We start from the raw sequence: 288358 nt of genomic DNA, 5'->3' as shown, positions 1-288358 counted from the left end.
TGAGCATTTTTAGCAGTTAATAACAGTTGATTATTAAAAAAAAAAGGTAAAAAATAGAAGCCACAGAAGCTAGCACTGCTTCTCCCAAGGAAGCAAATAAGAATACTCTAAAAATACATAGGAGATGGAAAATGTTATCAATATGCACTAACATATTCTCCAAATCATTCTTCAATATAAGTGTCACAAAGAAAACTAACAATCCACATCCAGTATTCTTCAATCAATGAACAGTTGAAGATGAAAATTAATATTATAGAGTAGAATAACCAATTATAAGCCAATTCAAAAATCTATTCATCATGGACTCATTTTTTGCAATGGATGGATGAGATTTCAAAGGGAGAGAAAGCGAGTGAGTAAGCAGCTTCCTGAGCACAGAGCTTTGTCACAACCCCCCAAAAAAGAGCTGATGGCTGACAAACAAGTGAGATATTTGGGTTCAGCCCTCCTCCCTGACTACAAGGAGACAGGTAAGAGAGCTGGTTCTCATGCAGAGGTAGGCTCAGGCTCTCCATCAGATCAGCAGAATTTTGTTCCAGCGTTAATTTTCTCCAAGAGTAGCTGCCAGGATATCCTTGAACACATAAACCCAATTAAGCCAAGCTAAACTGATCATTAGGCTTTCAAGTATGTGTCTGCTGATATTTTATAAGGCCATAGTCTACTTAAAGTTTCACCTCCTGCAGCCACCCAAGGTTGACCCTGGGAGTCCACTGAAACAACAGGCAAAGGCTCCTAAACTTCTGGCAGAGTCTTTGAGTGTCTCACAGTTAGACAGGCTGCCCAGACCTCTGTGGCTCACGTGAGGATTACGCCAAAATTCTTTTTACCCCTTCCAGCTGCTGAGACAGCACTCTGAATAGCTGGTGTGACTGACCTACAACCATGGGCATCCCAACAGTGTGCAAGTAGGAAAGCATGTGAAGGGGGCATAGGAGACACACACGCTTATCCAGGCACTGACTGAATTTCATGTCACCTTAAGGACTTGTTTAAATTTTCTGATTTTTCTCCATTTGCAATAATTGTCACACTCTGGCTGTGATCATGCAGTCGTCATCCAGCAAATGCTAGCACCTAGTGGAAAGCAAACAAAACTTAGTACTTAGTGTCTCCCTTCTCCTCCCTTCCAAACCCACCTCCCCACCCTGGTCCCAGCTTATATAGACAACTTGCCTTTATACAAACTCTAGTCCTCCAGAAGGAAATTATGGCCCAGTAACCAGACTTTTTTTTTAATAAATAAACTGAATTTGTTGAACAGAGAGGGTATGCACTGTTCCCTGATCCTGCTCTTTCCACTGACCCTACACAGCCAGCTTTGTGGCCAGAAGCCATTTTCTCTGACCCAAGCTAAGAAACCAACATTAGTTCAGTTCATCTGAGGTTCAGTTTCTTACAAGGTTAGTTTGCACTTAAATATGATGTAGGGCTAGGTGAGCAGATACATCGGAGATGTATCTAGAGGGATCTTATAAAATCTAGAGGGATTTTATAGACAGCCATGGGTCAACAGCCCAATGTCAACACCCCTAACCACAGCTAGTCTCTGCCCATCTTCATGCTCACTTTTGCCTGTCTTATTAGAGAGCTCATGAGCATAGAGACATTCTCCCTCTTTGAATGCTGTATGCGTTTCTTTATGCTTTACCAGGTCTTCTGTGATAGTAAACATCTCCAGTACCATTTTGCTTGAAGAGGCCTTTGCTCCCTTTGGTTGCCTTTCAGCAGTACTCAACAGCCTGCAGGCTCAAGTGCTGTTTTCTTAAATTTGGGGATGTGCTGACTAAACTACATGACTGACCAGATACAGTTACAGTTACAGTACAGTAACTGTACAGTACAGTTACCAGATACACTTGGCCCAGACCTTTGTGGTAGAATGCTAGAAGATGAAATGAAAAGAATGTAAACACTTTATTGTCACATCCCACTCGAAAAAAAGACTTAAAAATGCAATAATTAGTGTATTATCATTCAGGAACATAATTTATGCATGTCTTTTGTGGACTAGTAGGACTTTCAGGCCACCAATACACAAGCTATTGTGCTGTCATTGCCTAGGACTGTGTGGCCTCCACAGCTTCATGCACCGAATAAGCACTTCCCAATATTTAAAGATCTTTGCCTGTTTGGAATCCCTTTGTTTGTTCTACCTGAAAGACACTGTCTGACTCCTTTTTCTCCCTTTCCAGGCCCTGTTTATGTTTTTACTGAACCAAAACCTGCAGACTGCAGTTGTGATTTCTGTATTTCTGCAAGAACCTCCTCTATGATTTCTGCAAGTTTGCACACAACCCAAGTGACCTGGAACCCAAAGTCTGCTGTTGGTGTATTTGCTGAGAGGATAAGAGGGTGAAGGAAGGCATAAATCAATCTAGATCTTGCCTGCATAGTGCCAGCTACTAGAGGAAATACAGAGGGCTGAAATCAGAGATGGTGTAAGACGTAAGTCAGGGCAAGTACCTCTATCAGAAACTAGTCTGAATTAAATGATTAAACCCTAAGATAGAATTTGGTATAATGAAAAGCGAAAAACATAGCAAAGGATAGGACAAAATATATTCCTTATTGCATCTCAGCTTCACATTCTTAAATGGGTACCTCAGGCTGAACCTGACCCAACCTGACATACACTGGACTGATCTTGCAGTAGGGCAGGCCTTGAAGAAGCTGGAAGGAAGAGTGGTAGTTTTTAAAATGTATATATTTGTATTTTACACTATCTCTTAATATTCTTCATCAGAACCTAATTATTTCAAATGACGAAATATGGAGGATATATAGTTGTATCCATAGGTAATATGGATTTAGTTAATAATGCCTACAGTGCTATGCTCAGCTATTACTTCCTTGGCACATCTTAAACTGATGCAAGCTTGGTGGTTTGTACTATTCTGACAGCCAACAGGACATAGCAGAGAACATCCCATCACAGTATTGGCACTCTTGCCTGCCTTGGCTGAAACCTTGCATGATTGCGCTGTACCAATTGCACTGTCCAGAGGGCCATCACGAGTTTCCCTCATCACTTTGTGTCCTCCGAATCCTGCCGGGTCATGCTGGCAGGGAACAGAGTGACTCAGGGGTGGTAAGGACATCGTGCTAGTGATGAATTTGGCCTTTGTAAGAAGAGGCTGGTATCCCTCTTCTCCCTCTCTCTCCCTCCAGCAGGAAATTTTCATTTCCAATCCAGCCACTCGTACAAGTCTCTTCATCTTTTTGTCTAAAGCTCTCAGTCTTCCGACGAAAAGCAACAGCTAAATTCTACAAAGCAACATAAAGGGGATGCCAGTTTTGATTAGGCTAAATTTAATGCACTCTACCATGTATGTTAATGCTTTACATACAGCTGTGCATGCAGCTAAAGGGACAGATAGAAAATAGGCTGGGAAATAGAAGCAAATGACGTTCATCGCAAAGGCTGTGTTTCTCCAAATGGGAGGTGCTTAAAGATTGGGCATTACCTCTTTCTTTTACCTATGTTTCCCTCCCAACTCTATCAGCCAACTTTCTGCTAACCTTCCCTCTGCTTTTAGTCATCAACTTGCTTTTTTTTATCCTGTTCATAGGAAAAGAAAGCAAGCAGACAAGAATGGAAAACAGAATTAGATAAATATCTGGCAGTGTTTCATGAGAAGCTTATCCTAGAGAGAGCAACAACAATCTAGATAAGGTTCAACGTTTCTTTTTGCTTGCTTTAAGGACAATTGTTTGGCAGCTCCACACTTCCCATGTACGCTTTGCAGATTACATATAAATGTAAACTTCCTCCCCTGACTATCATCTCCCCACAAAGAAACAAACAGCAATGGGAAAAAAGTTTGGGGAGATATTTGTAAATTACGTACCCATACATAGTTACGTGTTTTGTATAAAGATGTTTAAAGCAGCCTTTTTACTTTCATCTGTAGGAAATGTAAAATGCGCTGTTCGCTTTTTTCCCCATAACCACTAACTATACAGATAGGTATGCGGGGATGGGGAGGGACAAACAAACCTAAAGATGACAGATCTGCACAGAATGCTGTTAGTATGCCAGATCTTATTACAGAGCAGTGGGAGGCCTTGTACACTACGTACCAGCTCTATGGGGACCTCCATATTTAAAACAAGATGAAAAAAATGTGATTTGAAAAACCCCTCATGGGCAGCCTTCAAAGCCACAGACAGGTTCTGACTGGATTAACATTTATTGACTATTTAAGCCTGCTTTTTTGCTTCAGGACAGAGATACACGAGTTTAATTGCAGAGGCTGTTCTGCCAACTGATCACCAGAGTGGCAACCAAAGCTTTACTAATCGGTCCTTCATTAAAGAAAAGTCTCTATTACAAAACAAATTAAGCATGCTCTGATCCTAACCTACAGGTCCAATGGCATTACAGCAAAGTTTAAGCTGTTAGAGCACTGAAAAACTTATTAAGGTTTAGCGCTGAGATAGCACTTTTGTATTGATTTTACAATACACAGGTATTATGATTTATGGAGTGCTAGTGTCACTCTAACAAGCTGAAGGACACACAATATCATCTCCAACATCATTAAAATTCAGAAGCCTCTAGAACTAACTCATCAACCACCGTACATTGTCACAGACTATAGAGCTGGATTCTGGTTGGAAAATGCCCTAAGCTTTCCGGACACTTGCCTTCCTGAATCATTTCATTAAAAAAAGAGAAAGAAAATCGGGGGGGGGGGGGGGGGGGAGAATCCAAACTCCGTGTACATTTTAAAAATTAACGGATTGCAAATGTCTCGCTGATGTAACAAAATGGCACTATTATTTACTATCCCCTATAGCAAAATGAGTTTTCCTGCCTTCCGTTGCCTGAATACTGAAGTAGCAGTATTAGGTCTACTGGAAATAGCCGGTTAATCTGATCGGCGAGAGGCAGGCTTTGACGCGCCGAGTGGGAGCCATGCATCAAATTACCTCGTTCTGCATCAGGAATGTTTTTATTTTACCGAAGTTTGGGTCCCCACCCTGTCTCAGACCAAAGCCACCCCTCCCTCCCAAGTGGCTGCCCTCGCTCTTTTCCCAGGAAAAGCCAAAACCCGGCACTCCCGGCACCGCGCTCCTTTTAAGCGGGGGAGAAGGGGAGAAAGCGGCGCCTGAGGTAAACAAAATAGAAACCCCGCCGCAAAGAGCCGCGGGCGGCTGCCGCGGCGAGGGATCCCGGCCCCGCGACCCCGGCCCGGCCCCGCCGGCGGCTCCGGCCCCGGGGCGGCCCGGCCCCGCCGCCGCCGCCGCCGCCGCCCCGGCCCCGCCGGCGGCCGGGCCCCGTCCCGCCCCGTCCCGCCCGGTGCCGTCCCGGCGCGGCGCGGCGCCGGCGGGCGGTTGGCGGTGCGCTGGGGCCCCCTGTCGGCGGCCGGGCGCAAGGGCGCCGGGGGAGCCGCGGGAGCCGCGGCCGCGCCGCCCGCCGCGGCGGGGACAGTCCCACGGGCGAGCCGCGCCGAAATAGGCAGCCGAGAGCGTCCAGGCTTCTCCTCAAAAACGTTTCGGTTTTTGGCAGGTCTATGCCTACCCTTCCCGCAGTGCAGCGGTCGAGCCTCTGCTCTTGTACCCCGGTCCTGAACTAGTAACGCCGAGTTAGTATTTTTACAACCGGTGAGGGAACACCCTGAGGAGAGGCATAACTTTGCCTTTCTTCGAGTGATAACTAAGTGCAGGAAATCCTCCCTCTGGAATTTTCCAACTCAGCTCATTGCAAGCATACGGATGACGGCAGTATCTGTAGCATTGGAACGGCTCGGGGCTAGCTGAAGGAACGTATCCTGGCAAAATCCTGTTTTATTATCCTGCGCTGGCCTAAGTAGTTGCTATTTGTAATTACATCTCTAGGAATCCTCAAGCCTGCTTCTCCTCTGGGTCATTATTCACACAGCTCACATGTGGTCATTTACGCCAGCTCTACCAACTCGCTTAAAAAAGGAACGTAGGAATGACTGTGCAAAGCACCTGAGTACCAAACCCATTAGTTTGGAATAAGGCAGTGTAAGATGTGGGGTATTATGTAATAAGCATTTCCATTCTTTTCTTTTGCACGGTGGTCACTGGTAGCTGTTATTTCCTCCTTCAAGTCATGAAAAGTATTATATTGTTATTACATTTACTATACGAATACGATCAAACATAGAAACACGCATTCTACTGCCGATCTTTTGTGTGCACAGCTCCCCTTACAAGCTGTGGGAACGTCTCATGTGAAAGGACTTCAAAGTCGGCGACTGAGTAGCTAAGCTTATTAGAAAGCAGCCTTATCCGAGGAGTTCCAAAGTGCCCCAAATTGAAAGAGCCTTGTGATGTGGATGTGCCCCATGCTTCAGTTTGGCATATACATATCCATTTTTCTCCCAAATTCTGAAATATCAAAATAATTTTTAGCTTTGAGTACACTTGAAAATGTCATTTAAAGATATAAAATACTTCCTAAATTATTTTTCTAAATAAAGTTGAACTGTAGCTTGTTGGTTACTTTTATCTTAAATGACTCTTAAATCTCCTCAGATTTACCTCTTACACTGATGTAAGTCTTAACTCAACCAGGAGTGTCTCCTGATCTCAAACTGCAGTAGTGCACAGCAGAAGCACATTCAGCGTAAGCACGATCGGAATGAGTCCATAATATGTGAGTAATACTTGGGAGTGACTGAATGAAAACCCCCACAAAAGTATAAACTAGTGTTTCTGTCTGCTGAGAATTGCAGTGCCCTCCTTTTTTGGCTCTCTTACAAATCTACTAAAGCTCCTGCAAGACTCAAGTGGTCCTGCAAAATGCTGCTGCACTATGTATGGTACGGCAGAGTAAAATCTAAAAGAATTAATTATTTTAAGTCTTCTTAAAATTATAACAACGTATATATCAAAAGGATTAGATGTTTTCCAAATCAGAGTAAATATGTATTAGTCAATGGCTTATTAGAGTGGTTGAAGTTGCTTATATTTTGTTGCTTATATTTTTAACTGCATATTATTTCCGAGGAAGGAAGAAGGGGCTTTTCCTTCCAGTATCATCAAAGAAGCCTGACTGCAAAATTCAGTCAATCCTAAAATTAAAATTAGGAGGCCGGATCAGCATGAAAGCAATTGCATTATAAGTCAGTGTTAAGATGTTATTGATAGAAAAGCTAATGCAATACATTTTCCTCTGTCACACATTTCTGGCCCAAAGCAATTTGCCAACTAGCTAACCACCTCAGCATAAACACCGGGGAGCCCCCGCTGGGTCCTGGAAATCCCGCTTGTCTGCAAATGCACAATATACAAGGCAAATCTCCATAAAGCTCGGTGCCACAGTTGAATACAAACACTCCTCAGGTCCTGCTGTGACTTGGCATACCCCGCTGGACAGCTGGAAACTGAGAGGAAAGGAGCTGCTGCCAATAACGGGTTACAAGGGGTTGTCAGTGCAAAGTTTCCTGGAAACAGGCAGCGACTGACATTATTATTTTGCTGGAGGATATTGATGTGCTATATAAGATATATATAATGCTACGCAGTTGCATTTGACGTATATTTGACAGGATATATGGCAAAGCGTAGTGCCTTTTTGATACAACCTGCATGCTTCGGCTAAGAATTAAACCCTGAAAAAAAACAAACAGAATTTGTCCCAACCTTAAGCCTCACCTAACATAATTCTGGAAATCAGGTGTTGCCCCAAATGTAATTTTATTATGCGTATCAAAAAGATTTAGCATACTAAGGGTCATGAACGTGTCTCTAACACCTTCGCAGCTGCAGTTTACTGTAGATAGATTGCATGCAGTCCCTCTTTCCTTATTTTTTTCTTGGAACCACTTGCAATGAAGTGCTACTGGCAATCGTTGAAAAAAGGTTGCTCCCTTTATGTAGCTTGACCATACAAAATGGTACTTATCTGCATTCCAGTGTAAATAATGCTTGAAAGACAATTCAAAGATATAAACAAAACAGCTAAATTAGGGATTGGTATACTTGGTCATTACTAGTCTAATGTAATACACTTTTTAATGTAAAGAAGCTACATTTTCTAACCCTGAATAAAAACCCGGTGTTCCCTATGTGTTATAACAAATTAATGCAATAAAAACAGGTACGCTTATCCTGTAAAGAAGCTTATTAACGAGACTGCTAGTGCTGCAAAATTCAGTATACAGTAAACAATACTTTTTTTGTTGGAATAATGATGTACTGTTTATTCTTTTATACTCTGCAGCACTTGGGGACCACGTCCATTTACCAAAATAATACCAAATTAGTACTGCAAATATTGAAATCAGACCTTTCAGACTAACCAGTGGCCTAATTTTCTCTTCAATCTGCTCTTAATCTCAATTCATCAATAACACTGCCTTATTATAGGACTTTGACAGCGAGCTAGGGCTTTTGATAAATTATACATCTCAAGCCAGATTTAAAATTTGAAGCTCAAGTGCTAATTATCTGTACAGGCCTAGTTAATAACGAGATTTCTTGTTAAGTATCTGATCACAGCATGGGCATCATTTGTCAAGAACCTCAAGTCTACCTTGGAGACTAGCTCTTCGAATTCTCCCTTGCCTACCATATGTAAAATTGGGATCTTTGTTTCTATAATAACCTTTTATTAGGAAGCTGACATAATGATTAAGTTCGCTGTAGACACATACAATGAGTTAGACAATTACCCTTGCTGCTTTAAACTACTCAGGCTCCTAGCAAGACAAAATAATTAATATTGAATTTTAATTTGATGTGTTCCGCATTTAAACCCCAATTTGCAAAGTACACCTGGAAGGCTGCCGCTGTTTCCTTGCAGTTTGTGCTGATGAAATAAAGGCTCCTGCAGTTTGAATGTAAAAGCACAGAAGGCATGATGCACCACAATCACTTCTCAGTGGAGCAAAGAATTTTCGAGCATTAATGGGAAAGGTAATTACCTAGGTCTAACTTTATAGCCTTTTCTCTAATGAAACTATAATCTCCCAGGCCTACATGGTTTAAGCATTTACATGATTTTAACGATTTCACTGCCATAACAGTTGTCACACATGGTAATTTAAAAACTCAATGCCTTAAAACAAAGATGCTAATTATATTTCTATATTTTTATTATTGAAATAAAACTGGACTGTGTGAAGTGACAGAACCATAATAAAAATAACCACGCTCTGCATTGCCTAAGTGGAAGGAGGGGGGACATATTTGTTTCCAGGAAAAAAGGCGCCCGAGAGCTTTCACAACTGTACCTGTTAACTGTGCCGAGCGGTTCAACTCCCCTGGGCTTTGGCAGTGGGGCAAAGCACACTTTACGCTCTGAGACACTCCGACTTCAGGCAAAAGTCCCATTGTGTTAACGTGTGTAGTCGTTCCCTTATTAAAATACACCTGGTTCTCAACCATAATTACCTAAAGACATATCACACACATACAGTATCGCCATTGTAAAGTGGACTTCTGGAGCTCTTCCCCTATACTAGTCCAGTGCTCTCCTACAAGTGTCCTCCTGCTGTCCTGATGGCAAAGCCTCCACTGCAACTGGCAAGTGCTTCCTCCCACATAAGGATGAATTTGAGCCTGAAATGGAAATGGGCTTACTGCCTGGAGGACTGGATGGACCAGCCATTCACAGGGTGTGTCCTATAGCATGGTTCCAGATCTTGAGTGGTGCCTCCTGTGTCTGCCAGGGTGGGATGGGGCTCCCACCCAGCTCACATCATCTGCTATTCACAGCTTTTGCAGCATCCCCTCTGCATCTCCCTACTAGCCTCTGCTTTTACCATACTAGGTGGCTTGGCTACCACTGCACCTCTATGTCAGACGTGCAGGCTGGCAGGGGCGTAACACCATTAGCAAAATCATCTTTCCCAATGACCTCAGCTCCAGGGCCGGGACCCCAGCAAGCACCCTCCCTTTACTCAGCTCTAGCAGGGCTGGATGACTTCCTCCAGCACCGGCTTTTGTCTATACTTGAGAACCTCACACCTCTAAACGAGCTGAAGTCGTCGCTGCTACGAGTTCCAGGAGAATCTAATTTGATGTTCATCATCATGGCACAGCTTTATTTTCCAAAACCAGCTCACATCCACTAGCTGTGGGCCTCAGGTGCAAAGTTTGGCTCCATATCAAAACACGAACTTCCCAAAAAGGCAGGTGTGCTCATGCCTAATGCAGATACCTTGTGATTATTATCAGCTTGTAAGTGACACAACCTGACACACTGAAACAGAAAAATCAGAAGCCGCTTTGCTGATAGGAAGGTGAGTCTTAATGCTCATTTAGAGTGTCAGTCGGGAGCCAGAATTTCCATTTTGAGGAAAATTCAGACATTTCAGACTTTTTTTCACTTTTCTACTGGAATAAAAAGCCAGGAAGATAAAATAATATTTATCAATATTATTTTTCTAGCAGAGTTACTCCTACTGGTCTGAAGAAATAAGTCAAGACGGGAAGCAGTGTCTTTTGGGTCACAAATTCAAATGAAAGACACAGTAAGAAGACATCTGGTAGAACAATCTTAGAGAGGTAAGCTCTGAAAAACACTTGGGGAGTAACGGGCCTGAAGGATGAAGCCATGGACAAAGAAATAGGGACAACTTAATCTGGTGACTAAACACAGATTTCTACTTTGGTCCCGGTAACTACTGTTTCCCACTTTGTGTTGACGTAGGAAAGGCCAGACAAGGCACTTGGATGAAACTGTATCAATCCTTTTAGCCTGGGGAGGAAAGTATCAGTACTTAGCCTTGTGCCAAAGCAAGAAGCAAAGGCGCTGTCAAGCTGGGCAGAGGCAAGGATATAGTGCTGGACTGGGCGGGGGTTGCAGTTTTCTTTTTTTTCCTTAGGAAAAAAGGTTAAAATCACCTTCTCTGCCTCAGCTCAAGGGGGATGCCGCAGACCAGAGGGAGATCATGTAGCATAACAACTTGTGATGATGTAAAAGCTTCTTTTATGAAAAGCTTAAACTTATCAGTGTCTGTAGATCAGCATTTACCGTTATGCATAAATTCAGAAAGATAACTCCCTATCCTTTAGAGATTTAAAATCCAAAGTTCCTTTCTGATGACTGACAAGGAAAAGCCATTTTGTAACGCTTTTGTGTTGATTTTTTCAGTGCACCCTAAGTTTTGCTCTGTTTGCATCAGCAACAGGGTAGACAGGCTAACAAGAGACATGGCCTGGGTATGGCTGTCAGCTGCTTGTGTTTTTGTTGGCACTCTTCCATTAAGGAAGGTCATTTACTCATCTTGTTCAACCAGTTGGCAAGGTACCTAGAACTGCCTTGCCTTTACAACAAGGAAAGAGTCCAATGAAGAAGTAGGAGAAACAAGAGTGCAGTGGGTTGTCACCAGTGAAAGCCCATGGTGTCCTGGTGCCAATCCCAAGGCAGCCAGGAGGTACTTTAGCACTGCAAGGACACATCTGTGGATCTGATCCAAATCACTCGTGTCCCTGTGCCACAGGCCAGAGTAGCATCTCTTCCACCATGTGATACCAGGCATACGTCCCAGGAAACCCAAAGGCATGTGTACACATAGACAGACATTTTTAATTAACTTATCTACTGCTATGATCCTTGCTCTCATAACCCACTTCAGGTGTGTCCAGCAATACTGTTTACTGTGAGAAGGATTGCTGTGTCCACAAAGCTTCACAGAGCTCAGTACAACCCCACTCTTCTACTGTACGTGTTTAGCATCGCTTTTTGTGTAATAGCACAAAATAGGTGCCTCTGGGCAGCAAGGCAGCTGAATGACCCTTATGTGGTGCCAGACTAAGAGCTACAAAGTCCTGTAATTCCAACAAGCTACAGACTCCTGCACTTTCCCCACTTATTTGTTCACACCAGAAAGGGTTCATGAGCTATTTCGGTCACCAGAAGACAGGTCTTCCACACAGATCCCGGTGTTTCCAGCTCCTAAACTGGGCTATATCATTCAAGGGGGAAGACCTGTTAGTCTCCTTGACTCTTAGCGCTGTGAAGGAATACACCAGGATGCCGGATACTGAGGGAGAAGACTTGTACCCCAGTTTTAAGGATGTCATCATTAGATGTGATTTTATGTTACCGGATTTTTATTTTTCATTTGAAAGCATAGATTTGCAGTAATGGGCAGATATTAGAAAAGATGAAATAAGAAAGTGCATTATTAAGATGGTAAGCAATGACAGGCATCTTCCTTAGCTACTCCAGTATAGCTATTCACCAGTCATGTTGCCTAATTAGGCTCCACCACTTACCCCAGGGAGGGGAAGCTCTGAGAGCTGCCACTCTCCTGCTCCTCCTCTTCAAGATGACGAACAAAAGCAGCTAAGCAGCTGCTCTGAGCCACTGGCTCCTTCAAAGCTGAGGTCAGAATGAACTCCTTATACTGCTTATCTACTCCTAGCTTATACATAATATAGTTTATGTTGTATAATTATACATAATTTCCTTTCTAGTCTCTAAAAGACCTCGATTACCATTGCTACTGAATACTTTAAGTAGTAGATTCCTGCCTTTTGAAGATGCTTTGGAAACCTTATACACCATGGTATGAGAAGTATGAAAACTTCTTAATAGTTTCATGATTGTGTCTTTCTATAGGTTTTATAGAAAGAAGAAAAATATTATTTTACTAATAGTGAAATTCAGAATGGGTTATTCAGAGTAGGAAATTTTTAACATAAAGTTCTTGTTAGTTTTAGAAGAGGCTCCTTTCAGGGTTCCCATCACAATTAAACATTTCTTCACAGCCACAGATCTTGCTGAACTGAAAGTCAAACCCAGCATTTTTGGGCATGTATAAATGATGTAATACTCAGGCTCAAGATGTTGGATGTAAAACAACACTGGGATAAAGTCTGTTTTAACTGTATAAAAATAACAGTAGAATTTCAACACTATGCAGTAATATATAAAATTCATAAATGTTTACTAATGCACACAGGCAACACAAAACAAACATTGTTTTTTTTCTTTAGACATGCACTGGGTTTTTCAGACATCATATTACTGTGCAATAAAAAAAGCTCAAATCACTTATCAAAAATACTGCCAATGAAAAAAGAGGATTGCCACTTTGCTGGTGGTCTTAGCAGATAAGGCAAAATTGCCACTATACATCATCCTTAAAAGAAAGACAATACCAAAGGGGAAGCTGCCAGAAGGTGCCATTTTCAGATGTCAAGATAAGGGATGGACGTCTGAATTAATGCAAGACTTGTTGCATGTTATCTGTAACAGGCAACCTGGTGCCCTGCTAAAGCAGACAGCAATGTTTGCGCTTGGATGCGTTTCTAGGGTGTGTAACTGAAGGAACCTAAAAGAAACTTAAGAAAACAAATACTAGTCTTCAGAGTATTCCTGGAGGCAACTGCTATGGGTTCTTGATGGTGCTCTACGCAGTCCTTAAGGACTTGTATGGAGAAACAATGCAGAAATTGGATCCTGGGAGAAAAAATCCACTGGAAAAATCCATTAACCGTAAGGGCATAAATCGAGAAGCTACCTTTGGCCTTCCTGGGACAAGGGCTTCTAGGAAAGAATCACTGGTGTCCATGTTGTAAAAGGACTGTGTAAGTTCCATATTTCAGATACCCAGGATGGGAATGTTGATGCCATTATGCTAGGACCACAGGTTGGTGGGCGCTGCAAGAAGCAATGACAACATTAAAAGTAATGCTAAGAACTTCAGTGATGGTAGGGATGAGTAAAAGCTTTTCATTAACAAAACAAATGCCCACCAGGGCTGGGGCAGATTTCGGCACATAAGGAAGCACAGTTTGGGAGGCGTTTTACTGTATTGTGTATAATCATGATGTGTGTCAAGATTACAAGGAGTGGTTGTCTACAAAGCTACCTACACTCCAAGACTGTCTAAAACCTCACCTGTGTTTAAGGGTAGATTTATACCTATTATAGACTTCTGAAAATGGATGGGAATTACCCGATTTCATTTTGACAGGAAAATACGCTTGATTCAGTGTCTGAGAAATTAAAATTAATATTCTTCTGACCGCTAACTTTTTAAAGAAGTTACTCTCCAGCAACCAAAAGCCTCTTGAACGTGTCATTCTTAAGCTGAAGAGCGTGTCCATTATCATTTTGCTTTCCTATGTCTCTACCTCGTTACGTTTTCAAGATGTTCTTTCTTTCACTGCCAGGATTGTGTTTCTGGCACAAGTGTGAACCTGCTGCCAGCTGGTTGCCTTGTGCTGGAGCTTTTTCACAGCAGAGTTACCAGAACATGGTGTCTCATTAAGTTCTCTGTGTACCTCATCTTATTTAGATAGATGAAGGGTCCAGAGCAGAGGTATCTGCAAACAGGATGCTTTGGTACCTTGTAGATCAGAGCTGCTCATGCACCCTCTACTGTGTCATCAGCCCACTGCAGAGCCAGGAGACTCACATGCTATAATTGCAAAATCAGTTCAGCAGTGCTCCTGCCAACATTAAGACTGTCATTCCTATAATGCCCTGATATGTTTTAAAAAAAAAAAGAAAAAAAAAAAAAAAGAAAAAGCATTAACATCTGCTCTCTAACGCAAGTGTAAATCCAGAAAACTCCTCTGATACTGGAAGTTAAGGGTGAGGGTGTCTGTGTCTATACTGAGACAACTGAAGGCAGAATTCAAATATTAGTTGTATTCCTTCACCTGTAACAGGACGATGTACGAATTGGCCCTAGAGATGGTTTTAAGAAAAAGAGTGTTGTAGTGCTAAATATATTTAACTGTTAAATCTTTAACTTAATTTTCACCGGTCATGTATAAAACCAGAGTAATACCTGAGTTACATTTCTACTGACTTACACTCTTCACAAATGAAAGAAGGTGAGATGACTTGCTAACTGGTGCAGCAATTAATCTTCAAGAGGGTAGAAGATACAGTATTAAATTGGAGCTCAGGTTACAGAGATGAAATCAAACGAACAAGTTCAGTGTCTCTAATATCTTACCACTTATTGCACAAGCTGTCTAAGTACATCAGGAGATTTAATTAATTCTGAGATTCCCTGATCAGTTGCAGAAAAAAAGACAAAACACAGTGTATGGCAAAAGAGTCCTAATCAGACTGACCTGCTATGTGGTACCAGAATTATCGGTGTACCCTACACGCATGCTGCAGATGATATACTGTCTCTGCGTCAGACTGTGCTGAAATTCAGAGCTCCGTCGCAAGTTCCTGTACTCAGAAGGGCATTTGGAAGAACCTGAGAAGACCTTAACTGATCAGTTTGTCAAGGAAAAAAATTATACTGTTAAACTTCAAATACAAAAAGAGTTGCTTGCAAAATGCAAGGCCCTCCCAGCATGTACAGCTCTTTTTACAGATTAGCTAAGATTTCTGTGCTGCCTACCCACTTCCCCAGTATAAACCCTGCTGAGGACAAGTCCTACAGCTCAAGAAGACCCTATGGAGGAATGAGTGAAGCTTGAAACTGCTCTGGGTGGGAAAGGAGGACCTTCTCCCCTCCGTGGCATCTGACTACACAGGTGGGTTTGCCCCTTACCGCGCCAACAGCTCAGCAGAGAGCAGTGCTGCACAGGCTCCGCATCTGTCCTGCCGCAGGGGCAGCTGCCTGAGGACCACAGGAGCAGCAGGGTCAGGCCTGGCATGGGGCAGCCCCTTCAGATTCTGGTTTAATTACCTGCTCTTTTGACTTCTGCAAAAGAATGGAAGCATTTTTTTGAAAGGTGCCACATTCAGAGAGAAATCACAGTGTGCTGGGGAGTTTAAGTGGGGCATGGTTTATTTAATTCTCTCTTCTCTGCATAGCAGCTGGGCTTTGTATCCTGACTAATTTAAGTAGGAAGCTTGTTTTTATTCCCTTAACTTGCAGCATGAATGTCACCAGCCATAGCTGATAGCAGTGACCACTGCCAGAAAGCCATCAATGCTTTTTTATGTTTGTAGATTCACGGTATTCCTTATTATGCCTGCAAAACACAGAGCACTGGATCCACACAATTTATTCTAGAGCAGGAGCTACTTAATGCTCTACTATGTTAAACATGCAAAAGTAAAAAAACTGATCCTGCCTCCATCGCTTAGACAGCTGCTGTCACTGGGGAAGGACCAAATTCAGAGCCTGTGACAGTGTTTTCTGATGAGCTATTGGCACATTAGAGACTTACCCTGTTCACCTGGGGAGGAGCACACCTGTTCAGTCAACCCGTGTGCATGATAACATATGATAATTGTGCATCAGTGCTTCTGGGGACTCTGTCTTTGCACCCAGACTGCTAAGAGATCACGCTATCTATAATGCCTACATGAGTAAACAGGGTACTATGCACTGAATAATGTTGAGCTTGTTTGTTACTCTTCTCACATGCTCAGTTTGGCAAGGAGAAGTTGACAAGAACTTGACTTAAATTCTCATTGATCTTCCGATTTTAGAAGAGCTGTAACAATCTGCAGTAGCTGCGAATTTGGCCAGTTTTCTACATCACGTTGGTTGTTTAAGGACCAGGCAGAATATTGTTTTTTCTTTAGAGGTTGATAAGTTCAGTCCTCTGAAGAAGCTGTTGACTACCATTAGTAGTGGGTTCATTTGTTCTCTGCTGGACACTGTCAGCCAGCAGGGGTTTAGGCTGTTGTGCAGCTCCCAGCTCAATTATTTCTCAGGGCTCTTTGTTTAATATAATGGGGTCAAATTCAGACTGTAGGTGGCTGATGATTTCTGGTCCAATTTACAATAGCCTGTCTGCAAGCCCGCCTTGAATCCAGTTAATCTCTTTTGTGAAATAAAGTGAAAACTCTGTAAAGTGTTCAGTGTTGTGGTCCAATATTTAGTTTTTATAACGTGAGCTGATCAGCATTTTTTCCTGTTCAGAGCGGCTCTGACATATTTATGCATCTGTGTTGATAGAGGATTTGTTTTTATTTCCTATATTGTAGTGCACTGCCATGGGAGGTCTTTCTGCTGAAAGATGAAATGAAGACATGGAAATAGGTTTAGTATTACCAATATTAACCATTAACTGTTTTGTGAACCTCAAGTTTACAACTAATCAAATATTCCTGATCACTGTTAAGAGTGTGATCTGGTCTTTAAGAGGCCACAATACTCTGATTTATCAATATAAAGGCATTGTAGCTAACCAGGTGGCTTTTTAGAGTGGGTATTAAGTTGCCACCTTGGCTGACTCACAAACACTGAAACGGACTGTGAGCCTTAACTGCTCCAGCTCAGCCCACATCTTTAGGGTTGACGGACACAACAACTTCTAGAACATCATGGCCTGGAGTAAGTGTAATGCTTACCCTGGGAATCATGCAGAAAGTTCTGGGTATTCAAGGACCTTTGCGGAATAAACTGCTCCATTTATTTTCATGTTTTATGAGAGGGCTGAAACAAAAGGCCTCACTCTCACACTGTCTAAACAGAGCAGTGATGAGACTAATCATCTTCTGGATTAAAGTTCTAATCCAGACTGTAACTCAGTGCCAGAGATCCAGAGACCACTTGACATTTCATGAGTTTTACTATGAGACAAACAGATAAAACATTAGGAAAGCTTTAGCAACGGTGATCCAGAACACAGGGTACAGTCCCGTATGAGACTATATCTACTAGGAGATAAAGAGATTCAGTTGCACCTGATGCAGTGTGTTACAAATCTTAGTTTTGATGGAAAAACAACATCTGAATACAGTGACAATATTTGGCAGACTTTGTGTATAGACCTAGTGGTGGGCATAACCACCTGATTGCAAAGGAGGAGCAGGAAGGCTTTGCAGTTTTCAGGCATATACCACCTTTTCCTCTTAAACAAGTATTTTTCTATAGCAATCAAAGTAGTAGAGACAACACTGTACTACAGCAGCATCTTTGTTTAATCTGAACTATGTGTCATATTATGCTTTATATTGCATTCACTTCAACTCATGCATGCTTGTTTTTTTGATGCATATGCAGATCTGAGCACTTGCTATTTATTGTGGGGTGAGAGAAAGTGGCTGGCATTTTACTTATATTGCAATTATCTGGTTTTACTGGCTTACAAATAGAGAGGCTTCATCTTAATGGTTGTATCAGGAACTTTGCAACTCAGAGATGCTTTTCAAACATAAAAAAACAGTTACCAGAGTAACATAAAATGTAAACTAATGTAAGTATAGAATTCTAAATATATTTAATTTTATTATAAAATAAGGTAAGGTCCGTTTCCTGACTCCACAGTTTGTAGAAAAGGACAGGAAAAAATTCCCTTTTATTTCTCTTTGTAAGTAAAGATATGAATGTTGATTCTTCGCTCATGAGATAAACCTTCTTTGTGGCAGTAATGGATGCAGCTTGCAAACAGGAAAGGAGGTAAGTAGGAAAAAATATCCATAAAGCTTACTATTCAGAAGGAAAACTAAAATACATATTTTATCTTTGAAAGTTATCTCACTATTGAGTAAATAAGATGTCAAAGCTAACTGTAGCCCTGGCTTGGTTTCTGTTCAGTTCTTTCTCAGGAAAAATTGAATAAAAAGTTGAAACTTAATAAACACTATGAGGATGTGAACAGATTCTTTAAGCTCCTAGAGGGTGGCAAGTATGGAAAGACACTGGAGAAGTTTCTAGGTGACTCTATATTTAATATTTATATTTTATATGTCTTCATTTCTTATCTTTATTGTTATCCTTATTCCTTATTTCTACGGTTCTACTCTTCATTTGTATTTGAGTTCTAAAAACTTGCAGAATTTAGAAAAAACAGTAAATAGTTCCTTCCTTTTTCTTCTTCTTCTCTCTGTTTTCAGCTGAACATGCTTTTGTTGTCCTTTCACTCTCCTCCAGGTCCAGCTGCTAATGCACAAGAAGCAGAATACAGTCTTAAGAAAAATTGAGAACCCTGAAGGTAAAAAGCCTGAAAAGTTGAATGTGGGACTGTGAGTAAAACGTATTGAACCAGCAGTTCGGTTAAGGTTTCGGTAAAGTGTCTTATGTAAATGTTAGTTAACAGAACATTGGCAAAAGAATAAGATGAGCAAGAAACTGGCTAAACAGTAGAAAATTAGCTGAGCCGGAAGGGAGAGTTATTGGAAAGAGGCTACTGGTTCAGAGGCTGATCAAATCTAAAGAGTTGAAAAAAGTCTTTGTTATTACCTTGACACAAAACAGTTGTGTTAATGAACTCTGCAGCTGGTGCAAATTTGGAAGGCACTGATGATTTGAAACAGGTCTGGAACATTATATAGGCAGAACGTAGGGAAAAAAGTTTGAAATTTAACAAAATGCAACACTAAAAAGCACTCTGTCTATAATCTGGAATTTTATCAGAAACAGCAGATGAAGTGAAAATCATCTTTTAATCAGCCAGCACATACAATTCCAAGCCACCAACGCAATAGATCTGGTAAATAAACATTTGGGGCTGCCTCTGGGTTTCTGCACATTATTGTATTTCAGAACACAGGTATGCTCCAGGTGTACAAGGTTTGTCAAGCCTGTTAATAATAACACTGAGGATATGTGATACTGGCTTTGCACACAGCAAAGAAATAAAAACAGAGAGAAGATTCTGTTTAAAAATTGATGCCAAATGGAAGTTATTTTTAGGTGGATCAGTTACAACAACATGATTATTTGTGGTATCAGAGACCTGTCTTCAAAGCCCTCTCCAGTGGTGTTTTCTACATTTAACAGTTTGGCTAAATCACAGTAGCACCTTTTCCTTGGGTGCATCTTCAGCTCCAATGAGAAATCAAAATGGACCACTAAACTCGGTATCCAGACAAGACTGTCAAAACTCTCCTATCTGCACACTGTGGTATTAACTTTCTGCAGACTGGCAGACTCACAAATGCCATTCTTGATATATGAGTTTTACCTTTTGGATCCTCTATTTGCATATATTTGCAGAGAAAAGAGGGCTTTCCTGACTTCTAGACCCCAGTGTACTCTTCATGAATGCTTAGGCAAACTATCTGCAAGCATTAAATGGTTGAGGAAAAGAGTACAGCAGCACTGGAGAAGGAGAATGCATTGCTGTTAGGAAGGATGAAGTGTCACTGTTTTGCTGGTTTTATCAATAGATACCCATGAGCTGCCAGACCCTGTTCCTGGCACCTAAGAAAGGCTCTTGTACCCTGTGATTTTCAGGCTCCATGGTAGAGACATTCCCCTGATATTTTCTGTGTTTCCCATCAGTTTCTTTCTAGCTTATTTGAAGCAGTGGCAATGCCAAACAGCCAAAGATGTTCTTGATTCTTCAGGGTGACTATGGAGATAGTAGGCTGCACAAGGTACCTTCAGCTCAGTAAAACCCTCATGCTGCTTAACTGCTGGGTACCCCTTAGAGGAACAAGCTTAGAAAGATGATATATAATTTTTTTTTTTTTTTCAAATTGTCAGCCACTATTAAAAAAAAGCCACTGCCCATCTGAAGCACTTTATATGCATGAGTCACCCTTCAGGCACTTGGTGGAGATAAACTTCTCAACTGTCAGAAAAACTGCTGGACCTTTTGGTACAAAAGATCATCCTCTTAAGGATACTTAATAGCTGGGTAGCAGTCTCCTGTGTGAATGTATCCAAGTAATTATAGCTTAAAGTTATACTAATCACTCATAATAGAGATGGACTGTTCCTCCTGCTGTGTCCCTCTCTGCTCCCAGATGAGAACTATCCCAACAATTTAGGATTAGCAAAAACACTTGTTACACTATTAGCTTCATAACTTTATTAACATCTTTGATTATAGAACAGATGGATGAATCTTAATCATTCTATAATGGAAGATTAAATAGCTTAAATTATATCAATCATATTTAAGTCTTTACTTAATAAAACAATGATTTAAGTTGGGTCGTCAGTAGGGTTTGAACCCCGGGCCTTCAGATTAGCAGCCAAGACTTCCTCCGTTAAAAGAATAAACCCATTAGCTGCTTGCAGTTATACACTTATATCTATGTACACAGGCCATTAAAATATATGACACACGCTGTGCCAGTGGATTACACATTGAATTTTGAGATTAAGAGTGCCTAGGTTTCTTTTGTGCCTCTCAGGAGGAGTTTTGCCCCCTGAATAGAGTAGGAAATGCAAAATGGGTTCAGCTGGTGACAGTGTTCAGTTATACTTTTACATAAAGCTTGTGTAAGCATTCAGGTATCAAAAACTATAAAAATGTCTGGTCCGATTATCTTTGGTTCAGAGAAATGTAAGAGCCAAACGTACATATTTGGCGTATGCACTTTGAGATCCAGACAAAAAAGAGTTACTGCATCCCCATCCTGTCATTTTGAGCAGAATATAACTATGAGAATACAGTAAAAACTGTAGGGATTGATCACAGTATACTTTTTGTCATCTATTTCAGGTAAACTGGTTTACTGTAAACAAAAGTTTTAGAGTTTTTTTTTCCCTCTACATTATTTCTGCTGTGCTACCTAAACCTTAGGTAACCTCAGATACTCTTGATGACCTCCCCTGGCGTAAACACTGGTTTGCACTGACCCAGAATCCTAACTGCAGCTTATTAAAGCCCTTTATCTGCCACCTTATCAGTCGCCTTATCAGAGACAACACACCAAACTTTACTGAAGGTGGCAAATGACACCACTGACTGGAGATCAGAGGTATTATTCTCTGCATATTTAACAAAAGATCCAGTGGAGAGTGGATCAAGAAATATCATGTGAAAAAGACATCTTCAATCTTAACTGTAAATTTGAATGCAGTTTGTTTACAATGCCAGCCTTCAGCAAGCTTTGATTTCTTTACTGTGTGCCAAAAACTGATCTGTTCATTTTTGTAAATAACGTTTGACTAACAGAAAACACGTGACTGTTGCTTGATATTGTTAACACAGAGCTGCAACTCCAAGACTGAAGGTGAAGCATGGTAAATTAAAGATTAGCCACTGATACGGAATTTGAGAATATCACTTCCAAAAGCAAAAAGTCCAAGAACACTCTGAGAAATGTGTTTCGCTCTAGCTTAGTGGGAACAGAAACTACTAATTCCTCATCAAAAACACTTCCTGCGGCATCACTTGGCTTCCTTGGGGGGGGTCTAAAAGCAGGTTGAGCTCTAGTTAACTTTGGAAAACTCACAATAAAAGGTACAATTGCACAGTATCTCTATAGCTGTATATTAAGTGCTATAATTCTGCAAACTTTGCAAGTTTGTCCATCAGTCTTCCTCAAAACTTTACAAACATACTTAAGATTAAAATTTTATTTGGAGATGTCATTTCTCTTTACTGTGAATCAGTACATCAGCTCTTCTATAAGTGCACTCAGTTGCTCCCTGAAGAGAGAGAAACTTAGCAATGGTATATATATTTCCTGCTCATTACACTGTAAAAACCCTTTGAGAACTAATACATTGATTACCACAAGTCAGAAGTGCATCTTTGACTTGATCAATACTTTTGTGTGTTGCAGACTGGCTAATGGCAAGTGTCAGAGTGTCCACCTGTTTTAAATAATTGCAGGATACAAGCATTAACCTATTGAAAGAGTGCATTTATTGGGCATAAAGAAAAATTTATGGTCTTCAACTATACAGCATGTGCAATAACACTGACTGCCAAGTAGAGAAAAGATAGTTCAGCTCTATTAAAATAGCAGGTAAATCTGGAGTCTGGGGTTTGCTCCAGGTATTTAAAGACCTGAGCAGAGCATAATGAAGGAACAGATGTACCACTTCAAGCCAGTATGGTACATGAGTAGCCTCAGAGGAGTGTCGGAACACAAAATGAAAAAAGATACAACTCCGATCAAAGAAATATATCCGAAGGTTCAGAAAATACACACACCTGTTTACAGAAAGCCTCTGTATGGAGTCTTCGAAGTTTGATATAGATGTGCCATAACTGTAATTCATGTCACTCCCTCAGGATAGGGTACTTTTTTATGCTCTTGTAAATTATTTTTTTTCTTAAAATAGCTTTTCCAGGTGAACTGAAACACTTTGTGGGTTGCTTTTAAGTACTCTGATACTTCTGACTGGCCACATTTTTCATTTCAAGCTCAAAAAAATGGAGGAGGAGCTCCTCTTTTTTGTTAATCCTCTAAAACAGTAGATACAAAGTTCTTGCTTGAGATTAAGTTACGTTCACTTGTTGGCATGCAGGAATTATATACTTCCCAGGAAAGCACCTAACTACCATGGTAAGGTTATTCTAAGATGAGCTGTTTTTGGTATTTTCTACTGCTGCAATTCCTACTATATTTCCATACTCAGCAGGAGATAACTGTTGTCTAGTGGTTCCACAGCTCATTTGGTAGAGGCCATATCAAACTTCTGGTACTCCAAGACACAAATAAGCACAACTTTCTAAGCAGAACAGAGGAGACTCAGAGCAGCCAAGCTACAGAGATCCCTGCCCACTAGCCTTTCTTGGAGGAGACAAGAGATGGCCAAACATGTCCTGATGTACCGAGATAGAAAGGGCATGACTTATACAAGAGGCAGCCTATGCTGGACTAAGCTACCCTGGATATTTCACATGGTTCTAGTGTTGAGTCCTGAAACTCTACAGCTGCAGAAGCTGAATCACTATGGCCAGGGAAACACAAATTGCAGGAAACTAGTCACCTGAGGGAAATGCACAATCAGGTGCTGATGCCCTGACTTCCCTCAAAAGAGCCTGAGCCAGAAATGAAGAGCTGTTTGACATGAAACCAGCTTAATTTGTGTTGTTGCAAGAGGATCTCTTTCTATGTTGGAACAGCTAAACTAATATCTTTGCCCAGTCTGTTTAAGACAAAGTGTTTCTACAGCCCTGTCTAGGATGTAATAACATTGTGGCTTTCTCCTGGCCCAGTCAGCTAGATCACCTTATCAGCATAGAGCAGGAAGACTAGGACTTGTATATCAATCTCTGGTTTTCTTGCGATTAAGACTCAGGGCCTGTACTATGTTTCTCACATGCCTTTGTACAGGTGACAAACATGGGTACTTGAGATCATTCTCTGAAACCTCATGCATTATGGTTTTGTAGTAGTTCCATGGAGATGAAGGTAAAACCTGGGCTTGGGAGGAACCCTCTTAATTACAGGTTAAGAGCTACCACCCGAATTCAGACCCAGCACCTTGATTTATTTCTTGAAATAAGGCCAAATGGGTAACAGTAGCCCATAAAGCTCACATAAGGGAAGTTAGTGAGGTAACTGATCCTATTTAAGTAAGAAAACAGTGATTAGAAAGTATAGTACTGAGTTTTTCCTGCTCAGTTTTTGCAGTGCAGAGTTTGTAGCAGAGAGAATGTGCACTTCTCAGGTATCTGGGAGGTGCTTTTAAGTGTTTCTGACGCATCTGGTAAAGTCTGAAAATGATTTTGTTTTTGAAGGAGTAAGACTGCTAAGGGTTGGGGGTTTTGTTTTTTAACTTCTGCTAGTAACCTGATATACTTGTCTGTTCTCTTTAGTTTCCTGCAGCCACATTGAGGTTGGCTGTATAAATAACAGAAATTTACTCACCCTAATGTGTCTTTTAAAAGAATATTAGAGGGTGAGGTAGTACTGCTGGAACATAGAACATAAATGCAATTCCTTTTTTAAATGTATGTAGTGCTCCTGTAACCCACAAAGGTACAGAAAAGCAAGATGAATTTTAAACAAAGATTAAAGGGGAACACTGAGCTGATAAATAAAGCAGCAAAGTGATTCCCTTACCCTATAGTTTTGCTGTTTACATGAGAAATCTTTTACATATTAGTGTTAATATAGCTCTATTTTCAGTAGCTGTGGTCTGATGCATTCATTATGAAGCAAAAGCCATCCCTTTTGGGTGCTGTGGCAAGCGCCCTTGCTAATTGAGAAGAACCCTTTGGGACTTGCTGTTAGCACAGTAACAGGCTGTCTTGGTGAAAAGGACATCTCCAGGTTTTGAGGTAGCCTTTAATTAAATGTAAAAATGTTTAAGGAAGGTGGTGATTAGTAGCCTAAAGAAACAATGTTCTGGAGTTCACCACTGAGCTAGATCAACCCTCTGATGCGCACTGAAAGGACTTCTTGTGAATCCAAGAAGAGCAGCATAAAGTAAGAAACTGGTGATGCCATTTCTGGGAGACCGTTTCAGATCTACTGATTTGTCTGTGGACTTGGTCTAGTGAAATATTAATCTTTTGTCTTCGTGCTTTCCATAGTAGCATATCTAATGCAGATACTCTAATACTGACTTAGTATGCAGTTGTTCACATCAAATTCAATACTTCCGTTTGTATGTTCTGCTTTACAGTAATGAATACCATTTCAGATGGGAACTATGCTGTCCAGGTGTATGTAGAATCTGTCATGCATCTTCTGTATCTTAGTAGTTGTCACAAACTTATTTTAAAAAGCTCTGGTTATTTGGGTAGAAAGCTCTGAGTTGAGAAGTTGGGATTTTACATGCGGTGTTTAGTTATAATAGGCCCACCTTTTCATTATCTGGGAAGAGGTGGCTGTTCAGTTTGTCACATGCACATCCTTTAATAGCAATTCTGCAGTTGTTTCTACAGTTTAGTCTATGCAAACAGGAATCAGGTAGGCCTGGTGAAGACATCAGCAGACCACGCTTGGGAGGCAGTTAAGAGTCCAGGGAGATCTAGCTTAGAATCCATGCTTGGACAAAGCATTATGTCAAACACCAAGATGCCCGTTTCATTGGTGTCTGTGGGTGATACCTGCCCAGGGAGAAGGCAGTCTGGGGCACAGGCCCTGCGGCCTGAAGGAGGAGAAAGGGTACTTGCAACCTCTTCTCAAATGCGCAAGAAGACATTTCCTGCTTAATGAGCACTGGGCATAGAAAAGCCTATTGTACATGATGAAACTCCTATGGAGGTATCTATACCCTTCATGTTTAGAGTGTTTGCCTGCAGTACTTAGCTGGTCATATATACATGAAGTTAGTGTATGAAACTGGAAGTTGATGATGTACTGTAAATTTGATCCTTTTTCAGCCTATACCATCTAATAGAATCATCTGTTACATTTTACTTGATTATGTTTTCTTACATACCTTTTACATGAAACTCAAATTTCACTGGATGGATGATTCCCAAGAACCAAGACAACTTTTCAGTGTGCTTTTATTCTTGCTATTATTCTGTTCACTGTGTGGGTCTATGCCAGTCTGCTTGATGTTCACCTCCCAAACTAAGTAAGGAATTATTGCCATAGGGGTTTTATAGCATTAGAACTTATTACTGATAATTTATTCATATTCAGATCTGACCCTTTTGGGATGTGCCCTGTGTAACAGAATTTTTCATTACATTATCTTAGATAATTTTTACACAGAACCCCAATCCCACTGGATGGATATTTCCCAAGGACTGGGACAAGTGCTTAATGAAGGAATTGTTACCATAGGGGTTTTAGAGTTACAGCTTGCTGTTGTTAATGTATTGATCTTGGAAATTGCCTTTATACTGTACACACAGGCAAGCTGAAAAAGGGAGATTAAATCTCAATTAATTTTGGACACTTCTGAAACATTCTTCTTTGGAAATGCAGAGCATTTTTCTCTAAGCAAACCTTAGAATCATTTAAGCTGCAAGATACCTTTGAAGGTTCATAAGCTTTATTCTCATCAATGTATACCTGGAGTACAAAGAAAGCACTAAGTGACTGAGAAGAACACAACAAACACACAGGAAAAATACCCCTCAAATTTAAATTGGGGCTTCCTGTTCCTGGCATGTCCTACCCTTCTTTTTACAGATCTTTTGACTCCAACTGCATGTATGTCTAACACGTTTGGAATCTTCATGGTTCCCAAACTGGAAAAAATGATAAATTATGATCAGCAATTTGTGTTATCTTGTGGAAAATGTTTTCCTCAATGAGTTACTCAGCACACACTGTTGCTGAGATAACCATCAAACTGAGATGGAATATGCCATATGCAACTGTCTTAATTGTGAGACCATTCTCTTCAACATATGTTTAGAAAAATTGAATTCAGACTTTGTAGCAAACAAGCTATTCACTGAACATTGTCTACAGTACAGTTCTGCACGTATGACTTAGCACAGGGCACGTTTGTATGAATACATACAAGTTAAAAATTATTTTATTGATTTTGAGAAGAACTCAAACAATGTTTCACAGCTTTTCTCTGTAATGATATTCTCCAAAACACTCTGGGTGGGAGTGGGAGCAAAATAAAAACACAAACTGACAAATGAATGACCATTGAATTCAGTACCCTACCTCTGACAGTGGCCAATAATAGATGCTCAAGTGAGAACTGGAAGAAAAAGGACAGAAGTAATCCCATCTAACAAATTAAGCAGCACAGGGACTGTTTGTGCCAGATGTTTCTCTGATTAAAACATCAAATACTGTAAGATGCAAAAGAAAAATTTGGTGCAGTCAATGAGACTCTTTCTCTAATGTGTACAAAAATGGATACATCATGTACAAACAGTTCCTCTCCCGATTTCCATGGATTTTTAGCTTTTGAGCCTACAGTTGACAGACACAGACTGAATGTGAGGCATGTGATCTCGCTCAGGCTTCTAGATCTGAGGGGGACTGCAACAGTTAAAAGTCCAGAGTGCCAAACTGCTGTGAAGTTGGAAGGATGCTCTCACCTTCCCAATCAACATCATATACAGGACACAAGAAGCTTATGTTGTCTGGGTCCAAGCAGGTCTGGAAATGCTGGAAGCTTAAAACCCAGAGGGCCACTGGAGCTCTGTGCCCTCTTTCACCAGGTGACCTGCTCTGCCAAGGCTAGTCGGAGTTTTTAACATCGATTGCGCATACTCTTCCTCAAAGCTGTAGAGTAAAAGGGATGGGAGGACATTGTTTTGTAAGTGATGGAGTTGACTTGTTAATAGGGTCTTAACAGTTAGATCGTGTTAAAACATTCATCCCCATACCCATCTCATCTGCTGACTTTCTTTCCACCTTCCACTCTTTGTTGACCAGAGCACTTTTCCTATTATTTATAGCACGGCTAACAAGAGACAATACCTGACAAGCAGTGGATAGAGGACCCCCTTATGTTCTAGCATAGAGAAAGGCCACTTTGAACGAGGGGATCAGTCACCCAACAGAATATCAGCCTGCAGAGAAGCTGGGTTGGACACTGGTGACCATGAGCACCTGGAGGAGCCACAAGAGAATGGTGACTCCTGAGTCTGCAAATGTGTATACATTTTAGTCTGGTCACACAGCCTTGCTGGAAGAGCTTGGTTCTGTTCCCAGGACAACTGTCTGCCAAGAGGATAATGCCATTCCTTAGGAAAACTTCTTTTTCAACCTAAGATCCCTTTTAGGTCTCTTTCCTATTTTTTTCATAGAAGGCCATTTTCAGTGTAACCATAGTAAGTCTCAAGTAAGCTGTTTAGCAAATGGATGATAGTAAACGTTCTCCTGGATAACCTTGGTCAGAGATACAAATTGGCAGTGCTGCTCACATGGGCAGAATTTCAAGTTGGTGCTAGCTATTGCTGGGAATCTTCCTCTCTGCCATATTCCAGCATTACATTTCATGCAGTGGTATGGCTCTCAGTTACAAAACTATTTCCATTTCTCCCCAGCATGAGAGAAACAACTAGAATCCTGGCTTGCAATCTGTCTCACTAATGCTTAAGCTGGTGTTCACAGCCCTAAGGGCTTGTAGGCAATTTAATTACATTCATTTCATAATTTCAAGTGATGGTATTTTGTAAACATTTTTAATGTATCATCATTAATATGCTAAGGAAAGAAATCTATTTCTGCCAGGAAAGAGGAAATAAATCTTCACTATCTCTTTGGTCCACTAGTTTACATTTAGAATAGAACACCTTTTCTGAAAAGCTGTTGGAGACATATGCTCCCATTATTATAGCACAGTGATTTATCACTAACTCTAAAATAAACATTATATCCAAGTTTCCTTTCCTGCTTGCTACTGCCCTTACTATGCCATTTTGGAATATCTTAAAGAACCAGTTTACAAACATTGTGGGATGGCTGTTTTGGGGTTTGTTTTTTGGGTTTTTTTTTGCCTGCACTCAGCCTTTGTATTGTTGCCACCCTTATTTTTTCAAATTGTATGAAGTAAGAGGGAGAGAAATAAATAAAAACAAAATTGCCAGCTGAAATCCTAGGTAGAGAAGACAAACTCTCACATAGAAACCGATACTAAAATGTCCTTATTAGAAGGATGCCGAGTCAAAAAATTTGCATGTTCTAGGGAAAATGGAAAACTCACTAAAACATAAGGTATGCTATACCCTTAAGGCTGAGAGGATCTTTTCACCTATGTATGTGGGGCTGGGTGAGTCAGTGCAGCCCTCAGCAGCCTGAAACGGGCAAAAACCATGGTCTCAGCTGTAATTCTGCCATCAGCTGCCCAGGATCTCTCCATTTGTGAAACAGGACATCTGGTCTCCGCTTTCCAGCCACTTTTGCAAGTAACAAACGGCACTATTTCCAGTAGAGTTGAGAAGATGACATTTTCTTGTAGCTAGAAGATCAAGGTGACCTAGGGAATAAAACAAGTGGAACCCATAGTTCTCTGCCCTTAGCACATGGGGCCTGCCTCTTGGCTAACGACTGCACATGCTTCAGAGGAACAACTCCATTAAATTATAGGTATTTACTTATATTTGAGGTAAGAGTCCAGTGTCTCTCTCAATATCAGGGATTTTATTATGGCAGAACTGCATAAACCAAGAATAATTGACAGTTCCAAAACAACTTACCTTGAATTGAGGTTAAGAAAGAGAGTGTGACAAGGAATAGAGTGAGGTTGGGGGAAGTTATACAATTGTGTGGCTACACTTTAAAAGATGACTAGAAGTCATTGGAGTACTGCCTGAAGGCTAATGTTACTTATTTTGTTTTTATAAGTTTGATCTATGTTGCAGATCTTCTATTTCTTGCACTCTGTACGGAATTAGAGCTCAATTAAGGAACTTGGTCACAAGATGCATCATTGCCCCAACTTGAAAGCTGAGGGGAAGGAGGGAAAAAGGTCACTACTCAGCCCTTCATTACTGTACCGTCTTCTTTGTTTCTGGTGATCACTGCTGCAGTAAAATTTGTTAATAACTATGTGAGGAAAGCTAGCTGAGCTGAAGTATCTCTGCTTTTTCACTAAAAACTTCACCCAGAGTCAGTGATTTTCCCTTTAAGCCCTTTTTTAAATGTCTTGTGCAGTGGATTAATCCTGAACACTTAAGATACTTGTCTCCCTTTTGGAAAGTATGTTTTATACCCATAAATATTTGTCACTGCAGGAAACTACTAAATCCTGCTCCACTCTGTGCTTCCTGTTTGTTCTGAGGTTGTGCAGTGGAAAACTGTACAGAAATTTTGGGCTGGTGATTTTTTTAAATTATAAGTAAATAATTACTGTCAGGTATAAAACCCATTGAGTGCAGTGGAGACGACTGCTTTAGGATTATTAGAATGGCACTTCTTGGTTTTAAAGCATTGAGAAGAATTACTTTTTTAATCATGTTTATGAACTGATGTACGCAAATTCAAAACCTGACGGGTTGCCAATAGATACTTGCCAAATACAGTATAACTAATGTTATGTTAGAGCAATGTTGGGTTTTACTCTGTGGAAGTAAGCCCTGCGTTACATACTTATTTTCTTCAAATGCTTTATATTCTTCAACATCATCTTGTTATTTTATCTGGCAGATTTTTAGTATAAAATATAGACATGTGGTATAGAATACCACAGTAGGATTTCCTGGCAAAAATGCATGTAGCCTGCTAGAAGACAGGAGCTGAGATTAAAAATAGTTAGCATGTGGCAGTGTAAGATGGGGGTTTGGGACTTCAAGATCCACTCTAATTATTCACTAGACCAGTATGCTTCTGTCATCTTCACCACTTCAGAATAACACTTGGAAAAAACAAGTGACCCTCACTATCATACATAATGTGGCAGCTTAATTGGCAAGAAGAGGGTGAAAAGTAGGCTAGGAAAACCCTTTGAGACTGATGGAGCATATTTCAGTGGCTTCATCAAGGTAATGTTCCCCAGGTGATTGGAGGCAGCAAATATTTCATCAGGAAAAATATAAAGGTGTTTCAACTGCAGAACCTCAAACAAATGATTACAAACACATTTTTTAAAGTGTCTTTCATATTCTCTGCACCTAGAGGAAAAGTAGAAGGAAATGATTAATTTTAATACCCATAAATTATGGTGTTAGTGCACCTAAAAATAACTTGCATTTGCAGTGAGGTTTAACTCAAATAGGTTTTCAGTTGTAATACATGCTTGCTTTGATCAAAGGAGAGAATCAGTCAATATGTATTTTTGTGCAGGTTAGCACACAGCATCTTCTTTTGCACATGTGTCCAGAACAGAAATAGTATGGTAGTATGCTTAATTTCATGGTCACAGGACCTGTTTAGACCCATCAGACTCACCAAAGCTCACATTTATTCAATATTCAGTTTACAGTCAGATTTTATAAAGACCCTTTTAAGTGAAAACGATGTAGCTACTATAAGAAGAATTTCAGATAAAATACCTCAATTTAAATGAAGACTTTTTTGTTATGATTTTCTAGACAGCATAGTAAAACGACAAAGAAAGGAACTTCTAGTGTTTCCAGGACAAGAATCCTGATTCTGTTAAACCCATATCGAAGTAAATAGTCAAAACTTTAAATATCTATTTTAAACAAAATTCATAGACCAATTTTTAGCAGAGGTATGTGTTCCCACGTCAATATAAGGTTAATTGTTTATATTTTCTCATTAATCTTTTCTGTCAAAAAGACACCATCATGTGACTTTGCTTTTTTAACATCGCTAGCATGTACCATGGTAACTAAAATAAGGTCCTGTTTTGACCTTAGAAAATGCATGGGAAACTGGAAAACACTCTCATATCATCTGTGCACATAATGCAGGTTGTTATCACCGAGGGTCCCACGTTCACATGAGCAGACTAGGTGCTCTGGGAAGTCTATATTAACTTGTGTACAGCTTTAAATAACTCAATCAGATTTGAAAGGGAAATGTGCTGTCTAGTTGTAATTGCCAGTTAAAATAATTCCTGATGAGTGGCGAATAAAAATACGTGAGGGTAATTGTGTTAGTCCCAGCTTTTCAGATCATGTGTTTGGATCAGAAATTCAGACACACTTAAGTACTGCTCTAAGCAGAGGTGTTGAGTGTCTGAATGGGCCTGGCCATTTTTGATTTAAGACAGGTCTACAGAAGATCTAAGCATGGGTATTGTCTATGCAACTGGAAAAAGAGGAATTTGATTTCACATCCAGGAAAAAAATAAAATGGGTGTTTTGTCTGATACTGACCTACAGATATTTATGATCTCTATGCTCAGTACTGAGATACAATAAAGGATGTAATATTTATACCTTACTGGTTGTCATACTTTCTCTAATGCCTACAGCTTTGACCTGAAAGAAAAGTGTCATTATAATGGGTCACACACAGAGATGCTTCTTCCCAGAGTCAATTCTTCTAACAATTTTCAAGGCTGATAAAATTTTCATTCCTGAATCCAATAAGTAAATAAAAAGTACAAGGGGATGTTTTAATTACACACAAGTCTGTCAGCCTATGCAAAGAATGTAATGTTTCCTAAACTGACTGCTGTGTTATATATTAATTAGTCATCACCAGAGAATGAAGGGCTCCATTAGCAGGCAGGTGCATGTGAGACAATGTTAAAGGAATATATATGCACATATTCTTGAATCTAACCATCTTATTTGCAATCTGTTACTGAGCTGGAATTTAGTTAAACATCTTGAATATGTGCAAAATAGCTTGTAGAGGAGGCATGGGCTCTTAAGTAATTGGCAGCAGCTCTAGCTCATTAGAATAGCCTCTCATCTGACATGCCAAATGTGCCCTGTGTTGAGCTGTTCAATAATCAACAACCAATCGTTCCTCTTTTCACATCACTCAGCATGACAAATCAGTGATATTAACCACATGGGTTAAAGCCAATGCCAGTCATTGTTTACATCTCAGGTTAGCCAATTCTCTTTCAATCAATACAATGTCTCTAAAAATACAATACAGATAGACTTGTGGTGTAGTCTTCATAAAAATCACATGACTTCCCCACATTTTAAAAAGAAAACAGTCAATTATAGATGTGCAATACAAACAGTGGTATGAAACTGGCTATATTTAACTTGAAGAATATAGGGACCATGATGTTGAAAGGAACTGGTTGTTGCATTTGCCAATACCCAACTTGGAGGAGATACAAAAACCTAGAGTTTCAGAGGAACACGTGATAAAAAGCCCACCTGGAGGAAGTCCCTTGGCTTTTTTCATGCTGAGTCAGCTTCTCAGTAGTGCAGTAAAGCCCTTCTAAGTGATGGGAGTTAAATGATGAGAAGCCCAGGTTATTCTTTCCTATGCGTGTTACTTCCTGTTGGTGAGCGCTGAATTTCAGCAGCTGTTGTGCATCTTGTGTTCAGTTTAGTTAGATTCCTCTCAACCTCACAGCATTCTGTAGTCTTTAAGCTGAATAATTTAGTCATCTGTGCATTTTTTCACCTCAGGGCTCACTGATAAATAAGGAAACCAATACTATGCAGTCTTCAGACAGTACTATTTGCTGCCTTACTGTGCCACCATTAGCCATGCGAGCAAGTGTCTGTTCACACTTATCCACAGCATATTGCTGATCATCCTTCAGTTCTGATGTAGAACAGCACTGCGCTTTTCACTCTTTTGCTTTCTAACTTCAGAAGTATCTCATAAAAAATGTAGCAATTAATCAGTGAGTCTAATATTTACTTGGGGCCAGTTATATCCCCTATTCTCCTTATCTCATTACTAGTTTTGTAAGCAGTAGTGATGGAAATCCACAAAGTACTGAGACTATCACAGATTTAAAATGCTGATAGTATGCCTGTATATGCTAAGCATACCAAGTCCTGCTGATTCTGTCAGTTTGGAAAGAGCTGCAGGCGAAGTGGAGCAGGGTGATGTGCTCTAAAGGGAGCACATCTAAAGGGAGGACATGAGTCATAATTCTAAAGAGGGAGGCTGGAGAAAAGTAGCCGGTAATATTAGAAATTTCTTGGGCTCTCTGTTCCTAAACAGCATGTGAGATCTGACCAAGAGGTGTTTCTCTGGTTCTGCAGATGATTTTTGTGATCTGCTGAGCTGTGAATCTTGTCCCTGCAGCCAAGGACACAGCAACCTTTCAGCTTGCCTGCTTGAATCCCTGGCTTTCCACTTTTAGCAGAAGTCCTGCAGCTGGTTACCTCCTGAATTGAGCAACTGCCATCATTCTTTTTCGCCAGCTTTGCTTTCACTGATAATAGAGCAACACATGAGCAATGGAGGGCTCCTCGAGTAGTGCCTACACATGAAGTCTGTCTGCAGGCTTAGCAGTAACACAGCACTGGTTACCTAGTGCAAGTCTCTCACTGTGGCTCCTTCTATCTCTGTTTTCTCCCTCCCTTCCCTTACTCCCCCCCCCGCCCATTATGTATAAACATTGTAACTTGATTTCAAAGGTTTTGATAACATTGTGTTTTGTCTGAATTTTGACTTTAATAACAGTTTAATTTCTGGCACCTAAATGTTTTGTTATACTGCTTTTGATTATGCTCTTTCTTTTACATAGAAGGTGGTAAAAATATATATGCCGTATTTAAATATATATTTCTATAGCATAGACACTACAGAAATTAAAAGGCAGAACAAGGGACACTCAAAAAATTCTGTAAATATGCACAGCGACTGTCATTAAATGTCTGTTTATCCAGGCTCCCACTGCTTTATCTGGGCATAGCTGGGCTCCCTTGGGCAGCATGTGCTGCACCACTGTGGGAAAATACAGCACGGAGGGAAGTTATTTGCTTATGATGGGAATCACATAATAAATATACCCTGAGATGGTCAGGATAGTTATTACTGTGCTTTGGCAAGCTTGGGCATTTAAATGTCTAGTCATTTTTCTTTTTTTAATGGCTCATTTTATATACAGTACATCACTGTACCACTGACCTTTTCTCTTCTGACTTCTGCTGATGACATCATGAAAATGACAAGATTACCAGGAGCAATGGAAATAGGTACTTATCATTGTACAAATTAGCAAAGAGCTGGCAGCAATGGGGACAACATGATAGGCTACTACGCCTGCTCAGGTGCAGGCGAGAAGACCACATCCCAGCTATCTAAAACCAGTAATCAGAATTGTCAGGGGCAAAAGCTCCTGTTTGCCCAGGAGCTTCTCTCAGCATGGGAGGATCCAGATGAAAATGTCTGGTTACCTTCTATTAAATCATGGAGTTAAAGCTATTAAAAAGCCAATATTTACCGACTTCAATAGATAAACAGCACACTTGCTATAAATATCTCCTATTTTAAATGTGGAGCTTAGTCATACTTTCTGGGCTGAATTTCAGTAATTACTTCCACATAACAACTTCCCCATTCATTTTAATTCCCTTATTCAGTTTTACAGTTATAGTAGAGCACTGACATGCTTTAATGCGCTGCTGGACTTGCTAGTCACAAACCGAGAAAGCCTGCTTTGTAATATCTCGGTTAGTGATAGCCTTGGCTGCAGTGACCACAATATTGTGGAGTTCGGGATCCTGCCGAGTGTGCTGAAGGTCAGCTCTAAGACAAGGATTCTGGATTTTAGAAGAGCAAACTTCAGCTTGCTCAGGGCTCAACTGGGAGGGATTCGATGAGAAGCTTCCATGGAAGACAAAGGAGCTAGTGAGTGCTGGGAATCCTTCAAGAACTCTCTATTGGAAGCACAAAGCCCCTACAAAGGAAAGGGAAGTAAGCGGAGCAAGAGGCCCCCATGGCTCAACCATGACCTCCTGGGTCTACTCAAATCCAAAAGGGAAGCACACCAGAAATGGAGAAGTGGAGGATTATCCATTGAGAGCTACAAGGGCATTGCCAGAGCATGCAGAGATGCAGTTAGAAAAACAAAAGCCCAGCTTGAATTGAAACTCGCTGTAGACATAAATAATAACACGAAAGGGTTCTTCAGACAAGTCAACCATAAGGAGAAAAAGAAGGAAAACATAGGCCCACTGTTAAATGGAAAAGGAGAATCAATCACCAATGATGCAGAAAAGGCAGAGGTCCTCAACACCTTCTCACCTCTGTCTTTACCAACACGACTGGGTCCCAGGCTTTGGGAACAAAATTCCAGGTTGAACCAAACACTGGCCCACCATCAGTGAAGGAAGAGTTAGTACATGAATTACTATAGGAGCTTGACCCCCACAAATCAATGGGCCCTGACGACATCCACCCAAGGGTCTTGAGAGAGCTGGCTGACATCATCGCAAGGCCACTCTCCATAATCTTTGAGAAGTCATGGAGAATGGGGGATGTCCCAGAGGACTGGAGGAAGGCAAATGTTACCCCTATCTACAAGAAGGGCTCGAGGGAGGATCCGGGTAACTATAGGCCCATCAGCCTTACTTCAATCCCAGGGAAAGTTATGGAACGAATCCTTCTGGGGGCCATCACAAGTCAAATGAAGCACGTGATTGGGAAAAGCCAACATGGCTCCACTAAAGGCAGATTGTGCTTGACAAACCTGGTGGCCTTCTACAACAAAGTGACTTGCCTGGTTGACATGTGGCGGGTGGTGGACGTTGTCTACCTGGACTTCTCCAAGGCCTTTGATACAGTCCCCCACAGTCTCCTCCTGGAGAAATTAATGCGTTATGGCCTAGACAAGTGGTCTGCGCAGTGGGTGGGGAACTGGCTGACAGGCTGCACCCAAAGGTGGTGGTAAATAACTCTTTCTCAAACTGGCAACCTGTCACAAGTGGAGTCCCCCAGGGATCAATATCGGGCCCAATGTTATTCAATATCTTTATAAGTGATCTGGATAACAGGATCAAGTGTAGCCTGGTGAAGTTTGCAGATGACGCCAAGTTGAGTGGGGAAGTAGACACTCCAGAAGGGAGAGCTGCTCTGCAGAAAGATCTGGATACGCTGGAAGAGTGGGCCAGCAAGAACGTTATGAAGTTCAACAAGGAGAAGTGTAAGGTCATGCACCTGGGAAAACATAATCCGGGAGTGCAGTAAGACTGGGATCCACCTGGCTGGAGAGCAGCTCTGTGGAAGGGACCTGGGGGTCCTGGTGGACAGAAAGCTCAACATGAGCAAACAGTGTGCTGCTGCGGCCAAGAAGGCTAACAGGATGCTGGGTTACATCAAAAAGGGCATCGCCATCAGGGATAAAGAAGTCATTATCCCACTCTACTCAGCGCTTGTCAGGCCACACCTGGAGTACTGTGTAGAGTTCTGGTCCCCACTATACAAAAAAGATGTGGACAGGCTGGAAGGGGTCCAGAGAAGGGCCACCAAGATGATCAAAGGACTGGGAAGCCTGCCATATGAGGATAGGCTGGGAGAGCTGGGTTTGTTCAGCCTTGAGAAAAGGAGGCTCAGAGGGGATCTCATCACCATGTACCAGTACTTAAGGGGCAGCTGCAAAGAAGATGGAGACTCTCTTTTTACACGGAGTCCCATGGAGAGGACAAGGGGGAAGGGACACAAATTGCTCTTGGGGAGATTCCGATTGGGCACCAGAGGAAAATTTTTCACATTGAGGACAGTCAACCATTGGAATAATCTCCCCAGGGAAGTGGTTGACTCGGCCACGTTGGACACCTTCAAGAGTCATATGGACAGGGCACTGGGCCATCTTGTCTAGACTGTGCTTTTCCTAGAAAGGTTGGGCTAGATGATCCCTGAGGTCCCTTCCAACCTGAGGTTCTGTGATTCTGTGAACTGTATTACATGGTGATTTTAAAGCTCTTGTAAGAGTATAGGGTTCTTGTACCATCATTTGAAATGCATTGATATTCCTGAGACATTAGTCTTGACTCAGTATAGTAGATTCACTCTCATGCTTAAAGTTAAGCATGGTCTTAGTAACATACTGAACTCAGATCTTGGAAACATAACTATGCATGCTGATCTACAGGATAGCACTGTAGAGCGAGTAAAATAGTTAAATGGTTATCAGCTAGGTAAGAGATATGGAAGATCACATAGAAATGAATACTTGTGTAATCACACTCTGGCAATGAAATCACATTCTGCAAATGAAAGGGATATTTTGAGATGTGTTACTTAAGTGATCTGCCAGCCCAACAGGTCTCCTCTGGCTTCTATTCCTATTACCACCATCCCCCGCAAAAACCAAGGAAAACAAAACTGGATGCTGTTTTCTGTTTAAAAAATTGTCTTCTGTGCATTATCAGAATACTATGATAACTATGAAATAGCTGAAGTGAGGATTAGACTGCAGTGGGTCATTCCAGGGCCACTCAGGTGCAGCAGGTATTGGCACAGTGTTGTGATAACTGTAGGTGAAGGAGGAGGGTTCAGTTTTCTTAATAACATTGCAATGTTGGTTTTGTTTGGGGCGGGGGAAGTGGGTTGGGTTGTTTGTTTGTTTGGGGTTTTTTGTGGTGTGGGTTTTTTGGTTTGTTTTTGTTTTGTTTTGTTTTGTTTTCAGTTTTTTGTGGTGGTGGTCTTATTGTACCTGCTGAGAAAGCTGGCTTTTTATCATTCACAAACAGGTAAGAGCTTCTTTAAGAAAAAGCTTTTCCTTTATGCTAAGGAATATAACAGTTTTTACCATCTTGGGAACAAGACTGAGGGAAGAAGTGAGGGCCCAATCAGATACACTGGAAAAAACCCATTGCCTTAGAAGGTCACAAGGTAGTAATAAGGCATGTCCTTCAATAATCATTGTGACTTTAAGGGGAATAATGATTTAGGATCACCCTTATTTGCTTTGTCAGAATTTCCTGTAGCATTCTTTTGCCCTGTGTTACCAGCACTCTTGTGGATCGTGCATGTGGTGTTAGTGAGATTGAAATAGCTGTACTGGATAGCCTAGTGCTCTATGTCTTTATCATCAGAAAAAAACAGCAGAACAGCATCTGTTTCTCTGATTGCAGACATTCTGGTACTTCTTCTGTATGTGCATAGCTGGAGGCTATACTAGATCTCTTTGCTTTTGTGGTTTGGTAATTCCAGTAGCAGGTAGCTTTGCCAGCATTTCATATCTGTAATGGTATCTGTGACTGTCTCTCAGTGAAGCGGATGTGCTCATTTCTATCTATGATTCTTCTATCCTAATTGAATTACTGGAGCACACTAATGTCAAACATGACTAAAACTACAGGCTAGGTGATGGCCTTCATACCACTGTGCCATGTCATGGTTTTCCTACTACTTCTAGATCTCCCTGCAGATAGCAAAAGAAACCTATAGGCTCCCTGCCTGGGTTGGCACTTTCCTGGGAAGTGGCTCCATGCAGCTGATCAAATTAATTGGCATATACAGGGAGGCACAGAGCAAGGGATTTTTGGAGAGACACCAGCTTTAATGCAGGCAGGCTCATCTTTCTCTGAAGTCAGTGAAAAGTAAAATGTCTCCTCCATATTCAGTTCCTGTTTCTCAAACTATGAAGAGACCATTCCAGGAGTCTCAATTCACCTAGAGTTTTCAATTTTATATTTTTTTTAGCAGGCAGCTAAAAATTAGCTAGCTGTGACTATGCAAACAACAATGAATGCCAGCAGTCTTACTGCAAAGACTAGTAAGACCAAACAGGGCATTGCCAAGAATCATCAGAGTACTGTAGTTAAATGCAAGGTAATCCCCAAATCTCCCAATATACGAAAGACAGTAACTTTCAGAAAATGTGTCCAAATCTCTTGTCCACTCCCAACCTTCTGAACTCAGTCAAATTTGCTGTTGGTTAAAGTGCTGAGGATAGCACTTGCAGGCATTTCAATGCAGAGCACTTCAGCCTTTCATTCTCTATCTGACAGGAGATGCTTCACTCTGTGCTCTTCATCTGTCTTTGGCAAAGTGTGGGTGTGAGTCTCTTCCTGTCACACCCTGGTGAGGCAGCCTGACCAGACCCACTTCCCAGGCTAGCATTAGGCTTTTGGAGATCCCTCACTGTATTTATGTCTTGTAAAGATCCTATTGCATTGTCAGCACTTAACACCAGATAATAATTCTGGAGCCAGACACTCCCATCGCAGGCCACAAGTCACTCCTATTGATTTCAAATACAATGCTGCTTTTCTTTCCGGTCCATTCAGGAAAGAGTGTGGTTGGGTCACCCTCACTATATATATCATTTGAGTAATACAAGGAAAGCAACATACTGGAGGAAACTCTTGTACAAAGTCAATGAATCTTTATACTAATTCATAGCATGGTGCACGTAAAAAGAAGTATCTATTTTTTCTTTGGAAGTGAGATGATAATCCCAATGAAATTATCGGGGTATTGTCACTGCCTTAAATATGGGTATGAGATAATAAATTTTCCTCTTCAATTTGTAAGTCTTGAGCAGCTGGTTAATATCTACTAGCCTTCATTAATGACAAGTAACAAATAGTTACGTCTTAACCCAAATTAACTATATAGAAAATAAACAATTTCAGTGAAGAAGATTGTTTCTAAAAAGCCTAGTTTGATCAGGTTCCTTCACCACAATCAGAAGAAAGAAAAAATGTGTATGGAGTTAGCAACAGATACCTCACCAGCACATGAGTCAATGAGGCTATTGAGGAGAGCAGATTTTAGGACCTGGCTTGCTTTTGAAGCAATCTGAATTACTAAATGGTGGGGGAAGAGTAGAAGGGACTTCATATATCATTAAATAAAAATGTTATTAATGCAGCAGTGGAACCTTAAGTCACAGACAGACATTGGGCAAGGCTGCTCATAGCAGGACCCAGATGCCAAACTAGAAAAGCTACATAATGCTTCCCATAGCAGCATCTGGCTTTTTGGCAGAGTCTACACACTTGGGCATTGATGACTCTGGATTTGCTTTATAGTCTTTCAAACAGTTGGATTGCAGTGGCCCTGGGAAAAACTGCAGAACCTTTTCCTCCATAGCACATCATTTCACATAGCATTTCCCTTTTCCTAAATAAATTTCTCACAACAAGATGAGCAAAAATTGAACTGCCCGGTCCTTTAATACAAAAATATTTTAATGTTGGAAAAAAGCAGGGCCTTAAATGCTCGCTTTTATGGGTGGTGGGTTGGTTTGGGGTTTTTTGTGTGTGTGGCAGATCAACCACTGATCATGACTCTATCAAAAGACTTGGGGAATATCCAATGTGAGTATGCCCTGCCTGTAAATGAGAAAATGGCTCAAAGTGCATACATATTCTTGTACATCCTTAATGGATTTAAGCTAGTGGTATGTCAAAGTACAATACATTATACTGATATATAATGAAGCTAGCTCTTAAAGTAAGTTACAGTAGAGGACGGAATCACTATATTTTCATTCTATGCCTTTCACCAAAGGCTTTTACAATGATATTAAATATTAACTCTGTATAGGTTTAATCCCAAGCTGCAGCAGCAGCCTTAAGGTTAATAGTCCTTTTAATTAAAGGATAAGTCAGTTATTGAACACAGAAGCTAATCACAAAAGGATTACCACTGAAAATGAACATAGTCTGTGCAATTAGTCTGATAATTAAGACTTAAGTACTGGACAGAGATCAAAGTGCTTGTAATCTGCAATAAAGTTCCTAGAGTTGTAAGGATTTTCAAAATGTTAGCTTGTGCTTTATTGCACCTTCCATTTATTGTGTACCCATGATAGCAGCAAACACATTTTCCCAATGGATATCAGCATGTATAACTGCAACAGCTGTTACTACATAAGCCTGGTGTTTCTCACAATATGATTACTCTGTCAACGACTACCATAAAAGGTGGCATCTGTATTCATCAAACAGAGTTATCAATAAATGTAAAGCCATACAACAATTAGAGATCTCCATGGAAGAACAAATTCAACAAAAAAAAATATCAACTCACTATTTAATTACTAAGATTGTTAATCAATAAAATGCCTTCATAACTTTTAATTAAATTTTTATTTGAACTGGATGTTTAGAGAATCTGATTCTTTGTTTTTGTTTCATTTAACAGTTGTGCTACTAAAGGACTGGTGGCATCTGTGAACAACTGTCCTCGGGGGGACACTTCGTGTCTGTAATTGCATTTTGTCACCTACAGAGGGTGTTAAGAATCTTGTTAAAAATAAAGGAAATAGTTAGGAGACATCTCACTGTAGCCATTATTATAGTGCAAATTACCAGGTAGAGCAATCCAGAAGCTGTCGGGAAAGGTTAGTAAGAAAGAATGTCAGGAAATCAACCATTCAGCAATTCATCACAGCCTAACACTAGCTCTAAAATAAAAGCTTTAAAAGAGGCATTGTTTTATGAAGTTAGGGACATTATCTTTCTTTCTTTTTTTTTTACAGTAGTGAGTGTTCTCTTATGAAAGCTATAAAGACATAATGATGAAAAAATGTCGATTATTTTATCACAGAAATTTGCAGGCAAGGTAAAAATGAGAGAGAGGTTGTTAGAGCTGAAGGAGACTATTGCTGTATATTGCCTCACCTTTTTTTATTTAAATTTTGAAATATACAGTCTGAATTTTGCAATTGTTGTTCATGCAAAAAATGACAGGCTTTCCAGGTCACTAGTCTGGTCCCTAAAGGCTCTGTAAGATGTCATGGAAACATAAAATTTGCTTTTCAGGAAGTTTTTACAAGTACAGTCTTGATACTGATTGTAACACAGATTACTTTTGTTCTGTTAAGGGATATTAGAAGAGTTTGTTGCCATTTGTCTCACTAGCAAAAAAATGGCATCTGCCTCTTCCTCTGGCTTTTGGATTTAGCTAGTCAGTAAGGACCTTCTGGTGTTGACTACCGATGATGATTCTCCATTGCTGTAATGCCACTGATGTGGACGTATCTGTTCTCTGCTATAGGCTGCCGTTGTTATGGTGCACTCTCTGAGGAATGCCATTGCTGTTGTTTTGGGTTTTGCTGGTTCACATTCATATGGCAAAGCACAGGACACAACTCAACGTGCTGGTTTTGGCTGGGACACTAGTATGAGGCTATGTTTTGGATTTGTGCTGGAAACAGCGTTGATAACACAAGGATGTTTTAGTTACCGCTGAGCAGTGTTTGCACAGAGTCAAGGCCTTTTCTGTCTCTCATAACACCCCACCAGTAAGTAGGCTGGGGGTGCATAAGAAATTGGGAGGGGACAACTGACCCCAACCAACCCAAGGGATATTCCATACCATATGACATCATTCCCAGTATATAAAGCTGGGGGAAGAAGAAGGTAGGGGAGGCACATTTGGAGTTATGGAGTTTGTCTTCCCAAGTAACCATTGAGCATGATGGAGCCCTGCTTTCTTGGAAATGACAGAACACCTGCCTGCTGACGGGAAGTAGTGAAGGAATTCCTTGTTTTGCTTTGCTTGCACACATGGCTTTTGCTTTACCTATTAAACTGTCTTTATCTCAACCCATGAGTTTTCTCACTTTTACCCTTCAGATTCTCTCCCTCATCCAACGGAGGGAGTGAGCGAGTGGCTGTGTAGTGCTTAGTTGCTGACTGGGGTTAAACCATAACACTCAGTCTCTTATAAAGCTGCTAAAATTGTACTCTTGGGGGAGGGTGGGGGGAGAAAGAAAAAGCAAGCAAGCAAGCAAACAAAAAAAACAAAACCCCAAAACACCCATCCCACCAAAATCTGAACTCTAGTACAAAGTCAAGAAAGAACAGTTTGTGTAGGCCAGCAGCATTTTCCTGGCTGGGTGAAGTGGAAGGAAGGTAGTACATTTGCTGGTGGGAGGGGAGAGTTCCCATAGGGCATGCAAAGAAGAAATAGGTTATACATGTACTACCGATTCAAGTTAGTGGGACAACCTATCAGCATCAGAGACATGTTTTATTTATGTGCTAAAGCGCTTGAAAAAGAAGATGGATATAATCAAGAAATCCTTGTGAACCAACAGATTGCACATGTTGGTGTCTTCTGGTTCCAGTCCTAGGAACAGTTAAACAGTCATCAAACCACCCATCCTGCTGCAGGACCTGAATAGGCATTGAAAAGGAAAAGAAGAGCATTCTGTGTCATGCAATGATCCATAGGATTATCTAGGAAAGATCAAATGTACCTAATTCAACCAGTGATAATGAAGACAAAATAAAGTATGAGGGAAGCAACTACAGATTACAAGTGTCACATGAAAGTCCTGAAGGAAAGAAAGAGTCTTTAGCTGAACTGGGGGAGAAGGTAATCAAAAGTCAATAATCAGTGAAATATTAAAATATTAATTGCTGCTCTTTTTCTAATTCTGTTGCTGTCATAACCACGATACCTTCTTGCCTAAGGGAAAGTATAAATGTAAAAATCAGAACCTTCAGTGACTTGAATTTTCTAAACAAATTTTATAAACATCTGAATTGTTAGTCTCTTCTTCTCTGTCCTTTCATACAGACACCAAAAAGTAAGAAGATATTTAAAACATTATGACAGCAATCTCTCATAATTTAACTATCATGCTTTCTTGTATTTCTGAGAATCTATTTGCTGACATTCAATATTGTATAAGAAAAATCAGCAGTTACTTGGCAATTTCTTAGTCTTTTCTCAAAAACAAATCCCAGCACCTAGCTAATTTCTAATTTTTTTTTTAATGAAAGAGCATCTGTAAGACTATAAAAACATGAGAAAAGGCTCTGTTTCACTACTAGCAGTAGAAAATTAATCAAATACAAAAAGCAAAAGTAGGAGGTCAACCATCTGGACTGGACAACTTAAATTATCTCCTGGTAAATTATTTAAAAGCATTCCTAAACTATTATATACATAAACACATATGTATCTTGATACTTCGGGGAAAAATATGTTTCGGGATCTCTTATTTTAACTTTACTGACTCTGGAATATCTATAGGCTGCTTTGTGGAATTTCTGAAATTACAATGATGTGAAAAAAAGCAATATTGCATACCTTGTTTCTTTTCCTGTTTTATTGTTTCTGTGAAACAGAGAGGACATCAACTTAAAGACGTTAGATTTCAATCCACTTTCTACTGACAGGAAAGGCAAAAACTTACCATCCATTTCAATGGCGGAGGACTGGGCTCTTTGCCAACAATTATGTTTTGATATTTTGGCCAAATCCTGGTGGCAATAGAGTTGATGGCAACATTTGTATTGACATCTTTGGGAGCAGCATTTTAGGTAAAATGCTAGTATTCATTTAATAGACATGCTTAAAATTTCCTTTTGCTAAGAGAAAAAGTAGACAAAAGCATAGCGTAAATGTGCTGTTCAGAGGCCTGGTTACTTGCCAGCATCCATACAGCTCTAAAATAGCTTTGTAATGCATTACTTAAGAATCAGAAACCCTGGCAGAAAAGAAGGTGACCAAAAAATATGTCCTTGTGTTCCGTATAAAAATGTCACAAGAACTACCAGTAACAAGGGATTGCATTGGAGTTAATAAATAAATGTTAAAAGACAGTTGTCTCAGATTAAGGGCATCCTATAAGTTTAAGTGATAGCTGGGAGATCTGTGAAGATAACAAACAGGAAGAGTAACAAGCAGAAGGCTGTATAAGAAGGCTAGTTGAAGCATACTGCACTTGACTGGTCTCTGAAAGGTCTTGGTGTGCTATTCTGTCCTATCTAAAATCACGTGGAAGAATAATGCACTTATCAATTAACAATTTTTTAAATGGAGCTGACTGATTAAGTGGCAGAAAGTTTAACTGCAAGCACAAACTCACATCAAGTTCGCACTGATGAAAAAGGGTTGTATTTATAACCAGCCTTAATGCACCACCAAGAGCTAGTCGTCATTTGCAATGTTAGTGATATTTACTGAAGACTTGTCAGAATGGAGCACTTGCTTCTCATAGGTATAGAAATACCCTTATGGACAGATAATAGCATCAATCACTTTTAGTATTTGGATGTCAGACATGTATGAAAACCCTGCTAACTACCTTCAATAAAAATTTTTTTTAAATTCTCCTCAAAATATATATACATGTATTTTAATTCACAGGAGAACAGATTAAAAGAACGTTCCTTCCATGACACATTCGATGAGAATCTGTCTTGTTGCAATGCTAAAAATTCTCAATCCATCAATTAAATGCAGATTCAGGGCACCGTCTCATATTTCCTTGTCAAATAAATTATGTCTAACATCAAAGACCACACAGATTCCTACTTAACAAAACAGGGCTATGTCTGAACATATCATAAATGTGAAATATGAAAGAGAACAAAATGAGACAGCCAATAAAATGTAAGATTTGTTAGTCAGATAGCATACACCTTAGAAATAGTGTTACCAGTACTCAGAATTTGTGATTAAAGAAATATTAATAATCTGTCACTAATGTTCCCCACAGACCGAAATTTTCTTATAACGCAAACCAGCAAAAATCTGAGGGAAATTAAAAGATTGAAAGTAGCAGACGAAATGGTGTTTAAATGTATATATTTTTTCAAATAAACACTAATCTGGAAAAAGGATGTATATTGTTAAAGGACAAAGTTTGAAGATATAAAATTATTGAGGATAGTCAAATGTAAGACCATAAGGAGAAGCTGTCTCCAACTTTCGTAACTGTCTGAGCAATAAAATGGCAGCTTAAATTCATGTCAATACAGGCAAAATAACATGGTAAAAAGAAGTGTATGAAGAAATTGCCTCTAAGCAAGCTACTGCCACTCAAGAAAGAGGTCTCAGAGTGGGTTGCTTTATAAAACTATGAACTTGGTATTCCTCAGTTTTCATAAAACAAACACTGCCAAAAATAATTTGGAAAGAACTTTCAAAGAAAACACTGAACTGATTAGACCTCTGATGTGTCCCTACCTTGGATACAGCTCATTGTTCTGGTCAGGGTGTAATAGAAAGTTGTAGCAGAACTAGGAAAAAATTCAAGGAAGTACAACAAGATGATCAGACACAAAGCAGCTCCATGCAAATAACTGAACAGATTGGGACTTCTTAAGTTTGTAAAAACTACCTTAAAAGATGCCTGAAGGAGGTCTGACAGTAATCAATGACATTGTGAAGAAAGCAAAGCTTGTTCACGTTGCTGGTAACATGAAGACTAGGCAGCATACACTGGAATAAGGAGATGGTGCTTTTAAAATAGACAATTAGACAATTTTGCAAAGTATAAATCCACTGCTGACTCGGAAATACAACAACTCAGATGTAATCTCCATGGACATACCACGTGACAAATCATACTATGCGTGACAGGCATATGCTGCAAACAACTCTCAGAGACAGACCAGTAGGATGGGTGAACCTTTGGTCTCACCCAGGATGGAAACATACGTTTTACTGACAACCCTGATCTCCAAGGAAATGACTGCTCAGGGAATGCAGCTCTGAGCTCTAATCAACATAAAAATACATTAATAATGTGCGCTTTCCTTCCCGACTGAATGTTCCTCTTTTGCTTCAATTTATTAAGAGCTCAGCATACTGAAGCAGCTTTTGCAGATGAAGACTCTGAAGAAACTCTGGCCAAACAAGAGAACCAGCTAGGAGGTAAGAATTCTAAGGTACGTAAGTAATTAGATAATTTTTTTTTTTAGTGGTCTAGGTAATATGGTGTACTTTATGGACATTGGCTCCTGCCAACAGACTTCCACAGTGACACTAAAACCAGATTAGCATATGCCTTGTTTTCTGATTTAAAAGCAAGCTTTGTGGTCTATAACTGACCAACAGTTCATTCAGACAAGCCAATAAACAGCCTCAAAATCTCTTTTTAAATCTTGGTATGGAAAGACAGTCTCCAACTCATGTTCAGTTTTATCAGCAGTGATCACAAGCTGCTATTAATCGTACATCAACCCTGCATTGATCTGATATCACCTGGCATCCTGGACAAAACAGGCAGTAGAAATCCACCTCACGATCCATGCACCAAGCCTCTAAGTTTTTGGCGAGGTACCTGTTTCTTCAGCCTGACATTAAGCTTGATATAAAATCTTCAGATGAAGATGAATCTGCCATGTGGAAATAGTTCCAGTGTTTAAGTACCCTTTGCACTTTATTCTCACTCTATGCTTCACTGTCTTTTTTCCAGTCATTAGATCTTTCTATGCTTGTGTTACTAGCTTAACTGTTTTATAAGTATCAAACGTCTTCATCTGTAGATAATTATGGACTGTGATCAAACTATCTCCCAATTAACTGTGGATGATCTAAATAGATTGAGCTCATTCCAAATCTCTATGGCAAGGTACGTTCCAACTTCTCAGGATGTTTTTTTTTCTTAGATGTTTTATGATATGTCAACGTACGTTCACAGGGTAGTTACATCCCATGCTGAACCTCAGAAATTGATTTGATGCCCTGTGTATCACTATTATTACCATCCTCCACATTTCAGCATTTCCATCTACATCTTGAAGAATCACATTAGGTCTTTTTCTTTGTCATTCTGAGACATCTTTTCCAACTGCTTTTCAGCTATGACTTCCAAATCTTCATAACCTCTACTTACCAAGACATAGTTCTCTATCCTCCTAACAACTGGTGCATTACCTACAGCTCTTCGTTATTTCCTTTGTTTTGCTTTCCTATTACTCCTTATAACCAAGCAAATATTTCTATGAAAACCACCTTCCTGCAAATTAAAATAAATCAATATGTGAATATATATTTACCCTCAGTTGTTGAGATGCAATCACAATTTCTGTCTATCACCACCACTACAACAGTATCTTCCAGTTGAGAAGGAGGTATGATACAAGGAATAAGATGGAAAAAATACTTCATTTCTTAATTATGCTGTGAACTTTTTCTGTATTTGACAATTTCCTTCCCAAGAGAAATATTCAGCATATGACATGCTGTGTCTAGCTAGACAAGCAAACACGGCATACATATATTCACAAACATAAAAGAAGCATATGAATTGTAATAATTATAGTGGCGGTGGGAATATAAGGGGGATGGCAGTTCATGACATAGGTTCATTAATCAAAACTGAGTGCGTGTCCATGGAATCTTGCAAACCGTAGGCCTCTCTTGGCAACCTGGCTGTACTCTAAGCTTCATGTAAGAAGTGGGTGATCTTTTTTCCCCCAACCTGAGATCAGACATTGGTGATAAGGATTTTACAGCCTTTGAATAAAGTTGTTAAATTAATAGCAGTAATACCATGCCTCATAGTCATGAGAATGAATGAATGAATCAAATTGGCTAAATTGTTCAGCAGTGTGCCACATCAGTGTGGTATTTTCAATCATATCGAAGTCAAAAATTTTTGCTCGGAAAGGCAGGAATGCACGCTCCTATATGTCAGAGATGAAAGCGGTGGGCATATGGGTATGTAACTCCCAATTTAGTTTATGGTATGATGCACATGTGCAATTTTAGGAGCTGTCTGTCTGCGGTTTGGTCAGCTGCAGCTTCTCACGGGAAGGAGGCAGACAGGGTGCTCTTTCACAGATGCTTCATTTCTGCTCTTTTGCCATATCTTTAATCTGGCGTTACAATCCTTGGGCTGAAAGTGAGAGGTGTTTTTGCTCTCTGGGGAAAAATATGACCAAAATCATAACAATCTTATTGTGACTTCATGAAAGGTCCATCTCATCAGCTGTGAAAGAAGTTAAACAGATAGGGGAGAATATAGATAAAATTAACTTTATTCCAGCTGTACAACACATCTCTTTAGGTAACACCTCCTGTGCTCAGCAGCTACTAGTAAAGCTCTGAAAGCATTTTCTTTCCCTCTTTCTCTCTGTCTCTGTGCCCATTTTTACTGGAGGAAGCACGAAGGTATGTATTTTATATGCCCACAATTGTTCAGGAGGGATGAAAAGCTGAAAGCCATGGCAAAACCCTCACTAATGCAGATGGCACTGTGTCTCACTCTGTGAAGACCAACATCCCCCATTCACGAGGCTGTTTGAGACTTTAAGGGTACATAATGTCACAAGGGAGACCGCAACACTCAAGAGGAAATGCCTCTCTATTTTTTATTTGTACAACAGGATTGTAATCCCTAATTAGCTTTTATCAATACTCATTTGTGAAAAAGCACAAAACCCTTCGTTAACGCTGGGGTGGTTAGGCTGGCAGGCACGCGTTGCAGCAGCAGCGGCCGAAGCGCGGAGCTGGGGCGTGGCCTGAGGAGGGCTGGGGCAGCGGGAGTGGGGCGAGGGCATGGCATGCCAAGGCCAGGCCTGGGCTTTACTGCTCTTTAGTAGCTTTAACAAGGGGAAGGCCACATTTTCACTGTGCCATAACGTCCAACATAAATACAGGCTTCTATTTAATTTGTTTTGCATTTGGGGCCTGTCCTGAGAAAAGAAAGGTACCAAGGTATGGCTGCTGTGCTGACTCCTTCTTTCTGCCTGTCCCTTAATTGCTAAATGTCATACTAATGCTAATCATTCCATTAAAGTCTTAACTAGAGAAAAAACAGAGAAATTAGAAAAATAACCCGAACACTTTCTCTTTTATTTAATCCTATTTATTCCTTCACTACTACATATATTTTGTCACACTGGTATGTGGGCCAAAGAAGAATGAATTTCCTCAAAATTCTGCTGAAATTCTAGCCCAGAACAACCCAAATGGAGGACCTGGCTGTCACAGACATGGCTACAGTCTTCCACAACATACTCTCTTTCTGTCTTTTTTTTTTTTAAGTTCTCTGAAAAGAAGAGCATGAGCCATGAACGTATGAAGGTGAGAAGGGATACCCAACAAAGTGTTCTTTCTTGCTCGGTTCGCCTGGATAAAATATACATTCAGGGTTGGAAATCCTTTTTTTTGTTTGTTTTTCTTTTTTAGTCTGTGCTTCTTTTCAAAGATTGCAAGTGAAAAATAATGTAATATGGTGTTCCCATTATATAACGCTGAATTGTTGAATAGCAGGAGTAGGAATGGAATATTTGGATCATCCTTGCTGCTGTTGCTGAATCCTGGCTACTGCTGTTTGCTTCCTTATTATTCATAAGATCAAGGAGATGACAAAGAGACTGTGGTGAGAAACAGTAACTGTTTTGGTATCACTTTCCCAGAATAATTCTCTTTCTGTAATGATGCTGAGGTATCACACAGGGAGGTTTTCTTTTGATGGAGTATGCACCAGAGAACATTAACCAAGGAGGCGGCTGAATCAGTAATTCCCTTTCAGAATTTCTTTGGGACTGTGTACCATTGGGGTTTTTTGGACTGGTATATAGGGCATAAGCAAGATGGACTGTGATTTCCTGTGTTGCTGAAAAATAACTAACAATGTAGGTCTGCAGTGGACTGTCACATTCCTTCATGAGTGCAACCAGAGGTGCAAGACATCCATGTGCTCTCTTTGTCTCTACCAGTGAGTGGGAAAGTTAAAATTGTGAAGAGAATGAGGAGTAAAAACTACAGGGCTGAGGATTACCTGAGTATTTGTAAAAGGTATTGGTATCCCATTTTTACCCAGAGATCTTAAAGGGACAAGATGGACACTTATGATACAGGAACTCCAAGATTTAGATTTCCAAAGAAGCCAGGCTTTGTTAATGCATATCTTTGCCTAATTCCTGCTCAAGGAAAAGGTGTAGTTTCCATTTCTCGGTATCTCTGTTAAGACTATACACAAGGTTGCTTGCTGCTTGCTTAATTTGATGATCTGAAATGTGGACATACCCACAGTCCAATATTCAGTGGAATATTTATCAATAAAATAGGTAAGCACTAATCTGTTTAAAATTTAAGCAGGCACCCGAAAAAATATATCAGAAGGCTCTCTACAGCCTACTGCAATAATCACTTTCTAACTGAATTTTCCATAGCTTGTCTTTGGAAAACTATCAACAAGAATCCTTCAGCATTTGCTCAAGGCATTTTTTGTTTTTCCTTTAAAGTCTGTTAAGGGCATTAAGTGGGACTTTAATAAATTATTTTAGCAAGTGAAGATTACTAAGACTAGAGATTGCAAAGTATTTTTCTCATATTACTCAACCTTGCTCTTACAGAGCTGTTTCCAAAGTATTTTGTGTTAGTTTGGATTTTTCTGTGTATTGACAGTTAAAGACAATATATTTATGTTACCTGAGTTTAAGATTGTAAGTAGTTCGAAATCTATGACATCTTAGCTGTATTAACCAGGAGTAATATTATGTTAAAGTAACTCCATCACCTGTGGCTTCACTGTAGATCACTGCCCCCACAGACACAGAAGACAGTGAGCCACAAAACTAATAATAATTAGGACTCCTAGCTGAGGTGAAAAGCTATTGCCTCATGGAACTATTTTCCAATCATCCTTTTTCCAGCTGAGCTGGACTAGTGACACTATAAACTGGCAATTAAAAGACTCAAGTTTAAAAATACCTTCAGCTTCCCAGGTCCCACAATGGCAAAGGTTAAGTGGCTTATGTGGAGATAATTCACTCAGCTCCAGGGGGAGGGTGCTGATTGCCTGGACTGTTGGTTACCTCCCTCTCCCCTCCTCACTTGCTGAAGCAATGATTGTTCCAGTAGTGTCAACTTTGCCAATGTAAAACAAGGCGGGAGAGAAAAAGCCTGGAAAACTTTCCCAAGGGATGCTGCAATTGCTAATGGGCACTGACTGATACTTATAAAATTTGCTTCAATACAGCCTTGGACACTGAGCCTGGAAGCGGTCACTACTTGGCTAACGTTTTAATGCTGCTAAATATTGGCCATTCATGCAAGTCTTCCAGTAAATACACCTTGTTTGTTCAAGGGAAAAGAAATACAAATAAGGTTGCTGGCCTTACAAGAACGGCTACTCTCCCCTGTGTTCCAACTGAATTAAAACCACCAGTTACACCTCTAGTTGTGTGGCAACACCTACACAGTGTTTCCAATTAACTTTGTAAGTTTTTAATCAGTGACAAATGCATTTTTGTAAATTCAATTTGCCTTTTATTGCAGCACCTATAAAATGTCTTGCAACATTCCGGAACTTTGTGAAGGTTTTACTTGCTACTGACATAACGCAGCTGTTGGACCTACAACAAAGGCTAAGGTTTATGAGCAACTTGAATTAGGATGTAGGTTAAGCAATTAAAGTTCAAGGAGGGGGAAGGGGGAGATGGCTTTCCAAAATTTGCACTTGCCAATGTGAAAAAGCACACCAAAAACATGCCACATACCAGGACAGGCAAAGCTAAAGTGGCTAAGGAGGCCATACTCAGTTTTAAACCCACTATTTTGAGAGGGTTCTGTATGTGAAAAGGTCAAGCAGATTTCATTAATAAATCTGCACTGCTATTTGTTTTCCTTTTTAATCAAACTCAAATGCATCCTGTTAAAGGGCTGAGTGATTAGATCGTAAATCTGAATGTCCTTGAAGATGATGAAGAAAATGCTTATCTGTAAAGCAATCATCATACTGCCAGGTCTATCATTTGCACGTTTTTACAGGTGCTGGAAAAAAATGGTTTAATTTTAAATCATTTGCTTGAATTGCTAGGTAAGAAAAAAAACGCTTGCAGAATTTACAGTTAAAAGAGCAGCTAGGTTACTTGTGACCTATGGAAACAGCCCATTACATCTAATCTTTTGTATCTAAATTCAGGGTATTAAAACAATCAACATTCAGAATAACAAGAATGAATATTTCATCTTTGTGAAACTCAACACTCAGTACATTAACTTCTGCCTCCAGTTATGTGTTACAATGTTCCCAAATTCAACGGCTCTGAAATTAGTCAGCTTTAATGGGGCCTGAGTATAAATTTACCTCACTAGGTTTTAAAAGTAGAGCCAGTCCAAACAAGGTTACTAATTCTTGTTTTGGTGTATTAATGCATGGAAATCCTTACTCTGTGGGGTCCAGACCAGTACATACTGTGCTAGAGTTCTCATTTCTTCTTATTTGTTATTTTTTATTTGCCTTATATCTTGATTTTTCCTTCATTTGTCAAGTATTTATTCAATACTTTTGGCAGTGTATTTTTCTGTTGTAAGCATGATTAAGATATTGCTGCAACTTCTCCTTTGTGCTTTTGGGTCTTACAGCTGATTTGTCACTTTTTTCTGAACCCAGATTGTGGACATGGCTATGGCTAACACCAGCAGCGTATTTTGCTATTCCAGTGCTAGAAGGAAGTTGGGAAATGAATGTCTCTTTGGAACTTTATTAAAACAATGGATGTCGAAAGTAAGTTTTTTGGATTTATAGACAGGCTTGCAAAAGGAATGAGATCTGGAGCAATATTCTGAGGTGGGTAAACACATTTTGCAATTTCTTAGCTGACTGCATGACCTGTTTCCACTTTAACTGAGATCCCATCTAGTTTGATTCAACAGAGCCAGTTTGATTTCTGAAGACTTTTGATCCATAGAAGTTAAGAGCTACAAGATATGCCTATCTGGCACTGATGCTGGTGCCAAAACCTGGCTCAGAGGAAGCTAGCACAGTGCATGTTATCTGATGACAGTGGAAGCATTGCATTATTTACTGCATAGAAGGTCCACCCTGCAAAGATTTATGTGTTTGTTTAACTTTGTTCTGTCTGGTTAATTGGTTCTAGTCGCTGAAGATCCTCATATGCAGAGAGTGATACATCAATCTGTTTTATTTTCAACATATTTTTAAAATTACTTGCTAGATTGTTCACTAGTTGAAAAAGCATTATGGTAAAAGCTTATTGTTCTTTATAAAGGTCTAAGGTTCCTAAATTATATTTTTCCCACAATCATAGCGAGCAGAGGGAGTAACAGCGTCATTCGATCATACGCACCTAACTTTGCGTCACACAATTTTCTTTAACCGACATCTATAAACGTTTTTATTTGTATTGTTGTAGATCTGCGATCTTTTGCTCATAAATGCAAACACTAACTTAAAATTGAGTTCAGTGAGCCAGTTTTGAACTGCATGCAGGGAAGATGAAAAGAAATAGTACAAAATCCTCTCCTGGGAAAGATCAAATAGTTACTAAAATGAAAGCAACCTAAACCTGTAGCATTTAGCTCAGAGGGGGGGAGGGGAATTGGGCATTCAGCTATAATTAACACCTTTTACTTACACTCTCCAGTGTTTCAAAGGGACTCTCTCCTATTAGGGGTAGGTGCTCAGAAACCTGAAATCACTTTGATTTTAAAAAAATATAGAATCAGAAAAAATATTATCAACTAATATGGCTACATTCAAGGGTTCACTCTTCAGGCAATAGTTCTGTAATCTTGAGACATCTACAGTCAGCCATAAATCCAAGAGGCATTGACTACATACCCAAATACATTCTTTCTGTGGGAATATGTGGTTGCAGAAAAAAATCAAACTTTCCCCCACTTTCTAAGGAACTTGTACTAAAGTTTTGCTTGGGCAAGCACTGTATTAGTTTATCTGAAGCTTGAGATTGGCAACTTTATCCAGGATAAATGTCTTAAAGATTCTTGGTGCTATTTCTTCATTCCTCCACTATTTCAGCCAATGTTGCTTAAAAATAACTCAGCAACTGGAATGTTTTAAATGAAGGTATTGTAGCTCTTCCTTTTTTCAGTTTGTCTTGATAGATAAAGTGCCCAAAGAAACAGAAAAGCTGACAAGCCTCCTTACTTGGCTTTCAGAGGCTTTGCTCAGTGTTTTTGGTGTCTTGCAGGCTGGAATCTGTAATACAGCTTGTTTTCTCTCCCTCTCTTCTATCATGTATTAATCCTTGTCAGGGGACTGTCTACTGATCATTCGGTCCCTCAGCCTGGGCTCACAAAAGTACATGTTGTTTCCCCTAAACAATAAACATGTTGCTACTTTGTGTCAGCTGATATAAAGTATGTCCTGGCTTTAAGAACCTTGATTTACATGTTGCTACTGCTTTAGCATTTATAAATTCATATCCTGTGTAGGTTCATATCCTGCCCTTCTAATGCATTGCAGGCTGTTAGCATACTTCTTAAACTGATGGAGACAAATGTTGTTAGTACATTAGTAAAAATAAGTTCTGTTTCATACATGTATTAAACATAATATGTGCATTTCAAGATAACAAGCCAGTGGAATTTGTTTTGAAAACCTTCCCTATCTGCAGAAATGCCTCAAAATCATCACCTCTCCTTTTGCCCTCTCCCACTGTGCTGTACAAGGAACTCGAAAAGCGTGAACAGAGTCCAGATGTGTCCTGCTGGCTTCACTGTTCACCACTGACCTACCCCTGTGCAATGTACCTGGTGATTCTGATAAACTTGTGCATAAATTTATGCACATAGCCAGAAAACATTATTAATGTTTTCTCTGTGTTAGGCCAAGAAGACCCTGAATACCGGGAGTTTTAGGGCAATGCAGTGGGTGTGGAGATAGCAGATAGCAGTTTACTTATCGATTTCAGTGGTCTGTGGTAGTGCATCAAGTATTTCAGCATATAAAAGGATATACGGTGTTCAAGAAAGAAGCTAATAAATCTAGGATTGTAAGACTGGATCCTTCCTTTTCTGGCTTAGAACAATGAGATATATAGATTTGTTTCCTTGTTTGTTTGTTTGTTTTGTTCCTGAAGAAAGGCTGTTTTGAATATAAACTTACCTGAAGTAATTTCTTCTCCTGTAGATAAGGTTAATGTTTTCTGTCTAACTTGCTTTTTCATGCCTAAGGGATGTAACACATATGGTAAGTAACAATAAAATACTGATCTGACTGTACAACTTTATGTAGGGCATGTGTGACTAAAACCTGAGCAATAAAGTTTCCTTTCCTGCTCAGACAGAATTGTATATGCCTGTCATATTTTATTGGTTGTTAAATGGCCCATACACTTATGGATCACAACCAAAAGCAGATGAGCTACAGTATCATTGCATAGTTGTCATTTTCAGTGAAAACATTATAGCAGATTCCTCTATACTTGGGTAGATTAAGCTATGGGAAAGTAAACAGTCACGTTGCTAATGGATATGTATGTACTTAAAGCATGTAGAAACTTTAACCATTGAGTATTAGTGGCAAAAGATGTTTCTGATTTAGCTAAGTAGTGACACACCCAGTGATCAGAAAGCGACACTGCAGAGCAATAATTTTTTTAAGAGAAATAGTCACATTTTTGGAACGTAGACAAAAATAGCTTATGGATTCAACAGCTCAGACCCATTTTAGCTACGTTACTAAATATCATGTAATTCATTAACATCCAGTGACTAGAGCTATCTGAAAGATAAATACTCAGTATTTAAGTTACTGAGTGTCCTGGTTTCACACTTTTATCCTTCTGATTCTCTCCCCCGTAACACTGGGAGGGAGGGAGGGAGCAGCTGTGTGGTGCTTACTTGCTGACTGGGGCTAAACCATGACACTGAGTTACAACAGTGAGCCACTCAGCCTTCTGAATTCTGAAATTGTTAGTTCTTTTTCTACATGGTAAATAATTTTCAAAAGGTATCAGATATAGCAACATGGAAAAATTGAATGTGTTAAATATACAGTGAAAGTAGGCTCCAAATTCCCTTTCAAAGAATCCAACGACAAAAATTAATGACAGTGGGTTTGAATATGAATTATGAATATGAATGCATATAAATTAATAATTTCACATGCTGTAAATCAAACTGCACTGCTGTTTTCAGGAATTTTATTTCAAGAAAGTGTGAACATTTAATTAATTAGCCTAAGAATTGTAAGGTGTTGTAAGGGTGGTAAATAGAAGACATGACCCGGTTACACTGGTAATCCATCCTCTGCCCTTTCTTCAAAGCTGGCTAAAATTGTATTTGTTTTACAAAATAAAGCCTTATGACTTTTGCTTAGCCCATGTGGCCGTACAGCACACTGAATAACCCATTTGGACATGGTGACGTTGACCTTTATCACAGAAACTTTCAGGTCAGGAAAGATATGAAAGTTTGAGTTCTTTCTTTGACGGTACTAAAAAATATTTGATTGATGCCCAGCCCACAACCAAATAAGTAACTGGGAGGGCCATGCTGATCTGGATACCAAAGAGTGGTTTCTCATTATTCTAATGCCGCCTGAGGTAAGAAGATTTAATTTTGTCATATTCTTGGCACCAATTGCTATGTAAATACTACAGGACTGACAGTGACATGTAAGCAAACAGATAATGGATACGTAAAATGGATTTTGGTGACTAAGTATAATCTACTTACACAATGCTGTGAATGCTTCAGATAGCATGTGTCCATGTCGCCACACCAGGCATTTTAACTGGATCCTTAGCAGGTTAGATAGGCTTAAAGTAACTTGCAGTAAAGCTTCCTTTGGCATTTCCTTCAATAGATAGATGTGATACTATAGTGATGGGGAACCCACAGAGACTCTGAGACCCCTCACTTCTTTTCATGCAAGACCACCAGCGAAACTCTTTATCTTTTCTCTGCCTGTAATATGAAGTCTCCGTAACTGCTATTTTCCCCAGTTTTACCGCTGCTTTACATTCATTAGAAATAATGTAATAAAAGTCACACTGATGATTGTAGATAGGTTTTCCGTTTTAGCTGTCTGTCTGTGAGATGAACTGAACTGAGATGTTCTGCAGGAACTGAGCTGCTAGGGGTTTTTTTTGGCTGTGTTTATAAGTGTGTAAGATTGTAGCGAGAAAAAGTATCTTCCATTAGAGGGGTTGAAGGAAAAAAGGTTTCATGTGCACAGCCTCTTCATCGAGTCTAAAGTGTCTTTGTTAGGGTCATGTTGGTCGGGCATATACACTGGCCTAACTCTCAAATTAAGTGTTTTTGCTGTTGTGAGAAAATATGGGAGAATAAGCTTAAATCCAAGCTGACACAAGATTTTTTGTGCAGCTTTACATTACTTTATACGAAGTGACAACAATATAGGTGTTCGTATTTGGTAAAAATGACTACTGGAATGGGTAAAATGTTAAATGGCCATCTAACATGTTTGCTGGCATATTAGGACCCAATTAGGAGTCATTTAACAGAAATTCTCTATACTGCTTTCCCCAGCAAAAGTTTTAAAGAAAATCTAGAGCTTTGGAGATGAGCCATACTGCTTTATATCCAATCTGTTTTTTCAACAGCTGTGAAGTTCCATTTTACTGCTAGATTTGTGGGTTGAATGAAAATGCTAAAATATCTGTTGAGGACTAATTTAATAATTCCGACGCTTTTAAACAGTCTCTGAAACTCAACTGCAACAAATAGTAACTTTGAAATGCATTCCAACACCTTTCAAAATCTAGGTTTTGAGTAACTAGTTTTCATATTTGAAATGTGTTTTCCCACAGCACTGTGGTTTAAGATGCAATATCAGAAATGGAGTTTGCTAAACATCTTTGGAGCATGCCTTCAGCTTACAAGATGTGATGGTCATGGTCTGTATAGTCAGGTCTCAGATCTTATTCCAAATACCGCTCACATGTGCCATGTATTTTTCACAAAGATGTAAATATGATGCTACTCATTTAATTGGGGGGTAGACAAGAGTTTATTTTGAATTAAATTTGAATATTTGAACATATTCATGGACCGGTCCTACCCTCAGATATTTTTCTTCCATTTCTGCTGACAGCACTGGAAGTTTTGCCTGGGTGTTTGCAGACAGAATTTGGCTGATGGAGGATGTGGAGTGTATCAGTGTACAAAACCTCCAAAGTTTGTGCGGCTTCATCGCTGGTGCTCCCTCTGCTGGTAGTGAAAGGTAAAAATAAAATTACAATCGCATGGATTTAGAACTGTTTCATAATACAGATTAAAATATTCCCAGTTTATATGTGTAAATTAGCTAATATTCACAATTTTTGTGTAAAACTGAGCTCTGTTTCATCTGACTTGCTCAGTGCAGGCTAGCTACTGCAATGTCATTTATTTTCAACCACAATTCTTTTTATAAAGAATCATACTACCTTATGTAAAAATACTCATTTTGAAGTTACCATTAGATCAAAATCAGGATGCAAACTAGCATCCAGGAGGGATTCTGCCCAAAACTCTGCAAATGTATGGCCAATACCCTGTTCCCAGCAGGCATTGTTCAGGGGTACTGTAAGTGAAACAATAAGCAGCTTACTCAGGAGATGTATGCGCATAGCCTTCATATGTTTTCCCATCCAAGACCACTCCACATCTCCTACTAAATCTTGTTTAACACCATGTGAGTGGAGTGAAAGTTCTTATTTTATAATATGAATATGGTAAAGAGCTAAAGCACTGAATTAGAGTTTGTTGACAATTCTCTGAACTAAAATTCTCAGCCAGCACAAATGGATGCAATGCTGTACTATTTTAGCATTTAATCTGTGCATGCAGCTTCCAGTGACTGCTATAAAAGTTTTACATGTGCATCTGAAGGAAGAATCTGAGTCTGAATTTAGTGTTTAGCACACAGCTTGTACCTTTACACATGTAGGAAAGCACATTGCAATGTAAGCCTTGATCATTCAGACACGAGGAAGGTATGTTCCCCACTCATTATTCTCTAAATGGAAGAAGATACATGTGAACAGCCAAATGCCTTTAGGTCGCAAGAAAATGTGTTTCAGCTCTTTGTTTTTTATGGATAAGGGAGCTTTCAGGAAAATCTAACAGCACAGCTAAAACTAAAGATCTGAGTCTACTTAAAGCACCTAAATGAAATAGGTTTGTTGGTCTCACATCAGTGCATACTGCAAAAACATTTTAACTCAGTTGATAGTCTCTATTTAAGCTGAGCTTTTTGGACTGAAATAATACAGAGATCTACATGACTAAATTACTTTCACCTCAAGAGATATTTATGGATGTGATCTGTCAAGGTTACACTTGGAAGCAGTGACATGATAATAGGAGTGCTGACTACACGGTTGCACGCAGGTACATAAGGAGCCACGCTTAGATTAGTGATCTGAGCTACTAACATTAAAATACCATTTTCTGACAAATACAGAAGGACTTCTCAACAACTTGCAATTCTTACATTGGTAGTCCAGCACAAAAACACCACCAGCAGCAGCAGCAACAGTATTTTTGAGAAGAATACAATGAAAGCTATAGCATAGTTCCAGTTTCTTGACTTTTTCTCTTGTAAGAACGAGCCACTTTAACCTAATTCCAATGCAATTTCCATGTGGGCAGTGATCCTCCAAGGAAGCACCACATTTTCACAATAACAGAAGAATGGCAGACATTAAAGAAACAGTAAGTTTAACTGAGGTTAAACTTCTAGTATAATGAAAGTTACTTCACATGTTTTTCCAGGAGAAAATATTCATCAGCAACAATTCAAGACCACCAGTCCTGTATCAGTTTTAAAGTAAAATAATAAAAGCTTGAAGACTGTCAGTTTTCGACACAGAATTTATGAGTAGAATTTAGCAGAGTCTTGCTCAATCTGATTTCTTGTGTTATAGAAAGAAATAATACTATGAACATGGTGTTTTCCCTATTGCACTCTGGAATAAGACACTGCTTTCCCGTAATTCCTGCTAGGTAGAGTTTGTATTTTTGTCGATCCATTAGTTTATCTCACCAGGCAAGAAACTTCTGCAGTGTGTCTAAGACACCAGGAGAAAAAGTTCCCCAAAACTCTTTATGTCATGCAGGTTTGCACACTTGAGCTAGTGCCAGTCTTCTGGGTATTTTTTTGTAAATGAATAAATAAAACCATCTTGTTTTCCTCACCACACTGAACAGTCCACTTGATGGTAGGAGGCCACCTTAGTTCTTATGTCTGGAGATACCTTATCACATCTTAAAGGGGAGGCCATAAGTAACTGTATGGAATTTTCTCCCATGGACAAAAAAAGTGAAGTTTTTTAATACTGGAGACTGGATTTTCAGGAGTATGTAGGGAAATCCCACAGTTCAATGAAAGGTCAATTCCTTGGACTCAACCCTTACAGATGTAAAATTAACGTTTTATATGGTTCTTGAACAGCAAAATGACTCATGAGTTTGCGATATACAGAAATGTGAGTTACTAACAGAACACTATTCTAGGACTGGGAGGTACAGGATATTTTGCACTCCAAGAATGATGTTTCTGAAGATGAATCCTTAAGGTTGAAAATTTTCCAGCTATAATCCCACTGAGTAATGCTTCCTGAGTGAAGTAATAGTATTTCTTCTGGGAATAACTCAGACCTGGAAAATGGTCATTTTACTATTTTAAATTAGATGAGCCAATGTGTTTAACACACTTCTGCTATAACTGCTGTTTATTTCTTTCCAAACTTTTAGTGGTCTGTTATTTCTGGCATTCACTAAATGCCTGTTTGTAGTTAAAAACAAATTTTATATTTACTCTGTGTTAAGTTATCATGGGAACATATTGGAAAAATAAGAGAAATTCAAGGACATGGACTCCTCTGTAAAGAAACAAATAGTTATATGCAATCAAAAAGGGAAGGCTGGCTCTGTTCTAACTCCTGCAGAAAGGATAGCTTGTCGTGTCAGTCTTTCCCACAGCCTGCAGGGCAAGTGCAGCCAGCACCTCTACCTGCTCCATCAGGACAGGTCTTCCTACATGCACAATGCCTGCCTGTGCTCAGGCATCCTGCACAGCATCCTACGTGCCGGTCGCCACCTATGCTAAGCAACATCCTTCGTGCACGCTCTTCTCCATGGAGAAAACAATGGAGGCTATTTTCTCAAAATGGAAGAAAAACTTGGCTTCCCTCTAGTCAGGCACCTGGCCCAAATTCAGTAATTGCTTTAGAAATCTAGTAATTAAATGCAAGATAATTCCGTTGTATGATATGCAGTCTGATGACTTCAGCTTTTTCCATGCTGAATGGATACATTTGGTGAAGACTTTTAAACACCAACAGTTTCTGCTAAGCAGTAAAAATGCAAAGCGTAATATAAGGATAACAGGTGCAAAAGCAGTTCTTTAATGCTCTTATGCTTTCCTCATGAGTTAGGTGGATACAGTATAATCGAAGGGGGTAAGTTGCCCGTTTAATATATCGGTGTAACTTCCACTTATGAACTCTGACAGAAGCAGTCATACACTATACAGCTATGCATTTTTCTTTAACGTTGTTTCTTCTGAGAAAGATGGATTTGCTTTGCTGTATTTCTCTCAGCTAATACTATAATTTGGGTTTCTGTTTCTCAGAAAAGCCTTCTGCATGACAACTGAATGCAAATGTCACTCTGATAAAACTATTCCTTACTGTTACCACAAGGTAAAAAGATACTAGGTAGCATAGAAGATTCTTTAATATTAGACTTGTTGGTCTACTTCCACTGGTAGTTAAAATATAATTTAGTATTATCTCCTTTTTATTTTCTTTTTTTTGGGGGTGTGGGTGTGGGTGTGTTTGTTTTGATTGTTTTTTAATTCTACCAGTGTACTTGGTTTTGTATGATTCAAAGAATCATTACTGATAAACAGAGACATAAATTATGTGATGTCCTTAAGTAGTTATGAATAGCCAAAGGAGATCCTTCCTATAATTTGACTAGCAACTATATGCACTCTCCTGTAACAGAAAAAGTGTGTTTAATGTTACTTGTTAAATATGTGTCTTCCCAGGCCAATGCCAGCAGTAACAAATAAGCAGCAGTTTGCCTCATCCTTGCAAGTATGCAATCAAGTGTAGTGTTTGGCCAGTCTGGTTTTCAGTGATTGAATCACAGGGGTTTCCATTGTTTCCAATTTGCAGTAAAGTCTATTGTTTTGAGTTTCCAGTTTCAAATTAAATTAACAGTTCCTCCCTTTCATTATACTACATCACTGAACTCACAGGGAAAAAAAATGTAAATGTAACTATCAGCAAAGTATTTTTGCGTTATAGTTTTCTGTAAGCCTGCATGTTCTCCATAGCTCCAATCATTATTTTCCTTATCTTTCTGATTTGTCAATTATACATTCAGTGCTTCCCAGAATTACTACCTTATCTTTAGAAGTTTTGGAATGTTTTCCCCGAGTGAACATTTCTGAAGGATGCATCAGAAATCAGATGCCCTATACCCAAACGATAAAATGAATAGATTAATAAATAGATTTTATTATTTAGGCAGCACACAATTGTCCCAGGTCCCCTGCCAAAAGCAAAAGCAAGTGTTGGTCCTAAACAGTTTGTGACTGAAGTGAAAACATACAAAGGAAGACAGAATGTGGAAGGCGAGGAAAGCTGACTACTATGTGCACCTTAATGAGATTGCCAAGTTAGTTAGTCTTTGATTTCTCAGTCTGACTACTTTCTCAAGGATAGATTATCCTTTAAAAAAAGATTTCAAGGCTGGAAAATGACAGAGAAATAGAAAGAAATTTTCAGAACCACAGAGTTGCCACCAACTCCTTGAAATTCAGTATTGTAGGTGAGGAGCTTGCTAGGATAAAAAAAACCTAAAATCTATTATTCCAGAATAAGATTAGAATGTCTTATAATCACCCCTTCTCTGTGAATACATTAGAAGCTGGTTAAAGAAAAAGAAATAGCCTATTGTTAAAACTGATGGAGGGTACAGGCTGATGGATGGCTGGATGGCTATTACTGGCCTTATTTTTTCTAATGCTGTATAGAAATATTTTTAAATATAAATTTTAATAAATGTAATAAAGACAATTTAATATACACTTTGTGACAGGTTCTAATAACATAAATACATAAACATACATATGGCTTTTTATTCATCTTGCAGCACACATAAAAATCACTTTCTAAATTAAAATCAAAACCTCACTTAGGAATTCCACTTTCTTTGAAAACTATTAAGAATACTCATGAGTCATGTCCATAGCTTGCTTCTAGCACAGAGCTATAATGTAAAGAAAATTTCCTCCAGTCTTTAGGGATTGATTCTCCCTTGAAGCCTGGATAAAATCATTCTGATAGCACCTGACGGATCAGTAGAGGATAGTGCTTCAATTACAGGCAAGAACCTGGGCCAAAAAGGAGCTCTCATAATTCTCACAGTGCTCATTACCTTTGGCTTTCTGCCTTAACAACTGGCATAGAGTATATCAGGTGTATAAATGTTCTGTGTGGTTCTTACATATTCTCCACGCTTAGACTCACTTGGCAGTGCTCTGCATATCCTCCTCTGCTGCCTTTCACCTTGTGAAATCATCATGTCACTTATATTTAAGTGGATCCAAACCACTTCTGAATTACAAGTCTTTGCATGGCATCCTCTTTGCAAGGTGCAAGTGGCTACGCTAGGGGCAAGGAAACAAAATTCCCTGCCTAGAATCAGGATTTCTGAGCTGCAGTCATCTCAATTTTTACAGTGCGAGTGTGTTAACAAAAGCTGTGCAGCTGAAACAAATGCCAGTGAGCACTTTCCAACGCACTCCTCATATGAGCTTATAAAAATCACCTTTGTGTCAGTTTGCCAGTGAAAAATATTTCTTTCTATAAGGTGCACAAATCTGGAGAAGTCTAGAGGATAAACTCAAACAACATTCGGTTTTTGCATCTGGCTTATATTAGTCAATTGTATATAATGTGATAGTATAATAGAAGTAAAGAGTGTATGGAGGGATTCTAGCACTCAGTTACCACATCTGCCTCTCTATATTATCATCATTAGAGTGTTTAGATGCAATTTATCTCCTTTTCCATTTGAAAGATTCATGTTCCCTCCTACGAACTGGGCATCAGCCCAACTGTGATGGGTTGTGTCCGTAGGGGAACACCTTCACTTCGACACCTGCTATTAGCCATCATCAGCCCAGCAAGCTCTATTTTGATCATTTATATGTTTGCAATCTTTAGCCAAGCAGGGAAGGAATCAGTGCATGTTTCTCTGATATGGAAACAGAAGAAGAAACTAGGGGAGAGAAAAATGAAGGTACATTCACTTTTCCACAGCTGACAGATTTTACAGCTCAGACATGTAATTTCAGCAAAGCTGGGCTCTGCTGCCATTTTAATTAAATATAAATAGAGAAGAAGGATGCTGCTGGGGTTAAGGTCATTGGCTAAGGCACAAGAGATCAAGAATGAGTCACTAGCAACTGCCACAGTCTGATGCTGGGCAAATCAACCTCTCTGTGTCCCAGATTTACAAAATATCTTGTGTATTTAGACTCGATGTTCCTTTGGGCAGGGATTGGCTTTTATTACATTTTTTTCCCAGCATCCAGTATTCTGAGGCCCTGATCTCAATGATGTCATCTGGTTATTATCATAATACAAACAGTCCCATCTACATTTCTGCTCTCTGCCCTAGATCTTACCCCAAAAAGCTGCATGTAAAAAGGAACTGAGGAAAAATACCTAGACGAAGCACAGAAAATTTTCCCTTCAGGTCAAAATCCTAAGCAAAATATCATAGCTATTTCTGCTATGCTAGAACCAAATCGCTTATCACTAATTAAGGCATAATGGGAAAAATTGGAGCTGAAGCAATTCCCCTTATCGTCCAACTCCCAGGCATTCAAAGCAAAATCAAAAAGCACTAAGGTGACCACAAGTTCTGTATAATTGAGTTCCATCACTGTTGTTTAAAGCAAAAAAATGGGGTAGGGAGTTCTGTTGCAGTGCATACTTTGTCGTATCTGGTAACTTGTTTTGGAGATGGTTGTTAAAACACGCTTTGGCAGAAGGTACAAGGATCCCTATTTTCTCAGTCGTCCACGAGGGAGAATAATGTAGGATGGTCTGCACTTCTGCTAGTCCCATCTTACTGGGATGTGTAGGTGGGTGTGATGCGTAGGGGTTCTCACGCGAGCTTTAATCTAGAATCTAGCCTGCGCAGGCTGCAATGACACAACCAGTTGCAGTGTACACAGATGCTGGATACAAAAGAAGTCTAATTTGAATCAGGAGATCTGGGTTCTGTTAGTGACTCTGCTATATATTTCCTGTATGGCTCTAGGCAAGGCATTCAGGGCCTGATCCAGCCTCCATTTAATTCCACAGCAATCTTTTCTCTGGCAGCACTGTGAGCTGGATTAGACTATGACTCTCCCAGGCTCTCCATATTTCTCAATGATAGAAAAATATCTGCCCACTCCATAGGTGATATAGCTTAAACAATCTGCCTCTAAAGTGATTTGCTACTTAGGCATAGCATGAATATGCAATTGAATTTAATTCTTGATTCAGCAAAACCCTCAAACCTCTAATAAACTTCAATCAAGTAAACACTGGAGAATTTTAGGTTCTGTGTCATTAGGTGTCAATATGTATTCTTAAACATGCGAGAAGGTAAATAACCAGTGGAACATTAAGCATATGCCGAAGTACCTTGCTCAAGGCTGTATTATCTATCGTTAGCCATACACGTGCTTAAAGTTAAGCATCTTCTTAAGAGTATTGCTCATTTCATCCCTAAAAGCATAATACTCGTACACTTTCTAGCATAGCATAAACAAACATTGGGGCCTAGAAGATACTAAAAATAACCTACATTTGATTATATGAAATGTCATAAATTATTACTTTTATCTTTCTGATATACCTAAAGAAACACAGAAAACTTAAGTTTGTGTAGCCCACGCTAATTTCCAGGAAACTTGCTTACCCCATAACCCTTTACTTTACAAAACATTGAAATCACAATACGGATGTGTATTTTGAAGTAATTGTGTTGGTGGTCCCTTCATGCTTTCTGAACATCTAACAGTTAGCTAAGCAAACACACATGACTGATTAAAAGAAGAAAGGGAACTATTTTTACAGGGACCATTAAACTTTAACTGCCATCTGGCAGGGAATGATTAGAGAAGATCAAAATTAAGGCAGTCAACACAAATACTGTGTGGATACCTCAGGGAATTAATGTGGATAGAAGACGGTGGACTTGTGGCTATGTTAAGAGACAGACAGAGAAGGAAGTGGTGAACACATCCTTTATGACTGCTGCCCTAATGGCCACATTCATAGCAACAGGAGCAGAGAAAGAAGAAATCAAGAACACCTGGGAATAATCAGACACTTGCTGTCATAAAAAAAGCAAGTTAAAGCATATACAAGAGCCACACCGTTCTTGTTCCCCAACAAGTCAGGAAGGAAATTTTTATTGTGGAGGTGTGTTGAAGTTGGCAGGTAGTTAATATTCAAATTAGCCTACTATCTTTACACAAGCATTTTAAATAAGGTCTGTAATAAATCTTTTGGTTGAATGACCTTACAGAACACAGACCTGTGGTTGATCTAACTGAACACTGGATGTCACTATTTATACACACTGTTAGACATTTTAGAGGCATTAAAAAAACAACGCAGCTGTGAATCAGAACAATCCAGCTATGCCTTTTTCAAATCAGCTAGCATATGTATCTTTAATTATTGGTGTTCTTGAGATAGCAGTTTCAATGAGCCAAAGCTTCCAAGATGCCTGAACAAACAACAAACACAGGTCACTTTTTACCGCTACTCTGCTCCCTGCCCTGGTTATGCTGTTGTTAGGTGTTCTGTAACAAGTGTACCACAGCCGATATTTTATTTGAGGTTTGGATAGAGAGATAATGGACTGGCTGCTCACTGCACATCTCATGGCTGAGACTCTTACCAGGCAGCTAGACTATAATCTTATAACTCTGCTGTTGTGACTGGTAAGGAACAATCAAAATGCAGCTCAAAACTGCAACAGCCCCGACATGGTCTGACTGTGCTGGAGTAGAACCTTCTCACCCCTCAAGAGCTACTGGGTTGGAAAACCCCGGGTCACTCAAGCATCTGGCCCAAGGTTTTTCATTCTGTGGCACTAATAACATACAGCTCTCCTGCCACTCTGCTCCCCTTCCCTGACAGAGAAGTGATTTTCAAGGAATACTGTTATCATGAGGGCCTACTTTTAGGAGCCAGGGGAAAGGAAAAAAAAAGAAAAAGGAAAAAGGGTATCTCTGAGTCCAAGTGGTATGGAAAACAAATCAGTGCTAACAGTCCAGAAGGTCAGGTTCAAGGCTAAGGACAGAAGACGGGTGAGAGGAGGTAAATATTAGGAACAACTGATGCAGTAATGTACTGTGAAATTAAACTAGTTATTTTTGTTTCTTGAGCTCAACACAGTATTTTGAAGTTTGACTTTTCAATAGCATAGAAGCACATTAAGTATGCTTCAAAGCCTATGAAATCTTGTCAACTGTACCTGATTTCTACAATAAACAACAACAAAAATGAACAGACATGTACACATTACTACTCTGCAATATACAATAGGTACAAATTTTTGGTAATTTTAATCCTTGATTCTCAACAGAATTTTCCAATATATTCATGTGTCTACTTGTCACTCTCTATCCTTGAAAGCGCTAGGGCCTTCAAAAACTGGACTCTTCTGCACATACTTAAATTCAATATTCTTTCAGGGAGATGTAAAATATAACTAAAAACAGCCTTAGGTGCTTTGCTAGTAAAGAAAACACTGAAAATATTTCTCATGATTTGCAAAAACACATTTGTATATAGGGCGTGTGAACATGGTTTTTCCTAGTGCTATACTGCAAGCATTCTACTGTAAAAAACACTACGGGTGTCAAGGGGGTTACGGTTTTTGTTTTCTTTTCCACAGATCCTGGCTGGATGGCAAAATGCCTAAAAGTCAGCAATCCTGAATGGAAATGTATGGCTGGGAATTATCTGCCCTGAATCTTATTTTATTCCAAATATTCTTTTTGGAGAAATATTCTGGGAAAAATAGTCTTTTGTTTAACTACAAAATTATATTTTAAATTTGAGTGTAGCAGTCTGTCCAGGTGAGGCTCATGAACAGGTTTGGCTCTTCCCTAAGCCATTTCTAGCCCTGTACAGTACAGAGTAATTCTGCTAAAACAAGTAATCTATTCAGTGGCACAAAACAGGAGTCAAGTGCAGCTACAATATATTAATACGATACTAATACTATACATATATTATTATAATATGTATCTTATATAGCACATTATATAGACTATTAAGTTTAATAAGCTGTGTTAATTTTGCTGTACATATATGCCACTTTACACCTGGGTGGGGGACAGAATATGCCTTATACACAAATCTGTTCAGAATCTGGAAAGGCAAAAGCTGTGGTGCAAGAAGGCAATGTTCTATCATTCTCTCCTCAGAATATACCACAGACACAAAGCAATCAAGGGCTACCTGAAAAAGCAGCGCAGCTCTGGTAAACTTCTGCAGTTTGTTGCCCCAGCTTTGATGCAGAAACCTGTTAAGACTGCTCAGAGCATATAACAGCCTATGGTGCTCCCTGTTAACAAGGTGCAGAGCATTCATTCTCCAAGTGCAAAATTCCAAGCACTGAGCCAAACTGAAAGAGAAATACGGTAGACATTTGTTGATTTTTTTATAATGCCCACAAGCATCTACAGATGTGATCCCATGTAATGAAGCATGTGGCCTTAAGCTGGAATTATTTGCAAACAGCAGGATCTCCTGGCAAAAGAGATGGCACTTGCTGTGTTATGAAAGCTGTCCCTCTAAAACCATGTTTGGTTAGCACCTATGCCCTGTTGAAATTGGCATAGATAATGCTGAGTGGGAACAACGCCAGCACAACAGATGGAAGTGAATGCAGTCATGCCAGAGAACCAGTATGTTCATCAAGTCTGAATATCAGGGACAGAGTCCCTTCCAAGAATTTAGACATGGCAGGCTGTCCAGAGTTTCTGTACTTTAGGTATGGAATACAAGAATATACCACCTCTTTTGTAACTATGAACAAAATTAATTATAATTATAAAAATAGCTCATCTGAGCCACACAAAGCATGACAGTAGTCAGCTGAATTAGAACAACTGTTTCTCTGGATTCAGACTGGCACCAGGTCCCAGAGGGCAGAACCTGTACACGGGAGTCAAAATGATTCCACAGGTTTTCTGCTAAATGGTTCAGACTGAAGAGCTTTTGGACGATAAAGAATAGCCTTCATTTACACAGGGCCTTTCAGGCAGTGATCCCAGAGCAATTTGCAAGTGTATGAGAAATTAAACTCATAGTTGGAAGGTACGTTATTTACAATTAAGCAAATTACTCTTGCATGTATTAATGGGCTATAGTCCCATCTCCTCTCCCACCAGGGATTATAAACTGGAAATATACTCTCTGTGGAGAGGGTGGAGGAAGACAAAATCCGTCTGCCACAATCCTAGCAAATACATGTCTACCCTGCTTTTGCTCTTTACATGACACAGCCATAAAAGAACACCGATTTAATCTCCATAGATTTTAGTAGTAATTGCAGTATTTAGCAGTAATTATTAGTAAGTAAAATTAGTAATTCCTATCTTTTCTGAGCACTGGACAGCTACCTTTCCTACTTCTCTTTTCAGAATGTGAACAGCCAAAATACATTGCCCCAAAAGACCTGCCTAGGATCATTTACATGATTCTGAGAAACAGGAAGAACAAAGACTTTAACAGAAATAGCGTAGGTACTATTGTATAAAACCCAAGAATCTGGCATTGCAATTCCCCTGCACAAAAAGCCTGTACTTTCAGAAGAGCCCACTAACAAAATATCCCTCTGTTTTGGGTTTCTTCAACTTCAGCAACGAAAATTTATGGATACCTTTGGAGACACTGGCTCTAATATGGCCAAATTCTTGACTGTCTGTGCTGTTCTCTGGAAAGTGTATAATATGGAAGGGGGTGTAATTGGGTTGCCGACGTTGGGTTCTAACCAGTGCAGCTAACACTGTCAATTTACAGCTGAACTTCGTGTCCTGCTAAAAAGGTGTTTAATACTACTAGTAGGAATAAAAAGCATTGCTAAATTTATTTTCATTTAATCCAGTGATTATCTGTAAACTAGAAATCTGTGTGTGTGTTACCCGGGCAACTGACTGACCATTTCAGGTATCAGCTGGTTTTTGCAACATAGCAAAGAGGAAGCCTGAACCAGCCTTGGGAAATACGTGAGTCATCTAAGGTAACTTAGTTAAGGGAGTTTATGTTCTAAAGTAACGCATGAAGAGGTACTTTCATTCCAAAGGTTCTGAACTTTCTGTGTATTTATAATAATTACTTTGATTAAACATCAGTGGTTTGTTTTATTATTGCTTTTCCTCAAAAATCAATTTCCAAAAAAATACTGGGTAGATTCATAATAATGATTTTTAAATACATGAAAGCTCACTCTGAAGGTGGCGATCCTGACACACACGGTGTAACAGATACAAAGCATAAAGTGAAATTATTTATGAACCTAACATTTCCTTTCACTTTGTGTTATATTGCAAATACAAATAAAAAGTCATTAAAATATGGAATCAGAACTTTTTAGACAATTTATAATTTTTGCTGACTGATAAAATGAATTTTAAAAATTCAGGATCATCTTCCACCTTGTGACATACTGGGTTTTTCAAAAAAGTGGCTGTATTTTTACATATTTACACTGTTGTACAGCATCCTGAAGCTAATCAGCAGAACCCAAATGTTGGTCAATAGGGCTTGTTACCCAGAGGGAGAGCCACTCTACCAGTCTTTTCTGGCAAGGCTGCCATGGAGCCTTGATCTCGCTTTCTGCCAGAATCCAGCAGCCAGGATGAAGATGAGGACCCCTTGTTTCCATGTGGAATTTCTGCTGTAGCAGAATGGTTTTCCTTTCGACAACATCCCATTTAGATGTATAATGGCTATGGTAGTAGCAGACCCTACGTATCTAAGCATTATGCCATTTAAAGCAAATCTTAGAGACCCAACAATTACATGACAAGGATTATCATGATTTTTGATTCAAATTGCATCAATGGTCTCAACAGTGTTAGCACACTTTCAGAATTTGCTAAGTATGAACATAGTACGATGTTTGTGGTTAATGCCATCGTTTCTAGGACTGAGGTGTTAAAACAATCAATGGACTGTTGAGCAGAATGCTCTACAGCCTAAATTAGCCCTACTTGTTAATTGCCTTCAGCTCTCTACTAAAAGGAGCTGTTGAGGCTAAAAGAAAACTAATTTTAGCTAAATATAGCTTGGGTAAGTACTCTGGGGGACAAAGATGGCTCAAGAAACAGATTCACCCTTTCCCCTGTAAAAGAGAAGTTTGCAATGATAAGGAAAAACCTTTATCATCTGCTTTCCTATAAAGCATCACTTCCAATCCAGCGAACTCAGCAACTAAAACTCCCATTACTTAAGCCAAGAATTGCCAACTACTAATAATCAATAAGGTAAACAGGTATTAAGGATGTGTTACCAAGAGAATTTCCACTTAAAGCAGAGCCATCTAATAATGGTTGCACTCCTTCTTCCCAGAGCAAAATTGGTTTAAATATTCTGAAGCGTGTTAATTCTGCTCTATATACTTTCTTTCCACAAGCCATTGCTCCAGTTACCAGAGAGGACCTATGCAGTCCTGAATGGGAAGATTCAGCCACACAGTTGTGAATGGAAGAGGTAGGACTGCAGGATACTCTCTGGACTAAAACATGGCCCAGGCTGTGAGAAACACTGAAAAACCCTGACTTTGTAAATCAATATCAATCAATGCCCTGCAAAGTACATCATAAATCTGGAAGTTCTAGAGAGCTAACCCTGAGGTAATAATACTACTTTACGTTTTAAAACATTTCACACACACTAGGACAATCTCAGGAGACCTTTGATCCAATTTCATCCTTTGGGGCTCTTCCAACAATGAAGGGTTATTGGAATATATTGGTTTTCCAGACACATCTCCTCCTCAAAACAGATTTTTAAAAAAAAAAGACTAGTGTGAGTATGTGACATGCTTTGTGGTAATAATCCCCTGCTCGGAGATAAAATTTAACGTGAAGGAGTAGGTTTTGATCTAGAATAACTTTTTGTTTAGGCTTTGGACAATGGGATTTCTCCTGACTAGCCACAATTTCTCCTTCAGCAAATGCAGAACAGACATTCATCTTTTATAGGTTTTTAATAATAAATGTTGAATTCTGATGGACCCTTTGGTGCAAAACACTCTGGACATACCAATTTATTCCACATTGTAGAGGGTTTTACTTGTTCAATTGAACCACTCTGCAGTTGCCAAAATTTGACTGTACCTGGAGGAAAACCAGGCCATACCTACCAGACGGACATGCCAATTTATAGGTACTGTGCCCAGTTTCCTTATTACCTGATTTCTGGATGAAAAACGGGACAGGTATAAAGGCTTGATAGAGCTCTTTAAGAAGTCACCATAAAAATGCCATTTGTATGCAATATCTGTTCTGCTGCTACTCATGTTGTAACAATTGGAGTCTGATATGTGTAGATACCAATTCATTTCAGGGTTGCAAAGTAAAACTGCATGTCACTTTGTAGGACTGATCCACTACACAGTGTCTCTAGGAAATGAGCTGCTCACAAGTGAAGATGAAATATACTGTTGCGTTTCTAAAAATAAGGACAAAATGACCAGGAAAATCTTTATGGTTTCAGGGGAAGTCCCAGAAGGCTCGGGAAACCTGGGATGATCTTTCTCTTTCCTTTTTGGAAAGGAGAAGGCCACCCTAGTGAACCACAGCTAGTGATTACTTGCTGTTCTTACTGCCCTGACACAAACCTGGCTCAGCAGCAGGGAGCTGTGGGAGAGGAGTGGAGCAGCTCTTTAGGCACCACACACTGCTCCAACAGCTGCACTCTATCTTCTTTGTCAGCGCAAAATGGGAAGGAAACCTCCTCTGGCAGCCTTGGCTACTGCCATATGCATAGCTGGTCCTGTCTGGGAGAGACAGTTGGAAAACTGGGACTCTCTTCAAAGAGATTTGGGGAGTTTAATATAAAATTCCCTGTAGCATAGACTTTCAGAAATGTGCTGAGCAATTAGAAATTACACTGCCCTTTAGTGCACCAATGCACTTCCCTGGGGACCTAGCAGCAGGCCAAGCAGGTAGGAAACGGGGTGAGATGCACAGAAGTCTTTTTTTATTAAGATCTGCTTGAATTAAACTGAACGTGGTCCCCAGAGATCAATAACTGCTCTTCTAACTCCTCCTGAAAGCAAGAGCTGAGTTGCATGTAAAATATCATATCAGCTGTTATGCCTTAAGAGCAACAAATAAACGAGTGTTTAATGATGGTTTTGACGTTGTTCAGATCAAACAGCTTCTGAATGCATTTTTTGCAAAACATTCCAGGGTAGGAATGGCAACAGAAGAGGGCACTTTCTTCGTGAAAGATTAATGCTTCCATTTAACACTTTTTTGAATCCGCATGACTTTGTGCTGTGCATATACAGGAGTGTAACGTCCATTTTCTTCTCCGTTCAGGAGAGCTGTGGGAAGATCCATTTCACGCCTGGAGGTCCACGCCACTAGGTTCCCAAGAAGAAAACGTGTCTCTAACTGCTGTGCTTCCTTCCATGAACAAGCAAATTTCTTTGTTGCAAATGGCCTTCTCACCGCTACACTTCTTAAGGGAAGTACGCTTCTTCATAAATGGTGTATTTTTACTGTTCGTGTACAGCAACGTTACATTTAAGTCATTCCACCAGTACAGCATGGTTTTATTCATGGTGCTGGAAGTATTTATTGCCGCAATAGCACGCAGAGTGAAATTTTTTTTGAAGGGAAAAGTTCTGCCTAAGCATTAAAGGATTTTGCCATTGATACTTATTTGCTGAAAGTGCCTATTGATAGTGTTTGTTGACAGGTGCTCAAGCTGCTGATATGGAGCATGTCTCAGCTATGTGGCACCTGTGGTTTAATCAGTGACAGCAACATCAGCGGTCCATCTAAGTTTGCAGGAGCCAGCAGCTAACTTGGAGGACTCATTCATTCAGAGACAGGGTGCAGGACACAGCCTATTTTAAAATTTATTTTTATGGCACAGATTAAAAATTTTGCCACAACTTAAATATATGTTTCCCAGTGTTTCACCCAAATTGTGGGTTTTCCTGCATTTTTCATAGTAGGCACCAGCACTCTTAACAGTGGTAAATGACCATTAAAGTCATGATCCCTCACACCAATTAAAACACGTGGAAGAACGTGCAAGCAATTAAAGTGGGATCTCGGGAACACATGCTCACGTCAGTAATTATAATCTTGTTTTGATTAAGCTTGTCTAAAACGGACTTTCTCGCCACTTGGGTGTGAGACCGCTCATCATGCAAAACCGACTGATTAAACAGTACGGACTTCTTGAACACTTCCAAGGCTCCTCGCACGCGCCCCCGTTTCCTGCCGGCGGCTCCTGGCCCGGGGGCACCCGAGGCGCGCTGGGCGCGCTCCTGCAGTTTGCGCGCCCTGACGGGCGGAGCGGTCCCGCCCCGCCACTAAGGCGGCCGGGCGGCGGGGCCTGCTCTGCTCTGCCCTCCCACCCCAGGCCGGGGCGGCTTCCCCGCGCCGCCCGCCCCGCGCCGATTACGCGCTGCTGTGGCGTCAAGCCCCGCCCACGAGCGGCCTCTCCCCACGCCGCGACTCGCCGCCCCGCCGGGGCGAAGCGACCCCGCTGCCCTCCCAGACGCGGGGTTACAGTGGCGGCGGGGCCGCTGGGCTGGCTCTGCTGTGTGGAGCGCGGCTCTGGCTAACGGCCGTGGCCCTAACGGTCGCACCAACGCTCTTGTGGGCCACCGACCCCCGCGTCACCGCCGACGCCAGCAGTGAGGCGGGAGCAGCGCGACGGCGGCTGCGCGCGGCGGGGCGGGGCGGAGCGACGCGCGCAACGCCCGCTGCTGCCAATGGAGCGTGTACAAAGTGACCTTGGCGCCATCCCCCGCCCCCTTCCGCCGCGCTGCATCCGGGTGCCCGCCGCCGGCCCCGCCGCGTCTGCGCAGAGACGCCCCAGCCCATCGGCCGTGAGGTGCGGCAGCCGGAGCCGGTGAGCGGCGGTGCCCTTCTCGCCATCCGCCCCCATCGCCGCCCCCGCCCGCCGTCACCTCACCCTCTCCCTGTCTCCACAGAGACACCGGACTGTGGACCCCGGGACGCCGCCCGCGAAGATGTTCGCCTGCGCCAAGCTCGCCGCCTCCCCCTCTCTGGTGAGTGGGGGCCCGCGGGGGACGCCTGGGGCTCCTCGCCGGCTGCGTCCCGGGCCGCGGCGGGGGCGGGGGCGGGGCGCCCGGGGGTCGGACGGGCCTCTGAGCACCCCCGGCGCGGGCCCGTACCGAGGGCTGCCCGTCCCGGCGGGAAGGGTCGGGGCGGGGTCGGGGGGTGCGCGGCGAGCCGCGGCGGGGCCGGGTTCTACTTCCCGCCTCCTTGGCCGGGGCCGGGGCCCTTCCCGTTCGAGCGGGGACGGGACAGCGTAGTGTAGCGGGGAGCTCCTGGGCCTGGCGCGCTCAGCTCCTTGCTGTAGGTCAAACTCCAGCCTGTTGCTTGTCCTACACAAGGCCCGGATTTTTTGCCCTTGCAGAGGCAAAGGACTGTCCTCCTTCAAAACGTCCTTTCTGGCCTGCAGAACGTCTCGTTTTGCATGGTGCAGGCACAGGTTTCCCCCGCAGGAACAGCTTTGTGCAAGAGCCGATATGACCTTAGACTGCTGGGAGCCCAAGGACACATGCAGGCCGCTTGTGAAACAGGATTCATTCATTTATGGCTCACTAGATTTAAAAGTCTAGGTTATGTATGTGCATTTGACAGCTTTGGAATTCATTTCGATGGCGTTTACTTTTTCTTTTCAAAAGGTATATCACTGCCTGCTGGTCTGTCTGGCTTCTTTGTCGCTGTTTTGGCACATTTTCTGTCAGTATAATGCATGTACAGGTTCATTGAAGGATGTTGCTATTTGCAATAACATCTCCTGAAAACAGTGTCATCACATTGCATGGCCGTGTTTGCTTCTGTATTGTTTATTTTATATCCAGCTATGCAAAGATTGCTGTCTTTCAAGTAAGACAAATGGCTTTGTAGATAATAGCCTTATAATCTTACAGACTATTGTATGGGAACAGCTGTGCTCAAATGTTTCTTTTTTTAGAGCTTTTTTCTTCCTCTTTCAGATCCGTGCTGGATCAAGAATCTTGTACAGACCAATTTCAGCATCTGTGTTGTCTAGGCCAGAGGTCAAGACTGGAGAGGTACCTTATAAACAAAATTCTGTATCTTCCTAAATTACCTGGTGAGCCTAAATGTCCTCAACCTAGAGTTCACTTCTACTAACACAAATATTTATAGTTTGAAAGTTGCTTTAAGTCAAACACCTAATAATACTTGTTGCTGTCTTGCTGTTACCCCTGAGAAGTCTTTTATATTTAAAGTTGGTTGCTTTCAGGTGGAACAGGTAATGTTCTTGAGTTTTTAACTCTTAGTTATAGTCTCATCACTTGGAAGAGGAGCTAGACATGGATCTAGCACAACTTTTAAAACTGGAGAATAATACTATCAAAATGGTCATAGGAAATGGTCTGTGTCTGAATATAATGCTTTTTCATGTTTTGTTTTCTTAGGGCAACTCAACACTTAATGGGGCGCAAAATACTGTCTCCCGGCTAGCACTTAGAGAATTCCAGACTAGTGCTGTCAGCAGGGACATTGACACTGCTGCCAAATTTATTGGTGCTGGTGCTGCCACAGTAGGTGTGGCTGGTTCTGGTGCTGGTATTGGAACAGTCTTCGGTAGTCTAATCATTGGTTATGCCAGGTAATCACTCTCTCTCTTAAAAAACTCTCAACTTACATGCAGATGTATCTTGAGACAGCACCCCCAGATAAGCTAAGTCATAGTAAGGGTGATGGCACTGTAATAAAGTCTGTTAATAATTGCTATTAATTATAAACACGGCTAAATAGAATCATACGAAAGTGTAGTATATTGATTAGGATGGCTGTATTGTTAAATTCAGAACTTTGTTTTTGTACATTCTATCTGGAGAAGAGACATGAAGAAATGAGGTCATTAGACTTGGTCAGTGTTTCAGTTGCTGAAATCCAATGTTTTGGCATTCAGTTCCAGAACTGCATTAAAAATCTAGCCTGGATCTTTTGCGATGTGAGAGGGGAGAAGTCTTGGGGAGAAACTGTATGAAAACTGATAATAAGTAGTGTGAGCTTGTATGCTTTAGACTTAATAGTCAGGGTTGTTATTTAGAAATGGATGCTTAATTCATTTTTCTAACATGTTCAGCTTTGCATCTCAGAATATGTAATTATTGAATGAGTAATCATTCCTTCTAGAAATCTGAAGGGGGTGAGGGTGGGGATTTTATAGCAGGGATGAACTTCTTCCAGCTAAATTTATGAAGCTCCTGTAGTAGGCATAGTTCATATGGTATCATGGAAGAGCAGAACTGATGCAGGCATTAAAAAGCTTTACTGAAGGTTTCATGTTCTTCATTACTCTTTCAACCAGTTCAGACTTAATTGTGTCTCATTTAAAGATTTTTAAGCCCTACTGAAAACAAGGAAGTGCACTTTCCACTTGAAGAAACATGTTTTCAGTACAAAACTGATGTTGTCTTTTTTGAATTTGGCATGAACATGGCAATAAGATTGCAGAATATTACTTCATGGTATTATGCTGAAGTTTTTTTTTCTCTCTCCCCCACACTTCTTGGAGAGATAATTCATTGCATTTTTGCAACAAACTGCTGTGTATTTCATTTTTTGCTCTAAGTGGTCTCAGTTCCTGTATTTGAGAGCTACTTAAAATGTTATACACAAACTTCCCTGGAATATAGTTATAATGCCACAGATGTGAAATAAATTTATAAAGCACAGTACTGATGGTTCCTGCATGGGAGGATATGGAGAAGTCAGATTCAAAAGCATGTATGAATGTAGTCACAAAAACTGTTGTTTGGAAAAGCCATAGACAATCTGCATAACCTGAATCTAGTCTTAATTGCCAAGTCATTTGTATTCAGTGAATTCCTTACTAAAAATTACTTGATTTATTGGATTTTCCTGTTACGGAATCTGTGGCAAGGAAGTATGAGGTTCTGAATCTGTCAGGTGCATTAAACTGTACGAAAAGCATCTTAATTGTATAGATAAAAAGGTCTTACACCTTCGCTTTCTTTTAGAAATCCTTCTCTGAAGCAGCAGCTGTTCTCATATGCTATCCTGGGATTCGCCCTGTCTGAAGCTATGGGTCTCTTCTGTTTGATGGTTGCTTTCTTGATCCTATTTGCCATGTGAGAGGAGATCTGCCTGTAGTACTGGCATTGGAATGTAACTCTGCATTTTATGGGACTCCCAAAATGTTGGTGTCATGGAAATCGATGCTATTTCCAAAGTCATTTCATTAAAGATAACAACTTTAACTGTCAAACTGTTGCCTGCATTTATTATCTTTCTCACTAGGATACCTGGAAGACGGCATCTTGTCATTCAGCCACCTTGTGTTTCTTCTGGTAATGAAATATCCCATAGGACCCTTCAAACAATGACTTCAAGTCAAACATTTTATTTGTTTATATATATATGTAGGAGTGTCACTTGATTGTTAAAATTAATGATGTAATCTCTGAAAGATCAAAGGATACAGAGATTAAATGTGAAAGGCTACACTGCTGGCCTTGTTCCTTCACTTGTTTCAAACTTCCCCAGAGCTGTTTCTGTGCTCCACTGTTTTTCCTCAGGCTAGCTGGCAGATGAGGTGTTCTGGCACCTCTTGAGAGAAGGAGCAAAACACAAATCCATGAAAAGTGACAGGAAAGTTGTCTTTGCACCAGTTTGCATTTACACTATAAATTTTGATCACCATGGTAAAAATTTTCCACTTGGTTTTGAGCAGTGTCCCAGTTGAACTAAACTAGCTGCTGATTTAGAGTGGTCCAAGGCATTTAATTGTGGCACATTGATACTATACACTTACTTAGTTACTGCATTCTTGGCATCACCTAATTAAATGGGAGAACTTCCAGCTTCCTAATTTTGTGAAGTCAGCCTTGCATTATCTCCTAAATTATTTTAAGAGCAGTAGGATCAAAGCATTTTTAAAAACAAAAATACCTGCAGTATCAAGCTTTGCTTCTCACAGTATCTGTCTTTTAACAACCTTAATGCATGGTGTTGTCTACGCTTAGGCAACATACTCTGTGCTGCTGTATACTAATCTGGTGGGGGTTGATAGTATCTCAAACTTTATTCAGAATATTAAATAATAGATCTGATCATTCAACAAATACAAGATGGACCTTGGAAGAAGGTGAGCAAGCTTGTTAGCTCTGTCATCTTGCTGGTCAATGAGTAATTACTGAATTAAATCTGGGAAACATTGTAAGCTGTCTATCCCTAGGGGAACGAGAAATGACTAGTGGCTCTCAGACCAGTGCAAGGTACAGGTAAGACCTTTGTTTTCATCTGAGTTCAAATATCAAATCAGCGTTTATGTAGTCTAACTTGGACCGAGCATGAGAACTTTCCCCTTATGTTGTTGGAAGGATTAAAAGTTGCCAGTGTAAACCATTTAATATATCTGAGGTTTAGGAGTATAGAATATGCAGCAGCATCTTTAAATATTCTAGCACAGTATTAGTAGTGCCTTATATGACTAGGTCTGGAAGTGGATTTTTTTGGGGGTGGGGGAGGGGTAAGAGGTAAAGTATATTGCAGCTCTCTTCCATGTGGTGTATGTTCACACTGGGGGTTTTTTATGAACTTAGTATTTTCCGTCAGAGCTGACATACCATGCGTTTGCCCTGGATGAAAGCCAGATAATGATTACTAGAATTCTAGGCAAAAGCTCGTCTGCGTACTGCAGTCCTTCTGGTAGGTGATGAACTTTGTTCTGTGTTTTCAGTACGGCACAGATCTGTGCAGGCACCTGAGGTGGCAGTCCATATTTCCTAATATTGTGCACTAGTCTAGTGGACTTGCTTAATTCAAGCTTCAGATTTCCATACTACTGGGATTTGGCTAACAAAAGATCTTCAAACTTGTCTTGGTCAAGCCTAGCTCTACCTCTTTTAGTCATACTTACCCATTTCTTCACATATAAAATGGTTCTGCTGAGTTATAGTTGGTGTAGAGAGAAGTTCTGGCTAAGCTGTTGCTCCATAACCTCAGTATGAGCTGCCCAAGTCACTCTGAGCTGCTTGAATCAGCTTTGAATAAGGATTTCTGGATTTACGTCCCATCTTTTCCCATGTGGTTCACCCTGCCAACATGGGCCCTTTTCCCTATGATCAGCCTTGTTTGAAAGGCAACGGACATCTCAGGTGACCCTGTACGTAGATGTAAAGCCTGTCTGTTTTAGTAGTAGCATCTCCCCAAGCTTGTTACCTTTTGACTCACACTCAGACCGGTGAACGCAGGCCAAACCCAAGCAAAATTGCTCTTAGCTTATGCCAGTCTTGAAAGAGTTGTATCTCAGCGTTACAGATAAAGACTAAGCAAGATATTTCAAAACATGGCAACAAACCTTTACACAGAGGATTATCCTCCGTATATACGATAAGGGGCTTATGAGCAATGGGCAGATTTTCACATCTGAGCGATCACAGGGCATGTTGACTCCCTTTATTGCTCTGCTTTCACGGCTCTTGAAAAGCAGAGCTTGGTTTCAGTGGTTACTTCAGGACCTCAACACCTCAGTCAACTTGAGTGGTCTTGCAACAAATTCAGTTTTCCTAAAATGCCCACAAAAGAAACAACTATAGTTGTGTAAAAGATTAAAAAGTTGGGTTTGGTTTTTTTTTTCAATAGTTATTTGTGGTGATTGGGCAGCAGCAAGCTAAAAGGACTCTTGATCTGAGTAAGAAGACTTTTTCATGGGTCAGAGAATCCACATACGAAAGTTCCATGAGGTGACACTGTAGGCTTCACTTTCCTGAAACCTGTGTCAGTTTTTCTGATGTGGACTGCCCCGACCTTAGAGACTGTCAGCCCAGGAAGATTCACGTTGCAGATTCTCCAGATCCAGAGACTCTGTGTCATGTTTTGGTGTTGAAGGTGGAGCTGGTTGGAGCAGAGATCTTCAGTGTCTCTTAACTGCTGTCTGCTGTCCTAGTATGTCCATCATTCCACCTGTGATAGTGATGTACACACAGTGTTATCCTAATGTATAATGAAGGAAATGTTTGTTACCAATTAAGTTCTTAAATTATTGCTGTAGGCAAAAGTGATTCATACTTTCCACCCTGTTGCTTTTGTGGGGGATTTTGCAGCAATTTCAGACTGAGGAAAGGCAAAGAATTTGCAGTTCAGTTCTCTGTTCAGGGCTGATGCTGCCAACTGATGGTAGGTCTGAACCACTGAAAAATACTTTTCCGAGACAGCTCTTCATTCCTCGGTTCCTCTCTTTGAATTATCTCACATCTGAGCCCTTCACAACATGCTTACAGTAAAGAATTATTGCACCTCTAAGTAAACTGTGCTTCTGTGCAGTGCTTTTTTTATTTCACAGAACTTTGCAGAAGTGCTCTACAGCGCCCACCCAAACAATTTACAAGAACTGAAACGTACCATATCGCCTTTTGCAAGTTCAGGGAAACTTAGCCATAACATAATTTACTGGAACTAATACTACTTTTTTAGAAGTACTTTGTTATTCGTAGTCTTATACTCTCAGGTCAGTCTCAGAACAAGACAAATGATGTGCAGACACAGAATTAAAATTTCTGAGAGTCGGAGTACATATTAGCCCAGCTGTGGTGCCGTATATGGTCATGATATTTTTTAAGTCATCCGAAATGCCAGTTACTTCGATGTTAAATTTACGTAAAGATGCAGCGCTGCAGCATTTTTGGCGCAGTGTTAAATAAGGCGAATGTTTAGCAGAAGTGTGACTTGAGGCGTGTGCCCAGTTCCTGCTGTAAGCGACGCGGGGTGTGGGGAGGCCGAAGGAGTGGGGCCAGCCCGCGGTTTTGGAGGGCTGATGATCCCCCAGCTTGGACGCGACGGGCGCGTCAAGCGCTGTCGCGGAGCGAGGCCCGGCCGTGGGTTGATCTCCGCCCGCTCCCCGCCGCCTTCCCCCGCAGCGGCTGCTAGCCCTGCCCCACGACGGGCAGCGGGGGGCGGGCGCCTCGCCCTCGGAGCCCCCCGTCGCCGCGGCTGCACAACCCCGGCGGCGTGCGGGAGCGGCGGGGCTCCCCGGCAGGGGCGGGCCGGGGCGTTACCGCTCTGACCGTCAGCAGCAGTTTGACGCCACTAATGACGCCCCGAGCCGCGAGAGCTGCCGTTGGCACCGCGCGCTCGGGACCGACCGCCCCACCTCAGCCGCGGGGAGGTGCCGCCCGGCCACACCCCGCCATCGGCCACACCCGCCCGCCCCGCCGCCACCGCCCAATCAGCGCCCAGCGCCCGCCTCCGCCCCGCCCCGCCCGGTGACCGGCACCTCCCCGCCGCCCGCGGAGATGTCAGCTGAGCTATCGCGAGAAGTGACGGAAGCCTGTAGGGGACCTGGCCTTTAATGTGCGGTCCGGCCCGCGTTCCCGGGGTGAGTTTGTAAACACGAGCGCGGCCCGGCCCGGCCCGGGGGCGGCTCCTCCTCCTCCCCCTCCCCGCCTCCGCGCTGCGGCGGCGCCCGGGCGAGCGCACCGGGGGCGGAGGGGAGAGAAGGGAGCGGCCCCGCTCGGCGGTAGGCGGGGGATACCCGGGAGGCAGTAACATGGCGCCGCCGCTCCGCTCCGCGGCAGCCCCCTCCCCCACCGCGGCCTGCGGCTCCCGCCGCCCCTAGAGCCGGGGCGGGCCGGGCGGCCGGTGCGGCGCGGCGGAGACCGTTACCGCCCGCAGGTAGGGGCCCTGGCGGGCGCCCTGAGGGAGCGGAGCGCGGTGGGGCGAGGCGGGAGGCGGGCGGGTGAAGGGGCTGCAGCGCCCCGGGCCTGGCCTTGGCAGCGGGCTGCCTGCGGCGGGGCATCGCCCGTACCGGTTCCAGGCCCAGCCGCGGAGCGGGCGGGGGGGGAAAGCGGAGGAAGGGGACAGCAGAGCCGGGCCTGTCCGCATCAGCTCAGCTCCGCTCCGCTCCAAAGAGGCCTGTCTCTGCATCATCCATCTTCTGCTCCGGAGAGAGATCGTGGTCCGCACCCGGCGCCAGCGCGGGGGGTGCCGAGAGGGGTACGGTGGGGTGGGAGGTGCAGGGGGGTAAGATCAGCTTTTCTGTACCGGAGGGAGGTGTTGGCCTGCCCAGGATCTGGCCGTGGACCTGGCCATCTGGACTAGCTGCCCCGTTGGCTTTGCCTGTTACAGTGCATTCTGCCCCTTGAGTTGTCCTAATCAAAATGTCTCTGAAGCGTTCACGTGAAAAAACACATCACAGACCCTCGAGCAATGGTGGCTGCATGATGGTTTAGGCACAAATGTTTTATGCCACAATGCAACTTGATGTTTGCAGCTGGGGATATATGTGCTGCCATGTTGCTTCTGCAGTCTCAATCGTTCTGCAGTCTTTTTGCATCTCTGTTCTTGGAGTGAAACATCCAAGTTCATGGAGAAACATCCATGAGTATGTTTCCATGTCCCATCTGTGCGTTCTTGTGCCACTCATTTACTTTTCATTACATTGTGTTCTCCCAGAGATGTTTATCTTCAAGTAGTGATACTGTCACCTGTTTCCTTGCACTAGAATGAGAAATTCTAATAAAGCTGGAAATGCTGAATCTTCTGCTACTTTCCACATAGTGACCCTGAATGAATATGGCCAAAGTGTATTTTCTTTTCCACCTTTTAAAATAATTTTTTTTCTTGTCGTATTCTGCTCATGTCAATGAGTGTCATGTCCCAAGCTCTTGCTGAGTGTAAAGCTAGATAGTTAATAATAAAGAAGTTCCTGAAGTTAAGGTCATAATACTGCTAGGTTTGTGTTAGATGCTAAATTCAGCACTAGCTGATAGGATGAGGAGGACCCTTCCTTGTCGTCCTGGTCTTCCATAAGTATTCTAGATGTGATTTATTCAGCCTTCCGCTGAAACAAGTTACTGTCTATTAACGGGCATCAAGTTGCAGGCATAATTTCAGAGGGTGAGCTATAGTCAAGCATTCACTTGAATTCTCTTAGTGTTTATAATTCTGCATTCCAGAATCAAAATCAGAAAGTTGTCTTATTAAAACACAAAACAATAAGTTTATCAGGGGCTGCTTGTTATATAATGCAACACAAGAAATGTGAAATAATAAAAAACCCCTTAATGTGTACCTGGGGTGAAGCAGCATCTAACACAAGGGGCTTTCAGGTCTTAAATTTGATCATACATCATTTTTGGTTTTCATTTGAGTTTCATTTCTGTTTTGTGACAAAGTGTTGAGCAGCCTGAAATATGGTATTCTTTTGAAACTTGTTTAAGTAAATTTTGGGTGTATCTAGTGCCTAAAGTCCCTTCTCTGTCATCAGCTATTCTTTTTTTTTCTTCTATTATTAATCAGTTTAATGTAACAAATGCACATTTTTAGTTCCAAGAAGCTTTACTAACTTTAAAAGTTCATGTTATTTCTAATCTCAAATTTTTGTTTTATGGTTACTTAATCTGGAATTTCTGTGTAAAAATCATGCATTAACTGTTTTCAGAGGAGCAAACATGATTCAATACTATTAACTTCCTTTTTGGAATAATGTGAATAGATTCCAAGTTATCAATGTCCTCCTGCATAACTTAACTGCATTTGTTTCAAAATAATAATGTGCACTCTAAGGAGGTACTGGATATAGTTAGTGATAGAAATATGAGTCAATATTTAATAATTACGCAATAAATATATTTTTTCAAGTCTATGCTATAGTCTTTCCAACTTTGTTCTGTGTCAGTTTCAGTTCAGCCTGAGAACTTTTCCATTAGCTTCAGTTCAGATGGGAGCTTCTCTTCAGTAAGTTATTCCAAGCCATATACTATGTTTGCCTTTCTAGGTAAATGCCAATGGTCATTTATATTATTCTTTACAGGAAAGAAAAAGATCATTCTGTTTTAATGAGCAATGGGAGTCCTGTAGTGGGATATTTATGGTTTATTTAAGGATTTTTTTAAAGTTAAATTCTTAATTATTGTATTCAATTTTATACTTCAGGGATACAATCTGAAAAAATGAAAAACGAAGTAACTTTTAAGCTTTTTAAAAATTATTATTTGTTGACAGTAATGTAGCAAAGGGAGATTGGATTTCTAATGTTTGTTTGGTTGATGGGCAATATTAAGACGTTCAAGCCTAGATAAATGAGCTGGGGAAGGTAAGTCCTAACATCTCTCTAAGTAAAGTGTGAAAAGTTTGGTGGAATATTAACCCCTATATATTTCTTCTCTGATGTTCATTGGCCTTTCACTTATCTATAAGAGCTGTATTCACAGAGCATGACTTTCCAGTGAGTCAAAGAATGATCAGGAAACCTCTGAAAAATACTTAAGCCAGGGGGTTGACTTAGGAGCTGCCATATTCAGCCAACAGGAAGCATTAGGCCGAAGGACCTTCCTTTATTCCATTAGTACTCGTTGTTTACCAGAAGTGTACCTTCATATGTGAAAAGCCTGTTCCTTAGAACAACTCAGGTAACTCAATTGCTTTGTTTCTGTACATGTGACTGTCCAACTGGCTTTCTTGTTCTTATATGAACTTGTTAAGTCAATTGTCCTCACTTCTTGCATCTTTTCTTCTTAACCAGATGCTCTCTCCTTTATAGAATCTTAGACAAACCATGGAAGGTATGGAATTAACTCAGTTACAAGCAGTTAACTAATAACATCAGCAAAAAGTGGCCAACATTTGACTTTCTAAAAGAAAAATCTGAGCATTAAGATACAGGCATTACATTCTTCCTTATTATTCCCAGAACTCTCTGAAACAGATCATGTGTCTTCTAGGAAATAGCACAACCATTCTGTTAAGCAGTGAAGTGCGAAGGCAGTTTTCCTGTTTGCCAGTTTTTGAGGCTTACAACCTTTAAATATTCCGGACTATGGCTTATAGTTTTCTTGCTAAATCTACTGAGCTGCTTTCTGGTGATCCCACTTCCTTTATGAGAAGGAATGGTTTTATTTTTCAGTTTTACACTCCTCCATTCTCTTCATTCAGTTTTATTTTTTAGGAATGCTAAATTCTACAGCATTTCACAAATACAGTCGGTCAGAACGCTTGAAAGTGGACTGTAATAGTCAAGTATTAATTACACCACTTTTACTTCACCTTTCTTTTTTTCCTTGGTAGGAAACTGAAAGAAATAGCTGTTCCAGTCGCTCCAGGTAAGTGCGCAACAATTATTTCCTTTCAAATACAATTTTTAATTTCATTCATTTATGTTACTACTTAAGTGGTGTATTCTACATACTAATTTCTGATTTCTACTGAAAGCAAAACTTGAAAGTCTGCCTCTACAGAAAACTGTGGAAATAAAGATAGGCTCAAATGTGGGGGGTGATTAAAATTTATGCTGTGCAAAGCTGTACATAAGTATTGAAAGTATAAAAGGTGCCCTGCTCATTTTGAATTGCGTTGATTTGTTTGGTTGCATGAGAAAGCCATTTCTTTTAGTTTTGAAGTGTTTAAATTTGGAAAACAAAAATAGCTACTTTTTTTCCCCCCTCATCTAAAGAAGCATGTCTGCTAAAATTCTTGTATGGAGCCAAGCAAAACACTAAATTCAGCTCTGCAGGTAACCACTAGGAGAATGTTATTCTCTGCTGTGGCAAATATATTCAGTCCATTTTACTTCGATAAAGCATGCACCTCAAGTAGAATTCTTAAAGATGTTAAAGACACTGAAAATTTTGACCTTGCCCTTTCATGCTTCAGTTTCCTATTATAAAATGAAGCTTTAAAGTAAAATCTTAAAAATCTTATACTGCCTAAAGGAATTACACACTATGATGAGATCTGCAGAAAAGCTTACTAAGAGTTAATAATTCTGTATACAGTAAGGGTTTGTATCTTGCAGTAAAAGGGGGCACAATCCCAGATGAAATGTAAAGAATAAAAGGAAATGTTGAATAGACATGATCGGTCTTGAGGAAATGCAAACATCCGTAGGAAAAGACATCACTGATATTGTAACTTCAGCACTTTGTACGGACCCAGGGGAGACTTGATGCTGATGGACTGATGTAATTCTGATTTGTCTCAATGGCCGAATACAGTTTTTGTCCAACTTTCATTTTTTTTTCAAACCAGAATGAACAGATGTTTCTTGAGTTGGAGCCACGTGAGTGGTCAGTCTAGCTGCAAAACTTGGGTTTGTGTCACATGTAAGCAGTAGCAGGTAAATCAGTTACTGCTGTAGCTGGCAGACTGTCAGATTGTCCTCTGTGGACTGTTCGGTTTAAGGGGGTGACACACTTGTGAGAATGTGCATCTCTTCTTGCTTGCTGGCCAATAGAGGAAAGCTGACACTGAAACGTTTTAAGGTCATCTTTTGGGCTTTTTGGGGGGGAGGGGCGGGTTTGTGTGTTCGTAGTTGTCTGTCTTCTCTGTGTTCCATTCAGGCTGTTTTCTTCCATGCTGTTTATGTCAGCCCTGGCGTTGTTACAGGAGAGCAGTCTCTGTATTGCTACAGTGCTTAGGATAAGTAATTACAGGATAAGACTGTACAGCCCATGAGCAGGTTAGTGCATAGAGGTCTTCTGGCATATGGCATGCTTTATACAGGTAAAGCATTCAGAGGCTTAGCTACAAGTCTGATGAATTTTTACTAGGTATGTGTGAAGAATGATTTTTTCTCAGCAAATTTGGGGAAGTTTTTGCAGGGATTATCAATTATGAATATGTATACATTTTTAAACAGCTATTTAAATATTGATTAGAAAAGAATTTTGAAACAAGGTGTCAGTTTTGTTTTCCATGGTCCTGTATGCAGGAAGTTAAGAGAAAACAGAAGAATCTTTACCAGTGAAATAAACCAATAAGACATTGTTTAAGTCAGTCTATGATTCTAGTCTTTTACAAATTATCTACAGGAAGGCCTTTTAGAAGCAAGCAAGTATGTAGTAATAGTTTCCAGAAAGTGCACCTAAGATGTTTAATTAAAGTTTTATAAAAATAAACAAATAATTGTTGGTTATTTTTGTAGCATATTTAGATAAACATTAGTGTGATGTTTTATAGAAACATCTCTATTTTTTAAATAAGCACACTGTCCTAAATATTAGTAAATTGCTTGCAAACCTGTTTCTATTCCTCTGTATTGTATATATTTTAAACATATATGTACCTACCTATATATTTTACTGTACTGTTTGCTTTCCAAAAGTGATAAAAGAGGTTTATGACATTTTAAATGGGCATGATATGAAAGTATTTTACCTCTGCAATTAAAGTATGGAGCAAACACCAAAAAGTGAGATTACTTTCTGATTTGAGTACCAAAGTTGATTGTATTGCCGAGATTATTTCATGGTTTTCCCATGTTCAGCTCTGATCCTGTTTCTCAGTGTAACTCAAAAGAATTCTATGTGTAGGTTTCTTTATGCTACCTAAAGGAATGTAGGGTTGGAAGGCTTACAGAAGAAAGCTGCAGTTCAGTGGACTGTAGTAAGAATCATTTCACTGAACTGTTCTGTTCACCGGAAGAGATCAGGCTGGAGTTTCACATCAGATTGGATTGCTTCAGGACCTGTCTTTTTTTCTATGGGACAAGGCATTCGCTGTTGCCTGGGTAACAATCCCAGGTGGCTAGAATTCATCTCTAGTGATTGGGTTAGCAGTCTACATACTTTGTTTCTCATTTGATAGGGCAAGTAACATTTTTGTCAAGATGGCATTTCAGTTGCTGTTTTGGTTTTCAGGGGAAGAGTACTTTCTAAATTCATCCTTCTTATTGTGATATTCTCTCTTACAGCAATCTCCAATAGCCTTTTGAAATCAGAGTGGCAATCGCAAACTTCTTTTCTGAAAATTTGCCTTCTGTGTGTTAGTCTTGTTATTCCTGTCAGGCAACAAACAACGCAGAAGGATAAGAGGAGGCAAAGGATGGGTTTGTTTATTTGGTTGATTTGTTTTCCCTAGCAGCAATAGTTTTAGTTGTTGGGCTGTAAAGTTAACCACGCTAAGTCTTCTAAAGCTGTCAGAACATTACCCAAGTTTGGATTGTCTTTCACCGTTGTTCACCTCTGTTTCTAGCTATAACATCTTCATGGTATACTTCAAATTTCAGGATTATCTTTGATTGCTCAAAGTCTCATCCACTCAAATTTTGCATACCTCCAAGGATGGAGATTCCACAGCCCCACTGGGCAAACCCTTCAAGTGTTCAGCTGTCCTCACTGTGTGATTTTCTTTTTTTTTAATTATCTCCCCCCCTCCCCCCCCACTTGCTCTTAACTTTCTTGGTGTGGCTTGTGAATGTTGCATCTCATCCGTCTGTTGTGTGCTACCCAGAGTCTGGATCTGTCTTCTCTGTAACAACATATTAGGCAGTATAAGACAGCAATTAGATCCTTCCTTAGCCTTCTTTCTCCATGCTGAAGAAACTTTGCTTCCTGATATTTGCCTTGCATGTAATAGTTCAGCCTCCTCTTAACTGTTTTGGTGAGGCCCCTTCTGGATTCCCTCCAGTTTGTCATCTGTCTTGAGGGGCTCAAAACTGGACACAGCACTCCAGCTGTAGCCTCATGAGTGCCAGATAAAGGAGAATAATCACTTCCCTTCATCTGGTTGCTATGCTCTTGCTAATTCAGCCCAGTAGGCTGTTAGCTTTCAGTGCTGCAAGCAACATGAGGCTGAATCGTGTTCAGTTTATTGTCCACCAGGAGTTACAGGTTCTGCCCCCCAAAGCAGTGGCCCCACAAAGCCACTTGACATCCACTTGGCCCTCAGCCTGCGCTGTTGCATGGGGTTATTTTGTTACAGGTGCAAGCTTTACATTTGTCTTTGTAATAGGTAAAAACAATCCGTACTGATTTGGCTACACTAACAAACATGAGCCCTTTGTTTTCCCATCCTGTCAGATCCCGTTTCTGTTTAGATTTATTATGTCCGAGGCCTTGGCTGTAATGTATGAGTGAACTTCTTTTCTCCTTTAAGTGCAAAAATTTCAGTGCTCCAAGATACTTTTATTTTTTTCCCCTCAGATGTTAGCTGGAATCCCTTTACAAGGCATTACCTCACAAAATTCCTTGTGGCCTGCAGTCAAATAATATTACAAAGATCAGGAAATTAATTTATCTCCGACTTTTTTCCAGTAAGCTTGCCAGGACAACGATGCTTTTTTTTCTTCTTCACAAGGATTGATTTTTAGTTTATAAATCAGGCACTCAAAATTCACAGGCTTCACAAACCAAAATGTGGAACCAGCTAATTACTTCATACACAAATACCTGTTTTGGTAATATTCCTTTAAAAGATAAAATGAGCAGACTTGAAAAGTTGATCTTTACAGCTTATGACCCAAGAAAAACACTAACAGTGTGGATGGAGTAGATTTTATGGCAGACACTAGGCACTTGTCAAAGTCTGACAACACGCTAACACGCTATAGTAACAAGAGTGGAAAAAATGCCCTTACACGCACTTCTGTTAATGAAAGTCTTCATCCTTTGGATAAAAAAAAACCCAGCAGAATTGTTTCTTACACCTTCAGATCTTTCTGATATGGATAGAACTCTTCTGTTCATAATATGTATCCATATGTACATATTGTAGCCATATATAACTATATGGTGCCCCATGACAAGATTTAACAAAGTAAATTCCTTTTGAGATCTAAAGGAGACTGACTGTCTTTGTTTTGAACCTGCATTTTAAAAATGTGTTTGTTGCATAGCTGAACAAGGATAATAAGCTCATGAGATAGCTTTTAAGTGTCTGTTGAAGTTCCATAAAATACAAGGATGTTATCCTAAAGCTTCACTGATAAGGGCCTTATTGTTCACCCTGAAGCCTTAGTCATGAGTATTCAAACTTGCCCATAATCTTGTTAATACCCTTTATTGGTGACAGCACCAAGTTCATAGTTTGAACAGTTCAAGAAATATTTAATCTCTTCAGAAACTTGAGACAGGTTATGAACTCTGTTTGCAAAGAACAGCAGAACAATCTCCATCCCTGATTTGCTTTGGCATCCTTTCCTTGGGACATAAATGTTTCCCTGAGTTGTCAGTGCCAAAGACTCTCAAGTTTCTGGCAAGCCATTCATCTCTTCTTGGCTTGTGATCTCAGCTCAGTATCCTCATTTTGTTGAACGTATGTGTTTAGAAGTGACTCTTTGCAATCTCCTCCACTTCATGTTTTGTTTCTTTGCTGTTCAGTGCCCATGACCAAGGAAGGACACTGTGATCTCCTTCTTCTTGAAGTAATATCCAAAAAGTCTATACAGTAGTTTTTCACTGTACAGGCACAGGCAAAAGGATCAGGTAACCTGTTCCCAACAGATCTCTGAGGCATTAAGTCCTAAATGATCTGCTTACATTTACTTTATCTGTCTTGTGTCCAGTGCTAAATAGTGTCCCAGAAGTATACATTCTTAGGATGGTTAGACAGTTTCAGAAGCCTTGCAACTTTTTAGGACCGGCCTGTTGGGAGAGAGATGGATTTATTCTGCTTATGATCTTTAGTCATAAAGACATCTTTATTCATCTTTATTTGCTTCATCAAGCTAAAGAGTGTTCAGAACTAACATTGTTAGATCTCCATACAGATACTCATATTTAAAGATGAATGTATTTCCTCCAGGGTAAAGCCACAGATGGGTTGAGAGTGCTTGTCATCTCCTGGCTAATTAGCTAATTTGGTACATTCATTCCCCCTGCCTGTCCTGTTACTTGACCTTAAAATGAGGTAACTTTAGTGTTGAGATTAGTTACTCATCACTATTGGTTTTAGTGATGTGACAACAATATCTTGATTTTTATATGTTCAGTGTTCCAGGACTTTATTATTTTTTGTCAGTGGTGTCACAGTATCCACATACTAGTTTTATGGATTGGTTTTGCTGCCATCTGAGGTTGCCCGAATCCCTCTTTGCTACCTTGCAATGTTTGTTCTGTGCTTGCAGGGTGAAAGAGTAGAAGCATCTCTTTCTGTCTAAGAGAAGGCGTAACTAATTAGAGGAGCTATTGAAGTAAACCATCTCTTTGAAAAACTGTTGTGTTTCATAGGTGAATAGTGGGCATTATATAATTTATCTTTACAAAATCATGTATTATTACATGTTTAACATGCATAGTAATTTATATCTTCTTTCAGTTACAGTTCATTGCCATGAAAAGGAGGATATGATAGTTTGCCCTATGAAAAAGGTTTATATGTGAAATCTGGCAGGTATGTGTATTAGTATGTGTGGTGAGTATGCAAAACAGCACAAGACGTAATTAATATCTACTACTTCTTTCTTAAGTTTTTTTTAGCCAGTTGCTAATTTAGTTGTATAGCTGAAAGATTACCAAAGTATGTGTTTTTGTAGTTAAATTTGTAACAGTTTACATGAAGGACTATCTGCTACTTATCCTTAAAGATGAGCTTTAAAGATTTTGAAGAGACTAAGGAATCAACCACTTTTCCTCAACTCTTGGCAGTGTATCCTCAACTACTCAGTATTGTCTGCCACTTTGTTCTTTTTTTAATTGTGGTAATTGGCTCATTATTACAATGTATTTTTAATTCAGTAACAAGTTGTCTTACTATGTTTTCAGGTACGTTTTGCAATTAATCATGTTACATATGAATACTTGCCTTTCTGACTGAGATGTATGTTCAAAACCTACTATTGGGTTTTGTGTACCTCCCTGAGAGAGCTTGGAATCCAGACTTTACTTGAATGCCAGGTATTTAGATTCTCAGTGTAGCCAGAAGGCAGAAATTCTTGCCAATGGAATATTAAAATATCCTGTGGACGTTGATATATTGATAATTTGTTGCAATATTTGTAAAAATTGTTCCATTTTCATTTTAATAAAGGTAGCACAACGACCTGTGGAATATGAGTGATGACAAACCCTTTTTATGCACTGCCCCTGGATGTGGCCAGGTAATGGTCTGACGTGAACTTACTAACATTGATCAAATAAAAGTGAAACATGGAAACATATTTCTAGGGATCAAAGAAAAGGGGATTTATGGTAATTGGTAGGAAGTGTCTGTGTTTTGCTGAAAAGCAGGTGACAGCAAGTATTTCTACCACTTCATGTGTTTATTCAGAAAATGCTATCCATAGGAAAAAACCTAAATTAAATTACCCTTTCTGAACCAAAACCAATTTCATTTGTTAGCCTTGCTTTATTTGCTTTCATTCAAAAAATAAATAAGAAACATTCTAATTTTTATCAGGTAACCTGTATTTTTCAGAATATTTCAATGATAGCTCATTGTGAAACTTGCTCATTACTAATCTTCACAACTATGGTGACTTCAAATGTTTAATGGCATAATTTTTATTTAACTAAGTTTTTGTATATAGTAAGATGCTAACAGTATGCATGCCAGAAAATGTATTTTAATTCCGGTTGTAGTTTTAATGTATTCTGTTAAATAGCATTAGTAGATATAGAGATGAATGTGAGCAGAAAAGTGAAAATATTATTGAGTATTTTAACAGATAGTTGCTTAAAAGGAAGCTGTCTCTTAACACTTTAATTTAGTAACCTGAAAATAAATGAATTTGCATTATCTGCTGCATGAGATGGACATCCCTGTATCCTTTATATAGAATTAACTTTCTAAACAAGATGTATTTTTTTAATTATATTAGTGCACATGGATTTATTTGGATTTTTAGTTAAAAATATTTTCATTTTTATTCTGAAAACTTAGTTTTTATGATGAATGACAGCATTAATGTATTAATGGAGCCTTCTGTATTTAAAGCAGGAAAAGACTAAGATTTCTTACTATGTCTAATATGTTCAGAGACATCAAAAGTAACAGAAGAGGATGGCCTTCCTCTAAACGTTTGTCCCCATCCTATTTGAATCTCATCTTGATGTAGGCTCTGTTAGAAGTGTTTTGGCAACTAAATCTTATAGAAGACACATAATGGGGCTGCAGCAATCCTTGATTCCAGTGAAGGAGGAGAGGTTCCTGTCCCTGAAAATGGGCAAGACTTCTCCAGAAGCCAGCTCATACAATAGCACAGGGAGAGGGAGTCAGGATCTGGAGCTCCTATTCCCTCTGAAGGAACCCTCATAGTGGAGACAGAAAGATGTACTTAAGTCTTCTAGTGCAATAGAACACCAAAGTTTCGGGCTTATGCTGTATCTAGAGGTAAGGCACAGGAGCTATGGAGAGCTGGCCATTTGGAACCCTTAGCAACAGAGGTCTAACAAAAAAAGTGCCTGGCCTGTATCACCCTGTCTCTCAGTGATCCTGCATTTTTTGATTTCCGTCTCAGCTCCACACATACAAGTCCTTTCTCACAGAGTATTCTGAATGACTGTACTCTGAGGTCAGCTAAGCTTTCTGTATTGTTTTCTGAGAGATGACACTGGGTGTGTATCTGTTACAAGATGTATGTGGAATGACTTAGATTATTGAGGAATAATCAGAAACATAATTTGGGACTCAGATGTTCACAAAAAAAGAGCAATATTTTGTAAAATGCCTTCTTTTTAGAAATCTGCATCTTGGGAAATTTTTTCTTAGATTATCTCAACTGAAACACTAACTTAACACACAGTTACAGATGCATAGCAAATTTCAAGTTAGTAAAAGTAAGAATATCTGTTTTACAAGCACCTAGTTTGTCTGCTTCCTGATGGTTTTTTTTTTAATAGAATGTACCCCAAATTTGGGGGGAAGCATGCTCAAAACTGGCATACTTCTGAAAACTTGAGAGATCTTCAAAGTGCTGATAAGCTTAGTTCATTCACAGCTTTTCAGTTGTCTGACATGGCTCCAGTGTTTCCCACTCTGTCTGCCTCTTACATAGTAAATGGTCAGGGGCAGGAGCTATACTTTATTTTACACTATTAAATACAGTGAAGTCTGTAATTACAGGCCAATTCCCATTATTGTGATAATACACACAATACAGAAATCAGATAGTGGTAATCAATTACTAAATATTATTAAGATCCATTAGTATAGCAAATGGCTGTTTGTGAATGGTTGATGAAGTATGCAGCGCACTGAAATTTTTTTCTTGGACTTTTGATGAATGCCAGTACTTACACTACTATTTCCCTGATACCATTACTACTTAGTTACTATGAACATAATTTGAGTTTTATAGTATTTCTGCTTGACCAAGGAGCAAGATGTATTGGCTTAAGAGGGTTGTCTATTAATGTAGTCATGATAGTTTTACGTGTTGTAAAAATTACTTTCTATAGTTATTGCATTTACATTGTTCACACTCAAATTTACAACTATTTCTTAAAACTTTCTGCTGCAGCGTTTTACCAATGAGGATCATTTGGCTGTCCATAAACATAAACATGAGATGACACTGAAATTTGGTCCGGCTCGTAATGATAGTGTCATTGTGGCTGGTTAGTATATACTTTTATAACTAGTTTACTCACTTTTCTGCTGGAATGGGCATACATTTTATTTATTTTCTGAACGTAATTCATAGGCATACGTTAAAAGGCTATGAAACATTTTCTTCACTATAGCTGTCTGCAACAGGTGCTTAGGCAATATTTTCATACGTAATTACCTTTTGTCAGAATTTGAAGCCAATATGATTTTCCATAAGTAACTTTTATTTGGATCTGGTGTATAATCTAAAGATTTTTCAATTATTTAATAATTGATTTTAATTATTTAATAATTAAGTTATGTAATAAGCATTCATTAAGAATATGCACTAATAAAGGCTATGCCTAACAGGATCTATAATTAGATTAAACTGTATTTAAGTTTTAATTATTCATTGATGTTACTTGTCTCTTAAATTTTAAAATATGTAGTGGTTTTTATAAACTACGGTGACATTAGAAGAATGAATTGGTAATTATTCTTTCAATGGGATAGTGGAAGAAAGATAACAATTTTTTGTTTTACTTTTAGCTGAATTTCAAAATACTTTTACTGTATTTCCACCTCTGAATTCATAGTATACCCTTGGTCAGTTGTAACTGACTTTTTTGTTTTTCTAGGATCAGAAGTAATCACCAATGGATAATTGATTGCATTATAAATTTTAAAGTTCTGGAATTTTGAATTTAGTTTTTCCCTGTAAGTGGCTACTTTGTTAGGACGAGCAGATAAAAATATTGTTACTCTTAAACCAGCAGGTATACATTTTAAAATTCTAAATGTGATCCTCGGCAATTTTACCGTAAGAAAGGGGACCTGTCAGATAATCAGGTGTTTGAGAATGAAACCATGGCAGCGTCTGTCTCTTTACACCCACATTCCTGTGTATGAACTGTTAGTCGTAAACGCCAGCTTACATTAGTAGGGTGCACATAATACCGCCTTACAGTATTTTAAATGCAGGTAACTTTGTGGCAAATACGGTTAATTTTGACCTGGTAAATAAGGGGAATTTACACAGTAAAAAAAAACGTTTATAGAAAGACTTTTCTGAAACTGCTTCATGCAGTAGTCAGCCAGATACCACAAGTCTTATGATTCCAGCTTGACTGTACAGGCATTGTAGGAGTCAGTACGATCTTGTGTACAGTATCACACTTCCTTTCAGAAGTTCCACGTACTTGAAAGTAATCGCTACTGTTTTCAGTAGTGAAGAAGAGAAGAAAGAAACAAACTGTGAGCTGTGTACTTTTCTCTTTTTTTTTTTTTTTTATTAAAGCCTTCTTGTAGGCCTTATCTGTATTTGAAAATAGAGCCTGCTTGCTCACTGAAATGATCTGCTGTGCTAGACTAGGCACTTGAGAATAGCTCCCTCTGGTTTCTGGACACAGACCGAAGAAATGCTTTGATACCCTCCCAAAACCCCAAAAAGGGGTTTACCAGTTTGCAAACTTCAATTGCTTATCTCCAGCAGGTGGAGCATGCCTTCTGGTTGGCCTCCCTGCAAGGCAGAAAGGAGCCCGCTTGCAAGGCATAAGAGAGTTCTTAACCACTTGTCTCTTTCTTTGTTTTTATTCAAAAAATATTTACAATAAGTAGGTTCATAAATGGTATTTTAAAATAAAAGATAAAATTGTTCATTTCAGATCAGACACCAACACCAACTCGATTCTTGAAGAACTGTGAAGAAGTGGGCTTATTCAATGAATTGGCAAGTCCTTTTGAAAATGAGTTTAAAAAGGCTTCTGAAGATGACATTAAGAAAGTATGTTCAAAAACTTTCTTCTCAGAGCTTCTACATTTTTCATATCAGAAATTCCATTAAAAAGGCAAACTTTGGATTCATATATTGCCTCCTAAACTATACCAATAATAATTTGCCAGCTGCTTATATATGTTGTATGGACGGATACAACTCTTAAGATTACTTTTCTGAAGATTAGTTTAACTGATTAATGCTACATAGTTACCACGGACATTGGGACACACTGACTTTGTCTTAATTCCTTCAGTATCTACTCTATATATGTTGAAGTTAATCGTCAGCTTTGATTTAAATTTCATTAGGCCCTGAATAAGCAAAAAATAAGTCTGAAAGGTGAAGAGTTTTTGCAGAAAGAAACATACTTGCAAGAAATCTATGTCAAAAGACTAGTATGTGAACGCTGATTATTTTGATTAGTTTTAAAATAGCAATGTTATTTCAAGAATCAATAGTAATGGTAATGAAAGATACTGACTAAATGTAAAGAAGTGTCAGTAATTTGGTTATAGTTATATTCACTATGTGTCGAAATTAGTTTTGCCTAGAAATTATTGATCACAACTTAAACATCTACTTTTTTTAATGTACAGATTGAAGTACAAGAAAAATTTGGACACTGTCTGTTTAGCAACTTCTTGTTTTTATGAGGAACTTCCCGTATATTTATGTGTTGTTTCTTCTATTTATTTTAGTACTTCCCAGTCATAAAAGGTTAGGGGCCCAAACATTTAAACACTTCTGCAAATGAAAAATTTTGTTCAATGTCCCCTTTGAATAATTTTGCCTTTGGTTGATTACCTGGTTGATTTCCATAGGCAGTGATAAAAAGAAAATCTTTTTATACTCAGATATACAGATTTTGCAGAATGAGTGTCTGCATTTTCTTGGTTTCATTAAAGATTTTAATAGGTACTTGTGAATAGGATGGGTTATTATCCATTCCTGACAAAGCCTCACCCTTGCTTTGTTACTGCAATTATATCAGATCATGATTTTTAAATTCTTTTTTTTAATGTGTATGCGAACTGTCCTTAAAACATTACATATGTAGTAAATAATACTGGTTCTGGATTTACTAATACCGTGTTTTCTGTGTAATTCGCCACTATCTTGGAGGATGTTATAGGTATTGCAAAACATTTTAAACATTTTAACAATTTCTTTAATTGATACTAATTTTTCAACCTGCCCCCTGTTTAATGAGAGGAAACACAGTCCTGCCATATCTCTGGTTGATTAGTATACATAAACAATCATGGCAAGGGGTAAAAAAATTTACCATAATAACACACTTTCTAGGGGGTTGATGGTTTAGGTTTTTTCTGTAGGATTTCATATTCAGATGTGGTATGAAAAGTGATTCCACTTTTAACAGTCTTCCCTGTAAATTAGTAATATATTCCACAGGAAAACTAGGAATTGAATTGAAAAAAAAAACATCTGGAAGAACATAAATAGAAGATGAGGTAGGGGGGAAGTTGCTTCCAAAAGTATTTAGGTAGCAGAATAGGCAGGAGTATAGGCTTTCAAACCTATTGTATTGCTTTAAATATTCTTGTACTGTAATTTCTTTGTGACATTTCAGATGTCCTGGTGGTTATATCTGTGTAGTAATATAAAACTTGCCTTTTCATTAATTATTTGCTGCAATAAGTTTGAAATTAATTGTCCACAGTAGCTTTATTAATTTGGAAATATAGTGAGGATTTTGTGCTTTGTGGCATGTGATGCAATAATTTATAGGAGGATAATATCTTTCCTTCAACTGTAATTTTTAAGTGCAGCACAGTCTTACCTATAATTTTCCTGTGACGCTTGAGAAAGGAAAACTTTAAGAGTGTTTTTAATTCTCAAGAATAAAATACTTAAGGTGAGACTGGTGTTGAAAGACAAAGTTGCTGAAGATTGGTATTCATGCAGATGCTGGAAAAATAGCCTTGACTGGTAATGCCTCTGCATGAAAATCTTCTGAGCATCAGCACCTACCTGTTGTTACAAAACTGGTATTTCTCTTTAGTTTTTTACATTTTCTTGCTTATTTAAAGTTTTTAGAGATTGAGTAATTTTGTGTTACGCTATTGCTTTTAGATGCCTCTAGATCTGTCTCCTCTTGCAACACCAATTATAAGAAATAAAATTGAAGAACCTTCTGTTGTAGAGACAACTCATCAAGATAGTCCTTTACCTCATCCAGAGTCTACTACCAATGATGAAAAGGTCAGAACCCTTTTTTTTTTCTTTTTGGAATTCATTTTTTGAGTCTTCTGATAATCTAAGTTTGTTTTACACGATGATAGCCACACTACTTAGCTGGTTGAAAGGAAAACAATTTTTATGCCATATTCCTGTGGATATATACTCAATGTGTTCAATTCTTTAGTTAGCTTTGCGCACTGCAATTATTTCTTTGCCTCACACTGGCCATCCAATAAAGCCAGAAAGGAAATAAAATTTAACACTCATGCTATGTTAGACAAGGCTGAAGGGGCTCTTTATTCTGTTTTATGCATCATCACTCCTGAAGAAGTAAAGAAAGTTCAGTTTCTTTGATAATTTTTTTTTTAAGTAATGTCAACAGTTTGAGACTCTTCATGTGTACATCTTTGTTTATCCTATGTTTAACCATAAATTGTTTTGTAGAACATCAGGGGATGTTCTACAAAAATGCACAGGCCTGTCTTTCAAAGCTAAGTACCAGATACTTCTGTTTCAGGTTTTATACTCTTCAGGCTATAGCAGTATGTTTGAAAGTGTTGATAGGAAGCATTTGCTTGTTTAGTGTTTATGTGAATACTCACAGAAGACTGAGGTATTTTCTGTCACTAGACGATGTTGTAGTCAAATCAGTTTTAGAACTGTTGCTCTAAAGAAGAAATAAATGGTTTAATAGTAATGATAATTTTGATATGTGACTTGCAGTGTTCTCATCCCATGGAGTTCTCTTGAAGAACAAATAATGAAGCAAAATCAGTGAAATGAATTAATTCTATTCCTACTTCAATAAATAAAAATATTAGGAGCAGAACATAATAAAGCAATATGGTTTCTCTAGTCAGTCTTCCTTCTACATGCATCTTCAAGTGGGCAGTCTGCATTTGAGGGACTTAGCTACCTTACTCCCCAAAATTGGCAGGACTTTTCAGGGTCACAGGGTGATTCAGGTTGGAAGGGACTGCAGGAAGTTCCTGGTCGAACTTCTTCCTCAAAGCAGGGGTTAGCTCTGAGATCAGACCAAGTTACTCAGGGCTTTACACAGTCTGGTCTTGAAACCTCTGAGGAGGGAAGCTGCTCAGCCTCTCAGTGCAACTTGCTCCAATGCCAGGCTGTCCTTGTGGTGAAAGTGTTTTTCTTTGGATCCAGTCTGAACCTCTCTGGTTTCAGCTTGCACTCCTTCTCTTGTCCTGCCAACAGGCACCAGTGTGAGAAGAGCATTAAGTGTATGACAGAAGTTTGAGAGAGTTGCAATTCAGATCTGTCTTTACAAAGCTTTGCTGAGTCTTATTAGTTAGGAAGGATGACTAATCATAGGTAATTTAGGCAATCGTGTAGTCTCAAAAATAGTAGTTTAAAGAAACACACGTAAAGAGCTGCTTAGATTAAGAAAATCATAGTCCCAATCTTAAGGCCTCTTTATTTCAGAGGTTAGTTTGTTTTTTTGCTGCAAATACTTATTCTACATACTCTAGTTTTGGCAGGAGATAATATTAATATCTTTATACAGTAATGGTTCAGTATCTCATTAGCATCACTACAAGTGAAAATTATATCTCAGTGCTTGGCAGTACTTATAAACTTGTCTCATTCATGATGTAATTTCAGTGTTGTCACTGTAACAGTGCTGAAGTGAAAAGCTGCTGCTGCTCAATGCTGTTCTGATGTCTGATTGTAGAGACAAGCTGAGCAAGGATGAGGGTGCTGCTTGGAGTGTGCTGCTGCTGAGTGTGGCCTGCAGAAGTTGAGAAATGTGAGCAGTGTTGCTGTTTTCTCAGTTAGTTTTATTTTCTCCTTCTATAGATGTATTGAAGGAGAGAAGGGGTTTTTTTCAGGGCATAGCTGGTTTTAAAATATGTATGCCACAGTTATCATTTCATTCACTGAATACATTTTAGTAGCCTTAAATGATTACTGCCTGTTAATGTATGTGCAAGACAGTTCTAATTTCCCTTGTAGTTGTCAAAGGAATTTCGAAGCGACTCTTAAAAAAATTACGCTTAATTCTTTTCCTAGTTTTCCGAGAGTTCCCTGAGTTCTGTTAGGCTTCAGTAAGAGTTGATATTCTGCTCTGAATAGACCAAGATATTATTAGAAGTATATAAAGCCTTTTAGCCTTAAAATAATGAGCAAATGAAACCCAGTTTATTCTTAGAGAGCTTTCAAACTCATACAGTTGCTTATTGACAGCACTTTAAAGGGTGACCCTCAGCAGAGTTTCACAGGTTGCTTAGTTGTTGTCAGATAGCTAATTGCCTAACAATTATTTTAAAACCAATTGTTTTCTTACAGTAAAAATAAATTACAATATTAGTTCTGGCCATCTACATTCCTGTATAAAGAATTCTGTGTATTCGTTAATAGCATTAAGAAGTTATTGCATGATACTTGCTTTTAGATACAAAATATTTGCAAATATGCATCTCTGAAAACACTTCTTAAATAAAGTAACTGTCCTCTTCTGTAAAATATTTTCCAATTCAGTAGTTTTTAGTTTCAAGAATAAAAGGGTTGGAGAGGTCCTTTCAATAAGTCTGATATATTTGAATAGGCTTACATTTCTTTTCTTCTAAAGGTAAGATCACTTTGGCTTAATCTCATTATTGCAAATTCATCTCTATTTTTATTGTTCTTTAGCAGAATATATTTCAAAGTTTTATTTCCTTCATGCAATGCTTTGACCAATTAGTATCTTCTATCAGACTGGTGTGCCTATGGTTTTGGTTTTATATGCTAATAAAATGTCAGCTTTTTTTCCATCCATACTTAAAACTGCAACTTGTGTTATTGCCACGTTGTTGCACTAACTAGGACATGCATGCGTTTTTCAGTGTAGCATAGAGCAAGTTAGTGTAAGAAGTAAAGAGGAAGTTGAAAATACTTGTTTTCAACTGTATGAACAATCTTCACAGTAAATGTGTTATTCCTTTAATGGTTGAGGATTGTTTCTGATCTTTTGAACAAAGCACAAAAGCTGTCTTAAATAACACCCAGAAATAATTGTGTGCATGTGAGGTTTCTGTTTGTTGGATTTGATAGATTTATTTCAGAATTTTATATGTTAATCTTCTGCTCATTGCTGAAATCTGGTTTCCACAGAGCACTTTGTCTAAAAGCTGCAAATTGCCTTTTTTCTAGTAGGGGATCAAGCCAGGGAGATACCCAATTTTACAGTCAGTATTTATTAGGACACCCATTAGTTAAGCTGTTATTAATAGAAAATAAGTATTCACAGAGTGCCATAACTTACTCGTACATATTTACCTGGCTGCAGCAACAGCTGAGAGGCCCATCCCAGCTGCTTGCTTAGAGGTGGAAGGCTGTAGTGACATGCTAGTGACTTCTAGGTAGATGTTCAGAAAGTATTCAAGGTCAGATTGGATGGGGCTCTGAGCAACCTGATCTAGTGGCAGTTGTCCCTGCCTGTAGCGAAAGGGTTAGACTAGATGATCTTTAAAGGTCACTTCCAACTCCAACCATTCTGTGATTCTGTGAAAGTATCTCAAGGGGTCCGTTCTTTCATCAAGTGTATATATGTTCACATATAGCAGCCACCGTGGTTTTGGATGTTGTCTGAATTGTAAGCATGCTCATGCTGGTATTCAGATTCAGCTGGTGTTCTGAGTTTATGAATTGGTGCAAATTAAACAGGGCTGGTTTTCTCTGGAGCTTGTCCGTTCTTGGGAGACTTTCACACACTGCCTCTCAGCACTGCTCTTCTTGGCCTTTCTGAATTTTGGTAGCTATTTCACCATCCGCACACAGAGGTATTTAGGGAAGCCACTTGCACAAATTTGTACCGAAGGGGCTGTTACAGCATTACTGGTGTTGAGAATGTGTGAATATCTGGTTAGTTTACATTTTTGTATTAAAGCTACATACATGGCTCCATGGCTGCTGTTAGCCGACTGTCTTTTTCCCCTTTTTTATGGAAATTAGAATTACTTTGCCATAGCTATTTTTTCTGTGGTGTTAATATATCTACATTTATATTGATACATATACTTTTGTATATATGTGGTTGCTATGTATGAAGATGTTTCAGGTGAAAGGAGGAACAAGAAGAAGAGCTCTTACACTTCTCTTGGCTGTTAGGGGCAAATGTGGGCGTTCCTGTGTCAGATCCCTGCAATGGGAAAGGTCTTTCTAGTGTCTCCTTGCTCAGAGTAACAGGACAGGTAATACCGGCAAACTGCAGGCAGGAGAGGATGAAGCTGAAACCAGTGGAGAATGACACAATATTAATTGCAGAATTGACCATTGCCAAAAGATTATCAGGTCAAGTATTCTCCCCTTATGTTGTCCTGTAATTTCCCAGAGTCAGGCAGTTCAGTATCCCTTACAGTTATGTTTTCCCAGTGGCTTCTCTCACTGAATAAGGTCTGTATAGCTGTTATACCAAATTCCTTATTTGCAAAGGAGTGTTTAATCCTGTCCTAAGAATATGCATTAGTCAAATCTTCCCAATTTTTTTCTGTTTCTGCAATTCCGTACTGCATGCTTTCTTCTTTTGACTGAACCCTCATCTGTAATTCTAGGTATTGTGTTCAAATATTATAACATTTATAAATATACCAGACTGATACTACAGAAAACATTCTTGCTTTCCTCAATACAGCTCACGGTTACTCTCCAAAACCTCTCATTCCCTCTAAATAGTCTTTTAAGTCCCTTGGGGAAAAGTGTGAATGAACTACTGAACCCTGATGACAAATCTAGCCTCTGAGCCTTTGAAGGGAGAAAATTTCATCATCTGAAGTCCTTTCTTTTTTAAAGTCCACAGTTGCTAGTCCACTTACAGTTCTGTGAAGTGCTCAGAGGAGCACACACATTTTGCAGTGGATGTATAAAAAGAAAACCAATCTTTATCTTTAAGCAGCTAAGACCTTACTACATAGAGCTTTGTGGATGAATTGTAAAAACTTAAGCTTAATTCAGAGCAAATGGTAATCAAGGTAGCCTATATGACACAGGTGTGAGATGACAGGAGTTGGACTCAATGATCTTTGTGGGTCCCTTCCAACTCAGGACATTCTGTGATTCTGTGAGTTATGGTTTAACAGTGGAGTGACTAAAGTCATCTGGTCTTATGAGTGTAGTTTTATGTGCCATTGATAGCAGTAGCTAGTGTCAAAAGAATAAATAACTTGGGAAAATCCTGTCTGAAGGTAAATCTGAAGTCTGACAATATCAAGGGTTTCCTGAGAAGGAAGGCATTGATTACAATAAGGCATTTCTGGGTTTTGCAACAGCAAATGCAGGTCCTACATTTTAATTGATAATGTAATTTACCTGATTGCTAAGCTAAGAACTATAGTAAATTCTGTCTACTATTGACTTTCAACTATGAAAATTTAATTTCTATGCTTAAATCCCTTCTTCTGCATCAGGATATGCATATATTTTGCAAAGCTATGAATGTAACACTCCAAGGATTTTTAACTTAGTAGCACTCTAGTTAAGAGAAGTACATGGGTAAGGGACAAGGGCTTAAAAACAAGACAGGTTTGGGGTTTTTTTGTTTTGGTTTTTTATTTTTAGTTTTACTGAACCATGAGACTCTTCTGTCTCTCTTATTTAAATCGGAACAATGGACTGAAACTGGAATGTACCTAGAGACACTATAAAAAGTTTTCCTTATTTAGAGTGTGGGTAGCCATGGTGGTGCTGATAGTGCCACGGGTTTCTTGGCAAATAAAAACCTTAATACCTGATCAAAACTGAATTAGAAGTAATAGTAGCCTTAGCATAAATTGAGCCAGGGTTTGTCATAAAACTCAAATCACTATTGTTGGAACATTTTCACTTTGATGGTTTAAACGATTCATCGAAAGGGGAATTTTCATGTTTTTAATTGTAGAAGTGATTCTACTTGCATCATGTTATAGAAATTCTGATTTGCTCTATCAAAGAGTGTTTGTTTAACAGTTGGAATTAATGGTCTGTAGTTGTTTTTTACAAACTGATTAATCTTTGGTTTTCCTTAGGAAGTGTCACTGCAGCAGACCGCACAGCCTACATCAACAATAGTTCGTCCAGCATCGCTACAGGTTCCTAATGTACTACTTACAAGTTCTGACTCAAGTGTTATTATTCAGCAGGCAATACCATCACCAACATCAAGTACTGTTATTACCCAGGCTCCATCCTCCAACAGACCAATAGTGTAAGTTATATAAATCTTAGTAAAATGTTTTACAGAATTTGAAAATATTTTGTCTTGTTTACTTTCAGTTACTGTTTCTGCAGTTAATGTACAAATCTGCGATGTTTTGGTGTAATGTGGTGCTTTATTACATATAAAACATACAGCTTTCACCACATGTGAAATATAATTCCATGTTCTCCACATCACTAAGTTCATATTTTTGATCTCCAAATAAATATTACGTTACAACTGTAAACAAGCAAACCAATTTAAAATAATGTGTAAACTTGTTCTCTTCTCTGGATAAGTTTTCTTTTATATAGTTCATTCCTTTTTCAGTCCAGTTCCAGGTCCTTTTCCTCTGCTGTTACATCTTCCTAATGGACAAACCATGCCTGTTGCTATTCCTGCATCTATCACAAATTCTAATGTGCATGTCCCTGCTGCAGTTCCAGTAAGTAAGCATGATGCTATATTAATTTGAAAGTGGAGCAGATTTGCATAAGTGCAGCATAGAACTTAGTCTTAAGCAGCTTGATAGCTGCTTTGGCTTCAGAGGGTAGTGGTGTCGTATGCTCTCTATTATGATAACATACTCAGGTTTTCTTCATTTTTATACTTTATCTGGTCAGCTTGTTAGACCTGTCACCATGGTGCCTAGTATCCCAGGAATCCCAGGGCCTTCCTCCCCACAGCCAGTGCAGTCTGAGGCTAAATTGGTAAGTGAAAAACTCCATTATTCCTCAAGAAGAATAACTTGAGAAATTACTTAAATTCTATTGCTTTTTAAAACAGCTTTAGTCTTCTGTTGTTAGTCTAAATTCTACAAGTACAAATTTAATACAAACAGGAAAATAACAGCTGCATTTATTTTATGGTTATTTCAGATTCCAGACTATGTTAGTTTTGTTGTTAACGGTCATTTTGATCTCATTTTTAATCATTCTTTTAAATGAACTATTTTTTTAACTGAACTCCTCCTTGCTCCTTGTATCGGAGGATAGGAAATGTTAGTTGGAAGAAAGACAAGATTAGTAACATGTTAACGGTGAATATCACCTTCAGAGAAGCAGAATATGTTTCCTCCTAAGGAATATGATATTTCTTAAAAAAACTAGGAAAAGAAGACATTTTTTTTAACAATGTTTTCAGAATCTCAACTGAGTATAGTCCATTTGGCAAGAGTTTTGTAATTAGATATGTATTACTGACATACTTAGGAAATCGTTTTGTGTGGAGGTTGTTTCTGTTGTCGGGGCAGTTGCTGGGGTTTGGGAATTATTTGGGAAAATCATGAGTAAAATAAGCAGAATAAAGTTTATTTTGGTGTCTGGGTTTTTTTTTTTACTGTTAGTGATCCACTTATGGTGGTAGTTTGAATTAATCAATGTTTTGAAAATTTTTCTGCAACGATAGGTAGTGGCTTCTCTGTTTTTGCTGTCTTGTTTGTTCCAACTGTTCTAAAGCAATAGAAAAATCTATTATTAAACACTACTTAACCCATTTATGTATTTACAAGATGCCTCTGTAAACAGTATCTGTCTTGTGAAGTAGTATTCCTCTTCTGACTCTCACTTCTTGCTAAAAAAGAATCAGGAACACCCGCTAGATAAAATATATTTTTCTACATCAATACTGTTAAGTGGGAAGATGTCCTTAATATCCTTTGATATCTCATTTCTCTCAGCCTAAACCTGTGGGCTTTCTTTCCTTACCCATTTTCTCTCCTCTGACCACAATATGAAAAACAGTGAGTCTGGGAACACTAATTATTCTGCTGTCTGGAGTAACAGGATTCCAGTAATTCCAGTGTAGTGGGCACACTAGACCACATTCACCGAATACTGAAACTCTTGTGGAGAGCTGGTCACCAGTGCACTGACTTTTCCTAATGCTGTCAGGTCTTCCTTAATTTTCCTCCTCTGTGGAACATGATGACTTCTAAAATAGTATAGAGGGGGACAGAAAGGAAGAAGGTCTGTTTCTGTGCATCCTTGTCCCCTTAGGAATAGGAAAAGGAATCTTTAATACCTGAGGAAATATTTAAATGTAACCAGCTCTGGTGAGGTGAAGTTATCTTAAATCCCAGAAAGAAGGTGTAAGAAAGTGAACATTCCTTAGCATCTGGAGGCTCATGCACTGAATTTTACTTTGTGAAATCCAGGAGGAATTGGTTCCAAATAATTTTTTAGACAGGCAAGAAATTAGGTTTTTAAGCATGTTACTGAGTGATTTGCTCTTACAAAGTTTTATGGGGGTAAGGAAATACATGTATGTGGTGAAGACTTTGATCTCACGCTGGAAGAAGCAATCGCTCAGATGCAAAGAAAAACAAAGATCACTAGACTTAAAATTTAATAGTCTCATTAGCCTTCTCGTTAGAATGTAGCTAATATATGCACTTCAGTGATTGCGTATCTCTTCTTTTTAGTGTGTCACTTAAAAAAATGGTATTTGCAGTATTTCTTTTCTTGTCACTTAATATAAAGCATGAGCAGAATTCAAGAATATCATAATCATGTATATTTCTTATGCTCATTTACATTTATATAGTGCCTATTCACAAAAATAAAAAAAACCTTAATCTCTTATCACTCCTAAAGTAAAAGCAATTCAATGAGAAACTTCATGTTTATGTAAAAAAGCTTCTAACAGGAAGACTAACTCACTATGCCATGTGATGCATTGTTGGCAGATACGTGATGGCTTATTAACTGTAAAGTTCCATTTAATTTTTAAAATTTAAGTCTCTGTGATGTCAAATTCTTTTTCATGTATCTCTTGAAAATAATTTTGCTTGCTACATGCAAAATTCTGCGAAGTTATAGTAATCAGGTTTATTTTTCTCTTGTTTTCCTGTTAACAGACGACTTAATATTTGGTTTTAGAGCTACTTGTTTGCTTTTTATTACATTAATAGTTCACCGAATTAAATTTAATAAGCGAACAGTGTATGTTTCATCACAGTATATGTTTCATCTCTTAAGTGTATCCTGCAATTTGTGGATTTATTGGTATGTTTAAGTTAGAACACTGGGAACACGTCCTGTGTCCTTTCACCTACCACAGCCCCATTTCTGCTTCCTGTTGGGATTAAGTCTATCAGCCTAGCATTCTTACTGTCTTTTGGACATAAAGCTGGATGACAGACAAAGCTGTGATGTTCCCTCTTCAACAGTCAAGGCCCAGGAGTCAGGATTTTTATAGATCTTTGGAATTTTCTTGGCTGTTGCTTTATTTTATTTATTATTTGGACAATTTTTTTTTCTTGTTCTTTATAGACAGACCTTGCAGTCTCACCGATGTTTTCATATTGCATTATAAGATGTAGCAAATATAAAAGGCATTCTTGGATAGTTTCCTAACTTTGCAACTATTGTTCAGATATTAAAGTAAGTTTGGTAATGTATGGGATGCAAAATTTGAAAAGTTAACATGTTTTTTCGTATCTCCAAAGGATTTTGTCAGACATGCTATTGGCCATCATTGTTTGAATCTTTCTTTTATTCAAAGGCCATGCTTCCCTAATATCGTATTCTGCATTTTCTACTATCCTGTGTGTGACAATACTATTTCAAGGTACTCTTAACTGATACAGTTCTACCTTCTTCCAAGAGTGAGGAAAATTCTTGGAGAACTGTTTGCAGTAACTTTGTCCCTTTTAAGATGCAATACCCCCAAATGGCTGACTTGTTATCAGATATGATCTCCCTGTGTAGAAAGCACAACTCTCTACATTTTGACACAAAACAAGGCAGAAGCCAGTCACTTCCCTTTGTTTGTGATTTGTGCATTTCTTGACAGAGGCTATTTCTGCAGTTCATGTCTTGCATGACGCTTCAAGTAACTAACATTTTTTAAAATTTTGTAATAAGAAAAGCACTTTGTGCTCTGATTTCATTCTTCATCTCAATCATTCATTTCTCTCTTACCTGTTTACAAAATGCTACTGTTGTGTAGACTTCCTTTTTTTTTTAAGTGAAGATGAGAACCATTTTGATAAAAATCAAATTAGAGATTGTACTGCCATTATTTCCTAATGCTGTTGAATTTGTGATTCTGTGATTTGGGGAACTTTAATATCTATATTTTTATTAATGTGAAAACAACACACTTCTGTTTTGATGAATACCTGTTGTTTCCTTATGAGTTGCATAGACCAAATTGTATATAGAGCATCATATATTTCTTTATATAAAATCACGAATGGACTTCGGTAGAAGAAACTCATTTTGATTTCTACAAGATAAAGCTTAAAATAAATGGCAGAAGATCACAGAATCACAGAATGGTAAGGGTTGGAAGGGACCTCTGGAGATCATCTTGTCCCAACCCCTCTGCTTGTGGAGGGACACGTAGAGCACAGGAACACATCCAGGTGGGTTTGAATGTCTCCAGGGAAGGAGACTCCACACCCTCCCAGGGCAGCCTGTGCCACTGCTCTGTCACCCTCACAATAAAGAAGTTTCTTCTCATATTGAGGTGGAACTTCCTGTGTTCCAACTTGTGCCCGTTGCCCCTTGGCCTGTCATTGGGGGCTATTGAAAAGAGCCTAGTCCCATCATCCTGACACCCACCCTTTAGATATTTATAGGCATTGATGAAATCCCCCCTCAGTCTTCTCTTCTCCAGGCTGAACAAACCCAAGTCTCTCAGCCTTTCCTTATAAGGGAGATGCTCCAGTCCCCTGATCCTCTTGGTAGCTCTCTTCATAGATGTCTTTGGTAGTGGGCATGGGATGCCTTCCTGTAACACAATTAAAATTGTTCTTCAGCTATCCTAGAAGTCTGAAAACCCTCTAAATGTCTTTAGATTATTTAAATACCCAGCAAGGGAACTTGCTGGGTATTTTCTTTTTCTCAGTATGGATGGCTTCTGGAGACTTTTTTTCAGTTCATAAATGGGCTGTCTTAAGACAGTTGAAAGTGTTTTTAGATTAGAGTGTCCAAGCTTAATGCATAATAATCAGAACTGTGTATTTATTTCTATATTTGATAAAGTGTTAAGTCTGAAGTGTCAAACTCCTCCAGCATGGCAGTTTTGGTTATTCATGTGAAGCAAGTTACTGAGGTGTCACTTCTAGAACTTGGTTCTTTCTTTGCTGAAATGCTCTTTCTCTGGTTACCATTAAAGTTGCGTGACACTAAATGATCACATGAATTCCACAGAGGGACAGTTACATCTGAGAACAGGTTCAGTGAGTGAAATAGCAGATAGAAAAATGTATGCCAACCAAGGAATAATGACTGGGAGGGGAAAAAAGTCATAAAAAAAAAAAAAAGAAAAAAAATATAAATGCCATGAGAGACAAAAATTTTAAAATTGGCTATGCAGTGAGCCAAATCCTTATGACTGGTGACATTATTACAAGAGGCTCTCAACTGAAACAGTTGAAATTTAGTGGAAGAGCACGTTAAACACAACCATATGTGTCTACTTCAGCACTGAAACATATACTATGCTATAGTGCTATATGTGTTTCAGTGGTATGGGATAATTATGTGAAATCAGTTCACATTAATTTTATTGTCCAGTATTGAAATTATTGTACTGAATATAGCTGCCCCACTCACACCTGTGAAAGGCACTGTTACTATAGTTTTGAACATTCTTGGATCCTTTTTCTCCTATTGCTTCTAGAACTGAAGTGAAATATGACTAGAGATTTTATTCAGACACAAGCTGTCTTTTACTGTTATTCTTTTGAAAATACCCTTGTATCTTGTACTGAGAATGACATTCAATAGGTGTGAAAATGAGTTTTAGATTTCTGTGGCACTCTTAATAATATAAATCATTAGTTTTTCTGACGTGACTCCATATTTGTTGTTATGCTAAATAAACTAACTTCCACATACTTAAGTGAAATCAAATGCATAAGTCAGTTTTGTGGTATTTTAGAGAGGCTCAGAAGTAGATGCAATAGCTGTGTTTAAAAAAGACAAAACAAAAATACTTACTAAGATAAGGATGCATGATTGTAAATATTACAGAATTACTTCTGACCTCTTTGTGAGAAGATCTGTAATTGTATGCTTTCTGTATATGAAATGTGAGCCATCGGCTTCTCTAGTTGTAAAACGTCCTTTTTTGCGTGTACAGCTTGTGGATGCAAACTTAATGTTCAGACACTTCTGGATTGCAGAAGTTTCCAAAGAACTTAAAAATTGCTTTAATACTGAATGCTTCCCTCCGTCTCCTCCTACCCATATAAAAGCTTTTGTCACAATCTGAAAAATACCTTCTACACAGTGGGCAACCAGTAGGCATTCTGCAGGAGGTTTCTACTGAGAAGTGACAAAGGGCAGCTTGGCAAATGTTCAGAAACCGACATTAACTTGCTGGAGCACGGCATGGGACCTTGTGTTCAGCAGAATTCTTCTGACCTGTCTCTCTGCATGCCGAGCTAATCAGCAAACACCTAATGAGCCTACTCTAAAGAAACAGACCCTCTCACAACCTACTTCATTTTCTGATGTTCTCTGGGGGTGGAGAGACAAGACTTCATAAGGACTGATGATGCTGCAAAGACCACAATAATGATAATTAACTTGCTGAATTTAGAAGATTATGCTGTTAATTAGTTGCAAAATAAAGATAAGTAATAGAGCAGCAGATGGTAGGATAACACCCAGGAGAAGGAGGGTTATTACTCTGATGAGCTTTTGTGGCAGATATGGATCTGAGTTTTTCACAAATTGTTTCTGGAGAATATTATCTTGTTTCTGTGAGCTCTTGATGGAATGATCTAGTCCTACCAAATTTTGACAGATGTGGTGAGGATTTGTTTTCAAGGATATACATGAACAGTAGAACCTTGCTAATGAAGACTTTAAAAACTATTAAGTTATTTGAAAATACCACTTTTAGTTTGCCTAATAACCAAATAATGTCAAAAAAAGTTGGTTGTCATCAGGTTTCCCAACATAATAATGCTTAAATACATTATTTCTAATATTTGATTCAATATACTTGATTTTTAAAACTGAGATTCTCATCGTATTTGGGATAACTATCTTACTAGTCACAGAAAGCACAACATCCATATAGTATTTTAGTCCAGCATTACTGTCTAAACAATGAAACCTTCTAAGTACCTGAGCTGGATATCTCCTTGTGAAAATCTCTATGTATTCCTCAGCTTTTCACAATAGTTCTGCATTTGTGGAAAATTTTAATAATAATTACTTGAATTTTGATTTTTAAAATCTGTAATATAAAACTAAACCCAATTATTTTATATTTCTGTTCCATAGTACCTTACATTTAACAATGTAATTTTCAAAAGGAGTTTATTTACTTATACATTTACGAAATGATAATGTTTAAATATTAGCATTACCATAAAGTTAAGTCCTACGTCAACTGTTTGCACATCCATTGTGCCTGATGATAGTTTTTTCATAATATAGGTAAGATTGTACTACTTCCTTCACTTTCTACTGCCATTTTCAAATTAAATGCAAAATATACAAATTTAATAGCATGAACTTCCTTTCTTTTTAGGTTAACTTTGCAAATATTGCTTTAACACTGAAATGCAGAAGTGGAAAGAATGGAGCTAGACAATAACAACAGTTGCTTGCCTTACGTGCACGTTAAAAAACCAAACCAAACCTAAGCCAACCCTAATTAGTTTTGTTTCATCTCCCAAATCTTCTGAACTTGGGTTCTCTTTCACTAAGGATATGCTAGTGAAACTTTTCCTTTAAGTAACTGACTCTAAGAAACACGACAAAGCATTTCTAGGAGTTCATAGACTCTGTTCTTTTGGGGGTATTTTTGTGGAGGATGCTTACATCAAGATCTGCTCATGCAGTCATGAGCAGAGTAGATCAGACACTCTGACCATACAGATACTAATTGTAAAAATGTTTGTGCTGCACTGCCATGAAAATTAGAAGTTAGCTTGTTAACACTGAATTTACACATTCAGACACTTGAGTTGGATGAAATCTAATAATTTTTAGTTCTCATTGGAGTGGAAGAAGAGTATACAGATGGTAAGTTGGTATGTCTTGGTTGATTCATTTTTGAGACAGTAACTTTTAAAAACCTCCTAGTATGATGGCTTGAAATAAAAGAGCGCATACCTTATAAAACTTCAGTGGAAGTTAAAACAGACATATTGTAACTAATTTGTTACAGCTAATTTGTCCTGTCATTACTGTCTTGATTTTGACTCCTGAAAGTTTGTCACATCCTGCTGACCAGCAAGTTATGATACAAGAAATACTTCTAAAGTAATTCAGATAATAAGTGAAAACACATTGTGAAAAATCAGGTATTAATAACTTATGGAAAGGATATTGGATAAAATTGTCATATTAACATTAAATACTTGCTACTTTCTTTAAAAAATATTTTTTAAAAAGTGATTTGGAAGTGGTGTGTCTCCCTCGTAGTCCTGGTGGTAGCTTAGAAAATTTTGCCATTTAATGACCCAGATTAGTGACATTTTAAAGGGGGGACAGTGTGGAAATCTTCTTATCAACCTTTCAGTTGCTGTAATTAGATCATAGAGTTTGGGCTTAGTAATTTCAGTTAGACAATTAGAAAACACTTAGGTCTTTCTGCACTTGTTTAGTCAGAGACAGGGATTGAAATTTTTTGTTAGCTCATTTTTCCAAGGTGAATTAGGAGGCTACAAGTTGATTCTGGAGTTTGTTCTAATGCTGTAAGGAAAGACTTAACTACTGAAAGGCTTAGGATTTTCAGAGTACTATAGTACATATACTAAGAATTATAGGCATGTTATCTTAAAAATTTTTTTCATCCTGCCCTAATGCCTGCAGCTATCCTAAATTCTTGTTGTTAGAGCTGAGCGCTGGGGAAAGTACTGTAAATTTGTCTTGTGTACTTTTCTGAAAGTACCTTCTTCATTCTAGGGAACTTAAAGTTGATACAAAAACGAGGTGGGGAACAGAACTTCATTAACACTGAATTTTTATGTACACTTTTAACAGTCCCTATTCGGGGTAACGTGCTGTTACATGTGGTCTAGAGCAGTCACTAGGGAAGATACTGAGAAGTCACTGGCTAAATATGCCGTAAGAGCAAGCCAGCAGAGGAATGTTGGAGTTTCTCAGTTCTGTTTGTAGTCCTCGGATGGGATATCTACTGGTGGTGGTTAGATGCTACAGCCAACTATACGAATTTCATAGTTGATGTAACTTGCCATATTGCAGAACTGAAGATTTTTTGCAGTTCTGACAGAGGTAATCTGCAACTTGTTGTCCTGACTGTAAAATAGGATCGAGGAAAGCCTGTCATCATGCGAGGTGGGAGAGAGCTATCCCTGTATGCCAGTGACTTAATTATTGAGAGACATTGAATACTGCAGTTTATAGAGAATATCTACATGCACAGGTGCAAAGTCTTCTGCTTATTTTCTGCTGGCCAAATGCAGCCTAGCTCCAGCATTTTAAGACATTCTATTAATATTAGTACTTAGGCAATATTCTAAATTTGCTCATATTCCAAAAAACAATACCAGTTATCAGAGTTTTCAAAAACTGTCATGTTATTAACCTTTTTTAAAAATTGTATTAGATTATTTAAAAATCCAGTGCTCAGTAGAAAACCATTCTTTAATACCACTTGTCTAGTACGGTAAATTCTTAAGAAACACATTATAAGTTACACAGTATTAATGAAATTTTAAGAAAGAATCTGGAAGTATAAGTGTTTGTATCTACTGAAAGTTAGTATGACCTTTTATCACTTAAGATTACTAATTTGTTGTAAATAGAATATATTATCTGTTATAGTTTTAATAGATTCCACCAAAAGTTGAGTAAAATAATTTTCAAAAGGTAGTCAATAAAATGCTTTAAGATCCTCTATCAAGTTGTCGGTAACTCTTGAGTGTATTATATACAGTTGAAATTTGAAGTTACTGTTCTTTGTAGTGGCTGTGGGCAACAAAAGAAGAACTTTGAACATTTTAGCAATTTTTAATGTAAAATAGCATGCGCAGTTACCTTGCTTATTTCTATATAAATAAAAGCTAATCTTTATATACAACCTGAAGCTTGTTATTGTTTTGTGCATTACTGAGATGTTTCAGCAAAGACCTTGGCTTTAATATAATAATTACTCATAGGAAGGATTGTAGAGGTGAGTATTTGTAAAGACCATGAAAAAGTGGATTCATAACAAACTGTCTAAAAATGGATAGAGAACACCGGAATTTTGAAAATTGAAATCAGTTTCTGTTCTGTCTTTTACCTGTTTTCCCTCACGTGTGATTGTTTTCTTTCTGATCTATGGCTTGTGTAGTACCAGCCTCAGCAACAGTTTGATCGTAGCCTTCCAGTCATCTCTTTGTGGACACAGTTCATCACAAAGGAGGCTTTCTGCTTACTTCTCCATACAGCTTAGCATCCTTCTCTTTCTGAGATCCTATGTAAAGCCTCATTGCTACTGTCATGCTTGCAAGAAATTGTCACCTGTTAGTAGCTATATGCCTAGATCACTGTTGAAAGCCTATAAGAAGAAACAGCTATTTTAGACTTGGAGCTCCTGTTTCCAAAATGGAAGTAACTACTAATATAAATCATTAATAACTCCTCAAGTTAGCATGATAGAATATTTCCCTTTTTTTCCTTTTTTTTTTTTTTTTTTTTTTTTTTTTTTTTTTTTTTTTCTTCTGCTTGCAGAGGTTGAAAGCAGCCTTGACCCAGCAGCACCCTCAGGTAACAAATGGAGATACTGCCAAGGGACATCCAAGTGGGTTGGTTAGGACTCAGTCAGAGGAACCACGACCACAATCACTACAACAACCTGCAACTTCAACAACTGAAACACCGGTATGATAACAGTGGTCATGTACTTCCTGCCCCCTTCATTGTTATGCAGAAAAAATGTTTTTTCTTTACTCTTGATTTGTAAAATAGAGGTTAACTTGAGCTACAGACTCCTCTTGCAGTAAATAGTTCTGTAGCAGTAAAATGTTTGTAGTTCTTACATGTTCTTAAATGCTTCTAAAATGTATTATGCAAGATGATATTATACCAAAAAAAGATATTATCTACCTGCTTAAATTTAGAACTAAGTCCTCTTGATTGCTGGAGTGCATTAACAGGAAATTCTGTGGTAACTGAAAATGTTTAATATACAATTGTAAAAAAAAAAGTGCTTTTATTTTTTATTTATATTGCATGTTTAATACTTTACATCACAAATACTTAAGAATTTTTAACTGCATCGAGTATCTATTTATGTTAATTTGCTGGAAGGGTCTTTACTGGGCTGCCACAAGAAAAGTCCCAGCTGTGTGGTTAAGTGTACTGTGTAATCCTGGGTACTGAAAGGGGGACTTTGAGTTTAGGAATGGTGTGCTGGCCCTTTGGGATGATAGATGAGAACAGGGGAATAAAGGACAAGAACTCTTCAGTCAAACTGGAAGTGGGAGTGCTGCTGGAGGGAAGAGATACCTCCATGGGTGCATCCTGGAAGATTGCTGCTGTTGTACTTGAAAAAAAACTTGTTGGAATGTGTTTTCAAAATGGTCTTAAAAATCTCTAAGAGTATTTTCAGAATTCATAGCGTAATACCAATTTTATAAAAATCTACATACTTGACCCAGAACTGGAAGGATCTGCATCTCCAGTGAAAGGCCTCAGATTCTTAGAGTGGCGAGCAAAATCAAATAAACAAATATGTTAGGAGCAAAAAGATGAAAAAAGTTACCCATTGTAAAATGATCTCCTTCTTAAGGCTGCTGTTCTCCCATACTACCTTAAGTTTTTTAAAATAATATTTTCGTTATACCACATAGCAGAATTTTCAAGATTAAAACCTTGCTCTTTGGTTATTTTGTGGTTACTTTAAAATTAGGAATTAAAAAAAAAACAAACAAACAAACTTGCAAGTGCTTCATTCCTAAAAGGCTGATTTAACTTCCCAGGTTTTTCTGATTATTACTTATTTAGAATTTATGCCAAATCAATATGCCAGCTGATAAGTGTTTGCAGGTTTTAATTTAAAAATAAAACTTTCTTCCTGTGCTAGACTGAATGTGCAGGTGCACCGGTGACTGTGTCACGGAAACAGTTATATTCTGTCTATCCTATCACTTGAAAGGATTTTAAGATCCATTATATTGTTATCAGAATTTGTTAGATCTTTGCCTGGGGTCTGTGTATAGCTATGAAAGGAGTCTAATGTATAATTTAAAATACTGAAATATTTTGATCCTGTCATAATATGTGGGTGGATATAAGAGAAATTGGTATGCAGTGGTGGGGAACGCATCAACAAGTAGGAAATTGCTGTCTGGAGATCCAGGGATCAGTGAATATCAGCATGGGCAGCATTTGTCAAACAGCTTCTATATATTGGGCATAAACAATTGTGCAGTGTTTTAGTTGTGACTAGGTTTGTGGGAAGGGTCAAAAGTAGAGTATTTATTTCCTGCTAAATGTAACTTTTAAAAGCTGTTTTGGGTGAAAGAGGTTTTTTAAGTTTGCCTTTTTTTAAGTACTTGGGTCATCAGAATCAGTAAAAGAATGTCTGGGAGTCCATCTAAAGAAGTATTGCTTCCAGGCTTTATTCAGTTGTCAAATATAAATGTCATATAAATTTAACTCTTTGAAGTGTGCGGCCTCTTTTAGTGCAATTTTAAGTCAAAGCTAGAGCCATGATTAAAATGTTACACATTAATATAACATGTTAATGGAAAGGAGTGTAAATACAGTAAAATATTTTAAAATGTGGCTGTAGAGTTAAATGACAGCCTTCCACAAAAGAAATGTGTATGATGTGAATGTATTTAGAAATGTTGTGAATGCTTTTCTCAAGCTGTGACCTGTAATTATACTAGTGCTGTAGCTTAAGTCATTAATAGTATTATACTGATAACTTTAATACTTTTTACTGTTTTCAGGCATCACCAGCTCAGCCTACGCCACAAACACCAAATACAGGTGGTCGGCGAAGAAGAGCTGCCAATGAAGACCCTGATGAGAAAAGAAGAAAGTTCCTGGAGCGAAACCGGGCTGCTGCTTCCAGATGCCGACAGAAACGGAAAGTCTGGGTGCAGTCATTGGAGAAAAAAGCCGAGGACCTGAGCTCGCTAAATGGCCAGTTACAGGTATACTTTTTATTTCAAATAAAAATGTTTAAGTTTTTCAATTCTTGGTGATCCTGGATCAATGGAACTTAAATTTTGTATGAAATCTGAAATAGAAATGGTTTTGTAACTGGTGGCTTAGGTCAGAATTGAAAATTCTACATTAATTGCATATACCAGTAAAATAAGGATATAAAAGAATACTCGGATTTCAAGATGTGTAAATTTTAGGGTTTAGGTAAAATGTCCTTTGTCCATTTTAAATAACTTTCAGACTGTGATACTAAACAAGGATGACTAGATATGTTGGATTAAAGGCTTACTAGCAAAGTAATAGCTTTACCTTAAAAACATCTGGCTCTTAATAATTTGTATCACAGCCTGAGTTATTTAAATGAGATTTGGCTTGATTTCCTTTGGTTCTTTTTAACTTCACTTTTTTTCCTTTAAAGTGAATGTAGTGCTCGTGAAAGGTGCCAGATTGACATCACTGGAAACTGAAGGCCTCTTTTGTCCACAGAACAGGTACAGCACAGGCAGTGGCAGTGCAAATTTGACCACACTGCCCTCCCAGTGTGCATAAATCCTATAGTGAGGGAAGTATACTGTCAGAGGGTAGTCCAGTGTATTGCCAGTCATTTTTCCACCTCATCTGAGGTCATCAGTTGGAAGGTTGTCATGTGGACACACTTTTCCCCTGTAGAACAATCCATTACCCTTTTGTTTAAACTATTAAATGTGGAAGCATACTTTCTTCATGTTTTCCAGCAGCACATGAGAATTGGTACAAAGTATTGTTTCAAAATTAAAAGTCTAAAAGCTTTATTTTGAGAATTACAGGGGGAAAAAAAAGTAATTTAGTAATTTCCTAAACGAATGCTTCATTTAGAAAATGCAGTGAAAAGTATTTTGATATTTTAGAGGTTTTATTTCTTGTTCTTTCATCAGAGCTATTCACTGAGTCAAATTCACAGATCTCTTCCTTCCTACTAAAACTCCTCTTTCATGCTGTTCGGTAAAGAAAATGTCCCACCTTGACCAACAGGAAAGTAGGGCATGTTGAGATTACTTTTTATCAGTCAAAATTACAGTGTATCAGTCATATTCATGTTCACGTCTCTAAAAATACTCAGCATCCCAGACTGTAAAATGTAAGAAATTCCTATCTAAGCAGGCAACGTGAATTATTTCCTGTGTTCCAGGACTCATGACACTGTGCACCAGCATTAGATAATTTTATTGCAAATATATAGTCTTCTCATACCTGTTCACAGCCTTTAGACATGTTCCTTTAATGCAGTCACAGTCATCACTGTAAATCCATTAATTACAAAATGGTTTGTAGCACTATAGCTTAAATAATCTAAGAAACAAGTGACGGTAGATCTACAGGGAGAAAAAGAACAAAAAATTGGCTATGTTTCACTTTTCTTAGTGAAAGTAATTTTTGGTATTATGTGAATTGCCTTTAACTTCTAGCATTTTTTATAACCAAAAACATAACCAAACCAAAAGATTTCCAGATTCCTAAGAGTTAACTCGGTAACAGTGAATACAAGAAAAAGAATTTTTGTATGGTCTGCCAAAAGCAAAACCGTTAACTGTGAAGAACAGAATGACTTGTAAAGAAAATTGAGTGTCAGAGAAATAATTAAACTGTACTTTATGTGAAAACATTAATCAATCCTATATTTCCATAATAATTCTTCACTTGACAGGCTAACACAGCTGATCAGCATAGTGGGCAGTAATGACCCATGATTACTTAGTTTATATTTAATAGTAAATTTAATAAATTTGGAGTTTTGCCTTAGTACAGTTTTATAGACTGAGTGTTAGGGTTTAATAGTTCATATTTTGCTTAATATCTAAATGCTCAGCTGAATTTACCAAGATGTGTCCCATTTCCAAAAATTTCCAGAAGTAGGTTAATACCAAAATTACTACATTGCATTGCTTCACATAACAATTCTGTCTTCTTTCAACGTAGTTAGTAGCTTTCTTGTAATGTCTATGTCAAAGCTTCTACTGTCAATGTCAAGGCTTTTAAGACTGGAACTGTCTAACAGTACATACAGGTTTTGAAGAGGTTTACTTGGTTGACCTATATTTTGTTCTGTAGTTTTCAGCTGTCTGTAGATTAACTTCTGCCTACTTTATTCTTTTAAATGTTTGAATTTAATTTCCTTTTTTAAGCAGCATTATTCAAATTTTTGCTTAAGGGAAAATTTTCACCTATTACATCGTGCCAGTAACATATTTAGGGTAGGTTGCCTGTCTTTATTACCGGCTCTGCTGTGTAAGGTTTTTTCATGCTTCCAACCTTTTAAAGTTTATTTACTGTTTGATTTTTGTGGACTGTGTTTTCTACTAATATGTTGACTTGCTTGTTGATCTTAATGTTATATACCACATTGTGTTGCCTCTGTGCCTTGCACAATACCTCAGGGTATGGTATGCTATATAACGTGTTAAGGAAGTATTGACAGTGTGTCCCCAGTGGTCACTCAGTCGTATTGCAGGATCAGATTATGATATATTATCATCATTATAATGAACTGCCAAAGTTCATTAGATGGTATCTATTTGGTCCCTGTTGCTTTAATAATCTTAGAAGGCAAAGTATTAGTAGAAGAATGGCCAGTCTTCCTCATGAGTTCAATGTAGGTTTTAAAGGATCAGCAATCAGTGGCACTTTGTGCTAATGCTGCAGAAGCTGCTTTAGGAAGGCTAAATTATGCAATAAAAGTGTGTAAGTAAAGGTCCTTATACATACAGCTGTATCTTGTTGAAGTTATCCAAAAAGCAACAGGAAGAGCAGTGTTTAACTCAGCTACAGACAATCCTATCCCCATAAGTACATCTAGCTGTCTCTGATGATAGTTTTGGTAAACAGAATCTCACAAATACTGTCCCACACCTTGCTGAGTAAGGATTAATCTGGTCCCACTATTACATATGCATTTTGGATCTAGGGAGAAGTAGGCAGATACAGAAGAACATACTGTACACTGCGTGGTATACCTTTGTAAGAATACAGAAGGCAAAGTATCTTGAAAAACAGAGTGCAGGTAAAAATAGATAGGCTTTCCTCCAGAAACCTGCTTGCTAATGTTAGCACGTTTTGAAATGTGGGAACATGAAAATTCTTGTAGAGAGCATGTGAGGTGTATTTCACACTTATATAAAGAAATGTTGATGCTTACACTTGACTTGATATCTTATTAATGAGGAGGACCTTTCCAGTACAAAAACTCAGAATAATCTTTCTTCATGCCAATGGCTGAACTGTTTATTCCATGTGTTTTTTCTTGTTATCCTGTTTTCCGTAAGGACCACCACATGCTAACGTATTTTGAATGAGATGGAAAGACTTGCTGTTGTCACGTACATGATAATAAAACTACATGTATAGGAGGTGGTTCTAGCCACCTCCCTTTATTACCAGTCAGAAGTGGTTCTTACTGGTAATATGTAAATGGCAACCATGGATTGCCTTTCTGTGACTTTCCACATACCATGTGTCTAGCAGACGTACCTTATTCTACTTCAGGAATGATTTGTGCATTGCATGTAGTGCTGTTGGCAAACAGTGTTCATGTTATTAATAATGCTAGCTTTGTATTCAGTGAGAATACCTCAACTTTTTTAGTATAGGAATGCTGTTCTATTTTTTCAAATCTACTTTAATGTAAGACTATATTTAGTTTTTCTGTTAGCAAAATTCTTAATATTGATAATACAATTGACATTAATCTATAAACTGCCTTTTCAAAAACTTTTCATAAACATTAGTTTTACACTGATAAATAGTGACTTCGTACTTAAATGTGTTGTTTCTGTATAAAAGTCTTTCTTAATTGTGGGAGATGAAGGTAGAAAATGTCTGAAGACCTTTTACCTGTTTGATCACTTACTTTGCCAATGTTCCTTTAAACTAACAGAAGTATGTTTCATGTTCTTGGACATTGCTGCTTCAGCAGATTATCAAGAAGTGCTTCAAAACTACCCAGCACTTCCTTTCCCTGCCCACCCTCCCCCCACCAACTATGTCAATTCTGCACAGCTGCCTGCTGGGCATCCAGATTTGTGGTTCCTCAGTAAATAACATGGTGAATGAAGAGGAGACTGAGAGCTGGAGGCAGAAGTAGTGTTATTTCTTAACAGCCCAAGATTTCAGGACATGTAATGCCAGATGGTATAGATTTTGTGGGGGTTTTGGTTAGGTTTTTTTCATTACAACCTTTTTTTTTTGTTTGCAATCACATTTTTCTTTCATTAGAAATGTCCATGAAGTCAGATTTTGGCTTTATTTCAGCTCTTGTTTTTGTTTTAAATAAAAAGTTTCTAAAAGGGATATTTGTCACAATAAAATGACTGAATATAAAAGTAGCCCTTAATAGTTTAAGAGGATTTTGCAAATATAAAGGCTTGGAATTTTTTGCCTCTTAAATGGAGACAGAGGACACAGAGGAGCTTTTCTTTTAAAAATCTGGTATTTTAGTTACAGTATTTATAAACCATGTTACTTAGTGTAATTAAATGTAATAAATTCTGTTCTTAAAAATTGTTTTCCTTATTTTGGAATCCTTTTAGTTATAATTAATCTCTGACTGCATTGCCATATTTCTAGCTTGCAAGTAACTAGATTGACTTCCTTGTGGGTTTTTTTCCCCGCATAATTTTATTTGCAATCCAATTTTCCTCTTTTTGTTTTTTCTTTAACTGGCTCTCAAATGCATAAACATGTGCATGTACCAAACAATTATGTCATGTGTGTGGTATGTTAGCTAACGTGCCACAGTTCTTATAGTTTAAGTACCTTCAAGTATCAATGGAAAGGTTTTATATTTAAAAGAAATTAACCCATGAAAAGCATATATTGTGGCAAGATATGGGTATCACAAAGCATTACACATAACTTGATTCTGTAGTTAACATAAACATTTTTCTACTATTTTAAGTGAAAATGGATCTATCAAAATGCCATACCATTCTTAATTTGGATTGTCACATATAATGCACTTATGTAGTGCTTCTTATCAGTAGATATCAAACTGCTTTACAGGGGAGGTAATGATCACTGACCTCCATGTTACAAATGGGGAAATTGAAGCACAGAGAAGTAAAATAACCTTGCTCAAGGTCACCCAATAGTGGAAAGGCACAGCCTGGAAATGAACCAGTTACTAGATTCTGCAAGTGCTGTCTCCTAGATGACACTCGCCTTAGTGACATAAACTGACATTTCAGGATTTTGTCATCATTATCAATTATTCCACGTTTATGTATGGTTGCCAAAGAGGAAATTAATATGGAAATCAACAGACATTTACTAAATTATTTTCCATTACATGAAAATTTCAAAGTACAAGTACAAATGTAGTCACCAAAAATCATTCTGCATTGGCTGATTTTTATTTTTTTTTAATGTTGGCTGTTAAAATGTGGGTAGTTAAATGTAGGTTTACTCTGATTAGAATTCATCACAAAACCTTGCAGAGGAGTCTTACAGTAGCTGGATCATGGGAATGAGACTGCATGTAAACTCTGCATCTGCAAACTGGAAAACATATGTTGTATTTTCCAAAAAAGCATTTCCTAGTTTAATAAAATAATAAAATAAAGTTAGCCAAGTTTCAGCTAATATTTAAGTATTCTGAGATAAAAGAAATGTACATATTTTTGCGGTATATACCAAATGGAAACTTCTTGTATTTTATCTATCCCTAAATGAACAGCTGAAAATCCTATAAAACTTAATACTTACCTTCAAAATGTGTGTAGTTTGAACCTGGTAAAGTACATAACTTTCTTCTCCTTTAGAATGAAGTCACCCTGCTGAGAAATGAAGTGGCACAGCTGAAACAGCTTCTTCTGGCTCATAAAGATTGCCCTGTAACCGCCATGCAGAAGAAATCTGGCTATCATAGTGAGTAATGTTCCATTACCTATAGCCTTAGGCTGCATCAATGAAATACTGCCAAAGTGAACTGAATGAACATTAAAATTGAGAAGTGCAGTTCTAAAATTACATTAAAGATAAAAAAAAAAACCTCAAAGGTTATTAGAAGACAGGGATGAATATGTGATATTTAGACATATATTTTTAAGCCCATTCAGTTGAAGTGTTGCATAACATTGAAGGTTTTATGTTGGTTTAATAAATACATATGATAATTAGCATTTAAAGACTATCGGTTACTACACCTGCTTTTGAAAATATAATTAAAGTATTAGGAGCACATGATAAACCATTTTTTATACTTTATCTTAGCCTAGTACAGTGAAAGGTCCTTCTGGGTTTTTTTACTTCATTGTAATGAGATTTCAGTAGAGGTAATATAACAGCTGTCCTCATTTACCATAACATCCAGGATCAGTCAAGCCGTTAAAATAATCAGATGCAGGTTCATGGCTCCTACTGTACAATGTCTTCTAGATTGTTTTGATTTCCACATTAAGCAACTACTTTTCTATAAACACGGTGTTTTAAAAAGTAGTTCTAATACTGAGGGGAATACTGAGAGTTTCAGTAGCGTTTTTTTCCTAATACATATTTTTACCTAAAGGTGCTCATTTGATTTTCATCCTTCCAGCATTTTAAAGGTTAATTATGCTTTCCTGACTTGTAACTTCATTTTTGGATATGATACACAGTGCCAGAACCAGCTGCTGCTGCTGTAGAATAAATGGCCAATTTTGTCCATTGTACACAAATTTGTTACAAATAACTGAGCTGGGAATGCATTAGGCAACATTCATAATATATAACCCACAGCTTTCGTTTTTATGATTTAGTGATATTTCAGGATATTTGTAAATGTGAAGATTGTTTCTGCCATATGTAGCCACTTCATTTTAATTTGCCAGTGTCAGTAATTCAGGAGAATAAAGGAACATTTTGTATTGCATGCAAACAGATCCTCAGGTGCTTGCGATAAAACTTAATGGCCACCATCTTTACTTGTAGTCATTGTAAGCAATTTCATCAGAATGGGCAATATTTTTTAATTTAAAAGATTCAGGAGATTTAGCAACTCTCTATTGCCATATATATTTAGAATACTGATTTTGTCAGTTTTGAGCTTATAAATCTTGGTCCTTTGATCTCCAGTCATTTTGACAAGATGGAAAATAGCATCTTGGAGTAAATTGGAACAGTATAGAAATATGTTTGGGATTTATATTAACAATGATTGCTGCAGGGATGAGGCCATTATGGCTCCCATCTGACAGAACAACATAATTTCATATGGAAGCTACTAGGGGATAACATTATGCGTGCAAGGTTTTTCAAAAAAAAAAAAAAAAAACAAAAAAAACCCCTGTTTCTTGAATTTTGATGTTTCCAGGATGCGTGTTCCTGAATTGGCATGAAAAATATTTAAATGCAAGAGTTAAACTGGCAAACTAATTTCATGCTACGGATTTCTTTGTTGAAGAATTGACAAATGGCCTGTTTAGTAATGGCTATTTTCTGCCCTCACAGAGGACTTTAATGTTCCTAATTCAGTAAAGAACGCAAAATGAATAAGAACTAAAATACTAGTCAGTGGGAAAAGCCTACATTTAAAAAAAAATAGTAGTACACAAGGAGATTTGGAAGCATAGCTCACCTAGTTTCTTGAAAAGTCTCTTGAAAGTCCAAGTTGAACATGAATGATAGCTGTCATGCCATCCCTCTGAAAGGATTTTGTCACATTATCTCGGTGTGAATATTGTTAGGACAGCGTGTTGGCTAAGTTACTTAGCCGCAGTACAATTTATGAGAGGAAAAAATGGTTTCAGTTAATACATTCATGAAAATGGTGTTCATAGAAAGTATTTTTAAATAAACATAATATGGTCATCAAGTAATCTAAGTTGAATTGCTTCAAAAACATATTGAGTGGTTTAACAGTCTGTCTCTGTGGAAGAAATTGAAGACACCAGATTACAGAACTCCTGCAGTGCTGAATATTGTGCACTGCTGAGCCAGTGCTATTTTATACCATGCAGATCATGTTTTAACAGCTAAGTCCGCTACTTAATGGGGTATCATCTATGATGCGCTTAAATAGGCACAAATAATCTACTGCTTTTCAGGGTATTTTTGGCCCCTACTTTTACATATCTTTGAAGCTCTTTTGGATTTTCCAGGCACGTTTTTGTCTCAGGCCAAGTGAAAAGGATGACAGTGCACATGCCCCTTTCTTCTTGTAAGATTTTTCTTGGGATCATATTTTCCTTATTTAAAAAGTCTTGTGCCTGCTTCAGAAGTGGGCAATATGGATGAATTTCTGTTGCAGTGTTTGACATTTCAGCCAGTTTAAACTTCTTTATTTCCCAGAGAAGGATGCTATTGGTTCTGAATGCATCTTTAAACATTGGGTGGGGGGATTGCCATGTATAGGAGAAATCTAAATGCTATTCATTTATTTTTCATTTTAACTCTTCTATACCAGATTGTTTTTAAAAGTATTCTGCAATACTCCTATATTTTCTCAAGCTTTTTCTGGACTTGGAGCAAGAAAAAGGTGAAAACTTCTGAGAAGAAAATGTGTTGTGCAAATTAGAGTTGCTAAAAGAAAAAATTGAAAAGGGTGTTTCAGGCATTCTTCATGTTTTTCAAAAAGACGTCACAATAGTCAAGAACATTTATACAAAACAATATAGGGAAGATAAATAGAGGCTGCAGTGTAGGTGGTATTAAATAGGATTTTTTGTGTTCTTTCTCTAGTTACAAGAAGTGGTAGAAAGTGACTAACCAGTTTCAGACCTCGAATAATTTGAACTACTCAAACCACTGTATTCCTACAGCCTGTTCTGGACAGGCAATAATACTTTGGTGACTGCAGGGGATATTCACAAAGGCCAGCTAAGTGGAAATGGGTATTTCTAGGCTTGAATCCCTCTATGGCCCATGGATGGCCTGGTGAGAATTACCACGAGGATTCCTTTCTAATGATTGTCAGGGGATCGAAAGGAGTTCCAGATCACATGTCAGTGCTTGCACATTCACTCCTTTTTTGGTTTTGGTGGGCTTTTTTCTTCTGAAGACTGAAATCCCTCTTTGTTTGCTTACCTTACTGAAAGCTATTGGTAAGTAATGCAAAGAAGCAAATAATAGCAATGATTGATGGCTCTAAAAGGGTACTTTTTAGTACATCCTCAAAAGTCTCCTCTGTGCTTTGTTTGGTGTGTTTAAAATATTTTCTGTAGCTCAGTCTAGCCCACATTGTGTTCCATTACCAAAATGGCTTGCTCCTTCTCATGACGCAGCCTGTCTAGAACTATGTAGCCTTTAGGAAAGTTCTTGTGATGTAGGTCTGTAAATTTTGAACATTCTACAGCACACATTACTTCTGTAGGTTAATTTCTAATTTGGACCATGCATTTTCCTTGGTTTGAGGCAAAGCTGGGGGTCCATTAAAAAGCTAGAATGCCTAGGCTTTTTTCTGCATTGTTAGCTATATGATGATTCTGGTATGTATCAGTTGCACGCTTGAAACCACAGAGTCCTGTGCCTGGCAATTCTGTAGTCAACTAAGAAAAAAGCCTGTTGGAATTTAAGTATTACTTTCCTGTGTTCTTAAAGCCTTTGTTCTTTATTCCCAGTCTTCAGGCTTAAGAAAACAAGTCACCTTTGTAATAAGGTGACTTTAAGTATCTTCTATATTCATTGAGTAGATTTTCTTGTTTGGTTTCAATTCTTCAACTGGAATTCTGCATTCAGCTTTTGGCCACTATTCCTGTAAAGTTAGGACTACATAAGGAAGGATTTTGAAGGAAATCTAAACAGCTATCTATCTAAATGAGGTGGCATTTCATTTCTAAATATTATTTCATAGTTATTGCAAGGATTTACACTTCCAGTCAAATTTGTTACCATAAACTAGTGTTAGGTCTGTATTTTATATATAATCACCCGTCTGTTGTAAGCTCCCTCCCTCTTAGCCCCTGGCATCTGAAAACACCTGAATCGTGTGCTTTTGTCTCTTTGGCACAGTTTGTTTGTTCATGTGCTCAATGATATGAAGACTTCTATTGTACATTGGTCATCATAAGTATTCTCATAACTGTTTCTTCCATTGCATATACGGTCTTTCCAAGCCCATTAAAATCAGAAAATCAAGCCTTTCTCATGTTCTTTACCACTGTGATATTATTACACACATTTCTTTTGAGTTAAGTTAACAACATTTATGTTAAGGGATACGAAACAATGGAAGACCATCCTTCTCTGGCTGAAGGATAATCATCTACTCCACTTCCTCTCTACCTCTGGTTTGTAGCATTTAAAACTAACCCTTTTTCTTGAGGATAAGGAGGATTTGGCCAACAAGGAAATAAGGGATCAGCAAAAGAAGCATAATAGGAAGATTGAGATTCATGGGAGAATAACAGCAGCTCTGGAGAGGAGGAGCAGGTGTTACAGCAGGGACTGTATTCGATACATGTCATCCCGCTTGCTGCCATTTTATTCTGTCTGGGGGGGGAAAATATGCTACTCTTGTAATTAGTAATTTAGTATTTTTCAGGAAGCGGCACTAGAGTTTCTGTTTTTAAGAAAGTCTGCGTGTGTTCCTTCTTACTTATTTTTACATGAGATCTTGTAGGTCTTGATAGAGGTATAGCAAGGATGAAAACCTGTTGAACAGTGCTAACTGTGTTGGCACTCGTTCTAGAATGGGCAAATCCTACTAAGGATCACAAACGTCTTTCAGAAGTATTTTAATTTTCTTCCTGTTGCTGTGTACAGTTACCATGTAACCTTAGGGTATGTGGTAATTGTCAGCAGACCTAGCTCAATATCATCTGTCTCTATCTCTTTAATGCCTGAAAGATCTGAATGCAGTGTTTGTAGAATAGTTGGCCTCATGGATAAGAACATTATGATACTTTCAAAGAATTATGTCTGTGCTCCTGCAGTAGAGGGGTAAGAGAAATTGCTACCTTCTTTGTGAAGGCAGTATTTCTTAGAAAGAAATATGGCAGTTTTGCTTGCTTTTACCCATCCTTTTTGACCTTACCGTTCTTCTCCAGAAGCAGTCGATGATAGAACTGTTGTTTTCAGGCTTTGAAGAGGAGCGTGTTCTTAGTATGCATGGGGCTGCTCAAAGGTCTTTATGCTGGGGACTTGACTTGCTAATTTAGTGAATTTTCTTACCCGTAGCTAGTATGTCATATAAACCTCAGTACATCATAAACTTCATTTCATCATTGTTTGTTCATGCTTAGTGTTCCTTTTAGTTGCTATTAGCCTGGTTTTCTATGGAAACAAGGCCATGATACCGTGGTGGTCTTCATCTCTTAGTATTAGTGTCATCCTTTCCCATCCCTTCTCTTCCCCTGGGTAACTTCTGAATTTGTAGGCCAATCTCAAGCAGATCTGAGAGGGACTGCAAAGATAAGTCTGGAGAAAATCAAGCTGTGTCCCATTGCTATGTCACAAGCAATATTTTGTGCTTCTTCTGGCTATGTTTGTGTGTATCTTTCTACGTTGTTATGTTGTACAATAGTCAGTAGTGTTTTAAAAGGGACTTCAGTATTCCATCTGTATACTGGGTTTAGGTCAGGGTATAAAAACTATTGTGAAAAATATTTGAAAACACTAAGTAGCACAAAGTGATTTAACAAAAAAAGTAGTAAGTAAATGTGGTGTTCATACTTCTAATTTTGAGTGAAAAACAGTAGGTTTATTTTGATTTGGGGGTTTTTTAGTCTTTAACTCAGCTTTTTGCTTGACAGTGTTTGCATAGTGCCTTGGCTAACTTGCAACTCTGGAAAAAAAAGGGTTGATTTTAGCATGACTAGGATGTCTGTGCAAGAAAGACACTTTAAATCATGCTCATTTTGTAAATTCTAGTTTTGCATAATGACAATTATTTTTAATCTGTTTATCCTCGGTCATGGGAAAAAATGATGCAACTGTGTGGCTAATTCACTTCAGCTTTGTGGAGAACACTTGAAGTATTCCTGAAGATGTTTTTAAAACCAGTTTTAACAATTTTAAATCTTACCGAGAGGCATTTGTATACTAAAGAAGTTACTGAACTTCACTCTGTTAAGAATGTGGGTTGAAAACTTGTGGAAGTGTTATCCAATTAATATAGCGTTGTAAATAATATTTTTTCAGATACCATATTCATGATCAAACATATTAATTACTTTTGCATTTGATTGCTAAGCAAACGCAATAAATAGCATATGTTAAAAATCTAAAGCCAATTCATATAGCATCAAGAGACCTGGTAGCATTTTTAATCTATATATATTGCTTATTGACATGAGCATTCATCATCAGAATTAGGTGTGGTACCCACCAGCTAATTTACTAGGCAGGAGATGGGAAAATTTTAATTATGACTTTGAAGATGTGAAAATACTCTTGTTTCCTGAATATTACATACTGCAGTCCATAAAATAGTAGTATTTTCTTTAAAAATTGAAAATAAGATTTTGCAATTTGTGCTATGTTACACCATGAATGTTAATTATTTAAGGGATGATTGCTGTTACCTGGGACGTGGTGGTGGGCATTCCAGGGAAAAAAATAAATGAATTTTTCTTCTTCAGCTGCAGATAAAGACGACAGTTCAGAAGACATATCGGTGCCAAGCAGTCCACACACGGAAGCTATTCAGCACAGTTCTGTCAGCACTTCGAACGGCGTAAGCTCAACTTCCAAGGCAGAAGCAGTGGCCACCTCCGTTCTCACTCAGATGGCGGACCAGAGCACAGAGCCGGTGCTTTCCCAGATCGTCATGGCGCCTCCCTCTCAGTCACAGCCTTCAGGAAGTTGATTAAAAACTTATATTGCATCAGTTTCTTAGATATACATTTGTGACTTTAAAGGGAAATCAACAAAAGACCAGTCTCCCTCTAGGAGAAATTGTAGCTTAAAATTATTCGTTTTTAAAAATCCAACTTAAATTTGGCTTTAATGATTGGCAGGTAAAGGTGAGACAGAACACCAGTTCTAGTCTCTTTGCAAAAGACTTTTTTTAAGTATTAGTTTTACTAGTTATTTTTTGTGCTTAATGTGTAAAGTGTGTGTACAGTACAATGTGGTTTATTTCATTTTTAATTTGGTATTATTTCAACAAACATTGGGGTGAATTACTAAAGGTCATCCCCAAGACTGTGATAGTAATATTATGTGACATTTTTATACCAAAGTTCTGCATAGTCCCTATTGACTTTGTAACGTTAGCAAGGTCATAAAGCACTAGGCAAGAGAAAGACAGTAACAGTAAATTTGCTTTTAGTCTTTTTGCCTTTTTATTGTTTTGCACATTATGAGAGGAAGAACATTGGGAGGAAAACATTTGGGTTGGCTTCTGTATAGAATTTTGGTTGGCTTTTTAACTGTTGGGGTTTTTAATTTGTTTAATAGGGCCAGTACAGTATATGAGATACAGTACTCTTATGCACATACCTATCCTAGATGAGGATCATTACTAAATAGATTTGAGATTTTTTTTTTTCTTTTAAATTTATGTCAGGTGGTTTTTTTTCCCCCCCGCCAATGCTTTCATTCTGGGGGCAGGAGAGCTTTATTTCTCCAGTCAGAATAGATATCTATAAATACCCTTTGTTGCTAGGCTGAAACCAGTAAGCATATTGTAAAATACAGGGTTATCAAATATGGAATGTTTAGTATTCCAAAGTAGGCTGATATTTTGTGGATTTTTGAGTCGCAGAGTAAGGAGTTCACTCATGGTTTTGGATGCCAGAAAAGCCTAAAATCCTTCTTCAGACAACTCAAGACTTTTTTTTGTCATTGTCTTGTATTTGCAAGCTAACTTGTACTTAATTCTTGTGTAAGCACTGTCATCTTTTAGTAGCAAAAATTTTGATACCTTTCTTGTGGAAAAAAAAAATCAGTATCTACCGTATCTTGGAAACAATGTAATTATAATGTGGTGTGTGTGGTGTGTGCGTGAGAATGGTTCAGTAGTTAATGCCAGCAGTCTTTTGCTTGAATGTTTAAAGATGCCTTCAATGTGATGCTGGCTGATAGGTGATTGCAGTTTTAAAATGTTATTTACTGTGCGAACTTGGATAACTAACATTCCATGATGTAGTTTGTTTCTGATGAGATGATTGTAGGTACACTTTTTCTCATTATCCAGTCATCTGTAGGATACTGAGTTTTTTAAATGTGCCATTATCTATTTTGATTCTGTACTCATGTTCAAAATACAGTACAATATTTTACAATAGATTAAGTTGTTTAAAAAAAGTAGATGTGTGCTTTCAGGTCGGAAAACTTTGTATAATAGCAAAAGCAGATGCATAGTAGCAACTGGCAGTAAAGCAGGATTCCATTATGTATATAACAAAGATTTAATGCATTTATAATGGGTTGTGTAGTTCATTTGCTCTTCCTTCTCCACACTATACTATGTGTTTTTAAGTGTCAGTGCCATCAAGTTTCTATTTGATTCAGTTTTAAATCTAAAATCGCAACTGATCCACAGGAAAATCACAATTTCTACAATAGATATATATACAACCATACTATAATGAAAACTGGACAAAGAAGTATCTAAGTCATATATGTATCATTGCAGGGCTTTAAGCATGAAAATAATAGGGATTCTAAATATTTTGTATTTTAAAACAAAGAAAGTTGAGTTGATAACCTCATGTGTTTAAAAGTCTTACTTTCCCAATTTCAAGATAAAAAGCTGTAACAGTTACTGAACGTTTCCAGGATGGTGAAATACAATGGACCTCTTGTGAGAAGGAAATTAACTGCAAAGGCACAAAATGTGAATTCTGCAAGAAAGCTATACAGTCATTTTTCATTGTAGTTTTGGTGGACTAGATAAGGCCTCGTTGGTTATACCATAATTTGCTCTCCTAAACACAAAAGCTTTTAAATCATATTTATATAAGTGGAGTTTTTTTATAACAAAACTGTCACGCTTGTAAAATAAGTCTACATAAGTGTATAGGAGACATGTAAACAGTTAATGAATTTAACAGTGGGGCTGGAAGAAGAACCATTAAAATCTGTGTTCAGCAAATAGAGAAAAGTTATTTGTCGTACTACCACGGATTCCGTTTTGAGACGTACGTCACACTACTTCTGTACTTAGCATTTTGGGTCTTTACATTTGACATGTTTCACAAACTGTACTGTTTTCTTTTATGTGCAGTTTGCATGAGTAAATCATCAAAGAGAATAAAATCTATCTTTAAGTTATGTTCCTATTTTAATGAAATTATAATTGTTCTAAAAGGCAGCACTGTCTTCAGACTTATTTCTTCATCCTTGCAATTAGCAGCATTCTTCTGGAAGTCATTACTATAACGTCGAAGTAATGTTATGTAAAGAACTCATAATGTTTCCTTAGAAAATAAGACACATTCCATTGCTCTGCAGTTGCATTCCAGCAGCTTCTGGGGAATCAGCCTTGTATCCTTAGTTCCAGGAGCCCAAGATAATCCGCAGATAAAGGAGTTCATAGACGTAGCTTGGTGATCCCAGATGCTGCTCGGCCACTGCTGCTTGCCGTGAGCTCTGCAGCAAAAGAGCGCGTTGTGTGTAATCAGAATTTCCAGCTAAGTTGCAGATATCTTGGTCTTAATATAAATGAAGCTAGGAAGTAACAGCTATAGTCAGATGAACTGCTCACAGTTTTGTTATGAAAGGCTGAGAAAAGATCATGCTCTCATGTTTGATTTCTAGAATATTAAAACTGATTTGGGCTTATTTATGAATATTGGGAACATGACATATGGTGTGGCACATCCTGTTACATCATAGTTTGAAAAGCTCTTGACAGCACTCATACAGAGGCTTTGGAGGGGGGAAAAAAAAGCAAAGTTGCTGTGTACTTGCATTTATTGCATGCGTTGGCCAAAGGAAATTGAATTTAAACTGTGCACAACTTTGAGCCCAATGTGAGAATAACACCTGAGCCCTCTGTTGCTTCATTATGTTCTTTTTCTGACTATATGGGTTACTCTTGTCACTCCAAGGAAAAAAAACACAAAGGCTGTATAACAGGGCAACTGGGGGGAACCAACTTACTTTTTATTGTCTACACTGTAAAAAGACCCAGTTTTATACCTAACCATCCAAGCCAAGTAAGCTTCTTTCTCTTTAAAATGCTAATAGAGGCTGGGCAAAGAAAGATACTACACTGATGGAACGAGATGACAGAAGTGTTGGATGAGTGGTGATTTCAGCTACCGGAATTACAGAAGTAATTTGCTTAGAGACAGACACAAACATTTTAATTGGTCATCATAAATGATAATGAGGAGAAAACATAGTGAAATTAAGTGCATCCTAATAAAGTAAGGTATGTTAAATTGCACTGAAGGAAACTTCAGCAATGCTTCTTGACATGATTAATATACTCATGACAATGTGTCTAATGAAGGTTGTTTGCATTTATATGCTGCCTGTTGCTTCCCTCGGTAGAGAAATAATTTGAACTGCCTCATTTACATTGCAGAACAGCGAGTGTAGGATCGGCTTACGGCAGTCCTTTCCTTTACATTTATCTTTATCCATTGTATCAACAGGAATACAGGTATGATTTATTTAACATGACCCTTGCATAACACTGTGTAGGGAAGGTCCAGATGACACTATCATAAAACAGTTAGGATTTTCAAAGTTTTATATTCTTTAATCATAAGTCTCCTCACCTTTTAATAATTTTAGGTTTTAATATGACTTTTTTTTTCATGGAATTTTAAGATCATGACCTTTCTTGTTCTTCACTTTCTTCCTCTTCAAAATATTTTTTTCTTTCTGTACGATGAGCCCCTGATAATGTTTATATATTTAGCGTGGAGTTTCTTATTTTCAGATATTGTTTCCTCCTTGGTTGTGTTAACCCCATAGCAAACTTTAATTTCAAGAAGTTAGTAGTCAGGAGAGGAATTCCTGCACACTGTAGACCTGCTTCAGCTGAAATAGATAGGAGAGGCTTATGAAATCTTGACGTTGACACCTTCCTAGAACAAGATACATTACAAAATACGTACGTAGTTCTAGAAGGACATCATGAATCCCCAGTATGGAATTCTTAGTGTTGCAAAAAATCCCGTTACAGATGCTCTGCGCAACTAATGAGGGCAGGTTGTACGCTGATGGCTTCATAATTGTGCAAAGTGCAACTACCTTCAAAAAGAGTTTCTTAACTTCCTAGGTGTGGGGTTAGTTATAATCTAATTACATGGCTGTCAATAGAATAACAAGACACACAAACTTGATCCAATTTGTGAAATTATTTTAAACCTTGCTCAAAGTTTCTATCCCTCTTCTATTACCATTTTTTAAATTATGATGTATGTTATTTCAAGCACTTTCTTCCTATTCATTCTTGGGGAAGAGGAGGGAGGGGAGTAAGGTTCTTAAATTTTTAAATAAACTACCTGTAACAAAATTTAATCTGGGAATAATACTTAATCAGAAAAGTGTTTTGAAATCATCATGCAAATATATTTATCCTTTTTAATCCATAGGTAAAGAGAGAGTAGCTTAAGCTGCATAGAGTGATTGGAAATGGTAACAAGCATGAAAGGTACAAAACAGCTTGAAGCAAAGAAAAGGCGTCATGCTTCTAGGAACTTTTGTTTGTTTAATGCCAATAGCAGAAATAAAGGAGAGTAGGGAGTGGGCAGTATTTGTAACCTCTTTGGGCAGCAGGGCCTGGTGATACTCCAGCTTGCAATTAATGAGCTTAAAGGACAGTACTCTTGTAGCTAAGGGAGATCTGTCAGCGCTAGACTGAGCAGATGAGCTTCAGGAATGAGTGCGCTGTCACATAGATACCTTCAGAGGAACAGAATTGCAGGTAACCAGGCTTTCCTCGCCTACCTCTCGCCTAGGGCTAGCTTAACACATCAAAGTACAAACATGAGCTATTATGATTCCATTCAATACCGTCTGCCCCCAGGTGGATTGAACGCAATGAATGCAAGTCCAATGGGTGTGTTGAGCTACCTGTAAGACAAAAGAGTTTGTTCTGGTTTGGTTTTGTTTTGTTTTGTTTTTTCTGCTGCCTAAAGAGTCCCTGCTCTTGTATCGCTGCAAGTTAGTATTGGCACAGAACATAACTAATATTTCCCTCCCTTTAGTTGAATTACTTGTTCTAGTCTGTTACAGAAGACAAAAATACCATCCTTGATAAATCACTGGATTGATGCATTTTAGAAACTGATTTCAAAAAGCCTACGGGATTGTTTATGCTTAAAAATAAAATGGGAAATTGCATTCGCGTCCTACATCTAGGATTCTAATCAGGGGAAAAGAAAGACAAGTAAAGAGAGAATGAGCCCTCTGCTTTAGCAGCAAAATAAATTGCCTTTCTGAATAGATTAAGAAAATGAAATGGAGAAAAAAAAGTTCACGCCATTTGCCAGCTATTCTCTCTGAACTGGAAGGTGCTGTGTTACACTGCTCAATTACGCCAGCCCTTTTCTCTGACACGCTCACTGACATGGAGATGCGTTCTGTGATGATATATTTCTTCAAAATGTTTACAGTGATGTTAGGAATGTTTTGATCTCACCTGAGGTAAGTAGTATAAACATCTTGTTATTCATGACTGTATGTTGAGGAAGATACTCTTAAAGGCAGTATAACATAGAGTGCAGTTATTCCGGTTGTCTATAAAATGCCAACAAACTTTATAGTCAGCATGGTTGTGATTTCAAAACAAGCAAAAGGCTAATATTTCAGTTTTCTTATTTTTTGCCCTCCCTTTCAGCAGAATTGCTTTAAAGGGCTAATGATTTTTGCCGAAAAAGTAGATAATCCTTGTAAATGATGAACAGATGCTGTATATTTCACTGGATGAGAGGAACATTTTCAAGGCTTGATGATTTTGTTGAATATTTAATGAACCTCCAGCTAGTAAGTTTACAATTTATGACTTTCACATATGTGTGAATATATAAAAGATTTCTTTATGCTGTCTCTAACAGTTTACCCAAACTTTTTAGAGCTCTGATTCTAATAGGACATAACTCTTTTTTTTTCTTCTATAAATTATGCAGCACTCTCCTGAGTGCTCTGTAAGAAGGTTGCTGGCCATAGATCTCTGAGCTCTGTTTCCAGTCCCCACACACTGGAACGCCGTTTCTCAGTTGTCAGCAGAGTTGTATTTGTCGCTTCTGCCTATCGCATGGCACAGCTCTGGCCTCCTCGGGATGGAAACATGTTATACTGACTTGGATGCTTCCCTTCTACAGTGTCTTTAAATCGTAAGTGCCTCTTTGTTATAAATACTGGCCTTTTCCTTATTCCAAAGGACTGGCAAAGTCATTTTGTTTTGGGAAAAAAATGCATTATCTTTACCTGCTCTTGTAATTTCACGTCTAGTTTAGATTTTTGTTGTTGTTTTCACCTATCAGATAAGGGCACACACCCCCACTTAATGGAACTGCCCTTTATAATACGCCAGGCACCCAGATGTGGTCGTTAGAGTGCATAAAATCCTGTGGGTCTTGTCTACCTAAGAAAATGTCACCACTTTGGCAGAGTTAGATTGTTACAAGCACAAAGATTTATTTTGACATATCTATTGATTTATTTCAGTCCAGCTCACGTTGCTGGAGAATAATATTATGCTAAATTAAAAAAAAAAAAAAAGTGCATGTGTATACTTACTAAACAAAAAGAGTCACATAAATTTTTCTAAATATTTGACTTAAACCAAATCAGCTTTCCTACAATGACAATTTCAAAGAGACTTGTGCCTGTTTTATGAAGAGGTAAAGATTAATTTTTACCCTAGTGAAGTTAGATTCCCTCTATAGTGAGGCTTTCCCAAGCAAGTATGAGAGCAGGATCTGATTTAGCCAGCTGCTAATCACCATCAGTGCTTCTGCCAGGAAACATAATTTAGTCAAAGAAAATTTGAGTGATGCACAGACTTTCTGTGCATGATGATCCAGCTATTATCTCTCTTTTTTTCTTCTAACTCAATATTGCATTTCTTTTTAAGGCCCAGAGTTACTCCTCAGAAGTCGCTGTTGTACCTAGAGCCTTACAGTAGCTTAGTCTAAGCAGGGAAGGATTTCTCCTGAATATTTTCTGTCTTATTTTTCAAGTGCTCAGAAATCTATGATATTAGTGTTTACGGGTTATTTGAATGCTGCCATAAGCCTCCACCCTGAAAGATTTTGATAATTTGCCAAATCTACCAAGAACCATTCAGCCCTTGCCTGCGGCTAGCAGCAATCGCCACTGCCATTGCCAGTGGAGCCGAAGACCTTGATAGCAAGAGACCTTGGTGTGAGACCTATACTTCAGATACACTAAGTATAAAAAAACCACTTGAAATTGAAGCATTTCTGAAGCATGTCGGTATGATGTTTTATACTACAGAAAAACGTAATTGTTTTTCAAAGAGCATACTTGGAATATCTTTTGGGTTCTGTTCTGGGGTTTTTTGATTGTTTTTCTTTCAGATTTTCAGTGGGAAATGAAGATATGTCAATATCCTGATTGCAGAATTTTGCTGTGATGAACTGTTAAACAGGCTGCTGTATGCACAGAGCAGCAGTACTTATGACGATCTAATGAAAAACATCCTCATAATATTGTGTACATTTGTGTACATGAAAAATTAAATTATGTACATTTATTGAAGGTGTATTGACTTTCTGTAAGTAAGAGTTAACGGTACTCTAGTCTCTTTTAAGGAAGAAGTTAATAGTTTACTTCTCAGTCTCACGTTTTGCTGCAGAGTAGTAAGGGAAATCCTCTTGCTTGGTTTTACTCAGATATTGAGTGGCTTATGGACATTAAACAAGCTACCTACATGTCACCCCAGGATGCGCCCAGTAGAACTTCATTGCACCTCTGGGTACGATACATCGTACCCTCCAAAGATTAAGAATGGAAATGTCATCTTTCACATCACAGCTTGTACAAGCTGAAATTAAAATGAACTGGTGCAAAGTATAATATTAATAAGTGAATATTATGAAATTTTTTTTTTCATAATAATTAAATTGTGACCGCTCTGTTCCTGAACAGGATTTATTTTTTGTTCCTCAATCTGTATTAGGCATTTATCCAAAAATAACAGGAAATACTGTGTACAGTTACTGGAGCAAGGCATTTCTGGCAGATTTCCATGGCGTGCTCGAGGTCTGTGACTGGCCTACATTTGTCTTTCATTTAAAAATGTGGAAAACATTTTGGTAAGTGCTGACTACAGCTTAAAACTCTACCTACTGAGGAGAGGGCTGAAGAGAAGTTACAAGGATACTTATATAAAGGGGATTTATAAATTTGCAAGAAAGAGGTCTTGTGTTAGTGATGTCTTGCTTATACAAGACAATGGATAATAAATTATTAACCGAATGAGGTAAGTAATTCCATTTCCTACTGTTTCCTTCTCTCTGTAACAAGTAATTCAAACCTGGGAGTTTCTAATTTCTCAGGAACAAAATGCCATCTAGTGGTAACTGCTAAATATTTTGAGCAACTACATTCTTTATATTGTCACAAAGTTTGTGGGGTTTTTGTTGTTATTTTTTCCCTTATCTTCTACGTTTTACAGCACGTTAAGCTCTTGAAGGGAGGACGATAGAGAGGTTGGGGAAAGGTACAGCTTCCTCAAGTCTGCGCCTGTAGAGGCGGGGATGCTGCACTGCCTGCTGCCCGGCAGCTTGAGAACTGGCCCCCCCCCGCCTCCCCTGCCAGCCTCGGGCAAGTAGGGGAGTTTTCCCCTGTCAAGGATTGAACAAACTTTCAAACAGAGTTGGCAGGCTTCACCTGCCAACACAAAAATGTTAATTTGGCCAATGCTGTATGACGAGAAGCTGAAAGCCACCTCTGCTTCACTGGATGTTCATCTGTCTTCTGGTAGGGGGCTTCTCCCTCTGGTTCATCATTCTCCAAGGAGATAAGGGGAAACCATTCCCTCTGCTCTTCTGATGAACTACCAGGGAATGGTATGAGCCTCTTCATAGCACAATTTGCCTGATCAACTCCTTAGAGAAGAATATAAACTCTAAAAAAGTAAATCAAACTAAAATTTTGCCTCTGGAATAGACTCCTGAAAAGTAACTGCCATGAACTGGCTTCTAGAGTAGCATAACAGACTTTGCTTTTACAGCAAGAACAAATAATAGCACCCCCCTGCAATTATACTGAAACATATTCAGCCAAGTAAGCTGGGGATCGGAGACAGCAGTCACACCCTGCATGGGATTTGAGCCCACCAATGGAGATACTCCCGCTTCATAAACCGCGCTGGCTGAGGAGAGCTCTGCAGTGTTTCATCTTTCTGTGGTTTTGCACTCCATTGTGATAGGGGTCTTGTTTATGGGTCTGCTTCTTCCATGCGCTGTTTGAATTTCTCCATCTGCTGGTCCATGTTACCCTGTTCCACTGCAAGATGCTCAGGGCAGTGGTCACCAGGGCTGTAATCAGACCAAGGGTCTCTGACAGGTATTCTGCAGGTTGGTGTAGAAGTTGATGAGGATGGCATGACATCGATTTAATGGGATGTGAAGTAGTTTGTGGATGGATAAAAAAAAATCCTTAATTTTGATTCTTGTTTTGTGTGATATTTGAAGTGCAGCAGAGTAACGAGTCCGATTAACAAGGGCACTCACAGCACAGCTCACCAAGAGTCATTTGAGAGTTCACACTGCTGTGGGCTCGCTGCCCTTGCTGTGATGGCACTTGTGCGCTCATCTGGCTTTCTAGCTTCCCAGACAGAAGCTGCTGGCTATCTCCCTAGGCCATGGCATCAGGCCACGGCCAGTGCAGCTGCAAAGAAAGAGGAGGGAGCAGAAACAGGACTAGAGCAGCAGTGGTTTAGGTGGGACTAAATTGTCATGGAAGCACGTTTCCGTAGACAGACCAGGAAGAGTTTGGGGAGTGTTAGCACATGCAGTCTGAAAAGCATCAAGATATCTGTCTTGTTTGTCCTGGCTAAAAATAAATGAGGAAATACCAAGATCTGGGACACTTTCTTAGAGCTGGAATAGTGGCTTTCTCTGAGTAACAACTGTAGTCTTGCAGGTGTGTGGCTGCATCTGCCCTTCACTCTCAAGTTTTCATAGCAGCAGGATGCTTTGAAGAGGATATGATTCCTCACAAGCAGAAGGAAAGTGTTCTGTTGCGCGCACAGGAAAGAAAAGAAATCTTAAGAGCAAATCGCCATGCAATCAAACCTTGAAATAAAGGGGAAGGGATAGTGAAAGCAACCTGATTAGTGGTGATCCATCTGAACTGTGCATCTACGTTTTCTGAAGCTATCAAGCTAAATACAAATGTAAGTGAATCAGTATATAGTGCCTACACAACATTTTTCATTCCTTCAAAGAACTAGGCAGAGCATAGGCAATGTTACTTTTAATGTTTTTTTTTGTCTTTATATGGGTAATGGTTATATGCTATAAAGAGGAAATTAATTTAACGCCATATAACATGATAATCTGGATTAATGCTTTTGGTTTTGACACTCTCAGAGAATAAACTAATTGGATTTCTTTGCCCTATGTTCCCTTAAAACAGTTTAAGATACATTCTCCTTAAAAATATGTCTGAGAGCAGAGAGCAGTTTTCCCTTGGTGACCCAAAGGCAAAATGGCAGTTGAAACTTTGCTGCAACCTACACTGAAATGGTGAAGGCCTGGGTCCCCCTGCTCATGCACTACTGCACAGTGTTCGCCCAAGAGCTTTGCTTGGTTGCATCTTTTCAACAAATACTTCCTTGACTTACTGGGGTTTAAAAAAAAAAAGGCAAAAAAACCCCCAGCTTTTTGGAAACTCTTCCTCTTATCAGTGACTTGTTGCTGCAGATGAGTTGAATTCTGAAGTAATTGTATTTGCACAGGCTGAAAGCATTGGTATCACATCTCTACTGCACGTAGAAAACCACTAGGAACCAAATTTTGGAAGGACTAAACCAGGAATTAGTATCCTGTGTATCTGTTTGATTGGGGATCGTGTGAGTTTACAGCTGAAGATGTGAGGTTGGTTTCCAGATCGGAGGACGGTGCGGTGACATGCACGTCAGCTTGCAAGATCAGTTGTGTGATCTCTGATTTTGTTTAAAAATAGAACTGCTGCATGCACAGCTGAAAAGTCGCCAAGTCTTAGTAATTGTCTCTGGCATTGCCAATTTAGGACCTGGATATCTGCTAATGTAGTTTTGCTTTGTTGAGGGGCTTTCCACGTGTCTTGGTTAACAACAAGGAAAATGTGCACAACCATGGGATGTAATTATTTTATTATTAAGGGAAGGGGAAATAACACTTTTTTTCTTCCTTCCCCCTTTTCTTCTCCCCCAGAAAAAACACTGACATCAAGTACAGAAAGGAGAAACTTCTGTCTGTAGGGACCACATAATATATTATGCTTTTTGGCACAGATAAAAGGGCTCAGAAGGGATCAGATACTTTTGTCCTTTCTTAAGGAAAATTACTGTTGTAAACTTGCAGTTCACTAAAACTATTGTGAGACTGGCAGATCAATTAATGAATAGTGAAAATCCCAAATCCTAATTAAATCCCACTATTACATCCAGGATTGGTTTCTCTCCTCTCCAGGAATACTTGATTTAAACAGCTTGTTTAACAGGAAAAGCTATTGATCCCTTCAATAACACTTTAGAATCATTAAGAGGAAAAACTTCAATCTCCTTCAGTTCTTTGAAGTTGCTTTGGTTAATGTCATCTCTCTGCAATCCTGAAGAGCTAATACTGGTTCTTGAAAGACATTTCCAAGATTATTCTGTGCTGGTTTCTGTGCCCTGCTGCCGTTACCTGCCTGCTTGCGGAGTTAGCTGTGGTAAGAGCAGTAAAGCACAAAGGTACCACTAGTGCATGTGCTTGTTTGCTCGGGTTGGAAGGTTTTATATTCTCCTTCAAAAGTCTTGCTGGTGGAAGAAAACACACCTCTCATAGATTCGTTGAACTGCAAATTAGATACCCAAGTGCTATCTCAGCACTTGGAGACTTGTACTTAGAAGCATCTTCAGGTCATTAAAGTTCATTCTACAAAGGCACTTGATAACTAGACTGCATACATCTATACAGCAGGAAATTCTCAGAACATTTCCAAAGTTCACTTCTTATTCATATAGTCCATTTTCTAAACTATGACATAAAATTTCAGCTTCAAATTTGATGCAGTTTGCCTTACTGGGGCCCATACACCCTTGTTCATATAAAGGATATTACTGAGCTTTAAAATACCCTTAAATGTTTCATGTGCTCTAAGACTTGGACATTCTCTCAAGGAACCCTAAGTATCCTAGAAGATGCAGCTCTGTCTGAGAAGCAAGTTGCATGGGATAACTAATACCCTTATTAAAAACATTCTTTTGGAATGGCTTCAGTAACACATTGGCTTCTCTAAGAAAGCAGAAACCACTTCGAGGTCTCTGGTATTAGAAAATCAAATAATTGCACTAAGAATGTGTAGGTTCTATACAGCACTTCAGAACTGCAGGTCTGGGGTGCTTATGAGAAGGTTTAATGTCTTTAGCAATTCTTCAAAGCCATACAGTGAATCTAGAGGTGGATCCAGTGGATCTACAAGTCGCAACTGATTGCATGAGGAACCACCACCAATTCTGTGGCATAACTTACAGCTTCACATAAGAGATCATCCGCTCAGGGTTAAAGACATTTTGAAAGTCAGGACTAGAAGTATCTTGCAGGAATTTTTTTTTTTTTTTTGGCTGGCTTGTTCTTAGTTTTTAGTATTTATAGATTAAATTATACTCATAACAGTTTATTCCTAGGACTATTTTGCCAATGGCTTGCCTTCTGTTTTTTTTACTGCAATTTCCAAATTTTTTCAAATATATACAAGCACTACTTCAACTAATGCCTTAATATGTATTTCTAAGCATGGTATAAAAAGGAAATATTATGAAAGTTAAATAGAAGCTATAAGCTGCATTTTACAGCCAGTATAAACACACTTGGGTGTTTTATAGCCATCGGTATTATCTCCTTTGACACTTGAGGCTTGTCCCTAGGAGACAGAAAGCAGAAACTTCCTGGAATTTCTTTAATTAGCCTGTTCGTTTCACTTAATAAAGCAAGCAATCAAAAACATATTGTGTTTCATATGCCGGACTCTTAAAAAATGTAACTTAGACTACATAGCTCTTACACATGAGCAAAAGTGCAAGCAATTTTGAAATTTCCTAATATTTTAATAATTTTATTAATAACTGATCTCACATTAGAAGTCTGTGCTGATAGCATATGCTAGTAAGTGTGCACACGAGCAATAAGGAAGCTCATAAAAAGTCTGGTGTTAAAGTATATTCAGACCAGCTGCAAATAAAAATGCCCTTTGCAGTTATAAATGGTTTAGTCGCTTGCCTATTTTGATATTGCTTGCTTTATACATCATCTGGAACCTGTTGCGAGAGGAAGGCTCCGAGTGTCAGCACAAACCCTGGCACGCTGAGTGACCTCTGTCCACACTGATCATTTGGGTGACCAGCACCTTGTTTGTGTGCTTGCACCCTCAGGAAGCTCACACCCATATGGAAGGTAAGTCTCAGTTTTGGTCAAATCTAGCAATTTATGTGACAATGATTATACAAGAAATTTGAGTAGCTCTGGATTTTCCCTTTCCATATAGCACACTTTTTTTTCTAATCCTTTTCCAGCCTCCATCCTTAGACATGCAGGACACAGGAAGACCAGTCTTCCTTGGCACAACTGTAATGCTGGAAGTACCTGTGAATTTGTGTTTGAAAGTATTAGAGGAGTTCATCAACATTTATTAAATACATAATAAAGTAAAGGTGAAAACTTGGAGAAAAATAGGAAGGAGGTAGTTCTTGATGTGAAAGGCAGGGCAGGATGCCTGTCAGAGAACCTGAAAGTAGCCACCTAATTCAGAGGAAAAGAAGGTGTACTTCAGATGTCCCTAGCCCAGCATTTTCCATTCTTCAGCCTACTTATGTCAGCAGTGTTAGAGCAGAGATGTTACTGAGTGTCAAAGGTGGATATTCTTGGAAAGTGCTGCTGGTTTTCTCTGTTGCATGGGAAAAGCTGGATATAAAGAGTAATTTAGGTGCAGGTTTAAGCAAACAGCTTTAGTTTAGTTTTAAAATTAAGATTGTGCTCCTGTGCTGCTTCCGCTTAGATCTTGTGGCATTCACTTCTAGTGTAACCAGCAAAAAAAATCTAGCTCTAAAGGTTGTCGTTGTCACCTATGTCTGTAAAACATTTTTTCATGACCCAGAGAGCCAAAAGCAGGCATGTTAAGCCCATGTTTCATTTCATTGATGTACATCACCTACTGTGTACTAAACTGCTCTAAGTTGTTACGGGATACAGTGGAATTCCTATTGATCAGGATACGATGCCAAATGTCAGTTTATAACGTGGTAGTTGTGATTTAAAACAGAAGGTAAGGTGGATATGTTACACATATCTTGCTTTCTTTGGCAATGATCATAAAACTCAACACGCAAGTTCCTCCTAATAACTGTTACTTTGCCAGTCTGTACCCTGTAGATAAAAGAAAAAAAAATAATTACCACCAAAATCTAAGCACTAGCATCAGTAAAACACTGATTATGTCTGGTTTGCAAAGGTTGCTCGTAGCTGCTGCACCTGATGCAGGGATTCTGCCTCCCTCTATCCCTGTACAGTGTTGAGCAATATTGTGTTTAAATGACTCTGCCATTACTAATAACAACAGCAGCATCCAAAAGATAAGTTCAGATGCCAGTTCTCTTATCAAAGAGAGAAAAATTATCCAAAATGCTGATAATGTGCAATGACAATTCTGGGTTTGGTGATAGGCTTGATATTATGTTCAAATAGCTGTCATCTATATTAACATTAATTTTAACTAGCAAGCGTGGTAGTCAGTCTTCCAACTTTTTATTGATGACTTTTAAATTAGATAGAACAATTGAATTTATCTTGCCTTTTTCTTTATCTGCCTTGCCATTGTCCAGGGAGTAAATGTTCCATTGCAAATACTGTGCAGTCCGAATCTGCCCAGTAAGGCAGACCTTGGCCGCCTCCCCGCCTGCCCCACAGACTCACAGCAATTGCACATTAGAAGCTAAATTAAATTCTTCACGTGACAAGGCTTCTACAGTGCTGTTTTCCTGCTGTCAAGGGGGTCTGTGGCAGGAAGACACTAACTGTGACAAGATGCTACCCCTAGCCATCAGGTAACATCTCACCACATCTTCACTTTTACTGCTTCCCGTTAATACAGGACAGCTTTAATTTATGGGCTTTTTTTCTTCACACAACATTATATTTACTAGCTAGGAACCTTTCTTTACAGTTGTGTATAAATCTTTAAAAATGTCAGTGAGTAATTTCAAAATCTCATTTATCACTATATGATTATTGAAATAGTTAAGGTTTGAAGAATAAATATCTGGTGGTTAGAAGCAATTTTGTACCAGACCCTCAGATAAAGTGATGAATCAAAGAAAAAGGCCAGTGTGGAAAACAGGCCATTGCTCCCGCAGTGCTCAGCACCAAAAGCAAGGAAGCAAAAGTGGAGAGGCCAAAAAAAAAAACAAAAAACAAAAAACCCTCAACACTGGAAACCAACCCCAAATCCCAGTAATGAAATTGTACATGAAAAATGAAGCAGTAGTAATTGACTGCAGTGTCTAAAGAGCCTTGAGGCTTGGGAAACGAGCAGGCCAAAAGAATAGCATGCTATGTATCTATTTATCTTCTGGAGGCTTTATTTTTGAGGTACACTTTGTAAATACACCCCCAAATATTCCTACCAGCTGGCAAGTATGATAATGCTTTTTCTACAGAATGTGATGCTAACAAACCAATACTGAAAAGGAGGGCTTTTCGAGGGCTAAAGATCCAGGGGAACAAGCCACCAAGCTCATCCTTGCTGCCATTCAAATCAAGCTCCTGCAAACCAGGTTCCTCTTTTGTGCTCTCCCCTGCAAAAGAGCAAGTACGAGCTAGGGTCTCTCTGAAGGAACATCCCCGCTGGCTGAACAGGGCCAGGCCAGGACTTTGTGCCAGCTTCTCTGGAGCGGCCGCCTTTCCTCCCCTCGCCCCCTGCGCAAGGCGACTGAGGGTTAGCGCTCAGTAAGCTCCAGCTCTCTTCTAATGAAATTCCCAGAGTTGTAGTTAAATCATTGTTACTGCTGGTGCGCTCAGATGTGCTGGCCTGATAAGGAATTATGTAATTTTAAGATAATGTTGTTGTTAAACAGAAATCACAAGGATTTCAGCTCCGTTCAAAGAGCAGGGTGTGGGGGAAGGGACTTCCACCTAGCGAACTTTGAGCTAACTTTTTTTTCTGATGTGTACCTTTGATTTCTTCCTGCTCCATCAGGGCTCTCAGCCTTTGCACAAGCCAGAGCTGCCGTCGGGCGAGATGGTACATACCACGTACGGCCGCTCTCCTTTCTACCCCCAGCCCCTTTCTTGTGCCAAGACCTGGTCAAGAGCTCTAGGTATGAGCCTGCCCGTGAAGCTGCTCCAAAGCTGCTGCTGTTCTCTGCAGGCTGCTGGAGCCTGGGCCAAAACACCCTCCCAAACCAAGCAAATAATCTAATCAGAAATAATGATAGAGCTCAATTTGTTTTGAAAACTCCGATCAACTCTTCCTGGCACAGTAAAATATGACTCTAGTAACTAACTGAAACAACCAACACATTTCTCTAGGTTTTAGCCATAACTGCGTTAATAGCAAAGGCGTTATTAGGCAATCGAAATGACTAATCACTCAGACTGATCTTAACTCTAGTGGTGATAATGCCTATTATGAAAAATAGTGTTGTTCTCTCTGGACAGGAAAACATTTCTAATGTAAACACACAGTTCAGTAGATAGCAATAAAGATTTGGGAGTAGTGGAAGAGTAAAAGCTGGCTACTTAATTGAAGGAAGTTGGAGTAAAAGCTTGGGATTTAATTCCAGGAAATGTAAGAAAAAAAATCTGTATGAAGATCCAACTTATTTCCAAAAAGCAAAGCAAACCAAAACACCCCATGTACACAAGGGTCAAATCATGTAGGCAGAATGGCAAAGGGTTTTTTTGTTGGTTTTTTTTTTTCAAATCATTTTTCATCTATTTTCAACCTTCTTCTATTCCTGCAATTAAAATATTATTTCTCAGTAGTCTAGCTGCTCAATGAACTTTTGCACTTTATACATGCAAAATGAAAATCAGGACCATCATATTAGAAATCATTTGGGAAGGAATAAAATGAAAGAAACGATCACTCTGGGATAAAACGTTTATTTTTTTAACTTTGCACACTAAGCAAAATATATCAACATAAAAACCAATGTTTTGAAATATTTGACAGACAAACTCCCATGTTTTTCTTGTTGTATAAACAAGATTTAAAGACATTGAAAACTTTCCCACACAATCTTTCCCTCTTGTTCTTTATAAAAAGATTAGGTAGAATTCAGAGGATGAAAACCCATGTGAGGTGAACTACATAACGCACCCCTTTTTTCCAGACAGATCTTTACGTTTTAGCTGCCTTGTTGAAAGAAAACGTATTTTACGTACTTGCTGACCCTGAGCTGCATTCACACAACTGGAACCATTAATTGCAGTGGCAGTAGATGCAGCCTACATACATGCTCTTCCTCCTTTAGACTGTCCCATGGCAAAAACCTTGCCTTGAGCACATGCCTCCCACTGCACACCCACTGTGGTAGCCACCACAGCGTCCCAAGCAAAGGCGGGACAGGCTGTATGATGCTTGTCAAAACGCACCTGCACAATCCGGTTGCCCTGGCTGATGTCTCCAAAGCCCCTGCTAAAGGTTGTCGATTTGCACAGCTGTAATGGATTAAATTTGAGTAAACAATGTGTGTCGATCATGCTAAGGCTGGATCTGAATTCTCTGCACACACAGCTTGCATCTGGGAAGCGAAGTAGTTCTTGCAAGTGAAAAACTACTGTAGCGCTAAACAAGGTTGGTCTGATTGTCCTACGTAGTCTGGGAAGATCTGCTGAGTATAAGCTAACCTTTGCTTTAAATATCTGTTTTCGGGTTAAAAATGCAAACTGTATAAACGACTTAACACTGGGCACGATGCTGCCTCTTCAATTAAATGCATTTAGCTCTGAAATTTGCGCTCCCGGCTAGCAAAAAAACGATGGCAGCTGGGCTGGCTGAAATTTCTCAAACCAAAGCATTTTGAGGAGAAGTTGACAGTTTTGCTCTCCTCGCGCTCGCTGGCATTTAAATGGAAATTTTCACCTCGCTTTAAAGAAGTCACGTTTCTCACAAGACCGTTGGTTTCTCTCCCGTACCAGGCAGGCGCGGCCCTGACGAGGCTGAAGGAGCACAGGCCGGCCTGCCCGGCCGCTCCCCGGGGGCAGCCCGGTGCCCCGAGGCTGGTTTCCACAGAGAATCCCCTCAGCGGAGCGGAGAGTACCCGGAGCCGCCCGTCCCGCCCGCGGGATGAGCGGGGCGCAGCCGGTGCCACGTACGTGCGAGGGGCTGGGGGCCGGGGCCGCCGCCGGCCGCCCCGCCTGAGGGGACGGCGCTTCCCTTTGTGCCCCGGCGAGGCGGCGGGCCGGCCGCGTTGCCATGGGAACCGTCCCGCCGGCTGCGGCGGGAGGAAGGCGGGTCGTGTGGCGGCGCAAGATGGCTCCCCGAGGCGGTGGGCCGCAGCGTGAGCGCGGGCGGGAGGGAGGGAGAGAGGGAGGGAAGGGCGGGAGCGGGGAGCTCCCCGCGCGTCCCTGGCCGCCGTCACCCGTTCTCCCCAACCCCGGCCCTGCCCTTCCCTCGGCCGCGGGCCGCAGCCGCCCCACTCCGCCCCGCGGCAGCAAGTGGCAGCGGCGGCCGGTGCCGCGGGGCGCCCTGACAGCCCCGCGCCCAACTTGTGTTGCAGGTGCGCCCCGCCGCTGATGCGAGAGCCGCCGCGCCAATGCCAGCCCCGCGCCGCCCGGCCAGCCCCCGCCGCCCCCCGGGCCCGCCCCGCCGCCGCCGCCGCCGCCGCCGCCGCGATGGCTCTGACCTTGTTCGGTGAGTAACCGCCGCCTCAGCCCGGCGGGCGCGGGGCTGCCGGCCCCCATTGTCTGCCGCACGGCAGCGCCTGGGCGTGGGCGCCGGCCAGGGGGGCTGCCGGCGGCCGGGGCCCGCTGCGCCGCCCCCCCCCACCCCGCGCCCGGGGGTGGCCGTGGAGGATACCGCGCCCCGCGGGCGGCCCCCGGTGCCGTGGCGGGCGGCATGGGCTCGGGCTGCGAGCCGGCTGTGGGGCGCGATGGACAAAAGTTACGGTGCCTCAGCAAGCCTCCCCGGTCGCCGGAGGAGCTGCGCGGCCAAGCCACGGGCTGGCTAACGAGGGACCCCGCTCTCCTGGGAGCGCCGGGGCACGGGGCTTAATTGCCCGTAACGATCGGATGCGTTTCCGTGATCGTGTTTAATAGCACGGATTCATGAAAGGGACGGTTTCGGGAGGCTGTGAGTGTTGCTGCGGTTGGCGTCACAGCCTGAGAGAGCGTAGCGGGAACCAGCATGTGAAAACTGTAGTTTTAACTGTTGAACATGTGGGTTCTCATAAGTAGGGTTATTAAGCTTGCTTATGCTTAATATGCTTAATTTTACAGCAGGGACGAAAAAAGCTACAAGCTGCTTCTGGCAACATTAGGTAAACGCAACAATGCAAAGGAAAGCAGAAATTAGCATGGCTAACATCAGTGCAGAATTAACAGGATAATTGGGATGCTCTTTCGTCTAAGAAGCTCGTGCACCGAAAGTGATTTCTAGTGGGTGGGTTTAAGTGATGATATGAAGCTTATTCAAAATGTTTAGACTGTGGATTGTACTTCCTGTGTAAACAGATGTCTTGCTTTCATTCATCTCATGATTCTTGGACTGGTACAGTTTCTTAAAACAATAAAAATGGTTTCATGGGTTTTCTTAAAATTTGATTCCTGTTATAGTGGCATATTAAGCCCCATCTAGAAAAAAGTTTAGCACATGTTGCAAGATAGTTCTCTGTAGATAAAATCTATGCAGTATTGGATTTAGCTACAGTGCTGTCACTTATCTTTGTATTTCCTGCCTGAGTTTTTCAGGACGCAAAAGGTGGTAAATCAGAGTTCACAGTAGAGTAAACCATCTCTGTTGTTATAGGCCTGATCTTGTTATTGAGTTCACATGAGCCCCCGGACTTCTGGAGGAGTTGGTGCAGGTATGGGGGGCCCTGCACGTTGTCCGTTGCAGGGTGGGCATCAAGCTCTTCAGCTCGGAAGCACAAGTGAACATAGAGGGTGCTCAAATGCCACATTGGCTTTTGTGAAATAGCCTACTGTGCGTATTACATTGCATCATTGTAACTGCAGCTTATTGGGAAAAGGTGTAGGTTGTTAACACAGGCACTCAAGGTAAATATTGCAGTTGTCCCCAACCAAAAATCAAATTTTTAGGCTGCTGAAAATATGCGCTTTTTCAATGGTGAGTAGTTAATATGTCATTACAATCTTTGTCTGCAAAACTTGAGACTATTTTTATTTTAGCTTTTAAATAAAGTGGCATTCCTAAATCAGGTACCTGTTTTTTTAAGCTTACATGATTCTTTTTTAATTCACGTGTGTGTTATCTACTTAATGACATTTTTCTAATAGAAATTTGCATTACAAAGTGAATTGGATTAGATGTTTTTGTGTGCTATCGCATCTGTTGTTAGAACAAATGACATTGATATATGTAAAAGACAATGAGCAAAGAGAAGAGAGCGGGGCACCCTGCTGTGTGTAGGTTTTAAACAATATCTTGCCAAGAGTAAAACCTCGAGATTTCACCCTTTTAAGAAAACACAAAGTGACTATAAAACAATGCAACAAATAAGGCTAATGTATGTCAACAAATGAATGCGGTGCCTTTCATAAGTGTAAAAGCTTTAGAGTACATCTTAAACTATGAATGCAAGAGTGTGAGTTGTATAAATGGAGAAAATGTGCAGTATGTTTGCAGATGAGGTTGTGATTAACTTATGGTTGAGTTAGCACAGCCTACTGCGTTGCTGTGTGTCCTCTGAGCTGAGGTAGCTTGCCACAGTGTCTCGTAGCATATAACAAAGACAGACCACAGCATGCTTGCTTTGAACTTCAGGAACAGTGTTTAGCCTTTATCTTGAATTTTGGCTGCCTTTGGATAGTGGCATTTTCAGTTAGTGCACCACAACAGCTGACCCATAGTAACTCACTAAAAAGACAACTTGCTAAAGAGTGTTTTTAGATTTGTTTCAATGTAAGCCCCTACCAAAGCAACATCAGCAAATCTGGGAAAAGGCAGAATAAATGTGCCTGAATTAATGTATCTGTTTTGAGGGATTAAGCAGCTATAATTGTACTATTTTAAATTCACACCTATCTTATACCAGTAAAACTGTCCTGAGCAAACAGCTCCTGAGGGAGGTGTTTGCTTTGGTTCTGCTCATGCACATAAATTCTAGGCTCAGTATTGCTTTTTTTTTTCTCTAACCTATAATGGTGTATCACACTGAACCAAATTTCACACATTCTAGGGCTGCATCTGATAGGATGTGCTACAAAGTGGTGTAAACTTGAGATGAATTGCTGCGTCAGGTTGGAAGGGAAAATCCACCAAGATTGCCGGTTCCCTTTCAATTAATGTGTGTGTGTGAGTGCAGCAAGAGAGAGGAGAGGGATGGGAAACATCATAACATTATTTCTCCATGATCTTGATACTGTTTTATGCCTATTTTGGTGCATAGTCCAAAGACTGTACTAAAAGGGGACAGGGCTAGAGAGCAGGGTGACATTGTTGTAGATTCTGGATTAAAGTGGACATGCAGTATCAGGCAGTTGAAAGGTCAGGTGTGCCTTATTTCTTCCACTTAGCAGAGCAGAGGGGAGTTTCCTGTTCCTGTGGGAGGTTGCCCTTTGCCGCTGTCCGTGGAGCAGCACCACGTAGCTGCTGGAGCACTAACTGCAGTTTCTACCTTTGAGGTAGCACCTTGAAACTCTTTGGAAAGTTGGTTGGAGGAAAGAGCTTCTGGTGTATCAGCAGCATTTTTCTGCTACAGAGATAGGCTGCTTGCCATGGGCTATATGTGTCTCCTGACTTCTTATTCCTTTTCATTTACAGCTTATTGTCCAAATTATGGTGCAACATTAAAGCACAAAGGAGGAAGATGTTAAGACTCTTCACTTTCTCAATCTTGGTTATTTTATAATTCTTTATTTAATCTTGTCATATTTTCCCAGTCATGACCTTCCAGGGTATCCTGTGGTGACTGTTGGCAGTAGGGAAGGTGTCAGGGAGCTGCATGTGTTCCCTCAGCACAGTGGTACAGTTGATGAGGCTGATGAGTCAGTATGTGGTGTGGATTGAGCGACAGGAGATCAACTGCTCCACAGAGATGGAGAGGAAGAGCAGCCCCTGTTGGAAGCAGTCAGAGATGGGAGAGCGTAGAAGTCGTTGCCTGAAAACATACCTCTGTTACCTATCAACCACGTTAGCTACTTAAGGCAAAAGTGTCATCCCAACAGGGACTATAGTTACACAAAGTTATGGTGGCAGAAGTAGCTATTGTGACTATAGGTGGTCACCTGTATGTGACATGGCTTTTTGTGATGCCAGTAGAAGTAGGGTATCACCAGTACATTGAGTTTGTGTTCTAGTGCCCAAGCACTTAGAGTGCAGGTTTGACCTAAGATAGTAAAGCAGATCCTGTACTAGGGACCGCATCAGCAGAAGGCTGGAAGACAGTCAGTGTATCCAAGAAGTGGAAAAAAAAATGCTGCCTGATCCTGTTTGTTGCAAATAATAGATGTGATTAATTTCATATCAATATTTGTGAATTGCCTACCAAGAGTTGGTTGGGTTTTAAAAATGTCTTTGTCCACAAAACAGTGCTGGCTTTCACACCTGGTGTGTATAAGGATCTGGAACTTGAGTAGATGTCCAATCCTAGTGCTGTTTTTCATCATACAGCAGATTCACATTTCCTCACAAAAGGTTGTGGTGATTTCATGTGTAGCCTCTTTCTTCTGTCTAACCATTTCTTTCTGCCTGGTGCAGCAGCTGGAATGACATATAAGCCAGTCTCCTTCTCTGCTGTTTCAGCACAAAGTCCAGTGTCTTCATGCCCAGCCTTCATGGAGCTGGGTTGAAGCCACTTGCTTGGTTTAGCAGGGAAGCAGCTGAAGGATACCCGCCAGTTCTGCTCTGCTGAATCCCTGCGAAGGGTAGCGGCTTTGTGGAGACATGAAGAGCAATCAGTTATGTTTCTGTGGCTAGACTTCCTAGAGCCCATCTGCTAATACCCTAAGCTGTGAGATCTCGCAGTGACACGGGTGAGGTGTGTGCTGTCATTCCACTTGGGTGACTAAAGTATGGGAAAGATAACAATGTAGAGGAAAAAAGGAGGGGAAGTGTTAAGTTATCCCATTGCTACTGCTGTTTGTTGGTGTCTTTGAATGTCCTGAGAAACATTTAAAGTAAGTTAGCCTTGTACTTTGAAAGAAAAATAGTTTTATGTCTAAGTGCATATGAATTGTCCTTGTGTCTTATTAATTCCCTTTCTGTTCATTTGTTTGCTCATCAACTCTCTTGTGTGAACAAAGGAAGACATTTCAAAACAGCCAGGAGAGATCTTCATGGACATATTTGTCATTAGTTATTCATGCTCTTGCCTTCTTGCTCAGAGCCTGCCAATGGATGAAAACTCACCCTCTTCAATATTGGTAGTTAAGAAATGAGAAGTGAAGCAATTCTCTTTTAATCTTTGAAGTGCTTGCACTCTGATGAGTGGCTGCAGATGAATGGGATTAGAGACAGAGCTGTAGTCAGCATGACAAATATGGTTATTTAAGGAGATGATGAACAAGGGCAGTTTTTAGAGAAATTTATAGGGGAAAATATCATATGGAAAGAAACAAGCAATACATTGCTACAATCAGGAAGGGTAGGACCAAAGGAAGCAATTATAATTCCATTTCAGGTGTCCATACATTGCTGAAAGAGCATGCAAATATTAATTTTCTCACTTAACAGAATTCTCTTCCACAGCTGCGAGCTCTGCTGTCATAATGCACAGAAGTAATTTTCTATTAATTTACCTACAACTATGGGTATGAGGCAAACCTATTGAAAGGAGTTCTTCCGTACTTGACATGCTAATTAACAGATTACTGTTTTAAGTTCTGTGCGTCTGTGATTATTGTTCTCCATGCAAACCATACTTACTGTCTTGCGGCTCCTTCAAAAAGCAGGGTATTCTTATGTTGTTACAAGCGCATATTTTCAAATGTGAAAATCTTAAAGATATTGTAGAGAGATTAAATCAATTCATTCTTCCCTAAATAAATGCTTTGCTTGCTTAGGGAAGGCTTTTAAACTTTACAGTGCTTGGTTAGCTTAGTCACAGGACTGTAGAAAGAAAATGTTCCACTAAAAAATGGCTCACAACAGGTAATGCCTGTGGATTCTCTGCAGGATAAGAAATACTCAAAAATTAATGTGCTTATTTCTTGCCTTATGTGCAGAGCCTTCTAAGAACAGGAGGTAAACAGATCATCTACAATTCAAGTTCCTCTGAATTTTTATACGTGGCCCTGAACTACGCTTAAAATGTGTGGCCAGCTGGGATGGTAAAAGTTCATTGGCAGAGCCTCTTAACTAGAGAGTCAGTTTGTGCCAAAAAAGTGTTCTTTGAAACCTGTTCCTTAACTGAAGTAAGTAATGGAAGTTTGTTCATGGAATTGGGGCATTTATAGTAGGGCTGTTGTCACTACAGGGAACATAAATGTGGAGTGCTAGAGGAATGGTACCCATCACTCGTGCTTCTAGGCCAAAAAAAAAAAAAATGCATAGAGAACTTGATTGCTCATCTTATGCTCTTGAAGCAGTTTTCAAAGTGAATGCATAGCCCACGTTGCACTGCCTATGCTAGATCTTTTTCAGCAGTAAAGCAGTGAATTCAAACTAATCTTTTTAACCTGGCTACAGGAGCTGCTCTTGAAGTGTTTAGCCCTGGTTTAAAATACTTGGGCTTCATTCAGTACTGGCTGACACAGGCTAATTTTAAGGGAGATTTAAGCAATTCAACATCTAGTCATAATAGGAACTTCGAATAGTTTAATTAGACAAAATAATTTAGGGACATTAGTACGATGTTTGGGTTTGTTGTTTTTTTTTCTTAAACAAGATTTAAAGATGAAGGTGACTTGTTAAAAATGGAAGCCATGTTAGACAGAAACGCAATCTTTTGACTCCCATTCATGTATCTGGGAGGGAACGTGTCCAAGTGCTGAGAATCATAAGATTATTTTCTCCTAGGTGCTGTGCTAACCGTACCTAATTTATAGAACCTAATGAAGCAAATAAGGAGAGCAACCTTGAAAAGGTTTTGCTGGCAATGCAATCTCAAGAAAAAATCGAAAGGGAAACCTGTGTAGGAACTGAGGAAAGAAGATGGATCTATTAACTAGTAAATTGGTATCAACTGATCAAAACATCAGAGAAATGACACTAACACTTCTAAATGAGGACAAAAAAATTTCAGCCATGGCTTCTCAACGTAGTGCTTAGAATTGTGCTTCATGCAGTGGCTGGTATAAAATTGTGTTTTCTATTTGTGAATATTGTATAAGAATCTTAAGAAATCAGAGGCTTGAGGATCATTGATGAACCAGGAAAGGTCAGGTCCAATCGTGTGCACAAGTAATGAATTAAGATGAGGTTTTGGAATTTTCTCCAAAGAGATTCTCTTGCTATATCATCAGCTCAGGCACACCATTGAACAAGTGCATGCTTTTCCCCCTTTGGCATCAAGTGTCCCACTAGCAGAGACAGTCTGTGTAGCACAGAATCTCATCTGATGTTGTTGAAGTGAAATACACTGTGGATCCAAGGGTCCAGGAAGAGTTCCCAAGCTTTGCTGATGCACACTTCAAGTCGGCCAAGGACTGATGTTTCAGGTGTAAATCTGGGCTTTCTTCTATCTGCTTTGGACTCAGCTGGTACTTTCTGCCTTGTTAGGTTTGGGGGCATTATTCTCTTACTAACTCTCTCCAAGAGTTCTTAACTGTTTTTTTTTAAGATATACTAAAAGATTTCCATGTGCTAGCATGTCTTGGTGTCAAGAAAAGAATGTGTTTAAATCTAACAGCAGTACCATAGTAATTACGTAAATACTACTATAATCAGTAAACTCAAAGCATAAACCTAATACAAGCCTTTTGGAAGACTATGTTATTTGTGCCAAAGAAAAGCACATTAATCAAGATCCTCCAAGGGTGCAGGCATAGGTAACTGTTCCGAGCAGTCTAACAGTCAGCTGTGTGCTGTTAGTTCTTTTTCATTTCTCTGCTTGGGCCTTAGCATCTGCATCTCAGGCTATTTAGCTGCTCCACCTTGTGGACAGACATCATACAGTTCTGCAGAAATGTGTCTTCATATGAAACAAAACTAAACAGACCCAAGACCTGGCCCAAGTGCAGTTTTGTAGCTATTAACAGAATATGAGATGCTTCCTGCTCCCTCAGAAAATCATAAACTGCTTTAGCTGTCATTTCAGTGGGGTAGATTCTATCTGCCTTGTACATCTTCATAAATGATGGTAGAAAATTACATACCATCTAGATTTTGCTTTTTGAGTCCATTTTGAAACATGGAAAAGTGTTGTTTAAAGTCACTGAAATATTTGGTCTTCTAAAGCATTTAACAATACTGCCAGGACTTTGTAATTGCATCGCATCTGGGCCTTAAGCACCCTCACTGGCCAGACCCAAGGAGACGCTGGGAAAGAGTTCCTGCAGTTCTCCATGCTGTTGCCGAGGCTTTAGCTGTATGGTGGAGTGCTGGGTCAATGTCCTGGTTCTAGTCAGGGGGAGGAGGGTTGATTACACCCAGGTGGAAAGTCAGGAGTGTTCGCTGTGTCTGCAACAGCCTCTGTGAATGTGAAAGAGCCAATTGACATCTGACATCTCCAGCACTTGGAATATTTGCTCATCTTCCATCTGAATGAAAAAAGGGACATTTCTGAAAGGATTTCATAGTTACTAGAAAATGCGTTCGTAAAATTGTATTTATTCCTGTGGGAGTCTGATTTCCATGATATGTTTTGATACGTTCATCCCCAAATTTATTCTTGTGACTTTGTTGGCAGTTCTGTGGTAAGCTTCGTGGAGCGACTGTCGGGGCTGGTTAACTTTTGGTTAAAATTTTGTTTAATGCTGATAGGATGTGGTAATGTGGTCTGTTTTTTCACATAACCAAATCTTAGTCCCCTTGGGAGAATGTGTTAGGGAAACTGCATCCTTTGTTTGTGGATCACTCTTGAAGCTGCAAGCTAGACCTTGCTGCTCACAGTGAGCAGGTAACTGTACATTTGGTCTTGGTCATCTCTGTGAGGAAGCCCACTGTCATTTCCATCTGTGGTGCAGGTGGCAGGATCTGGCTCTGCTGAATACATCATGTGGTTGGGGATGAATGTTCCTGGTGCTAATGGGAGGTGGTGGTTCCCTTTTCTCTGCACTCCTGCTCCCCATCTCTGTCTCCTTCCTGCTTCCTTTGTTGCAAGAGCAGCTTGCTTATAGGTAGTCTTGACATTTAAGAAGCTGAAATAAAAATACAGTTTCTGACCTTGATCAGAAACCAAATGTCCTGGGGCAGCTTGCTTTACTCCAAAAGTAAAGGTAAAACACTGTTTCCTAAATACTGGAATTGTCTTGTTGCCCACTGCATGGTGGTGTGCCACAGTGGCCAGCAGAGCCACAACTGCAACCATTTAAATTATATAGCAATAAAATAACAATGGAGCATCATGTAGCAAAGTCTTTGAGTAATTCTGCAGCAATGGAGAGGGAGTTACGGAATTATTTCTTATGCAGAGTAAATGGGGGACTGTGAAAAATGGAGTAATCGCGCAGCTCTGAAAAACAAACCCAGTGCTTCAGTGCAGTACCTAACTGTTCCTTGCTCTTGCATTGGCAGCGTACAAGTCAGTCTCCTCAGTGCTGAATTAGTATCTGATATGTATACAACCCAGAGCAGACTATAAAAGTTGCTGATAATTATTTGGTAGGGCCAGTCTGCCATACTTTTTCATCTGTGCTTTATGGTTTCCATATGAATCTGGACACAATACTTCAGTGCAATCTTGGATCATTTTTCATTTAAAAAGAAAAAAACAACCCAACACCCAATGCACAAAAAAACCCCAAACAGGATGTAGCTCTTCCTCACCTCTGCCTTACTGGCTGAGCATGCACACATGGGTATATCCTTCCAATAAAGGAAGCATGATTTTGACAGAGCAATTAATTTTACTGACTTCCTTTTCAGGTTTTTCAGAGAGTATATTTATAAATGGGACTTGAAAGTGTTGAAAAAATCTTCACTGGTTTAACAGGAGCAGAGAAGTATTTCAAAATAAAATAGTGATTCTTCTTTCTGGTGAGAAAACATTCAGAAACTTTGCATATTATTTTGATGCCAAAATTTACATGGTAAAGGAATTATGTCGGGTATTTTTGTTAAGAAATAATTTGTAGCATAACAAGATAAATATTTGCAAGCATGTAAAGGAAAATTACTGACCCAAAAAAGAACAAGAGAAGGAGAGGAAACTTACCATGGCATTTCCAATGGTGAGCTCATATATGTATAGCTGTGCTGTTGCTTTGTTATGGTTTTTGGGAAGCTCCCAGCTGCACTGTGTATCTGCCCACTTCTGTGTGGTGTCAAAGCAAGCTGTGGTCACAGACCCCTCCCAGCACCCATGCCTGCCTCTCCTCAGTGGCAGAGCAGCAAGCTCATCAGTAACTTGGTGGAGCATCTCTTATTCCTGAGCTTCTATTGAAATTGTGCTGTGTAAGAAGGTACCTTCCACCCTGATCCACCTCTAACTGCATCACACCAAAGCAAGATGATTGTTTTGTCCTAACTTGCTCTTCTACAGGTTTAGAATTTGCAGGAGGTGAAACACAGCCCCCGTGTCACTGCCATCCCAAGGCATGGTGAGCCCTGGGGCCGGACAGAATATGCCACACTTCTGGGGCGGTAACTCAGGAGGATGCCTCCAAGCAGCTTCTGAGATGGGAGAGTTGCAGACTGCTCTGTCTGAGGGAGAGCTCACACTGGCTAACTCAGCTGCTAAGCTTGTTGGTGGTTTTTTTCCACTTTGTCGAAAGGTCTGTGAGAAGCAGGAACAGCTTCTTAAATGCTTTGTTGTTGGGGTAGCCCTGCTGTTAGTCATGCCTCTTAAATGTAAAAACTCCGCCTTTTTTGGAAGGTATCTTCCTTCTCTCATTGCTGTGTAAGAGCAGCTGTGGAAGACACAGGCAGGACTTGCTGTGTCTTAGAGCTGTATTAGCATTTGTCCTTATTTCTGTACAGAAATCCTGCATATCACAATCTCTGACAACTGCTTGCAGCATTCTGCCTCCTGGCAGTTCCCATCTAGTCACATAGGTAGGCCAGGATAATTTTTAAACTACAGACTGGATTTTTGATCGGTCACATCCTATAGCTCTCAATGTGTCTGTCTGTACACGTTTTCCTGTGCTGCCAACCACCATGATAGGGTTGTTCTTGTAAAGTCAAAGTGGAGCTAAAGACACCAAAAGAGCTGTTACCCAGAGAGGCAATGCTGGCTGGGGATTATTGGGTTGGCAAGACTTGGGAACAGAGATACTGATCTTTGATCTGTAGGATGATCTCATCTACATGGGCCTCTGCTTCTCTTGCCAGCAGCTGTTCCTATTTTCTGTTTAGATGTCTCATTCTGTAGGACAGTCTGCTTTTTACTTGTGGATGTTCCCAGTAAGGATGCATCAATATCCCAGAAATACAGCTAATAATTGTTGAAAACCTCCTGTTTAACGTGGTACCATGATAAAGTGAGGGGTAATAAACCTTATTTGCAGACCAATTTGTATTTCTTCTAATTAGTGGGAAAAAGGCGAAAGAACTTAGAACAGAGACAAGAAAACCATCGGAATTAATTTGCTGGAGGGGGAAAAAAAACATATGGAGTTACCCAGAAAAAGACTTGAAGGTTATTTCCGAGCATCAATCATATTGAGCTTTCTGGCCAGCTCTCCTGTTCCCGCTGGGCGGTGACAAACCTTGTGTTCAGCTGTCCTTCCAGCAGCCTGTTCCCAGCTCCCCCGCTCTATTTGCATCCTCCTAAACACAGAGGGAACTGAGGACAAATGGGGTCCCATGCAGAAAACCTGTCAGTGCTTGCTGAGAGTTTAGCTCAAAAACTAAACCACCACCGAGATGATCATTTGGCTGTTGCTCCAGGCCCACAACTCCTGGGTGGTGCAGGAGTGGACCCAGAGCACAGCTTCTCCATGGACTGGATCTCACACCTGTTCTCTCCTTTCTCTGCTTCCTGCCTAGTGCAGCAGATGAACCTGCCAAGGAGGAAAAGATTTACAGAAAGATGGATTTAATGCTAAAAACAGGGAGAGGCTGGTGGGTAAATATCTTTTGCCATAGTTCTTTGAATGCAGTTATAGTAGAGAGCCATGGGATTACCAAAAAGGAATGCCAAATTTTCAGCTTTTCTACCTGGAGCATCCTAATTTGTGGCATTGGAGGCCTCTTGGATGTTTTATATGAGAACAGGAAGGGGTAAGGAATGGCACTTGCAATTTTCAGATTGGGGGGGGGAGCTCACAGCAAATGGAGAATGACTTTTGGAGTAAAAACTTAATTCCAGTTCAAGAAAAGGCATCCCACCACATTGTGTCCATTTCCCTTTCTCTGACCCTGCCAATAATGTTTTTTAGGAGTTTCCTTCGTGATGCTATAAAAAATGATCATGGTTCCAGGCAAGGATACTTTACTTGGTAGTCTGTCCTCTTCCTTCCAATCATGAGTGTTGATGTATTGCATCTGTTCTGGAAATAAGGGCGTAAATACAAGCCATATTTTTGCATGAGCAATGGCGTGTGTTATTGACGACTTTTAGAAAATGAAAAATCTGTTTCTAATAAGAATCGTAATAGGTTTGTTATAACTCTGAAGGTCTAAGAATTTAAATGGGTCAAGTTTGGGGAAGGAGAGGCAACAGCATCTATTAGACCATCTGACACAGTTAAAGAGAGAGACGTGCTTTGGAACACGTGAGCCTGTCTTGAGGCCAGTTTCAACAGCAATCAGAAATCAGATCTGCTCTTAATTTTCTCTGGGTGACTCTGATTTTTGCCTGGGGTGTTAATGGGTGCTTTGCTTTTGTTTTGTTCTCCCCCAGGAGGCTAATGAATGCACAGCAGCTATCTTGGTCTAAAATGCAAGGGAGGACAAATTCTTAGCAGATTTTTACCAATGGATAGGGAGGCAGGGTCAGTGTTGTGCTCTTTTGTTGTGGTTCAGCTTTTGGTAAAACCACAATGATTTATTTAAAAGTGGGTTTTAGAGCAGGAAAATGAACGTATGTCAGTGCTGGGAGGAAGGGGGGGAATCAAAGCAACCAAGCAAAGGGTGATAAAACATGCCTCCCCATTCAGCAAATTAGGACATTATGCAACGGATAGAGGGGTTGTATTTCAAAAGTGCCTGAAAGCTTGTCCTTTATTTAGGGTCTCTTCTGCTCAGCCTTGACCGGACTGAATTCTTATTCAGGGGAGGGGATTAATTTACAGCTAGAAGACACTTTTATACCATATCTTATTGTTCTCTTTCATTATTAGGGTAACTGCTCAGAATATTGTGTAATCAAGCTGCAATCAATATTCCCTGTTAGATATGTTAGAGAAATCAAGACAAAAACGTATTTTTGTGAATGCCTTGAGGCTGTGACTATAACAGTTGTCACTGGCTTGAAGTTACAGTAAAACTGATGTGCCCTTGTTGGTATTATTAATGTTTGGAAGAAGTAAAACAAGTGATGGGAAATTACCTCAGTCTCTGTGCAGGCAGACTTTTAAAACAGGAGACAAAGAAGGATTTGTGGAAACAAAAAGTAGGAAAGGAAATGTTGAAGGGTAAATGTTTTCTCTTACATTATCCCTCGGCATGGTGGGAATGAGAGCTGTGTATGAGTAATAGCCTTGACAGGTATTTCTCCTGGCTTCCAAGCAAACTTCATTGACCATGGTCAAAACAGTGTCTCCAATGAAAACCAGTCTGGATTTAAACCAAGGAAGTTTGATTACAGTGTTCAAGCTTGTGTTAGCTGATGTTAACTCTGAATTGCTCCAAGACTTTACTAATACAGAAGATACTTGGACAAATTATCTGTCAACTCTAAAATATGTGATTCATCCAATAAAGGCCTATTTCTGTCAATTTTGAATTTGCAAAATTAGTTTGCAAAAAGACCTTTCAAATAATGCTTAGGGAGGATGGGTAACTGCCTAACTCACTGATCCAGCACTTTGGGGCAGCAGCCAACTGCAGTCGGTTTTGCCATAGTTTAAAAAAACAAAAAACAACTAGCAGGCTGTTTTTCTTGGAAATAGGTAAATTAGAGGGGCATATTTGATTCTGGCAACATTTTCAGGTGAAAGTTGTTCACTGTGTAAACCAGACATTTTGGGATACCTGTGACTCTATAGTGCTATTTTAACTCCTAGAGCGAGATAAATCGGAGGGTTACAGACAGTTGGCAGCCTGACTCTGTTGTTGCACCTGCAGCTAACCCGCAGAGCCATGCCAGGTAGCAGTTCCCATCATGTCTGTCTTTTCTCGGGAAGAGAAGATGGTGTTCCCAGAAATGCTGAAAAGTGGCTCCAACCTGTTGTCTGGAGGCTGAGATACCCCGCTGTAAAAAGAAAGCAACATTAAATTCTGGCTTTGTTAAATGCCCACAAGGTGGCACTTGTCATCTTTTTACCTCTGAGGTCTAAATTTTTATACTTACAGCAACACTAAAAAATAATCTTAGAGGTTTTGAAACTTTCCTTAAACAGTAAGCTAACTGTGCCTTCATGGAGAGATATTTCCCACCCCTCTGGTAAAGTACAGCTAAGAGAAAAAGGGCAACAGCTGTGTTTTGCTTATCATCACATATGTGAACATTCCAGCTTAAAATTAAAAGTTAATTTTAATTTTTTTGTTATAAAGGATTTTTTAATTTTTTATTTGTCATTATTTGTGTAGTCAGATGCCACTGTCTATCTGGCAAAGAAGAGGAAAAGAGTACTTGCTTCCCTTGCTTTGGTTAAATGAAGATTTAGAAACAGATCATTTGCTGCCTGGTCTAATCACTTAGAAGATGAGTTCTTTTAACAGCAGCAGTGCCTATGATAGGCAAAATATTACTCATTAAAATTTTCCCATCATTCATAGAGAGGCAGAAATATCAGACGTGCCAATAAAAGGCATTGAACTCTAGCTGTTTTCGGTGGGTCTCTCATTCAACCACATTAGAAGCATTCTCACAACGTTTATTGTTGCCAGATCAGATATTCGTAAAAACCAGGATGGTAGTGTGTGGTTTTTTTGTTTTGTTTTTTTTTTTTGTTTTCCTCCCCCTCAAGGGTGATGCAATTGTTCAGAGAATGCCCTTCTTTGAGCCCCTTCATTTTTGCTGAGAGTGCCTTCTTGTCTCCCATGTGGTCACATCAGAGAAATGGCAGTAGGCCTTGTAGCTTTCTAGGGCATTGTTCACACTAGCTTTCTCTTAAACTTTTTACTCCAGTAATAATTAGAAGCCTAATTGTACTTGTTTGGAGTGGTATAAGCAAACCCATGTGAGGACGAAAGAGCAGAGAAAGAGAGAGAGCAGAGAAAGAGCAGGTTTGTATCTTCCCTTAGATTGTATTGTACTCTTGTTCCCCTCCCAGATGGGAATGCCTTTGGAAAATGTGAAGAAAATACATTAATCTGTTTTTGTTTTCTTGATTAAATAATTCAAATACCCATTTAATTTTAAAAGCTGCCTAGGTGCACGGGGTTTTATGGCCATTAAGGACTGTTGCAGCCTGCGCCAAAGGTCAAGGCAATGGAGTAAAACTTTGTACAAGGAGAGTTGTTGCTGATGACTGTGCCTTCTGCCCACAGGCTTGGGCATGTCCGTGTAGATGGATGGTTTTAGTGGTGGAGTGACTTAACTTGTGTGCCAGCTTCTCCAGGCCTGACCTGGAAACAGTTGGGTGGGGTTGAGCTGGCTGCCTGTAACCTCTGCCTGCCAGCTGCTGTCCCCTGGCAGGAGGTGAACTGCATAGGATGGCAACAGCCCTTTCTTCAACCTAGGGGCCGTTTGTTTCTGTGATCAGACTGGGCTTTAGCTTAACATGTAAGAGCTGCCCCATTCAGCTCCCCATTGGAGTGGGTTGTGTCGCAGCACAGCAGGCTTGGAGTCGGGGATTCTCCACTGGGAGGTTTAGCTGTCCACACGCAGCTGGGCTGCATGCCGAGCCGTCACATCTGCCTGCATGTTAAAATGAATGCCTCTCTGGCATCTTTCTGCACCAGGAGAAGGTGGAGAAAATAGGTGGTGGTTTATTTGGAAGTTTTTGCACTGAAGCTCCTTACAGTAATGGTGACTGCCTATCTGAGGAAGAGCCTTGACATGTCTAAAAGTTTTCAAAGCTTTTTTCTTTTTCTTAGTTCAAAGGAAATCATGTGCCAAGGATAACATTAAAGTAGCATCAAAGACTCAATAACAGGCTAGAAGTATCAGTCATTGTTGCTGAGTGTCATATAGTACATTGTATATTTGGGAATTGGGAGAGTGTGGTGCTCACTGCCTGGGGTGTTCTTACCCATGCAGGGATCTTCCCATAAACGAAAGAAATTTTATGCCGTAGTTGTGAAACCCTGCGTGTTTTCCACATGGGCCCAGGCCATGTGTGCCATCAGGTTCTTGTCATTAATGTCTTTGTTTTTAGGGATTAATAGAGCAACATTACATTTGGATTAACATTATTTATTCGGTTACCTTTAAACCCCAGCATTTTTTGTAAAATAACAGTATAATAGTTCTCATTTAAGAGAAAGGGAATATACCAAAAAAGTTGCTTGAGATCTCTTAAAAAGCGTGGTGTAAGCCTGTGCGAGGTATTTTGGTCAGAAATAATTTGTTACCCCCGTGCAATGGAAAGGCGAAGACAGGACAAGACTGAGCTAGAGGATCATTTCACTTTTTATATTCATGTGGAGGAACCAAATGCTGAAGAAGTGTTTGTTCCTAAGAAAACATGTCATGCAAGGCAGGAAAGGTTGACCACGGCTTTAGCTCTTGTTTACCAAGCACTGGCCTAAATGAACTTCTCTGCAGCCTTTGGTGGCAGTGTGTGTGATGCCCTGCTTGCAAGGGCAGGGATGGGTTGGTTTCTGCAGGACCTTGTGTGACGGGCAGGTACAGCACTTCTTGCTCTTTGCATCAAGACTCTGCCTTTGCCTGCCACCCCATTATAGACCGTTGCTTACCTTTCCAGCTGCTGATAGCAGAGGAGTGGAGAGAAGCTTTGTGGGGAAAAAAAACGTGGATCCCAAGGTCTTGTTTAGGAGTGACAAAGGACCTTTGGTGTGTGCCCTTCCTTCTTCAGTACACGTGCAATAGACAGGAATATTTTGGCCATTCTCTGCACCCTCTGCCCTGCTGCCCCCTCTCCGGGAGCCACCTGCCATCACATTCCCTTCCTCCTGCCATCGGGAGCACGGGGACTTTTGCAGAATGCTTCCAGCACTGCTGGGTGCTGCTGGAGCCAGTGATCAGCTTCTCATATTTACCCTGGAACCATAGTATTGTAGCCCATCTGTTTTGCTACTGCTGCCTCGGGCGGTGGCTGTATTCATCCCTTAATTACCTTAATGCTGTTTGAGTTTTATTTTGGTTGGAGTGCATAAAAGCCCTAACTGCTAGGGCCTGCTTGGCTGCTGCTTAAAATGTTTCACGATGGCTTGAGCTTAGTTTCTGAAATGCTGTTGGCACTTGGTCTCTGAAAAACAGAGTTGAAATGACATTTTCTGTTCAACTGTGCTGTTTTTGTGGCTTGAGAAGCTCACCAGCAAATAAATTATGGCATTATTTCTGCAAGTCGAGTGATTTTATGTGCATCCTTTGGGCATAGAGAAGGTGCTAACAAGCAAGATTTTGAGGCTGAGGAGGGATTTTCTAGAAGTTGTTTTTTGGGCACAAAACGGAGTCTGTTGTATGAGTCAGCAAATGGCCACGTCTGCTGGTCATGCATCTCTCCAGGAGTTAAATTTTGATGTATGCTGCTGCCAAACAAAGCAAAATTATAATCTTAAAGCACATGTTGTTAATGCTTACTGGTTAGGGCCTAGGCTGTAGCTTACAGAAAAATGTTTTATGCTTTCTTTCATCTTTTCATATTTGTGACTTACACTGTTCCTTGGTCATAGATTAGTTCAGAAAACATGAAATTGGATTTTCTTCTCCTGATCGTGTTGGTGTTTGGTCCATATGGCTAAGAACTGGTCTCTTCCACAAGGTTCACCACCTGAGGTCTCACCTGTGTTCAGTAGGAATATTGCCAAATAAATTCGAAGTTCGGGACAACAGCTGCTATGTCAGCAGATAGGTGATTATTTCCTCCCAGACAGCATTAAACTAATCTCCAGCATGATGTTACAGACCACCATGCTGCAGGGAATGATAGTAAAAAAAAAAATAAAACTGAGTTCTCTACAGGAAACCTCACAGTAAGTCCTAAATTGCTTTATGGGGTGACCATGTGTAGTTAAGCTGCTGCTGCTCTACCCTAGAGCTGGGTGATCTTCAGTGGGGAGAAAGAAAGAACCATTTCAGGCAGAGGTAAACATTTTTATTCTTTCTATAAAAGGAATACACAGAGACAAGCAGTCTAAACAGTTTGAGGCAATAGTAACAGTTTTCATATCTGCAGTTAAAATGTACACTCTGAAAGTACTACAGTTGTCCAGATTTATATAAGGGTTAAAATGGAAGTGGGTAAGAAAGAAGGAAAATAACAAAGGGAAATGCTACCTTGTAATGTCACAATTAGTCACTTTTGGATTTATGGAAAAATCTGAGATGCTCTCCTAGCATTTGTGTTTGTATATGAACTTCTAAATGGCTGTATTCTATTGGCAGAAGCCCTTTTCTGTGCAAGCGTGTATTTCTGACAATCACTCTGTGGTTTTCACTTCGTAATTGCAGATGATTCATGCCCCAAATGCATAGTTTCCTTTTTCTTTCATCAGCTTATGTGCTTAAAGGAGGGACACGCTGGGCCCGGAAAGCAGCGTTCCTGCCCCACTGTGACATTTCTGCTTGTAAAAGGGCTGTTGCCAGAACCTGCCTGTTGTGCTGTTCTGGGCTTTTCTGCCTCTGTTTTCTCTACGTTTAGGCAAATTTCAAGGAAGCCTTGGGTAGAGATGAGATGGCTTGAGAATGAGGTGCTGAGCAGATAGAGTGGGCTGGATAGGTGACTCTTAGCAGGAAAGCAGATGGGAACAAATCTAAGTATTGCTCAAGGATGAGGGGAGATGTCCTGTATGCAGATGAAGATTGCTAACACTGGAGGAAGTCAAAGTCCTGGAAAAGAGAGGAGGAGAGGAAAGAAGATGATGACAAGAAAGCACTGAGAATTGTTTAAGAAATAGTTAGGGATCACTTCTGTCCTTGTCCATTGGAGAGAGAGAGAGAGAGGTGGGCTGGCAAACCCTTGCCCTTGGAGAAACAGACACACACATAACCTGTCATGCAGAGTATGTAAGAAATGTAGATCCATGCCTGAATTAGAGATGCCAGCTGTTACGGGTCTGTGATAAGATGCTTACTTCAAAGACGAGTTTGATTTTGCTATGGGCTCAAGAGTAAAAACTGATTCTACAGGGTAAAGGACTGTAAATGTATTTTCTTGTGTCCTGCAGCAGTGTTTCCCCTCATCCCTTAACACTGCTTATAGCTTTGGGTCTCAGTGGGATTTCAAGTGATGCATCAGTTTAAGATACTCTTTTCTTTACACATACATACATATTTATACTGTGACAGGTCTATTTAGGAGCTTGAAAGTACAGACTTTGGGCAGACAGCTGTTTCTTTTCTGATCTATTTCAGGCTGGAAAATGATTAGATATCAGTATGGATTCAGGGTAGAGAATTTGAAGAAGTTCCATTATACTATGTAAAAATAAAATCTTATACCCCTCTAATCAGAGCAAAATTCTGAAGAATTAAAAAAACTTGTCATTGCTTGGGATAATGGGAAATGATCACACATTTTTCCTTTCATAGGTTAGGAAGACTATTCAGCACCAGCATCTGTCAGCTTGAAACTGGTCTCAGTTTGAAACTGTAATTTATGTACATGGACAGTGTGCCTGATCTAAAATGTCCTTGCTGGAGAGAGTGACCTCATGCTGGCAAAAGTCTCACCAATGCTGGTCAGATCACATCTGGACAGAGCTGGTAGCATCAGTTTATGCATTTATGTTTTCTGTAGTGCTCTAGACCATTGGAGAAGAGCAGCTTTAAGCTGAATTGCATCTCACTTAAGGCAGAAAATACAGTTAAGATAAAACGTGATGCACAGCTTGTAGAAAACTATTTTATTTTATCGCAGAAACATTTAGCAGAGCTGAGATACTGTGCTGATGGGAGCTGTAGAAAAATCTGAGAACTGACAGTGTAGAGTTTATTGTGTTAATTAAAGCGGTACAGCATTAGTGAGAAAACGTATTTTGGGTTCATCATTTTTTGTGGGTTTTTTATCATGCCTTAAAGTGCTTTCCGGGTACTTTGGATGCCTAATTGGAGATGCTGTATGTGAAGCCTGCACTATCTGAAAATCAAGCCCTTTTCCTAGTAACGCATCTCAAAATACTGATGATGTGTTAAATGGGACTACATTCATTAATCTTTAAAAATGGGTAACTAACAGATAGGTCTGATGTTTATACTTATTCTATTTCATCTTTGTGTAGTGAGGTGGTTTTAGTAATAGAAACATTTTTTGGACAGAAACAAACACTACAGACCCTCTGCTTCACTGTTGTTACTGTGCTGTACTTGCTGCTACAGTATTTTATATCAGATAACTTTTTTTTTAAATCACAATGGAAATGACCTTTTGTTTTTTCATTACCTCATGTGGGATGGCCGGAGGGTATTCTCACACTGTAAAGGCAGTAAAGCTCACCGACAGATTTTTCTAACAAAATCCTTGTGCACAGCTGCATAACATAAATCATTCCTTCCAGTTTCTGAATGTTAAGTGTTTGTTGTATGAAAGTTACTGCTGTTCTTGCCTGATTTTAACAAGGTTTGGGGTTTTTTGTTTGGCACAAATATTGTTGCTTTTCAGTTTTATAATCATGCTGCCCTCAGCCGTAACAATTATACAGCGCGAGTGCAAGCAAGTATAGGTTAGACTGCCAAGATATTTGTATTTTCATAACAGTCAGCTCATATTTTACAAATACAGTGCATGTTTTCCTGTACTTAAATTATTTATTTGTAAATCCAACTGGTGCACATATTGCCAAAAAAAGACTACAGCAAAAGAAAATTCAGTTAGTGGGGTAAGAATCGTCTTCTGGGACTAAACCCATTTTACAAGTTTTGCCCTTTTTCCATGTGACATTGCAGTGCTAAGGGATCATGTTACAATGCTTCTGGAATGAATCGACTTGCACTACCTTAATTGAAGGTATCAAAGTAGGAATGAATAACTATGGCTGCATTTGTTGCTGCTGGTTTTCTTTCACTGTCGTAGCATAGTGTGGGCCGCTGAAGGCCTCTGTGTAGCTGCAGGGTGCTCTGGCCGATCCCTGGGACGTGGTAGTGCATCTGCAGGACTGTCCAAAGGTTAAAAGCCATCATATTCTGGGGGATGGCAGTTTGACTAAGTGCTGCCTTAATAATAAAGTCATAATTAATTGTATTTATAACACATACTACCACCGAGGTAGTCCATGAGGACTGCAGCCTTTCATGTGTAACACTAAAACACAGGGTAAAAAATTGAGCAAAATGGTAGCTCAGGCAGGGCAGAGAGTGTTCTGGGTGGGTCTGGGCAAATCTGTGCCAATTAAACTGGAAAATAGCTCATTCCACTAAGCTCTAGTTTAGAGATATTTTGACATGACTGTAGGTGGGAGAGATGGACTAAAGCAAGTATCTGAAGAGGGCAAATTGCTTCTAATAAGAGGAGACAAAACAAAATCCTTTCCCAGCTTCAGGCGTAGTTTTGGAGGCCTTAAGGACTTTCAAGCAGAGATGTCACCCAGGCAAAAATCCAAGCAACAGGTTCCCAGATTGCTTGATCTTTACATAACCTCATAACAAAATCTGCTGAGTGCAGAATCGAATGCTACCATAAGAAGAGGCTTCAAACAGCAAGACTGACTACACTGTTGTCTCAACTTGTGGCCCTGTGGTGAATGAGTGCTGAGTAACTCCCACCAGCTCCAAGGCAGATAAGCAGAGCATCTTGCAGAAAGGTTCAGTACCTTGTAGCATCAGAACTGAAGCTGGCCAGAGTGGTAAAACAGCAGATCAGAGACAAAGTTTACAACAGAGCCCTGAGCTCAAAATGTCAGCAATGTCAGATCAGTTGTCAGCAAGTCATAAGGGAAACAGAATACACTGGATTTTTTTTTTTCATTTTATTTGAGAATTAAAATTTGGGATTAGAAATACACTGGTACTTTTAATACATACTTATTGCTTCCAAGTAGAGCTTGTACTCAATTGCAAAATATTTAATAGTACTTATATGATCTGATTTTATTTTAGGAGTTGTTAATTGCTATCCAGAAGAGGAAGAAGCTAATGACAGGAATAAGTTGAATGAAAACTGATTTACTGGAGTATAGATTGAGATTAAAAAAAATCTTTCTGGTGTAATTTTAAGGGGAACTTACAGATATATACACAGTAAAATAATATGCATTTCCATCCCCCCAGTATTTTGTCTTCTGATCTGCATGTTTGCCATTTTGCAAATGTATTTTTATAGTTTTTATTCTAGTTGGCTAAAGAAGATACCTTTTCATATTTTCAGTTTAAGTTAAGAGGGGGAACTTTTAACAGGTTGTTCTATATTCTGATAGTAAAAAATACTTTTATATCCTAGGTGCAATATTTATCTTAATAAATCTGCAAATGCTTCCACAGGATTATTTCTGTGTTAAAATGTTTCAAACACAACATTAAGATTTGTCATTTTTCTTTCAGATACTGATGAATACAGACCACCTGTTTGGAAATCTTACTGTAAGTATCTCAATGGATTTTTTTTTCCCCCAAGTCGGAGCTGAAAAAGTTTCAGTTGGGTGCTTTAAAAGACTATTTTTTCTTTTCATCAGAATGTGAGTTTAAGAAGCATCAATGTGTTCATTACTGTTTAGAGATAGGTACAGTCATTGATCCTCAAGGACAAGTGAATGCAGATTATTTGGAGGGGTAGATTCTCGGCACCTTACTAACGTCAGTGGTCCCACTCTTGTGTGGGTCTGGCTTATATTGGTTTGGCAGCCCAGACTGGAGCTTCCATAAACTCCATTTGTGCCTTGAAGTTGGTATCGCCTGCAAACTTTTAGGGCTCCTGTGCTCTAGTACCTTGCATCACTAGAGTTGAGATTTGAGCTGTTTAAACCTCAAAATAGTTTTCCTCCAGAATTTGCTGATGTAGTAAAATGAGAGCATTTGTTTGGCCTGGTGTGACAAATCACAAACAGGTTTTTGAAGCCCTGACTAGAAAAGCCTGGTTTCCTACCAGTCTGCCTGCCTGGGCTCTGCAGCTCTTTGATGTGAGTGCCCTAGCTCAGAGGAAGTGGGAGAATCTTTACAATCGGAGATTTTGGGTTGGTCTTAAAGGCTTGGTGAAGACAAGGGTTAGAAAGAGAGTAACTGTAAGAAAGCAGATTAAACTGTTTTTGTCAGCTAAAGTGTGTGTATATAGTAGAATTATGTGAGCACTGGAAAAACAGGTTTTCTGTCACCTAGACCAGTGTTCCGTTAATAGCTCAGAAAGGTCAGTTGTTTCTGTTCTGTCCCTGCCATTGTCAACCTGATGCATTCAAAAATCACAGTTAGGCCTTAAAACTCATAAATCAGCCTTGTTGTTTGGGTTTGGTTTCCAGTTTTTGAGTTGTTAAAAGTCATCATGAGTTACATAGTCAAGATCTTCTATGCAATATGAGCATTAGATGACTTTTGTAAATGAGAACATGTAAGAAATTTCAAAGAGCTTAGGCTGTAAGTACATAGTCAGATTTTGTGAAATTTGTAGTAAAAATTATGGCAGAACTGCATATGCCTTAACAGTCCAGGAATGCCAGGGTCTCTTAAAATACAATTGTGTTAACTGAAGAAAACAGAAAGGCAATAAGTCTAAAAAAAAGAAGGCTGAAGAATTTTAATTTGTCAATCTTCAATCTTTTCTTTAGATGGATGACTTTGAACTGTTTTTAATAATTGCCAACATATGCAGTTGCTATCGTGTAGTTGTGATGGCTGGGACATTAGTCTGTTTATGAATCTGGTGGCAAAGCCTGTCTGTGTCTTTTGAATCATCATTTACTGTGCCAGTAGTTTGTCATATGCCAAGTCAGACACTTAAAGAATTTGCACACAAAATTATTTCAACAAGTTTTTTGTTTTTTTTCTTGCAGCAGAGGGCTAAAAGATAAAACTGAGACACTTAGCTCCTTGGTATTAAACATCATTAGTTGTGATTGCAATACTTGTTACCGAGGTCTGTGTATTTTGCTCCTGGTTGTAGGCAATAACAGTGAATCACAGCTCTGTACCTTCTGTGAACTCAGGGAACACTGCCTCTTTGTTCAGTGTATTCCATGCCATAATCTATAACGGGGGGGTTCAACCTCTCTAATACCAAATCTTCATTGGCAGCTGACCAGGAGCTGAAGGCTTGGGTGCGTTCAAATGTATGTGGACCCACTTCACCGTCATGGTTTGCCATGGTGAACCTTCCTATGGTTCAGAAGTAAGCGCAGAGTCATGGAGTTTGATTATATTTCTGTCTCATGATCGATGAAAAGGAATGTCTTGTTTGACTTTCTTGGCAATAAATACAGCAAGGAAACTGGTGTTGAACAGTTTGAATTGCATACATCAATTAGAGGAGGAGGAATAGGCATCCTGTTTTGTAACTTAACTAGTCTATCTGCTGTGCTTCTGACTGGAAGAGGAGAAAGGTACTGCCTTTGGAGAAGAGGCATTTCCTTCCAGAATATCTTTTCAGCCTGGCTTGAAGTAAGGTGGGAAACAGTTCTCAGTTTTTAGCCAATTTCTATGGAGCATGCTGATTGTGACTCTCCACTGCTCTTCTGTGAAATTCAGAGAAGTCTGTATTTGCCCTGTGATTTTTTTTTTTAATTTGTTTTTCCTTTGAACTTAACTCTACAGTTCTCAGAATTAGGTATGGACAAGGCCCAGTGCCATCAAATATGACTTTTGCAGTGGAATCTGGGGAATCTTGTGCTGGCAAAATAAATCTGTGGTCATGCTATGCTTGAAATGAAAATTACTGTTTTATATACTACTGTGCTGTTCTTCATAATTTGCAAAAATCATAGACCTTGGTGTTAGTAATGATTTGAAACATAATTTAATTTTGAAAGATTACAATTCCAAATGTCCATTTTATCAGTTCTAGAGTACTGTTCAAATACTAACTTAGTGTTGACAGCCTCATTTTGAAGGTGACTTGCCAAACCAAACTCTTCTTGGGATAGAAGTTGAAAGTCGCTCCTTTGGTATTTTATTAGAAAGTCTGTACATTAGTATCATTAAATTTACAACTGGCTCCTAATATTTATGCTGGCTTGATGACACTTTTTTAAAAAAAAAAAAAAAGGGGGGGGAGGTGAGGGAAGATATTAGTAGGTGCATGTCATAATTTGGTCCTTCACTGTTTTGCTTTACTACTCAACTTCTCATGTCTTCAGATCTGCAAATGCAAAGGTATTTTTCTCTTTGTTCAGAAGGGTCATCTCTGAGCAGTGGCAAAAGCAGAGAGTTTGATTCTGCAAAGTTCTGAATGATTCTTGTAAAGTCTTGATGTATTTCAGGGGACTGAGTATGTGCCCAGCGTAGTAGGGTGGGACTCCATCTGCTTACTGAAGAAAGTCTGACAGCAGCCAATTTAATTTGCATTTATCATGATTCCTTTTCTGATCTACTTGATGGAAACTTGACTGGTCTCACCTAGTTACTCCCTAGTACTTGATCAATTAATTGTAAAGATAATAATCCCATTTTGGCTAGCAACATTCTTTCTTCTCACCACTTGTAAGTAATTTTTGAGACCTTGATATATGTATCTGTGTGTGAAATGTTGCAGAAAGTCATCTTTATTTAAATAGCAATATTTAATGTTAAAATGCCTAACTTATACAATGATGCTGTATTAACCAGAATTTAACTTCTGCCTTCTCCCAGTGTATCAGTTGCAACAAGAAGCTCCCCATCCTAGAAGGATAACCTGCACTCGTGAGGTGAGTATTATAAAGGTTCAGTTTCAGAGGGTCCAGGACTTCCAAGTCGGTACTTAATGGTGTCCAACCCAAACAGTGGCTCCTTGGGACACTTGATGCTGTGATTAGAGTAAGTAGTCTTGGGGGCACTGGTACCTCGAAACCCATTTGATTTAAAGATAGAATTAAAGAGCATTTTGAATATGATGTCTATACCTGAGAATCATTTACTGCTTTTTGATTCTTAGATACAAATCTAAGATCTGTTGGTTTGGGTTTTTTTTTTTAATTTCCTAATTTTACATGGAAACATGCCTTTTCTCCTCCTTTTTGGGTCAGAAATTCACATAAGCTGGAGCAGAGCTGTACAGGGGGACTATGCACCTGTTTGTACACACCTCACAGAGGGAGGACTGAAACTTCCCCTGGTGCTGTTATTTGAGTTGTAATACTTAAGACTCATTAATACTAGTAGCTAAGCTATGCAAAGCGACAGATTTTAAGGATCCAGGCAGTAACAACAGGATCCCATTGATATTCAGTGATACAGGAGCACCTGCTCGTCAGGTCAGTTATCGAGGCAGGCCCCAGATTACTATTGTGCCCTGAGCTGCCGTCCAGCAGAGCAGTACCTCTCCAGAGCTGTGGTGCTGGAGGGTTTAACTGATACCAAACATACATGCCAGCAAGATTTTACTCATAACTGCATCTCTCTTTCAGCTTCAGTTAGGAACCTGGGAAGCATTAATTTCAATTTCAAAAATGCTGAAATGTTAGGCTAGACTTGTTAAGCAGTATTACAAAACACAGCTCTTACTGAAATAACCACTGAAAGTTATCACATTGCTGCAATAAAACTTAAGCATTTTTATCATGTGCTGAGGGAAAGGAAATTAATCTTTGAAATATGTTAGTCACTTTGATGCAGTATTAAATACAGAGGGACATAGCACTGTCAGGAGCATTAATAGCTTACAGTCTAGATCACAAGGAGGATTACTTTACAGAATTAAACAGGCATTTCTCTGTCGTCTTTTCAAATGCCCGATTGTGATTCCGTGAAGTAGTCTGTCAATTTTTAAGATAAAAAGTAGAGATTTAACAGAAGTGAAATATTAGATTTAGTGGAAGCACTTTTGTTTTCCTTTGTTAATTTCATAGATTTGTATTTTTATAAAAGGTATAGCTATAGCTGATTGCACTTAAGCAAGACATAGCTATAGGAGAGAACAATACATCAGTTTTACAAGAAACATTGTAGCAAAAAGTTTCATTTTAACCAGTGTTTCTATTGTTGATGAGGGTACAAGGTAGTTGTGCAGATATCTTATGTACATCAAATAAGGGAGGATGGAGATTTGAAGGCGAGATCTATAGAAGATAAGATCTGAGCTGTGGAAAGAATGGGAGATTTTCCAGTTTTGTGTTCCCATTGCAACATTATTATGAAGGTTCTCTTCTAATTTGTGTGTCCCCTGTGGCAGGGTTTTTCATTACATTAATACACAAAATATCTGAAGTCTTGTAGGAGCTTAGTCTTATAATACAGGATTGTACAGAGTTCTCACCTGGATAGGGTGAAGTATTTTACTCCCTGCCTCCAATGGATTGTGCTTATCGTTGTTAAGTGCTGTTGAATAGTTGGTTTTTCCCTTCCTCTCCTCAAAAGTATTTCACTGGTGGAAGAAGTGTTAGTATGTGTGTTGGTATATGTATATATGTATATTGTAAAATGTATGAGGGATTTTTGTAGCCTTCTGACACTGTTCATTGAGGTGCTGACACTATGCCTGTACAATCACTGTAGTCTTTTATTTGCTGAGTCTTATTTCAGAGCCCTGCTATGATTTCCTCATGTAATGACAGACTTTCTTGTAGCGTTTGCTTATAAAGGTGCCTGGCTGTTGTGGTGATGAGCGACAATAATTCAGTTTCTTCAGTTGGATGCTTTGAGAGCCTTAGTTGTGAATGTTTTAATTCTTACAGAATTAGAACCTTCATTTTTATATATACATTTTGGTTTCTTTAAAAAAAAAGCAACCACCAAGCAAACAAAAGAATTCCCAATAATAGAAATGTAAGGAGTCGGAAAGTACCAGCACAGTTAAGGAAATCTTACAGCAGGTAATGTAACAATTGTAATTGTTTTGCATGTTGACTGAACAATGACTACGTACCCTGTAGTCAGGGAGAAACTGTAAATTGATAAAGGGCTACAGTATATTCAATAAGATCTGTTGGCATTATAACCCGTGGTGGTTTGACTGCAGAGAAGTGCTTTGGGGTCTTTTTGCCCAAGGTGATAAGAAGTCACAAGCAAATTTTCTACTAAGTTCTCCTTCATAGTATTTCCTAGAATACTATTAGCCTATCCAGTCAAATAAGCAGAGATATAAATGTGTATACAGTATCTGAAAATTAAAAATGTCTCTTGCATGTGGAGTGCTGGAAATCCTTCAGCTATTGATCAGATCTGGATTGCCTTCTCTTTAGAATCAAACAAGAGACCTACTCTTGCCAGCCAAATATAAAAGCATCTGTGTAAAACTTCCTCAGATACGAATCACACTGACCACTGTAATTTTCTCATCCTTGTTATCACTGAATTTTAATGCTGTTAATTATGAAATTTTATTAGCTGTTACACACGTGGCAAATTGAAATGTTGGACTGTTTTAGGGAAGAAAATTTGCTGTGGGTGAGTGGTGTCCTGCAGGAACAAATCATCCAAGTACTTTGGAGAGTTTCTGAGTCTCCTGCATCCCTACACAGAAAGATCCTCCTGGTGTAACTCTGTGAACACGTAGTCTGTTCGAGTCAGTGGGGGATTGGCGAAAGTACCACAAGCAGTCAAAACACTCTGCTAAGTTCTGTTGTCACTGAAGAAAGAAATGCAACACATTAGTGTCTATAATATATTTCTATGAATTTATTCAAAACAAGATTATAACATATGACAAACTTTACGTAAGTGTAAAACTTTCCCTGTGCCAGAGGAAACAAAAAAGGAGACATTCTGTGTTTCAGAATAGCTTCATCCCAGCCCCTGAACTGCAGAGTAAACCTGTCTCTGCACCACAAACATTGTTGTTGAAACTGAGAAATAAGATCTGCACATTTTAGAAACCAGAGATAATTGAACTAAATAAAATAGAGCTATGAAAGAATCAGTCAGTTGCAGGTATGTAACTGCAGAACAGAACATGTTAAATACACATTTTCTCATTAAAGAGTCCACTTACCAAAAAAAGCTCTTTGAAGCTTATTTTTACCTAATAAAGGAAAAAATGAAAGAATACATTATCAGTGTGTATCTTCCTACTTCTGCATTAATTTGTTATAATACAGATAAGTGTTTTTCATTATAAATATTGAGCAATTTATGCAGCTGAGCCATATTTGAAGTGAAAATATATTCAGCAAGCAGTAATGTGCTTAACCTTTCTCTCTGGTCTCAGCCTCTTCTGCTAGTGTTGAGCTTTGTGATCTGCTCTTTCTCAGCTGGGTTTCTATTAGCCATGTGTGAGTCAGTGGGGAGCAGAATCTTTTCCTAAGTGGTTGAATTATTCAGCTGTATAAGCAAATTCATAAATATTAGGAAGAGGATTTTGGTCCAGAGAACATCAGAGAGGTCAGTGGGAGGGAGCAACGTGTAACTTGGTATGGTATTAGCATGTAAATTGCTCCTCTTGCCTTATTGTATCCCACTTGTTGACATAAGCAAGAGTGATGATTAGGGGAAAAAGCACTTGTTAAAGAATAATTGGAAATCACACTGCAAAAAAACCCAACCTCTGTTTTAAGGTGCAAAGGCACGTGTTGTACAGTGCTGATACTGAGAGGTGTATCAACAGAATGACCTACTTAACACAAAATGCTTCTCAAACAGAGAATTTGAGTTTCTGCTCTGTTACACCAATCTCATATCAGAGCAACACACAGTGGAGTTACACTGAGGTAAAAAAAGCATTGCGTTCATTTGGGATTTTTTTATTGTGAAGGTGCAGGAGAACCAAGGCTTTTAACACTCTATATGTTCACTTGTAAAGTTGATGTTTCCATACTGGAATTTGTATTTGTTGTGCGTGTAATCTTTTCTATACACACATGTGCCTGTGCTCATGCAGGCATATTTAGGGCATCCTTGACTGCTATATGAAGGCACTCCATGATGAATTTTAAATAACTACGTATGAAAAAATATCAAATAGACAAATGATGGAGATAATTAAAATCACTGGCCTTTTCCATCCTAATATGAGGCTTCATCCTAATTCAGTGCTAGTAGTTAACAAGCCAGTTAAACGCATCTCTATGTAGTCTTGTGAAAATGGCCTCTGTGAGTAGTCAAGAAACAGCATAGACTGGGCATATATAATGCACATCCTTGTTAGAGCTGTTCTCAAAGATGGCTTTATCTGTATGATATTCACCCAGAATGACTTCCCAACTTTCATGGTAACTAAGCTCTTTTCCAAAGGAGTGGCTCCTATAAGGCACTTGCTGCGTCTGCCCCGTTTATCTGTTCATAAACTTGGTTTCATTGGCTTCACCCTCAGTTTGAAAAAAATCAGGAACAAAACAATGGTGGATATCTCGTTGACCTTTGTATTTCTTGCAGGTATCCTAGTGACACCTGAATCTTTCCTGTGGCCTCTGCATCACTGCTATACAAATAGGACATTGAAAACAAATATCTCACAATTTTTAAAACTGTGCCAAACACAGTCTAAACAAACAGCAATAGGAAATTTTTCCCATAAATAAGGAGTCCTGAGAAGTCAAAAGACTTAGGATTCAGCTGATCTTTGCTGGATACAGAGAAATGAAGTAGTTAAGGCTACCTTTACTCATGCTCAGGGATACTTCGGTCCAAAAATAACTGCCAGTTCAGAAAGATACTCTGCAGAGGATAATTACACTGTATTTTCATCTAACAGCTTTAGTTAAAATTGTCATTTTCTTGCTACTGCTTTGATTTTATTTTAAAATGTATTTCCTTTCCTAGGTAGGTTTTAGTTCCAGTCCAGATGGATATTTTGGTTTTGTCTCCTTAACTTAAGGCTCACTGAGTGTGAAAGTTAGGGTAATGAAGCTTCTAAACTGAACTGTTTTGGCTTTCAGTGCTCACACACAACTGGAGGATGCGTGGGTGCCTGCAACTGTAATTTGTAGAAATACAGTCTGGCAGGAACTTTGAAAGTCCAGACAGAGACAAAAGACCAAGAAAGCTGCATGTTGCTTCTAGCTCTGGTGCAGCTAAGGATACCTAAAGTAAGAGCAAATGCTACACTGCCTTTTATGCCTAAATTGCTATGAGTAAAGTTGGTGTCATGATAGTTGCAGAAGCATTATAGAAAGCTGGAGAACAGTGTTTACTGTCTTACATGGTAAATTTGGCTTACAGGTAATCTGTGTGTTTTGGTAAGTTCACATGGACAGCACTAAGTGCGTATGTGGCCTTGCTAATTCTGAGAGAATTAGAAGGCCCCTGCTGAGTTCTGATGGAGTTGCTTTAGAGTCTAAATGTATGCAGTCAATCTAGATGTCAGAAAAAACCCTAATATTATCACAGATTTTGAAAGTTATAAAAAAACCCAAACCACCAAAAACCAGGTGATAAAACTCGGTGAATTTGGGTTCCAGTTGCACTGAGTCTTATACAAGCCAACAGTGTTACACATCAGTATTTATACTGAACTTTTTGCAAGTTGGCAAAACTGATCAGTAGAGACTTAGTGTTAACAGAAGCGGTTATTTTCCTCTCTAACTCATCACCCACCAAAATGAACTGCAAACCCAGCTACAATGCCTGGAGGTCCAGTAGAGCTTTTGTCTGATGCTTTGCTCCAGTCATCTGCCAGTCACATTTTCAAATGTTTTTCACACAGAGTATAATATTATAATTTGTCTTAGGATTTGCAAGTACTCTGAAGATGTCCTGTCACATTACTAATCCATTTCTGAAATTGAATGCTTTTGCCTATATAAATTTTCCAGTTCTGTCATATAAATTTACTGTATTCACTGAGATAAATATAAGATCTCAATAGACAGACAGAAAAAGTCTTATTCATGACAGGATTCTTTTTTTAACAACTGCCTGAGACTGGTGTTTTGTCTTGAGGGTTTTAGTTAGGAATTGTTGCAAGTTTCTATAATAACAACAATAAAATGTTTTCATTTCTCCATTCATGTTGCTATCTTCCTATTGAAGAAATAGCCTACATTTACCAAAAAATATGTAACACTTTTTTTCCGTTTTGAAATGATCCAGTCTCTTCAGGCCCTTTGAAAGCAGTTATCTCACTGGTCAACTTTTGTTTGCTGTTTTGTAGGAAAAGGAAATCTTTTAGAACATTATAAATCTTTTCAGTGATGGAATGATTTTTTCAAACTGATGAACCATCACAATAGCTTTTTATTTTCTGGGAATGTAGAAGTTTTTATTAGACTGTATACCAGGATGTACTTTTGTTGCTTTTGGACATCTGAAATCTTTATTTATACTCCACTGAGATAACTGGAGGGAATTACTAATTTTAATAGGCTTTTTTTTTTAAAAAGATGGGAAAAAGAAACTGAAGTGGCAGTTCACTGTGAATACTTTGTGGTTTATTACAGCTGGATCACTTTATAGTCTTGTAGTTTGGTTGTATAATGTTTAATTGGGGGGATCACGATGGTTACAGGCTCTTTCGTAAGGACAGGCAGGGTAGAAGAGGTGGAGGAGTTGCACTCTACATTAAGGAAAACCTTGAATGTATCAAAGTCAACTACGGTGATTGCAACTGCTCTATCGGATGCCTCTGGGTTAAAGTCAAAGGGGTCATCTCCAAGCAGGACCTCACAGTGAGTACCTGCTATCGACCTCCTAACCACGATGATGAAGCCGATGAAGCGATACTTGGGGCACTAAAGCAAGTTTCTGGCCAAAAGAACCTGTTCCTGATGGGTGACTTCAACTACCCAGACATCTGCTGGAAGAACAGTACGGCAGCTCACATGTCATCCACCAAGTTCCTGGAATGCATAGAGGACTGCTTCCTGATACAAATGTTAGATGTGCCAACCAGGAAGGAGGCGCTGCTGGACTTGCTAGTCACAAACCGAGAAAGCCTGCTTTGTAATCTCTCCATTAGTGATAGCCTTGGCTGCAGTGACCACAGCATTGTAGAGTTCGGGATCCTGCTGAGTGTGTTGAAGGTCAGCTCTAAGACAAGGATTCTGGATTTTAGAAGAGCAAACTTCAGCTTGCTCAGGGCTCAACTGGGAGGGATTCGATGGGAAGCTTCCATGGAAGATAAAGGAGCTAGTGAGTGCTGGGAGTTCTTCAAGAACTCTCTCTTGGAAGCACAAAACCAGTTTATCCCCTACAAAGGAAAGGGAAGTAAGTGGAGGAAGAGGCCCCCTTGGCTCAACCACAAACTCCTGAGTCTATTGAAATACGAAAGAGTAGCATACCAGAGATGGAGAAGTGGAGGATTATCCGTTGAGAGCTACAAGGGCATTGCCAGAGCATGCAGAGATGCGGTTAGAAAAACAAAGGCCCAGCTTGAATTGAAACTGGCCGTAGATGTCAGAAATAACAAGAAAGGTTTCTTCAGGTATGTCAACCACAAGCAGAAAAAGAAGGAAAACATAGGCCCACTGTTAAACAGAAGAGGAGGGTCAGCCACCAAGGATGCTGAAAAGGCAGAGGTCCTCAACACCTTCTTCACCTCTGTCTTTACCAACACGACTGGGTCCCAGGCTTTGGGAACAAAATTCCAGGTTGATCCAAACACCGACCCACCATCAGTGAAGGAAGAGTTAGTATATGAATTACTACAGGAGCTTGACCCCCACAAATCAATGGGCCCTGACGCCATCCACCCGAGGGTGTTGAGAGAGCTGGCTGACATCATTGCAAGGCCACTCTCCATAATTTTCGAGAAGTTGTGGAGAGCGGGGGATGTCCCAGAGGAGTAGAGGAAGGCAAATGTAACCCCTATCTACAAGAAAAGCTTGAGGGAGGATCCGGGTAACTATAGGCCCATCAGCCTTACTTCAATCCCAGGGAAAGTTATGGAACGAATCCTCCTGGGGGCCATCACAAGTCAAATGAAGCACGTGATTGGGAAAAGCCAACATGGCTCCACTAAAGGCAGATTGTGCTTGACAAACCTGGTGGCCTTCTATGACAAAGTGACTTGCCTGGTTCACATGTGGTGGGCAGTGGACGTTGTCTACCTGGACTTCTCCAAGGCCTTTGATACAGTCCCCCACAGTCTCCTCCTGGAGAAATTGATGTGTTATGGCCTAGACAAGTGGTCTGCGCAGTGGGTGGGGAACTGGCTGACAGGCCGCACCCAAAGGATGGTGGCAAATAACTCTTTCTCAAACTGGTAACCTGTCACAAGTGAAGTCCCCCAGGGATCAATATTGGGCCCAATGTTATTCAATATCTTTATAAGTGATCTGGATAACAGGATCAAGTGTAGCCTGATGAAGCTTGCAGATGACACCAAGTTGAGTGGGGAAGTAGACACTCCAGAAGGGAGAGCTGCTCTGCAGGGAGATCTGGATAGGCTGGAAGAGTGGGCCAGCAAGAACCTTATCAAGTTCAACAAGGACAAGTGTAAGGTCTTGCACCTGGGAAAACATAATCCAGGAGTGCAGTACAGACTGGGATCCACCTGGCTGGAGAGCAGCTCTGTGGAAAGGGACCTGGGGGTCCTGGTGGACAGAAAGCTCAACATGAGCGAACAGTGTGCTGCTGCGGCCAAGAAGGCCAACAGGATGCTGGGTTACATCAAAAAGGGCATCGCCAGCAGAGATAAAGAAGTCATTATCCCACTCTACTCAGTGCTTGTCAGGCCACACCTGGAGTACTGTGTAGAGTTCTGGTCCCCGCTATACAAAAAAGATGTGGACAGGCTGGAAGGGGTGCAGAGAAGGGCCACCAAGATGATCAGAGGACTGGGAAGCCTGCCATACGAGGATAGGCTGGGAGAGCTGGGTTTGTTCAGCCTTGAGAAAAGGAGGCTCAGAGGGGATCTCATCACCATGTACCAGTACTTAAGGGGCAGCTGCAAAGAAGATGGAGACTCTCTTTTTACACGGAGTCCCATGGAGAGGACAAGGGGGAAGGGACACAAATTGCTCTTGGGGACATTCCGATTGGACATGAGAGGGAAATTTTTCACAGTGAGGACAGTCAAGCACTGGAATAATCTCCCCAGGGAAGTGATTGACTCAGCCACATTGGACACCTTCAAGAGTCGTCTGGACAGGGCACTGGGCCATCTTGTCTAGACTGTGCTTTTCCTAGAAAGGTTGGACTAGATGATCCCTGAGGTCCCTTCCAACCTGTGATTCTGTGATTTTACTGTGAGTTTCCTCCTTTAAATTTAGCAAGGAGAGATAACCAGGTGATTTAGATTGTGAGCTGATTTCAGGGAGGTCTGCAGTTCCTCACTTGTCTGTAAACTTCCTGGGCAATTGCAGCTGAGTTACTTTGTCTGAAACACCAGGCAAATTATATTCTGACACCTCTGCATGTTGTGGGCCTTTAGACTGCATGGTCTCTATAGAGCACAGATGGACTTGCGTTACACAGCGTACCTGTTGTTGAGGGCTTTTACGTGATAACACAGCACACACTGTTTAGCAAAGCCAAGGAGTGCAGGACTTAGGCACTTGCTAATAATCATTTAATCTACAACTTGAACTTGCTCTGAGGGGTTATGGTAGTGGCTTAATTTCTCACAGAGGTGGCACCAATGGCTTTATAACTTGTAAATTTAAGAGTCTTATAGATGCTTCACTGATTAGTGTGCTTAAGAACATAGCAGACTTACACCTATGAAATGAATCTTTTGTTTCCTCTTTTTGTACAAGCAATACTTAAGGCCATCAGTTTCTATTAGCAGAGTCCTGAGGATGACATGATCCAAGCAGCTAATACTTTCTCATTCTGTTTTAAGCCACTCATAAGTGCAGTGTTTCCCAAAGGTCTATCTTTGGTTTCCCTGTATTCCACCCACAGGGAAAATCCTGGGATAGTAGTTTATTTTTGTCTGTACTTTCACATTATATCCCTTTCTGTTTTTAACACTGTTTTATGGACAATATGCTTACTGTATGGGTTCACTTGTTATGAAACATTACAGTTTCTGTTGTTTCTTCTAGGTAGAGAACAGACCCAAATATTATGGAAGAGAGTAAGTAACATATACCTCTGAAAGTGGTTTATCTGGACATGTTGGTTGATAATAGTTACAGAAAATGTTGCAAGCGTTTGCTCTGGGCCCTTTGTTTCTTCTGTGTGTTTTACAGCAGCATGTCTTGCTCGCCATCAGATTATTACTGCAGTACTATCACTTTTGTCTGCCTAAAATTATAACTGCATTTTCTGATGGATATGGATATCATTGACTGCCACCTTAAGTGAGAAAAACATGTTTCTGTACTTCCAAAGGGTTGTCTCTGTCTACTTCTCCTTCCAGTTGGCTTTTGCAAAAGGTGTTTGTGTGCAGGAAGAAAAAGATTTGGATCACAAATGCAATATAAGTGTAAAGTGTATATGTGTCTTCTATTTCAGACTGCTAAGGCAAAGATGGCTAGATTTAGTGTGGGGAAACAAAGTAGATCTTACTCGTGTTTATTTTGGTAAAAGATGTGTAGTGTTGCTAGGTTATTACACCAGTAATTACTGAGATTATATGAAATCCCCAAGATGTTAGCAAGTTGCTATAATATTCCTGAATGCTGCAAAACGTTGGCTTGCATGCCGTGGGCATAAAACATGTGAAGCCAGCAGGAGAAAATGGATTTATTTCTACATATTAAATTGATAGATACAGATTTAAACAGCAATATACTTGTTTCATAGATATTGTTTCATAGAAGCCTTTCTAAACCATTTAAAGTGACTTCAAATGGAGGCAGAAAGGGAGATTAATTTAAGCTGTAGATTCCTGCAAATCAGTCATTTTTATGTTTGTTTCTTTTTTACTTACTGTGGTTGGTGGTTTTTAAAAGAAGAGGAAAAGGTAATTTAAAAGTGAAAAGGCATGTGTTTCAAAAAGTCTTTGTTCCTTAGATTCCATGGGATGATCTCAAGGGAGGAAGCTGACCAATTATTAAGTGTTGCAGAGGGAAGCTATCTCATTCGTGAAAGCCAGCGGCAACCTGGAACCTACACTTTGGCATTAAGGTTGGTAATTAATATTTCATTTTAAAATTTATAAAATATTCAAAAGATTGTACTGTGTTGTTGACCTTAGTGCTTAAACTTCCTCGTGATTGTTTTAATTTTTTTAAAAAAATCATGGTCAGCATTTAATGAACTGGTACTTTTTTACCCTAGTTAAAGACTTGGTATCTTTAACCTTCCCTAACCCTTTCTGAAGTGCTAACATTCCTTATTATTTGCACCATCAGGGTAATAGCAATTGTGTTTTTGCTGGTGTTGCTTCATTTTGCCCTTTTCCCACTACGTTACAGATGTGACCCCATGTAGAGGTTGGGAGAGCAGGCAGTCAAGAAATAAAAGGCATCTTATGAGTTCATCTGACACATCTACTGTGTGGGTTACTTACTAGCAAGCTGGCTGTTGCCGAAGAGCAATTCGTTCTCTCTAGTCCCTCTGTGGGGTGGCAAATCAAGAGGTTTTCTTCTCTGAACACCTGTTAGCTAATAAGGTTTGCAGATCTGTTTCCTTGCTCTGCAAAATTCTGGCAAGTAGATCAGATATAAATAAACCAAAATAAAAAATAACTTAAATAGTTGTATGTTTTAAATAGTTTAATTACTTCTAAGGTAATGGAGGTTATTTTGGCCTGGCTTGTACACTTAGGTACTCAGATGGGAGATGGTGATTATTAGCAATGCTTTAAAACTAAGTGGGATAGGAAAACATTGAAGGAGAAGATGCAGTTACTGAAAGTTTTATATGGGTAACACCAGATCACAATTAAAATAAGAATATCTTGAAATAATAGGTGGTGATGAATTGGTTTACTTTTGGGGGAGAGTGTATTTTACTGAGATACTTGTTTCTCTAGTAATAAGATTTAAACAGAAACATTATTGACATTTACACTGGCATGCATTAACAGTGCAAATAAATTAGTGTTGCTTATTAGATTCTAATACTCCATTTCATCTACTTCTGCTCTTGCAATATTAATTTAAAGCTAAAAAGAAAACAGTTTTCATAATACCTGGCTTGAAGACAAAGAACTCCTGCCCCTTTCTTCTGATGGTGCAGAAGGCACAGGGCCTATAGGCTGTGAAAGATGAAGGTGCTGAGCATCTTGCAGGATGTATTGATATAGCTTGTTTTACAAATGCTCCTCCAGTCCAGCAGATCCAAAGATGGGTCTTTTCTAGGTTTGATGGTACCTCTTTCAAACTGGAAAACCTCTTTGAAAGCAATAAAATCTATTTCTATACCCAATAGAAAAGAGAATGGATAGCTGTTGGTGATCAATTTGGGAAACAGCTTCAAATGATAGCAAAGCTGTTATCATTGATTTATTTTCAGGAAATTCAGCATTTGACAAAACACCTCAGAAGCTGAAACTGCAGCATGTTGCAGCCATTTCATTACACTTAAGTACTAGCTGAATGACTTGTATATTAAGGGCAGTAGTCTCGGTGGCTGCTTTCCATCCTATAGCAAGTAATGCTCTGTTGTCTTGCTGTTGGCCTTTAAAGTATACGAATGAGGGTCTTTGCTCTCATACCGTAGGTGAAAATTCTCTGTGAACTGCAGCACTGTCTTCCACACGTGGGAATTTTACTAGGATTTCTTTCTCTCTCAACTAGGAAGTGCAGCAGGAGTCTGTGTTTCCATTAACTGGAGGCAGAGTTTTGTGCAGTTTCCATTTTTCCTCTCACTGGAATTATATATGTAGAACATACCCATTAGCCAATATTCCCACTGAATGTGTTGCTGACATTGTAGCATCTCTTAAATACTAAGTAATTTCGGCGCTCTGTCTATTCATCCTGACTGTGAGAAGTTTGCTGTGATGAGTTTACTTAATTTTACCTGTCATTTATAGCATTTTTGAGACCATCATTTGTGTTTGTGTCACTACACTGCCAGACAGCAAAGGTAGCTCTGCTGCAGTTTAGATAATCCCAGTAGGAATTTCTGTATGTCATCTCCATTGGCCAGAAACGGAGCTTGTCAGTAGGGTGGTATGTATGGGTGAAACCTTTCCAAATTTGATGGAGGACTTTGTCTTCAGGGTCTCCAGTTTCACTCTTTTATTTCTAGCTGTATGAATCAATTTGATCTTCTCATACTAGCCTTAAGTGCCACTCTGTCATTCAAGCAGTCATGTTAACTTTAAAATCGCTTCCGTATGATTTTTGCTTTTCCTTATTTACCTTTGTTTTACCCTTTAGAAGGTGTGGGAGGAAAGAAAATTCAGTCAGCTGTTAGTTTCATATAAAGAAACAGAAACGGAACAGGTTTCACAGCATTTTACAAAGGTAACCCAGCAATGCTGAAGAGGTGCTTTAATCCTGCAATAAATAACATAATGACAAAACATAAAATAGAATATCCATGTTTTCTTATTGTTTTTCAGACATGCTTTGGAAAACAAATGGAAAATGTTGAGTAAAATTTAGATGCTTGAGGGTACCCACTGACGCCTGACATAAATACTTGGTTCCCTCTGTATTTCTGTGTATCTGCTCAATCTATCTCTCACTGTGTATGTTTGTTGCATTACTTGTCTGTCTTTGACAGTCTGTCAGTTGTGATTAGGACAAATTGGAAACTACCTATGAAGTGTAATTGCATCACAAAATCCTAGTTCATCGAGACCTAAATGTCTTGTGGAAACACTGGGTAGATTCAGCTGCTGTAGAGACTGAGACAGGGCTGTTTCCTGGCTTGTAGTAACTGGTTCTTCTGCTGGGAGTGCAGGCAATTCAGTAATACAGATGCTCAGCACACCCAGCTCTGGCAGGTGTCTTCCTCCTGCATTTGTGTCAGCGTGCCTGGGAATCCTGAAAAACCCAGTGCATCCAGTCGTGAAGGGCAGTTTAGTGAAACAGGATCATAACCCTTTCTGTGGCAAGGTGTGATCTCTCTGTAATGAAGTATTTCCAGTCTTCATATCTACAATGGAAAATCCAAGCTTTTCAAGTTTTGTCCTGAGGACAAACCAGCCAACTCCTCAAATCATCATGGAACTATTTGAATACTACATTTGATTCCACCAGCTATTGTAGCCAATGTCTAAAATCTTGACGATATATTTATACCAGCCGTTGGAGAAGTGATTTTGAATTTAGTTCCAGTTGTATTTTTGTTTTGTCTAATATTTTGGTTTGATGTTACTAAATTAAGTGAAGGCATTGCATCCTCTTCATCCTTGGAATTCAAAAAGGAAGATATCCTGGTGTTTGTTGATTGATTTCTTTATTTAATCAACTTCATCATCAGGTATCTGCTGTGTTGGTAAAGTTTCTAACATAGTTAAATTGGAAGTTAGTAAAAATGCTAAAACCCCCCTTGGCTACAAAGCAAGCTAGGTAAGAATTAAAGGTGGAACTCAGAATCCTTACTATGACTGCCCAAACATTCTATTTGTAAATGCATCATCCTCTATGCCACAAATCTGATGGAGGTTAATCTATCAGTTCCTTAGCTCAACTTTGTAAAGGGAGTATTTTTCTTCTGGAATTATTAAAGATCACCTCACAGAGAATTATATTACAGGGGAAAACCAATCACGTTCTCTCTTGTTCTGTCTCTGTCCTCATTTCTTATTCCATTCTAGACTGTACTTAAGTGGGCATCTTCCAGAGATGCTCAGATTGTCTTCGCTCTGCACTGAAGATTTGCACTTGTTAAACAATTTAATGTTTCTGGAAGATAAAGAATAAACTGTTAACATCACAAATCATGACTCCTTTGTAGACAGTCAGAATTCACAGTTATAGAGACATGCTTTTGTGAAATCTGGAACAGATTGGACAATCACACTAAGCTACAGCCTTCAGCTGCAGCCAGAATGCACAGAATGCAAATGCAGTTGGTGCATGAAGGTTCTTTTATGGACAGTTCTACTCCTAACATGGCTCTTCTGCATCTTCTTTTTAAGTTACTGTAAGGGATGCCTTAAGCTATCATAAAATGGGCAGATCTGGGGAGAGATCTGGGTAATCGTTTGCAAAGAGTTTCTCCCCAGTTATATTTCTCTGTATTAGCAAGTTCTCTGACTATGAACACACTGGGTCAGATCTAAGGACCAGTTCATAGTCCAGTCCAGTATCCGCTCTTCAGGAGCTATTAATAGCAGACATTGAAAGAGAAGTGTGAGAACAAGATGAACATGTAGTAGTACTTCTTTGGTGTGCTCTCCCAGCCTCTGAAAATTTGCTGTTTAGGGACTTCTGAGCAGAATTGTTATCTTTGCTACTTTTTCAGGCTTTTGATGGAGATATTTTTTTTATTTTTGTCTAGTGGGTTTCTGAGCACAATTTTGAGCCCTCCTAGACTTTGCTGTCTGCAACTGTAGCATGAGTTCTGTGCCTTAACTAGGTTTTTATGGGAAGCAGCATCCCTTCTCTAAAATCTCAATTTTATTTGATGCTCTCTAGTTTTTGTATTGTGACAAACAGTGAACAATTGATCTCCATTTAGCTTTTCCATGCCGCTCGCATCCCCCTTATTTTATTCTTTACGGGTCAATGGCTATACATTCAGGTTTTGTAGAGAGCTGTTCCATACCCCTCATCATCTCTGTCATCTTTCTCTGTGCCTTTCTCTTACTCTGTGATGATCTTTTGGAGATGAGGGGACTAGGACTGCACATCCTGTTCAGGCTGAAGTGGGCCATGGAGTTTTCTTTCTTTGTCCTCTAAACCTTTCTAAATGAATTTTTGTCTGCTGTGGAGCATTATGCTCTGACGCTTTTATAGAACTAGCTTTAGTATATCTAAAGATCTTGTTCCTGAGCTGCAATAGCTACAGACATAGCCTAGCACCGATTAAATGACCAAATATAGCACAGGACAAATAATAGCTTTTGCAGGCTTAACCAAGGCAGTCAGATATTCTTACTGCAATGCTATGGAGTAGTTGAGTTCAAAGTGAAGATTTTGAATATTTCTTCTTCTTTAATAAGGTAGAAAAAGTGATTCTTAGCCAAAAAACTTTTCGTTTAAGGTTGCTGGTGAGTTATTGTAAAATCTGCTTTCCACTTATATAATAAGCTGTATTTTGATCATCTTCTGATGAGCTACTTTTGTCTACTTTCATCCATTATTGTGCCATTAGCTTGCATCATGACTTTTTTTAAGATAGACTACCTTTTAAATCTAAAGTTTAAACAAAAGAGGTTTTGTTTTCAGAAAACACATTTCTTGGAATTTGTCCCAGAGGTAGAAGTATGTTATTAGGGAAAAAGAAAATGATAATTTAAATGTTGTTTTAAGTGTGTGAGTTTGGCTAAATATTCAGAGCTGTCCTTCAGATAAAATTGATGTTCAGAGCCTAAGAAGGCCTGTGAAATTTTATCAGTTCAGACACTGGATAAAAGAGAATGAAGCATAAACACAAATCAGAGCAGCAAATCAGCACCCTACTATATTTAATGGCTGTACTTAATCATGGATGTGGTTTTTCATAGCTTATTTAGAAAAAGAAAGCCCAGCAGAGTTCACCAATGTTTACTAATTAATTAATCAGAGGATGCCACTGAAAATTTTTTGCAACTCTGAGGTTTAAAAAAAATTACAAGAGGAGATTGTTGTAGGTATATATGTGTGTCCATTCATATCAGCAAATCTATGTGACAATATAAATATATAAAATTCATTGTAATGTTAATTAGATGTTCCAAACAGATGAAGATAACTGAAAATTCCTAATTAACTCCTGGAGGTATTAGATCTGCTTTTAAATTTGATAAAAGAGTGGTATAGTGCTTAATACTAGGACCTACAGCAAATGACAGTAACAATAAGACATGGTTCGCAATGTAGCCTTTTGTGGTTGAGAGCTTGTTTAATAATTAGGATGAGGATAAAGAGGAAATGGGTAGAGATTGTACAAGTGGTAGGCGTTGAAGTGTGATGGTACTGCCTGTTCTTTTGAGCAGATATCTGCTGTAGCACGTTTAGTTGGTTACCATGGTTTCCCTTCCTGCAAATTCTATTGTTGTGATACTGAGAATGAATCGAAATAAGGTTCTGCAGCATGATTAAAAAAAAAAGAGGTAATAATGTAAGCCGTGATTATGAGTCATGTTTTCTTTATGTTTGGAGGTTAGGGCACATGCAAGATTATGTGGCATCAGGAGAGAATTCTTGAGGCAAGATAAATGTCAAAAATTAGTAATCCTTAGTTTAGTTGACCAACTACATGTATTGTGCAAGAAATTGATACACAGGTTCTTTCTCCCAAAATTATGAAATTGCATTAAGAAACTAGCCACTGATAGTTTAAAAGGAGACATAATTGGTAGGCTGTTAGAACATAATGCTGCAAAAGAACCTTTTTAATTTCAGAGGACAATTGCTTTAATAGCCGGATGTTGTTTATTTTCAGTGGGCTCTTTTGGGACACACGTGTAGTGCTCTTCCAGAACATGCATCAATTGCCATGGGATTATTTATGCATGTAAAATTCAAGATCTGCAAAAGGCTTCTTGAATTCAGAGGTTAAAACTGTGCATGTGCATTCTGCTGGACAGCCTTGTTGTATAGGCTGGGACATGGGAGAGGAATTGGGGAAAGAAGAATTGTTTGAAACAACTTTTTATGGAATAATAGCTGAATTATGGTTTTTTAATATGAATGTATCAAAAGTTGGTCATAGTTCATCCTGATTCCACAGCTGATCTATAAATAGTCAGGCCCAGCAAAACAGTATCTGACTGCATCCCTTCACTTTACCGTGGTAACGGTATCCTGACTTCATGCTAGGTGGTAGGAAAAAATTATAAAGACCATTTTAAAGACTAAACTTTGCATATCTTTCTATCTGTGTATTCTTTAACATGATTTGCAAATGCAGTGATTGGCAGTAGCAAGGGCTGAATGCAGTTTCTAGAAACCTTTCTAAAATATATAGACAATAGTCCTTGGCCGCTAGCTGAAAAACCTGGGAAGCTATATATACGTATGTATATACATACACACCCCCCAACTTTAAAGCTTAGCTGGGTTAAATAGAATTGCTCCAAAATGTGATCAAACCTATCCGTCGGATAAATACGTTTCAGCCTGACCCACTTTGATCAGTTTTCTTTATTCTGCATGAGATGGCAAAAAAGCGCTCCTTCTTCCGTGGCCAACTGAAGCTCTCGGGGAGGGACTTTTCCTTTGCCCCCAGGCTTAGCCCGTCACACTTCCATAGATGCAGAATTCAGGCAAGTTTCAAAAATTGGCCATTCAGGTATCTGCAGCTTCTTTTAGATGAAAGAAACAGTTCATGCTTAAAGCTGTTTTAACAGGCTAACACAACAGGTATGCCAGCTAATATGCTGGCCTTTTTTTTTTTTCCTCTTCTGAAGAGCCAAATATTTCTTTTATGAAGGCTTAAATTCTGCTGAAACTAAAGCTGTCGTTCTGTTGGCTGGGTACATCATGCCGAGCTAGTGCTAGCCCCAGGGAAAAGTGTGCTAGATAAATTTTGGAGCTTGCTTTTCTGCTCTAAAGTAAAACGATTGGACCTCTATTTAAATGATCCTCTGTGTAAAAGCAGTTTCTTTTCCTATATAAATTTTCATAATAAATAATATGCTCTGTTACTTTATCAATAACGTGGAAGGTTCAGCTACCAGGAAACAGCATAGCTGTCCTGCATGTCATCTGCCTTATGTAAGTGCACCTGGGCACTACTGCATTGCCTTCACTTAAGTATTTAGAATAATAATAAAGAGCTACTAACCTTAATGAGTAATTAACTGGCTACCTAGGCCCTCCCACAGACTAGAATGCTTTTTTCCTTATGGTTCATGTCTTCTTGCAGTGTTCCTGTTCTCCATCCCTCCTCTTCCCATCTGTTGTTGTTGTCAGCTCTGTTTTCTTTTGGCTAGAGTGTCTAATTTATCTTTGGCAATTCGGTTTGCTGCAGTCTTTCTCCTGCTCATATAAGTTCTGCACTTCTCAGAGGAATATGCTTTGGTGGTGTTGTGAACTTTTTGGTAACTTGTCCAGGAGCTGTCTGTGCTCAGTGCATATAGCTCATGTTCATTTTATGCCGCGTCCTTCACCTCTGACTATAGCTCCTGCTGTGCCACAAAGGTCTACTGTAATCTGGTGCTCAGTAGAGGCACTGGGCTTGTGGTGAGGCACTGTGGTGGAGCTCAGATCTAGGCTCACTTCTTGGCTTCATGTATGACTTGGCTTGAGGCTTTTAGGTTCTCCATGCCTCATTTCTCCATTACAGAGGATATTTTCTTTCCCATATTGTCTCACATGCCTGTTCAGTACAAAAGTCTCTTAAAAATGGCCCAGACAAACTCAAAAGTTGTACCCCACCCCGCAGCCTATAGCCAGTCACAGCTCCCGAGCAGGAATCTGTGTTGTACTATTTTTATTGTGTGTAACGTCTGCCTTGTTTGAAGCTTTTAGGCACTGTTGGAGTTAAAGTAGTAAAAAGTCAAATTATAATGCAATCAGTTTATAATCAAATTGTGTATACATGTACATAGCTTACGTTGCACTCTCTTCTCCCCTGTTCCCTTCCCTGTCAAAAGGATACATATCTTTGCTGTCTTCTGCAGGTTCTACTGGAATGCCTTTTTGCTCTATTGCTTTTAGAAAATGCTAGTTAGAAATATATCTCCAAGTAGTCCTTTTGATTGGCCTCTTCTTTTGTATGCTTTTGAAATATGTATTTATAAATCTTTGTGTTTGGAGAAACAACTTTTTTCTTGTGCTTCATCAATAAGCAAAGAAGTCCTTCAGCTGTAGATACTATGGATGCTTTATAAATATGTTTTCAAAATTACACACAATAGCCTCATATTGTTGTTTAATCTCATAACTGTTTTCATAAAAATATTTATTAATTATTCAAACACTAAAACAAGTGACGTCAATAAATGTTAGCTGGCCCAGTTTTCCTCTTCCTCTCCCTCTTTCATACTTGATGTAGCTCAGCTGAGTTAAGTATAGTTCCTTCTGATTTGATGGGTGCTAGGAAGAGAATCAAGCTAATTTTTTTTTTCTTGTACAACTTGAGTAAATGAACACTAACAGTTTCAGTAATAAATTGAGATCTGCCCCACCTACTGCTGCACTTGCATGAAGGAAGAAATTGTATTCTAGAAAAACAGAATATAATAACAGAAACACTATCGATCTTTATTGATAAGCTGTTAGTAGCCCCAAAAACTCTAACAGTGCATATTGTATATGCAGGAACCATTTCATTTTGCATTATTATGCTTGTTTATTGTTAAGGAATGCACTTTGAAGAAAAACCATTTTAGAGAGCAGGATGAGTATATTGGTGAATCTCACTGTTCGTGGAAAAAGCGGTGAGTGATTACTAGAAGATCAGAGGTAGAATACATTGAGAAAACAAGTAAGTAGCAAACCGTATAATAGCTTCAAGTAAGTTAAGTAAACCTGCACTGTAAGGTTGGGATTAACAGTGATTTAAGGCAAATCAGATTTGACGAAATCTCTCTGGAACAGAAATCTTACTGTACCTATTTTTAATCTTAGGGAAACTTTGAGACCTTGAACAACAACATTAAAAAACAAAACCAAAACAGGAACATCAACAAATACAATGTTTTTCCACTCGGCTCTCCAAAAACCCTTTTTGCACTTGTAAAGCTATTTTATGATAAGGACATTTCTTTGGGTTTTCACTTTGTCTTCCACTCGGGTTTCCTTGATGTACTGAATTAAAGTGTGCATATTGTCTAAGTAAGATAAATTAAGAGCAAATTGCTTCTAGTGTGAGAAAACCTGTAGAAGCAAAAAAGAAATGTGACAGTCATGAGTAACTTACAGCAGCTTTTCCTACAAGGGTTGAAGTGAAACAAAAATGAACATGTTTGAGCATTATGCTTTGGCAATTCTCTTTCCATGGTATGCATGGTTGCAGTGGAATTTCTGTTACAGATCTGAGGATATTCTACTTCTAAATTTACCAGAAAAACAATGTCATACATGACCTAAAATGAAAACGTTATACATAGGCAGAGTAAAATTTGCACACGCATTTTGAAGTTTCCTGAGCAGACACTGGTGAGGGTTGATACCTTAGCTTAGAAGAACTAAAACACAGTTCTGCTTTAAAGTAATATAAAAGGTCTCAGTAGCATGAAGTCACACTCTAAAATTAACTCTTGGAGATTTCTTAAAAGTTTTTGGTAAAGAAACGTAGCTATTTGCTTAATATGAAACTGTGAAAGTTACTAACATCCCTGCTAGTAACATTTCTGAAAGGTGTTTATTCATAGGCATGTTGACATAGGTCTCCAAATACTGCTTTCATTTAAAGAGAAGATATCAGGCTTTTACTACTTTCCCATGTGTATCTAGACTTCAAATGCATCTTAATCACTAACCACAGTGAGTCTTTTCCCAGGAACCACGGAGGCTTCATCAGGTAGAAAAAGCAGTAAAACATTGCCTAAAACATTGGTATTGATTCTGATTCAATCATCAGATCAATTTCAGGGACTTATATCAACATTAAATGGAATAGGGCATGCAAGCACAGTACTAAGAAGAGGTAATACATCTGTACAAGAGCTTCTTTTCAGAACCAAAAATATTATTTTCAAATGATCTATCACTGATCAAGAACATTAAGAGTGATCTTTAGTGTTAAGTGATCTTACTGCATATTAATAGCATACATGGTCCTTGATCAGCTGACATTTGTTCTGAGTTTGAGGTGGTGAAAATCGGCTGTTAAAAGTAAAATAAGACATTGAGACAAAAGATTACTTTTCTTGTTATTTTGTTATTTATTTGTGAAACGCACCATTACAGGTACCAAGGGCTGATAACACTTTTAGTCTTCATTATTTTCAGCAGCTGTTACCTACTGCCAATGCCCTAGAATAGTTGTCTCTCTCTCTCACTTGTGCTGTCCCTGACAGTGCTCACGATCCACAAGAAAGCGTCATTGCTCTGCTCCTCCCTGCGTGCTGTTTGCAGCATGCTATTTGCACGCTGTTGTTTCCGTCTTGGACAAGGAAGTCTGGGCAGTGATGCAGGTAAACAGTCTTCAGCCTCAACTGAGAGAGATTGCTGAGAAGCTGTTGTCAATGATACAGCACCAGCTCTGAATTTTTTTACTTGATCCCAATTAGACAGGGTGAGCTGAAGGGATTTGTTTTCCGTTCTGAAGGATGCCACACTGTTTCTATGCTAAACTAAACTATCATGCATTCAGCTAGCGCATGGGTCTGATCAGGGTTTAGCAATAACTGTATACGTAATTAATGTTCATCAAGCAACAGCCATCTGGCCAGCGAATGCTGCCCTTCCAGACAGCACAAGAAAACTCTCTATAGTGACTGTACTCTGCCACCTTTCTCAGCCATATCAGACAATAAGGACTTTTTGTCTCCATTTATTTAAGATGCACCTTTACATTCAATCCCTAACGCATTTGATTTCATTTATGCTGATTTTGTTCTTGTAAGCTACTGCTAAGGTTTTGGAGATTATGCTATTTGTCAGGTAACTACTCTAGGAAGATGGTAAGTTCCACAATTCCCTGACCATCCTCAGAAATGTTGTTGCCAATAAAAAATAAAAAAACCAAAAATGAGCTGCTGTTGGGAGTTGGAGACCTTCAGGGATAGCTCTGTAGAAGAGGTTTTGGCTGCATGCAAGACTTGTGTTTCTTTGACAAGGAAATGGGCCAAGAGAGGATCTGTGGAATAATTTTTCTTTCACATGAACACAGCATGATTAGGAGACATTCCTGATTGCAAGTTTGCTTATATTTCTGTGCCTTTTATGGAGTGTCAAGACTCTAGTCTTAAGTGTTGGTTGAGAGTTTTCAGAAGTTAGAGCTGAAATTCTGGCACCTAATTTTAAGTGAGACTTTTACCTTCTGGCCGCAAAGCACGTTAAGACACTTTTTTCTCCAAGGGAAGATTAAGTCCAAGTGACCTTCAGGCACATGTACAGAGCTTAAGATTTCCCAGCTCAGTGTATGAAGTTGCTTGAAACTAATGAGGACACAAGCAGCCCTGAGGGGTGTTAACTTTGTGGTCTGGTTGCAGCTACACATTTTAAATAATGCCTTTGTCTAGATACTCTTCTCATCATAAAATAGCCTGTGAAAGAGGTGAATAGCTACTGTACAATTCTGTATGTGGAGTGTAAAATCCATCATCTTAGATGGTAAGAAAATGCGGATGGGCTCTCAGTCCTTCACTTCTTCCTTTTGTTTCGTCAGTGAATGCTGCATACAGAGAAGGTTGCTGAGTCTGAAGCCAGTCTCTCTCATGCTATGATACCTAATTCAGCTCCTCAGTTCTTTATTACTAGCCACATTTCCTCTACCATTTAATCCGTTTTCCCACGTTGTTATCCACTCTGCCCCACTGGCAACCAAAGGGACTAGACAGAGTAATTGCTTTTCAGACAACTTGGAATAAAAAAAGTCTTTTATCTGTAGTCCTGCTGCTTGCAAACAAATGCACAGTGGACACAATGAGACTGTTTGACATGTCAGAGGTCTGTTTCTTTTTCTTGGAAAAACATGTAGTATTTCCCTGTTTAAACCAAAAGAGAACATACATTATCTGTGTCCTGCTTTCTATTTCTTAAACAAAAAACAGCTGGTGCTAGTGCTTGCCTTTAGGAAGAGACCATCAGGAAGTTGAAATATCAAATCTTGGCTCTGCTTAGTTGCCACGGTGATGTATAATTAACCAGGCTGCAGTAATCTTATAGAAAGTAAACATAAGGAAATATTCTTGCTAATAGAAAAATTTAAACCATGGTTTTAAGTAAGACTGAAAGGACTGAAAATTAAATTTTAATTTATCATTTACAATTGTCCATGTATTTGCATTTGTATTGTAATTTGATAAAAATAGTATCGTATTGTGGTCAGAAAGAAATTTAAATGAGTTTGAAAGAAATAAAAAAGGATTCTGAAGCACATTATTGATGGTGCAGTCTTTGTAAGAGATTGGTGTTTCATTGATTTTTGTGGGGATTTGGGTTTTTTTTTCCTCCTTGTTGCTAATAGGATTCTATTTGAAAAACAATACATTTCCCTACAATGTATCCAATAAGAAATTAATCGAGAGAAAAAAGTTTGATTTGGAAATAATGGGAAATCAGATAAGGGCAAACAATTCAGTGTTCACCTCTTGCAGCTGATACACAAGCACCTTTTCCAAGTGGTTACGACACTGATGCAGAGTAATTTGTTTGTCTAAATACCTTAAGTGGTAATTGTTAAATTATTATAATGTATTTTAATGTACCTTTGGAAGGCCACACATGCCAAAAGAAATTGATGTGCAGTTCCCCAGATCCATACAGGAGAAAGTTTCAGTCTGTTTGTGAGGTTTACATGAGAGATGAGTTTAAGCATGGGATGCTGTTAAAGAATTAAAACTGTGGAACATTGTCAGTGAGATACTCGTGCTGAAATGTGGGTCAGGAGCAGTGGGATAAAGGTTATGTAGTTTTGGGAATCCTATTCCTTGTAGTATGTCTTAAAGGCATGCTTTATGTGCAGCAGTCTGAACAGATGTACAGCACAGGGGCTGCTCAGTAGCTGGGGTAGAACCATGCATCTACTGACCCTGATGGGAAGGGGATTAATCCTTTAAGAACTTTTGTTCGTTCTCTGCATTTGGTCTTCAGAACTTTGGTTTAGACTCTGGAGGATGTTACTAAAATCAAGACACCACGTGTACCTAGTAACAGGCCCTGAGAATTTTTTTGTTCTTATGGTCTCTTTGTAAGATGTAATTATACTTTGTAATACTTTCTCTTCTGGAAAGCTAAGAACAATAAGTGACCTTCAGTTTGTTTAAAACTCTGCTGTAAGTACTGTCAGAGTGTACGTTACTGATTAGAGCTGCAGTTCACCTGCCACAGCTCTTAATAAAAATACTTCTATTGCATATTGTCATTTAAGGCACACTATTCTTCACCTTCAAATTTATTCAGTTCTCCTGTCAAATTTTAACATCATAGTGCTTGTGTGTGCTCCATGTGCATTATTCCCACTGGCTTGAGCAGAAGACAATGAAGGTTGCTTACTCTGGCACTGCGAAGTGCTGAGCACTCTTGGCTTTTGGTGACTTCTGACAGTAGAGGGTATGCAGGGAGTAAGTCTCATGGTCAAAGCTTGTTTGCCACACTCTACGCTGAGAAGAAAGATGCTTTGAAGAATGAGCCTGAACATGTTTCTACCCCTTCTGCTGTAACTTTCTACTTTCTGAATGATTAGTATTCACTCAGAATTGCATCTTGTGATAAAATTAGCATTGGGTAAAAATGTATTTCTTTCTGTTGTTTTGTAATTTCTTGCTTCTCCATTTGATTAGGTGAACTTTTAGTTTGTGTGGCATAAAAATATGCATAGAAGTACCAAGTCGTTTCCAGTAAAATGCCCAGGTATTTTGTACACATCATGTCCTCTTTTCTTACTGAGCAGGACACGGATTCCTGAGGGCCCCCCTCACCTTTGAGCGTTGTGTGAAAATACCAGCTCCTGAAGTTACAGTCGCTGTCAGATTATTGATAGGGGGGTGGGGATGTTTGGCATTTTGATTCAGAAAACAAGAAAAAAAAAATACAGAACAAAACAAAGTGGTTTTGCCCATATTTGCAAAAAGAGTGCAACATTTCACCTGAGACATGGTCTACAATTATGCTTTCCCCTGTTTGGCAAGGCTCCGTTGAAAAGGAGCCACTTCAGCAAAGCACCAGTGTTTACTTTGTTCCTCAACATCTGCTGTGAAGCACTTGACTGTAAAATGAATGCAATCCATCCTTTCAAATTCAGTTTTTAATATTTATTTGGCAGATCTGACCTCACAAGGGAGCCCAATACCCTGAGCAGCCACCCTTACTGCTGTCTGACCAAGGAATGACACTGGAGTGAGCTGTGAAAGCAGCTTCTTGCCACCATCTTCTCCACAGGAAATACATTGGTTGTTGCCAAGTGCAAACACTGGTGTGTTTTCACACATTTAGATTGCTTTCAGGCAGAAAATTGTTGCAGATTCAAAGTACGGTTTGTTTAAAATATGCTAATATTCCAGTAAAATTGGCATTCTTATGGTTGCTAAGAGGCTGTATTGAAATCTTATTCCACCTGGACTGCAGAACTGCTAGTGTCAGATAGCTTATGCGTTATAGATCCTGTATATTACAAAGATTTGCTTGAAGCTCAGGACTTAACAAGCATAACACAGAGGACTTTTGTACAAAGCTTGAAGAGTTAGTCCTTGGCCTTTGGCCAGGAATAAAGAATGCTTGCCCTTGTGCCATTTTGTCCTGTGCTGCTCCAGTTCTGGCAGCGGTTCTGCTTCAGTGTAATTGTTGGCACTGAAGCTCAGCTGAACCCTGAACGGCCTCTTCCTGCAAGCAAGCAGGGGCGCAGAGGTCCGAGACGGCATCAAAACTCTGTATTGATCAACTGTAATAGAGGACTCTATTATGAGAACTCTTCATATCAGAGCCAAGCAAATTGACTACGGCGATGCAGTAGTAAAGTACTAAAAAAAGCCATAAAGGGTGTGAAGCAATTTTCAGTTTTTCCACAGGATAATGGAGGGGCTAAAAGAATCAGAGAACAAACAGCTCCTTCTGGGACAGTCACTGTTTTGGCTCTCTATGTGCAGTTGTTGTTGATCTCTCCTTCCTATCTGTGCTAAGTAGTAGTTGAGTTTTTCATTCTTGTCTGGACCAGACACAGAGCATAGTCAGAGCTTTAAGTGATAAAGTGTTTTTTATTGTTTGCAAAGGCTTGCTTACTCTTCTTTATTCTGCTGCTGTTTAAAAAAAAAACTTTCCCATTTCATTGAGGCAGATTTGGAAGTCAAACCAGAAACTTCAGACTCTACTACGATGGAAAGCACTTTGTTGGGGAGAAACGTTTTGAGTCCATCCATGACCTGGTGACAGATGGATTGATTACTCTTTATATTGAAACGAAGGCAGCTGAATACATTGCCAAGATGACAATAAATCCAATTTATGAACACATAGGATATACAACTTTAAACAGAGAGCCAGCACACAAAAAACATATGCCAACCCTGAGAGATGAACATGATGGCAAAGAGTCTACAGGAGAGGATGAGGTAGCAGAAAAGAGGGTAAGCAATTGTTAACCCACACTCTTCTTTTTATTAGACTTTTTACTTCATACTTTTAACTCTCCCCCTCTGTTATAAAGTGCTAAAGGTATCTGTAGATATTTAGTCTACATATTTATTTCCAGTATTGCATTAATAGTAATAGTTAAACTGGTTATAGGGCTTTTTAAATGGAAATTTTTGCATATTGCAAATTTCTATGATTTGGGGGTTAGTTATTTATCGTTGTGAGGTTCCTTTCCTCAGATATTTTCACATTTAGATGTTACCATTAAGCCATTCCTTTATTTCAAATGGGCTGGGAACGTTTAATCTTAAAATTTATTTCAGATTTAGATAATTTAATTTAGATTAAATTTTGGTAATCTAAAATCATTAGTTTATTTTATTCATCTAATAATGATATTTTTATATCTTTATAAAGAGATAATACATTATATTCTTTTTAATATAGAATTTTGTTCTACAAATATTAGCCCTTTGGTCAAAAACTATATTTTTAATATATTCAGCATTCCTCAAACAAATGCATTCCATAATCTATTCAGAAGTCTGCATACAATGACAGTAAAGTTGTCCACATTATAAATAAGCCTGTTCATTAAGATGATAAAATGTTAAAACATTTCACTTGGCTAAGTTCAGCCTGTCAGAAGCTGACAGAGCTATTTTTGGCCTCAGCCAGACTTATGAAGAAGGATTGCTCTCTTCAGAGAGTTGCAGTATCAGCTGAGAACTAACTATGTCCTGGATTATAAAAGGAAAAAGAACAACAAAGAAATCTTAGAACCAGTGAAAACAGAAATATTAAAGGAGGTTGGGAATGTATCAGGCAGACAAAGCAGCTGCCTGAAACTTCATTTGTGTGACAGAGACTAAACTTAAAAAGACAACAATGTCAATTCCATCATGTTAAACTAAATACTTTGTTTACTGAAAAGCTGACATATGAAAGTCTTTTTAAACTGTATTTTTACATATGTGTAGGTGTCAATGCATGTATACTAGTTCTATATGCTCCCCTATTTCACAAACTTCAGAATGACTTTAGAAGTGTCTGATATGCTTATAGTACTTAGAAGAAATGTTAACTCCAGTTGGGATCATCTGTTTGTCTTTCCAATCAGAAGTATCTCTGTGATTTCTGTTTTTCTTGAGGTGGAGGAAAGGTCTCACGGATAATTTCCAAATACATGACTATTATAGTGAAACTAAGCTTCATATAGTGTCCACAGAGAGAGGAGGCTCCTGGCTTTGGTCCTTCAAATCCTTCTCCATCAGGGTCTGTCATCCTGCACCGAATTTGCTGAGAGATGAAGCACCCAACTTAGCTCGAAGTGTGTTATCAGATCATTTTGACAAAAGAAATAACTGGTGGGGATATTGATGCTGGCTGACCATGTCAAACATCCAGTTTCTTGCCTGTTAGGTACCAGTAGTAGAAGGGTGAGTTATCGGTTGCAATTCCTGACAGCCACTGACTTGCAGCGTGCATTTTCAAAAGGATTTTTCTGCATGTTATCATAAAGAGTTCATTACAATGCAAAGCCTGGGCAAAAATCTTCTGTAAGAGTACTGGAAGTCATTGCTTTGGGTTTCTTTCATAAAATTAACTCTTCCTGCATTTAGCAACTTTCAAGTGACAACAGAACTCTGGTCTGTCACAACATTGTTTTAGATAGATGAAAAAGTTTTCATAATAAAGGGATTTCAATGATTATTATTGAAGAATGCTGTTTTTTCCATAGATTACATGGTGTTATGTCAGACTCATCAACAAGGTACGCCTATTGTTTTGAAACATTTTTAATGAAATAGCTCAAGAACTATTAAATACTTGTCACAGATTGAAATTTTAGGTGAAAAACCTTTAGAGAGGTTAGTCACATAATTGCAACATCCCACCCTGTTTGTCTGGAAATTATAAGCAACTATAACTGGAGGTTATAAGAGGCTTCATCTGCAACATAATTCAACAACAATGGTGTTTACTGGCCTGAAGTCCAGCTTTTGAGCGTTTTCCTTTTATTTTTCTTGGAACAGCGTTGATGTGGATGCAATGCAGCACACAGACATCACAATACAATTAAATGTGGAGATTTCAGTTTAATTTTCAAGTCATTATCCAGTTTACTACCTATGGCTGCATGGGGAAGGCACAGTGTGATCCTTTTTGCTGTGGAGTGGCACAGAGGTAACACCTTTGCTGCTTTTAGACCTCTCAGGGTCTTTGCTGGAAGATGACACAGAGTCCCGAGTGTCACTTCACCCAGCAAATCTCCAAGGGGAATAAGGCATTCAGCCCCACAACCAACACCTGATCCCAGCAGCAACCTCAGCATTTGGAACAAGCCCCGGTGTCCAGCTAAGGCTTGCCAAATCCTTTCTTCCTCCTCTGTTAGTCACAGGATGTGGGGAGCATGGGAAGGGGGAGAGATACAGTGGTGGCTTCACCAGATGTCTTGTGGGGGGTGGTGGCTATGTGCAACATAGAAGTGGTGGGGAGAGGAGACCTCGGAGGGCTTTCCCAAGTGTCTCCCATTACTGTATGGTGGACTTGCCTGCTTGCACACCTGCTAAATCTGTCACCCTGACAGCCTGGGAGAACATAACCAAGCGGCTAGAAGGCTGTTCGGGCAGGTGACTGAATCACATCTGCTGGTTAATTTTATTTAAAAAAAAAAAAAAAAACAAACAACACTGAAATCATGTGATATATGCTTGTTTGACAAATAATTTGCATTTAAAGCATGGGTACTGGATGACAGGAATATTTCTCTGGCTTTTTTAAAAGCCTACCTAGTATGAAGTGTTAACAATGGAGAGATTCCATTTTCACTTAAACAGAAGACCCAACCTCTCTGCTAGTTTATAAGTTTCCTTTGGTAAAATAATAAGAATGCAAAAAGAAAAATATACGTGTCCTCTACTAAACTGCTCAGAAGGTCTTTTTACCGTTTTTATGCAGGCTACTTGTTATTGATACTTACTTGAAAACTTTGATTAAGAATAACATAGTATTTACCTTCCTATGAATCTTTTAACCATGATCTAAGGAAGCATTCTTATAGGACATTTATAAATGGGTCAAGTAGTTTTTCTTTCTCATTGGTGGGAGGGATGGCAGAGTGATTCCTGTTGTCCAATATAAAAAAGAATATCACTGCATCGATATTGACAATTCTAACAAAGAACACAAAGAAAATTGTCCAACATCCAATGAGGAGAAAAACCATTGTCTTATGATCCAAACAGCAAGATCGGTCTGCTACAACATTGGCCAATTAGTCCCACGGTGAGGATGAAAATTTCTGTGGGGTACAATATTTGGCAATTAATGCATCTTTATCAGTTTTATACTGTAGCCACACAGCTTCTCCCTACACAGTATGTTTCTTCCTCTTGTAAAGAGAGGAAGAAGTGTGGTCTTGAACATTGATCATTCTAAACTAAAATATATTCCCAGATTTGCAGACTCTGAGGCTGTTCAGATCCAAATCTGAACTTTGTGCCTGCGACTGTTGCCCAATCCTGTGTGGGTGGTGTATGAAACATAAACCCTTCAGAAGAAGGGAAGGAGAGATACACAGGCTTCGACTGGAGAACAGCTGGTGGAAATGTAGTTCCGCTTTCTGCCATAAAATCAAGTGGAGGAAATTGGGCGGCCAGAGAACACACCTCAGACTTGAGAATGAAATATTAAAGAGCCCTTCACCTAGCCTTGAATTTGGTGCCACAGATTTGTGTTAGATGCCTCCCAGCATGCACTAATAATACTTTATTTGTTCCCTGCTCTTTCAGCAATTACTTTATAGTAAAAGAATTTAGTGTGTGTTGGGTGACTTGTCATATGCAATACGTTAAAAATGAGCCTTAGTAAAGGGGAAGGATTTAAAGACTGTAAAAGATGAAAAGACAAAAATTATGCAATCGTTAGATGAGGATCATAGGACACAAATCACAATACTCCAAAGTACTGAGTCCTGCAAGAGACCATATTGTGGTGTGATTTAAGATGCAGTTTTTAATAGGAAAAGCATGAGAATATAATCCACTACACAGTATGGATTACGAGAAGGAATTTGACTGCTTAGCATATAGAAATATATTTTTAAAATTAAAATTAAAATCCCTGGTTAGTGATTTATGATTTTCATAACCTATGAAAAAATCAGTAAATAGTCAGAGGTAACTGGAGGAGTGGAGACTGAAAACAGGAGAGTGCTTGTCATGCTTAAATGCTCTAAATAGATATTTTAGCTGCTGTGCTAAAAAGGTAATGCTGGTTCCCAAAACAGTCTGCAGATTTTTCAAAACTCAATTGTGCGGCCATTGTGGTCTGTGTATTAAGAGAGGGCTAAGATTCATTTGAAAGTGGGCTTCCCAAGTGGATTCAGTCTGTATGGCCTAGTATGGAAGTGGAAATAATACCCAGTATCAAAAGATTTACAGTTCCTCACATGCCTTGAATACTGATGGATCTCTGAACATTCTCCACTCTCACAGGTAATTATGGCCTTGGAGCAGATGACTTGATTCAGTTAAATACCTTATATAAATGGTAGCTCTCAGAAATTAATACCTAGATACATATATCAAACCCCATCTTGAAAGCCCTGCAAAACATGATTTTTTTTCATTCTGACATGCTTTTGAGATATTAATGTAAGAAGTTGTACGAGTGATTTATTCAAGATTTAATATTTGTTATGAGAAAATTAAATGATCAGTTATGAGTTATCCCATCTTTCAGAATGAAATGCTGAGGTTAATGTTAGGATAGCAACTGAATCACATTTATTCATGTTTACTTTGGTGATAAGTGCTATTTCTTCAAGAAACTTCAGTGGCTGCAAATTAATTAAAGACCCCTTCTACAGCGTACTACATTCGGTTCAATTCCTACAGACAGAAAGAACTGAGAGAACGTTTGTGGCAGCAGTCACCCAACAAAAGATTCTTTTGTGCTATTTTTAATGACTTTAGTGGTGAGACTATTTTTTCCTCCATAGTGATGAAGGCTGATAGTCTGCAACCCTATGCAAGGAGACCTGGAAATTTAAATCTGTGTCATTTTAGTAGGAAACATGCTTTTAAGCCTGCCTCTGAAGATAATCCAGATCACAAAGTTAACTGCAATCTCTGTGTACATTTCTAACAATTTCATAACAGCTTCCACACACAAAATCAACGGTCATGTTTATGGGTGTTTGCAGAGGGGCAAGTCTCACTTTCAACCTTGAACTGACATTGATATTTTCATTAACGACACTATTTTCTACTTTTGCTTTCAATTAAATCTGTTAATAAGATCTGCTTTAAACCTTCCTTCACCAAAGCTTATTTTATCTTCAGTGAAAGGACATCAGAAAACGTAGCTGAGGAAGTTACAGCAGTCTGTTGTAGAAGCATAAGTCCCCTTAGCAAGGTCTGTGATGGAGGAAGACAGCTTTGAACGACGTTTTGTGCCTAGTAATGCCAGTGCTGGGACTGATGGGGACTAAAAAGAAGACATGGTCTTAATAATCAGGGAGGAAAGTGTGCTTTGAGAGTGAAGAAATCTTGATGCTGGAAGTTGTGTATTTCCATTTACTTGAATTACCTATCTTTTCTAACAAAATTAAGTTATTTAATGGATAAACCTCTAGACAAGCTGTAGCTATAACAAGGGTAGCAACAAAGCAATAATGTTTTTAGAAGTACAACTAATAAATGTTTAGCTTAAAGTACATTTAAAGACACAGGAGACTGAGGCACTGAAGAATCCCATGGGTTAATTTGAGGAGATTGTCAACTCTTTTTCTCACAAATGTTCCCTTCCAGTCCCTGCGCGGGTGTCCATGACAATCACTCCATAAGTTTAATGTAATTTATAAATAAAACATAACTCTGTGGAAGGCAGAAACTTCTATTTATTTCTTCTGGGTTTAACCCATCTTTCAGCAGAGACTTCAAAGCATGGACAATTTTGTCAATATCAAGAAAGTTCCTAGCAGGATGAAAAACAAGCCTACTTTTTAGGTAGCTGCTCCAGCGTATCGGCAATGTTGTACTCTGCAGGGATTGCCCTGGCCTCAGTCTTCTTCATCTTGCCTTTCTGTGCATTAGCATTTATGGCAGTAGGGATCTAGTGCTGTATATGTCATTATATGTGACACATACAGTTCAAACTAAGACTGCAAATGTTTATGATGCCTTTTTATGAGCATATATGTTTTTAACTTACCTATATGTTTATTAAACCTGAGAAAGGAGAGCTAATAGCATGTGCTGTCCAGTGTGCAGAGAACAACACAAAGAAAATTGTTTTCTCCAAACTGCAACATGCTTTTTCTGCTCAAAATCACTGAGAATAACCTAAGCCCTTATTTTGCTCAGTGTGGCAGTAAAATTGATACACAAAAAGATTATATAAACTGATCTTGTTTTAAGATTCAGAGCTTCTAAGTGAAGCATAAACTTTACTAATTTAATCCCCAGGTCGCAGAATATCTAGTTTTTCTCTTAGCAGTATCTCGTGCTTATAAAGGATAAATTAGCAAGCCAGACTTGTTTTTTAAGGGTTTCTCACTGGGCCTGTAGTTCAACTGCAGTGCTAAACATGATCCCATAACTCTTCTGGTTTTCCAAGGCCAAATTCTTTCTTCTTCTCTCCTTGCCAGCCCTGGTTGGTGTCAGCTGTGCTCTATTAGTTCCTGCAGGTTACAAATGGCATCCCAGCTGATTCCACTTAGCCTCAAAGGACTACACCTGCCTGCCTCTGTGTGTGTGCCTTGAAAGCACATTAATTTAATGTTCACACAATAATGTGTGGGATTATTGTGAAATTAAAGTTGCATGCTTGTGTTGGTAGCCTGATTCTATGTTGCTGGTCTAGTATTGCAAGGTTCAAAACAAATAAGGCTCTACAAACTTCAGACAGTGATGAGTGCCTTAGTTCAGGTTGCGTGTCAAATCCACAGTGCGCCTCCCTTCATGACGCTACTCCTGTAGAGAGGTTTCCTCCATTTTGTAGATAAGCACAGCTGAGGATCGGCATCCCACTTCAGCCTTTTGTCATGGGTACAAGTTACTTGACTGCTTGCTCAGATGACTTTTCACGCTACTTTCTGCTTTTTCATGTAAGTGTGGCTCCTTCGTTATCTGGCATGTGAGATGTGTACAGACAGATGTAGTCTTCAGAAAGTTCAGTGTCTAATTATACTGAGACAGGCAGCTGCCATGTGAAATCCGGGGCTCTGGTGTCTCAGACTCACAAACCAGACCCTCAGCAAAAAGTGTGCAGAGTTAATTACCCTCAGTGTATGCCTTGTGAGCCTTTGTAAAACAAATAGTGTACATAACTGTTAAAAAGACTGTAAAGCAGTACAGTTGCTGTGCAATTAAATGTGAAGAGTACTGGTTGTGGTGTTACTGATAAAATGAAACCATTAGCAACAAATAAGCTCTTATTCTTTTCCTGTGTTTCTCAGTGTTGTGAGGTAAGCCAGCGTGAAGCCCTCACCAGCAGTTCTTTCCAGGGTTTCTAATGCTTGGTGGTTTAGATATGGTTACATTTTTAATGCCTTTCAAAAAGTGCCATATAGCCTTAGCTTCTCTGATGTGTACCGGCAGAAGTTTCCTTCCTTTTTAACTGAGGTAGGCTAGCACAGGAAGGATCGCAGGGAGCAAGGAAGGAATCTCCCTTAGCTCTTGAAAAGCCAGAGAGGATAGCTTTCTTTGGGCACTCTTTAGGGCGAGATAGGTTTTTCCCATCCTGGTGGACCTTAATAGATGGCACACAGAAATACAGAGGTCCAGCTCAACTCCTGATGAGCAATGGAGAACTGTCATGGCTTCAGGCCTAACATGCTGTAGGAGTCTGCTGCTTGTGGTTTCCAAAGAAGCTACCTAGATGTATAGTGGGGACACCTCATAGCCATATCTAAGGATTTAAAAAAAAATAATAATTTGTTTTTAACCGTGTAGTTTCCCTTGACTTTTTTCACTTTCTCACAATTGAATAATCCATGCAGTGGCCACAGAAAGGGGAAGGTGTGTCTCTTTCAGAGCAGCCTCTAAAGCAGGCATGTGGTTGTCATTGATTACTTATGCAAAGAGCTTCCAGGACGGTGAGGGACTGTGGTGGGTTGCTAGCTGGCAGCTCCCTCGTTTGTTGTTCTCTTTCCTTAGCTGTGTGAGTTTTGAGTCTTTTTTTTTTCAACTCCTCCTCCCATCTGGCATCTCCTAATTATTTTCTATTACTAATCACTTCTACAGGAAACAGACTGGACTGTTGAATTAAGAGCCCTATAAAAGGATAATTTTGTTATTTACAAGTTTCTTACCTCACTTAGACTTTATAATGTGACACTGTATAGCTGGTGATAATCACCTTGGGCTATGATTGTGTCTAATCTCATAAACTAGGCAGGGTCAGGTCTGGTCACTAGTTGAATGTGAGAGGCCCAAGGAAAAGCTGGGGCTGCGGGAAGTGGGGAAGTGGTAGCACCTTTGGCTGTGAACTAATACGCAACATGTCTTGTGTTGTATACCCTCTGCAACTCGGTGTAGCCTGCATAAATCTGTGCTAAGAGTCTGACTACCAGGGATTTTCTTCACTATTATTATTCAGATAAGCTCCTTCTTCTCTATACTGTTTGCAGTGGGGGGCAGGGGGTTGTTTTTTATTTAGATGGGAGGGAAGAAAGCATTTTACATTGGTCACTGTTTACATGCTTGCAAGTACAAATACATGCCGCTTGGCTTGTGTACAAAGATGGAAAGGATGTGGAGCTGTGGCAGTCTGGTGTGTTGCCCCCCGTTCGGTTACAGAATCCCCTGATAGGCAGGCACATCTGCTCCGCTAATAATTGCCCATTCATAAGTGGTTACCAAACCCGTAAGACCCATGAAGAGTTAAATGCTTGTTTTAAAAGTGGTAGCAGAAAGAGAAGTAGCTAGAGGTGCCTAAATGAAGTATTAGACTGTGAAAGAAAAAAAGAACGACTATTTGTCATGTGGTTAATGCCGCAGAAGCTGATCTGTTCTAGCCCTTGTTTATTTCCTTTTAATCTTTAACAAGAAAAAAGATATTTTCAGATAAAACTTCTCATGCTTAGTTCTAGTCTCTAGCTGAATGTTTTACTTTTCTGAATTTGAACAAAGTAAGGAGAGCAGTTTTGTTACTAAGCTCAATAAACTGCTTGCTCTCATTACTTCAAACTTGTCACACTCATCAGCAAAGACAGCAACTCTTGACAGTTCTGCAAAGTCTTCCTTTGATCATTAACTTCTAGAACATTAAACTTTTCGATATTTAACCTTTTTTCTGCATGGCATCAGCAGTTAGAAATAGTGTTGCTTCTGGCATTCATTGTTCCTACAGTCCTAATGTTCAAGCAAGCTAAGAATCGCCATACTGAAAAATCTGATTCTCAGTTGATCAACAGTTGTTGCTCTAATCCTTGTCACCTTGGTATTGATATTCCTCACATCCATACAACTTCCAAGATAACTACAGGATGATGTGTTTCTAATAGTGAAGTTCATATCATAACACACTTAAACTATATTGCTTTTTAGTGGGGATCATTATTGCATTTGGTTAGAGCTAAAGTAGTTTGGAATAGTTTGCCTAAGGAACATTACAGTTAGTATCACAAAGTATAATGTCCTCTATTAAACCTTAGTCATATGTGGATGTGTTTTATTAAGTTTTTTTATAATTTCCAATTCGTGAATTAGATTAGTAGCACTTAAAGGCATGCAGCTTTTCCCCTTCCTGAGAGAACAGTGGAGGAATACTGTGAAAATATGAAAGGCTGTATTCCCAATTTCCATTTTGCATGTTACAGTGAGACATTTTAAAAGCTCTGTGCTTTATATCTTGTATTAAATAGTTTATTGGTTGAAGATTTCTGATGATTTTACGTTGCTGGAAATGTCTTGAAGCATTTACCAAAGTTAATATGGTAATGAATTACATTTGCATTCAGGCATTTCTGTGAATTGGCTGATGATTAGAGTAACGATGTGTTTAATACAAATGCACAAAAATTGCAAAAAGTATCATGTGTTATCTTTCACAGAATTTGAAGTGCTCAGTCTCTTAAGTGACAGCTTCTCATTTACTGCAGCCTCCAAATCCTTGCTAGCATTTGTCGCAGCACTGCAGCCTGGTGCCTGCAAGCTGCCAATCACCTCTGTCACACACTGGAGTTCACGAGGCAGGCTCACTGCTCAGCAAGTTGATAATGCTGAGAGCTTTCTGGATAATTTTTTTTATCAGCCCAATGGGTTAATTCTCCTGAGCTATTTTTATTGTTGAAAATGCAAACAACCTCAGTGTTAGAAATCTTATGAGCAATGTCACTTAAAGAGCTGGAAGGTGGTGGCAGTACAAATAAAAAAATGCCCGATGAGATGAAAAATGTGACTAAGTAAGAAGAAAGCAGTTGTGGTGGATAAATGTTTTGTTTATTGCCAATAATTTTGAATGTTGCCAATGAATTTAAGAAACGGAACTATACCCCAAAATTAATCTTTTAGCTTCTATGTGCCCTATACTCAAAATAAGAGCTTCTGTCCAAAGACACATGCCTCTGAAATCCCAAATTTCAGATCTGTGAGTTACTGATTGGGACTTAGGACTAGTGTATTTCAACTGAAAACACACATCAACTAAACATAATGTTGCAAGAAACCACAGACTTGCGGGGGGGAAAAAAACCTCAAAACCAAAATAACCCCCCCAGTCCCTCCTGTGTAACAGAAGTTGTATAACCTGTCCACATGCCGAGGCCTGCTTCTCCCCTAAAAGGTAAATAATCTGTCTAGCCCAAATTTATGATGGGGAGTTGCATTGCCAGCCTCATTCTGAATCATTCAAAATGATTCAGTTTTCAAATCAAGACATTATTTAAATTTGTTTCCAAGATTCTGGGTTTGACCATTTGAGACAATGGTGTCTTGAGTGCCTGTCTCAAGTAAGAATTTTTAACAGTTATAGCTTTGTCTAGGGAAATGGATGCTTCCTGCCCTTATATGAAAATTTTCATGAGAGGCATTTTAAAATGTTAATTAGGAAACTCAGAGGGAATAAATAGGAAAGATGAACCATATGTGGGAAAGGAGAAATGAGAAAATTGGAACACTGGTCAACAGAATGTAAAATGAGCCTTTTCTGAGAATATGATCAGGGATTAGAAGATTTTATGGGTGGCAATAAACTGATCATTTGATAATAACTGATAATTTGACTCTGGGAGAAGAGTATAATTCCACTGCCAATTCCACTCTGGTTTCATTCATTGCAGGTTTCAAATCAGTCCTGATTTAAATAGAGATTTAGGCAAGGATAGTGGGAGCCTACACGAGAGACTCATTTGAAGGGTGATCAGCCTACCTCATTTTCTGAGTCTGCATTGTATAAAATGAATTTAGACCTTGACCCACAGCGCTGGTGCAGCTATGTCCATGGACACACATGCACCTAGAAGACTGGTAATCAGGGTCTGCAAGGAGTGCCCGTGGACACGGGGAGTTAGCCCATTTTGTAATTTTTCTACAGTGAGGTGGTCCATAAGCAGGTTTTTATCGTTATAAATTTTGCAAGGATGTTGCATGTCCATGTCACAACTCTAGTATAGCTTCAGTTTAAAAATTGTTTTTACCTTGATTCATGGGGTTGAGTCAAGTGATAATTAACGAAGGGTTAGGAGACTTTGCACTCTTAGTCTTATTTATGCTATAGAAGTATGATTATGGACTGAAAGTATGTTGAAGAAAGAAACTGTGACAGCACATGTATCATAGCAACATAGCTTATTCAGGAAGAAGTGGACGGATTCAAAATAAAGGATGTGCCAAAGGAGCAGGTGTAGTCTGAAATACAAAGAGTGTTTAGAAATTAATGAGCTGCGGTTTTCAATTATAACATACATTGAATTACTCTAAATTGAATTACTGTGTAGAACAAAAAAGCCTAATATTAGATGCCTTAGACTGCCAGACAAGACTAATGTGAAATGAATGTTATACATCAGGTAAGAAAATATTAATGAGACATAAGGAGAAATTTCCATACCACTTGCCCATGTTATACCAGTAGCCAAAGCTCCTACTCCATGAGGAATAAATACAAAGAACATAATAAAAATAATAGAAAGACCTTGTGGATTACGTGATTGTCATTATCCCTAAGTGTATACATTTTCAGTTACAAAAAAGAATTAGAGGTTTATTTTAAAACTGCTTTTGTCAGTACAATTTTTAAATGGATATTGTAAAGGAAGTGTTGTAAATTATTTATTTCCTAAAGTTTGGCCACCATCAACATTTCCTTGCTAGGAGGCAGGTAAGGTTCCTCATCAAAGGGTATGGTTAAGCTTTTTGATGTGCCCTGTGGTTTGCTCTGGTTTGTTTTGGGGGTTGGTGTTTTTAATTTTTTCTTTTATTTGAGGAAATCCTTATAACAGTATGGGTCAGATGAGAAATAAACTATCACCAGTCCCTTGTGGTTTCAGAAGATTAGACTAATAGCCTGTTTTCTCTTATGATACTTAAATGTAGTATATCAGTAACAAAGAGCATTTCCCAAAAGAGCAGCATTCATGCAGCTGCCAACTTGCATTACATTTTCACTGTTACCACTCCTATACAGCACATTGTCTTGTGGCGTTTATAAATGACTTCTAAGGTCTTTTTGGAATACAGTCTGCCTTGACGTGTCACAAGTCAAGAGGCTTTTGCTGGAGTGACCCCTCACTGCAATGAATGTCAGTAGTGCCTTGGTCACAACAGCACAGCTCCCTGCGGGCCGGCAAGGAGACATGCCACAGACCAGGGAAGGGAAGAAAACACGATGCTGTTAGCTGAAATAGAAAATGGTGACTAAATGGGAGCGAGATGGAGAAGCTGCTGAGGAGCTGCTGGCCAGTGTGAGCACTCCCTTAGGCAGAGCTCCTTGCTTCATCAACTCCTTTTCCTGTAGGTCTCATAGCTGCAAGACAGACCTCGATTAGGCAATGTGTAACGGTGTAATAGGTAACTTAAACTGCGTGAGTAGTCCTTCCAGTCTCTCTGCTTCTGTGTTTCACGGGGAGAGGAGCGCATGGCACAGGCAGCTGCTTTAACTCACTGTTTAGCTTACCACCTCCATGGCCCACGCTCCTGGCAGGAGGAGAGGAAGATGAGATGGACCAAAACAAAGCTATGAAGGATGGAAGAGTGGATGGAAAGGACTGAAAGAAAAGCTGTAAAGGACAGGCTTTGACTGAAGGATTTACTGGAGACAAATTCTGGTGTTTTGTGATGCTTCTCTCCTTGCTCATGAGCTGTCTTGCACACTCTGCCTGGGGAACAGTGATGCTGCCAACCCACCAAGGCAGGGAAGTGGTATCTTCTGTGCTCTACCAGCTCTTGGTCCCCTTCTGTACTTAACAAGTTTGGCTGGGGTTGGCCCCCTTTTAATGCAGTTTATTTTCCCAAGGAAAGAACAGGGTTGTGGTAATGAGCTGCTGCAAAGCGAGGAGAGAATTGCTGAGGCTGATACCTCAGCTTGAATTCATGGTCATGGGGAGCTGATTTCCTTGCCACAGTCAGAGTTAGGAGTGAAAAGAGCTTGTTTCTTAGCGTTCTGGGTAGCTTTTATCGTGGTGTTTGATTGGCACATCCTGCCTCAGTGTCACACAGCTTGGTAGCAGCTCTGCTTTTGTTGAGTAGTCATGTCTTGCCCCTTGTGAGCAGGCCAGTAGTCTCTGTCTTTAAAGGAAGGGCTGGAGCAGTTGGTTATTTTAACAGCGGCAGCTGGGGCCGTGGGGATGTCTTGCGCTGGTGTCTGCAGGGAAGAGCCCTGTGGCTTCGGCTAGCTCACGACCAAACCAGGACAAGGCAGGAGCCCTGGGAGGGGTGCAGGACTGCACTGTCTTGCCCAGAGCATGAGCCTGTGAGGAAGTGTATTATTATTTATACAGCATAAATGAAGTTGTAGCTATTGCTTGTAAAACCCAGCTTAGCACCATAATTGTTCGCAACATCCATGTCCCTGCCTGCGCACATTCTCACGTGCCTGTAGTGGTATTTGTACCTATGGAGTGTGAAAGAATCCCCAGAATTAGCTCCCCTTCTTCAGTGGACACAGCAGGCCAGTTGCTGACCTCACTAAAAGCTAAGTCGCTTGACATTAGCAAAGTCCACCAGAACAAAAGCAGCACTTATAATGCAGGTACTGTGAGACTTTTATTGTGCCATGGTTAGGTTCGTGGTTGTATACCAAAATAGCCCATTCCCTCAGAAAAGAAATGTGTTGTTTGCTACTGAAAAGTGCCTTGCTTTGGTGCTGCTATCTAGAACAGCAAATGTAAATTGCTTTTGTCTTGTCAGTTATTGAAAGAGAATAGTCACAGTGGATGCTTTTTGCCAATGCGCTGTTTCGACCTCTCATTTCCAACAGCCAGGGGCAAATCTACAACCCTCATGCCACTAGGAACAAAATAAGCCAGCTGACCTAGATCTGAATCAGCTGCAGTAACCAGTAGGTTATAGGACTAAAGCTACAGAAAAGCAACTTTTCTGTTGGCTTCCACTAAAATATCTCTGCTTTCTTATAAGTGTGCTCCCTTGTTATGAGAACAAGGGTACTTCAGGGTTTTTCTGGTGAGCATATCAGTGTGAAAATAAAGTCTTCCCAAATAATGCTAATACATTCTAATCGTATTGCACAACACAGTATCAAATGAATTCACTTGTTATGCAGTAATTTCTAGCAGCAATATTGGGCAACACTTTTTCCATAATTTTAACTTTGGTTTAGATTATTTATTTCATTTAATTTAACAGTCATACTTTAAACCAGTCCAACACTTCGGCTGAATTTGTTTAAGGTTTTAATTAAAACATTCTTGTAAAAAGTACTTTTATAATTCTAGATATAAAAATACCCATTACCTGCTGTGGAAATCACATAGGCTTTTATCAGAAATAAAAATTCAAAAACATGAATAGCCATTTCTTCAGATTTTGCAATAAGTATTTCACTGGGGGGGTGGGTGTGGGAAGGTCTGATTTAATTAGAAGCCAGTCCATTTGGAAAATTTTGTTATTAAAAAATAGAACTTTTCTCAGCGGTAACTCATCATTCAGCCATGTCTTAAACCCCAACTCCCCTGTGGGTAACTGCGGACTCAAAAGAGGGGTTGTGTGTTGCCTGAGAATCCCAGTATACTCTGAGCATTGTGTGAGCCCGATGCTGTCCATGTGCCAGGTAAATGTGGCTGTGTTGGAATGGCAGCAAAAGAAGTCTTACACTGGTGGCTGAGACTGACAGTCCTTCCCATCCAGCTCTCGAGATGTCAGCTTCCAGACTGAACTTTTCTTTGAATAGCATTCCTACCCTCCGCTCACACCAGGTATGTGTGGGCAGAGGCTATGCCTGGCATCAGCATGTCGACAAGAGAAGAAACTGAAATGAAACCAGCTTATCACCAATTTTAAATAAAAAGTAAAGTTTTGGACTCCCCTTCCCCGCTTTGAACAATTCTGTGAAAGATATGACTGGGAAAATTATATTTAGCGTGGAACAAGCCTCCACCGAGAACTGCATTGAGGAAATTGGGCTCAGTTTCACAATTTGACTGATTAGCTTTTGAAAATCATGTACTGAGCCGATAAAACATGCTCGTAAAGTGTTCAGGCAAGGAAGGATTTTCTGAGCATATATATTTGGCTAAGTTAGCTATACAGTAAAACAGAACCCAACAAAATAGACAATTGCTAACCACATAGCAACCCAAATATCTTGTTTCTTGAGGTATATACGATAGGGCATCATCTCTGATTTTTAAAAAAAATGCATGCAATATAACTGCTGGTGGTTATTATTATTAAAATACATTCCTTAGAGGGAAAGGATCACATTATATATGAAGTCTGAAGCAATAAAGGCCTATTTAGTCATAACAACATGAAAATACCCTATGAGAATGAAAAGCCTGCAGTGCATTCCCGAGACTGAAGAAAAAACTATACTGTGTTTGAGAGAGGAGCCAGGTGGTCATGAAACTAAATACTATATTGTATTGGAAATGCACGTGGGCTTCAGGAGGTCTGATCAAGTCTAATCTGGGCATTTTAGGACTTGTTGAGCTTAACCTGACAAATTTTCTGGTTTGGGTTTTTTTTTTTTTCTGAAGTGATTTTGGTTTACTGCTCAACAAATGGGAAATGCATCGATTTGCCTTTTTAGAAAGATAATTTGTCCGATGTTGACCGAATTGTGTGACTGGATTAAACTTACATAATATGTCTTTCAGAGAGTGACTAATTGGAATTTACTGCAAGCCATGGATGACTTTAAAATCAGTTCTGCGGAGTCTTCATAATAAGATTTACTGATTGTGAGATTAGTACCAGAAAATACGCATACATTATCCAGCTAACACCAAGAGCAAACAGTGCTCAAGAAAACAGCTTTCTCCCACACCCTGAAGGACTACTCCAGGGGGAAGTAAGGAAAGCAGAATCCCATTAGGACCTAGGCTGAACCAGTCTCATGGTTGAGGTTTTAGAACAAATGAGAGCATCTGAAATAGCAGGTTAGTCTCCCCCCCCCCCCCCCCCCCGCCCCCTTTTAGTCGATATATACAATGTACAACCTCTAAACAGAGTTTGGTTTAAAGGTTGTCATGTTGCTGGGTTTAGTTTTTTCATGCTTGTTTAGGTGACTAAAATGTACAGGACCGAGAGGCTGCTCTGGTTGCATGCTCTACTGAGAGGTTTCTTGGCTATTGCTTCTAGTCCTTCCATTTTCAGTTCACCTCAATCCTGTAAAGTCACACCCTGAAATTAAATTTTAAAAAGACAGCCCTGCGGTTTCCTTCCACTGGAGTCTGCATGGCATATTGCTCCCTACACATGCAATGATTGCAAATGTCTGTCGCAAACAATTAATAAAAAATAAACCAAACACTTAGAAAAGTGGGAGGGAGAAGACTTCCCTCTTCAGATTTCTACCTCTTTTTCATCCAGTATGTAGCAGACAGTATCTAACAATTTTCCCCATTAAAGGCAAGCTATAAAGATAACTTGGAAAACGAAAGGGCTACGGAGAGGAGACTCTGCTGGCAGGTGGGAGTGCAGGAGCCACTGGTGGAGAGCAGGCATTGAATAAAGAGCCAGCCAAGGGTGTAAGAAGAGCAGGACCTGCAGGCTGGGAATAGAGACAGCATAGAGCGCCTGGAGCAGGAGAGCACGTCAGGAGAGAACAGCTTCCTGCAGGATTTGAGCTGAACCTCCAGCTCTGTGACTTCATTTGTTTGCTCTCAGGGATGGTGACTCACCTCTGCAATGAGGAGGGCTTCCTGAGGACAGTGGCTTGCTCTTTCTTACTGTATTATCTCATGTACTGGTAAGCTAAAGATTTTGACCTGCCCAATGATCCAAACTGTGGTCAGGAAGCTGTGTACAGCTGAAGTTTCATCCTTTGTTTTGGTTTTCAAAAGAAAGGAAGAGGGCAGTATTAAGAAAAGCACTAGTTTGCAATGCCACACTCCCAAAGTTAGGCAACGGCAGAAGAATGAGCGTATGCATTACAGGATCATGTCATCTGAAAGCACCTGTATGAATTTTGATTACAACGCTACTTGATGTTGGGGAAATATATGTAAGAAATAGATAACAAAATTTTTTTTTTTTCATCATTTTTCAGTTCTAGCTTTATGGCTTTAACTTTCTTTCAATCTAGGTTTCTGGTGTGCACAGCTATAGTGCATCTAGCACACGTGAAGGGCTGTAAGTGTAAGTGAGCCCAGTATTCCTACATCTGTAAACAGTAGAAAAGGCTTTGCACTGAACAATGGGAAGACGATTTATATAAAACCAATAAGCAGTCTGAGTTAGATTACTGTTACACAAAGTAATGTTAGAATTAAAATTCATAATCTTATAACACTTTCGAGATTATAATGCGTTTTTGTAACTACAGCCATGAGATAGGACTTTTCCATGTCGAGTAGTTTTGCTTACCTTCTTATTGGCATTCTTAAGATTTTATTTTCCAGGATCCTGAGATCAGTTTTTACTAACATGACTCTAAAACGCAATTGAAAATAAATCAGTTCTTCAGAATTAGGAAAAAGGAATCTGACAATTAAGGAATAAGTATGTCAAAAAACAAATATGCACTCTACCAACAATTGAAAGGAAAATTCAGAATGCTTTATCTTGCTTCTTAAGTGGAATTATACAAAAACTAATAAGGGTTGATTCTGATAGTAAATGTGCTCTTGAAAATCGCTGGGTTATTTATTTCCAACAAATTAAATTTTCAAAGAGTTTATTTCCTGATATGAAGTTTTAGTGATTTTTTTTTTCCCTTTAAAAAAAAAAAGACGAATTTTTGGTTTCCAAGGAAGCGTGTAATGAAACTACATTTGCAGAACTCCACAATTTGCTTCCTGAGCCTGTTGTCACTCAAAGCTGTTTGGAGAGGATGACTCCTCTGGGGCAGGTTTAGGTCCACCTTGTTCCACGAGGACTTTTACCTATGTTGTCCTTGGGAATGAAACCGTGAAGTGGCTTTAGCTAGAAAAAAAAGAGAGAATGAGATCAAAAGCCTGTCTGCTTCCTCCTCCCCCAAGTCCCTACACTTCACATAGATGAGGAGATCAGTTATTGCCATCTCTTACTCCTCACCTCATTTTTCTTGATCTCCTGTTGCTGTGGAGTGTTACTCTTAGAAGGATGTGCAGAAAAATGAGAGGGGCATTTATTCATCCGCAGCAGAAATGAGTGGTTAGAAGCAAGACAGGCAGACTGAGGTAGCTGTTGGAAAAGTATTTCTCAATAGGATGGATCAACCAGCCTCCTGTTTGTATTGAAGCTGGGAACTGAGCCAGATACTCCTAAGGCCCCTGTATAAGCCACTAATGCCCGACAGCTTCATCCTGTATAATCTATAGCCAGTGTTTCAATTATTAGCTAGTAACTTGCACTGCATATTAGTGGTAGGTGAAGCACATATGTCGATCCTTAATCTCTGCAACCTGAACCTATGTTGAAACCCAGCACATTTTTAAAACCTGTAGAGAAGGTACTGGTGGCCATGCAGGGGAACAGAGGAGGGGCTCACGGCGAGCATCACACTCGGCTGTATTGGCAGGATTGAGCTAAATGGTAACACTGTGATCCAGCTGCAAAACACACACCAATTCCACCCGGAAGACTGCGACAAACTGTGCCTGTCTTTGGTTGTTACTGAGTCATGAGAGATAAAAATACCTTCGCTGCAGAAGGGAGAGCGGTTGTGGTGCTGCAGCCTGTGGCAAGGGAAGGAAGGGCTGCGCTCTGGCTAGCTGCACAGGCAGGCTGTGCACAAGGAAAGGTCTTCTTGTGCCCTAAGTGTTGGGATGGCGGTCAGCCCCACGGTGTAAATCACTGCCATAGTAAGTCAGACCCAAGGTCCATTTTTGCCGTCTCTGACAAAGACTGTTCACAAATGCTTGTGACACACTAGAGGAAAAAGGGCAGGAGGTGAGTGGCCATCACGGTGTCCCCTCCCGGCCACCAGCGTGCAGCTGAAGAGCCTCCCTGAGCCGCGCTCTCCTGGGGAGCAGCTCCGGGTGGATGTGACATGGCCTGCCCTAGTTCTTTGTGAGCCCGTTACACTTCGACTCTGCTGCATCCTGTGGCAACGCTTCAATGATGCTGGTGTGAAATACTTTTCCTTTGGCTTGTGTGAGGGGTAGCGGGGACCAGATTGTCCTGTGCTTGTTTCATCAGCAACCGCATCAGTCCAAACTGCATGTTTCAGCCTGATATAAGACTATGTGTCATTCACCTTCTGGTACTGTTTATAAATCCCTAATGAGAGGCACTGCAGCAATTCGGGATTTAGGTCTTTGGTGGAAGGGCTGGTGTGGTGAACTTTTGGTAGCATTTGCGTTCACGTCGCTACTAGAGGAGGCTGATACATGACGTGAGGTTAATGAACCTCTTTTGATATGAAAGGCATTGAAAAATGTAATTGTAAAGGAAGAGTGATGAGCATCAACGGTTGCATTAACTGCTACCAGCCTTATCTCCCGGTGCCCAACCCGTGCCAGACAGCGGGGCTCGGGGGGAGCCGCCTTCTGTCCCGTACCCCTGGGGCTGCTGTTCCCTGCGCGCATCTGAGGATGCCCTGACACCCCTCGCCCCCGCAAAGGGCGAGGAGGTGCCATTTTGCAGCGGTGCGTGCCTCACCCCCCGCTGCCCGCCCCGCTGCCAGCCCTCCCGCGGGTGCTTGCGGAGGGGGAGCGGCGCCGCCCGCCCCGCCGGGGCCCCATTGGCTGCGGCCGGGGGGGGCCGGGGGCCGCCCCGGGGGCGGTGCCGCTCCGCGCCGCGGCGCCCCCCGAAACGGGCAGCGGGGCGCCGGGGAGGGAGGGAGGAGGGAAGGGAGGAGGGAGGGAGGGAGGGAGGGCGGCGAGGAGGAGGAGGCGGCGTGCGCCCCCGCACCCCCGCCGCCGGCCGCCGATGGAGGGAGAGGCTGCGGGCTGCGCCCCCCCGCCGCCGGCCGCCGCTGCCCCTGCCCTTGCCCGGCCCGCCGGCCGCCCCCCGGCAGGCCCGAGCCCCCCGGCCCGGAGCCAGGGGCAGCCCGCCGCGCTGAGTTAGCCGCGCCGCGAGCAAGTGCCCTGCCATGGCCGCGCCGCCCCGCCGAGCAGTCTAGGTTCCCGAAATGGTCCTTTTCGGTTTTTCGAATCGAGCCTGATAGCACACAGGGCGCGGATCGGTCCGGGGGGCTGCTCCTCCTTCCCGTCAGCTCCAAAATGCCATCCAAAGAGTCCTGGTCAGGGCACAAAGCGAATAGGTCTGCGGTGCACAACTCGAAGCAGGAGAGCCGTCAACAAGATTTATTGATAGCAGCCTTGGGGATGAAACTGGGTACTCAGAAGTCATCTGTGACAATCTGGCAACCTCTTAAACTCTTTGCTTATTCACAGTTGACATCACTTGTCAGAAGAGCAACTCTGAAAGAAAATGAACATATTCCAAAATACGAGAAGATTCATAACTTCAAGGTAAGAAATGATGCTGCTTACTTGGTTTTAAGGCGTGGGGGCTCTAGTTTTTATTCTAAAATGGGGCCAGTATTGCAAGGAAATAATATATAAGCAGACTGACTTTCTGCGAACTTAAATGCTTCAGTTAAATTTCATTGCCGGTTGAATCGGTGAGACATCAGCAGAAGAACAAGGATTTTGTTGTTGACTACTTACGTGCATGTATTTGTTTCAATAATGCTTGCTGTATCTAAGTTATCGCCTTTATTTAGAATTGTTTTATACCAAGAGAGATGCTAAAGGTGAGAAAACTGGCAAAGTTCTCTTTCAGTTCAAATGAATGTAGTTCAGTTTTACTTATGATATGATGCCGAAAAATCTTTTAGATCTGTGATTAGAGGATTAAACTGATCTTATCTCAGTTTGTCACTGGTAAATAGCTTTGGAGGTAAGAAGCATGTTCTACTGCATCTGGATTGAGCAGATGGTCTGCATTTCCCCTTAGTTTCTGGCTTTTCTCTTGTGTTAATGAGTTGAGTGTGTTGAAAGCAGCATGGCTTGTACCGTGGGGCTATTGGAGCTGCTGGCATTAGCAACTACCTTGTGTTTTAATGAAATTTACTTAGTCTTCTATGCAGCTTCTAATTATTGATTTAATTATTTCAAATAAACAAAGGTCTTTGGTAAGAGATCCATGTCAATACAACATATGCATGTTTTGTCTCTGTATCTGTAACAAGTGTCCAGTAAGGATTTAGTAATTTAACCTTTTGGCAGTCAAATGCACTGCATAATAGGCTATCTTTATTTGTAAGACTAAGTGATGTTATACTGAATTACTGTAGATGATGGTGCAAACTTCATATGTAGTACCTGAAGCCCAGATTTTATCTTTAATGTGTGGGGTTTTTTCCCCATGTAGCTTTTGCTTTTATTTATTTTAGGAGAAGGGGAAATCATTAATAAAATACAGGCAACTGATGACATAAGCACCTGTTAATTGTCTCTTATATTTAGTTTTGATTTCTATCACATGCATGTGCATGTGTGAATGCATGTGCATGTACATACATATATTGACCTATCGTCCATCCGATTTTATTTAGACCACTTTCTGGCTTTTGAGTTCAGATAATCACTAAAATTGGGAACTTTATATGATCAGGATGTCTTGTTTGACTTGAATTCTTCAATAAAGCATGAATTTGAAAACCACTTACAAAACATTATATAAATAAGTGTTTAATATGAATGCTTGGCATAAAATAATCCTGCTGGCTGTCAGTTAAATGCAGAGCATTTTTTCACAGGCTCCTGAGGTTTCCTAGAGATCCGAAATGTCTTGCAATTTGTATTTGTTCCTTAGAGTTTGGATATAATTCTTGCAGATGCCAGCAGATAGTGATTTCCATGTACTACAGCGTATTTAGGATAGTACATATTTAATTTTGCGCACATCTGTATTCGCTAGTTGCTTTCCTTTAACAGCCTGAAACAGATCTGTTTTGAAAACAGACAACCTGATTTTCATTCATTTGGGTTTGTTTATTTTTTTTTTTCTTCTAGAAACTGTTTCTGGAAAGTTTGGAAGCTGTGAGTTTTCCACTCTGTTTTCAAAAATATACTGTGTGCCTGATCCAAGGTCACAGCTACAGCACAAACTTTCCACACAGGTTGTTTTCTTTATGATAGTTATACTGTAGTTCCTTTATACATACAGTTGCCAAAAAAATATACCTTGAGAAGTAACTCTTTTCTCAAGTCAGTGAAATGGAGTCATCTTACACAGATAATTTTGCTATAAAAAAGTAGAAAGGAACAAACCCCTTGCCCCTTAAAGGGTGTGTGCAGTAACCAGCCTACTCGCTGAAGGAATGCTGCTGGCGTTCATGAGCTCTAAATGTGGCCACTGTCCCATTTTAAAAAAAATAACCATAAGCCTTTCATAATTATTGCGTTATGGATCTGAAATGAATGGCCATCGTTAGCTCATGCGCTTCTTTCCTTTATCATTCCATGCATCTGCCAAATTTTTCTTCTCACGCGTGTAGACATCATCATTTAAAATGTCTGTAGAAGTCTCCTAGTCTTCTCAGGTCAAGCAGCAAATGTGCCACGCGTGTGGGAGGGATGGAAATGTCAGTCCCAGAGTGTTGAACCTAGACTTTTGAAACAAAACAAGAAAAAACAGCCTAGAAATTAAATAAATTTTTATAGTTCAGCTAATCAACGACGACTGCTGCCCCCAGAGGCTCCACCAGCAAAAAGAAGGATGCATGGTGCTTTGTACTTCTGCGGCTAATCTCTTAGTGATACAGGCACAAGGCAACAAATAGGGACCCCTAACCCTTTCCCAGCAGCTTCTTTGATCAGTCACATCGCTAGTCACAGAAATGAAGGGGTCTCAGAAATGCTTTTGTGCTGGAAATGCTGTAACATCCAAGTAGAGGGAAGAGAAGTGGAGAATCATTAATGCACAACAACTAGCACTGTTGTCTTGGAGGAGGGAAGAAAGCAGCAGTAGCCACTCCGGGGGTGGGCTGGGGTTCGCACATGCCCGAGAGGCTTGGCCACAGGTTAGGAGACCTCATTCCTCCTTCCACTCCTGTACCTCCCGTCCCTGTGGGGTGGGTAGGTGGGGATGAAGGTGGAGTTTGGACACTCAGACTCGATTGCCTCCAGCAAAGCTCAGGTAGAAGAACACAGTGGCTGAGAAGCAGTGTAGCGATGGTCCTCAGAGGAGTGCAGATGCCCAGGGAAGGGGTCAACGCAAAAGCTGCTTTTAACTCTTAAATCATCATAAGGTCTCCTGAATAAATCTGTTAATCTATGTTTTGCTCCAAGGGTTGTTTGAAAGCAGAATGTAAAGACAGTCCTGCCAGGAGTGGTGACATGGCTGGGTTTTTGAAAGGTTTTACTCTTACTTAAAATGTGCGGGAATGCAAGTTGTCTCCTGCCTGAAGTGAGCAGGCTGGCTAGCCAGGGTGATGGGGAGCTCTGCAGGCAGAGCTGGCCAGTAATGATCTCCTCCAGCTCCGTAATGTTCTCCTGACTGGGGAGGTCTGGCCTCTCTCGAGCACATCTCAAATGCAAATAGAGTGGCTGAATTATCTTAAATTAATCTCCATAAGTAAAGAAAGGGATGATGATTTTTAAATGTCAGATCTGACTGAGCTTTTAATGCCTGTTCCTTGGGATAAGAGCTAGGTATTAAAAATATTTTATTTTTAAGCATATTTGGGCTTTTTCTAATTTATGAAAAGTTTTCAATTAATATTTCTGTGTTGACTATAAATTTAATATAAAAGAAAAATTTTCTATTAAGTCAAATTTATCAGCTAAAAGATATCTACATTATTTGACACAGCATTTTATTTCATTGAATAATAGGATTTGAAGGTGAGCTAGGACCATGAGCATGGCTTGATCAGGTCTGTCTGTTTGCAGATTTGACTTCTTTTGCTTTCCTTCCATGTACTCTGCTTTTCTGAAATCCAACATACCAAATGAGAGCTCTTGTAAAACAAATTATCAGACCAAATCAGGACAGTCACTTCACCATCCTCAAAATTTCAGCCCTACTTTCTTTCAGAGAGAGGCTTTTCCTCTCTTTCCGTTTCTTACCCATTACAGGGAAGAAACCTCCCCACACTCTCTGGTATACTCATATCTATATGGACATGTATGTGTGTGGTGGATGTCAAGTTTGTTCTTCCACCCAATGTAGATGAACAGTAACAACTTCTGTTTGGAAGCTCTGACAGATCTGTGAGGTGCTCTTTGAGGTACTGGCAAGGAGCATAGCTGAGCCAGTGGTGTTATTTTCTCACAGAAAGAAGCTTTACCACAGGAGAAACTTCTGTAACATTTCATAGAAGTGGAGAGAGTAGGTTTATACCTAATTGTTCCCATAAATTTATTCTACAGCTGGACTCTACCAATAAGAATGCTTTTTACTGTCCCTTATAAACCTCATATTTGCTTATCTTATCCCCGAAATGCAGTAACTGTGATAGCTTGTAAATTAAAATACAATTTTGTACCTAGCTGAGATCTGATCTGTTCAGTAATTTTAAGGCGAGGAAGCAGCTGGGCACCTCCTGGGCAGGCAGGTGAAGTAGGAGCTTCAGGCAACAGCAGGAACCTCAGATTTGAGCGGAAAAGGGGCCTGTGGCAAGGTGCCGTGTGGATTGAAACATTCCAGGTTGGTTATTGAGAGGAGGACTGGGGGGGCCTTGGGATGTGTGAGTTGGACTTAATACAGCAGGGGAATCTGAGCTGGGTTTAAGGCTACCCATCTCTTCTCTCTCCAGGGAGGCAGTTTTTGTTAGGGTACTAAACATACGGCGTTCCCCTTTCTCAGTCCTCCAGACTTTTCCTCTTTGCATGTCATCACCTCTCTATCTTCACGCTACATCCCATAGTTTTTGCTGTTAAAAAAAAAAAATACACCTAATTAGGTACCTTCTGCCCTGAGACCATCCCTGACATGGAACGTCATCTGCACCTCCTCCCCACCTGGTGCTGTGCTTTGGACTTGGGCTGTGACCTCGCTCCCTTGCCAGCTGTTTGTGTAGGGTTGGAAAAAACAGTAAAACTATGCTTGAAAAATGTTAGTGGTAAGGAGGGCAGTCATGAAAGGGGAGCATTAGCTGGGAGTTATGGGGTGATAGCTTAAAAGGAGGAAGAAGGGGAAAATTTGATATTAACTGCAAGGAATCTTCTGGGTAGTGAAACTTGTTAGTCAGCGCAGTAAGCTCCCCTGCACTTGGGAAATTTAAAATAAACCTGGAAAAAACACCTTAAAGGTCTTTACTCCCCTCCAGCTTGTGTGACTCATGGGCCCTGGGGAATTCTTAGCTCCCTTGGCTGGCTATGGGTGTTCCTTCAGACACCTCTGGCTCCTGATGATTTGAGCCAGCAGAGCACTCTGCAAGTGTTTTGTAACTGCCAATAGTCCAAGGCATAAAACCACGCTTCTGCCTAGATTAGTGCTGCGGTGCTTCACTGAAGCAAGAAGGTGTCAGTGCCTGTCAGAGCCGGACTGAAATCTGTGTTGCCATGCATCATTTTCACTAGGATACTGTCTCATATCGCTCTTGCTCTTCACAAAATAGATACGTCTCTAGAAGACTGTTTTTTGCTACCTTTCTGTGCAGCATTTGGTACTGTCGTGCTGTTTCTTAGTCACTAACTAATGCCTGAGATGGCACAGTCAATTAATTGCCGTAAATAACAGTTGCAAGGCTGCTTGGTGAATTGGTGAACATTCAGAACAAAATTCCCTTTCAAAACAACACTTCTTCCAGAGAGGAGAGATGTTTTTCCACGGTTGCTCAAGCCAAGTCAGCAGATATGCTGATGAGTCTTGTTTGTTGAGATTCCTCATCTCCCTCCTCGACTAAAGCAGCATCCTGGCTTCCTCTTTGAGGGTGACCCATTTGAAAGGTCAAATGGGGAGCTACAGAGCAGAGACAATGTGTTTTTCCAGAAATAACTGGGGATAGAATATAGCCTTAAATGTGCACAAAAAGTGAAGGCTCAGGTGAGGACCAGTCTCTACTGGAAGGGTATAGATGGACTCAAGGATCACTTTAATGGAGTGACTGCTGATTTTAACAAGAGTCACTCTGGCAGTGAAATTTGTACTGTTTCTTTGAAACAAATAAGCTGCCCTGGCCCTGACCCAGATCTTACTGGTGCAATTGCACCTGTGCTAGGTGCTTTGCTAGTGTAAAAAGTCATAGCAAATTGCTTCCATGCTAAATCTTATTATTCTAACAAGAGCTGCTCAGCAAAACTGTGCCTGAACACTGGGAAACAGGGAGGTGGAAAGTGCAGAAGAAATGCTGCAAAAGGACTAGAAACTATAACAAACTCTTACTATATTAAGCAGAGCCGTTTTTCTGTGACTTCTAACATGAACTCATTTCTATTTCTGATCTTCTGAAAACTGGGGCAGATACCCGTTTGGGGTAAATTGGTCTAGCTCCACTGGAAAGAGGCTCCTGATTTTTGATTAGGTACAGACCTGGCACTAAACATATTTTCAAAACATCTTTAAGTGAGTCACTGCACTCAAATGAATATTCAGAGGGAGAGCTGGGTGCCTGTAGCACAGTCCCCAGGGAGAGTCTCTGCACGTTCACACAGATAAGAAAACCTCAGGAAATTTGATGTTTCTTTTAGACTCCTAGTACTTGAGGGAAGAAGAATGTTCAAAGGCAGGGAGAATATCTGGAGAACAAAACTGGAGAAAAACTTACACAAAACTTCTGAGAAGACCTCATCAGCTCTATGTTGTTCCTTCTGAAACTCATAGTGTATTATAAGGAAGTTCAAGCCAGAAAAGCTTTCGAGCATTGATGGATTTTAGTCTCCTACAGTATTTATTTAATGTTACTTTTACTTTTTTTGAAAAGCCAGGGCTTTTCCAAAGTATATTCCAAATAGCACAATATTATTTAACCCTTTCTGGTTTCTTAGTGCTAGTCCCCAAATTCAAGTTTTGCCTCTGTGTTTTTAAAAAAAAAAAAAAAAAAAAACCCTCTCTTCTAAATCCTTAATCTACTGAAGCTGTAATTTCCTATAGTTTTTTTTAGTCCCCAGATGTGGATCCTGTGAGTCTTCCGTGTGGGCATCCCCAAGGATGAACCAGTTCATGTCTGTGATGAAGCTTAGAAATGCTCTGCTGGGGAGGACTGGGAGTTTGCCTCAAGGAGCATGTAGCACACGTCGTGCTCTCTCATCATCAACAGCTTTTCCTCCAAATTAGCCTTAGCATCATTGCAAAAGCATTTCTTTAGGAAACTTAGGGTTTTATAGTCTGTTTACATCATTACATACAGCGTATATCATATGTATATATACACATAATTTTAATTCTAAGGATTTTATTCAATTTTCACCTCAATTTTCACCTCTAGTTTCAGAATTTTTTGCGCGGACATAGGTATCAAATAACTTGGGCCTGGAATAAAATGGACATTGTTCCAGTTTCTAGTTATCAATTTAAAGAAAATCTGCTATTCTATCCTGAAAGAAAGGTGGCCATTTTCATTGAATTTACAAGCGAAAAAGCCAACAACCTGCTATTCTCCAGTTTTTTGCTTTTGCTGTCGTAGAGCATGACCTAACTGTAATTTCCAGTTGTTCCCATCTCTCCTGACATGATCAGCGCAAACCAGTAAGTAAACAAGACATGACAGGGCTTCTTGCTCCAAGTGGCTGAGGACCTGGAGGAAGGTTTGCCTGTTCAACATTCATGTCAGTGTACCCACTGGTGATAACGATGCTATTTATACTCCACGCTCTGAACCATGCAGCGTTCAGCCAGCATCTCTCCTCTCAAGAGCTGCTGGACAAAGAGGTTGGGGTGGTCCCAGACTGGCTCCCCATGTTAACACGCCAGCTGGTCCAGGCAAAGTCAGCTCTCATTTTGGAGAACGTATGTTCCAGTGGTCTCAGTTACTGTCATTTCTGTTACGCCTTTTGCACGAAAGCAATTATCTTGCAGATATGGCTTTGCTGTGTGGGTTGTCATGGCAGTCTTTTCGCTCCTCAGATTACTCATCAGCAGCAATATTTGCCTCACAGGAGAAATATCATGTACTGGAATATTGGAAGCGCTTGAGACCCTTGTTTTAGAGGCACTATCTAATCATCATAATATATGACATGGTTAAATTGAAGCATTGCCCAAACTGATAGTTCAGTCGATTAACTTTCTCACTGATATCTCTTCTCTACCCTTCATGTGCAGGCAGTCTCTGCCTGGACCAAGGATGGATGAAAGGGCATGCCTGTTGGGTGCCAGCATGGGTACGCTTAGTGCCTGATAAAATCGACTATGACAAGGAGGACAGACATGAATAATACAGGCTGAGTTCATCGTTTTAATTGAGACTTACGATGTCTCCCACATCCAATTAAAAGCTTGGTAGAGTCCCAACAGGCAGAATTCAATTGATGGAATTGCAAATCAGCTAGGACCACAGAGCTGACAGCCTTCATCAGCAGTGTCCCGTCATGCTTGGGAATTTGTTTGAAAGGTAGTATAGCCAGCAGAACTGTACCTCTGGAGCACCACGCGGTACAAATGCTGGATGTGTGCTGTTTATTCAGTGCCTGGTCTCCTCCCCAAGCACCAGTAAGGCTTCTACCCAGAGCGTAGGACCCTGATAGCCTGGGAAGGTAGATCAGCAATGGTTTTTTCCATCCTTTTTGAAGTTGATGTATTTCATCCTAACACAGACGGTAGTGTCTGGATTTTCCAAAACCTGTCATTCTTGCCAGCAGTTCAGCGTGGAGGGCAATGGAAGATGCTCTGTATGGAGCAGGGGTCCTGATGAAGCGGGCATTCAGGGAGACCATGGCAGCAGCCTCTCAACAGGGAAGGCTTTTTTTGTACACTGTCACAAAGACTTTCGTTTTCTGTTTTTGGTGTTGATTTTGCATATCCATAGTTTTTCAGATCCAGCCATGCATTCTTCCCAGGAGTGGCTTAGCTAAAGCTCTGCTGATCCATCGTGTTCTTTCACATCATGTTTGCACAGCATTTTGCTGATATTTCCTCATTCTCTTCCTCTGTGCCTTGACAAGTGATATAATATAAGTTCTCCCAGTTACGAATACCAATTATCTGCTGGCTCATTCTTGGTTTTCAGAGAGCAATCAAGGCTAGCTGAACAACTGCCTAGTAAAAACCAAAAGCGTAAAAAATAAGTGAAGTTACGTGATATACGGGTAACTGACTTTAACAGTGACCTTTATAGAGCCTGAGAAATAATGGTGAGAGATCTGCTTGAGGAGTTCACAGCTTGTGATATAATCTGTTGTCAGAGCCACCTGATCATTTTTTATTTAGTTCTCCTAAAACTTTGTCTGTTTTTCTAAGAAATATTTTAATTAAACCCAAAACAAAAATAAGTTAAATTCTATAACACTTATTAATCTCAGGAGTTAAGCTATCTTTCCCTGTGTATAAGAAAATGTCTTTCAAGCCTAAGCAAAAAGCTGTCCTATGTAAGATCACAGCAATTAAATGTTTATCATACCTTGCTGATGTTGAGGGAGAGTTCGAAATAGAAATGCCTAGGTGTAAGCCCAATGTGAGGCTCTCCTCTTACCTCAGACTTGCAGGACAGCTTAGTAATAGGATTTTATCTAGTTTTTGATGCAGGTATTTTCCTTTAAAATTATCTAGATTTTTCTTTTCAATTGAATATTTCCCCTGGAATTTTACAAACTAAGATTAAAACCAGTTTATCTTGCTCTCCCGCTCACCCATTTTCCACATTCTTAAAAAATCACTCACAGTTGAAGCCTTATGGAAAGAGAGAGAAAAACATTTTTGGGGCGGGAGTGAGAATGGAAGGGTTGGGAGATATAAAGCCACAGTTGGCAATCCTGCTCTCTCATTTTATAAGACAGTAAAATCTGCATATGGCAGATGCTCTTTTTATAAGGGGAAAGAAACCCCTTGTAACTTAAGTCAGGATCTCTGGGATTCTGCTGGGTGTGTTTTCAGAAATTTTTCTGGAAAGCACGTTTTGGTTTTGAAAACAAGCAAGTTGCTTGGCAGATTTTTAGAATGGGGGATTAAATATAAAAATCAGAATGCTATATTAAACAGTGTTATGTAATAAGTGCAGTATTGTTTGCAGGTGCTGGCTCTTGAACTAGCAAAGGGATGCAAACGTGTGTGTTTTTAGCATGCTGCCAGGTCCCACTCCGCAGGATGAAACAGCATTAGAGGCTCTTTGACCTCAGAAGACCAATTTTTCACCATTTTCTGGCATCACTTACTGTGTCTGATTTCATTTCCAGAGGTAGGATGTATTTAGACCAGCACAGGGTTAGACATCCAGTTCTGCCCCATGGTAGTGGGAAGATTAACACTCTGGCACCACTGAGCTCTGGGAAAGGACAGCACTGCTTAGGAAACCCTAAAGAGGCATCAGAGCTGATCCTGCCGGGGTTGTGTGCACTGAGGACGGGAGGACATTACAGCCTTTGGGCCTCCTAATTAACATTGCCAGAGAACCTCCTTATTGCGTATCAGCTGAAGGACGAAGCAAGGTAGAGCGTAACGGAACACAGGAAAACCTACCCTCAGCTTTTATTTTGTTTTGAGTTTGCACTCAGAATAATGGATAAGAAAGAGTAATTTGGATGGGGCAGGGTAAAGCTGAGCAGGCTGTGGATAGATCTTCTAACAAATAAGTTAATTTCTTAACTGATGATACGGAAAGGCATTTTGGTATTTGGATGAAGCCTGGATGCATGGGATGAGAGAACAGTGCTAATGATGCTGAGGCAATGATCCCGAAGGGCAAAATCAATCTTGATCTTGTGAAGGGTGACCAATACATGCAGTGTTGGTAGGGAGGAGGAAAGTCTGTTTTGTCCTTGTCATTTTTAAGTTGATGAGTCATGTGAACTTCTCTGAGGGGTGAGCTGAGATCCGGGATAATGTCAGGGGGACTGGCTGTAGTAGAAAGGTAATTTTTTTTATATCTAGGTGGATAATTGTTATTAGAAACATAGGAGAAACCGTACTCATTATAAAAAATCATAATAATAAAATAAAAATTAAGGGAGGCAAAAGGCTGGAGTGACAGGTTTGAGATGTGGTAGACCCTGCAGAAGAGTTCCTAGGGATAGTCAGGAGGAGGTGAAAATGTGCAGACCATGGAGGGGAGCAAGATGCCAAGAAGGAAGGATGTTCACTAAAACAACAGCCAGTTAGAGATTGGGCACCTGAGGTTTGGTGAGTATCAGCACAGGAGATGGCCCTGGAGAAGCCGGGATAGGACCCCACAATCCATGGAAAGCATTAGAAACGCTTCACCAAATGGCACATTCAGTGAATTTGATGAATTGAAATCAGCAAGTGGAGAAGCACAGGATAGTATAATTCTTTTTATTTAGCTCGAAATATTACTGTGTCAGAATTTATTCTTGTTCTGCTTAAAGAAAAAAGTTTAAATGTCAGCATTTCCAGGAGCAAGACAAAATTTCCCCTCTTTTACAATCAGAAATACTAAAAAGAAAAAAAATTATCCTATAAAACTGAGAAGGAATCTGAAAGATTGTTTTTTGCTCAAAGTTTTGAACTATCTGTGGGGTTTGGTTTTTGTTTTTGTTTTGGGTTTGGTTTGGTTTGGTGTCCCCTCCCCCCCCCCAGTTTTCCTCAACAGAAATGTTGACAAATATTTTAGATAAGTGTTTTGGGGGGGAATGTTCCTTTGACAAAAAAAAAGATGGTGACTGAAAGGAATCTTCCCACCTTCACACCCCCACCCCCCACCCCCCCCCAAATAAAAACCAGTTCAGTTAGTCCTGCAGGCATTAAAGCACAGTGTTTTGCTTGGGGATATTAGAACGTGCTTATTCTGGGAAGGGAAAGCTGCCAAAGACCTGGAAAAAAGCACAAGGCTGAGGAAGACAGCCAAGAGGATGTGGGTAGTGCAGGGGGGTAATGGAGAGGAAGGTGTGAAAAATCTCTTTGGGGTGAAAGGGAAAAAGAAAATGGAGATTACAGCTGCTGACAGTCTTGTCATCGTTCACTTTGTAGAAGTCAGCTGGAGCTGTAGGGAGAAGGGGACTCGTGGAGCACATCGCACCTTCAAAAGGTGCGTGGGAGTGGGTGCGGACAGCACCTAGCGTGGCTGGGGGGAAGCAGCCTGTGCCAGCACTGGGAGAACATGATGCTTTGCACCATTACACTTCCTCCAGAGGTGCTCAGCAGCGTAGGGCTAGAGGTGATTATAAGCCTAGCTTAGCACAGATGTGTATGTGAATTACTTGGTGAATTCAAGAGTAACTTTCCAGACTAATCTACCTTATTGCTGCTTTGTGGGCAACTAGTGTCCAGAAGGCTGCAGACCCTCCTGTAGCCAAAACAGAAACATGGTCTGAATTGCTGGGTACTGGTCTGGGCTCTTGCTTGTTTGAGGTAAGTGTCGCTCAGGATCCAGCTGCTAGTTAAATCAGCGATGCAGGGTGTGCTCGCCACCTCAGTCAGGCCACTTCATGTTTTGCTATTTTAACCAGAGCCCTGTGTGGATGTCAGGAACACACATTTCAGCCAGCTCCTCTCTTCTGCTCCACACTGATTTGACCGCACAGTGCACGTCCGTGAGGTTACTGCCTGCTCTGATACCCACTCAGGAACTCTGGAGAACCAAGTGACTTAAGCCTAAAGCATTTTTATTACATTTCACTGCAAATTTAATTTCTTTATGATCACCAGTTAGTGATTTATTTTTTTTTTGTCAGCCTGTCTGTTCTGTGTAGAGGCTCGAAGACTTTTACACTGGCTAAGGAAGTAATGACTTTCTCTGCAAAGAATCCTGTGGTTTCCTACAGCAGGAACTTTATCAGAATAAAATCAGAAGCAGCTAATGGTGGCTGCAGGATTTGTAGGAAGCATGTGAGCCGGGATTGAAAGCAGCATTGGTTTTTTTTTCCTTCCTTAGCTTTGAATTTTTTTCCTGGTTCAGTAGATTCTTGTTTCCATTTACTAGATTCATTTGGATTTCCAATATGTAGCATTAGCCTGAAGAAAATAATTTCCTTTTAGAGTTATTCTAAACTGGAAAGCCCCTAAGTGCGTTTGCAGTTATTTCTGTGTAGCACTGGTATTTTTGCCTGGCAGGACTCCCTCCGCCCAAGGCAAAATCTTGCAGCCCCCTACGCATTTCACACAGTACCTTATGGAGGGGAGGGCAAAGCAGAAGACATTTTAAATTGAGAGGTGAACTCTTGCACAATCGCTGCAAAAGCCTTGCCTCATGACTAAAATCCTGCCCAGATGGAGGGATGCCAAGAGGCTTGAGAAAGGCTGCGACCTGCCATTGCTCCTCTACCCCACATGGTCTGGGAGCAGAACCCCCCCCTGGACCCGGTTCTGCTGCTCCGGACGGCTCAGGATGCAGAGCTCCCATTTCCCATAGGTCTGCAAGAGTTTTGGCAGTTAAATTTTTCTTATATTTCTTTTTTCCTTTCCTGCAGTGATAAAGGGAAGCTTCCAGCAACTGCATGTGGTGCCTTCGAAGAAGAGAAATTCTTCCTTGTTTAGACACATTAATATTGATGTCTGTGAAATAGTTGGGTCATTTTCTGTAATTTTCCTTTCTGCTGCTGTCTTCCAGGTGCACACGTTCAGGGGCCCGCACTGGTGTGAATACTGCGCCAACTTTATGTGGGGCCTCATTGCTCAGGGAGTAAAATGTGCAGGTAACAGTCATTCAGTCTTCTTTTCCTAAGACAGTCCTAATGTTGTAACTCTTCAATGTGCTGCCTGTTCCACCGTAATGCTGCGTGGCCAGGGTCTGATCTGACCCCTTCTAAAATCGAAGAAGGAAATGTATCCATCCTACTGCTGATGGTATCGGGTACCTGTTTCACTAACATCCCTGCAGTGATGCAGAGCACCTCTAAAGTGCTCATTGAGGGGAAATGAAAATTAATTAAGGGATTTAATTTTTTCCTCCTTTCAGAACGGAGGAGAAAACAGATAGATGCATTGTTACCTTTGTTTCTTTTATAACACGTGTACATATTGGTAAGTGTGAGAAACTCACCGAGGGTCTCGATGTGCAAGGTGGGCGATCAGCAAATTCCACACTTCTGCTGTGAAACAGGCATTTGGGTTAATTTTATGTATAAGCCAGCAGACTCCCAGCGTGCCATAGACCCTAAGTCATGTGCCCTACTTGCAAACTTAAAGTAAGAAAAGGGATGATGAATAAGGGATGGGTACTGAAATGTTACATAAACATTCAGGTGCTGGTAGAAGAGTATTACACGCATGGGTGTCACTGCAGGCATTTCTGGGAGAAAGCCTCCTGAAGTAAAACAGTTTGACAGTTTTATTGATATGCTGCTTCTGAAAAGAAAGGACAGTCAGCTTTTTTCAAAGGCAAAAAGGATCAAAGTGATCAAAATAGTTTACTGTATTTAAAAAGTATTTTATGATATTCTAGCAGGCGAACACATTTATAAAAATGGTGCAAAGAAATGTTGATGTATGAAGACCTGCATATGTTGCCCTGGAAACTGAATTTTCAAGCTAATTTAAGAAAATCTGCTCTGTCTAAAGCTTTGTGAAATCTTGTCTCAAGGAGATAAGAGGGCTTTTTATCACAGAACTGCAAAATAATGTAAAACTTAAAATAATTTATAAGCAAAGGTGATTGAAATATTTTAAAATCCTTCCCCCATAATTATTTGAATGCAATATTCTGTCGTTATCAATAGACTCTGCACTGTCCAGGATGTATTAGAGAGCGCAGCTCTGTTCTAAGTAATGACTATGTAAAAATGGCATTTTCTTTCTCAGTATTTTCCCCCCACTAAGTATTCAGGGTTGCACTCACGTCCTTCGCTTATGAATTAAGATTTTTTAGTACTCTTTAGGGCTGTTGATTTTACACAGGGCATACAGTGCTAGAAGAGAAGGAGGAAGCCTGATTTTGTTTTTGAATTGTTTTCTGATTAAAGTATTAATTTTTTGATGACACATGAGCCAGTAAGCGTGCCGTCCTTGTGTGAAGTAGATTCCTCGGTTTTGGCATTTAGGAGAAATACCAAGTATTTTCAGATTTATGTTAAGTAGCTTTGATCCAGAAAATCAATAAAAACAAATAGTATGAAGGCTCACAATGCTACATGGCGCTGTGGAATGAACAGATAATATTGTTTTTAGAATTAAACCCAAAGTGCTTATGATTTTGTACTGCCTTTTTTTGTGTGTGTGTGCGTGTAACTAAAGTAGAGCTGATTTCCTGGTTTTATGCAGATTTTCCTAAATTATGAGTTTCTGAAAACTTCCAAAGTCTGGTTTTCTTTCCTCCTTATGGGGATGGTAATAAGTACTGCATGTCTTCTTTTTTTCCTGCTTGCAGTGTAGAGGAACATATGTGTATTAGATGACTTCATAGGTTCAGAAACTATAATTAGGGCTTTCTGTCTTTTGTGAGGTTTCATATTGGTGTCGGTAGCTTCCAGTAATTTAGATGATCTTATTTATATTTTAAAATCCCATGTTGTACAACTGCACTTGCTTGTTCAAGCTTCAGCGAGGGGCTGGGGCAGGAGGAGACTGAGTTTCTCAGGCCACACTCGGGGTCATTTGGCACCATCAGGCGAGCTGCCGACGTGCAGCATCACCAGCCAGGGTGCAAGGAGGAGCAGGTGAGGAGCTGTGTGGTGGCAAGGCTGCCAAGCAGCACTTCCTCTACCTGGCAGGTCTGGTTGCTGCAATGTGTCCTGCATGGCTTGCTTGGGCTTGGGGAGCAGGAGAGTCGGGATTTCCTGAGGGCACGGGTTGCAGCCAACCCACCTTGTTTGTCCCCTCCTCACTGCAAGGCTAGCATTTAGTCACCAGCCAACCTCAGCAATAGCTGACAGAGAACTAGAGGCTTCCCAGACGATTTTATTCTCATAAATTTCATAGAAATCAGTGGCTGGGCAGAGGAGAGGGACTCCAGGCAGAGCCCCACAGGGGTGGGCATGGCAGAACAGGCTCAGCAGTTCCCCAGTCTGCCTTGTGCTGACTTAAACTAAGGTTTCCTGCCCTCAGGCAGCAGGGGAGCAGGAGCTGTTGTGGTAGAGCGATGTATAGGACATCAGCAAGAATAAAAATGGGAACTAGGTAAGAAACAGCTATTCACAGTAGGATTTTTTGCCTTGTGTTTTGTTTTGTCTTTTTGCAGATCAGCAGAGGAGGGCTGGCTCATCAGCATGGCTTAGCCTGCGCTGTGGGGTTTGTGTTGTGTCTTTGGTGAGGGTTCATTTGGCTGGATTTTTAAAATTTGTTTTAGTCCTGTGTTATTTCGTCCAAACAGTTGAGCTTCTTGGTTTCTCTCTGTGCCTCATCTGCCGCAGTGTGTACCTGCTCCTGTCAGCTGAGGCTGTACAAGCCATCAGAGCCAGAAGCTGTCACATCTAGGCATACTGGGGGCAAGTCAGAAGTGGACAGATATGTGGGGAGGGTCTTAGTGTTTTTTCTGTTTTGGCTTCTTGGGTTTTGTTTTTTTCTAAGTGATCATTTTGCTTCTGAACTGAGCCATTTTAATATGGAAACAATGAGGCACAGTAAACAAGGAGCCACATGAAGTCTTTGCTTTTCAGAGTAGGTTTGTACTTCAAAAAAAATTACAGCTTTGAGCAGGAGGCAGCCCACTTGCATTCAGATGGGGTTCAATGCCACTCCAGGGAAATCCACAAAATCTGTTTTGTGGTCTGTATAATCATTTTATTGAAAATACCTATGAGCAAAACGGCACCGATCATATGTAATTTTATACTTTTTAAAGCATTTGCTTTTTATAGCAAACAGTTGCACATCTCAAGAGGACTTTGCTGTACAGAAGTGATAAGTTTAACAAATACAAATGGATTACTGCATGGCTACTCTCAACCATTTTAAATCCTCTACTCTGCAGAAGCATAAAAACATACAAGAAGAGCGTGGGACAGTCCAAGACTGGACAACAAAGAAAAATGTCATCCATTTCAGAAAAGAGGAGGAGGAGAAGGAGGAAAAAGTGGAGCTTATTTCTAATGGCTGATAGATTAGTTTTTGTTACACGAACGAGCCAATCCTTTGAAAAATAATAAACCAGAACCAAACATTCATAACAGAACACATGCCGTAGCAACCAGCGAGGATGCCTTAGCAACTCGAACTGCCTTGACTCATGCTTTGGTGCAGTCCGGCATGACTGAATGTGTCCCTGTCCACCAAAATACAGCTTTGAGTGCCTTAAGTATCTTGTCAGGTACACTCATGTATGACTAACCCCTGGAAGATGGGTTCTCCCTAGTTATCCTTGTTCAGGTTTTATGGCAGACAAAGGAGGAGGAGTACATCTTTTCCCATCCATAAAGACAGAAAGTAAATGTAGACACCCTCTTTGCCAGCTGAAGGCTGGTTATTGGTTGAAGTAAGATGTTGGCTGTCATCTTGACTACAAAGTTTTGGGGATTAATGCAAGCCAACAAACATGGGAAGACTTTATTGTCTTCAAAATTAAGACCTAGGGTGATGTCCAGGATTTGGATCTTGTAGGAAGTTAATTGGTGAGCTTAATATGACTTCTGCTGGTGGTATATCCAGAGCAAAACAGGAATAATTTATTTTTCCTTAAATTTTATTCTCTGAAATTTGATCTTTATTTCATCAACTTCTTTTAAAGACAGATTTGCTTCCTTAGAGTGAACCCTTATAATAGGCACTTGCCCTACTGACTCAGAGGGTCGTGCTTCCACTTTTTGCATCCTAGCCACAGGCCCTTAAAATTTTTTGTGAGATAAAGACTCGCGTGTATGCAAGGAATTTGCCTTTTCCGATGGCAAGCTCCATCCATCTCCAGTGTGCTTTCCTGCAGGCCTTTGCCATAAGTAGAAATACTGAAGAAGTGTTTGAAATTATAATGCCACCAGCTTGTGTAAACATTGAAGCTCAGCAGAAGCTAATGAAGACATAAGAGTTTACCCCAGCTCAAAATCCAATGCATTAACTTAAAAAAATGTATTCTTCTTTACATTCCTCCTACATAAGGCTTCCCTGTGCTCACAGGGCTCATCCCATTGCCCAGAACGTGTTCAGGAGAGAAACTATAACAACATCTCAAAATTTGCAGATAAGCACCAGGGAGTTCATTTTATGAATGATACAAACCTGTAACACCTGGTAGCATTAATGGAGAATAGCCTGTGTTATCAGAGACTAGAGCATGGCATTAATGATGCTGTTAGTGCACTATCTGAATAGACTTGTAGACAAGCAGATTAGTAGACTTGTCAAGCTGCTGCATGTGTCCTATCCCCTTCCCCAGCCCATTAAGTTACTGTATAATCTGCTCCTTCCTCTGTACCCTTTTGCTTGTTGTTCTTAATGAATAAGTGATTTAATCAGAAGATTTTTTTTGGAACAGGCTCGTTTAAGAGCATTAATTAGCTTATCTTAAAGGAAAGATAATTTTTTTGGACTGTATTTCACTAGATGCTTTTGATAGTGTAACACCAGGCAGTATCACCCTCTGAGACTGTACGTGAAGCACCATTTCTGCTGCCTTCATAGATTTGCTCTGAACTGTCTCGGCCTGCCACCCACATAGTGGTTGGCTATCTTTGGTTTCCCTTGGAGTAGGTAATTTCTCTCTGAAGAACCGATAGAAATAAACATGCTGCTGAACTATCAGTCTGGGGGCAACCAGCTGCCACTGGCTAAGCCCAAGCAATATTGCTGCCAACCCTGACCAGAGTAAGCCCCAGGAGTTCACTTTTTGAAAAGTTAAAGTACAGTCTCAAACCAGGACTGTTCTGTGAATTACTGCTTAAGTGTTAAATTTCCCCATTTCATCTGTTTCATTCACCAGCAACTGAAAAACATACAACTGCCCCATTTCCTTTGCTGTTTTGTTTTGCCTTGCTGTGAAACCCATTGTGATGGACAGCCCTGGTGTCCATCACAGCTCCACTGGTGTGTAAGGATGAAGGACGCCACAAAGGAGCCTGCCCTTCCTCAGGCATTAGTTGTGCAGGAGCAACGCTCATGCTTTTAGCGCCTGGAAGAACGACTGATGCTGTTGTGACAATAACTCAGCAAAGGGGAAGGCAAGGTGTGCTCATCGTGGTGGCCGCTCTCACGATATTTTGCATGCCTCAGACATGATAGGCTCCCATCCTGCTACACCTGTACCTTAAAAACACATCCAAGTTTCTTGTGAGATGTGTACCCAGATTCTGCTGGTTTCCCTGACCGTGCAGGGCATGGACAGTCAGCCTGAAAAGAGAACAAGGGCAAAGTAAAGCCACAGGCTGTCAGAAGGGTGCTGTTTTGAGGACAGTCCCTGCCCACCTCAGGCAGGTGGAGGAGATGTGCACTGCCTGACATGCTGTTCCACCAGCTCAGGATCTGGTGGTGTTCCTGCATGGAAAGAGCTCCAAAATTTTGAAATGCTAATCAGGCAGCAGAGCCTTGCTTCAGAGCCGTTCCCATGGGGAAGCTATTCTGGAGCTACATATTCTTGAAACTGTAAGTCCTAAAAGTGGCTTTATCTCCAAGCCCACACAGGCCTGGAAGCCTTGAGCAAGCCTTAGTGGCCCATGAGGGGGCTGTCAAGGAGGTAGGCAGGTGTCATGGCAGGAAGCCAGGGAAGCTTCTGAACAAACTGTCTGCGATCTTTCAAAACTTCCAGAAAATCAAACCATTCCCACCAAACAGGTTCTGCAGAAAGAACATTTCACCTGGGTTTTCCAACCAGCTTTTGGAGGCACAGACATATGTATTGTTTTTATTAGGGATAAGGGGGGATTGGCTCGTTAGATGGGCTTTTTTCCTTTTTATTTCATACACCCTGATTTTTCTGTAGTATTAGGTAATTTTGATGCCAAGAAACTAGCTGCCCTCTAGAAATTCCTTCCTAAAGAATAATGTAACCTGTAGTGCATGATACAGTAGTATGGATTTGGGGAGCATACACGTATGTTTGGAAACAATATTTGCCATGGAACTGCTTAATAAAGTGGCTTAAGACTCTGGTGGGACCAAGTTTGGTTCCAGATGTGCGTTGCACATTAACAAATGGCATGTACATAAGCTCTAGCACTGCTACAAGGGCTGGAGCAGCTCTGCTGAGGAGGAGGAAGAGGGGAAACCTTCATGGCACCCCCCTACCTTGTGCTTGGAAGCACGAAGTGCAGCACGCGGGGCCAGTGGGGTGGCTGTGTTCACGTGCTTGTTCGCACACACTGCATCTGAGGGAATAGAAAACATTGCCTCCTCTGCTACAGCAAGTGTTGAATTATTAAAGGAAAGCCAGTAGCTCATGACTGATTTATGAGAGCAAATTCCGTTCTAACCTTTTCACCCTTGCAAAAGTAACAATGGCAATACTTTGTGCTTGTGTAGAACCTGTCCTCTTTGTATGACAGCTTACCAAAGGCGGCGGTGTTATCTCATCTGGCAGGTACCACAGTGGGCCTGCCCAAGACAATGCATGGTGCCAGCACCCCAGCTCCGTGCTTCCCACCCTCCCACGTTTAACCATAAGCCTCTGAAGAATCTTTCAGAACTTTTTGCAGATAATGTAGATCTACCTTTTTGCTCTTAAAGCTGCTTCTCAGAGTGACAGAATGCATACATTTTCTTCGGGATAACTCAAAAATATAATGAGAGTATGTATATGGCATATGGTATCGTTCCAGTAGAGTGTGATCAGCAGCCATGTTAGCCAGTAAATCATAAACCAAAGGGAATCTAAAACTGACTAAAATCAAATCAGCAGTATAACAAAAAGCGTCAGCTACGTATATTTTAGTTTCTGCAAGTATTTTTAATGTGTGCTCATGGAGCAGTATTAATGTGCATAAATATTTTGGCTCTGCTCATGCATTAATATGAACACGTTATTTGTTCTTTCGGCCCACTGGACTAACATCAGTACTAGCTGTTTCTAAAACATTACCAAACCTTTTTCTAGGTATCGTAGGAAAGTATTGTCAAGCTAGTTTCAAATTTAATACCTGTCATAGATGTAATGTCACAGCCCACCTGAGCTCCTAGATCAATATGCTATTACAGTCAGGGCAGCTTATCACAGACTTTTAAACCTATTGTCTAAAATTACTCCTTTTATTTTTCCCTAAATTTCCAAGCTTCCTATAAACTCTTGAATTTATGACTGCATTTTTTTGGTCACATTTGGTATATTTGAAATGTGGCCATAGTTTGATAGCACTGTAAAAAGGAACAGTATGCGTGGCTTACAATTCTGTTCCTGAGAAATTGTCTCTGTATAAGGTGAAATTCTGATTAACTGAAGTCAGCAGAAGTTTTCCTATTGACCTGCAAGGGTTCATGACTGCATTTTCTAATTCTGTCCATTATTATTATAGGATTTTTCAGCAGATATGATGCTTTAGGGAGATTTTTCTTTAGCTCCTCTTCAATTTGCATAGCCAGCCAGCAGATAAGCTCTGATAAACTTCTGTAAGAGATGGATAAGGCTCCTGGTTACTTTAGATCCAGAGTAAAGCTGCTAACACCAACATGGCTATTCTGCATTCATTTTGATATAACCAAAAGTAAATAGACCCTAAATTTGAAATCAAGTTAATCCTCTTGGTCTTAACGAATCCAGCCAAATCATGAAGCTCGTGTGTGAACAAGGCAAGCTTTAGGACTAAAGCTTCACACGTGGCAGCACACAGAGAGATTCAGGACTGGGTTTTCTTGTTCCTTCCTAGATGATTCTAAAGGGGTTTCAAAGCTTTCATGAAGCACCTGCAATGAGAACAGAGGGCACTTTCATTTAATAATATGCAATTTGCAGCGTAATTCCTGTCTTCTAGTACTAACAAGTAAGCTGAATATAGAGCAGAAGGCTGGCACGTTCCCAGTGCTCAGTGGAGAGGAGGGCTGACCTCCTGCTCGAGTGCCTTTTACCTTACTGGAGTTAGCAAGACAGATAGTCATCCTTCATCCATGCATGGCTCTGGTTATCAGCTGAACCAGAGACTAGTGACTGAGACATGGCTGTGCTGCCTTTCACAAAGTATTGTTAGCTCAGGAGGGAGGCCCACCTGGTAGGAAGCACAGCACTAGTGAGTTTCAGCTTCCTTATTGGAAAAAATACAGTATTTCTGTTGCAAATCCACTGAAATCTTCTAGAAGTATATACTGATGCAGAATTGCTAAAGTGAAGTGCTCTCCTGTGCTTACTTAAGAGGTAAAGAGCCTTTATTGTTAGGAGGGTACCACGCAGTCCAGTAATATTGAACCTAGTGCTCATGCATTTTCTAAGCATTAAGTATCTGAAATATTTCCAGGTTTTAAATGTTTCTCAGGAGTGTTTGTAAGCCCTTAAGCAGTGGGCTGGTGCATAAAGTCTAATCAAATGCACAGGAAGAGCAAACAAGAGAGGAGGAAAATTGACTTTTGCATTTGTAATTATTATTCTGGTATTAACGAGGTCAGATCCAAAGCCCATTTGAATCTATGGGATTAGCAATAACACAATTATTTTCAGAAGCAAGGTTTTTACATTGAAAACATCTCTATAAGTTAGATATTTTAATGAAATGAAACTTTCTTGTATATAAATATAATTAGGATGATCTCAGTGAATGCTATAATTGTTTTAAGTCAAGTATAAGATACTTGGAAGCATGTTTTTTCCTTTTTTTAATATATTTTAGTCTTAATTATCCTTGGATTCCCAGAAACATAACTCTGAGCTATATGGTGAAGCAGCTAATTTGCATTCACAAAATTGCTGGTGAGTCCTCATGAGCTTGACACTGCCATTCCAGTCTTGTAGGCATCATTTTTGACAGACGTACTAGATGGTTTCACACATGTTGGAACAGGTGCTTCCTGCAGCAATTGTAGGAATTCTATGTATGGTAATTATATTTGCATTCATAAATACTATTCTTGCAAAGTTAGTGTTTCAAAATAAAGGAAATCAAGAATTAAGATTTCATATGTAGTCTTAATTTGCTTCCCTTCTGTGTGTGCATTAAGATGTTGCCTCTAATTATTTCACTACTTATTATTTTTACTCCACAACTTTGTCCTTGTTCTGAAAGTAGAATGGATGGTACCTGCTTAATAGCGCCTATTCAGTATCGTGTCGTCTTGTTGTTAGAAAGTGTAGCCGTTGGTCTTTTTAATGGCACAGTATTCAAACCTTACACAAAAGGATGAGTAACTTCTCCTCTGTATTTCCACAAACATTTAATGAATTTGTTTCTACGAGGCCCAGAGGAGGCAAGAGCATCTTCTCCTTCCCATGTTACAAATGAAGCACTGAGACACTAAAGGATTCAAGTCACGTGTTTTCCTGTGAATTCGGGTTCCCTATTTAAAGCACAGAGGGACCTGTTTTCTCAAAGTTCAGACAAGATGTAGCGCTGGTGATAGATATTTAAAGCGTAGGTGGAGCTCCCTTTGCCTGCGCTGGCCGGCGTGCTCAGAGTTTCTTCGTTCCACACTCCAGAACCGCAGGTAGGGTAGGTGCGGTGCGTGAAGAGGCTGTGCGGTCGTGGACCTTCTAACTAAGGGTCTTGAGCACTTGATTAAATGTGGGATTTAAATAAGTGGTAGGCGAAGGCAAGTGCTTTGGCTGTCGCTATTTCCTCTGTCACGAATGAGGCAACTGAGCAAATACTGAAGGAACCCAAATGACTAAACTGAACTTCTCCATGCTGGAGGGACAGCAGTTGAGCCTGCCACCGCCCGGGACTCTGCGGCAGCCAGCTGTAATGAGCACCTTCTGGGGCGAGCCCAGGAGAGGGCTGTGGGTCAAAGCGAGCCACCAGGGGTGACCAGGGTGGGCCCCATGGTAGCCCCGGCAGTACTGCTTGTTTGTAGGGGGCTGGGTGTCGCATTGCACGGCTTTGCCCAAGGTAGGGTTTGCAACACAAAATCACAACCAGGTGGGAACTTCAGCATTCGCAGCTCCCTGTCTTGCATGTTAACTGCTCCTCGCAAGGAAGGGAGTCGCTCCTGCACAGAAATAACTAAAGAGAATTTTAATCAGCCATTTCATCTGGATCAGGATCTGAGAGAGTTTTGACTGATTGAAGGTGACATGCTGAACTTTAATTGCAACCAGAGATTGGATGTTTTACAGAGGATCCGAAGTGACAAAGCTGTTTGCTTTACAGGCCTGATAAGTAAACAAATGCTTTTAGCAGGAGGCTGCAGCTGACTTAGTGGAAATTAAACTTAGCCATGAATTCTGCGGTTTACTGTTTTGGAAAGAACAAAGTCAAATCTTTAATGAAAATACAAGTATTGGCAAAATCAGCAGGAATGAAATATGAAGGAAATCTATATAGGCAGATACTCAGTACTGCAATGTGAGAGGACAGTACAGATTTTCATCAAGGCATTGATCCTTCAAGCTCCTACATCCCTTAATTCTGCAGAAATCCAGGGGACTCCTTATGGCAATGCAGTGATGTAGAGAAACACTTGCAGAACCGGAGTCTCAGCGTATACCGAGCGCACATCAGAGCAAACACCCTGACAGTGAAGTGCTGCCTTACTTGCTGGTTGCTATTTCTTCGCAAGCACCTGTGAGTCTCCGTGGCAAAACAGGAGGAATGGCAGTGAAAATGGAGTCGCTGGGGGCTGCCCTGGGCCCCAGGCAGTGTGGGAGGCTGCCTGGTCGTGTTGACTGCAATGTGTGCTTCACTTAAAGGGGACTGTATTGCTCTTCCCATTTTCACTGTATAATTGGTGTTGTTTTCCAAGATTTCTTTTCCCCAAATGCTGAGTATTATGTTTTGAATGGTTTTGGGCAGAACAAACATTTTTCTGTAACCTGATTTGAATTAAGTTTCACTTAAACTGAATCTCATTCTCAGTGAGTTCACAGTAACGCTGTAGAGTTGTTTATGTTTTTTTTAAAAAAAAAAACCAACAAATTTTCCATAAGTCATTTTTAAAGTAAACAGAATTGGTTTGGTGCCTGCCACCACTTTGTTTCAGAAACACCCTGTGAAATGGCATCAGCATTGCAGCCGCTGTGACTCAGCAAAGTCCTCTGTAAACTGTAGCAAGAAACCACCAACCAGCTCGGCAACCCCTGCGTCTGCTTTTCAGCTCCCCTCCGAGCTGGGGAATGGGCCCTGTCACTAGCAATGCTATGCATGGGCTGCCACACCTGGCAGGAGCGTAGGGGTCCCTGAAGTGGTTCAGGTCTCAGGGCTGCTTTGCCAATGTGTGCTGCAGAGGGGTTGTAGCCTTCTGAGACCCAGACCCTACCTTATCTCCCCCAGAAGGAGCCTAAGTGCCGCAGTCCAGCACTACATTAACACTGTACGTGTTAGGAAATACGCAGCAACTTGGGAAGAAAGTTTAACTCGTGATAGCAACATATGTAATAGTGGTGGGGAACATAATTGACCCCTAGGTCCTGATTTGAAAAAGCATATGGAAAGTTTGTCACTTTGTGTTAAATCTTCTAGGGATAGAAGAAACATCTTGAGTACAAAATCTGTCTTCCTTCAGGTCTGTCCCTACCTCGTGCATTTGATGGTTGAGAGGTCTCAATAGAAATAGTAGTTGCAAGAACAGGTCAGATCCTGCAGGAGCCGTCCGTACTCCGCACTACTGACCTCAAGATACACATTTGTACCAAACACCAGCCTAATCGTCTTTTCATTTTCCTCTCAGATTGTGGTTTAAATGTGCACAAGCAATGTTCCAAGATGGTCCCAAATGACTGCAAGCCAGACCTGAAGCATGTCAAAAAAGTGTACAGCTGTGACCTTACAACGCTAGTAAAAGCACACTTCACTAAGAGACCAATGGTAGTAGACATGTGCATTAGGGAAATTGAATCTAGAGGTAAGGCGTAGTTAATGGACTTTTGTTGCTTTACTGATAATCCGTTTAGATTGATCTGGGTCATCTGGGTTTCTGCTGAATGTATGATTGCTCAAAACAGATTTGCACAAGACATTTTATGAGTGCCAATTACCCTGCACAGCTAATATTATACTTTGCATTATTTCATGGTTCATGCCCATTTATAATTTTTATAGATTCTGCTAGAAATTGCTTAATGGACAATTACTGCTTTATAGTTATATATTGGCACCTATCTTTCCAGTAATATTTTTATTTAAAAATTAAGTGAATGTGCTAAAAAAAGGCAGTTAGTATTGATGAGTTTCCTCTTGCTGGTTCCCATAACCCAGACTGCGTATCCTTTTCTAGAATTAGAGTATTTGTTTTTATTCTGAAATGATGACTGAAAATCAAGTATGCTAATCTTGGTTATTTTTAAATCGGTTGTAATTGGTTTAATGTGTTTCTTCAGCTCTAAAATCGTTTGTATAAACATAATTTAGTGCTGATACAGCAAGGCAGCTAATGTAAGGGTGAGGGTTAAAAGGCCAGGATAAGATATCATTCTGAAAGAAATGCCTGAAAAGGCTTTTAAAACATGCCCGCGTTTTCTGCCTTAAATGAAGAACGTGGCAAGGGAAGAGCTGGGTGGAAGGAAACTCTAAAATTCAGACTAATTTTAATTTTGTCAAAATGTTCGTTGCAGGTCTTAATTCCGAAGGACTATACAGAGTCTCAGGATTTAGTGATCTTATCGAAGATGTCAAAATGGCATTTGACAGAGGTACAGTCTTTCCTGCACGCTGGAAGTTTGTGCTGATGTATTAAGTACACACAGTTTTTCTGCGCAGCCCCTGTCCGTCTCATGCGCCACTGCTTTGGGGGCTGGAAGAGTCTGGCAGCTGTGCTAGCAGAAGGGGAGTTCCCCGTCAGAGAAGTGTTATCAGCTTCACTTTGGCCTTTGTTACCAAAATCTGCTTTTCTCCTTCCATCGGTATCTGTGCTTCAGTAATGATGTGCGTAGGGAAGGACAAAGCCTTCTGAACTACTGCCCTACTTTGCAAGTAAAACTACACTCGGGGGTAGGAGAGGGATAGAGGGCAAGTGGTGAAGTGCCTTAAGAGGGCTGTGCAACTCAAATCCATCTTTCTGGATGAAAGCGCCAAAATAAGAAGATTAATACAATAGTGCAAACGAAGTTTGAAGTCTAAAAGAAGGTCAGTGAGAACAAACTCTTCTTTCTGAGAAAAGGCAGTGGGAAAATTAAAGGCTTTCCAGCTGCAGTCTCCCTGTCCCCGTGGAAATTAAGGCCAAAATCCATGCTGGAAACTCTCTCCTGTTTTTCCGGAGGACTGGACTTATTCAAACAACATCTGCCTCCTCTGCTGCGTTAGCAGGGCGGGGATGTGCTGGAGAAGCCAAGTTCTGGATCTATGTCCACTGTGGTCAGGAGTAGGTAGTATGCTGTAGCTAAATGGCGAACACATGTTTTTTCCTATAAAATGAGGAGGCTGTGGACTAAGTTGGTTTTCTTTCTTTTACTTTTTTTCCCAGACTCCCCTGATTTCTCATTCTGTGCTGACAAATGTGTCATTTGGCAACGCAGCGTGTTCAGAAATAGCTAAACTTGCACACGTTTCTACAAGATAGATACTGCTAGATTGGGCAGGCAGGTTTTTTCCCCCCCCAAAACCCTGATTTTTTTTGTAATAATTTGAAATTAAGTAAGGATAGATGTCTTTATAAAATGCTTGAGGATTTCACCCTGAAATGATCAGGTTCACAGCTCAGTAACTCTCTGTTTTGCTTATAAAAGCCAAAATTTGTAGTTGTGTCCCTTTCAATAATGTTTGTTTAAGGAAGTTATTATTTTTCTTTTCAATGCTGTTTTACATCTGTTTACATTTCCAAGGCTTTAATGTCAGTGCCTTCTCCACACAGATGGGGAAAAAGCTGATATTTCTGTGAATATGTATGAAGATATCAATATTATCACTGGTGCACTTAAACTGTACTTCAGGGATTTGCCAATTCCACTCATCACATATGATGCCTACCCAAAGTTTATAGAGTCTGCAAGTAAGTATAACACATTTTCCTCCTAGTTTTCATTCTCATCCTTTTCTTCTCCTTTTTGTGCAGTACTTGCCTATTGACTTAATAGCTGTCCCATCAGCTCTTACCCTGCCTGCCCTATTTAGTAAGGACTGCAGGACTAAATATGCACTGCATGTTACAACACGACCACGTGATGCTACGTGATCATGGTTACATTTTTCTTTGCCTCTGCCGCCAGGAATGCTTCCTTTTCATCACACGTTGTGGATTACATCTTTTTTTTATGTCTTGCATGAATCCCTAGTACTTGACAGTGACATTTAAAGTCTGTCGGTTTCGTCTTGCTGGAATGAAGGTGATTTATGAAAATGGTTAGAAATAAGGTGTAATTTGTTTCTAGAGCTGTCCATTTTGAGTGCTTTTACAAGCTGATAAGCACTCATTCTAAGGCCACCTTCAAGGCTGTCCTTGCAGACAGTGAGTCTGCAAGCGTAGCAGTAAGCCCAGCTGGAACATCTCTCCCAGGCATCCTGGCTGCCTGAAGCATCTCTGCAATATAGCAGTCACACCAGCCCCACCTGGAAAGGTGTGAGGTAGCCGTGGGTAGAAAACAAGGGCCGGATGCTGGGCTTAGTGCTCCTCTAGAGAAGGCTCTTTCCAAGTAGTACAGACACGGCCAAAGACACTGATGGCAAAGTTCCCAGTACCTTTTGCTGTCCCAGGGTTGCACCTGTAGATTATTTGTGCAAAACTAGTCCAGTCAGCAAGGCTTGCCAGGGGAATTTTTTTTAGTAGGCTGCAGGGAATCTTTCGGTGGATTGCAGTTGGCTTTGGGGACTTTTCTTTGTCCAAAACCAATCACATCCTGACTGTGCTCTGAGCGCCTCTTTGGACAGGCAAATCTTCCACTCTAAGCCTTGGATAGGTTCTGGAAACCAGTAATCCAGCAGAGCTGTGAGACCCTGTCTCCTCTGCAGGCCATCGCTCTTGTCCTTCTGTATGTGAATTCTGTCTGTACATGTGGTGACAGCTGAACCTTCTGTGTTTCAGAAACCACCGATCCGGATGAACAGCTGGAAATTCTCCATGAGGCGCTGAAACTGCTGCCACCTGCACACTGTGAAACATTACGGTATCTCATGGCACATCTGAAGAGGTAGGTGGACTAGCTGGAGGGAACTCTAAGCCAAATTCATTTTTAGCAAAGACCATGTTAGGACCTCCTGAAAAGTCTGGGCAAGGCCCACCAAATCCTGGAGATGGACTGCAGCAGGGAATGATAGTCTGCACAACAGCGAACACCCAAACACTGGGTTTTATCCCACTTAAAGCACTCACAAAGTACTTGAAGCGTGTAAGTCAAAAAAACACAGCTTTGAAGCACAAAAGTCACCTGCCTAACAAATTTGCACAACATTTAAGGTTACAGTGAATATCTATGGCAAAAAAGGCCTTCAGTACCCCTAGGAGGAATAAGTCACTCCCTGGGTAAGGAACTAACATGGCTTAACGGCTAAAGATCAGTGTCTTTTTCTGCTAAGTCTCCTCTCACCTGGTCATCCCTAACACCCTAAAAAAGACGGCACACACTAGGCTTGAGCTGACACCAATTAGGCACAGTGTTGATTGGCCCCCAGCCACATGTCTGGTGGGGTCTGCCGGTCATTCCTCACCAGCATGGAGCCCCTTGCTCCACCCGCCACCTTCTCAAAAATGTAGGAGCACAAATTCTGTCTGAGGTGTCTCCTTCTCCCCCAGATATGACTGAAGTTGGTCATCAGGCTGAAAAGTTGTTAGAGAGGGACTGACAGATGAATATCCAGTACAACAGCACAGGGTCCATTTCTTTCAGGAAAGTAGGGAAAAATCAACGTGGCATGTTAGGGTATCTATTTTAGTTTCTCAAGTGACAGGAATTTACTGTCAATATATGCGAATCATTCCCTTTCCTTTGAAAAAGTCTTTATTTTAAGCTCTTTTATTTTTATTTTCCTTTTATAGTTCTACAAGTAGGAATATGTCAACTCTGCTGAGCGCCTCAGGCAAAATTCAGCTACAGGGTTTCTGCCCGATTTCTCCATTTGTTTCAATGACATTTCAAATTGATGTTTTAGAACAGACACAAGGATGAGAGATTTGGGAACAAAAAAACCCCACCTTACTGCTTGTGAAGTGTGAAGTTAATTTTTCCTTACCCTGTTCAAGAGTAGCTGTTGCTGCTCTAATTAGCAAGTTGCTTTTTTACACATCGTATTTCTGGTATAGGTGAATGATAAGGTAGAAGGGTGACAAAATTTACTCATTATTAAACTTCCTTTTAATACATTTTCAAAAAAGAGCTGGGGTGCCCAACAGGCTGTTGTCTTGCTTCTGAATTCAGGTAATCAGACACAGCTCCTTTATCTGGAGTAATTACAAATGGAAGACACAGCAGCTTGGAAACATCAGTCTGACTTGTTTCAAAATAAAAATTAAGCCAGAAGGGAAGAAAAAGGAAGAAAAACCTTGGAATTTTTTTTATATACCGAAGGATTTCTTCATGCAACGCAAGATGAACCAGTGGTGAAAAGAGTAATAATTTAGCCATACTCTTGCAGTTGCTGTCCCTGGATCCTTAGTTGTTTCCGAGAATCCTTATGGATTCTTTAAACCATAGTGTGTCTTAAAACATTTGCGTAATCTAAATTTGTTTACTGGAGCGAGGCAATTCACCAGGATAAAACAAGTCAGAAGCTTAAGCTTCGAGGCACGTTTGTGGCTACTGCGTCGGTTGCAGTGGGCAGGAGCGGTGGGCGCACTGTGTCAGGGTGCCCCAGGCAGGCTGGCCTCCTCCTGCCCGCCCTGGGCAGGACGCTGTGTTCTCCGTGCTGAGGCAGAGCAGCGCAGGAGAGCGCAAGCTGCCTCTGAGCCCCCACTGAGAAATACGATCCCGTGACGCCGGAGACCACCGTGGCTGGGCAGCAGTGGCTGTTCTGGCATTTGCCGAGCAGATGTGTTTCTGCAGTAGCCCTGGCAGAGGATGCCTCTCCTCCAGGTGTAGTTCTTGGGCAAATCACAATTCTGGAGGTGGCCTGCAAACCTGCCCCGCAGCAAGGCCTTAGCCCACAGCTTTGAACAAGTCAGGCTCCTGTGGAGCAGCAAGACGTGGCCTCCCTGCCTCCTCCTCCTCTGCAGGTGGGAGCCAGGTGGCGGGAGGCTTCCCTGAGCTGGGGGCTTGGCTGCTTGGCAGCTGCTAAGGACCCCAGAAGAGGGAAGGGTGGAAGTGGGCCTGTCGGATCACAGGTTTAATGACCTGCTCAAACTGCTGTGCAAATGAGGTTACGGTGAGACCCTGGAGGTTTCAAAGCCACCCCAAAGTGATGATTTACCTTTTCTAGTACACGCCACAGGACACAATTTGTCTTGAAGAGGGGGAACCAGGCATCCAGCTTAGCACAGTCAGCCTGTAGTGCCTAAAGGCAGGGAATTCACATGTGATGTGCTTCACCCACATTGCCATTGTATGCACAAGGGAGGAGCAGTGTGACCACGTGGAGCCATGCCACGGGGCGAACCTGGGCAGCATCCCGCCTGGGTGGGCACAACAGCATGTCTCTAGTGACCATAAAACTGCTAACGTAATAACAAACATGGTCTGCTCCCCGTAGGAGCGGCCTCTGAATGGTGCCACTGCAAAGAGCAAAAGCAGAATTGTCTGGTTTGTCTGAATTCACCCCTCAGCCCCCTCGCTCGCCACGGAGTGCCAACCCCTCCTGCAAGTAAACATGGTCTGTGTGCATGGTAGGAGGACAGACATCTGACTCGCTGTAAACCCGCACAGCATTTGCACTCGCTAATTTCTGAGTGTTTCACCCGATGCTTCCCAATACATCCTGTTGGGAACGGCAGCCTCTCCTAGGCTTTGGGGGGAGGCAAAACATTTCTGTCCGGTTTCCCGGGTTTTCAAGCTTATGCAGGCATAGTTTGGCACCGCAGGAACATGAAAAACACTGTCCATTATTTTGCAGAGTAACGCTCCATGAAAAGGAAAATCTGATGAGTGCAGAGAATCTGGGCATAGTTTTTGGACCAACCCTTATGAGAGCGCCAGAACTGGATGCGATGGCTGCATTGAATGACATCCGTTATCAGAGACTTGTGGTGGAGATGCTTATAAAAAATGAAGACATTTTATTTTGAATATTTTGGGGGTTTTGTAATAAAAAAGGAAGCAACAGTGTTCTATGGATGAAGGAATATTTTAAAGTAATTTAATGGCTCTTGTCGCTGAATTCCATATTTGCTAGAGCTTTCGATGTATTCAGGATAAAAATGAAGGAACTCTCTGTCGTTTCTGTAGTGCCATTCAGCTGATGTTGAAAAAGGTTAACACATACTTTCCAGTACTAGTGATCCTGGGTGTTTATCATGTTAAAATAAAAAACAAAAAGCCTAAAGCTATTGCATGATCTGCTCCCTGTTCTCCCTGTTCTGGTGAGACTCATTCCATGAAGAAAACAACTGAACTGGTGCAGCATCTTTGTTCTGGATAGTTTGTGATTGTAATTCAGCATGTTTCTCCGTGTAAACCTGTTGTGAATTTGCTTTTATGTTCTATGTAATTGGTTTCTGATACTAAAAAGAAGGCCGACTTATATGAAATGGAGCCTCTGGCAGTTTATTGACATTTCATATCATTCTCTGCCACTTTTGGGGCTGATTTCTTCTTGGGTTTCTTTCAGTTTTTTCATCATATAGTAATTTGTTTTTAACAGAAACAAAATGTGTGCTTTAAATGTTACTTTAAGTAATTCTTCATGATGTTTATGGTGGTTGCAGTGAAATCTGCAATGCTGAGCAGTGTTCCTTTATTATTATTGCTATTTCAATTGTAATTTTGTATTTTTATCTGGCATGCATATATTAATTTATTAAATTTTGCTTTTAGAACTCTAACATTAAGCTATTTATTTTTTCTTCATGAACATGTTTTGAAAATTCCTTCTTTTTTTTTCATTTTTTACATTGGCACGTTAACCCTGAACAACCTCTGACTTAAAAGAAGTGAGTTAGAATTTTGCCGGTTTTGACAAGACCATTCAGATCTAAATATTTTGGAGCCTGACATTTTGCTAAGGTTCCCACAAACCTCCCCTATAGTTTGAAAATGTCTTTCTTCGTTGTCCAAGATGCCTCTCAAGAAAGCTTCAGAACTCTTAAACGAAAAAAATATTGTCAAGCCATCTACTACTCCATATTTTATATATATATATAGTTATAATTACCTCTATACAAACTGGAATTACAGCTTACCATTACACAGTTGTATCTGCCCAGAGTAGATGGATACACCACTGAATATTGAATGCAAATACATCACAGAACACTTGCTTTGAGCTTAAAGTGTTCAGCGCTGGTGCAAGCGCTTTGGCCTGCAAACGTTTCTTAGCTGCCTGCTGGGGTTCAACCATGGCACCACGTGAAAGGAAAATGACCAAAACTTACAAACGATTTCTCTGTTCACTCTGATAAAGCAATGTGTAAAAAAACCACTTGTCACCAGCCTTGTTATGGCCTCTCTGATGGAGACACTCCCTCCGTTGATGGTCTGTCCCCAGGAGCACTTCCTAGCGTGGCAGAAACATCCACCCCGGTGGAGTAGCTATCGCTGGGCAGGCGCACATGTGGTTTCACAGTGTGATGGTTTGCAGTACCTAAAAGCATTAATTCTCCTTTTCTATAATTTCTGAGAAAAAAAAAAATAGTATTGCCAGTGAGTTTTGTTTGGCATTATTAGAATTATCTGTGCTGTAATCCTAACTCTAAGCGCTCCCTCCCCTGCTAGGGTTTCTGCTGGCGCTGCTGCAGCCGGGAGCGGCAGACGAGGCAGCAGAATTGCTTGTGACTGGGTGGTTGTCTCCATGTCACCCACCTGGCTCTCATTCTTCACTGCCTTGTGCATGGGAAAATACTAACACCAGAGGAGATCACTGGCAAATGGCACATTGATTCAACTCAAAACTTTCAAGGAATGCTTTGGAGCCTAATGATTTTGACAAACAGTGGAAATGTCTAATTATCAAGGAAATCAGAATCCCATGGCACAAGACAGAGTGGAGGAGCTGAGGTAAACAGGGATAGAAAAGAGGCGTGAGAATGAAACAGCAGGTACCAGAAAAGTGACATAGCTGCCCTCAGGGAGGCAAGAACTGGCAAAAGGCCCAGCTTGAAGGGCTGGTAATAAAACAAGGAAAAAAGGAGTGAGTGAGTGTGGGACATGCAGGAAAGAAAGACATCATGAGATGCTAGGCCTAGGGAGGTGCTTTGGTTGGGCATCTTCCCTAACACCAGCCCCAAAGGAGGGCAGCCAGGTAAGGCTGCTTGAGCAGCTTGGAGATTTCACCCTTTCCCTCCTCTCAGACAGCCAGCACCATCGGAATAATCACCTAGCAATTGCAACCAGCTGTGCTCCTCTCCTGTCAGCAGTAAGGCACCTCCCTTTATCCCACCCCTTCCCTTATGTGACCGGCCAGGAGAGGAAAAGAGAGGGGAGAAGGCAGCTTTCTCCTACAGCTCCCCTGGGAGTGGGGAATGAAGGATCTCAGGAAAGAAAGGACGAGGCTGGGGATGCATGCCAGTAAGTACATGGGGAGTGCTGCTTTGGCCTGGGAGGCTGCTGGAGAGGCAGAGCAGGGTTTGAGAGAATCTGAAGTATCATCCTTCTGCCTTTTTTTTTTTTTTTTAATCTTCTGTAACACTAGAAGTGACTTGCTGCTATAATTCATATATTAATTAGTACACATTATCACTTCATTTATCCCAATGAACTGACACAGCTGGAAAGCTATGTCTTTGATGACAGCCTTGGCCCCCCAGCCCCCCCAGCCCAAGAGCAATGGCCCATATGCTCCCCAGCCATATCTGCCTTGCGCTTTCCAGCAGCCACATATGTTCACCACTACCTTGTTCCAAGCCAATTCCTAAACATACTGTATTTGCCCCTGCTGCCTCGACAGCATGCGATGCATTTCCTCACTCCTGTGTTGCCTAATGGCCCTGTGTATCCCAGCCCCCAGACCATCCATCACTCCAGCCTTTGCTTCCAGGGTCCCTTGCAGGGACTCTGTGACGCTGGCTGGCCCTACCTCTGCAGTCAGCTCCCTGGTGTGACGTTCTCCCATGCTTCAACTCCTAACATCACCAGGTCTGTCATCAGGAGATAGGGTTTTTTACTAAATAATGCTGGCAAGGTTTTGCGTGCACGCATTTGACCCGCTTGTTGCAGTGCTGTGTTTGCATTACTTGTTACGTGCCTTTCCCTGACACCTAATGCCACCGCAGCCAGCCGTGGCGAAAGGATCCTTTTCTCAAAGTACCCAGCAGGAGCTGATACGGGGCAGGGCCAGAGAAGGGCATAGCTCCGGCTGTGGTGGTGGTGGCAGCACCCCATGTCCTTTGGCAGCCCCGGTGAGCCAGAGGAGCACTTGGTTTACCTGAGTAAAAGGCATCCGCTGTTCCTCATTGCTGCACAAGCAAACCTGAAGCAGGTAGTTAAAGTCCCACTTCTAAAGCGTATAGCAGGAAGTGCCTAGTGAATAGGGGTAATTAGGTTAATGACATTTTCTCCTTGGGTGAAACATCCAGCTCCTCTCAGTAGAGCACAGATGGGTGCTGCTGACAGTAATGACAGCTCCCCTCACATTACAGATGCTTCTGGCTGCCTTTAGAAGCAACAGTGATAGGTACAAAGCTGGATCAGAGTCAGAGGAAAAAAAAACACAAAAAAATAGCAAGCCTAGATTTTCTCTGGGGAATAGTCAACCTTTCCAACGCATGCAGAGCAAACAAGGTTTGTTAGCTACTACTAAGTGCTGGTCTTCTGCTGGAGATGCCTTTTTTCTGGCAGGCTTTAATAAGTGACTTATGATCATGGAAGTTCCTGCAGGAGAGGAGAAAACCTAAATGGAGACCCACTGCTGAGAAGACAGCAGTCAGTTTGTCAGTTTGCTGACCAACTAGAAACAAACAAAAACAAACCCCCAAAACAAACACCCCAAAAACCCAGCTCAAGGAGCATAAGTTTTCCTTAATGCCTGTACACCCCCTTCCCTGAGAGCTCCCTAATGAGGAGTTACTGCAGCTAGTAGGCACGGGAGCTTAGAGGTCAGGCAGGCAAGACCTGGCCATAATAAGCCCACTTTATTTTCCCTGAGTCTCAAATTCTGATGTGATATGAAGGAAACTGCATGCCAAGTTATGCTAAAACTTCACAATATGTTTAACACCAAATATTCTCAATATTCAAATAACTAAGGCTGACAGTGTCTGATAACCATGCTGCTCACCCACCGTGGGACAAAACTGCTCCCCACAGCGCGCGTGTCTCGGATTCAAATGCACAGGTCGTGTGTTGCGTTAGGGACAGGAACGTAGGAAGGAGGACCCCAACAGTCAATGAAATATGTGCTTGCCTTTGAATCCCTGGAATCTGCATCCAGTGACCTCTTTTTTAATCTCTTTGATTTTTCCATTAAGTGTGTAGGCAAAGCCTCCATTTTAATCTTGTTTTCATTTTTGTTACTATGCTCATGAAACACTGATCTTTCCTGAGTGGTAACTGTTAAAGCAGGTAGTGCAGGAATAAGTGGTGTCTTTGCAGGAAATTTGATACTTCTTGTTGCTAACCAGGAAGATACTTTGCATGGGCATATAAGCAATTACATTATTTAAGTTACATTTATTCAAATTTTTAATTAAATGCAGGAAACTAGTATTTTTAGTATTTTTGTTAAATGGCAATACAATAAATAACATGGGTCCGTATAAAGTAAAGTTTATCACTAAGTTAATGTGTTCTCTAAACAAATTGATTTCAGATGAATGCATGTTATCGCTAATTCAGCAGCTGACCTTATTGTCTCTAGTGCTGCAGGGTATGTGTCTACAGCACAACCTGCGGCTGGGCAAACGCTGGAGCCACCTCACTGGCAACATCTTATCAAAAGACAGTTGGCCACAGTCAAAAAGCTGGGAAAGAAGGGGTTAAACTGAGAAAAACTTATTCCTTGGACTTCTAAGGAAGAAATGAGGAGCACTGGCAAGAAGTACGAGTTGGAAGCAGCCAAGGAACTTGCACAGAGTATGAGGGAAAGCAGGTCCTCAATGTGGATAAAGGAAGGCAAAATTATTAAAAATTATGGAGGTAGAGAATAACTGTTAAAAATGTATGTCTAGTAAAAGTCAAATGTTAGAACTATTGGGGAAAAAAAGATATTTAGGACAGTGCTTGGGGGCATAATTAGGAGCTTTAGGATGAAAAGGGAAAAATCTTGTGGCGATTTCAGGAAAACGTCCCAGCAGTGAATTAGCTCAGCACTTTAGCACAGGATCACTTGATCTCTTATCAGCCAGGCCAGGCCTCTGCAACTCAGTGGGAAAGATGTCCCACCTGGAGGCAGGCTGGGAATAGCGCCCTTGGTCCACCCCTCCATCCCGGAGGACCCACAGTGATGCACGGCAGCCTGGCATGTGTGTGGCATGTTGGACCTGCTACGCATGGTGTGTGAGACACGTGCACCCCTCGGGAGAGCAGCACGTATGCTCCCCATGTCTGTGGCCTGGGAGCAAGGCTCTTTCCGTGGATGAAGGCCGCGTCTGCCTCCAGCTCCCTGCCAGAAAGACGTGTCACCATCCTCATTTCAGACTGCAGGACAGAGGGAAAAACGTTGCATGCTGAGGCCATACGCGGGGAGCCTCTGATGAGGCTTTAGGAGAGCTCTGCAATGGGGGAAGCAAGCTCCCTTCTGAAACAGAAATGCAAACTTCCATTTATGCCAGATTAGCTGACAGGATGGAAAATCTGTTATTTATGATTTTATGCAATACCAAACTTGTTCTGACTTTCCCACTCCAATGGCAAAGGAAGAAGTAAAGGCTTCTAAAAGGCATATATGATATACTCGCTCTGTTCCTGACCTAATTTTCGCATGCTGATGAATGTTCTGCAATGTTTTTATTATAGCTATAACTATATTGCAATAAGGGGAAAAAACATTTAGTGAACCTAGCAATCATGGATTTCTTTTTTAGTCATGCAAAATTACTGCTTAGCAACTGCACATCAGCCCTAGAAAGCTTATGTAATGCAAGAGAAGGAGGGTTAGGAAGTGCATTGTGGATTAAAGCGATTGCTGAGCAAACCGTGGAAGACGAGTGCCTTCTGCTTTGGTCACGTGCTAGCAGGGGTGTAAGTAACGGCAGAGGACATGTGCCTGAGAGCAGGGCGTGAGAAACTGGGTGCGGGGCTTGTTATTGCAGCTCCAGCAAACCTCGCCAGGGTCTCCTCTCTGCAGCACCACGCTGGTTAGCGCTGTGAGCTCAGCCTCCACCAGAATCTGAGGACCCTGGGCTGATGTGTCGGGAGGAGGAAGCCTTACATATGCATCAAGTGATCCAGCTCTTCAGTTCTTCAGCACACTCTTCCCCTACCTCTGGTCATGGGCATTTCAGGTTATACTGTTCTCCTGAGCCCTTGCATAGGCTGATCATTTCTTCATGCTGGCCTGATTTGCTCGCTACACGATCTGGGCCACACCAGAGATCCTCTTCTTGATGCCACCTTCTGTATCTCAATTTGGACAGCGTGATTCATGAACTTCTGTCTGTTGCTGGTTTCAGGGTCGGAGTACAATTTTTTCGTATTTGATCTCTCCCAAGAGTGATGTCAATAAGCTGCTCAAGGATTGTTTAAGAGCTCTTAGTTAGGTACCCTTTCCTATTTCTCATGGAACAGTATTTTGTCTCAAGGACATATGTAGCTCCTTGTATTACTCAGGTCTCTATCGCTGCTGTGCCTCAGTGAATTGGAGTAAATGGTTCTTAGGCCTCTGGGAGCCTTTGATTAATGTATTTCCTGAGGCAATTAGGCATTGTTTTGAAAAATACATTTGGCAGCCAACCAGGATTCATTTTCAAGCACTATGTTGCCTGTAATTTTTGTTTCTTGCTATGAATCCTAGAGTTTGAATACTAAGCTTTTGTTCTTCGCCTTTTTTTCTCATGCCTTATTACTAACTGTGTCAGTAATGCAAATAGGATTGTCCAAACTATTAAAATTACTAATTTTGTAGATTAATATTCATAAGGTGGTGTATCGTAAAGCTTACTTGAAGGACCACTCACTAAACCCAGAACAACTTAGCAAAGCATGATGCTGCTGCTGTTGCTCACTGCTCATCTCCAGCACCTACTCTGTTCTCAAAAAGGGTAAGGGGAGAGATTCCTTTAATTGCTTTTTGTTCTTTTATCCCCTTTCATGTTCTCCAGCATCACAATGCTGGACATAAATTGTTTGTACCATGCAATAACTCTCACATGACATCTTCCGGTAAACTACTGGAATTCAGGTATGCTGAGATTGCTGCAAGGAGGGTAGAGACCACCAACGTGGTGCAGTACAAGATAACCTCACAAGAAAGTTCAAAGCCCAGCTGAGCACCTTTATTAAAAGTAGGCAGAGGCCAATAATCAAATACATGTGGAGGAGTTGTAGCATCTGTCACAAGCAGTTTCCTAGGTGAGTTGCAATGACACTTACAAATCACTTCCTCACAGAAAACTGAGCTTCTCCTGGAAGTAGTTCCACAACCATACATAACCTTGCCTTTCAGAGAAAAGGCATAATTTCCAAATGTGTTACAATACAGTGGATACATTGGTTTTCAATCTTGTTCCAAAAAACCCCCAACAATAGTCCATGTGCAGCAATCCAGATGCTCACCCTTCTTAATCATTGCAATGCTGAGTCTTTACAGTCCCTTCATGTGCCCTTGTTGGAGGAAGAGTTGTGGTCTGCCCATAGCTTGCTTTGAAGTTCTCACTCCATAATGTAAATTGAGAAAGGCTGGTCTGAAGTTACAGCAAAGCAGCAACTTGGTGTTGCTTGGTGAGAATATTGGCAGTGGAAGAGGCTAAAGAAGGAGTTGGAGGTACTGTCATGGAAAGCGTGGGCTGGCTTGTTCCATGGTTTGTGACCATCCCTGGATTGGAAATCTCTCCCAGCATTAGGAGGGATCTGACATTCTCTTTCTCTTGTGCTTGTGGGAGGAAAACCCTCACTAACGTTCCCTTTTCCATCTGCAGCTCTGGTATCAGGTTTGGCCTCACTCCTAGGCCATCATGTCAGTTTACTGTGTCAATTAAGAACAGAAGACTAACCTGCCACTACACCTACACCCAAGTCTCCTTCTGTTACGAGTAACTTCAACAGTGAGCTTTGACCTAGCTAAGCCCCCCGCCTAAAGCTTCCTTAGGCTCCAGTCAGACTTCTTTCAGTATGACAAATGAAGAGACAAATACACTTTGGAAGGTGAAGGTAACAAACTGAATGCTTTGGTTCACCTAATGGTGCCGGCTGAGAGCTTCCCAAGTGACTATCGCTGCTGGTAGGTACGGCTCAGAGGCAGGGTGGGCGTACTGGCACGGTTCGTTGCTGTCTCCCTTAGTGGTCTGAAAGAGGCCAGCATGGTGTCGGTGGGGCATCCGACCCTTGCCTGCCTGCTTCTTTAGGTATGTTAATTTTGAAATGGGATAGAAGGTAGCTCATCTGTCTGCTGCTGAATGTTTGCAATGCACATGGAAGTTGTATCCTCCATGTCACAGAAAGATTTAAATGGCCCAAACCTCCCTTTTCATTTCTGTGGTTCTAGTCTGCTTATATTTACTTAGTGATACTATGAAGGAAGAACCTAGAAATGCAAATGTTATTTCTGCTCAGCTGCTCTCTGCTGGATGGGCCTGATGGTCGGTGTACCAAAAAGTGACATCTTGATTATTTTTTTTTCTTTTTTCCTCATTATGCTGGCACGTGAGTACACTGGAGTCAGCCAGAGAAATGAGGCTTTTGCTGCTGTCATAACCTTCCTAGAGAGCCAGCAGCCAGTGTAGCATCCCTCCCGATACCCATCCCAGCACATCACCTGTGAGTGCAGGGGGCGCAGAAAAAGAAGAAAGGAAAGGTGATGTAGTTTTCATTACTGATTACCTAAAGTAGGCAGGAAAACTGACCAAGGAAAATGGTCACATGGAGTATTCTCTTGTTTCTTAGTGAAGGCAGCATGGATTAGCTGGACGCTGTACAGAATGGCACATATCATCTGGGTGCAAAAGGCTGCTAGCGCCGCAAAGCCACTTGCCACAGTGCGCTTCAGCACACTGTCAAGCTTTTATATGTGAACACAGACTGAAAACAAAATGCAAACTCAAGGGCTGCGTGAGTCAGTGTAGACATGATCTTTGTCTGCTAGGAGGATGAATTTCACAAGTAGGCTAATCTGAAAACTTCGTTAATAATTGTTAAGCTGGAACTCTACTGTTTCAGTGCCAGTTTCTCTTACGCGGGTGCTACTTGTGCTGCTTTTGCTCCTGCACTGCTTGTGGTACACTTACATTGCTGCCTTTGCTGTGTTGTGTGTTTACCAAGAGATCCTCTTCCAACTTAAACGATTCTATGAGTGTGGTGTTGTGAATGCTTGTCAAATCACAAATGTTGGTGAGTAGGGAAATCTGGAAACTGGCTTCCTGTACAAACCTGAATACAAAGTTGGTGTGGGCTGTCAGGGGAGTGGGAACCACCTCCTGGCTTCTGCCCACCCTTCAGTCCCATCCAAACACGCCTCACCGCTGCAAGCCCTTGCCCCTCCTGTGGGAGCCCAGAGCCACCACGTGCTGCAAAATATACTCCAAAAGTGGGGGGGGTTTAATACTTTAGTTACCACTTTGAAGGTGTTTCCTGAGTTGAGGGTATGTTTTTGCTTTTCCATTTTATCAGTTATAAACACAAGCTTGTAAGTTCCCTGTCGTCCAACACGAGAGGAACGTGGCAAAGACCTTGCAGCCTGCCAAGGAGGTAAAATAAACTTCATGTGACAGGTGAGAGCTACACACCAGGAACACAGAAGTCAGTATTTTCCACTAATTACCAACAAAATGCTGTGTGTGTGCTGGCAAAGATCCCAACATAAGCAATAAAAGTGCATATTTTGGCATGAGGTCAGTCCCGGGTAAAGCACACATCAACAAATCCAAGTGTGTCATGTGCAGGAGCAGAAATTCGTCCCTGGGAGCTAGTGGACAGCATAGGTAGAGGATGGTGTTTCCTGCTTTAAAATGCTGTGATGGCTCAGATGCAGAGTGAGGTAAATGTTGACTTTTTAAAGGCAACCACTGCAGCTCTAGGTGAGAGGGATGCTTGGCAGAGTTCTCCGTTAAGGGTTTTCTGGGATCAGTGAGGGCTTAGGGAGGGAAAGCACAGTGCACAAAGGGAGAGGGTGATCTGCCACTCAGCCTACTTGCAGAATTAAAAATAAAATAAACTTGTTTCTACGTGTTTATTCAGTTAATACGAGCAATGAGAGAATCTGCACCTCAAAGCTAGGTGTTCCAGGGCTCTCACAGGGTTATAGAGGTGTTCTCAGGATCACAAAAGTTTATTCTAGCTGCAGTTACCACAGGTGTGGTGTGGGGTGGTTTAGCATGCCTGCCTCTCGCTGTGACACAGACACTCCACGGGAAGCAAATGATGTTTGTGCTCTCATCCCATAGCCAGGGCTTTGTGGGGGATGTGCTGTGGGGCGCTTCATGTTCCAGAAGTTAATTGCTTTTTTATTTGGGAGTGATAACATTGCAAAAGTGTTGTAGACAAGTATATCTTTGTGAGCCAGCAATCAGAGAAAAGTCTGTGTCAGTTAAGAGCTAAAATGTGATTTTTTTTTTTTACACACACCACCCCACCCCAGTGAACTGGACAAGAGAAGCAGCTAACCAGTGCAGCAGCTTTTAAACATTAAAACATACTTCCTACATTGCCAGTTCTTCTTTCCACTGGCTGTGTAGTGGAGGTCCCCATAAAATGTCTTCAGGAAAACTCTGAAGTACAGAATACTGGCCAAAATGTGTCAGACCTCACAGAAGCTGAAGAAGCAGCTTGCTTTTATGTAAATCTGAATTTGAACAGTCTGCGCTGCAGTTATCCTAATGAAGAATCATCTGCATTTTAAAACAGATATGTGTACTTAAACATGTAAATGTGAGCATCCAGAGATACATTTCAGGCTAAATGCTGTCTGTGGTCCCACTCATGAAAGCCACTGTCTGAAACGGGGTAGGGGTGTGATACGATATACTTGCATTTCCAGAAGTCAGGGAATGCCAGACTCCACTTTCTGCACTGGTAGTAGCTCAACTATATACTTCAAAAAGGCAAATCAGTATCAGACTATGTACCCAAAATATACTATGATGGTATTATGGCATGTCCTGGGGCAGACATTTCCAGGAGAGCACTCAGGTGCCCAACACTTGTTTAAACATTGCTTTGGGTGTCTCCACTGTCAGGATGTGGCAGAGCTGACAGTGCCCGCGTGGATCTCAGCTTTGACACCCAGGCCACCCTCTCTGCCCAGTTTCACTATCAGCTGCCAGACTTCTGTGCTTTGTGGAGTTTTCCTGCATCTGCAAAGAGAAAACTTATGCCTGGTGGTTGCAGCCAAAGTTCAGAACAGATAGTAGTAGTAGTCTGTGCCAGGCCGAGTGTGTTTTCCAGCTGGTGACTTGAGCTGCTGGGAAAGGGCAGAGTTTTCAATAAATACAGGTGTCACCTAGCTGCATCCAAGTATGAATGAGATTTTCCTGACCACAGAAGCAGAGTATTTGAAGAGTCCTGCTGTGCAGGGAAGTCTTCACAAGGGGATGGACCAGCAAAGCTCTTCCTTTGCTGTCCTCACCACTCTAGCATGGCTCACACAAGCTGCTCTGCTGACAGTGTCCCACAGGAGCAGGGTGGAGCAAACCTAGTCCACATCTAGTGGACTTGTCCTCTTCCGTTGTCTTGTTTGGCTCTCCAGCACAACTCACCTAGGTCCTAGAGATAAGCCCTAGTACTCAGGAGCCCTAGAAGCAAACTTGTCAGGAATGATAGCTGGAGCTGAACTTACCTCTGCTTTATTCAGCAACCTTATCCAGCTCCAGACTGGTTCCCTGGAGTTCCCGTAACAGAAAGGCAATGTGAAGCTGCAACCTTCTTACGAATTCCTCTGAGGCTTTGTGGCTGGTCAGCTCGTGCCTGTCATCTCGCCCGACTGTGTGTTCAGTTATTGCTGGTCTCCATTCTCACTGCTGCACGTGCCTTGCTTAAGATGGGCAAATGGGTCTCCCTTGCCAGTGCCACTTTTGTCTGAGCAGCGTGACTGTGAGCGTTGATGCCTGTTTAAAGGGGAGCAGCGTTTCTCCTCACCTGCAATAGGCTAACGCTTGTGCTACTGATCTAACTATGTATTTTGTGATTGTGGTTTCTCTATTTGACTGTGGACCCTTTCCTTACTCCTCTCTTTCTTTCCAGACTCAAGCCCTTTTTTTCAGAGGCATCCTCCTGATCAGAGAAATGCGCACCATGTCTATGCTATAATATGCAAGCTCCGTAACTGCAGAGGTTATGATCACCACTTTTGAGTGAGTTTCTGGTATTTTTAATTCCTTTGGCCTGTGTAATAGAAAACAAAGCAAAGATATGCTGAAAACAAGTTTGCTACAAACATCCATGGGTATAAAATATATTTGCAGGACAGCTGAGGTGTGTCTCAGTATGGAAAACTGCAAATTTGAATTTCTTGATTTGTGGAATTAAATCCTACCTGTCAAAGACATACTGATGTGTGTATTAATGCTTAGCATATTCATGGAATGAACAGAGGAAGTACAGTCCATTAGCATCTCAAGACTGTCTTAATTCCTTGAATGCATTTCTTCTTGAAAACATTTACTCCCTCTGTTTTGCTCTTGCTAGGGATTGTTTGCGATCATTCCCTCTCAAATGCCCGTCGTGTGCCCACTGCGTCTTTTTTAGCCATCTGTTGCCATCTGGTGGCAATAGTGTTGAGCTGCCAGATTCCTGTGAGAAGGCTTCCAGCGGGAAATGTGTGCCATACTGTCTATAACTAGGGGCAATCTGGTAACAAACACATGGCAAATTCGCAGATTATTTGTCTAACCATCTGCATTATCTTATCCAGTGCTGTCATAATCTACTGTTGCCAACAATGCCATTTTTCTGATACCAAAATGTATTTTAAAATGCATATACTGCATTTGGAAGCTAAAAAAACCCAAATGAACACTGCTATTATTTTTCAGCTTTTGTGCCCTTAATTCCCCTGATGTAATACCTACTTTTTCTCTATTCTTTTTATTCATTTCCCTTCTGCTTTCCCCATGCAGGTCCTGCAGGGCCTGCAACCGTTAGAGCATCCTGCACCTGCTCTTTGTAGTTGGGCGTTGCATTTTTTGCATGCAATTATGTGACAAAGATTTCAGTGAAAATCTCGTATGCCCCACTCCATCAAAAGTATTATGTATTCTGCTCACTTGTAACAAGGCTGTATGATATCACCCTGCCAAAAACACTTATCTGCAGTAGTTTTTCACAGCTGACTTCCTTCAGGCTGGAGGGGGCAGAAGCCCTCACAACGCTTGTTCCTGGTACACGAATGGAAGGGGTGATGCCCTAAATTCAGCTAGTCGTGAGTTCTGCTTCTTTCCAATTGATATGAATGAGACCTGGTCTGCCAGGTTAGCACAGTGGGAAGTGGGTTTGTCTGAGGTCTAGGGGGGGACCCTCACAAACCAAGCCAGGAAGCTTGGAGCTGAGATAGACATGAAAAGGGTTTTCTATATAGGAATAAAGCATCTGCCAAAAAAAATCTGAATACTTTGAAGGGTAAAAATATACCCTCTTAGCCATGGATCAAATTCAGACACTCAGTATAGCTCATCCCTTCCCCTTGCTTTTTTCGCTTTAGTCACAATTGGTCACATTCCCCTGTTAAAAGCAAGCAGCATTCAATTCTCTGTCCACAGCGGCTTGATTGCCTTAATTTCTCTGGGAGAGAGAGTCTTGTGTCTCTGCCAGTGAGCGTTCCTTGCAGCCAGGCTGTTGCTCCCCAAAGGCCTTCTCCAAATACCTGCTCCTGCCTCTTCCACCGAGATCTCTGACTGCCAGCCAGCGAGATGGAGCTGGCTCTTAGGTCAAGGGCTGTTCTCAGATCAGCCCAGCTGCAAGAGAAATAACCCGTGCAAAGGCTGCAGACTTTCTGGGGCTCGTATGGATTCTGCATCCAGCTGATTTCATGCAGCTAGACCTTTTTTGGTGGGGGGACAGAAACTTATGTTACCCAAGAGCTATAATTGCCAAAGAGCATGGTAACACTCTCCTCCATCTGTTTCAGAGCAAACCTGCCAGCCCTGCTTTGGGTGGGCAGGAATGCTTTGAGAGACCCGGAGAGGATCTGGAGGGGCATCGTCAGCATTCCTGCAATACCTCTGTGCAATTGTATCTCCACCAGGCATGGCAGCTGCCGGGCCCGGGATAAAGGTTGGAAGCAGCCAGACGCTTGTTTAAAATAAGATAGCTGCAACAATGGGACCTGCTGGCCAAGGCACAGGCCAGGAACAAGGCCAGAGTTATGTAGATGAAGAGTTTTTCCTGGAGGATAAATGTAAATACAGGGGCTGAATGCTGAGTTAGTGGAGGGGGGTGGGTGAGGAGGAGTGATTTTTAAAAAAATCATTACAGTAATAAAGGCACCCACCATGAAACACCAAACCAGCTGGCAGACAGCACAAAGGATATCCATAAGAAATAGCAAGTACATCTGGTGTCACCCAGAGGCAAAGCTAAGAGAGGTTTTTGTGGGGTATGTTTTCTGGAAAAGGAAGTTTGGAGCAGCGTGTAAGAATGGTTGTGGCAGGTCACCTAGTCCAATGTCTCCAAACAGCAGGTGTTAGGGAAAAGTGCAAGAACAGGGCAAGCATTTAGCGGTATTTCCCCAGGCCGCTGCCCCTGCCTCCTGTGACTTGTGACTCTGGGACTTCTGTGGTAGATTTCTTGAGGGTTTTTTTATTTAATAGCATGAAATGAATTTATCAAACTGATTTTTTCTGAATACACTCAAACTTCTGGCAACCAGAAACTCCTGTGGCACTGAGTTCCACCATGGCTGTACTGTGTAAAAAAGTGTCTTGTTTAAGGCTGCCAACTCAAGTTTCCCTTGATGCCTTCTACTTTTTTCTGCACTGGAACAGTGAGTGAACCCAAACCTGCCTTCTCCAGACCACTGTGATTTTTACAGACCTTACCAAAGTCCTTTCTCTGCCTTTTCTTCCAGACTGAAGGTTCACACTATCTTTCTACTCCAGGTATGAAAGCCAGCCTGTATGGTGGATGTTGTCACTTTCTCCTGGGCCTTTCCAAGTCTCCTTTTGAAATCAGAGGACCAGAACTTCCAAGAGCACTCAGGACACCATGAATTTATAAGCGGCATCTTTTCTATTTGCTTCATCTCTTTTCCTAGCAACTGATGGATTTGCTTTTCTCATACTGCTAAGCACTTCACAGAACTATCTGTCTCAAGATTTTGTTGCTGGGTGGTATTGGTGAACTCAAAGGAACATATATATATATATATATATTCTTCACAGTTGGTTGTTTTCTTTACTAGCCTGAGTAACTGAGTATTATTACCAAACAGCTCACTGTTTCACCCCTTTTCCAGGTGATTTATGACCATAGCAAGCAAGTGCTAGTGTGCCCTGCAGGAATCCACTGGACCTGCCCTGCTATAGAAACCAAACATACATTCCTACCTTTTGCCTTTCACAGTTCAGTAAGCCTGTAGGTATCTATGGGAGCCCTCTTACTTCAGGTTACTTAGGTTAGTTAAAGCTTTCAAGGGGGGGACTCTACAGAGTACCTTCTGAAAATCCCAGTAGATTCAAGAAGATGGGTGTCTCTTGAACGTATTTGTTCACTTCAAAGATTTCTTATCCATCAAGAAGCAAAGGAAGCAGCTTTATCCCAGCACGCAGCCTGTACGCTGGTGAGGGTCCATCAGAAATAAATGACTGTGATATGTTTTCCCTCAGAGAAACAAAATCCCCAATCTGGCAAGTTGCTCTGGTCAAAAAGGATGACATGCAGGTTTGGGTCTCCAGCTCAGTAAGTTTCTGAGCTCTCACCAAGGTGTTCAGTTATTCTATAGATAATCCTTTCTTATCTTTATATATTTATTTGTTTATTAAGTCACAGATCACATTGCCACTTAGAAAATATGACCTTCTGTAAACTGCAGAAGATACTTGACTGGTGAAACACATTACGCTCCCATTTCCAGCCTGGCAGCACAGTGGCTTTCAGCTGTCATTCCCCAAAACAGGTGCTGTAAATCAATACCTCGGTGGCTATATTTCGCCAGCACCCTAGCAGGAGGCAGCACAGCCCTCCTCTGAAGAGACCTTAAAGGCGCTTTGTGGATGCCTCCATCTGTATGACTGCAGCAAGTGGGAGCTGGGATGATGAAGGTCCATTGTGTATTCCTCCTCATCTCCACAGGTAAAGGTGCTCCAGCCATTGCCTTGAATGGGGGTCAGCTTCTTCCTGAGTGTGCAGGACAAGGGCTTTTCATATATATCAGCATGAGTGAATATATGTTCTGGGAGCACCCTATCCTGCTGATAAGGTTTTATGATCACACCAAATTGTTTAAATGAGGACTCTGGAGTGCATTGGTAACAGCTCAGATATTTATAATTTCAGACACCAGATATTTTGAAGTGAGAAGTTTTTGTGATGAATTGGGTTTTTTTTCCTATGTCATCTTTTTGCCATGCTCCCATTTACTCTAATGCTACATGTATTTCAAAATGTGTGAAAGGATCTAGTAAACACGGCTTGAAATGTAAAAATTAATTTCAAGAAATTTCATTAAGTTGTGGGACTACTGAAAAGGAAGCAGAATCAACCTGCAGCTGCATGTGTTGCACCAGGATAATTCTTTTTAAACTGTTCCTTGTAAGAATAAGTATTTTGCGATCCTAAAAACTTTTCACCAAATTCAAGCAGTATACTAAATTCGTACCAAGCCACACCAGAAGGTAGCAATGTGAAAGGTTTTAATTGGATTAATAAAGCAAAGCAAAGAGCTTGACTTAGGTATGACGCTGTGATCGTAACTTAAAAATTGAAAGATGATTCCTGCCCACCTCAGCCCAGCCTCCGGGCAGGGGAAGCAAGCAGTGCTTGTCTGCGGCAGGCAGCTTTTCTCAATGCCATCCAACTATTTTAATACTATCTCATGGCAGGACAAGGCCAAGACAGAATCCTTGGCATCTCAGCTCAACTATATAAAAGGGAACTGATGAAAAGTCAGTTAGGAAACAAGGGGAAATCCTGGCTTAGCTTGGAGTCAGCAGCAAAATTCTTGTTGATTTCAATGGCCCAGGATTCAAACTGAGAGAGGGGGAGGCAGGGGTGGGATCTGCCAAAAATGCTTGCGGCAAGGCTCAGCTGTTCTGTTCCCTCTCACTACCTTTAAAAGGCACTACATACAAAAACATCCCTAAGCCCCCCTTCCCCTGTAACAGTGAAGCAGCTACAGTCTGGGTACATGATGCAGCTGCTTGTTCTGCAACAGGTGATCTGGAAATGGGGTTCGTCTCTTTTTCTGTGAGGTGGGAATCTGAACCCTCACCCCTTGGGAGTGCAATGTCATGCACATGCGCTGCTAAAGCGGCACTGAAACAAAGCTGCTACCTGCCATTTTCATTCAAGTTGCTCTTCTTACAAGGGCTTTTTTGTGCAGGGCAGCCAAGTCACACTGAGCAGTCTGTGTGCAGAGCTTTCCAAGGACAGGTTGAGACCTTCCTTGAGGATAGGGAAATATGAGATTGCATTGTGAATGGTTTCCTTCTCTCTCTCACCACAAACACAACCTGAGCAACTCCCATTGTGAAGAGGAGCTCCTGCTCTGCTTAGACTTCAGATGCAAGGAGTCTAGATGGCTGCTTTCATCTCAATGACTGTTGTGCTTGGCCTTGTCCTTTAATGTTACTCTTACAGGCAAGTCCATGGAATTGAAGCAGGAGAAGACAGCATCAGGAATCCCTGATTATGGGTATTCTCTGTGATAACTGTCCTCAAGTATTGCGTATAAGCACAGTTGTAGGTTGGGAGAGCCTGGAGGAGATCCCTAATGCTCAGTCTGAGGACCACAATCATGGCTAATTGTTCATCTCCTGGTTTGAGGCTGCTGTTGCCTTACTTCTAAGCTGACCTCCAGATCAGATAGGTAGATACCCCTGCTGATGGTATTTGCAATGCACATAAAGCACGCCTGAAATGAAAAGTCACACAGAAGACTCTGTGTTCACCCACCATCAGCAGCTTGCTGTTGACAGTATTTCCTCCATGCCCACCTCAGACTGACGGTGTGTAGCATGTCCCCTGTCCCATCTCACTGATGCCACCCCTGCTGTTCTGCAGCTGGGCTGGCCCTGTGCTATGAACATGAGACTCGCCTCGTTGAGGACTTGTTCAGGGACTACAACAAGGTGGTGCGCCCAGTGGAGGACCATCGGGATGCTGTTGTTGTCACCCTTGGGCTGCAGCTCATTCAGCTTATTAGCGTGGTATGGTATGAACATGTGGTACATGTTGAACCGCTGGCTTATGTGATAGTGCCAAACGGTGTCATTTTTCTGATGACACAGTTTTTCTCCATCAATCCTGATGTTTGCTGCTGCTGCACCTTTTCTTTCTTTCTTTTTTTTTAAGGATGAAGTAAATCAGATTGTAACAACCAACGTACGCCTGAAACAGGTAACTCTAAATAGTGCTAGACATTTCATCCAATTCAAATAAATGCACTGGACACAGCCAGGCATGAACTACCCTGATATACTTTCAGGGGCAACTTGGACAGGTGGGTGAGCTAGCAGAGCATTTCTTCTTTTTGTGGTCTATCCACTAAGTGTGCTAGACCCTAAGACCCTTAAGAAAAGCATTTTGCGTTGTATTTAAAATAGTAGAATTCTAGTATATTTATCTTAGTATTTCTATTCTTTTAATAAGCTTCTTAAACCAAAATTTATGTTAATGTAAAAAACTAGCTGGGGGTCCCACTAGCATATGTTTATGCTTACCTGCATGTCCCAAAGCAAGGGAGGTACATGTTTCTAGGAAGTATCAAAACTACCCCCAGAAGAGCTGGAAGAGGCTCTCAGTGGCTGAAATCCTCCCTCTTTAGCAATGGACAGATGTCAACCTCAAGTGGAATCCAGATGACTATGGTGGCGTGAAAAAAATCCGCATCCCATCAGATGATATCTGGCGGCCAGACCTTGTTCTCTACAACAAGTAAGGGGTGCCAGCTGCCTGGGGAGGGAGAGGTAGCTCTGCCCCATGGCACCAGTGTGGCGGGGCTGCTTTCCCACGACATCTGGCCCAGTGGGTAGCATGCCTCAAAGCAAGCTTCTCCAAGAGCAGGCATGGTGGCACTGGGGGGACCAGTCAATCTGCAGCCAGAGAAATCCTTTTGTGACTATGTTAATTATGCTCCCCATGTTGCTGTTAATGTCCTTATTCCTTTTGTAGCGCAGATGGTGATTTTGCCATTGTTAAATACACCAAAGTCCTTCTGGAGCACACAGGCCTGATCACCTGGACACCACCAGCTATTTTTAAAAGTTACTGTGAAATTATAGTCACGCACTTCCCATTTGACCAGCAGAATTGCAGTATGAAGTTGGGAACTTGGACGTATGATGGTACAGTGGTTATTATTAACCCGGTAAGTGAGGAGTTTGTAATTGGGAAAAGCAGTAAAGACCTCGATATGTTTTGAGGGAAATTTCAGATTTAGAATGGAAAGTAACCTTGTTTTGACTGAAAAACAAGCAGGTGCTACCTGTGAAATAAAAGCCCTATTTGTAGATCTAGCACAAAATTTCCTGCTTCTAAAATTCTACACACGCGTAATTCCTGTGCCCTAACAGTCTCCCACCTGTCTATCCTCCAAAAGCTTCACACCACTCCTTACGGTGCTGCCTGTTCTGCTTTTGTTTGTTTTCTCTTTTTTTTTTTTTTGGGGGGGGTGTGTGTTTTTTCTCTACTCATGACTTTCCATTTCCCTGTCCCCTCAGGTATGTCTGCTATCTGTAAATATTTAATCAGTCTTCCTGAAAATATTTAGTTGAATGCTGTGTGGAGGATGATATTCTCAGGCAAAACAACACAGATAAGAGTGGTTTGCTCACAAAAATACAGGAAGTGCCTGAGTTATTAGGAATCCTGTTCCTGAGTGACTGCCAAGTTTTGATATTGTTCAGAACATCTAATAGTAAGAATTTGCATTTTTCTGCTGTCAGGAGAGTGATCGTCCAGATCTGAGTAACTTCATGGAGAGTGGGGAGTGGGTGATGAAGGACTACCGTGGCTGGAAGCACTGGGTTTACTACGCTTGCTGTCCTGACACCCCCTACCTGGATATCACCTACCACTTCCTCATGCAGCGCCTGCCTCTCTACTTCATTGTGAATGTCATCATTCCCTGCCTGCTCTTCTCCTTTTTAACTGGGTTAGTTTTTTACCTACCCACAGATTCAGGTATGTGAATTTATTCATTCTACTGCCACAGAAATTGTTCTTCTAATAAGTTTTTTTAGAAATTCTGAGTATTTGAAATCACCAGTGCTTACTAAAACTGGACATTTCTGCTCAAAATAATGGCTCTAAGCATTCTGCAAATAAAGGGCAAGCACTGAAAGCTGAAACCATTGATATAAATAAATTGGGCTGATTTCCCACGGAAGTCACTGCTTAACTATCCAGTTAACTTTTGCAAAACAAAGATGTAGCTAGTTGATTGTTATGTTTTGCTGTAGGTAGGTAGTTAGTGTGTTAGTAAGTCACGCAGTAAGTGAGCACACAAGGTGTGAGTGAGGCCCTTCTGCACAGTGTTAGAGCAGAGGGCTTGTTATCTGTTCACAGAAATTACATCCTGTGACACAAAGAGTCATCCTGGCCTCCTTTGTCCTGCTGAGCACCTCTTGCTCCCTGCAACCGTTTCCTCTGCTTCATTCATTTTACCGTATGGTCAGCTTTTCATACTGCTTAATTTCATTAAGCCTCTTCCATGAAATACATGATGGGGTTTTTTTTTCAGTGGAAAACTTTATAGAAAGTTTAACTGGATAGAAAAAAGCTGTGCGAATCATGTTTTGTGGTTGCTTTTGACATCCTACATACTGGAAGATCTCAAATAGCAGCTGACCTCTGGTGTCAGATGTGATTTTTGTCTGCCTGCTCAGCACAGCATGAGCCTGCCAGAGAGTAAGGCAAGTGAACCCCCAAGAGGCTGTGGAGCGAGCATTAATCCGATGCGTATACTTCATCATTCAAAATGCACAGCCCATGAAGCTCTCCTGGCTAGTAAGCTTTCCATATCCATCACCCATACCTCAGCCCAGTCATGGCTGGTGATTCCCACCTTGATGCTGGAGCTGATGATGTTAGGCTCTCGGGTTTGGCCAGCCTAGTTATTGCTTTGGATGCTGGGAGAGCTGATAGTACTCTAGATGCACACACGTGTACCTGTGTGAATAGCCATCATCCACATCCTATCTTCTCAAATAAATCCTCTCTGTACTGAATGATAGGAACAGCAATGGTATTGTCTTTTTTGTTTGTTTGTTTGTTTTTATGGCAGGTGAGAAAATGACTCTCAGCATCTCTGTCCTGCTGTCTTTGACTGTGTTCCTTCTGGTTATCGTGGAGCTCATTCCCTCCACCTCCAGTGCAGTGCCTCTGATAGGCAAATACATGTTGTTTACAATGGTGTTTGTCATCGCTTCAATCATCATCACGGTCATCGTCATCAACACCCACCACCGCTCCCCAAGCACTCACACCATGCCGCACTGGGTCAGGAAGGTGAGCTATATGGCTTTGCATGTTTCCTGGTTTCCACTGAGCACTCCATATTTTATTGGCAGGTTTTCTAATAAAAGTCAACAAGAATTGGGGAAGTAAATGCATCACGTTAAACTTCTCTAGGCACAAGAGCCGGTGTTTACTACTTAGTTGTGCATAAAGTCAGCAAGACTACTAAGGTGCTTCTTTAAGTAACAAAACTGTCCACTGGGGTAGAGTCTTGCAGGAAACAGATGAGGCAAAACACAGGCAGCTGAAGGTACTGGGAAAAGAAAAGGGGCCAGCTGGACTCAGATTATATTTTCTGGTCCTCCATCTGACTGCAAAACACTGCTGCATGCCAGTGGCCGAGTTCACCAGCCCGTGTAAGTGAAGAGCACAAAGGGGATACCTGCTTTCGGCATCCCATTTTGAAAGAGTTTAGTAAAAGCCATTATCTTCTCTGTACTTTTCCAATAAATATAGTTACTCTGCAGTTCTTGGGGAGCAAGGAGAACCTTGCACACTAGTCTAAGTGGAAACCACGAGATGCAGAAAAAATTGGAAGTCTGTCATTACAAGTTCTTTGCCAGGGAGACAGTACCAAAGGGGATCCATTCAGTTATTCTTGCCTTTTTTAAGCCTGCCTGTGTTCGTATTAAACTGTGATGTGAATAGGAGATTGTTCTGTGTATTTCTGATTATACTTTTAAGGTTACAGCTTACATCAGATTCATTCTGCAGCATGAACAATCCCTGCAGAAGAGATTTCAACAGGCAGACACTGCATGCCCTTAAAATTGCGCTGGCAGGAAGACTCCGTTATTCCAAAGGAAGTTACTGTAAACCTTATATGCATGTATAACAAACATTTGTTACAGAAAAGTCAGACATAAGTAGCCAAAAGAGACCCTTTGTAGTCCATTCTTCAAGCCAGATTCATAAGCAATATGTTCCAAATTAGATGAGGGTCTGCTCATTGACATAGCACCCCCCCTTCATGTGTAGATGTTGGCTATATGGAAGGGGGAAATGGTTTAGAGAAAATGTGTGACAGACCCGCGGGTGACTCCATCTGCCCCAGGACATAAGGCTGACAAAAGCCCCAGTGTGACTGAGGCGCAGGCTGTGACATACTCCAAGAGGGAATCTGTAGCTGATCCAGCGCGGGAAGCGATCTGGGACCAGAGAGCCTTGCCTTTGTTCAGTACACAGCTGCATCTGTAACACAGCCCCGCCGACCAGCAACTGTCGTCTTCTCCCTCTTTGTTTTCAGATCTTTATTGACACAATCCCAAATGTCATGTTTTTCTCTACAATGAAACGACCATCCAGGGATAAACAAGAGAAAAATATTTTTGCAGAAGACATTGATATTTCTGAAATTTCTGGGAAGCCAGGTTCTGTGCCTGTCAACTTCTACTCCCCGCTTACCAAAAATCCAGATGTGAAAAACGCTATAGAGGGAATCAAATACATTGCGGAAACAATGAGATCAGACCAAGAAGCCAGTAATGTAAGGCATTTTTTGTTCATTATTCATTTCTTGCTTTCAAATTGCTACAACTTTTTTTTTTTTCCCAAAATATCCATGCCTCACAAAAACGCTACTTCTCCCCTTGATGCAGTCAACAAGGAGTGATAGATAACAGTCACAGATGGCAATTGAATCTTGGTCAAAAAAAAAAAACAAAAAGTGGTAGTGCTAAGGTTTTCCAAATGTGGTATGTGAAGCCATAGAGATGGAGTGCCTGTGAGTAGCAAAGCAGTTTCAAGAGCTGTAAGCAAGTTCCAAAACACATTCCCCCTCTCTCCTACTCGGGCATCTTCCCCCTGCGCTAAACGACCTCCTGTCACTTTTGAAAAGCCAGGAAGCAAGCTGGACTTCAAAAGGCTAATATTTTTATCTGAGAAGAGTTAAGTGTATTTTACAAATGATAATTCCAATTTCAGTAATGTTTTGCTTTATCCTTGAATGCTACAAGTAGTCCCTGCAAATGAAGCACGTCATGAGCTGCTCTGATTACTGACTTTTTCCACATTGCAAGCCAAAGGAAAGATAAATGCGTGTAGAGTCACATATGGCAGTGTTCCCCAGGAAAACCTAGCTCTGCCTCCTTCTAGCACATTCAGTGCAATTAACCCCCTCTTTTATTTCAGTTATCACAGCTTTTGCATGGATAATTCAGTATCGGTATTTCATCTGCCTAAAGGATCATAGACCTTTCCTGCTGAGCTGCAGGCTAGCGTGAAGATGGGGTGAGAGTTCTCTGGGACAATAATTTGGCCCGCACTCTTGAAAAGGAGGCACCTCCTTCCCATGGACAGAATTTACACCACAGTGTTTGATCCTATGACTAAATTCCTGAAGCATGTGGAATGGCTCTGGCTGTAGTCTCATGTTCCCCCTGACTCCTATGTCTCTCTGCAGATAAAGTGTTACCCTCAGCAGGGCTGGCGTAGCTTCAGCATCTCTGGGCTTCGCTTCCTCCTACACTTACAAGGAGGGTCTTTGGATTACTGGCAAGTGCCTCCTTCGGAAGTGGAGCCCAGCTGCTCATGTCATCTGGGCACTGTTGATATTACTTCCAGAGGGTTTCAAAAGTCAAGTTCCCCAAATAAACCGAAGGTTGTGGCTTCTGAAGGCTTCCACTTATGAACCACCTCAAAACACTATTGACTATCAGTGTCCTCTAGATAAATTACAACAGCCTCTTCTACTTGTGGGGCAACTAAGGCAAAAGTAGAGGGTGCCTCAGGCCAGTACGTGTCACTCCCTAAGGCAGAGTTACAGGGTGGAAATCCTGAGCCCTGCTGTACTTAGCACTTCACACTCTGCTCGTTCTTACGGTGCTGGGTCCTCACCACAAGCATCCAGTGAAAAGGCAGCCACAAAGCAAGTGGTTCACAGTGCCCCACAACTGGAAAAAGACTAAGGGGGAGCATCCAAGAAGGTTTTCCCAGACCTTAGAGTGTATATGAGGCATGGAAAGTGAGGGCTAGAGCTAAATTGATGGCAGTTGCTTAGGACATCCCATCAGAATGAAAAAGCAACAGAAAAACAAAAGCCAGTTGGGTGAAACTAAGCATTTTGCTTTCAACGTTTTAAACTCCCTTTCAAAAGCAACATTTGCCTAAAAATTAAGCTTTTCAATGTTTCTTTTTAATGAAATTGTTCACCACATTGTCAGAATTTCTAAAGAGTTTAGTGTTGAAACTTGCATTTCTTAGGTTGCTTAGGCTTTCTGAACCACTGACCTGCTCTTGAGAAGAAAATTAGGGGTTTTTTTGCATAATAATAGCAGAACTTAACGAAGAGCCTTTCTGTTGTTCAAGACAGTAAATTACAAGAACTCCCATAACAAACATGGCTCTGCAGAGATTTTACCATCTCCTTTGTTTCCTTCCCAGGCTGCAGAAGAATGGAAGTTTGTTGCGATGGTGGTTGATCATCTTCTCCTTGGCATATTTATGCTAGTTTGTATTATAGGAACATTAGCTGTATTTGCTGGTCGCCTTATTGAATTAAATCAGCAAGGATGAACATCAACTGGAAACTATTTGCTACCCTGGTCAGCATCTGAAAGCATCTTAACCATCAAAACCTGGCCAGCCTCTGAAAGTTTCACAGACAGGAATTGGTCCCTGCTGGGAAAGAGCAGGGATAATAAAACGTAAGGCTCCATACTTAACACTCCTGAGCTGCTGCTCAGTGGCATTTCATTGCCAAAAAGAAACACTTGCATTACTGGTAGATGGAATGGCTGTCAGCCAGGTTTTGATTCATTTAATCATTTATTTAAAATGTTAATGTATTAATAAGACTGTCTGACTTTGTAACCCAAAGATACAATTCCAGTGAAATCAATAGCAGTGTAATAAGCTTTTGCTGAGCTGTAAATCTGCACCCAGCTTTAATGTTCAAGCTGGTTTCAATATCTGCTCTGTGGTTTTTGTGTTGGCAGAGTCACAAATGACTTCTCTTGTAACACTAGATGTAACGAGCAGAAATATCTCAAACTCCATGCTTAAGCACTTGATTTTTATGCACAAATCTGAAATGACTAACTGTCATACCTGACTCTACCTGTAGAAACTCTTGATGCAGCAAAGAGGAGAGACTGCTCCTTACTGTGGGAAAGATCTCATCTCAGCCAGTTGGGTCCCACAGGTATTTTTTGCTATCAAGTCCACAGTAAAGGACTTGTAGGGGAGGATTTTTTGTCCTGTCTTATCCCTGAGCCCTGCTGTGTCACCATCAGGCATCCCAGTGACTATGTTGCAGTTGCTGCCCTCTTATTCTTACCTGTTAACACTCACTATAAGAAGCCCCACATTTATTATGCATTGGTGCTCAGGATTTTCAGTTGTCAGCAGAGATGTTCTGCAATTGCATCCAAAGGGAAAAGCTTAGGCCAGAGGTAAAAGGATGGTATCCACAGGATAAGCTCTGTATTCAGCCTACTGTGCTAGGGGGAGGTTGGTGTCCACTCTCCATTCTGAGCGATGACTAATGTGGGGGCAGCTTCAAATTTGGGCATGCTCAGTATGGCATCTTAAACAATTCTCTGTCCCCTGAAAACTGTCCTCTGCCCTGCTGAGCTAGATCAAGAGCATTAAAGTCAGACACAGCATCACAAAGATCATTCCGTGGGGAAGTGTGGATCTCAGTTTTACTAATGTGTGATAAAATGACAGGACACCTCCTCGTCCGAGCATAGCAAATTATTACCTAAACTTGATTCAAACGTTGAGCAACGGCTCACTCTGGTGGCTAAAGCAGAGTAGTGCCACTTTGGCCAAAGACTTTCCTGTTTTAGAAAATATTTAACATAAGCAACAAGCCTATGTGTGTTTCAATAATACAGTGTGGAAATACTAGCAGTGATGCCTATTCTTCTCAAAAATAAGTAAGGAGAGGTGGGGCAACTGATACAAGTTACTCATCTTTCCCAGCTGGTTGTCCAAGCCAATAGGACTACTTTGCTAACAGCTGTAAATGGTTTGCTGTGAGTTTAATAAAATAATTTCTATTATTTTAATGCTCTACAGGAATGTGTCATGTCTGCAGAAGACAGGCATCTGAAATGCTCTATAGGGAAAATTAGGCACTTGTGCAATACTTCCATCATTCCGTAGCGTGCATAGTGTTTGCTGGACAATGTTTTGGTGAGCTGCAGTCCTAAGCAAAGCCAACAGTTTGTCTGGGGCAATCGATCACTTGTAACACGCTGCTCAGCTCTGACGGTTTAGGTGATGGTAATATTTGCCTCCCTGGGTGATCATTAACCCTGTAAATGATTGCTGAAGATGTATGCTGGGTGAAACTTCTGCTGACAGGTGGAGTGCTTGCTGCAGCTGTTTATCTTCAATGTGAGTTTTCAGGTCTCAGCCCTTGGAGAGAGTGATGCAGCTCCCCAGCTCGTGATGAGCTAAGCTTCAGTGTAACGGTGGCTGGGACTTAATTTGGGAGACTGCGATTGGCACTAAAATTGACAGAACAATCCTCTTAGAGCAGCATGTGGTTGAATTAAATATAAACATCAGGTAACAAGATTCACAGTGAATATCCACAGTATCTTTGTTCAGCTTCCCAGCTTCCTCAAGGCAGATCTGGGTCTTGGCCTCCAAATTCCACTTCTTTTTGTGCCAGGGTGCGTGGACGCACACATGTGTGCCTGCCTGCTCGGTTCTACAGCACAGTTCTCTTCATGCACAGCTAGCTAGCATGTTGCAGTGTTTTCCTTCCACTTCCTCAGAAAAGTTTTGAAATTATTTATTTGAAATTTTTTATTTGTGATAGTTAGATCTGTCTTATGGGCTCAGCAAATCTCCTGCCTTCCTATTGCTCTAGGTCTTGATGAACTACCCATGTTTCAAAAGATGTGACATCAGGCAAAAATAACCGCTAACAACTTCCCTTCTTAGGTTGCAGGATCCGGGCATTGTACTCTGACTGTCCAAAGACATGGTCCTCTAAACATCAATAAGCACACTTCAGGAGACAGTCCATCTGCATCTTTTGGGTTTTTTTTTTTCTGCTTTGAATACTCACTGCTCCAGTCTTTATTCTCTGTTCCTAGCTCACCTTTGTGAAACGTTTTTCTTGCATACCACTAACATCCCCTGTTACCAGTATCCATCCACTGAGAGTAGCCTTACCTACATCCAAACTATTTCTTCTTATCTGCTACTGTCCTTTTAATACGTCAGCACATCTGTATACCTGCTAAAATAGTAGCTTTGGAGATTGTAAATGTGCTGTCTCAGTCACTGTCAAAGATAATTTGCCGTAAATGTGTAAGTACATATTGTCTAATGATTTCTCATTTACAGCACTGCAGTCTCTCCCTGCAATCTTAACACTAACCTCTCTTCTCTCCTATGTGGGTAGCACTAGCCACCCCAGGGAGACTGCCCTGCATAATACTCGTGCAACCTGCACGTGCATCTCTGCTGCCTCGTTGCCTTCAACAGGTAAATTTCAGTTCTGAGCTTTGACTAACAATTCTCATGATAAGCAAAACAAGAAACAGGCCTCACACACTCATTGTTAAATTTCTCTATCAAGTGTAAAAGGAAAAAAAAAAAAAAAACCTGATATGCAAACACTGTGGTGCTGAAGTAAGCAGACCTCATTTAAATGAAGGCAGACCGGGAGCCTCTGGGTGAGAAGGTGTCACTTTTATGGTGATAGTACCCTGAGCAGTTAATTTGTCCCTCTTTTAACTGCCATCTTCTTGCTATCAAAGCTGCTTTTGTTTCACTTCAAGCTTGTTCATAACACCCTGTTTACGTCCTTAACAGAATAGCTTTCTGGACCGCCTCCATCTTCTTCAGTCTGATTCTCTTTCCAATTTTTAGACAATTTGGCAATTCACTTTCCCCTTCCCATCCCTTTAGCTGACATTCAGCTACTTTCTACTGTGTCATGGATATTTTGCTCTCAGGGATGCTGTCACCCCCAAATCTCTTTCCCCTTTGGCACTTGTGCTGTTCAGGAGACCTGACCCTTCTGAGGGGTTATTTGAATTTTTGAAGCCCATTACCCTTCTACCAGCTCCAGGGGAGCAATTTCACCTCTGCATGTATCTGTAATCAGAACAGGCTGCTGCTCTCCATTGTCACCAGGCAGATGAGCTAAACCTGATGGCCTTACTCTGTCTATTCAGCCAGTAGGATCTCAGCTTTGTGAAACACAGTTGAGCTGATCAACAGAGCAACCAGAAAAATGACATTCACTGAACTCTAAATGCTTCATCATGAGCTTGCATATGCCAGGTGTGATCATTCACCTGCATCTAGTGCTCAGGTCCTGAAGCCTCCTTCAGTTTGAGAGTTAAGAAATCAGGTTACTGTTTCATGCAATTGTAAGACCATTTAAGTACCCATTTTTTTTCTCCAGGATATAAGTTGCTGTAGCCATCTCCCCAGACCTGTGTGAAAGCAGTGTGAATTTCATCAGTGTGCTGACTCAACAGTTCCTGTTTCCACAGCTGAAGCAAACCACAGTGAGGGACAGCAGGGCGAAAAAGTATGTGCAGCACAGGACCTGCAAAGTGCATAAACACTGCGCTGCTAGTGGGGAAAGGAAGCACAATACCTCCCTGAAAATTCTGTTTTCCGGTGTGGTGGCACATGAGATGTTGCCTTTAAAGTCACATATAGTTTAGCATATCAGAAATGCATACGACTTTGGACACTTTTAGAAGGTTGCTGTGCTTGGATCCAGTCACAAGACCTCACATTTTCATATGTTTACTTGTGCTAGATAAAGTCTAGCACATCCTCCAGGCCCCTCGGCACATGCCTGGGTATAAATTCCCTCCCTCCTTCTTTCTCTTCCCGAAAAATTGTGAAATTGGTACAAAGTCTCCCAAGCTCCTCTCAGACAGTGTCTTCTAACAAAGCCCTGGAGTACTTTCTTCCTTTCTGGAAATTAAACCCCAACTACAGATGCACTGCTTTGCCAAAGATTCTGTAAAACAATCATACTTCAGTCCCTGATAAAGTATAAAAGACTGGCAGAGCTATGGAAAACAGCCAACCTGCAAGCAACCATTTGCACGCTCGTTGCAAGAGCCCTGCTGAGTTCTGTTGGCTGTAAGTGGGTTATCTACAAGAAGGACAGGACAATTTCACTTGTTACCATGTGACAGGCCAGACTGACCTGCAAGCAGGAGTGCAAAGGAGTGTGTAGACTACTACAGCACAGAGATGATGTGTCACTGAGTGGATTCCCCATAAAGGGGGAACTCTTTCCTAGCAAGGATTGTCACTGTTTCCCATCATCCCAGCACAGATGTCCCATCACAGCACGTCTTCCCAACTTCTAACAGCCAAGCAGATCTGTATCAGTGTTTGCTGTTTATCCCACATGGAGCCTGGAATAAACACATGGTATTTCCCCAGTACACAGACAAGAGGAAGCTGTTTGCCTTTACGTGACTTTTCAACTAACCGGTGACCCAAATGCAGCATACCGTGCTTAGGAGCCCCATGTGGATTTGTGACCTTCTTTAGGGATCTTTAGGTCTGTAAAGGCAGTAAACACAGAGTACCTGTGGTTTTTCCATTTGTGAGCTCCATAATTTTAGCTTGCAAGCTAATCTGGGTTGTGTGCATGGGACAGGAGAAGGTAGAGAAAAAATTGAACCTGGTTTTTGTGCCCATCTTGTAATGCTCCAAGCATTGCAATGACACAGAAACAGAGAAATGACCTACATAAAAGCCTGGCAAAGCTTGAAACCTTATGCTAAAGGCAAATCAGTAATGCCGTTGCTCTTAGGGCAGCATGACTCAGCAAGACGCTGTCTTTGGGCAGTTGGTCATCTCCTGGTCAAAACATGAAAGTAAATTGTAGCAGATTAGCTCAGAACACAGGTTACTCAGTCTTTGACCTTGCTAGGACGTGATGCTATAAGGGAATAAAGAACGCATTTAAGTTCTTCAGGACACCTGTCCCTAACATTCATGTATTAGACAACACTGTTATGCAGCTGCTCGGTTGGACCATGTTCATGCATGGAGTAACCAAAAAACATCTAAATAGCTCCAAAATGTTAAATCCTACAGAGAGAAAAGCATGTGAGATCAATCCGTTGGGTCACATAGGGACTTAGCACACAGCTCTCACCCTTCAAACCTTGCTCCTACCTGCCTAGGCTGCTCCATTACAAATCATTTGGGCATTTTTCCATTCGAGACCTTAGAGCTGGACCCAAAAACATTGACAAAGTTTTGTTTCTAGAAAACTTTGTCAAGCTGAGAGGGAAAAGGAAGCAGAATCTATTGCTTGCCTGAAAAGCAATCTCTGCATGAGTTAATTGAGGTAAGAAGCACAAACGCCTTTTGGGGCATCACGTAGAGAGGGGTAATTGACCTTCCCACACCTCTGCATACTGCAGAGCTTAAAACGAAGGAAGCAAGTACCTCTTTCCCACTGTTTAATTACGTTTCTACTCTGCTGTGTGTGCCGCTGCCTGCTGCCATTCCCCAAGCTCCACTACCCCTCCCCTGCTGGCTGCTATCAAGGCCATCGGAGGCAGGCAGGGAAAATGGAGCGTGTCGAGATCTCTGCGGGCAAACCGAGCACGGGGAGCTGAGAGGAGACCCTGCCTAACGGCCCGCGGGGCTT

The 288358-nt window shown here is 40.3% G+C and overlaps 5 protein-coding genes across 26 annotated transcripts; 4 read left to right on the top strand and 1 right to left on the bottom strand.

Moving 5' to 3' along the window:
• Positions 1 to 76155: 76155 nt before the first annotated feature.
• ATP5MC3 (ATP synthase membrane subunit c locus 3) lies at positions 76156 to 79695 on the top strand. 2 transcript variants are annotated; one of them, XM_064451665.1, is made up of 5 exons: positions 76156 to 76308; positions 76391 to 76468; positions 77426 to 77503; positions 77873 to 78066; positions 79448 to 79695. In XM_064451665.1, exons 2-5 carry the CDS (start codon positions 76430 to 76432, stop codon positions 79560 to 79562), a joined length of 426 nt encoding a protein of 141 aa, XP_064307735.1. In that variant the 5' UTR covers positions 76156 to 76308; positions 76391 to 76429; the 3' UTR covers positions 79563 to 79695. The 2 variants fall into 2 exon arrangements, with proteins under 2 accessions (XP_064307735.1, XP_064307736.1); XM_064451666.1 differs by having other exon boundaries at positions 76175 to 76290.
• A 4028-nt stretch (positions 79696 to 83723) lies between these two features.
• Positions 83724 to 135130, top strand: ATF2 (activating transcription factor 2). 15 transcript variants are annotated; one of them, XM_064451658.1, is made up of 16 exons: positions 83740 to 83805; positions 86107 to 86165; positions 87495 to 87529; positions 93271 to 93373; positions 93462 to 93536; positions 94173 to 94242; positions 96604 to 96700; positions 98339 to 98457; positions 100546 to 100674; positions 106656 to 106834; positions 107156 to 107270; positions 107449 to 107535; positions 117478 to 117627; positions 119706 to 119912; positions 125718 to 125823; positions 132453 to 135130. In XM_064451658.1, exons 6-16 carry the CDS (start codon positions 94195 to 94197, stop codon positions 132677 to 132679), a joined length of 1464 nt encoding a protein of 487 aa, XP_064307728.1. In that variant the 5' UTR covers positions 83740 to 83805; positions 86107 to 86165; positions 87495 to 87529; positions 93271 to 93373; positions 93462 to 93536; positions 94173 to 94194; the 3' UTR covers positions 132680 to 135130. The 15 variants fall into 15 exon arrangements, with proteins under 15 accessions (XP_064307734.1, XP_064307723.1, XP_064307729.1 ...); XM_064451663.1 differs by lacking the exons at positions 83740 to 83805; positions 86107 to 86165; positions 93271 to 93373 and adding exons at positions 83812 to 84101; positions 88766 to 88884; positions 93908 to 94039; XM_064451653.1 differs by lacking the exons at positions 86107 to 86165; positions 93271 to 93373 and adding an exon at positions 93908 to 94039 and having other exon boundaries at positions 83726 to 83805.
• On the bottom strand, positions 133328 to 152197 carry LOC135313383 (cAMP-binding protein 1-like). Of its 2 annotated transcripts, none has more exons than XM_064451667.1 (2): positions 151841 to 152197; positions 133328 to 135408 (listed from the first exon to the last, which is right to left on the bottom strand). In XM_064451667.1, exons 1-2 carry the CDS (start codon positions 152052 to 152054, stop codon positions 135350 to 135352), a joined length of 273 nt encoding a protein of 90 aa, XP_064307737.1. In that variant the 5' UTR covers positions 152055 to 152197; the 3' UTR covers positions 133328 to 135349. The 2 variants fall into 2 exon arrangements, with proteins under 2 accessions (XP_064307737.1, XP_064307738.1); XM_064451668.1 differs by lacking the exon at positions 133328 to 135408 and adding an exon at positions 146469 to 147359.
• CHN1 (chimerin 1) lies at positions 150962 to 257882 on the top strand. 6 transcript variants are annotated; one of them, XM_064451646.1, is made up of 15 exons: positions 150962 to 151306; positions 151715 to 151848; positions 173927 to 173965; positions 177158 to 177213; positions 187366 to 187397; positions 188279 to 188392; positions 204203 to 204491; positions 206240 to 206272; positions 225449 to 225526; positions 238666 to 238750; positions 250713 to 250886; positions 251596 to 251673; positions 252831 to 252968; positions 253998 to 254103; positions 256955 to 257882. In XM_064451646.1, the coding sequence occupies exons 2-15, from the start codon at positions 151731 to 151733 to the stop codon at positions 257124 to 257126; spliced, it is 1512 nt and encodes a 503-aa protein (XP_064307716.1). In that variant the 5' UTR covers positions 150962 to 151306; positions 151715 to 151730; the 3' UTR covers positions 257127 to 257882. The 6 variants fall into 6 exon arrangements, with proteins under 6 accessions (XP_064307716.1, XP_064307712.1, XP_064307711.1 ...); XM_064451642.1 differs by lacking the exon at positions 150962 to 151306 and adding an exon at positions 151318 to 151483; XM_064451641.1 differs by lacking the exon at positions 150962 to 151306 and adding an exon at positions 151318 to 151495.
• Positions 257883 to 273256: 15374 nt separating this feature from the next.
• CHRNA1 (cholinergic receptor nicotinic alpha 1 subunit) lies at positions 273257 to 283770 on the top strand. The gene is made up of 9 exons (XM_064451640.1): positions 273257 to 273366; positions 275296 to 275441; positions 275587 to 275631; positions 276059 to 276168; positions 276406 to 276601; positions 277179 to 277416; positions 278519 to 278742; positions 279998 to 280237; positions 282133 to 283770. The coding sequence occupies exons 1-9, from the start codon at positions 273327 to 273329 to the stop codon at positions 282262 to 282264; spliced, it is 1371 nt and encodes a 456-aa protein (XP_064307710.1). The 5' UTR covers positions 273257 to 273326; the 3' UTR covers positions 282265 to 283770.
• The last annotated feature ends 4588 nt before the right edge of the window (positions 283771 to 288358 follow it).

This window comes from Phalacrocorax carbo, chromosome 5, assembly GCF_963921805.1.
Source record: "Phalacrocorax carbo chromosome 5, bPhaCar2.1, whole genome shotgun sequence".
NCBI classification, from domain to species: Eukaryota; Metazoa; Chordata; class Aves; order Suliformes; family Phalacrocoracidae; genus Phalacrocorax; species Phalacrocorax carbo.
The sequence above is the reverse complement of the archived record's forward strand: the minus strand, read 5'-3'. Positions and strand labels throughout refer to the sequence as shown.

Coding starts and splice junctions, on each gene's coding strand:
- ATP5MC3 (XM_064451665.1), top strand. CDS start 76,430: ATGTTCGCCTGCGCCAAGCTCGCCGCCTCCCCCTCTCTG. Junction 76,469..77,425: donor TCGCCGCCTCCCCCTCTCTG/GTGAGTGGGGGC, acceptor TTCCTCTTTCAG/ATCCGTGCTGGATCAAGAAT. Junction 78,067..79,447: donor CTAATCATTGGTTATGCCAG/GTAATCACTCTC, acceptor GCTTTCTTTTAG/AAATCCTTCTCTGAAGCAGC.
- ATF2 (XM_064451648.1), top strand. CDS start 94,195: ATGAGTGATGACAAACCCTTTTTATGCACTGCCCCTGGATGTGGCCAG. Junction 94,243..96,603: donor CTGCCCCTGGATGTGGCCAG/GTAATGGTCTGA, acceptor TTTCTGCTGCAG/CGTTTTACCAATGAGGATCA. Junction 125,824..132,452: donor GAAGAAATCTGGCTATCATA/GTGAGTAATGTT, acceptor TTTCTTCTTCAG/CTGCAGATAAAGACGACAGT.
- CHN1 (XM_064451646.1), top strand. CDS start 151,731: ATGCGAGAGCCGCCGCGCCAATGCCAGCCCCGCGCCGCCCGGCCAGCC. Junction 177,214..187,365: donor GGATAACCTGCACTCGTGAG/GTGAGTATTATA, acceptor TGTTTCTTCTAG/GTAGAGAACAGACCCAAATA. Junction 252,969..253,997: donor AAAGTTTATAGAGTCTGCAA/GTAAGTATAACA, acceptor TCTGTGTTTCAG/AAACCACCGATCCGGATGAA.
- LOC135313383 (XM_064451667.1), bottom strand. CDS start 152,054: ATGCCGCCCGCCACGGCACCGGGGGCCGCCCGCGGGGCGCGGTATCCT. Junction 135,409..151,840: donor GCGGTTACTCACCGAACAAG/GTCAGAGCCATC, acceptor CTTTTGCTGCAG/AGCTCACGGCAAGCAGCAGT.
- CHRNA1 (XM_064451640.1), top strand. CDS start 273,327: ATGATGAAGGTCCATTGTGTATTCCTCCTCATCTCCACAG. Junction 273,367..275,295: donor ATTCCTCCTCATCTCCACAG/GTAAAGGTGCTC, acceptor GCTGTTCTGCAG/CTGGGCTGGCCCTGTGCTAT. Junction 277,417..278,518: donor TTACCTACCCACAGATTCAG/GTATGTGAATTT, acceptor TTTTTATGGCAG/GTGAGAAAATGACTCTCAGC.